Genomic DNA, 288,358 nt, shown 5'->3' with positions numbered 1-288,358 from the left:
AATAAAGGTAGCAAAAAATAAATGATATAGCAAATCTATCACACCTCCATTTTCAATTCTTAGAGTTAAATTATGACACAATTTCTTCCCAAAGTTAAGTGGTATTTTTTCTTTCTTTTGTTTTGATATTTTGATAGCCTATGTAGTTTCAAAATAAATTCATATTAGAAATAGGAAACTTGGCAAGTCATTAGCAAGAAAAATTTTACCAAGTTTGAAAATTGCTTTTCAGGAAAAAAAAATTTTAAGCAGGCAAAAAATAGTTTAATCAACTAAACTTGAAATGTAAAATACTGTTAGAAATATTTTTGTATCTGTGTATCTAAATAAAACTCAAAAACTCTTTGAGAAAGTAATAAATATAAACTTAACAGTCTAGGAAAAAATGTTCCAGTTTATTTGATTCTGCTCTGTTGTTTTAACTCCAATATGGTGTATTATGGTAGTTTGAAAAACTCTACGCTTTTCATATTGTTTAAGCATCTGCTTTTGAGGAAATGTATTTTTTCTCTTGATATAATACATATAAAATATCCTATCTGGGCTGAATGCCAGGAAGCTACCATGCTTAAGTAGTAAACCCAGTCATCTTGTGAACAAACAACAACTAGAAGTTGAACTCCTGTTGGCAGATATATAGGATACTTAAACACTAATTGGGATTAATTAAACTCTAAAAGGAGTTATATTACAAACAAATATAATAAATCATTATACAAATATAAGTATAATAATTATCTCATTTTCTTCTCTTTTTAGCTAATAAGCTTTACGCTTTTGATTTATCATAAGAAAAATGTTTCAGAAATAGTGAAGCACTTACCACCAAGTATCTTTTGAGATATAAATGTCAAGTTCCAAACTGATAAAAGATGAAAGTGATGATAGATATTCTGGTCCCATTGTCAAGGGATATGAATGTGATATTCTCAAATATGGTGTAGATGTCAGGAAAATATTGATAGTATAATGTGTCAAGTAGAGTTTTTTAGGGGCTAAAGTTAAGAGCAGTTGAGATGATTTAAGTCAAAAATACATAAGAATGAATTTATGGTCAATATAATAGATTTACTTAGAAAGTATTGTAGACTTTTGTAGAATTTATTTTCTAATTATTTCAAAGCAGTTACCCAAGTGCAAAGTTGTCTGTATGAAAAAAATTGTTTGATCTCATTTTAGAATTGTGTCTGAGTTTATTGTATTCAAAAGGAAGTCATAATTTCTAAGAACAAATAGTGTGCAAAATTTGGATCTTTTCTTTCTTCAAAACTGTGTAATGAGGTGAGAGAGGTGAGCTAACCCCACCCCATCATTACAAACAAACCTACACGCAATCAATCAACAAACACAAGAAAGAGCAGCAACCACGCTAGAAGTAAGACATGACCTTATATCATAAATTTCAAAAAAGGTGACCAAGGAGATAAAAGAGAATTTCAAGCCAACAATGTGCTGTATTTAGTCATGATACTGTATTCTGCATCTGTTTTGATGTATTGCAGAATCTGTGCACTCTAATATCCTTAAATCTCAAGGAGGGAAAGCATTATTCCCTTCCTTTCTATATACAGAGCATGCAGGATTAGTTTGAACTACTGATGTGAATATAAGCATGAAGACAGATGTCAAAGAATCTAAATGTCTCCGCTGAAGACCTAAGCTCTAAGTCAGTCTCAGCTTTCGTGGTGATGAGGACAGTCAGAGGAAAGAGGAGTGGGTTTTCTCTCTCAGGGGCAGAGCTATAGTCAGCTGAAGCAAATGTTAGAGGTTATCTAAATCATCAGAAAATATGACAGAGATCTGGTATTCCCACTGACAATTCCCAAGGTTCCAGTTGAGTTTTTAACCTTCCTTAATCCCTTATTTGTCCCATCCACTACAGAAAAGATTACAATGCTCAGGTATTAAATTACGACCCAGAGAAGACAAGGGCTATGTAAATTATAAATGTAATAAAATTAGTCTGAATTATTTCAGAAGAGATAGAAAATCTGGACAAAGCTACCCAAGTTAGGTAAGAATAAATAAAGGATCGCCTAGCCAAAGTCAATCTGACATGGCTAAGGAGTGGGGCAGCAATAACAAAAGAGGGTGCCAAAACCAGGAAGACTTCAGTCTATAATAAAGTACAGCCTAAAGAGTTAGAAAATATTCTTGTGAGTGTTTTACACCGAGGTAATACTTAAGTAGCAGGTACTTTCTGTAAAATAATCACATGAAATGAGATGACATGATAGTTAATAAATGACTGTTATGTTCTTTTTTAAGGCAGTGTAGGTATATTCACTTATTATACTTTATCTTCACAGCATCTCTATAAGGTAGCTTTCATTCCCATCATACAGATTAGAAAACTGAGTCACAAAGAGCTTTAGCATGATAAACAAACCCTTATAATGAATATATGTTGGAGCTGGAATTTTAATGTAAGCAGTCTGGTCCCAAAGTACGTTATTTTAGATGCTATGACATATGTCCATTAACACAAAATTACATGAAAAGGTATATTGCAGATGTAAGAAAACAAGTGATAAGTAAAAAGAAGTAGGGTATAAAATTAGAAGTACAAGAAGTAGAAGCTAATAACCCTGAAGCCAAAGAGTAAAATATGAAGATTAAGATAAATATAACCAAAATACTTTTAGTTCTCTCTTCCTGCAGTGAAAATCACCCTCAAAGGATTTAAAACAAGGATCATTTTATTCCTTACATTTCTGTAGGACAGTTGTTTGGCAGGATTCACTGATTATGAGCTCTCTGTGCTCTGCGTGGTATCAGCTGTGAAAGTTCAAAGGGGAATGAAGGATCCAAAGTGGTCCAATTTACACGTCTTTATTCTTGATGACTTCTTTGTGACTTCTATCTTCATATGATATCTCATAATTAAATAATTTGGTGATTAGATTTAAACAGAGTGAAAACAAATGTTTAAGGCTGAGATCTAATTTTAAGTTCAACCATTTTCTTCTAAAAAAAATTTTACACATTTGTTTTAATAGGAAATCAATATTGATAAATATTAATCAATAAAAGAATGTCCAAACATTTAACAAATCTATAGAATATATATCACATAACCATTATAAAGAAAGTAAAATTTTGTACATTTACATTTCCTAGAATTATCAGTAAACCTGAGATTGTTTCAATAATTTACTCTTTCCCTACATTTTGACTAAGATTCTTTTAGTCCCTTTACTTGACTTATTCTGGTAGAGAGATAGCTAGCTCGCTAGCTAGCTAGCTAAATAGACTCATATTTTTCTCTTTTACTGAGCTCCATGTCTGTGGATCTATGCAATTTCACTCTCAACTACTGTATGGGGTTTTGTTACCTTATTGCTCATGCATAATTTTTTTAATATTCTTGGCTGTTCTTATACATGAAATTTCTTTTAGAAATTAACTTGAAATTAAGAGGTTCAAGAAAAACAAAAGTTGAGTGGGTTCACTACCATGAGTCCTGGATTACAATAAATGCTAAATTGAGTCATTTTAGTTCATACAAACGGATGCTAGACAAGTAGCTCAAAGCCATATAAAACTCTGAAATTCTCTGGGGAAGTAATGTATATGAACAAATATAAAACCAGTATTGTTTTAATTTTGGTTTTTAACTCTTCTCTTTATTATTCTACAGGATTTTAAAAAATACATAAAAATAATCATGTTTATGTGTAGACAATGTATAAATATATAATTTGGGATATCAAAAACATAAAGCGGAGATGAAGCTTAAAGTTGTGCAATTTTTGTATGTCATTGAAATTATTTTGGTATCAATTAAAATATATTGTTATAACTTTAGGGTGTTACACGTAGTCCCTGTGGTAACCACATAGAAAATATATATGGAATATATGCAAATGAAAATGTGAAATAATTAAAAATGTGTCACTAGAAAAAATGAACTAAACAGAAAGGACAGTAGTAATTAAAGCAACGACAGACATAAAACAATAAGACACAGAAAACGAATTGGCAAAAGTAAGTTATTCCTTTTAGTAAATACTTTTAAGTTCAAAGGGATCAAAACCTCTATGGTGGTAATTTTATGTGTCAAACTGATGAGGCTAAGACATGCTCAGATAGCTGGTAAAACATAATTTCTGGGCATGTCTATATGAATGCTTCTGGAAGAGATTAGCATTTGAATCAGTAGACTGAGTAAAGAATATCTGCCCTTACCAATGCGGATAGTGTCGGTTCAATCTCTTGAAAGTCCAAATATAACAAAATTTCTAGTACAAGCAGTCATCACCTTGCCTTGTTTTTTATCTTAAAGGAAAATCATCTAGTCTTTTACCATTTGGTGTGATGTTAGCTGTGCATTGTTCGTATTTGGTCTTTATTATGTCCTGAGTAGCTGGGATTACAGACATGTGCCACCATGACCGGTTATTTCTGTGTTTTTAGTAGAGACAGGGTTTCACCGTGTCAGTTAAGCTGGTCTCGAACTCCCAACCTCAGGTGATCCACCACTGCCCCCAGCCCTTGGCCTCCCAAAGTGTTGGGATTACAGGTATAAGCCATTGCACCTGGCCGTAGAAGTTTTTCTAAGTATATTTTTCATGAAATTTAGCAACTTTGTCAATGTTGTCAAATTCATAGATAAAAATTATGTGTAATATTATGGTATTATCATCTTAATAGCTATAGGATCTATGAGAATATTTTGATTTCTGGTATTAATGTATAATTTTATCTCTTTTATTAGTCTTGTTCAGAATTTATCAATTTTATTAGTAATCTAAAATACATAACTTTTGTGTTCATTGATTTTATTAATGGCTTGTCCTTTTGCTTTTACTCCATTAATTTTTGTTTGTATCATTATTCACTTCCTACTGTCAATTTTCATAATGTATTAAATTGAAAAATTATTAACATTGATTTTTCTTATTTCTAAGCACTTAGAATTATAAATTTCCTTGTAATTACAGCTTTGGCTGCATTCCACAGACTTTGATATCTTGTGATGTCGTTTACCTTAAGATCAAAATATTTTTCTACTTTTTCCAAGAGTATCTTTTGTTGACCAATTGGTCCTTTTTGGCTTATTGCTTGTTTAGATATTTTGTTTTGTAACTAAGTTCCCATTATTTAGTGTTTTTCCAAATATCTATTTTTTTATTGATTCTTAATTTAACACATTGTGAGCAGAAAATGGATTCTGTAAGATTAAAATCTTTTAAATTTTTTTTTATTATACTTTAAGTTCTGGGGTATGTGTGCAAAACATGAAGGTTTGTTACATAGGTATACATGTGCCATGGTGATTTGTTGTACCCCATCAACCCATCCTTTACATTAGGTATTTCTCCTAATGCTGTCCCTCCCTCAGCCCCCCATTCCTGGACAGGCCCTGGTGTTTGATGTTCCCCTTCCTGTGTCCATGTGATCTCATTATTCAAATTCCCACTTATGAATAAGAACATGCAGTATCTGGCTTTCTGTTCTTGTGTTACTTTGCTGAGAATGATGGTTTCCAGCTTTATCCATGTCCCTGCAAAGGACATAAACTCATCCTCTTTATGGCTGCATAGTATCCCAGGGTGTATATTATCCAGTCTATCTTTGATGGGCATTTGAGTTGGTTCTAAGTCTTTGCTATTGTGAACAGTGTCACAATAAACATACATATGCATGTGTATATATAGTGGAATGATTTATAATCCTTTGGGTGTATACCCAGTAATGGGATTGCTGGATCAAACGGTATTTCTCGTTCTAGATCCTTGAGGAATTGCCATGCTGTCTTCTACAATGGTTAAACTAATTTACACTGCCACCAACTGTGTAAAAGTGTTCGTATTTTTCCACATCCTCTTCATTATCTGTTGTTTAGTGACTTTTTAATGATTGCCATTCTAACTGTTGTGAGATGGTATCTCAATGTGGTTTTTATTTGCATTTCTCTGATGACCAGTGATGATGAGCACTTTTTCATGTTTGTTGGCTGCATAAATATCTTCTTTTGAGAAGTGTCTGTTCATATCCTTTGCCCATTTTTTAATGGGGTTGTTCGGTTTTTTTCTTGTAAATTTGTCTAAGTTTTTTGTAGATTCTGGAAATTAGTCCTTTGTCAGATGAATAGATTGCAAAAAATTTCTCCCATTCTGTAGGCTGCCTGCTCACTCTAATGATTGGTTCTTTTGCTGTACAGAAGCTCCTTAGTTTAATTAGATCCCATTTGTCAATCTTGGTTTTTGTTGCCGTTGCTTTTGATGTTTTAGTCATGAAGTCTTTGCCCATACCTATGTCCTGATTGGTATTGCCTAGGTTTTCTTCCAGAGAGTTTTTGGTTTCAGGTCTTACATTTAAGTCTTTAATAAATCTTTAGTTAATTTTTGTATAAGGTATAAGGAAGGTATCCAGTTTCAGCTTTCTGCATATGGCTAGCCAGTTTTCCTAATACTGTTTATTAAATAGGAAATCCTTTCCCCATTGTTTGTTTTTGTCATATTTGTCAAAGTTCATATGATTGTAAATGTGTGGTGTAAAATGATATATTGCTCAAAGTAATTTATAAACTCAATGCTATCCCCATCAAGCTACCACTGACTTTCTTCACAGAATTGGAAAAAAATACTTTAAATTTCATATGGAACCAAAAAGGAGCCAATATAGCCAAAAGAATCCTAAGCAAAAAGAACAAAGCTGGAGGCATCATGCTATCTGACCATGGAATACTATGCGGCCATAAAAATTGAAATCATATCCTTTGCAGCAACATAGATGAAGCTGGAGGCCGTTATCCTAAGCCAACTAAAGCAAAAATAGAAAACACAGTACTGCATATTCTCATTTACAAGTGGGAGCTAGATACTGACTACACATGGACATAAAGATGGGAACAATAGACACTAGGGAATAAAAGAAGAGGGAAAGGGACAGGGTTGAAAAACTACCTACTGTGCTCACTACCTGGGTGACAGATTCATTTGTATTGTAAACCTCAACATTGTACAATATACCCATGTAACAAACTCGCTCATTTACCCCGGATTATAAAATTAAAAAGTTGTCAGTCTTGCAAAAATGAAAAGGCAAGCCACAGACTAAAAGAAAATATCTATGAAACAAAATATGTGACAAAGGACTTGAATTTAGATTATATAAACACTCTTAAATTTCAACATATCTGATTAAAAATGGATGAAAGCTCTGAACAAACACTTCACCAAAGTTGATATTAGAATTGTGCATAAGCAAATAAAAATATGCTTTCATTAGAAAAATACAAATTATAACCATAAGGAGGAATCACTGTAAACCAATTTGAATGTCTAAAAATATAAAAAGACTGATCAAACCAAGTTTTCGAGAAAATACAGAGCAATTGAAATTCTCTTACACTGCTGGTGGGAATATAAAATATAATCATATTGAAAATAGTTTGACAGTCTCTTAGTTAAAGTTGCATCAACTATGTGATTCAGTCATTATACTCCTAGATATTTACCCATGAAAAAAAAAAAGGATATTATCATACAAAGACTTGCACATAAATATTCATCAGTTTTATTTATAGTAGCACAAACTAAAAACAACCCAGATGTCCATCAACAGACAAATGGATAAACTTGTTATGATGTATCCATTAATAGAATATTAGTAATTTTTTAAAAAGCGAGCTACTGGTGCGTGTAAAAACATGCAATAGTACATATTATATGATCACATTTTTGCAATGTATTTTAGCTTACATAGGTTACTGCAGACATTAGTAAATCTAGCCAAGCACAGGATAACAAATCAACTGTGCCTGGAGTAAGTTACTGACCTTTAGAAGCATGAACAACATATATTTTTAAAATTACTACATTTTAGAATGGTTGCCCAATAATATCTAACTTTCACAGTTTCGTGATGAAATATAGAGCAAAATTTAGTCCCTCTAAAATTTTCCTAATTTACAAATGGACATGGTAAAAATTGTACCACTTGTAGATGCCAACTTAGTCACACTTTCAGTAAGGATCAAAGAAAGTCATATGCGAATGCCCACTAAAAAATATAAGATTAAAAGATTATCTTTTTAGTACCCAACCTTTAATGGAATACTTATCAATAGTATGGTTGGAATATATTGGTGTTTAGGTTCTGAAATTTGAGATTCACATTTTGTTGACTTTACTTTGAATTTCTTTTATATAAATGATGACAGTCATAAGATAAAATAAATAGAATAATTATTCAAAGTAAATTTAAATTGTAAATAGAAACAAAACTACTGTGTTATATTCTATGTCAAAAATGCTAATAATAATATAATCATTTGGGGAGTATTATATTAATAAAAAATAGCAATTCAATAGTTAGAACCTTCCTAAGACTGAAGGGTAGGGTATGAAAACTAAAAATATCATTGATGGATCTGAACAGTAGGATTTTTCATCAAATTTATTTTAAATGGAGCAAACACTTGCCTGAAAAAATTTTTATACAGTTTTATAAGCTTATCTAAAATGACATTGTCCCTATTTCAAATACAAATGTAATTTTTCATTTAACCTACCTTTATTTTAAAATCATAAATTGACAATTTATAATTGTGTATATTTATGGAATAAAAAGATGTTATGATTTGTGAATACAATGTGGAATAAATAAACCATGCTAGTTAACGTACTTATCACCTCAAATACTTAATATTATTATGGGGAGAACATTTGAAGTTTGCCCTCACCTATTTTGTAATAACATAATATGGATAATAGGTACAATTACCTATTAATATTATACATATTATTACCTATATTCACCACACTGTGAAATTATCTTTAAAAATCCTTCCTGTTTCGGATTTTGTACTATTTCATCATCATCTTTCCATTCTCCTCACTTCTCAATCCCTGTAACCAGGAATCTTATTCTCTGCTTCTGTGAGTTTGAATGTTTTAAATTCCACATACAAGTAGGCACATAGAGTACTTGTCTTTCTGTTGTTGGCTTACTTTACTTAGCATAGTGTCCTTGAGGTTTATCTACATCACCTCAAATGACAGAATTCCTTTAGTTTCTAAGGATGAATAATTTTTCATTATGTTTATATACAGCATTTCCTTTTTCCATTCATTTGTTGATGAACACCAAAGTTGATTCTATATCTTGGCTATTGTGATTAGTGCTGTAATGACTATCTGATTGCAGACATCTTAACAAACAGATATAAAATATTTTGAGTAAATAATATAATAGGAATGTTGGATCATATGGTAATTCTACTTATAGTCTTTTTGAGAAATTTTCATACAGCTTTCTATAACGACTGTACTAATTTGCGGTTCCAACAACAGTGTACAAGGAAGCGTTCCCTTTTCACTACATCCTCACCCAAACTTATCTTTTATCTTTTTCATAACAGCCATTTTGAGATTTTTGAGATTATATCTCATTGTGGTTTTAATTTAAATTTCTCTAATGATTAGCAATGTTGGGCATTTTTCCATAGGTCTCTTTGCCATTTGTAGGTCTTCTTTTGAAAAATGCCTATTGAGGTTCCTTGTCCTTTTAAAAAAAAATTGTTTTGTTTTGTTTTGTTTGTTCTCATTGAATTGCTTGAGCTCTTTATGTACTTTGGGCACAAACCCATTATCGATACATGGCTTGAAAATATTTTTTCCCAACCTGTAGGTTGTCTCTGCCTATTGTTAATTATTAACTGTGCTGAAGATTTTTAGTTTTATGTAATCCCATTTGTCTACTGTTTCTTTTGTAGCTTCTACTTTCAAAGTCAAATTTAAAAAAAGCAAAACAAAACATTATTGCCCAGATGATTATTTTTTTCAACATTGCATGAGTTTCACCTATGTTTCACTCCAGTAGTTTTACAATTTCTAGTCTTACAATTCAGTTTTAAATCTATTTTGAGTTGATTTTAGCATATGATATAAGGGTTCAGTTTTATTCTTCTATGTGTGGATATTTAATTTTACCAATATGATTTATTGAAGAGACTATCCTTTTCTCATTGCAAATTCTTGGCACTTTTATTGAAAAGTAATTGATATTCATGTGTGCCTTCACTTCTGTGCTCTGTATTTTCCTTTATTAGCCAATGTGTCTACCCTATTCTAAAGAGTACCATGCTCTTTTAATTTCTATAGCTTTGTAGTATAGATTGAAATCAGGTGTATGATACCTGAAGCTCTGTTAGTTTTTATCATGATTGCCTTGGCATTTTTTTTGTGGCTCTGTATAAATATTAATATTGTTTTTCTATTTTTATGAAAAGTGATTTTAGAATCTTGGCAGAGATTTTTTTTAATCTCTAGATTGCTCTGGGAATTATGAAAGCTTCAATAGTATTAACTCTTTCAATCCATGGAAAAGAATATCTTTTCATTTTTGTCAATTCTTTCATCTCTTTCATCAACATTTTATAACTTAATGAACAGGTATTTTGCCTCCTTAGTTGAATTTATTCCTAAGTCTATTATTTTTTTTTGTAGCTATTGTAAATAAAATTATTCTCTTGATTTCTTTTTCAGGTAGTTTGTAAATAAAATTATTCTCTTGATTTCTTTTTCAGGTAGTTTGTTGTTAGTATATAGAAATGCTACAAATTTTATGTGTTAATTTTATTTCCTATAACTTTGCTGTACTCATTTGTTCTCATAGTTTTTTGGTAGAGTCTGTAGGATTTTCTATATATAAGATCATGCCATTAGCAAACAATGACAATTTAACTTTTTCCTTTCCTATTATATGTATGACTTTTATTTTTTCTCTGGACTAACTGCTCTGGCAAGAACTTTCAATACTATCTTGAATAGAAGTAGCAAGAACATATATCCTCATCTTGTTCCAGGTATTAGAAGAAAGGTTTTTGAATTTTCACCATTGAGTATAATGTTAGCTGTGGGCTTCTTATATATAGCTTTGGTTATGTTGAAGTATACTTCTATGCCTAATTTAGTTAGAGTTTTTAGTATGAAAGGATGCTGTATTTGTCAGATTTTCTATGTCTTCATTATTCAGTTTTGGCAGGTCGTATATGTCTAGAAATTCATGTATTTCTTCTAGGTTATCTAATGGAATGATGTAATTGTTCATAGTAGTTTCTTATGATCCTTTGTATTTCTGTATTATTAGTATGAATGTCTCCTCTTCATTTCTGACATTTATTTGAGTCCCGTTTTTGATCCTTAGTGTAGCTAAAGGTTCTTCACTTTTTGTTTATCTTTTCAAAACACAACTCTTAGTTTTGTTGAGCTTTGCATTGTTTTTCTAGTCTCTATTGAACTTATTTCTGCTCTGATTTTTGCCATTTTCTTCCTTCTGCAGACCTGGGGCTTGAGATTTGTTTTTTTCTCTTTTTCTTAATCTAAGATGTGTAATATTAGGTTGTTTCTTTGAGATTTTTTTTCTTTTACAATGTGGGCATTTATTATTATAACCTTTCCTTTTAGATCTGATTTTGATATATCCTCTACATTTTGGTATACAATATTTTCACTTTTATTTGTATCAAGATGCTTTTCAGTTTCTCTTTTATTTATTGACCCATTTATTTTCAGAAAATTCCCTTTGTTAATGTTTCTAATTTTATATCATTGTGCTTAAAAAGAGTATTTGATATCATTTTAATATTCTTGAATTGGGTGAAGCTTGTTTTGTGTCCTACCATGTAATTTATCCTGGAAAATGTTCTATGTTTGCTAGAGAAGAATGTGTATTCTGTTTTTATTTAGATAAAATGGTCAATATATATGTCTGTTTGAATCACTTGGTCTAAAATGTTGTTTAAGTTCAATGACTCTATATTAATGCTTCCCTACTGAAAGTGGGATATTGAAATATCTTACTATTATTTAATTGCAATCTATCTCTTCAAATGTTTTAATATTTGTTTCATATATTCTGAGGTTGGGTACATATATATTTCAATTGTCGTATCTATTTGAAGAATAGATCCTTTATCATTATATAATGTCTTCCTATATCTCTGTTTATGTTTTTGGCCCAGGATTTATTTTTACTTAAATTCGTATGGATGACCAAACTTTCTTTTGGTTTCTATTTTCTTGGAATATCTTTTTTCATACCTTCACTGTATTTGTCTGATCTCAAATTGCTAATAAATACATATCTGAGACTGTGTAACTGATAAGGAAAGAGGTTTAATGGACTCACAGCTTCACATAGCTAGAGAGGCTTCACAATCATGATGGAAGGCAAAGGAGAAGCAAAGGCATGTATTATATTACCTGGTGGCAAGCAAGAGAACATGTGCAGGGGAACTCTCCTTTATAGAACCATCAAATCTCATGAGACTTACTCACTATCACAAGAAGGGCATGAGAAAGATTCACACCCCATGATTCAGTTACCTCCCACTGGGTGCTTCCCACAACACATGGAAATTATGGGAGCTACATTTCAAGATGAAATTTGGATGGGGACACAGCCAAAGCATATCATTCACCATCGGTCTATGTGTGTCCTCGAAAGGGAGGTTAGTCTCTTATAGGCAGCATTTCACGGGGCCTTGTGTCCTTTATTTGTTTCAATCCAGTCACTCTATGTCTTTTTATTAAGGAATTTAATTTTTTTACATCAAGGTAATTATTGATAGATAGGGACTTACAATTGCCATTTGATCATTGTTTTCTGGTTGTTTTGTAAATATTTCATTTCTTTTTTCTACTATGGTTATCTTCCTTTATAGTTTTATGGTTTTCTGTAGTAATATGCATAGAATATTTTGTTATTTTGTGCTTCTAATAAAGATTTTTGCTTTGCAGTTACCAAGACACACAGAATGTCTTATAGGTATAGCAATCTGTTTCAAGCTGAAAAAACTTAACTTTGATTGCATTCCACAACTTTGCATTTTTATTCTCCTCCCTCTGAATCTTACGTTTTTGATGTTAGAACTTCCATCATTTTGTGATGTGTATCCCTGACTATTTATTTTAGCTATAATCGTTATTAATAGTTTTGTCTTTTAATCCTCTTCCTAAGGATACAATTGCCTTCCATAACATCCTTACAGTCCTACGTTGTTCCAAATATGGTTGAACTTCCCATCTTGCTCCTGAAGGCAACCAGCTCATTTTTGCAGGCAGGAAGCAAACTTGGCTGATATCTGCAATCGAATGCCACAGCTGGCAGGACCAGAAGTACCACCAAGAGCTGCATACTGGTCACTATATGACATTTGCCTTCCTTTTTTGTTTGTTTGTTTGTACCTGATCATTGGTGGTCTATTCTACCTATTTCCCCTGGTGTTGCCCATGAGGTGAGAATGTAGTGGGCTTTCTGGGAAGCATCTTCAAGTGCTAGAGAAGCTAGATGACTGCCTCCAGTTCTTTTTTCCCTTTCAAAAAATAACTGGAGGAATCAAGGAAAAATCTCTGTCTCATGTTTTGCCAAATTGGAAGGGCATTACTGTTGGAATGAGACTTTTCTTCTTACCTTTTTAATTCAGAATTTCTTCAGTTCTGCAGACCCCATGGATATCTCAGGCTTCTTTCCAAGTATTGGATTTTCAAAAATATGGTCTGGTCTGTGCTAGTTGAAGTTTCTGTGATAGAGAGTGGCCCCTGAGATTTCCTATTTTGCCTTTGTGGTGATATCACCTCTTTATTTTATTTTATTTTTTTTTCTGAGACAAGTTAGTATAAGCTTCACTTACTATTTTCTATATAAATAATGAACACCATATGAAAATGAAGTATTTATGCTTTTGTTTAAAGATAAAAGGTTTATGCATCTTGGTTCTAAATTAAGTTTAGAAGGATACTTGGCATTTGCATAGCCTGTAACAGTTAAAACATGCTTTAACCCATTAAAAGCTATTATTTGTTATAATGTAATGACAATATAAGAACGTATTGACAGGAAAAATAAATGAGGTCAGGCCAATTTACTTTCCCAATGCCATATCACTAGTAGAATTTACTGAAGAAAGTAACTTAAACACATTTATATTGATTATTCCAGAATTTTTCTTTGTCAGCAATCTGTGTTCAGTCTTCCTATACTCATAGTGATCAATTGATTAACAGAAATTTTTAAGTTTCAAGACAAACATTAATCTTTTCTGTGCTAAGTGGAAGTAGAGGATGGAATTGAGGTCCCTGATATAAAAAAGATCCACGTCTTTTGGGGATACAGGGTGCAACATGAGAAATCATATAGTGATGTTATAGAGAAATCACATAGTGATGTTACAGGGAAATCACATAATGATGTTGTATATGTTATATATATGCAGGAGAGGACTGGCTGGATAATTTGCAAAAAATTTCTGCCTATAAAACTTAAGAGAAAATGTGCCTTTACCATTTTCTCTCTCTACCATCAGCCAAATAGATGTGAGTCTCCAAAATAAATTTGGCAGTTATATAGTGACAAGGAAAGAGTCTCTACCGTCCTCACTGACTTTCATTTGACTGATTTGACCCAGGAATATATGTATCTTTTGCTAAACCACTGATATTTTGGAGTTATTAATTGTAGCTGCTCATATGCCCTGACTAATTCCTAAGTATACTCTAGTCACTCGAAAAAATATATTTACTAAGCACCTACTGGGAGGCAGGCAGGTTCTTACCTGAGGGTACAAGAGAGAGCAAGATAGACAAGGTTCTTCATTTTCAAAGCATACATTGTACTGTGGAAGACACACAAGAAACGTGTATTTAAATAATGATAATAGTTATTAATGATGTCTTGAACCATGTGATAAGTCAGATTATATGACTCAGAGTAAGTCGGTTACATGATTTAGGGATCTTTCATATGGAGTGATCAGGGCATGTCTGTAGAAGGAGGTAATAAGTAAACTGTGACTTAAAGGACAGAAAGAACTAGTAAGGCAAAAGCATCTAGACAGGAGGGCTCCTAGCACAGGGAACAGTGGGCAAAAAGATGCTGCATCTGGAAGAATTTAATATATTTTGGAAATTAAGAGACATCTGTATGACTTAAGCATAGGAAGGGAAAGAGACAGACAAGTTTAGATTGGAGAAGTAGGCAGTGGCTTGCTCATGTAGAATTTGGGGTTGGGGAGCATTTATTTATTTTTATGTTTATCCTAAATGCAATAGAAATACATGGAAAAAGGGCAGGCACAGTAGCTCACACATGTAATCCTAGTACTTTGGGAGGCCAAGGAAGGAGGATCACTTGGGATTCAAGACTGGCCTGTGAAAAATGAAAAATCTCTATCAAAATATGAAAAATTAGCTGGGCATGGTGGCATATGCCTGTAGTCCCAGATACTCAGGAGGTTGAGGTAGGAGGATGCCTTGAGCCCAGGAGGTGGAGGTTGCAGTGAGCCATTGCTCCCCAGTCTAAGCAACATAGCCAGACCTCATCAGAAAGAAAGAAAGCAGGGGAAAAGCAGGGGGCGGGAGGGGGGAGGGCGGGGGTGGAGAAAGAGAAAGAAAGAAAGAAAGAAAGAAAATGAAAAGGTTGTAAGGGAACAATTTGACTTAGTTTACTTTAAATGAGTTAACATGTAGAAAGTATGTAGCTATATTACTACCTACAAGTTAATAGTAGTAGGTAGTAGTGGGAATTATCTTTGAAAATAGAGCATGGCATACTGTAGGACATATGGGTGGTGTATGGAGACAAGAAAATTGGAGCGGCAAATTCAGAAACTATTACAGTGGCCTAGACTTTAACAGTGATTTGACCTAAATTGCTGGAAGATGAGATAGAAAAAAGTGTCTGGATCCCAGTTATAGCTTGGCAGTGGATGTCAGAATGAGCATGAGGAAAAGGTAGAAGTGAGGCATGTCTCCTAGATTCCTGGCTTTAGAAAGGATGCCAGAGGATGGCAGTATTCTTTTTTGGGATGAAATAGAAATGACATAGGAGTCCAAGATTTCATTGCAGACACGTTTATGGAGATGCTATTGAGACATACAGATGGAGAACTCACACAGGCAGGGGAATATTTGAGTCTGCACCTAGAGCAGAAGGCTAGGTAGAGACATTTATTTGAAAATTGGAAACATAAAGATAACCTTAAAACCTGGAGTAAATATGAAGTTGCTAAGTAAAGAATATGAATAGAAAAGAAAAATGGCCCAAGAAGTAGCCCATAAACACACACACACACACACACACACACACACACACGCACACACACACCCAGATTTGGAGGTCTCAAATGAGAGGAGAATCAAATATGGAAACCAAGCTCCATTCTTCAGTTCATGCCTATACAGTTTCTAACTATTGGAAGTGTCTGAAACAAGCTACGCAGCTCCATATCTTTCGAATATACCATTCCTTCGGTCTACAATTCCTTACTCACTCATGCCTGTTCTTATTTTGTTATTCCTTGTGCGCTTGAAGAACTCTTTCTAGCCCTTTTCTGTTTGTAGGTGTCTTCTCCCTTTTCTTCTTCCTGCTCTTGACTACCCCAGTATTCTCTGTTCTGTAATCATTAAACAAGGGGAAGTCAACCATTTTATTTGGCAACCTTAAATAGCATTGTTCTGATTACAGTGGAGAGCTCTTTGTGACAGGCCACTTCATGAGTCATTCCAGCATGTGGATGGTGGCTATTCTATTACAATTAGTGCTCAGTTTCTGCATTACAGGAGCCCAGTATCTTTTACCTGAGAAAATAGACTATTTAGTTAGAAGGGGACTTAGAGCATAGCATGTAAGTGATAAATCTCATACAATAAATACTTATTGAATTGAAATTATCTAGTCACTTATAGGTGAGTCTCCATTCTATTGGTAGCAACTCACAGCTCTCATTTTTCTATCATTCTCTTTTCACTTTTATCACCATTCTAAGAAATGATTGGTGAGCATCTTTTAGTAGTCTTTGCAGAGATGTAGAAAGAGATTGTAGGTAAAATGTGTGTCATGATACAGGATATGGGAATCAACTAGAAAATTAGCAATGAATTTTTATTCCTGCCAAATTCTCTCAGTTTCACAAATATTCTCAATTACTGTCCCAGGGATTTGCTAAATGGGTAAATGAAGGCAGACATGTATACTTTAATAATGGGGTTACAGACAAAGAAAACAAAATGTGGCCCCATTTGTGAGATAGGATAATTTGCTCTCATTTTTTTAACCAAAAAGTTTTTATTTTATTTTTATTTCTACTTACGTACTTACTTATGACATATAACCTGCTGTTTTGGACAGTTTCATCTGAAATGCTTGGGACAAAAGGAGAATTCTGTTATAGATGGAAATAATTTTGTTTTTCTTATTTTAGATGGGTAGTGACCTAAAAATTATCTTGTATTAGGACAATTATGTTTATAAAACCAGTGACTGCCATCACATGACTGTACTGTTTGATTACAGGTTTGGGGGGATTTTAGTGCCATTTTGTGGAAAAAAAAAAAAAAAAAAAAAAACAAAACCCACGTTATTGCATTGCTGGTTATAGTTGGTGGTTCTTCCTTTAAAAAATTGTTTAACCAAACACTGCATGTTCTCACTCGTAGACGGGTGTTGAACAGTGAGAACATGTGGACTCAGGGAGAGGAGCATCACACACTGGGGGCAGTTGGTGGGAGGGTAGGGGAAGGACATTGGGGTGTGGGAAGGGTGGGGAGGGATAATATGGGGAGAAATGCTGGATATAGTATGTAACTGTGCAACAACCCTGCATGACCTGCACATGTACCCCAGAACCTAATGTCAAATGAAAAAAGAAAAAAAATATTTTGACTATATAATAAGAACCAAGTCGTTGGCCTGCAAAAAAAAAAAAAACAAAACAAAAACAAAAACAAAAACAAAAAAAAAAAACACTATGTATAATTATTGTCTTCTAACATTTGTTTTATTAACATTAAGTTCAGAAAGAACAAAATTTATATCAGTTTAAATCCTTACACTATTGGGATAAAAGATAAATTCACCAAAGTCCTGTGGTGTTATATTAACAATAAGTTCAGAAAGAACAAAATTTATATCAGTTTAAATCCTTACACTATTGGGATAAAAGATAAATTCACCAAAGTCCTGTGTAAGACAATTACATTGCCATCTCCTAAAAAATAATGTCATCTCTTTATGTGTTCTATTGTTCTGGTTGTCTACAAATATTTATCCATAAATATAATTTCAACATATTTTGAATGCTCGTTGACTCTTTATATATTGTACATTTATTGTGTGATAAATGTAATACAGGTAGATGTTAAAAATCAATACAATTTTCAATTGAAATAAACTACCTGCAGGTCTCATCCAGAAGCTTAGGTTTTATATATTGCCAATTTAAGAGGAAAAATCTCAGACTGCTTATAGATTCATGAATGTCATGAATTGCACTAGGAAGAACTATTCAATTGATTCTGCCTTTAGAGTTAATGGTCTGCCTACCTCTCCACTTCTGCAGTGCCAACCCCTACAGACCCCAGAATACTGTTTTAACAGAGAGGGTCTTTATGGAACATGTAAGTATACCTTGAACTCTTCGTGTGGGCAGCCTTGTAATACAAAGACTCTCTCAGGCCCAACAAAAGATGCTGCTATAAAGAAAAGTGTTAAGTGGTAGGGGATCATGGAATTTGATGCCAAATTCTTTGGATTTTGGTCATGGTGTTTTTGGAGCTTTATTGTTTGCTTGTTCTTACATAATAGTAGAACTCCTTATTTTCATATATGTATGTATGTGTATATATATATGTATATGTATATATATATATGTTTTTCATATATATATTTATATATCTCCTTATTTTCATATCTATATATATGTTTTTCATATATATATTTTTTATATATATATATAATTGCATTTTAGGTTTTGGGGTACATGTGAAGGACATGCAAGATTGTTGCATAGGTACACACATGGCAGTGTGATTTGCTGCCTTTCTCCTCATCACCTATATCTGGCATTTCTCCCCATGCTATCTCTCCCCAACTCCCCACCCCCTGCTGTCCCTCCCCTAGTTTCCCCCGACAGACCCCAGTGTGTGATGCTCCCCTCCCTGTGTCCATGTGTTCTCATTGTTCAACACCCACCTATGAGTGAGAACATGCAGTGTTTGATTTTCTGTTCTTATGTCAGTTTGCTGAGAATGATGGTTTCCAGGTTCATCCATGTCTCTACAAAGGACATGAACTCTCCTTATTTTCTTTTAGGAACAACTTTCCACCTCTTAGCCATGTGGTTTTTGTGTGATTGACACCAAAATCTGTCTCCCTCTCTCCAGTCGCCATCATAGGCAGCCATGTGAGTCAAACCTGGACAAATGGAGCACCACACCATACTGCCCATAGTGATTAATCCTCAGTGCTTAATCCAAGATCAAGTTCTGTGACACAAAGAACTTTGAAATCCCTTAATCCAAAAGGGCCTGAAATTGTTCCTGTTTCCCATCATTTCCATTTATTGTATAAGCTCATTTGAGCTTTTACTGTCACTTGCAGTTGAATGAAGCTTCCCTCATACAGAAATATTTTGTTGCTTCACCTTGAAACAAGATTGAACATGAACAGTATTTTATCTTCAGTTTTAGACTTTTTCCTATTTCAAAATAGTTTCAAATTTGCAAAATTTGTCAAATATGAAAAATAGTATGAACAAAAGTCATATACAGTTATCCAGATTTTGCCTTTGTTAAAATTTTAGTACATTGCTCTATCTTCTGTTCTCGCTCTCCCTTTCATTCTCTTTCTCCCTCTCCTCTCTCTCTCTAAAACACATGGATACATGATAACTATATATATATATATTATATATAATATAAAATATATATAATATATATTTTATATATATATTATATATATAATATATATTATATATATATTATATATTATATATGTATTTTATTTTATATATATTATATATATATATATAGTTATCATGTATCCATGTGTTTTAGAGAGAGAGAGGAGAGGGAGAAAGAGAGTGAATATATATATATATTATATATATAATATATATTATATATATAATATATATTATATATATTTTATATTATATATATTATATATATATAAAATACATACACATATATATGTGGTTAGTTTTTTAATATATATTATATATTATATATAATATAATATATATAACATATTTTATATATTTTTTATATTATATATTATATATTATATATATATTTTATATATATATTATATATATATATTTTATATATATATTATATATATATATTTTATATATATTATATATATATATTTTATATATATTATATATATATATTTTATATATATTATATATATATATATATATATATAAAATACATACACATATATATGTGGTTAGTTTTTTGAACTATTTCAGGGTAAGTTGGATAGGTAATTGTAGCTCAATGTTCATTTCCTAAGAATACAAATATTCTCTTACATTATCACATCATGGCACACTGATAAACTTTACAGATTTATATAAATATACTCATTTTTATCTAACCCTATAGGCATATTTTATTTTCTTCACAATACAGGAATGCCTTTTATAGAATCACATCATCCTACTCCTACAGGAGCTAGATGGGATTTAGGTATTACTTTATTTTCCTATGTTTCTTTAGATTCCTTTAGCCTGAAACAATTTCATGGTGTTTGTTTTTTATTAAGTTTTTAACGGTGCCATCCATACTTGTAAAATTTCTTGTGTTTTTCTGGTCTAGAGTTTCTTTATGATTAGATTGAGTTTTCACATTCTTTGCCGGAATACTAGATGGGAGTATTGAGTTCTTCTCAGGGAATCATATCCATCGCATCTAGAGCCACACAACGTACACCCAAGACAGTGTTGATAATAACTCTGATAAGAAAGTGTTTTCTAATTTCTCCAATAAGTGCTTTTTTTTCTACCTTGCAAGTAATAATCTGTGAGAACAACTATGAGAACCATAAAGATATCCTGCTTTTCATTAAAATTTTGCATACGTGAATGACTCTTGCCTAACTTCCTTCGTGTTTGGAAATGAGACTTCTGCATTTAAGTTGCTTATTTTTTGTACTTCAACTTTTTATTTTGAGATTATTGTAGATTAACATGCAACAGCATAAAACAATACAAAGAGATCACATGTACCCAGTTTTCCCAGTTTTCCCCAATGATAACACCTTCCAAATTGTAGCAAATATACCAACAGGATACTGACATTAACATAATCAAATGATGCATTTCCATCACAATAAGGACCTCTCATGTTGCCTTCTCATAGCCACATCCACTTGGCTTCGATCTGCACACTCTCCTTAAATCCTAGGAGTTACTCATCTGTCTCCTATTTATATATTGTGGTCATTTCAAGAATGTTATTGAAATAGAAACATACAGTGTGCAACCTGTTAGAATTGACACATTTGATCAGCATAATTCATATGACTGAGTAGTATTCCATGGCATGGATGTACCATAGTTTAACCGTTCACTTATTGAAGGACATCTGGGCTGTTCCAGGATTTCACTATTAAGAAAAAAAAAAAAAAGCTGCTATAACCAGTCATGTACAGATATTTGTGTGAACATGAGTCTTTATTTATCTGAACTGAATGCTTACAAATACAATTGCTGAGTCATATGATAGATGCATATGTACTTTTTAAATAAACTGTCCAACTTTTGAGAGTGGTCATTCTAGCTTACACTCTTAACAGCAATGTGTGAACAATCCAGTTTTCCCTCATTAGTTTTTCCTCATTAATCCAGCATCCTCATTAGCATTTCGTGTAGTCACTTTTATTATTGTAACTATTTTCATAGATACATAGTGATAGCTCACTGGGGTTTTAATTTGCATTTCTCTGATGACTCATAATGTTGGATACTCTTTCTTGTGTTTATTTGCTATCTATATAGCTTCAGTGAAATGTCTCTTCCTGTCTTTTGCCCATGCTCTAATTAGGTTGTTTGGTTTTTACTATTACGTGTTAAGAATTCTTTACGTATCTTAAAATCAGTCCTTTTTAGAATATGTGGCTCTTGAATAGTGTCTCCCATTCTATAACTTGTCTTTTTTATCTCTGAAAGTGATTCTTACTGGGCAAAATATTTTAATTTTTATGAGGTCCAACTTATCAATTTTTTTCTCTTAAGGGTCATGCTTTTGATGTTTCGTCCAAGAACTCTTTGCCTAGCTCTATATCATGAAAAATTTCCTCTTTGTCCTAAACGTTTTATAGTTTTGTGTCTTACATTGAAGTGTGTGATATATTTTGGTTTGCATTCAAATTCATTGTGATAAATCACGCAACATAAAATTAGCCATCTTAACCGTTGTTAAGTGTGTCGTGCAACGGTGTTAAGCATATTTACATTATTGTGAAACAGATCTTCAAAACGTATTCTTCTTGAACATCAGAAATTCTATACCCATGAAACTACTCCTTTTCTGCCCCTCTGACCAGCTCCTGGTAACTGTCATTCTACTCTTTGTTTCTAGAATTGTGTCAACTTTAGATACTTCATATTTATGGAATTATACAGTGTTTGTCTTTTAATACCAAAGATTGGCTTATTTCACTTAACATAGTGTCATTTTGTTTTCTTTTTGGTATAAGGTATGAGATTTAGAGATTATTTTATTAGCTGATTAATTTACTGATTGATTATATATGGATATCCAAATGAACCTACACCTTTTGTCATAAAGGCCATCTTTTCAGAATCTAATTATTTTTACACCTTGATCAAATATTAGTAGGGCACTTTTGAATAAATCTGTTTCTGGGTTGTAGACTTTTGCATTGAAATTCGTAAAATATATTGGTCTGTAATTTATTTGTTTATTTTGTACTTTTTGTCTCATTTTGTTCTCAGTGTAGTTTGAGCTTCGTAAAATAACTTGGGAATTGTCACCGTCTTATATTTTCTGGAAGAGATTGTGAGTAATTGGTGTTAATTATGCTTTAATTGTTTGGTTGAACATTTAGGGGGACAGTTTATAAATTACAGATTCAATTCTGTTAATATTGTAAGAGTATTCAAATTATCTAGTTCATATAGATTAAGTTATAGTAGTTTGTGTCTTTCGAGAAAATGGTCCTTTTCATCTAAGTTGTGAAATTTATGCCAGTAAAGTTGTTTATTAGTACTCTGTCCTAATCCTTTTGATGTCTCTGGGTTCCTTAGTAATTATCTTCTGTTTCGTTATTGATTTTGATAATTCATGTCTTTTTTCTTTTTTTTAATTAGAAATATTAGAAATTTGTTAATTTTACTAATCTTTTCAAAAAGCAGTTCTTGGTTCTATTGAATTCCTCTATTGTTTTTATATAAAATTTGATTGAATTCTGCTTTGAGCTTTCTCATGTCCTTCCTTCTCTTTACTTTGGTTATTCTAGGTTTCTGAGGTGATTAGATTGTTGATATAAAACTCTCTTTTTGATAACATATGCATTTAGTGTTACAAATAGTGTTCCAAAAACTATCTTTTAATTGTTATATTTAAATTATTATTTAATGAAATTATTTATATGTTAGAGATAAATTTTATCTTTTATTTTTTGTTCTTTATCATGGTTTTTTTTTTTTTTTAATTTTTCTGTTTTCTGTTTTCTGCTATTTCTGTTTCCTTACTATTTCAGTGGTTTCTGTAGGTATGTGTATAGAAAAAAATTAACCTTGCCCAAAGAGAGGTCTGGCCTTTGACCTAAGATTTTGGGAGGTGACTCTAGCAATGTCATGCCTGGTAACAGTATCTTTGCTTATCTAGGGGCCTTAGGTCGCACCAAATTGTGTAACAATGTAATCTAGAGTGGGGACTTTGAGCCACACCAGACAGTGTAATAATATGATTTAGAGTTGGGGTTAGGGCCACAAGGTATCAGCTTGACTCTGCTGAAGTCTGAGATTAGCTATGTGAGCAGCCATTCAGGTTTATGTGACCTAATAAAAACTCTAGAAACTAAGGCTCAGGTGAGCTTTCCTGGATGGTAATGCTTCATGAATATTGCCATAAATTATTCATGGGAGGAGTTAACACTGTCCATGACCCCATTAGTAGAAGACAACTGGAAGCCACAGGTTTGGAACCCTCCTGGGTTTTACCCCTTGTACCTCACCTGTTGGCTGATTTTAGTCTGTATCCTTTCACTGTAATAAACCACGACCATGAGTATAACAACTTTCAGCAAGTTCTATGAGTTTTTCAGTCAATTATTAAATGTAAAGGTAGTTCTGAGGACCCCAGAACTATTATTTGGTATAGAAGTGACAGTGGCTGATTCTTTCCTCTATCCCCTCTACTCTTCTATTGAGCCCATCTATTGAATTTTTTTTCCAGTAAATTGTATTTCTCAGTTCTAATATTTCTATCTGGATCTTCTTAATATCATCCTTTTCTTTGCTTAGATTTTGTTTCTTTGCTGAGATTTTCTATTTATTCAATGACTTCAGGTGTGTTTGTATATGCTTGTGGAAGCATTTTTATCATGGTTGTTTTAAATCTCTGCCAGACTCTTCTGTAATCTTTGCCTTGGTGTTTGCATCTATCAATTGTCTTTTTAAATTAAATTTTAGATACTTCTTTTTCTTGCTGTAATAAGTAATTTTTTAGCCTGGATATTTTTGTATTATGTTATGAGTTTCTGGATCTTATGTATGCCTTCAGGTTTAACTGTATTTTATTTTTCCTTCTTTCTTTTTGATACTGCTCCATTGGAGAAAAGGAAAAAGGGCACTGTTTCATTACTGCCCTGTGAAGGAACAAGTCAAGGTTTCCCACTCAATCTCTGTTGACACCTGAGAAGGGTGCTCCTCCTCACTGCTGGGTAGAGATTGGAGTTGGGGTTCCTTATGGTCTCCACTGACCTTATAATGGAGCTCAGCTTGTTACTTCTGGGTGACAGTCAAAACTTACACTCTCCTCTGGTGCTCTTTTGATATTACCACATTGCAGGGAGAGTGAGAAAGATCCAGACTCCCTGTTTGTTCTGCACTGACCTCATGAGGAAGATGCTGTTTACTGACCAGCCACCCTACTTGTCCTTCTCTGAAACCACTTTTGCAGGGGTGTTGGGGCACCTAAGAGCCTATTGAAGGTGCAATCTGCCTCTCTACTTATCTCTTGCTAATGTTGGTGTAGACAGAGTCATTGTTTTTTCTGTGATGTTGGCTGAAATAAAACACTTATTGTCTAAGTTTCCTGTCTTGTAGGCTTCCCTTTTATTGGTTCTCTGACAAGATCGACAGGCTTCTGATGGATTTTTATTTGTTTGTTTTGTCTGTATCTGTTGTATTTTTGAGTTGTTCCTTCTTTGGGACTAGTCTAGGATATGTAAGAAGGCCCATGAAAGTCACAACCATAGCTTTCCCCAAGTCCCTAAGTTACCAGTTAGTCTTCCTGTCAGAGTCTTCTTATTTTTGTTTTATATATATCATCTAGGGATTTTGGTTGCAGTTCACAAGAGAAGTAAGGAAAATATGTCTGTTCTATTTGTCCATAAGTGAAAGTCTCTAAGTAGATTATTTTTAAATGCCTCCCCTAGGTTCACATTTCTTGTTGGGTCTAATTGACACTATACAGCAGAGAGTTTTTTGAGTAGCATTCAGACTTTTTATGTATATTGGCCTCTCCATAGAATAAAAGGAAATGGATGGACAGCAGAGGCAAGGTTTGTTTAGTGATTTATGTTTACTGTTAAGTTCCAAGAGAGAAGAAAATTTTCTGTTGTGTTTCTGTTAGATTTTCAACTCCAAGCAGAGCTCCTGGCATGTGGTAGAAACTCAAAATATGCTTCCAAAAGACTTATTGTCTTAGAAATAGCTAAAGACAGAAAATGACAATTCTTAGTTGGTTTTTTAACTTGACCATCAGCAATCAACATTGTCCTATGGTACCTCAAACATACATAAAGTTATGAAAGGTCATAACCTTTAATTTAGTTACACTAAAATTGTCTTTAATGAGTAGACTATTCTAATCCCATATGGATAATTATTCTAGAAAAACACAAACCTATTTCTTCTGTTTTGAGAATATTTTAACACTTGCCTCCAAAAAATATGAATACATGGACCATATGATCTGCTCCACTGGGTAATTTAATAGCAGTTTTGGGGAGAACCTTTGTAGGTACAGCTCTTATCACTTCATTGCTGGTAATTTCCTGACTTAGGAGATAGTGGGAGACAAGGAAGAATAATTGGATATGATAAAACATGCTGTGTTTAAACCAATTTCTACTCCAAAAACACCCATGGAGATTTTTCACACAATAAAATTGGAAATAATTGAAAAATAGTTAGTATTTTTCCATAGTGAATTCTGTTAGCAAGAAAGTACAACTAAAAGAATTGGCAGTCTGAAAAATTATAAAACAAATGTGCTGCTAGAAACATGCAATTACAATAAATTAAAATGGTGAATGAATAGGTGATATTTTATGTGTTACAATTTCATCTATAAACAGCTATATTTTTGGATACATAAAAAGGATAAATGATTTATTTCTCTGTTTTATTAAGCCAGTAAGTCATTGGGAAACATACAAACCCACATTTATTTGCTTGTATCTTATTCATTTGTGAGACAGGATGAAGCTAATGGCTCAAAAATGTTTCCCATCTTCACCAGGGTCATACATCCTATTTGATTTCTTGTTTCCAACAAATGGGGTGATGAGCTGTAAATTCTGAAGCACTCTATACCCTTTCTCCTCACCCTTCCATTTATAACTGCCAGAAGCAGACTTTCTATCTCCTTTTGCAATTTTAATCATTAGTTTGTAATCTTAATATCATCCATTTAGCTCTCAACAAGATATTGTATATTGAGTTTGAGGCTTTTCTTTCTTTTTTCTTTCTTTCTTTCCTTTTTTTTTTTTTGGAGGAATAAAAAGGAACATTTTGCATTTTAAAATTGATTTTAATAATTTAGAACCACACATGAACTTTTGTTCTTAGAAACTGCAGCCAAATCCCAAATCAGTAGATTTGATTATTGAAAGCGCAGAATAACAATTGGATTGCGATGTATAAACATGCTGATGAAGAACAAAAGAATGCTGAGTGCAACAGCTTTGACATACAGATCAGCATGACAGATTGTTTTTGATCTTGACCTGTGAATTATTGATACTCTTGGATCAGTGAAATGGTTTCCTTTCAGCTCATGTCAATTTGCTTTTCTTTCAAAGAATTCAAGTTTTTTTGGTAAGGGCTCCTTTGTCTACTTCCCTGAAACCTAATGGTTCAAATCACATTAAAAGAAGATTCCGTGGCATCTTTATATCTTAGGTAACTAACAAATGTTGGCTTAGAATGACAGTCTTTCCCCCTCAATGTAGCAATTATTGCCCCTGTGTATCAGATTCTTGAAGAGTTCCGGTGCATTTCTAAAGTCTTGGTCCTTATCATGTATCTGGCTTTGTCACTCTTCTTTACCATTTGACAATAGGGAATTTTCTTTTGTTTTCTTTTTCCGTAACATAGGGAAGTGGTGCTCAGGATGGGTTGTTAAATTAAAAAGCAAACTGTAGAAGGATTTTGGAGTAGATTAACAATTTTGTAAAAAGTAAAAGTAGGTGTACATATGTGCCTGTGTATGTACAGAAAAAGTCTGGAAAGCTCCACCCCTAAATTTAAAATAATTATACCTTAGAAGTAGATAGAAAAAGATTTTTTAAAATTTTTGTGCATTTAGTTACTGGCTAAAATTTTCTCAAGAAACATGTATACTTTTACATATAATATTGAAACAAAAAAAATGACATTTACAGTGAGTCTTTGTAAACTATACAAGTATAAAATTTACATTCAAAGCCCCTCACAGTTTAGACCCCTGCTGATATTTCCATCCTTATAACTCACTTTGTTAGGGTGAAGGTAGGCAATATGACCTTCAACGTTAATTGCAACTTGCTTTTATGCTCTCCTAACTTGGTTTTGACAAAGTGATCTTCCTTTTCTTTGAAAATGATTCAAGTTAATGTGTGATGTTCTCTCCGAATCCTGGCCTCCTTTAAGGACCATCATGTGTCTTTTAACTCTCATCATGTTTTCATATACCCAACAGTTCTGCCTATCAACACCAAGAGTTTACTGAGCTGCAGAGAGTGTGCCACCATTATAGTTTTTAACAAACCCATGTGTAACTTCTAATATTACATCATTTATTGCAATTGCCTCATAGTTTTCTAAATGTTTTTATATGAATAACTTTATATAATTAAATCTGGTAGAACAATGTATATGATGAGTCAGTTTTAATAGCTATTAAAAATAATTAAAATGTCTCATATGTTAAGAATGATAATTGTTCACTGGTCTGAGATAAAATATATTTTGCACAGATGAGTTGTCTACTTTGGGCATTCATATACCTTTGTATAGGATAACCTTAAAATAATTGTCTCAAAAAATTGATGTCCTCTTTACCCTATAGTAGTTCCTGAGTGTTTGAGATGGCACATTTTTAATATATAGGTTTGTTGACAAATTTTATCACCTGACTTACTCTGTGCCTCATTTTTTCATCTAGTTATAATAATAGTACCTACCTGATAGAGTTGGGAGACTAAATAAGATCATTATAATTTAAATGAGCTGAGAATACTGCCTGGAACCGTTATGTAATATCCCAATCAATTCTCACTGGAAACTCATCTTGAGAGTTTGGTAAAAATGATTTAAGTATAGCACTTATGACAGTGCCTGACACAGTAAGTACTCAGATATCATTGATGATAAGGATTATGGTGATGATAATGGTAATAATGGTAATAATGTGATGATGGTGATGATAATTATGTAATTGATTAAGATAATTACTACTAAAACTAAAAAGGGAATGTTGAAGGTTTGGACAAATGAGCACAACTGGGAAATGTACTCCATCCCACTTTTGGTCGCCAACCCATAAGCTATGGATGGGGTTGTGTCATCCCTAAGAAAGAAACCCGTTTCTTATTTTTCAACCCAGGGGTTGCCCCTTTTTGTAACTCATCTATTCAAAGATGAACATTTCCATTAAACTTACGAGAAGGTGTCTTGTAAGTTAGTGGTCTCCTTAGAAATCACAATATGTATAACTCATGCAAACATGTTTAAAGAATAACTTACAGAAATATCTCTTCTTTTTTCTCGTCCCCATTTCTAAATTCTCCCTTATGGCATCTCACAAGAGTATAGAGGCACCTCTTACGGTCTTTTGCCTCAGGGCAAATTTGTATTTCAACGTCAACTGCAGAAGTTTTCTGTAAGGTATTTTCCCTCCTGAATTTTGTTTTTTAAAGATGGAATATTCTGAAAGTATGATACTGTTGAGATTCAGAAGGCAATATCTTCAACATAAAAGCCTCAGAAGCAGCTTCAGAAGCAAAAGTTTTTCTCTGACCCTCTCCTGTCCCCCTGTCTCTTAGTCTCATTCTCCTCCTAGGCTAGCCATAGAAACTAGAATCCCTCTTCCCCAAGGTGAGTCATAGAAGCCAGAAACAACTTTACCCAATGCCAGCCATAAAACCTAAAAATTACTACTCTAACTCCCCAGACTTTCTGTGCAAAAAATGGCCATAAAGAAATTATCTGACCTACCTTGTTGGCCTGTAGGTTATAAGAGTTCCAGAGAGAGTCTTGCCCCATATCCAGAAGGAAGAAATACATGCTGAGAGGCCAAAAAAGAATCCAGAGAGACAGGCCTTGCTGAGTTTCTTCATTTAGTCTATTAGAATTTTATTATACCCTTTTTGTTCAATCATATTTCTACAGAGCTGTCCATACTTGTTGAACCTAAGCATAAAAAAAGAACGATTATTATTATGTCAGTGATTTTAGATAAACCTTCAGAGGTCAAAGAGAAGTCTTTTCTTTGGCCCCAACAAGGCCAAGTCCAGTTTGAGCACTGATGTTTAGGAAGATACACATAGAAGGGGTGAAAGGATTTTGGAGGGAATGAGAAGTTGTTTCTAGATAGTCTTTTAAAGGCATTTAGGCTCAGGCTTTAGGTGTCATAGCATAAAAGCAAATAGCTGTTCCATGACTGGCTTATATAATGAGTATGTCAACTGTAGTCATACCAGATTACAGTATGAAGCCCTTTCTCTTTAACTGTCCTAAATTAGGAAGGAACTCTGGAACATGATATATCCAATAATGACAAATACTGTAATTTTCCATCAGCCCAACAGGCTTTTAAGAGTGAGACTTGGATTTAGTTTTATCACATGAAAACAAAATTATTGATAATTCTTGTATACTCTGAAACTACATTTTCTGAGCTTACCCAGAGAAATTGGGTCCTTTTATCAGGTTTGTCCCTGTCATACTGGGATATGAACCTTAATCATCCAACAGAGGTTAATACTTAATATTCTGGGCTCCAAGTCCTGTCCCTTGTCTTATAGTCACTCTTTGAAGGAGGTACAAAAGGTTTTTGACTAATCTTTTTTCAAGAGTAAGTTGTAAAAAGTTCTGGAGGCATAAACACTGTGAGCTTCCCTGAGAATAAAGCAGAACACACACAATAAGGAGTAATCGAGAAGTCATTGGAAAAAGTAAACTGTGTTTATTTTAACTAAAAGTTCCAAATCCAGTGATGGATGGCAGAACAGCAAATGAAAACATCATCTTGTTGCCACAGACTCCCAAATGCAGCATAAACTTCAGCTTTGTTGCAAGAAAAAAGTAAAAATATTCTTCCTTAATGGGAGCAGCAGACCAGAGGTGTTTAATCTCCTCTTCCAAGTGTAAAATCACTGATGGTAAAATCACCTCATCATCCTTATGGAGGTAAGAATCATTTATGTAAACATAAAGTCACCCTTGACGAACAGGCTCTTTGCTGATTTCATCAAGTGCCAGATTTCAGTCACCCAGCTTGCCTCCGAGTACACACACCTCATTTCCGTGAGGATTCATTTGGAGGACAGTGTATGTCATTTGCCAACACACCAGGCAACTTCCGCACAATAAAATGCAGCCACCATTGAACGTGGACTAAAAAACAATTCAGTGTTTTATGAGCAACATTAGCACACTCTTAAAAACACTAATAACAAGTTTAATTACTGTTCATTTTAGTGTCGATGGCAGAGATCCAAAACCTAACTTCTTACTAAATTCATTTTAGTGAAAACAAAAAATAATGCATGAAATGAATGAATGTAATTTCAAGTTATTGCCAGAAATTAGACTTTTATTAACATGGCATTAACCCAGAAGAGAAATGTCTTAATTTCCCCAAATTACAATTGTATTTTAGGGAACTCTTTTACTTCTACCCTGAATTTCAATCCAATATTGTCTTCAAATTCATTTTCATTGTTTTATTTTTAAAGTAATATTATTATACTCTTTTAAAGTTTTACTCCAAAAGGAAGAAAATTTTTTTAAAAAATCTACGGCTTTTAAAAAAAAAAAATTTATAAAATATAGAAAAATTACTAACAGCATTATTTAAAACAATTATAGTCAAAATTTGATTTGTAGAGAGCTGTTGGTCTGAGAACTATCTGTTCCCTGTGACTTATAAGTACAAAGCCTGAGGAATTTTTATAGCAATTTGATATTTTCATGTTATTTTTACTGTATTTTTCAAATATTGTCAATCTGCTGTGGACAAAAGAAGAAAAACATTGTTTACTAGAGAAACATTAAGAAACATTTAATTTTAAAACACATAGGTCTTACTTTCTTAAATGGAATATGTGATTACTAGAAATATTAAATTTTTGTTTTTATTATGCGATTAATTTTTTTCAGATTTTTTTCCCAAAAAGGTATATATGCCCTATTAAATAGTCCAGATATTTTAAGTATCTTAAATTAGCCATTTATTCTTTAAATGTATTTGAACACAAGCTTTCCTACAAACTCATATTTGTGTGCTGCTTTTAAATTATTCCTACTCTGTGCCAAGCATCAGACTAAGCACTTAAATGTCACCATCATTTAATTACCAAAATGATAAAATCATAGCATGGTATGTTATCTCATTCCTTAACATCAGGATGAGGGCACAGTTTTCTAGGAAATAGTTGATGCATAGAATGAACTATGAATGAACATTTGCACAATGTACTTTAAGGAGCTAAGGCAGATGAAGCTGAAATTTAGGCCTGGGAGATGGAGGGTAAAGAAATCTGGAAAATTTCTGTGGTTTGCATGGACCAATCAAAGGAATCAAGAGAAACATTTTTTGTAGAGAAAGACTGGATATTTAAGTTATATAAATCCACATATGTATACTCATTTTACATCACACAGCTATGTGACTTAATTGTGGTCACTTGAACAGTCTTTCCCAAAATTTCTCAATTTAAATGAGATAGCAATTGTGGAGGGTCATTTGAATTGGCTTTGTGACACCCTTTCTGATGATTTCATGCGTGCCTTTGTGTACTTTTGAGCTTTCCCAGCCTCTGCAGTGCATTTCCAGGCTCACTTGCAGCTACAGTTCTGGATGTAATTTTAGTTTTCCATCACATGTACTACTTGGAGACTAGAGTTGGAATTTGGAGTTCCATTTTACTCATGGAGATCCTGGAAGAGGTGGATCAATTGGTTCTCAAGCCAACGCCAAAACAATTCCCTCCCCACACCAGAACAGAAGTTACCTTGGCAGCTCAGGTGTGGCCCCAGACTGGGTCTAAAGTCTATTCCTTTACTTCTCTATGATGATAAGATTTTATTTAGGTGTTTATAACTCTCTCTCTCTCTCTCTCTCTCTCTCTCTCTCTCTCTATATATATATATATATATATATATGCACTTTAAATTCCAGGGTACATGTGAAGAACATGTAGGATTGTTGAACAGGTACATACATGGCAATGTGGTTTGCTGCTTCCATCCCCATCACCTATATCTGGCATTTCTCCCCATGTTATCCCTCCCCAACCTCCCCACCCCATGCTGTCCCTCTCCTAGTGCCCCCCAACAGACCCCAGTGTGTGGTGCTCCCCTCCCTGTGTCCATGTGCTCTCTTTGTTCAACACTGGCCTATGAGTGAGAACATGCAGTGTTTGGTGTTTAATTTTCTGTTCTTGTGTCAGTTTGATGAGAATGATGGATTTCAGGTTCATCCATGTCCCTTCAAAGAACATGAACTCATCATTTTTTATGGCTGCATAGTATTCCATGGTGTCTATGTGTCACATTTTCCCTGTCCAGTCTATTATAGATGGGCATTTGGGTTGGTTTCAGGCCTTTGCTATTGTAAACAGTGCCACAATGAACATACATGTGCTTGTGTCTTGATAATAGAATGATTTATAATCCTTTGGGTATATACCCAGTAATGGGATTGCTGGGTCAAATGGAATTTCTATTTCTAGGTCCTTGAAGAATCGCCATACTGTCTTCTACAATGGTTGAACTAATTTACATTCCCACAGACAGTGTAAAAGTGTTCCTATTTCTCCATATCCTCTCCAGCATCTGTTGTCTCCTGATTTTTTAATGATCGCCATTCTAACTGGGGTGAGATGGTATCTCAATGTGGTTTTGATATGCATTTCTTTAATGACCAGTGATGATGAGCATTTTTTCATATGTTTTTTTGGTCTCATAGATGTCTTCTTTTGAAAAGTGTCTGTTCATGTCCTTCACCCACTTTTAAATGGGGTTGTTTGTTTTTTTCTTGTAAATCTGTTTTAGTTTTTGTAGATTCTGGATATTAGCCCTTAGTCAGATGGATAGATGGCAAAATTTTTTTCCCATTCTGTTGGTTGCTGGTTCACTCTAATAATTGTTTCATTTGCTGTGCTGAAGCTCTTAAGTTAAATTAGATTCCATTTGTCTATTTTGGCTTTTGTTGCCAATGCTTTTGGTGTGTTAGTCTCTTTCTGAAACTATTCCAAACAATACGAAAAAAGGGAATTCTTCCCAAATCATTTTATGAGACCAACATCATCCTGATACCAAACCCTGGCAGAGACACAACTAAAAAATAAAAGTTCGGGCCAATATCCATGATGAACATTGATGCAAAAATCTTCAATAAAATACTGGCAAACCAAATGCAACAGCACATCAATTTTCCATTTGTGACATCATGTTGACATTCAAAAAGTTAGAAACTTCTCAACATCAGATTAGGGAGATTCAGTCTATACATCATGTAATTTTTTGGTGACCAGAGGAATTGAACTTGGTTAAGTTTGTCATCTCTTGGGATTTTCCATGGTGACAAGTGGTTATTGTTCTAAGAATATAAACCTTGATACACCTGTTTGTTATTGTTGTATTTTTATTTTTTACAATTATAAATCTTGAGTATTGTTAAAATTTAGAAAAAAAATTTTTAAGTGCTGTGTGGAATTGAAAGGTATCTAAGTTAGTAGCCTTTTGAAGGTGCAGGAAGTAGACAGTCTCTGCAGAGAAATGCAGATTTCACAAATATATAATAGAAAAAAACAGTTGACTGAACTTACTGTAAATACAGATAGCTAAAAGGGGAAAAAGTACAGGAAAGACAGTTATCTTCTGGTCTTGTAGAAGTTTAAGATCTTGGTGGATATCAGGAAGGATACAAAAGGTAATGTTTATGTATTCTCTCTCTTTCACTCTCTCAATGCTTTAAAAATCTCTAGGGATACATCAAGGCTGTTTAAATGTGGTTTTAAAAAAAATGATGTAGATTCTGATTTGGGTTGACATTATTGACAAGTCACTTTTCCTTTAATAGAAATGATAGCAGTAGCAATGTTTGCATCTGACCTATTTAATTGTAAGGAGAAGAATTGAGTGGAATTATTTCAAAAAAATGGTTTTGTTATTGTTGTTACTGACATATAAACTTTGATTGGAACTATAAGCCTAAGCCTAGAGGTAAACATTTCTCTCTCAGTCATTATTTCTCTATAACCAGCCACCCTATTTCTCATTCCAACCAATGAAAGTTGTCTCCTTTCCCTTGTTTTCTATGTCTTCATTATTCAACGTGCCTATTTGTACATTTCATCTTTTCTAGATTCTCTTTGTCCCCTTTCTACATCACACATTTTCTGTCTGATACTTTAATCTTATATGTAAAATAGAAATCTTGTCGCTGTGGGAGAAAGAAGAGCATGCTTCTCTTCTCTTAGAATAGCTCCTTTATTTGGGAGGGCATGACTAATAGGACTGAGGAACTTGAGATAAGGGCTTCTGAGCATCCACCATTCATTCATATTCTCTCTTTGTCTTGTTCTCTTGCTCTTTCTATTTCTTAATTGTTTCAGTTTATAAAGAAAGAAACCTTGATTTCTAACAGCAAGTTATTCTGGTTTTACTAGAATGACAGATTCTTCAATCTTCTTTGATTTCTGTGTATGTTTATCTACTACTTTAAGATTTATGGGGTTGTTATTTTTCAACTGGGGGTGACTTTGGTCCCCTGAAGAAATTTTACAATATCATGAAACATTTTTGACTGTCAGGACAGGAACGTGGGTGCTACTGGCATGTAGAGAGCACCCAGGAATGCTGCTAACCGTCTTACAATGCATGTAACTTCCACATAAAAAAAAAAAAATTATCTGGCCCTAAATGTCAGTATTACCAAAGTTGAGAATTTTTTCCATAAGGGAAGTGAAGGGTTTGAGATGAATTATTGTCTTTATACTCAATAAGGTTTTGAGCTTTTGTTTTCTTTTTGTTTCCTTTTCAAACTCTCTAATCTCTCAAATACATACTTCCAGGTTCCCAGAACAAGACATAATTGGTGAAGCTGATATGTGAGCCAGGCTCCACAAAGCATAGAATTTTTCCAATACTTGGATTCAAGTTCCTTTGCCTTGTCCAAACAGGTGAAGGGGAGAAAAATGAGTATCTTTTTCTGACCTATTGCAAGTGTCATGGGTGATACCCCTGTAAGATAAAACTAGTTAACAAGAGAAAACGTAACAAATTTATTTAACAAAGTTTTATATGGCATGGGACCCTCCAGAAATGAAGACTAAGAGACCCAGGGCAAACTGTGTTTTTATGCTTAGAGTCAATGAGAATGGGCAGTCATACAGAAATGTGATTGGACAAAAGGGGGATAAGATTTAATTGTAATAAACTGGGAGGAACTCAGCAAATATTGTTAGTTCAGATTGTACTTGGCCTTTCTGAACAGCACTTATTGTCCTCTAGGTATGGAGCAGGAACCTCTGGAATGAGGGTCTTATAATCTACGTTCAGGTGAGGTAGGTCAGATAATTTATGACCATGTTTCACACCAGAAAGCCAGGGGAAGGTCATAGTGAACTTCTTGTTTCTGGGCTTTCTCAGTTGCCCAGTGCCGTATTTTGGATGATCATATTCTGAGCCCAGACACAGACATGGTTCAGTACTGTATAGGCTGTGATGCATACATGAGCATGTTAGCAATCATCTTTTAAAAAGGTGGTATGGGGAGTAATTTTTTTTTAAAGGGATATCATTGACAGAAATCATAAAATATCTATAGAACAACAAGAAAATGGTCATTACCTCAATATTTACTACATTTTAGTTAATGAAAAAAATCCAAATGGGTCTTTCATCTTACTTTTTTTATGATGATATTGATGCACAATGGCTGGGCTCCTGTCTAAATTCCACCCTCAAGCCTGGAAACTTGGCCTTAAGTGAAAATAGCTGACTCCATTTTTCCTCCCAAAGTATTGCTTTTTAGTCCATCCTGCCCCCATCCTCTGCCCATAAAAACAAATTGGCAGGGGAAAAAAAAAAAAAAAAAAGAGCAGCACAAGCAACTGATGCAAGTGGTTAGGGACGCAAGCTGCTGAGCACTGGGATACAGGCTGCTGAACGTTGGGGATACATGTGTCTGTGCAGCAGAACAAGCCTCAGACAAAACCTTGTGGACACCAGATTTAAAGAAGGAAGTGGCTTTATTCGGCCCGGAGCATCAGCAGACTTGCATCTCAAGAACTGAGCTCCTCAACAAAGAAAATCCTAGCCCTTTTAAAGGCTTACAGTTCTATAAAGCACATGTGACAGGGTCGTGATCAATGAAGTAGGCATGGGGTAGGTGACCAGGAGGGGGTTTGAGCAAGACTGAGAAAGAACTATGGAGGGCATTTCTGCTTATTATGCCTGCGATCTGTAGGTAGGAGTGTGATTAAGGGTGGGGCGTTTAATCTTTAACCTCCAGGCCTGATCAGTGGTGCCAGCCGATGTTGCCACTGACCTCATGCCCGCTATGTCTCAATTTTTACTTCCTCCTCCTCTCAGACAAGAGACAGGAAAGAGGAGTCTCTTCCCTCAGCTGAGCACTGGAGACTAGGAATAGCTGTGTCTAATTTCAGATGGTGAGGCTTCAGGGAAAGATCACTTTCTTCCTGCACCATCCTCTTTCCAATTCTCCATCCCTCTGAGAGCCACTTCTATCACCCAATGAAATCCTCTTCTCAAACACTACCCTTCAAATAGTTTCTGTGACCTGATTCTTCCTGGATACTAAACAAGAACTTGGGTGTCAGAAAGAGCAGGTGCTGGAGGCTGTCACCCTGACCCTTCACTGAGCTGTTACTTAGCTGTCCACGAACTGCAGAATGAGTGAAACAAACCACTCCAGTTCCTTTCCACAAACGGGTTCAAAGTCAAGGGAACAACCCTGTCTCAAAATGACTCAAAATATTTTAGATATTCATTTCTCATATTTCTGAGAACTTTTCATTTTTCTTAGCTTTGAAAAAAATAAAAGACAACGTAGTAAATGAATTGGTGACTTTCCTGTTCCTTAGGCACCCTGGGGAAAGGGGTGGGGCATGACCCTCATTCCCAGAAATCTTCCTAAGCTTTTTTACATAACAAATCTCGGAACAAGAGTCCAGAGGCAAGGCAAGACATTTCGCTTAGAACCTAATATTCACTAGAAGAACAGGGAACTGTCTTCCAGGGAGTGAGAAGGAGCTTCCAGCACAGATCCTATAATGCAGGCGTCCCAAACTTTTTACACAGGGGGCCAGTTCACTGTCTCTCAGACCATTGGAGGGCCGCCACATGCTGTGCTCCTCTCGCTGACCACCAATGAAAGAGGTGCCCCTTCCTGAAGTACGGCGGGGGGCCGGATAAATGGCCTCAGGGGGCCGTAGTTTGGGGACGCCTGCTAATGACTTTAATGGAACTGGAGTGTGTTGTTACCAGACAGCTCGCTGCATACTTGCCCCTGAGAATATAGTGATTAAAATGAATGATGAGCTGGAATTAAAAGACTCTACTGTTTGGTACTATTTGTTCTTGGGAAATACTTGCTGACTCTAGCCCTCATTTAAATTCTAGCACAATTTAAAGCCCATGAGGTATGTGCAAGAGCCCAGGGCACGACCTTGGAAAGGATTACTTCAGGTCCTTGCTTTCCCACAGTCTTGGGCTATACAAATAGGGCAAGTCACTTAGGATTTTGAGCTCTAATCTCAATGTCTTTATTTTGAAGATAATACCTACTTTTCAGAGTTGTGTTAAGGTTTTTAACAGCTTATAACTGAGCTTCAATACTTTCTAGTTCTGTGAATGCTGTTTTATTTCTGTAATATTATCTGTCTATAGCAGATCAGTATTATATCTACTTATATCTTTAAAAGGAATCCCCATTTGTAAGGATTTCTTTCAGTTTGTACCAGGAAAACAGATGATTCTGCATCACCAGAGACTCTTATCAATGAGAAAACATCAATTTACCTCTACATAAAAAAACTTTACATTTGTTTACTCTGCATTTTGTGAGCACCTCTCCATAACCAGCCCTTCCCACAGCCTTTTTTATTTCAATGGACAATAGTACTTAAACATGAATTCAAAGTAACCTTGAGATTTACTCTTTTCTTTGGGTATCTCCTTTATCTACAATATGTATATTCATTACTGAACTTCTATTTCTTTTTCTCTCTCTCTCTCTCTCTCTTTTTTTTTTTTTTTTTTTATTATACTTTAAGTTCAGAGGTACATGTGCGTATTGTGCAGGATCATTACATAGGGAGACACATGCTGTGGTGTTTTGCTGCACCTATCCCACCATCACCTAAATTAGGTATTTCTGCTAATGTTATCCCTTCCCTATCCCCCACCCGCTGCTATCCCTCCACTACCCCACCCGCCTCACAAGAGACATCAGTGTGTGATGTTCCCCTTTCTGTGTCCATGTATTCTCATTGTTCAACACTCATGAGTGAGAACATGTGGTGTTTGGTTTTCTGTTCTTGTGTCCGTTTGCTGAGAATGATGGTTTCCATATTCATCCATGTCCCTGCGAAGGACATGAACTCATCCTTTTTTGTGGATGCATAGTATCCCATGGTGTATATGTGCCACATTTTCTTTATCCAGTCTATCTTTGAGGGACATTTCGGTTGGTTCCAAGTCTTTGCTATTGTAAACAGTGCTGCAATAAACATACATGTACATGTGTCTTGATAATAGAATGATTTATAATCCTTTGGGTGTATACCCAGTAATGGGATTGCTGGGACAAATGGAATTTCTATTTCTAGATCCCTGAGGAATCGCCATACTGTCTTCCACAATGGTTGCACTAATTTACACTCCTACCAACAGTGTAAAAGTGTTCCTATTTCTCCATGTCCTCTCCAGCATCTGTTGTCTCCAGATTTTTTCTTTTTTTTTTTTGATACGGAGTTTCACTCTTGTTACCCAGGCTGGAGTGCAATGACGCGATCTCGGCTCACCGCAACCTCTGCCTCCTGGCTTCAGGCAATTTTCCTGCCTCAACCTCCTGAATAGCTGGAATTACAGGCACGTGCCACCATGCCCAGCTAATGTTTTGTATTTTTAGTAGAGAAGGGGTTTCACCATGTTGACCAGGATGGTCTCGATCTGTTGACCTCGTGATCCACCCACCTCGGCCTCCCAAAGTGCTGGGATTACAGGCTTGAGCCACCGCACCTGGCCTGTCTCCAGATTTTTTTAATGATCGCCATTCTAACTGGCATGAGATGATATCTCAATGTGGTTTCGATTTGCATGTGTCTAATGACGAGTGATGATAAGCATTTTTTCTTATATTTGTTGGCTGTATGAATGTCTTCTCTGGAAAAGTGCCTGTTCATATCCTTAGTCCACTTTTTGATGGGGTTGCTTACTGTTTTTCTTGTAAATTTGATTTAGTTATTTGTAGATTCTGGATAGCAGCCATTTGTCAGATGGGTAGCGTGCAACAATTTTTTCCCATTCTGTTGATTGCTGGTTTACTCAAATGATTGTTTCTTTTGCCCTGCAGAAGCTGTTAAGTTTAATTAGATCCCATTTGTCTATTTTGGCTTTTGTTGCCATTGCTTTTGGTGTTATAGTCATGAAGTCCTTGCCTATGCCTATGTCCTGAACGGTATTGCCTAGGTTTTCTTCTAGAGTGTTTATGGTGTTAGATCTTATGTTTAAATCTTTAATCTATCTGGTGTTAATTTTTGTATAAGATGTAAGGAAGTGGTCTACTTTCAACCATGCACATGGCTAGCCAGTCTTTCCAACACCATATATTAAGCAGAGAATCCTTTCCTCATTGCTTGTTTTTGTCAAGTTTGTCAAAGATCAGATGGTTGTAGATGTGCGGCATTACTTCCAAGTCCTCTGTTCTGTTCCATTGGTCTATATCTCTGTTTTGGTACCAGTACCATGCTGTTTTGATTACTATAGCCTTGCAGTATAGTTTGAGGTCAGGTATTGTGATGCCTCCAGCTTTGTTCTTTTTGCTTAGGATTGTCTTGACTATGTGGGCTCTTTTTTGGTTCCATACGAAGTTTAAGGTGGTGTTTTCCAGTTCTGTGAAGAGGGTCACTGGTAGCTTGATGGGGATACCACTGAAGGTATATATTACTTTGGGCAGTATGGCCATTTCAATGATATTGATTCTTCCTATCTATGAGCAGGAAATGTTTTTCCACCTGTTTGTGTTCTCTCTTATTTCTTTGAGCAGTGGTTTGTAGTTTTCCTTGAAAAGGCTCTTCACATCTGTTGTTAGTTGTATTCCTAGGTATTTTATTCTCTTTGTAGCAATTGTGAATGGGGGTTTGCTCATGATTTGATTCTCTGTCTGTTATTAATGTATAGGAATACCTGTGATTTTTGCACATTGATTGTGTGTCCTGAGACTACTGAAGTTGCTTATCATCTTAAGGAGATTTTGGACTGAGACAATGGGGTATTCTAAATATACAATCATGTCATCTCCAAATAGAGACAATTTGACTTCTTCTTTTTCTAATTGAATACCCTTTCTTTCTTTTCCTTGCCTGATTGCTCTGGCTAGAACTTCCAATTCTATGTTGAATAGGAATGGTGAGAGACAGCACCCTGTCTAGTGCCAGTTTTCAAAGGGAATGCTTCCAGTTTTGCCCATTAAGTATGATATTGGCTGTGGGTTTGCTATAATTTTGAGATACTTTCCATGGATACCTCATTTATTGAGAGTTTTAGCATAAAGCGCTGTTGAATTTTGTCAAAGGCTTTCTCTGAATCTATTGAGATGATCATGTGGTTTTTGTCTTTGGTTCTATTTTTATGATGGATTACATTTATAGATTTGCTTAAGTTACACAAGCCTTGCATCCTCAGGATGAAGCCTGCTTGATCTTGATGGATAAGCTTTTTGATGTGCTGTTGCATTCAGTTTGCCAGTATTTTATTTAAGATTTTTGCATCAATGTTCATCATGGATATTGGCCCGAACTTTTATTTTTTAGTTGTGTCTCTGCCAGGGTTTGGTATCAGGATGATGTTGGTCTCATAAAATGAGTTAGGGAGGATTCCCTCTTTTTGTATTGTTTGGAATAGTTTCAGTAGGAATGGTATCAGCTCCTCTTTGTATGTCTGGTAGAAATCAGCTGTGAACACATCTGGACCTGGACTTTTTTTTTGGTTGATAAGATAATAATTGCTGCCTCAACTTCAGACCTTATTATTGGTCTATTCTGGGATTCAGCTTCTTCCTGGGTTAGATGTGGGCGGATGTAAGTGTCTAGGAATTTATCCATTTCTTCTAGATTTACTGATATATGTGCGTAGAGTTGTTTGTAGTAATTTCTGATGGTAGTTTGTATTTCTGTGGAATTCGTGGTGATATCCCCTTTATCATTTTTTTACTGCATCTACCAGATTCTTCTCTCTTTTCTTTTTTATTAGTCTGGCTAGAGGTCTATCTATTTTGTTGATCTTTTCAAAAAACCAGCTCCTGGATTTATTGAGTTTTTTGAAGGGTTTTTTGTGTCTCTATTTCCTTCAGTTCTGCTCTGATCTTAGTTGTTTCTTGTCTTCTGCTACCTTTGAATTTGTTTTATCTTGATTCTTTAGTTATTTTAATTGTAGTGATAGGGTGTTGGCTTTAGATCTTTCTTCACTTCTCATGTGGGCATTTAGTGCTATAAATATCCCTCTAAACACTGCTTTAAATGTGTACCAGAGATATTAGTATGTTGTGTCTTAATTCTCATTGGTTTCAAAGAACATGTTTATTTCTGCCTTCATTTCATTATTTATCCAGTAGTCATTCAGGAGCAGGTTGTTCAGTTTCCATGTAGTTGTGTGGTTTTGAGTGAGTTTCTTAATCCTGAGTTCTAATTTGATTGCCCTACAGTGTGAGAGAATGTTATAATTTCTGTTCTTTTGTGTTTGCTGAGGAGTGATTTACTTCCAATTATGTGGTCAGTTTTAGAGTAAGTGTGATGCAATTTTGAGAAGAAGGTATATTCTGTGGATTTAGGGTGGAGATTTCTGTAGATGTCTATTAGATCCACTTGGTCCAGATATGAGTTCATGTCCTGGATGTCCTTGTTAATTTTCTGTCTCATTTATCTGTCTAATGCTGACAGTAGAGTGTTAAAGTCTCCCACTATTATTGCGTGGGAGTCTAAGTCTCTAAAAAAAGAATTTACAAAGAATTTGCTTTATGTATCTGGGTGCTCCTGTATTGGGTGCCTCTATATACAGGATCATTAGCTCTTCTTGTTCCATTGATTCTTTTACCATTATGTAATGCTCCTCTTTGTCTCTTTTGATCTTTGTTGGTTTAAAGTCCATTTTATCAGAGACTAGGATTGTAACTTCTGCTTTTTTTTTTTTTTTTTTTTTTTCTCTCCATCTGCTTGGTAAATCTTCCTTCATACCTTTATTTTGAGTGCCTGTGTGTCTTTGCACATGAGATGGGTCTCCTGAATATAGCACACCGATGGGGCTTGAATTTTTATCCAGTTTGTCAGTGTGTATCTTTTGATTGGGGTATTTAACCCATTTACATTTAAGTTTAATATTGTTATGTGTGAATTTGATCCTGCCATTTTGATACTAGCTGGTTATTTTGCCCATTAGTTGACACAGTTTCTTCATTGTGTCGATTGTCTTTATCATTTGGTATATTTTTATAGTGGCTGATACTAGTTGTTCCTTTCCATGTTTAGTGCTTCCTTCAGGAAATCTTGTAAGCCAAGCCTGGTGGTGATGAAATCTCTCAGCAATTGCTTGTCTGTAAAGGATTTTATTTCTTCTTCACTTATGAAGCTTAGTTTATCTGGGTATCAAATTCTGGGTTGAAAGTTCCTTTCTTTAAGGATATTGAATATTGGCCCTCACTGTCCTCTGGCTTGTAGGGTTTCTGCTGAGAGATCTGCTGTGAGTCTGATGGACTTCCTTTTGTGGGTAACCTGACCTTTCTCTCTGGCTGCCTTAACATTTTTTCCTTCATTTCAACACTGGTAAATCTGACAATTATGTGCCTTGGGGTGGTCTTGAGGAATAGCTTTTTGATGTTCCCTGTTTTTCCTGGATTTGAATGTTGGCCTGCCTTGCTAGGTTGGAGAAGTTCTGCTGGATAATACCCTGAAGACTGTTTTCCAGCTTGGATTCATTCTCCCCGTCATCACATTCAGGTACACAGATCAAATGTAGATTAGGTCTTTTCACATAATCTCATATTTCTTGGAGTCTTTGTTCATTACTTTTCATTCTTTTTCCTCTAATCTTGCCTTCTCATTTTATTTCATTGAGTTGATCTTTAATCTCTGATATCCTTTCTTCTGCTTGATCAATTCAGCTATTGAAACTTGTAGATGCTTTGTGAAGTTCTCGTGCTGTGTTTCTCAGCTCCATCAAGTCATTTATTTCTTCTCTAAGCTGGTTATTCTAGTTAGCATTTCATCTAACCTTTTTTCAATGTTCTTAGTTTCTTTGCATTGGGTTAAAACATGTTCCTTTAGCTCAGAGAAGTTTGTTACTACTTAACTTCTGAAGCCTGCTTCTGTCAATTCATCAAACTCATTCTCCCTCTAGTTTTGTTCCCTTGCTGGTGAGGAGTCATGATCCCCTGAAGAAGGAGAGACATTCTGGTTTTTGTTGATTTCATCCTTTTTGCACTATTTTTTCCCCTGTCTTCATGGATTTGTCTACCTTTGCTCTTTGAAGTTGGTGACTTTCAGATCGGGTCTCTGGGTGGAAATCCTTCTGTTAATGTTGAAGCTAGTTCTTTCTGGGTTTGTTTGTTTGTTGTTTGTTTTGTTTTTGTTTTCCTTCTAACATTCAGGCTCCTCTGCTGTGATTCTGCTGGAGGTCCACTCCAGATCCTGCTTGCCTGTGAATCACCCATTGGGGCTGCAGAACAACAAGGATTGCTGCCTGTTCCTTCCAATGATAGCTTCATCCCCGAAGGCTATCCGCAAGATGTCAGCCAGTGCTCTCCTGTGAAAAACGTCTCTTTAGATAAATGAGGGTCAGGGAGCCACTTAAGGAAGCAGTCTTTCCCTTATCAGAGCTCAAATGCTGTGCTGGGAGCTCTGTTGCTCTCTTCAGAAGTGCTGGGCAGGCGGGTTTAAGTCTGGTGAAGTGGAAGTCACAATCACCACTTTTCCCAGGTGCTCTGTCCCAGGAAGGTGGGACTTATTTATTGGTCCCTAAAGGGTTACTATCTTTTTGTTAGAGATGCCCTGCCCAGCAAAGAGGGAGTCTAGTCACAGTCTGCCTGCAGAGGTCTTGCTGAGCTGCCACAGGCTCTGCCCAACTGCTGTATAAATTTTCTTGTGATTTTGTTTACACAGGCAAAGTTAGAACTACCTTGGTAATGGTAGATGACCCTCCCATCACAGCTTGACTGTGCCAGGTCAAGCTCAAACTGCTATGCTGGCTCTGAAAATCTCTAGCCAGTGGGTCTCAGTTTGCTGGTCTTTGTGGGTGTGGGACCTGTCAAGCCACATCACTTGGCTCCCTGCCTTTGGTTCTTTTTTCCTCAGGGGAGTAGGTAGTTCTTCCTCACAGGCATTCCAGGCACTGGCTAAAACAGCTGCCCATTTTTGTGCTGGAAACCTGCAGCACTGGTGTTGTTGGAACCCATGGAAATTTCCTGGTCTTTGGGCTGCAAAGACCATGGGAAAAGTACACTATGTGAGCCAGAGTGCCGGAGTGTCCAGAAAAGTCCCTGACGGTCTCCTTTGGGTAGAAGAGGGGATCTCCAGCCTCTTGTGCTTCCTGGATGAGGCAACACCCCATTCTACCTCAGTTTGCCCTTTTTGGGCTACATCTACTATCCAACCAGTCCCATTAAGATGAATCTGGTACCTCGGTTGGAAATGCGGAGATCACTTGCCTTCTTCATCTCTCTCTCTGGGAACTGTGCTCTGGAGCTTCTCCTATTCCTTAGCCTTTTTCTCTTGTCTGTCTGTCTTTTGTTTCAGCAATCTGTCCCATTTAAACATTATAAAATGTGGAGGAAAAATAATTTTCCCCCTACGTGCCTCAATTTTCTCATTTATAAATTGGGGAAGATTGTATCTGCCTCACAAAATTTTCTTGAGAAATAAATGAGTTAATGTCTGCAAAGCACTTATAATGGTGCCTGTCCCAAACATGAGCTTTCATTATTAATGCATGTTCATCACAGTGCTTGATACCTGGCAATCATTCGGTCAATGGTAACTATTTTTATACATTGTCAGATATTATTATTGGTTCAAACAAAGAAATATATGGATTTATATGGCAAGGGAGAATCTGATAAACGAGCTAAGAGGTTTGATGTTGCCTAAACAAGCATATGTTTAGTGATAATGATTAGCTTAGTGGTAAGCCAGCAGTCAAGCAGGAAAGATGAGGCAAATGAAGGCTTTTCAATAAATATGAGAGTCAGGCTAGTAAATTAGATGGAGATTTTGCTGGAGACACAACTTGAAAATAATTGAACACTCCGTGAATATTTGTAAATAGACTTACCTTAATACTGTAAGTGGCTCATATACATTTTCTGGCACAAATTTACACTATATAGGCTTTCTATACATTTGAGAATCCCCTTGTGGGGTTAAACCAAATGAACAGAATCCTTCCATCACACTCATTTCTAATACAGCCTATACTGCTACCATAAGCAGCAAAATAAAATTCTTTGCATGCATCTCTACCTTACAAAACAGGGAGAGAGGCATTTTGAGACAAACTGTTTAAATGATAAAATGGAGATACTGAGATTACATGGTGATTTTAATGACAATGATGCCTCATGTTGGCACAAGATTATTTTTTTTCAAAATGTATCCTTTTAGATAATCTAGGATCTGCACAACAACATAAAATATAAGTGATGTCAAATAAAATTTGTAGGAGGCCACTGATTTTGATAGGACTCTTAGACTAGGCCCAATAGGCCAAACCAAAATGGAATTACTCCAAGTCACCAAGCTGAAACTAAATTGTTAATCTGACCTTCCAAGAAATCAAGAGAGGAAGAAATAATAACCAAATTATCAAACAGGTCAGTTTTTAGCCAGCATGATAAGGAAGTTTCCTCTGCTTTAACCTTTACAAGGGAAGTGATTTCAAATTACTGATCTGCTTTTTTTTTCTCAGTTGCTGCTTTCTTCAGCTCCTTTCTGCCTATAAAGCTAATCTGTGCTCAGCTCACTCATTCTATTTTATAGGATGAGTTGTTGCCCGACTGATTCCAGAATTGCAGATAAAAGACAATAAAGAGTGTAAAACTAAATTAGTTTTAATTTTTGTCTTTTAAGGGAAAGAATACAAAACTGTTATCTCCTTATTACAAACTGGAAAGCCAACACTTTTCTAATCTATCAGACATACCTGAGAGATGTTTATTTAGCCTAACCTGTAGTCAGTGATTCCAGGCCTCATTGTCATGTGGAATATCTTGTCTTACAATCTGTGTTAGCCTAGAGAACTCTCCTAATGTAGACTTTAATCTGACTCCTTTAAAATAAGTCACTGCTAGCCTTTCTTGAATCAGATGCTGGAAGACTTAAGTAAACAAGTCTATTTATTCTCCCCAGCTATCCCTAAACCTAGCAGTGCTTGTAGGCCTGAATCTTTTCTTTAAATTAAGCTTCTCTCAGTAGGTCTGAATTTATCATACATCCTGTAAATGTTACCACCTCAGAAAAAAAATGTCATTTGCCTAACTACTTGAAAAGAAAAGGAATAATTGATTAACTCATTCAACTAACATTGACTGATGGCCAATCGTATTAGAATCTTTTTTGTGTTCTTATTTTCAGCCTTGAGCAGGAAATATAAGATGACTGATCTTAGGTAATTTGCATATTAGGGCAGAGAAGATAGGTGATAACCAAGAAACTAAATAATTTTAAATTTTATTCAGTAAGTTGCTTCGAAGAAGACTTAAAAATAAAAAAGAAACAAGAGTGTTCTGGAGTATTATATAATATTAAGTTCAATAAGACAAGGAGTTCTCCTTGAGGAAATTGCTTTGAATGATGAAAAAAAGCCAAACATTCAAAAATCTGGGGCATAGAGGAACTACGTAAAGGAAAAAGCAGGATAGGAGTAAGTCGCAGGGTAGTGTATTCAAAAGATAAGGAAATTCAGTAAGCGTAGACTAAGTTGGACACGGGATTAAATGAAAAGAATCAGTATTTGAAACAAAGACAGACATTATGGGATCTAGTGAGGAATTTAGATTTTATTCTAAAGCCGAGTGATATCTAATGGCTCTAAGTATTGAAGTATTTGATCTAATATACAGTTTTTAAGAGATTTCATTGGCTCCTTTATGGAGAACAGATTACAAGGATGCAAAAGTGGAGGTTGGGAATTTGTGAGGAGTTATTCAATAAAGAGTGAATGAGAGATTATAATTTAAATTTGTGTTGGACTAGTGAGGACTGAAAATAGACTAAATTAGAATAATTACTCAATTGCCAGCACTTGATGGATTTCTTGTGTTACAGTTTAGATGAGTGATAACTGAAAGAGAGGACTAGATGCTTCCTAGTTTTAGAATTTGAATAACTGGGTAGACCCTCTTGTTCTTATCAGAGATTGGGAAAAATGAGGGGTGCGAGAGGAGGTCTTGGTGCTGGGGTAAGAATGAATAGCACTGTTTTCAAAAATTCATATTTAGACTTCACATAATGTTTTAGATGTGTTTTTACTTACATTCAGTGCAGATTGACTATAATCTTCCTTAAACTTGGGACTTTATTTCTATTAGATCAGTCTCAGGTTGTAGTTGTCCATTTAGCAGTCATATGTAGAAAGACATTGTACTCATAGAAAACTACTCATTCTCCTTGTGTTAGCCCTCCTGGTTGTTAAAGTCTTGCTCGATTTATTGTATTTAAGCCATTTGCCAACTCTTTGTAAACGGATAATGGATAGATACATACATTCATTCCTGTTTAGCAGTGATTTTAATTAATTTCCTTCTTCCTATGGAAAAACCTCTTCTATTCCCATTTGTAACACTTCCTATCCAAACCTTTTTTTATTCTATGTAATTTTTGCTTTTTTTACTTTTCCTTTGATTCAGTTACATCTCCTTAGTTTCCTGATATCATTATGAGTAAAATAAAATATTTAACACACGTTCATTTTTACATCTGTGTAAGACTCATGATTTGATCTTTATTTGAAAATTATCTCTTAATACATATCTCACCAGTGACTCATACTGCTCTCATGGTCAAATGAACCCCTATGTCTTTACTGAACGAATTGCTGTCAACTTGTGTTGTCTAAATCCTGTGTTTATATAATGTGACTTTGACATTAATGGCAAACTTTCCTGAAAAATATTGGACTCTCATATGAATCAGCTAGACTCAATTTTACCAATCTAATTATAAATTTTAAAGTCAGATGACTAAGATTATACCTTAGCATTAGGAACATTACATCTTCCAGGGGTAGGGAGAATTTCTTAGCTGTTTTAACCATCAATTTTTGAGGTTCTGCAAGCCTTTTATTAAACTCCCAAACACTGCTGAACAACAGAATTACCTTGTCAATAATGAAAGACATCAATGAGTGTTTCCAATCAAATTCACATTTTGTCTCTATTCTCAGAAGTGAATACTTTAGCGGCTAAGATTCTGAGAGATTGCAACTCGTTATTTTTTAGAGGAAACCTACTTAAAGCTATTTTCTAAAACTATCTTTTAAAAATGATTAGCTTCTGACTCATAAATTAGAGTGGGTTCTATTTTATCTTGTCAAAGAAGAAGAAAACAGACTTCGTTGACAAAGAAAACATAAACATCACATCCTTGGCAAAAGTGCTGTTTAAATATTGAGAAAATTATGATTCATAGCTCAAAAAAGGTAATGATCTAATATCATTCCCAGACCAGTATTTGGACAGACACTTTCCCTACTCATGTAACACTATTTGACAGTAGAACATTGTAGGGGAGGGGACATTTTTCCTCTGTTCTCTGGGGGTTCAATAATTGAGTTCATGAAATTGTGAATAGGCAGATTAATAGGAGAAAGGTATACTGATGCTCCTCAACTTATGATAGGTTCACATCTTGATGAACTCATCATCAGTTGAATATGCATATTAAGCCTGATAAACTCATCATAACGTCAAGAAATTGTCATTTGAACTATAGTATGTTAAAGACTGTCTGTACAAATTTATTACATACATGGAGACATCACACAAAAGGAAAATGAATACCCCCAAACCCAGGGAGATTTGGAAGCTTATATACTCTTGTTGGAGTTCAGAAAATGATACCCCAAAGTGAAGGCTTAAGAAACAACTTCAGAAGCAAAGTCTCTCTCTGCCTATTTTTTTTTTTTTTTTTTGCTTCCTTGTCTCTTGTCCCTCATTGTCTCTGAGGCAAGCCATTGAAACCAGAACACCCTTTCCTCAAAGCCAGACATAAAACCTAAAATAACACTCTGATCTTTCCCCTCACCATCTGTGTAACAGCTGGTCATAAAGAAATTAAGACCCTCATTCCAGAGGGTTCTTACCCCACACTTAGGAGAAAGGAATACTGCACAGAAAGGCCAAGAAATACATGAACACATAAGCCTTATTGGGTTTTCCCTCTCAGTGTATTAGCATTAGGTCGTATATATATATATATATATTTTTTTTGGTCCAATCACAGTTTTCTATAGAGCTCTTTAAACTTCATTGAACCTAAACATAAAAATGTGTAGTTTTCCCTGTATATTTGGATCTTTATTCTGAAGGCTCCCATGTGACATGAAGCTATGATCAAATAAATGTGTTATGCTTTTCTCTTTTTAATCTTTATTATAGGGATGTTGGCCATGACCTTCATGAGGGCAGGAAAAGGGATAAAGCCCTTTCTGCACCCTACACCCTCTTCATTAGAGAGGGGTAAGCTGGGGATGTAGGTGAACTTAGGGAAGAATACAAGATTTTGCGGAAAGATGAGTAGGCCCTCAGAAGAAGAAGTGCTAGACTCCAGCAGAGTCTGTCTGGGCATGGTGTCAGCCTCCAGTGTCCTCTCCTGTGATACAAGTTTAATCTTCCCTGGTTAATGAGACTCCCAGGAAGGAGGGTCATGATAGTTGAGTTTCTTTCAGAAGATCTGCCTTTAGAAAGGTAAAGGAAGTTTAGAGAAAGCTCCTCCCTTCATTTGCTGATCCCCAGGTTCCCTCAGTTTGAAGTTATCAGCATACAAAAGCAGTGTATTTTGGGCTAGCATTTACTGAACTCCTACAGCATGATTTATAAGTTAATAACATTTAGAATATTACATCTATAAGTTAATAACATTTAGAATATTACATCCTGAACTTTAAGAACAATTACTTTACAAAGATGAATTGTCCATTTATTTTATTATATTTTGATTTTAGATGAAGCCTGTAAAATTTTAACAGTTGTTTTAATATATTACAAAATAATTTTTGAACAGATTATTTTAAAGGAATAATAGGCAAAAACAGAATTTTCATTGCAAGATGAAAATCTAAACAAAGAATAGTAGAAATAATATATCGAATGTAGTTATGCTGTCTATGAATATCACAGACTTAAGTAGACTTATGGATTAATGATCACCAATTCTGTTCTGACATTATAATAATGTAAACTCAATTGTTACACAAAACTTCTCAGATGTAAAATGCTTTCTTACTTAAACCTGCTTTTTCCAGAATGAACTGACCTTTTTCATATATTTTGGGCAATTTTTAAATAAAGTATTTCCTTTGTCATTGAGAGACTATAGACAACTAGACTTGAGGAGTACTGGGGACTGTGAGCGTCTCCTTTGTGTTTTCTCATCTGTAAAAGGGAAAATATTTTAGTTTCTGGGAATGTGGGGCTGCTTCCTCTCCTCCTTATCTTAGACTAGGCATTGTATTGACTTTATATTCCTTTCAAATAAGCACGTGACAGCCAGGTGTGGTGGCTTATGCTTGTAATCACAGCACTTTGGGAGGCTAAAGTGGGATGATTTCTTGAGTTCAGAAGTCCCAGAGAAGCTTGGCAGCATAGTGACACTTTATCTCCACAAAAAAATAAAATTAAAAAATTACCTGAACATGGTGGCACATGCCTGCCGTTCCAACTACTTGGGAGGCTGAGATGGGAGGATCACTTGATCCAGGGAAGTTGAGGGTACAGTGACCTCTCATTGTGCCACTCCACTCTGGCATAAGTGACAGCGCAAGGCGCTGTCTCAAAACAAACAAAAACCACAAAGCAATAAATGGGAATGTTCACATGTCTACAAGTTTTCTACTTGAGGATGAGATTCCTACAAATCTACAAGTATTATCCACTTTAACTTCAAGACCTACATTGTTCTGATGACTGTGAGAAGGCACATAGGCATATCTTTGCCTTGCAGAGGAGTTTTTGTATGTTTTCTAGGGACCATAACAGAGTCAAAAAGAAAGTAATTTGACCCCATTTCTAATTTATCCAGGAACCATGGTGATAAAGAATTATGACACTCTTACTATATTTGGCACTGTATGAGGCATAAATGAAGCTAACATTATTGCTAATGAAAGATAGTTTTCAAATGATGTCTACAAAAATTACATTTTTAAAAATTTTGGTACTATATGTAAGATCAATCTTCTGGGAAAGTGCACTCAGGTAAAATCATGTGCTTCTTTTTTAAGGGGGAAAATAATGTTTCGTCAATCCAATTTGCTTCCCATGAAGAAAAAAAAGTTAAATATTGTATGGAAGTGTCCAGAGAGTCTTGACTCCATAACAAGTATGTTATGGAAGAGTTCTCATAATTGGAGATTGAACCAGGCAATGTTTAGTTTTTGATTTTATTTCAAAAAATTTTACTACTTTTTTCTTTTACCTATCCTGCAAAGTGGGGGTGACATAAGTTGAATAAGTAATGTAACACAAATTTTATATTTAAAAGATTTGGGAAAAAGGGAGTAATAGGTTTTTTCACTCTCTTCTTCCTTATTTAGAGCACCCGTCTCAAATTTCAGGGAAGTGTGTGGATAGTGAAGAGGAAAAGAGAATGACGTGTATTTTGTTTCCCTGGAGGTCTCAGGGCTTCTTTGGAAGAAGAGTAGCTTAGATAGCTTAACATTTTGAGACAAATAACATGGAAGGCAACTGATGTAAGGTTTATTGCAAAATAAACTCCTTGGGTTATTGTCAAAATAGGATAGATGTCTGGTCTATGATGTTTGCTATTTAGTATGTTCTTATGCCTTTTGGAAATAAAGACTAAATTTCATTTCGCCTGGTTTTCAGCAAATGGGCATAGGTCAATTACTGCTCACCTGAATTACAAATTTTTTGAAGTAATTCTTTTTCACTGTTATTATTTAGGGCATAAATGTTTAGTTTGACCATTAAAACAAAAATATACTTTAAAAGCGTTTGCAAATTAAGAAAGGATTGTGAGTCTATAACCTAAATATGGAAAACACATAATGGATATATCCAAAAGTAATTTTAATCTTCACAGCAGTGAAATGGCCCAGGGTTAATTTTAGGTTTTTAAATTGGACAAAGAGTTATATCCAAAGAGTACTGAAGAAATTGCTTAATGTAAGCCTTTCTTTTAAGATCGGTGTAGGTTTAATGAATTCAAATTAGCGTATAAGAGGGAGACAAAAAATTAAAGAATAATTTTCAAAGAATATATATATGTATGTAAACAAACATGTATCATCTTAAAATAGCAACTGAATTGAGAGGAATTATGTTCTTTTTAATAATTTTCCAAATTACAACTTCAGGAGATGCTGGAATAAGACAATGTATGACAGGCACAACTCTTCCAGAATAACTTCAGTCTAGAGACCTATGTTTATTGAACACAGACTTTTTGGTTTTTGTAACCTAACAGTTTACTAATTTTTCAAAGGAAAGGAAGTAGAAAGGCTCTTGTACCATTATTCATGAGATTTTTTTAGAATTTCTCCTCCAACTGAACTGATACTGACATTGAAAGCAAATTCATGCATTTTAGACGTTTTTTATTTTGCTTTGTTTTTTTTCTGAGATAGGGTCTCACTATGCTTCCCAGGTTAGTCTGGGAACTCTTGGGCTCAAGTAATCCTCCTGCATTGCCTTAGCCTCCCAAGTAGCTGGGATCACAGGCATATCATCATGCCCATCTCATGTTTTTTATTTCATTTTTTCATCTTTAAAGAGAAGTCACAGTAGAACTTCACAATTTATCTGAAGAAAAAGAAAATCAGTATGATTTTTGGCATCATTTTCAAATTTGACTTTAAAATCTGGTTAATAGCATTCTAAAATAAATTCTTTCCTTCCCTATTTTTTTCGAAAAATATTATTAACCAGTAGGACTCAGAACATGATACCCCAATATATGGTATCTTGGCATGTAGAGTACTTTGAACTGAAGGGTATTGGAAGAGCCTCATAAGGAAGGCCTCTCTGACCTTCTCCCGCTCTCCCTTCTCTAGCTCTCCTCTCTCCCATGGTGGCCCATAGAAACTAGAATTCCTTTCTCTCACAGCATAAAACCTAAAACCTTTTAGCTGTAAAAGCTGAAAGGGTCACTCTGACCTACCTCCCCTGAAAATAGGTCAGAAGACCCTTTTCTGACAGTTCTTCCCTAAACTGGGGGAAGGTATGCTATACAGAAAGGATGAGAAGAATCTGAAGAGGCAGGCCTTACTAAATTCCTTTCAGTTTATTATCGTTAGATCATACTCTTTTTGTTAAATCACATTTCTCCACAACTATTCACTTCTTTCCTCAGACTTAGAATACAAATGCAAATTTTCTCCGGGATTGGATCTGCATTTCTGAAGGCTCCCACGTCATTTAAGACTTTGTTAAATAAATATGTTACGCATTTTTCTTGTTCATCTGTTTTTTTTTAATTATGGGATGTCAACTGTGACCCTTGCAATGGGTGAGAAAAAGGTATTACATTTTGCCACGACATAATAAGCAAACTAAAATTTTTTCGCTGGATTTTGTTGCTATAATTCCATAAATAGACATATGGATATCAGATTTTTCTGCCGATATGTTTTTCTACTCAGATTTGGAAAACTTTCTTCTAATTTCCACTATAGTGATGGGGCAATTAATATTCAGATACTCTTATTGGTGTTGACATATTGCAGGATGAATAATATGTGAGGAAAATAAAGTTCAAATATATATGTTCTACATAAAGCATGCTTTCATTAATAGCGCATTCATATTTATAAATAATAACTAATAATAGTAAATAATAAGAAATTGGAGGTTAGCAAAGAATATGATAACCGTGGAGCAATCTCCAAGTGATTTTTTTCATGACTAATATCATGTGAAGTAAGAGGAGAGCTTTGTGTTGAAACCGAAAGCTCTGTGGATGTTTGTTGATGATGATAGCATTTTTTTATAACTTAGTAATTGGCTTTGTAAATTATGTATTTTAAAGTCTTCTATGAACCAAAAATATCAGCTGTGTGTTTTATCACTATTTTTAAAAGTTTTTCCACTTGTTTTCCTTTGGGTTATCATTTTCCCAGGGGCAGAAACTATGACAAATTATCCAATTCCATAAAACCAAAGCTAGTCCACCGTTCTCTATTCAATCGAAGGCACAATTCATCTATAAAGTGTTTTCATTGTGTGTTTCACGTGGAGAAAGAAACGAATGTCATAAATGTGCTGCAGTTATTTTCTATTTCTTCTTTTTTCTGCAGCGAGAACAGAAAAGAGTTAAACATTTATTTACTTGTCAAACTGGACAACATTCGTCAAAAAGAAAAATTATATCCTACTTTGACCACTGTAGGAATTTGAGCTAAGAGAAAACAGATTTACAAAACATTGATTTTTTTGTTAGCTACTTTATTTTTAATTCAGTGGGTAACACTTTTCCCCCCCAAACATTTATGTCTCTCAAAATTAAGGGGTTATTTTAAAACTGCTTGACAGTGTTTTTTGAAACCTAGGTTCTCTAGGAGACTATCTGTTCTGTACTTAAAATAATCAAATACTGTATATGGTTGGAGGTATTGAAATGACGTATATATTCTATTTACGTGCTTTTCAGTAAATTGATGTTAAACCTTTAAGATGCCTTTACAATGAACATGTAAAGGGATAATTCATGTGATAAGCCAGAAAAGAAAAGAATTATCTTTTGTGGTATTTAGAAGGTATAACATGTCATTTTAAAAAAATCTAGTAATCATACATTATTTGGAGAATCACATACTGGTTTTTCTATTTTTTTGGAGATGCAGTCTTGCTCTGTTGTCCCGGCTAGAGTGCAGTGGTGGGATCTTGGCTCACTGCAGCCTCTGCTGCTGGGTTCAAGTAGTTCTCCTGCCTCAGTCTCCCCAGTAGCTGGTATTACAGGTGTACACCACCATGCTACACCAATTTTTTGTCTTTTTGGTAGAGATGGGTTTCACCACACAGGCCAGGCTGGTCTTGAACCTCTGACCTACCTGCCTTAGCCTATTAAAGTGCTGGGATTGCAGACTTGAGCCACCGTACCCAGCCTACGTATTGATTTTATAGGCAAAACAAAGAACAGGCGCATTGTCTCCCTTTTAAGTATTCCTTTTTATGATGTGGAGAATATATGAAAAGAAAAAGAAAATTTGGACATGGGGTACAATAACTTTCATAGCTAGCACTAGTGATGAGACTACAAAAAAGACTTATTCCACTTTAATGAGGCTACTTGTGCATATAGAAAGATATCCTTTTCTGTATACAACTTGCATTTTGAGATATTTTAGCATTCTATGGAATGTGGGTTACTGTTTTTATTAAATGCTGGCTTTATTAATGAGATTATTTATTACTTGTTGCCTGTGCCACCTGCAAACACATCTGTAACTAGGTTCAATATTGTTCTGAATAATTTTTCTTGACTGTTTTCCTTTTCTTCTCTCTCTTTTTCCTGTTTAAACATGGACTGCATGGAGTCATAGTTGTGGAAGTATCTGAATTCAAAATAAACATTTTCCAAAACATCAATTGACTTCAAAATTGAATTGGTCATTTTTTTTTTTTTTTTTTTTTTTTTTTTTGTGAATGTAGAATTTTGAATGCAAAACATTCAGGTGCCAATTTTCTTCTTTGAGGCCAAAAAAACAAATCACTAAAGTTTTCACAACAATAATGTCTATTTTGCATGTCAGGAGTAGGCAGACTATGGTCTGTTAGGCAAATCAAGATCACAGCCTACTTCTGTTTTAATAATCTGTGATATAACAATATTTTTTTACATTTTTATAGGGTACATTTTTTTTATTTAATAAAAAAAGAGAAGAATATGTAATGGAGACCTTATGGTCCACAGAGCCTAAAATATTCATTATCTGGCTCCTTTAGAAAAGTTTGGTAGACACTTAGTGTACTATGAAAGTATTTAAACACACAAGCATGCAAAGTGTTTCTCTTGTAACGCTGATTTCCACCTCTTATATTTTTGCCTCGGGCTTGCAATCTATTAGCTGTCTCTTGTTTTCCAATCCTCCCTTTTGAGTTCTTACACATAATCACATTCTTCTACAATATAAATTAAGAGGTCTTTAAAATGACATGTGCCGTGGGCACTAGAGAGAAGCATGTTGGCACTTATGTATGTAATCAAGTGAATTTAAATGAGATGAATACCTGCCCTTCATCTTTCACTTTTGTACGTTTGTTAACATCATGATGTTTGGGATTTGTTTCATTCATTCTAACCTGCAAATATTAATAAACTCTGTGTACAGTAAATAAGATACGGCTCCTGCCCTCCTGTGTTTACAGTTTGATGAGGAAGGCAGAAAGTTAAGTAGGCATTACAAAACACTATCATAACTACTACATACTACTAGGTAACTATGTGGGTCAGAGTGGGAAAACAGAATCTAACAGTAAATATTATGGAAGGCATTTAGAAGAACTGCATTTTGCATTCAGCTGGCTATTAACATGCAAATTTTGAGCTTTAGGGAGCCTTGCACAGAAACACTGCCATTAGTATTCCAATATTTTCAAGAAAAATTAAGCAACTTTCTGACAGTGGTAGCCTGTTACTGCTTAGAAAAAGAAAAAAAGGCAGTGGCAAAGCATGTATTTTCATGACAGCAAATCTTTAGACCCTTTGAGAACCCCTTTAACTAGAAAGCAGTTGTTCCATTTTAAAGTGAAGCTCACTGGCAATGTCAGTTTGAATTTCAAAGCAATGTCAGTTTTCATCTCTTAGGGAGCAAATGGTCAGTCATGCGTGTCTTGTCAGCAGTAACAAGACACTTCAGACTGGAACCCTGGAAAACGAAAAGTGTAATTTTATTTTATTTTTTTGGTATGTACAACTTCATTAGCTTGAAAATGAAAGGTAAATATTTAGTTTCAGTTTGCTTACTCTAGCTGTCCAATTCAGTAGCCACTAGCCACATGGAACTATCTAAATGTAAATGAATTTCAATTAAATTAAAACTCAATATTTTAATTACAGGAGCCATATTTCAAATACTCAGTAGCTGCATGTGGCTAGTGGCTCCTATACTGAACAATGAAGATAAAGGAAATTTCCAACATCTTAGAAAGTTCTATTAGAATGCATTGACTGTTCCACTGATCACAGTAAAGTCACATCCATTAAGTTCCCCAAGTAGCAGTTGTTTGTCATATACCCATTTGGATAATTTCTTTTTGTAATTGTAACTCAAAGAATAAATTTTTGAATTTTAGTTCTTGCCTTAGCTAGATATAAACTCTCCCAAAATTTTCTTCTTGAAGTAAGATCTACACCGTGCAAAGCACTGATAACCCTATTTACTTTTCTTTATGTATTCAGATTCTAAAGATTTTTAGGAAGTTAATATAAGTATAGAAAAGTAGATGTATTTCAGCAAATAACCTCAAAATGAACACTCTCGTGTAACCCTCACCAAAGTCAATAAATAGAACATCCTTTATTATAACTTTATTACTGAGTAATTTTAAGTGATTAATTTTAGGTTCTTCCTATTTTGTGTAATTAAATTAAAAGTTTCATAGGGTAAATTTGGGTTACTCATGAAATACTCAATTTATAAACTGTCAATTTCCATTTTCTTATTTTTCTTTTCACAATGCTAATAATTTTAGCCTTTTTTGTTAATTATGCTAATTCACTCCTTCCCCTAGCCATAGTTTAGTTGTATGGAAAGAGTCAAAAAGGAAATGATCAAATTTGAAATTAATTGAAGTAACCATATGCTGCCATTTGGTGCTTTGACTGTCACTTTTTACTGGCATCCAGTATGCTGGGAAATTTGAACCACCCATCTGCTAAATGATATGGCCATCCACATAGTTTCTTTATTTCAATTTTATATCATTGCTATTTAAGAATGTAAGATTTGATCAATATAATTTTAAATATGCTTCAATTTTGTCATATTAAAATATATAATAGTTACATTGTGTATGATACTTAAAAAGTGCATTCATAGGGTTGACACCTATGACTTAAAGTTTAAAATATTTCTCTCCACGCAATTACATAAGTTTTCTATCGTTATAGTTTTGGACTTGGGAAGTCCCCACTAAACACAGTATTAAAGATTTGCCACGTAGATGACCTAGTGTTAATTTATTTAGCTTTTTCATGTATCAGTTATGTGTTTTGTTTTGTGCCTTAGGAATGGCAAGTTTTTACATACCTTGGAAAAATCAAATAATGAATATCCTTTTTTTACTTTTAAGAGGAAAAGCAGAATACTTTTACTTCCTAAGAAATCATTCCTAAAATAAAATTTTACTCAATTTAAGGAGTAGGCCATCTTAATTAAGTGCTTAAAAGCAATGTTAATTTAATAATTTTAACTGCAAATTAATTCCAACTAATTTCCATAGGCATTCATCACAGTTTCACTTATTGTAGACTAAGGATCCTTCAGTGAGGACTAATGGACTCTTAGGATGTGCTCTGAGATCTTTGAAGTCCCTAAAATTGTATGCAAAAGCTGTGGGTGTGTATATATTGGAAATACCCATACCTTCAGATTAATGTAGATTAACCTAATTATTGTTTGGATTTATCCTTTCTGTTCTATCCCTGCTATCACTGCCCTAATTCAGGGTCTCCGTATCTTTTAGGCAAACGGCGTATTAGATCATGGTTTGGCCCACTAATGGCTATTTCTTATAAAGCCATTAGAGAGCTCCAGCAGCTGTTGAAAATAAAAGGTGGAGATAAATAGAAGCATTTGCTTTAAGATTTTGTCAGTTCTCTCCAGTGGTTCAAGTCTGAATTTTTTTCACAGATGAACACGTTTCTCTATTGTCTACTTCAGCTAGCCAAACTCATGTCTTGCCACCCTTCCTTTTAAACTTAGAGTGTTCTTGTCTTTGTAATATTCTTTCTTATCCCTTTTTAGATAACTATATTCTGTAACTTCACTAAGACATTCTCTTCTTGTCTCCAGAAATTCTTCACAGGCTGGATAGTTGTATTAATATTTTGAGTGCCTCTTAATACCTTGTATAATTATCAGTATAATTACCACACCATGTGTGTAGCTTTAGTGTGTGTGTGTGTGTGTGTGTGTGTGTGTGTGTGTGTGTGTCAGAGAGAGAGAGAGAGAGAGAGAAAGAGAGAGAGAGAGAGAGGTTTCACTTGACAGTGAACTTCCTGAGAGTAAGACGTATGTTACTGATTTTTCTATCCCAAATATCAAGCACAAGGTCTGAGAAAACAAAGGTGCTCAATAAATACATGGCAAGTGAATAAATAAATGACTGAAGGAAATATTTTGGGATCTCATTTATTTAAAATTCATTTCAATTCGAACTTGTTTCCATATGCATACATATTGAAGACCTGATAGTTCCATGAACATAATTCAATTACCTTCTTTACTTCCTTGACACACTTTCTGTGGTATGAATGTGGAAATCATATCATCATATCAGACTGGACTCCGTTACATTAGCATTTGAAGAGATGAGAAAGATCATTCTTTTATAACTGAAGGATCAGAGGATCAAATTCAGTGGGTAAGCAGGAAGAAGCATGGCATGGCCCCACCCAGGCTTAGTAGTTCTGTATTCTTTGGGCAAAGCTGTTTAATATCTTTAATTCTCACTTTTTACATCTTTGTGGTGAAATAATAATGACCAATTTATTCACAAAAAACTTCTTTCACCATTTATTTTAAACTAAACTTCCTCCAGTACATCTTTCTGATGTTTGAGGGAGGAAATGGAGGAGAAAAGGGAAGAAGTATAAAAGGAAAGTAGGGAGAAAATGAGAATGTCAACTACGAAAAATTTTTAAGAACTTATCATTTATTTAAAAATGTGAAAGACCCTGGATAGGCAAAGCAGTCTTGAGCAGAATGACCAAAGCTGGAGGCATCACAGTACTTGACATCAAAGTATTCCACAAAATAAACAAGACAACATGGTACCGGCACAAAAGCAGACACCTAGACCAGTGGAACAGAATAGAGAACTCAAAAATAAATCCATGTGTGTACAGCTAACTAATTTTTTACAAAGGTGCCCAAGAACATACATTGGGAATAGGACAGTCTCTTTAATAAATTGTGTTGGGAACGTTAGATATCCACATGCAAACTAATGAAACTATATCTCCACCTACCACCATATATAAGAAATCAATCCTAAGTGAATTGAAGACCTACATTAAAGACCTGAAACTATGAAACTAGAAGAACAAATTAAGTCATTAAATTGAACGGGACAAGGATTTTTTAAATAAGACCTCAAAGCACAGGCAACAAAAAGCAAAAATTAGAAATGAGGTTACATCAAACTAAAAAGATTCTGCACAGCAAAAGATATGATCAACAGAATGGAGACAAAACCTTCAAAATGGATGTAAGTGTTTTCAAAGTATGCAATGACAATGGATTAAAATCCAGACTATATAAGAAACTCAAAGGCATGAGGACCAAAAAATAATAATAATTTGATTAAAATGGGCAGAAGACCTAAATAGGCAACTATCAAAATCAGAGACACAAATAGCCAATAGATATATTTTAAAATGCAAAACATCACTAATCATCAGGGAAATGCAAATTAAACCAGAAAAGATATCACCGCATACATGTTAGAATGGTTATTATCAAAAAGACAAAAAATAACAAATGCTAGCAAGAATATAGAGAAAAGGGAATTCTTATGCACTGTTGGTGGGAATGTAAATTAGTACTGGCATTATAGAAAACAATATAAAGATTTTTATGAAAAATAGAACTTTTATATGATCCAGCAATCTCAGTACTGGGTATAAATTAAAGGAAATGAAATCAGTATGTCAAAGAGACATCTGCACTTCATGTTTATTGCAGCACTATTTACAATATCCAAGATATGGATTAATGTAAATACCCATCTACAGATGAATGGATAAAGAAAACATAATACGATATATATATAGAGAGAGAAAAAGAGATATACAGATATAGATGTATCAGACACACACACAATAGAAAGCTACTCAGCCATAAAACAGAATGTGATATCACACACACACACACACAAACACACACACACACACACACGAATACTATTCAGGCCTAAAATACAATGAAATTCTGTAATTTGCAACAACATGGATACACCTGGAGATCACTACATTAAGTGAAATAAGCCAAGTGTAGAAAAACAAATACTGCATGATCTCAGTCATATATAGAATCTAAAAAAGTTTTATAAATAGAGAGTAGAATAATGAATAATGGTTACCAGAGGCTGAGGTGAGTAGATGGGAGGGAGGACCCGAAGAGGCTGGTCAACTGTACAGAGTTAAAGTTGGTCAGAAAGAATAAGTGCTCGTGTTTAATTACAGAATAGGGTGACTATAGCAAATAGCAATGTGGTGTATATTTCAAGATAGCTAGAAGGGAAGATTTTTAATGTTATTACCACAAAGAAATGATGAATATTTAAAGTGATGGATTTAGTGACTACACTGATTTTTTCACTGTACAACGTATACATTCACTGAAACATCTTACTAGAGCCCAGAAACATGTACAATAATTATATGCTAATTATAAATAAAACATAAATTTTTAAAAAGCTAAGACTACAGAAATTTGCAAAAATCGACTTTCCCTTTTTAAGTGTGTCATTTAGTGACTGCATAGCATTCCTTCACATAGATGTTCTATATTTATTTAATAGCTTTTCCATTTTTGTTCAGCAAAGAAATTTCTTCTTTCACACAACTACATGTCATGTGGCCTTGAGCATCAAACATTTCCTGTATTGAGAATCATTTCTTAACTGCTGATTCCTAGGAATGAGAAGTTTCTGATACATATCTCCAAGACCCTGTATCTGTTTGTATTGGCTTCAGCAATGAATTGACTACCCTTTCACCAAAATTGGAACAATTATTGCATTTTAGAATAGACATCTTTAATGAAAATGGAAACTATTTTGCCCCCTTTTTATACACTAGTTGGACCTTCTTCTTTTACTCTTGGGAGTTTTTGAGAACTTGGGCATATATTGCTTCCCTCCTGAAAGGGGTCCTGTCAGCTGTGGTGGCATCTCTGATATCTGAGAGGGAAACAGCTGTACCTGAAAGAATAAAGCTAGTAGCTGAGGCAGGTGCTCTTTGGAAATGACTCACGTTCTTTGAGAACTCAAGTTGTGGCAAGCAGGTACAGCAGAAAAAATTATGTTTATGTGTGAAGTGATATGTGATTATCTTCCCCATACACTCAAAGCCTTATTTATTTTGACTACATTATGCAGATGCTACTATCTGCAGGGTGTAGAGAATATGCTAAATAATATGTCAACCTTGACACCTCAGTAGATAAAACTTACTTGCTCATGATGTTAACAATATTGTGCCACATTTTTCCAGAGTGTGAATTACTCCCTTTCAGAAAATTTCCACCAGAGAAGCAACATTAATTCTTTCATGGTACCAGCAATCCAGTTAGCAAATTGCCTCTTTACTGAATTAAAATTCCACATTCAGAAAGATAAGAAAGAGGTCTGTATTCTTTCTCTTTTTTTTTTTTTGTATAAGACTATCTCAATAAAGAATGGCTAAGGGTGTGAATTCTAAGGAAGGATTCCTGGATTCAAATCCTTTCTCCACAAAGTATGTAACTCCTCTATTTTTCAGTTTCTTAGGAGATAAATAATACCTACCACATAGGTTTACTGTGAGAATTAAATAAATTTATATATATTAAGTACTTAGAATTTTAATAATAAATATAAGCATTCAATATGTGTTGGTCATTATATCATATTGTTATATGTGTTATTATTATCACTATTATTTTAATACTCTTCAAGAAAAAATGCACATCGTACTTCCATGTTGTTGAGACCTGAGTGTCCATATAACATCTGGTACTCTCTGAGATAGTAACTAACTCTGAGAAAACACAATTAGTAGACTAAAATTAGGGCCATTGTCCACTTAAAAACAATTTCCAAGTGAGTTATAGGGATAATCACAGTTCAGAACATTGTTCTTGTGGCCTTCAATTTAAACTTTTAGGAACATAAAGATTTACATCTCTATGTCTTGAGGTACTAAATTGTTTAAGCAAGAAAATAGCTGCATTGATAGGTTTCAGTTTGCTTATTGGCATGTTGCTGTGTGGGTCCAACAGCGGCACAAAAATCTGTGTTCAAGACCAGCTCTGACTGTTAGTACGATGACCTTGGACTGTGCAGTGTCTCTTTTTTCAGATTTTCATCCATCTCGTAGGACATGGTAGTCTCTTAGATGTCTGTGAGATCTCACATCTTATGATTAAGTCTGCAAGGACATTTTTCTTAGGCTTTAAAGAATGAGTTCTGCTCTCAGTTCCTCAAATAGACACATCATTATAATATAAATAAATGATCAGTAAAGGTATTCTGATTATACTTGCCATTGGAGAGATAATCCAATGATGTGTTTCAGGTAGGGTATAGATTGTCTTGATAAGACCAGACACCTGGCTCAGTTAGATTAAGTTCCTGATATAATAAGCTAATAAAATTATATCAAAAGTGAGTTGGCCACACAAAGAAATGGCAGCAGCAGCCAGAACCAGAAGAGCTTTGAAGACTGGCCTGCTTCTAAAGGGATTGCTCACTCGATAGCGCCATTGTCTGTGCAAAGCAGTTCTCTCCAGCTTTGAGAAACTCACTTCTTTTTAGAGTCAAACTCTTCTAAATTTAGTGTGTCCATTTCTGTGTCTGTATAATATTTCACACTACCTTAGTCAGTTTAGGTTGCCATAGCAGAATACTAAACTGGGTGGCTTTAAGAACTCAATTTATTTTCACAGTTCCGGCATCTGAAAGCCCAAGATCAGGGTGCTATCTTGGTCAAGTTCTTGATAAAGATCCATTTCCTGTTTACAGAGTGTATCTTCACTTGGCAAAGAGAGGGAGAGGAGGCCGGGCGCGGTGGCTCACGCCTGTAATTCCAGCACTTTGGGAGGCCGAGGTGGGTGGATCACGAGGTCAAGAGATCGAGACCATCCTGGTCAACATGGTGAAACCCCGTCTCTACTAAAAAATACAAAACATTAGCTGGGCATGATGGTACATGCCTGTAATCCCAGTTACTCAGGAGGCTGAGGAAGGAGAATTGCCTGAACCCAGGAGGCGAAGGTTGCGGTGAGCCGAGATCGCGCGTGTAACAAGTGTGAAACTCCACCTCAAAAAAAAAAAAAAAAAAAAAAAAGAGGGAGATGAGACAAGTTTTGTGTGTCTCTCCTTAAAAAGATATTAATTCTATTGTGAGGTTTCTACCCATATAACCTAATTACGTGCCACAGACATTGGGAGTATAATTTCATCAGGGATTGGTTTTTCAACATATGAATTTGGGAGGTAAATGAGCACTCCGTTCATAGCAGGTACTTCATGGTTCTTGAAATTAACACAGTATCAACAGGTCATATCTTCATCCAGGAGGAAAAGGCCAAACTATTGCCCAAATGTCACTGGTAAACAGTGCTTCCAGGTTTGTGATGTCCTGGTATGCCTGTGTTTATCTTGGGAACCAAGACATGCTGCTCTAATGTCAGACCCCTGCATCTCCTCATTCACCATTGCTTGTGAGTAAATACTAAAAGCTGTTTTTAAATCTGTACCTCTTATTCAAGATAAAGCAGTTATTTTGATGGTCCATTGACACATTGATTATAATGGAGCCATGTTTGACTCCGAAATTAAAGTCAGTACTTATGATCAAAACCATGTCTAGTAAAATTGCCCTTAGAAATCCATTAAGTTGGACAGAAAGTGCATTGTAAATAAATTTCTGTATGCAATGCTATGCAGTAAAATAGTATTTAGTAATAGTACAGTAGGTGGAGCTTGGTGGCTCACACCTGTAATCCCAACACTTTGTGAGGCTGAGGCAGATGGATCACTTGAAGTCAGGAGTTTGAGCTAGCCTGGCCAACATGTGAAATCTCGTCGATACTAAAAAAACAAGGTTAGCTGGGTGTGACAGTGCATGCCTGTTATCCCAGCTACTTGGGAGGCTGAGGCAGGAGCATTGCTTGAATCTGGGAGGCAGAGGTTGCAGTGAGCTGAGATCACACCTTTGTACTCCAGCCTGAGCAACAAATGTGAAACTCCATCAAAAAAAAAAAAAAAAAAAAAGAAGAAGAAGAAGAAGAAGATACTACTACAGTAGTAAACTCTTACTCTTGGAGGGATACAGTCCAAGACCCCTAATGGATGCCTGAAACCACACATTTGACCAGATTTTTTATATATTGTATTATGATTTTTCCTATGCATGCATACCTATGATGAATTTTAATTTCTAAAGTAGGCAGTATAAGACATTAACAACAACTACAATAAAATAGATCAGTTAGAACCATCTGTAATACAGGTTATATAAATGTGGTCTCTCTCAAAATATCTTAATATTTTTGGATTGCAGATGACCACGAGTAACTGATGCCATGGAAAAGAAAACTACAATAAGAATGGACTTTCTTATTGAGTCTAGTATTTCTAAACTAGACTCAACACACTGCAAGATACTCACACTGACAAATGTCCCCAGAAACATATCCACTGTAAGCACAGCTAATTCATGTCTCCGTTTATTGCTCATGACCCTTCTGTTTATATTCATTTCATGAAAGAGAAGACAGAGTCACTCAAGACACTAATACTGTTTCTTCTCTTTTTTGACTCCCCAGATGTCTGTATTTGGAATATTGTAAGTTAAATGGACAAGTGATGTGACTCCTCTATAACTAAGGTTAGCAATAGATTTATGGAGGGAAGATATGAATTAAAAGATTTTGAATAATAAGTTGTTGCAGGGAATCAGTTTAAATTACCTTTTGATGAGTCAAAGAATAATTATTAAATATCCATGCTATGGACTGAAGGTTTGTGTCTCTCCCCACCATTCATTTAGTGGAACCCTAAACCCTAATGTGATAGGACTTAGAGGTGAGGCCTTTAGGGAATAATTAGGTTTAGATGAGGTCATGAGAGAGGTGTCTTCATAATGAGATCCATATCTTTACTAGAGGAGGAGGAGCTTTCTTTCTCTCTCCACGAGAAACCCTAGAAAAGTCATGTGAGGACACAGCCACAGCCAGAGGTAGCCATCTGCAAGCCAGGAAGCAGACACTCACCAGACACTCAATCTGCTGCCACCTTCATCTTGGACTTCAAACCTTCTAGAACTGTGAAAAATAAATGTCTGTTGTTTAAGCTGCCCAGTCTATAGTATTTTGTTCTAGCAGCCTGAGCTGACTAAAATAACCTACTAGCTGTTTGATGTAGATTTTTTTAATCCAGGAGAAAGATACCTTGCCTGTCTGCATGCAAATGTAAATGGGATGCATAGCAGAGATGGCATGAGAAATCAGTGATTAAAAAATAGGTGGCTAAATAATCTGGAGGCCTTTGGGTATGCATGTAGAACATATAAATAATTCTGTACATATCAAGTAAACAAAAACCAGTTACATATAGGTTAATACCTAATTATATAAAGCAAACATTAATTTCTAAAAAATAAAATATGTAACCTTTTTTATAAACTCAGACTAGAGAATGGTTTTTCAAATGAGATCTAACTTTACAGAACTTGAATAAAATAAAAAAAAAAGAGTTGCTATATTAGTCTACATTACATTTTTAAAATGGTATTTTCTACTGAGACCCTGTCTCTACCAAAAATTTAAAAATTAGACAGGAACAGTTTGGCCCATCTGTAGTCCTGGCTACTCGAGAGATTGAAGAAGGAATGCTTGGCCCAGGAGTTTGAGGCTGCACTGAGCTATGATCGCATCACTGCACCCTGTCTGGGTGACAGACAGAAAGGCTATCTCCAATAAATAAATAAATAAATAAAAAGACACACAAATTATAAAGTCACATTCAACCAAAAAATACTATAAACAAAGGTAGTGAAGTTACTAACTGGGGGTGGATATTTGCAACATATATAAACACCCTAGGATCAGTATTTCAAATGTATGAAGAATTTCTACAAATTAACACAGAAAAAGACAATAACTAGTAGGAACATAGACAAAAGCTTCAAGCAGGCAATTTCCAGAAGAGACCAGATTGGACTGACCAATCAAGAGATTAACAAGATGCTCAACATTACTAGAAATTGTTGAAATTTATACAAAAACATTGAGATAATGTTTCATACCTATCAGACTGGTAAAACATTTTAAATTCTTAAAATAACATGTGTTGACAAATATGTTTAGAAAGGAAAATTCTTAGACCCTGTTGTCTGAATAGATTGCTAAAACCAATTTGAAGAGCAATTTTGTATACCTAGTAAGTAAAAATATGCATATTTCAAACTAGCCATTCTATTAACTGCGATTCAAGAGAAACTCGCTGGTATCTGAGCAAGGAAACATAAATAGACTTAATTATGATGTTATTTGTATTAAAAATAATATATAAATATGCTTATTAGGTCTTTTAATTCTTCTTTCATATATTTATTTGATTTACATAGTCTGCATACTCAATCACTTTAAGACCTCTAATATTATGTTTATTAAGTAGAACCAATATTTTTCTCCTATTAAAAAAGAAAAACATCACTTTACACCAAGCCAGTGCTTTATAAAACCAGTAGGCAGGCAGCAGGGGGTGGTAGTAGAGGTGCAGCCTCTAGTTGGTGGCTGGGTGTCAGGGGTCACTGCAAGAGAGAAATAAAAGAGCATTTTCAAGCCTGGTGCAATGGCTTACACCTGTAATCCCAGCTATTCGGGAGGCTGAGGCAGGAGGATCAATTGAGCTCAGGAGTTCAAAACCAGTCTGGGCAACCTAGTAAGACCTAATCTCTGCTAAAAATAATTAATTAGTTAATTAATTATAAAAAAACAAATTAGTCAGGCATGGTATCACCTGTATTCCCAGCTACCTGGGTGGCTGAAGTGGGAGAATTGCTTGAGCCTGGGAGTTTGAGGCTACAGTGAGCTGTGATAGTGCCATTGCACTCCAGCCTGGGTGAGTGCAGCCTGGTGTCCCTCCCCCGAAAAAAAAAAAAAAAAAAGAAAAGGAAAAAGGAAAAGAACATTTCGGATAGGAAAGACTTGATTTGCTTTGTGGCATACTCACATAGCAGAGCCCAAGAACACAGTGGAAGTAAATTATTTGGAAGTACATGTATCAACTTGGCTAAGTCTCAAATGCAATGTTACGAGAAAATAAAGGATGTGGCATATCAAATAGAGTAACATTTATTGAGTCCTTATTCTGTGCTGAACATAATGTAAATGCATATATATAAAGCTTAAAGAAACAGGCAAAATGTTGCTTTATATCCTTTAGAAAGAAATCATTTGGTAAAAGAATGAAAATGTACATAAGAATGATATACACAAAATTCAGGAGAGGGGGCCCCCAGGAAAAGGAGGTTAGGGGGGATAAATGTGAGGGTAGAGCTCACAGAATGCTTCAGCTCTATTTGTAAAGATTAGGTCCTTTAAAAAAATTGAAGCAAATATGGCAGACTACAGCTATGTGGTGGGTATATGAATATACATTACTTTTTTTCCCTAGATAACTTTTGGTATATTTGGAATACTCCAAATGTTTAGAAATTTTAAATTTGCCATTGCAGATATTTTTGCAATGTATTAACTTAGCAGTTCTGTGCAATGTATAGCAACAACAGGATAGATGATTCTGTGCTTAATATCTCCAATTATAACAACAGGTTGTTTTAAAGTTTCACCTGGAATTCATTTCCATAAATTGTGCAAGAGCCACACAGCTAGGTTGATGACTTTTATATTAATCAACCTTGCTTTGAATGTAATGCTGGAGGAAATAAAATCTGTGGAATGGCCAAGTCAACTGGGAGGACTCAGATCATTTGTAGATTCACTGCATACTTGCATTTGACATGTTTACAGGAAAAACTAAAAATCACCTAAGCTATACAATAGAAGTATTAAGAAATATGCTTAAATTTTCCTGTTCAATGAAAAGTCCTTTAAACAAACTTAATCAAGTTGTACATGGATTGTAAAACCAATAAAATCAAAGATGCTGTCTTAATTTTCTTGAGATTATTTAGGACAATTCAAGCTGCTTGATAGGAATTTTCAAGTTTAAATGGACATATGAGTCAATGAAGCATATGACAAGACATTTAATATATATCTTTTTAGGATTTCTGTTAATTAATTTCCTGTAGTTCCATTTAGGCATCATTTTAATACTTAGAATGGAACACAAAGATTTTTTTCAAATGAGAAAACTTTCAGCTTTTATCAAATATTTATTCATTCAAACAACAGTATCTGCTCTGTGCCAGGCATAGTTCTAAGTTCTGAGGAAGAACAGTGAACAAAACAGACAAGAAAACTCTGACCTCAAACAATTTATATTTTAAGGGAAAGAGGAGGTACTCATTTTTTTTTTTTTAAATCTAGTCTCCATGTCCTCAAGAAAAATGACCAAAACGTAATTAGGAGACTTTGTAGCTTTGGGAAGAAAAGGGAGAACCATTGGATGGGCTCTCTTTAAAATCTTAATGTAAGTCAAGAATTACAGAATGAAAACACAAACTGGATTTTCCTGTTATACAAATGAAGATGTTTGTACTAAGTTTTTGGGTGAAGGCAGCCCCAAATGTTTGAAAAGTAGGAGGAAAACAAAAAAGGTCGAGGCAGCTTTTCAGCTATACTAAGTCTGCCTGTTTATTTCTCCCTGATAAGTCTACGGAGCTTATGACTTGATTGACAGGTTTTTTTTCTCTCTTCAAACAGGAATTCAAAGAAAATATAAAGGACTCTTTTTGTTAAACTGACTTTAAGTTTTCATTAAGACCTTCTGTGTCAAGCATTGTCTCAGGGTCTTTGTATTCTCAAAGCACAGCCCCAGCCCCAGGAAGACTAGGGCTATCGAGGCTGACTGCCAGTGCTAATCGTCACACCGTGAGATAGGTACTCTTACAGTGGTGTAGACACAGTTCTGAGTAAGTGAGTCCTTTCTACCTGGGGTAGGCGAGGATTTCCAGTGGAAGATATTTTTGTATTGAGCCTTCAAAATAAGTAGGAGATAGCCAGATAACGAAGTATGAGGTGGACAATTCAAACAACCTAATGATCCCTATTAATCGTCTAATGTATTCATTGCCTCCATGTGCCATAACTTCTGCATGCCATTGATTCATTTGCTCATTTGTTTATCCATTATGTCATTAAGCTTCAAATCTCTATTACATAGTCAGCCATTTGCTAGCTGTGGTATAAATGAGGAACCAAACTGATGACATGCTTACCTTCCTTTTGGATGTCAGTATCAATGGCTAGAATTAAAGAATAAATATTACAGTCCAAGCTTTCTAAATTACAAAATATTTGAGTTATTCTATTTAAATAAAAAATGATCTAGTTTTGAACTAACATATTTAATTGTATTATAAAGTGAACAAGAATAGTTGGAGGTTAGATGATGAATTAGATCCTAGTACAGAACCTGATCAGAAAAAAAAAACAAATAGAACAAAATTCTTTTGGTGCTTGATCTATCTACTTGCTTCCATTCTATCTAAATAATTACATTAACTACAATTTGGGAAGTATAAAGGAGACTTTTAGATATGTTACCTTGTTTGGTGCTGACATCATCCTGTGAAGTATGTAGCGTTTCTGCCTTTTTCAAAAGCACGGGTAGAATAGGTGACAGGACTCCACCTAGAGTCTAGCTTTCTTTCTACCATGTTTTAATGTACCTTAAGAAAGCTTTGATATTCCTGGATGCCTCTCAATCTCTATTTTTTCTTATGATATATATTTTTATTACTTTAAAATAATTTTTTCTTACTTAGCTTCCTTTAACTGACAGACAGGATTTTCATTTTTCTCCAGAAAAGTAAGTAAAACAGTGAGGTAATGTAGCTACCAAAATAAAAATGTTTATCCTTCCCAATATGGTCAGTTTTGGCAACTATGAAGATAGCCATTTTTTCCTGGAAACATGAATTTGATCACTTATGTATAGTTGCAAATGCAAAATTATATTTTCCCTATCAGGGTAAAAATATACTTGTTGGCTGTTTAAGAAAGTAAATACTATAACAAAAGAAATAACTAATAATAAACTCAGACCTAATTTTAACTCTTGGCTTGCTATTGCCTTGTCAGAACAATCATAAATTACAGAAAACAGAGAGCAAAGATGCTAATCATGTCAACCTCAAAATGCCACAGATCTAAAAAACAATGATAGTAGCATGTATCAATATTTAAAGAAAACCTTCTTGATTCTCTTATCAGCATAATCCAAGGATTGCCACTAAGTTAATGTTAAATCTTTGCCCTAAGAGAGAATCACAGAAAGCACGTGTTGTCTTGTGGCCAAGAACAGTCCATTTATTGCAACTCACCTTTGTCGAGCATCCACTATGTAAACCCACCAAACAAACACACAGTATCATATCCGTAAATCTCAGAGTTCTACACAACCACTGTAGACTATCGGTGTTTCCAGTTCTGGAGGCAGTTGTCAATCAACCCCCAACACACCAATTTTCAACATACCACTGAGGTAACAAATCATTAAAAGCAAAATAACCTAGATCAAAATAGATTATTAAGGACTTCTGGAGCTTTTTTCTTTTTTGAGATGGAGTCTTGCTCTGTCGCCCAGGCTGGAGTGCAGTGGTGTGATCTTGATCTCAGCTCACTGCTACCTCAGCCTCCCAGGTTCAAGTGATTCTCCTAGCCTTCCAAGTAGCTGGGATTGTAGGTGCCTTCCACCATGCCCGGCTAATTTTTGTATTTTTAGTAGAGATGGGGTTTCACTGTGCTATCCAGACTGCTCGTGAACTCTTGAACTTGTGATCTGCCCACTTTGGCCTCCCAAAGTGCTGGGAGTGCAAGCGTGAGCCACTGCACCCGGCCTGGAGCTATTTTTAAAATTGATATACGTATACTTGATATCTATTGAGATGCATAGGTCTTAGATATGTAGTTCATTCAATTTGTCAGATGCCAAAACACATGCAACGCACACCCCTATTGAGACATAAAACATCTCCATCCTCTCAGAAAGTTCCTTATGTCCCTTCGTGGTCAATCCTACCCAACACATGAAGACTCAGCTGTGAATCTGCTTTCTGTAACTGTAGTTTTACTTTATTTTACTATGGTTTTACTTTATTTTATTTTAAATATCATAGGTTTATAAGTAAACAACCTTTAGTGGTTAGCTTCTTAGCATAGTGCTTTTTTGTCCTCTCCATGTCATTGCATGTATAGATTGTTTCTTTTATTGCTGAGTCATATTTCATTGCATGAATATCCTACAGTTTATTCTCCTTTTGATGACTTGAGTTGTTTCCATCTTGGATCAATTTTAGTTTGAAAATTTGTGTACAAAATCTGCCATCCTTGCATTCCCTGTTATGGGAGGCCGGCTAATGACAGTCCTTTGGAGCATCTCATTTGTCCACACTCATTTTCATAGAGCTGTTTTCTTTCTTATAACCTATTATCCTATACTCCCCATCCTCTCCATGGTGTCCTCTTGACTGACCTTCCCTGTGAACTAACTCCCAGACTCAAAGCCCTGTTTTGTACTGACTAAATACTGGGTTTCGCTGGAGAACTTTTTCCTTTGTAGCTCTTGGAACTGAGTATTCACTGTTTATTACCCTATACTCGACATTCTTAGGGTTGGTGGTATAATTGGCATCATCTTCTTTTTTTAAAAAAATTACACTTTAAGTTCTGGGGTGCATGTGGAAATCTTGCAGGATTGTTATGTAGGTATACTATACCATGGTGATTTGGTGCCTCCATCACCCCATCATCTACGTTAGGTATTTCTCCCAATATTATCCCTCCCCAGTCTCTCTACCCCTTGCTATCCCTCCCGAAGCCGCCCAACCCCCAACAAACCCCAGTGTGTGATGTTCCCCTCCCTGTGTCCATGTGTTCTCATTGTTCAACACCCACTTATGAGTGAGAACATGCAGTGTTTGCTGTTCTGTTCTTATGTCAGTTTGCTGAGAATGATGGTTTACAGATTCATCCATGTCCCTGCAAAGGATATGAGCTCATCATTTTTTACGGCTGCATAGTATTCCATGGTGTATATGTTCCACGTTTTCTTTATCCAGTCTATTCTTGATGGGCCTTTGGGTTGGTTCCAGGTCTTTGCTATTGTAAACAGTGTGGCAATGAACATACATGTACATGGGAGTTCCCTCATGATTTGGCCCTCTGTTTGTCTGTTATGTGACTTTTGCACATTGATTTTGTGTCCTGAGACTTTGCTGAAGTTACCTGTAATAGAATGATTTATAATCCTTTGGATATATACCCAGTAATGGGATTGCTGGGTCAAATGGTATTTCTCTTCCTAGTTCCTTGAGGAATCATCACACTGTCTTCCACAATGGTTGAACTAATTTACACTCCCACCAACAGTGTAAAAGCATTCCTATTTCTCCACATCCTCTCCAGCATCTATTGTCTCCAGATTTTTTAATGACCACCATTCTATTTGTTGTCAGATGGTAACTCAATGTGGTTTTAGTTTGCATTTCTCTAAGGACAAGTGATGATGAGCATTTTTTCATATGTTTCTTGGCCTCATAAATGTCTTCTTTGGAAAGGTGCATGTTTGTATCCTTCGCTCACATTTTGATAGGGTTGTTTTTTTCTTGTAAATTTGTTTTAGTTCATTTTAGATTCTGGATATTAGTCCTTTGTCAGATGGGTAGATTGCAACAATTTTTTTTCTATTCTGTTGGTTGCAAGTTCACTCTAATGATTGTATCTTTTCTGTGCAGAAGCTCTTAAGTTTAATTAGATCCCATTTGTCTATTTTGGCTTTTGTTGCCATTGTTCTTGGTGTTATAGTCATGAAGTCCTTGCCTATGCCTATGTCCTGAATGGTATTGCCTAGGTTTTCCCCTAGGGTTTTTACAGTGTTAGGTCTTATATTTAAATCTTTAATCCACTGGGAGTTAATTTTTGTATAAGGTATAAGGAAGGGTTTCAGATTCAGCTTTCTGCACATGGCTAGCCAGTTTTCCAACACTATTTATTAAACAGGGAATTCTTGCTCATTTTTGTCAGATTTTTCAAAGATCAGATGGTTGTAGATGGGTAGTGATACTTCCGAGGCCTCTGTTCTGTTCCATTGTTTTATATCTCTGTTTTGATACCAGTACCATACTGTTTTGATTACTCTACCCTTGTAGTATAGTTTGAAGTCAGGTAGCATGAAGCCTCCAGCTTTGTTCTTTTTGCTTAGGATTTTCATGGCTATGTGGGCTCTTTATTGGTTCCACATGAACTTTAAGGCAGCTTTTTCCAGTTCTCTCTATGTAGAAAGTCAACGGTACCTTGATGGGGATAGCATTGAATATATAAATTAGTTTGGGCAGTATGGCCATTTTCAGGATACTGATTCTTCCTAACCGAGAGCATGGAATATTTTTCCATCTGTTTGTGTCCTCTCTTATTTCCTTGAGCAGTGGTTTGTAGTTCTCCTTGAAGAGGTCCTCCGCATACTTTATTACTTGTATTACTAGGTATTTTATTCTCTTCGTAGCAATTGTAAATGGGAGTTCACTCATGATTTTGCTCTCTGTTTGTCTGTTATTAGCGTATAGGAATGCTTGCGATTTTGCACATTGATTTTGTATGCTGAGACTTTGCTGAATTTGCTTATCAGCTTAAGGAGGTTTTGGACTGAGACAATGATGTCTTCTAAATATACAATCATGTCATCTGCAAATAGAGACAATTTGACTTGCTCTTTTCCTAATTGAATACCCTTTATTTCTTTTCCTTGCCTGATTACACTGGCTGGAACTTCCAATACTATATTGAATAGAAGTGGTGAGAGAGGGCATCCTTGGCCAGTGCAGTTTTCAAAGGAAATGCTTCCAGTTTTTGCCCACTCAGGATGATATTCACTGTGGGTTTGTTGTAAATAGCTTTTATTATTTTGAGATACGTTCCATTGATACCTGGTTTATTGAGAGTTTTTAGCATAAAGCACTGTTGAATTTTGTCAAAGTCTTTCTCTGCATCTGTTAAGGTAATCATGTGGTTTTTGTCTTTGGTTTTGTTTATGTGATGGATTACGTTTATAGATTTATGAATGTTGAACCAGCCTTGCATCCCCAGGATGAAGCCTACTTGAAGGTGGTGGGTAAGATTTTTGATGTGCTGTTCCATTCGGTTTGCCAGTATTTTATTGGAGATATTTGCAATGATGTTCATCATGGATATTGGCCTGAAATTTCTTTTTTAGTTGTGTCTCTGCCAGTTTTTGGTATCAGAATGATGTTGGTCTCATAAAATGAGTTAGGGAGGATTCCCTCTTTTTGTATTGTTTGGAAAAGTTTCAGAAGTAATGGTACCACTCCTCTTTGTACATCTGGTAGAAATTGACTGTGAGCCCATCTGGACCTGGATATTTTTTGTTTGGAAAGCTATTAATTGCTACCTCAACTTCAGACCTTATTATTGGTCTATACAGGGATTCAACTTATTCCTGGGTTAGACTTGGGAGGGTGTAAGTGTCCAGGAATTAATCTATTTCTTCTAGATTTACTGGATTATATGCATAGAGTTGTTTGTAGCAATCTCTGATGGTAGTTTGTATTTCTGTGGAATTGGTGGTGATATCCTCTTTATCATTTTTTATTGCATCTACTAGATTCTTCTCTCTTTTCTGTTAATCTGGCTAGAGGTCTATCTGTTTTGTTGATCTTAAAAAAAAAACACCTCCTGGATTTACTGATTTTTTTGTGTCTCTGTCTCCTTCAGTTCTTCTCTGATCTTGGTTACTTCTTGTCTTCTGCTACCTTTTGAATTTGTTTTATCTTACTTCTCTAGTTCTTTTAATTGTGATGATAGGGTGTCGACTTTAGATCTTTCCTCACTTCTCATGTGGGCATTTAGTGTTATAAATTTCCCTCTGGATACTGCTTTAAGTGTGCCCCAGAGATTCTGGTACATTGTGTCTTAATTCTTAATGGTTTCAAAGAACATCTTTATTTCTGCCTTCATTTCATTTTTCATGTGTTAGTCAAAGTCTCCATGTAGTTGTGTGGTTTTGAGTGAGTTTCTTAATCCTGAGTTCTAATTTGATTGCACTGTGGTCTGAGAGACTGAAGATTTCTGTTCTTTTGCATTTGCCGAGGAGTGATTTACTTCCAATTATGTGGTCAATTTTAGAGTAAGTGTGATGTGGTGCTGAGAAGAACCCATATTCTGTGGATTTGTGGTGGAGAGTTCTGTAGATGTCCATTAAGTCCACTTAGTCCAGATATGAGTTCAAGTCATGGATATCCTGTTAATTTGCTATCTCATTGATCTGTCTAATTGATAGTGGAGTGTTAAAGTCTCCCACTGTTACTGTATGGAAGTCTAAGTCATTTTGTAGATTATTAAAAATTTGATTTATGTATCTGGATGCTCCTGTATTGGGTGCATATATGTTTAGGATAGTTACCTCTTCTTGTTGGATTGATCCCTTTACCATTATGTAATGCCCTTCTTTGTCTCTTTTGATTTTTGTTGGATTAAAGTGCAAACCCTGGGTTTTTTTGCTCTCCATTTGCTTGGTAAATCATCCTCCATCCCATTATTTTGAGTTTATATGTGTCTTTGTACATGAGATGGGTCTCCTAAATACAGCACAATGATAGGTCTTGACTTTTTATGCAGTTTGCAGTCTGTGTCTTTTGAGTAGGGCATTTAGCCCATTTACATTTAAGGTTAATATTGTTATGTGTGAATTTGATCCTTCCATTTTGATAATAACCGGTTGTTTTGCCCATTAGTTGACACAGTTTCTTCATTGTGTCGATGGTCTTCACCATTTGGTACGTATTTGGAGTGGCTGGTACTGGTTATTTCTTTCCATGTTCAGTGCTTCTTTCAGGAGCTCTTGTAAGGCAGGCCTGGTGGTGACTAAGTCACCTAGCAATTGCTTGTCCATAAAGGATTTTATTCTCCTTCACTTTATATGAAATTCTGGGTTCAAAGTTCTTTTCTTTAAGTATGTTGAATATTGGCCCCCACTCTCTTTTGGCTTGTAGGGTTTCTGCTGAGAGATCCGCTGTGAGTCTGATGGGCTTCATTTTGTGGGTAACCCAACCTTTCTCTCTGGCTGCCTTTAGCAATTTTGCCTTCATTTCAACACTGGTGAATCTGATGATTATGTGCCTTGAGGTTGCTCTTCTTAAGGAATAGCTTTGTGGTGTTCTCTGCATTTCCTGGATTTAATGTTGGCCTGCCTTGCTAGACTGAGGAAGTTCTCCTGGATAATATCCTGAAGACTGTTTTCCAGCTTGGGTTCATTCTCCCTGTCACATTCAGGTACACAGATAAAATGTAGATTAGGTTTTTTCACATAATCCCGTATTTCTTGGAGTCTTTGTTCATTTCTTTTCATTCTTTTTCCTCTAATCTTGCTTTCTCATTTTGTTTCATTGAGTTGATCTTCAATCTCTGATATCCTTTCTTCTGCTTCATCAGTTTGGCTATTGAAATTTGTGTATGCTTCACAAAGTTTTCATGCTGCATTTTTCAGCTCCATCAAGTCATTTATGTTATTCTCTAAGCTGATTATTCTAGTTAGCATTTCATCTAACCTTTTTTCAAGGTTCTTAGTTTCTTTGCATTGGGTTAGAACATGTTCCTTTAGCTCAGAAAACTTTCTTATTACCTACTTTCTGAAGCCTGCCTCTGTCAGTTCATCAGACTCATTCTCCATCCAGTTTTGTTCCATTGCTGCTGAGGAGTTGTGATCCCTTGGAGGACATGCCTTCTTAACAGTCTCCCAAAGTCTTAACTCATTCCAGCATTAACTCAAAAGTCCGAGTCCAAACTCTCATCTGAGTTAAGGCAAGTCCCTTCTACCTATGAGCCTGTGAAGTTAAAACAAAACAAAACAAAAACAAAAAACAAGTTAGTTACTTCCAAGATATGTATGATGTATGGGGATTAGGTTAATAGACCCATTCCAAGAGGGATAAATCTGCCAAAACAAAGGATCTATAAATCCCATGTAAGTCCCAAAACTAGCAGTGTAGACATGAAATCTTAAAGTTCCAAAATAATCTTTGACTTCATGTCTCACATCCTGGCCATACTGATGCAAGGATAGTGCTTCCAAAGCCGTGGGCTACTCTTCTCCTGTGGCTCTGCAGGGTACAGCCCTTGCAGCTGCTTTTATAGGCTGGTGTGGAGTTCCTGCAGCTTTTCCAGGTACACAGTTCAAGCTGTTGGTGGAGCTATAATTCTGAGATATGGAGGATGGTGGCCCAGTGGGGACTCTGTGTGGGGATTTCAACGCCACATGTTCCATTCACGCTGCCCTAGTAGAGATTAGGGCTCAATCCCTGAAACAGACTTCTGCCTAGACATCCAAACATTCCCATAGATCCTCTGAAATCTAGGTGGAGGCTTCCAAGCCTCAACTCTTGCCTTCTCTGGACCCACAGACCCAACACCACATGGAAGCCACCAAGGCTTGGGCTTGTACCCTCTAAAGAAATTGCCTGATCTGAATTTTTGTGCCTTTTATCTATGGCTTAAGCTAGAGTGGCTGGGATGCAGGGTGCCAAGTCCCCAGGCTGCACAGAGCAGCAGGCCCCTAGGCCTAACCTGCAAAACAATCTTTCTCTCTTAGATCTTTGGGCCTGTAATGGAAGGGGCTGCTGCATAGATCTGAAATACCTTAGAGGCATTTTCCTCATTGTTGTGGCTATTAACATTCAGCTCCTCTTATGCAAATTTCTGCAGCTGCATGAATTTCTCCTTAGAAAATGGAAATTTTTTCCTACTATATGAGCAGGCTGCAAATTTTCCAAACTTTTCTGTTCTGCTTCTTTTTAAAATATGTTTCAGTTTCAGATAATCTTCTCATTCATATATATGAGTGTATGCTGTTAGAAGCAGCAAGGTTACCTCTTTCATACTTTGCTGCTTAGACATTTCTTCCACCAGATACCCAAAATCATTTCTCTCAATTTCAAAGTTCCACACATCTCTAGAGCAGGAACAAAAAACCACCAGTCTCTTTACTAAAGCACAGAAAGAGTGACCTTTACTCCAGTTCCCAGTAAGTTCCTCATCTCCATCTGAGACCGCCTCATCCTGAACTTCATTGCACACATCACTATCAGCATTTTGGTCAAAATCAATCAACAAGTCTCTAGTAAGTTTGAAACCTCCCCTCATCTTCCTGTCTCATTTGAGCCCTCCAAACTGCTCTAACCTCTGCCTGTTACCCCGTTCCAAAGTTGTGTTCACATTTCAGGTATTTTTGTAGTAATGCCCTACTTCTATAGCATTAATTATCTGTATTATTTTATTCTCTTTATTTGCTATAAATAACCACCTAAAACTGGGTAACTTATAAATAAAAGAGGTTTTATTAGCTCATGGTTCTGCAGACTGTACAGGAAGCATGTGAGGGGAAGCTTCTGGAAACTTACAGTCATGCTGAAAGGTGAAGAGGAAGCTGGTGCATTTTCAAATGGCTGAGCAGGTAGAAGAGAGAGAGAGGGGGAGAGAGAGAGAGAGAGAGAGAGAGAGAGAGAATAAAGGGGAAAATGATACTTATTTTTAACCTACTAGATGTGAAAAGTTACTCAAACAGCACTAGGGGAACATTGCTAAACCATTAGAAACCACCCCCATAATCTAATCACTTCCCACTAGACCCAACTTCAACACTCAGGATCAGAATTCAACATGAGATTTGGATGGGAACACAGAGCTAAACCATATCAGTAACACATTATGGAAAAATCTTCTCAATAATACGATTTAATACATAAATTTTCCTTTTGCCAGCAAGAGAAAGAATTCCTAGAATTCCCAGATGGGACCCATGGATGCCATATCTTCAGTTGTTCACATCTATTTAATATGCGTTTACCTGAACAACAACTGCATGTTAAATACTGTCCTAGGTACTGGATATACAACAAAGAAGAACACTAGAATACATTCTTTAGTTTTGTGGGGCTAATATACAGCATTTAAATCTAAAAGGAAATGTGGATAAGTAACATATAATGAACTTTACAATCAGCTATATACAAAATTGAATTCTGATTTCACAAATTATTGACTATTGTAAAATACATTTGGTTATTTTCTTAATTGTTTATCATGAGAGATAGCCAAAGAACATTTTAGAAGCATTATTATTATTATTATTATTATTATTTTGAGATGGAGTCTTGCTCTGTCACCCAGGCTAGAGTGCAGTAACATGATCTCGGTTCACTGCAATTTCTGCCTCTCGTGTTCAGGTGATTCTCCTGCCTCAGCCTCCCAAGTAGCTGGGATTATAGGAGCCCACCACTGCACCCGGCTAATTTTTGTCTTTTTGTAGAGACAGGGTTTCACCATGTTGGCCAGGCTGGTCTTGAACTCCTGACCTTGTGATCCACCTGCCTTGGCCTCCCAAAGGGCTGGGATTACAAATGTGATCAACTGCACCTGGCTGAAGCATTTTTTAAATTACAGAGTCACAACAGTATAGTAGGAAGAACACTTTTATATATTGTCTTAATTTTAAATGATTATAATTTTTTATTTTATTATCTTTCCAAAGAAGCAAATTAAAAAATTGTAATACAGTGGGTCTATGTGATATAAATGTTTTAAAGACTTAAAAATGAATTCAGAATAATTATGAAACTTTTTCTGCATCAATGAAATATACACAATGTATGTTTCAGATAAAATTAGGATTAGGAGTCAAAAGACTTGAGTGCTAATTCAATCCCAGGAACTACTTGTCTCTCGCATCTGGGAAAGTTGTTAATTTTTCCAAGGCTCTCCTTCCTTGTCTACATTCTAGAGAAATTTGTAGTACTTTGATGAAGATTGCCCAAAATCATAAAGGTGAAGAACTAAGCCCTGATACACCCTAGCTGTTTAGTAACCTGTTTCCTCGTTCTTCTGTCTTGTGACCCATTGCACTACTTAGTCCTCTCTACAGAACCAAGCCCTGATACACCCTAGCTATTTAGTAACCCTCTGTTTCCTCTTTCTTCTGTCTTGTGATCCATTGCACTACTTAGTCCTCTCTACAGAACCAAGCCCTGATACACCCTAGCTATTTAGTAACCTTCGGTTTCCTCTTTCTTCTGTCTTGTGACCCATTGCACTACTTAGTCCTCTCTACTCTTGTAGCAAGCATTGGACTCCTTTGGATTTATAGGGAGGCTTGATAGAGCATCGAGATGTGATACTTAGAAACCATGCTTCCAGGGGAAACAGAATCTTTTGACACCTTCTATTTACATTTACATATGCCTATGTTTATATATCCACAGCTTCTCTGATCAGAAAATATAAGCTTTGCCTAGATTAACTGTTAGTCATATTCAAAACCATTTATGCTAAGTCTTTGCAGAATGTGGGAAGTATAATTTCATAACCAAACTATTTGAAATTCTAAATCAAAGAAGATATTTCTAACATGCAAATTGCTGACATTTGCCAATGTATTTGTAAAATGTCAGTATAGCCAGAGGGAATTTGCCTATGAATGTTCCACATAACGTTCCAATAATGAATTCCTTGTATTAAACTACTCTAAAACATAATTACTAGTTGTAGGATCCCAAGGTTTTGCCTAACTGTTTTGATCCTCAGTATGGAGAGAGAATTTAATCAGTTTTGGTTGGCAGTATATTTATCATGCTCACCTAGTTCACAATTCAAATCCCATTGAGAATGGGGCCTATGGTTTCAAATATAAAAGAACTTTATCTTAAAGAATTTCACAGATCAAAAAATAAAGATATATTCTTGTTTATGTCATCCCTAACAGTCTTTTTAAATGATAGTTATTTAATATTTTTATATTCCAGACATTGATCTAGAGTCAATTGTATAATTTAGTCCTCCCAATAATCCTAATTTTGAAGTTGGAGAAATTTTCATCTAGAAAGTTGATTAACCCAAGGTCAAATGTGTATAAAATAGCAGAAAGAAGATAAAAATCTTAGATTCTAAGGTTTTTTGCCCTACATATCATGTTAGTAAGTAGTGATAGCAATATTCCCCCTAAGGTAAATAAGCTGTTGAGGTCAGTTGAAGTGTAAACAGTTCAGTTCAGCAAAACTAAGTAGAGCTTACAATAGTCTTCTCCTTCTACCCTCCAGAAGTTATTTCACTGATTCATGCTAAGAAATTCTTTCAACACTTCTTATTTGCCAGGCAGACAAAGCATACACCTGACACATGGGTAAGCAGTTCAAAGTCTAATTTTCAGTATTTTCATCTCTTTTGCCCAAATCAGCAATGTCTCTTACTGGTGAACAGATATGGTCTAATCATGAATCATGTAGTATTAGTAAAAGTAAAGAGACTACCTCTTGCTGTTTTAATTCCCATCTATATTAAATTTAGAGGGTAATTTAGGAAAGTTTTATCTTGTGGTAAAGAACCATTTGCACTTAGCAATTACTTTATCTTCTCTGAAATGTCTTAAGTGTTAAATTTAAGTTAAACTAAGTTTATCATGAAACTTTCAAAATCATTTTAGAATGATCCCATTTTTGTCTGATTATCTCTTTGTGTTTCTGTCTCCCTCATCACTTATTTATTTTATCTTTATTACTCTCTCTCCACCACCCATTCATTCATTCATTTCTCCATAAGCACTGCAATATACAAAAAGTCTTATTTACATATTTGCATAAGCTAGATCTAAAATGATGTAGACAAATGTTAATAAGCTGTCATATGGTGAAATTAAGTTTTTGCCTTTCTCAAACTTTTTTGGAATGTTACATGTTGCCTGAATTTTTAACCAATATGATTTTTTATTTTAGCATTTTTACCCAAAAACCTATCTTTTTAAAAATTGAGTGATTTCAAACTCTATAGATAAATTTTTTAAAGATTGAAAGTATCAATTCAAAATTATTATGAACTCTTTCCTAAATTAATAAAATATATGTTATATATATTTGATGTATAATATAAAAAATATCTCTCAAAACTGAGTGGATTATAAACTAGATTAGATTTAGATAAAACAAGAGAAGTAAATAGAAAATGGATAATATAACTCACTCCAAGTAATATAAGAGTTTTAAAATTCTACAGTTGAGTTGATGTATTGTATGTTACAATAAGCAAATATATTCCAGTAGTGAATCGAAATAAGATTTTACCAAATTAGAAATTGAACTGGACTAGTATTTAGTTAAATAACCCAGGCTTTTGCTTATAAGAGAGATACTAACAAGTTTCAGAAAACATTTTTCTTTAATTCAGAGTAATGTTGATTGCATAGATGTCAAAATAGCTCTTGTCAAGTTTAAAGTAATGTCTATATATTTCTTTTATATTTTCACCATTTTTAAGCATTTATTAAGAGCACATTATTTCATACTTTATAAGAATTCTCCCATGTACTCTTTTATCAACTGTAATATAAATAGTACTATAGTCTCGTTTTCATATAAGTAAACAGGTTTTCAGTGGTGTTAAGTAATTGTTTCAAGGTTGCAGAAACCTGCAAGGTGAAAAGAGTAGTTGGAAGTCAGTGTTTGCTCCAGCTCTAAACTCTTCCCCTTCCAAAAAAACAAATTGTAATACTATTCTTAGACTCCATATTGGTTAAATTTTATGTATCAACTAGGCTAGGCTGTGGTGCCCAGTTGCTTAGTCAAACAGTAGTTTAGATTTTGTTGTGAAGGTATTCTTTGTATGTGATTAACATATACAGTTAGTTGTCTTTAATTAAAATAGTTTACCTCATGCGACCTGTTTGAAGGCCTTGATAACAAAAGCTGAAATATCCAAAAGAATGATTCTGTTTCAAGATTATAACATATACATTCTCAAAGTTTCTAGCCTGCTGGCCTGCCCTACAAATTTCACATTATACATTACAACACCACTTTCTGAGTTTCTAGCCTTGTGACCTGCCCTGGGAATTCTGTATTTGCCAGCTCCCATAATTGCATTAGATAACTTCTTAAAAAAAATTTTTTTAGTAAACACGCATACACACACACACACACACACACACACACGATTCTCCTTCTCTGTAGTACCCTGACAAATGAAGAATCTATACAATACTTTCTACTTAGCTAGCTTATTTCAACTTCCTCAAGGTATCATTTGACTAATGTGTCAAATGTAATTAATAAGATTATGTTTATAGATGGTGTATTTCTACTAAGTTTTAAGCCTTGTTATTTCTGTAATAAGCACAAATGGTCACTTTTAATGAAAGGTTACAAATGGAAACAGGTGTAGAAAATATCACTCCCTGATTCAAAATATAAATATTTTGTACATTTTGGCTATATCCTTGAAGCTAGCTTCTAAACAATTTTTCACAGCTATTTAGTTGCTAGTAGAATTGTGTTCTATGTATATCTAAGTGTATTCATCCATTTTCATACTGCTGATAAAGGCATACCCAAGACTGGGTAATTTATACAACAAAAAGGAACTTACAGTTCCACATGGCTGGGGAAGCCTCATAAACATGGCAGAGGGCAAGGAAGAATAAGTCACATCTTATAAGGATGGCAGCAGGCAAAGAGAGAGAGCTTGTGCAGGGAACTCCTCTTTTTAAAACCATTAGATCTCATGAGACATATTCACCACCACCAGAACAGCATGGGGAAGACTTGTCCCCATGATTCAATTACCTCGCACCAGGTTGTGGGAATTCAAGATGAGATTTTGGTGGGGACATAGCCAACCATATAATTCCACCCCTGGTACCCCCCAAATCTCATATCTTCACATTTCAAAATCAATCATCCCTTTCCAACAGTCCTGCAGAGTCTCGATTTATTTCAGCATTTACTCAAAAGTCCACAGTCTGATGTCTTACACAAGACAAGGGAAGTTCCTTCCACCTATGAGCCTGTAAAATCAAAAGCAAGTTAATTACCTCCTTCATGCAATAGGGATACAGACATTGGATAAATACAGCCATTCCCAATGGGAAAAATTAGCCAAAGCAAAGAGGCTACAGGCCACATGCAAGTCCTAAATCCATCAGGGCAATAAAATACTAAAGCTCCAAAATTATCTCCTTTGACTCCATGTCTCACATCCAGGTCATGTTGATGCAAGCAGTGGATTCCCATGGTCTTGGACAGCTCTGTTCCACTGTGGCTTTGCAGAATACAGCCTCCCTCTCAGCTACTTTCACAGGCTGACACTGGGTATCTGCAGCTTTTCCAGGAGCACAGTGCAAGCTGTCAGTGAATCTACCATTCTGGGGTCTGGAAGATGGTGGCCCTCTTCTCCCAGCTCCACTAGGCAGTGCCCCAGTAGTGACTCTGTGTAGTGGCTGTGACCCCACATTTCCCTTCCACACTGCCCTAGCAGAGGTTTTCCATGAGAGCCCTGCCCCTGCATCAAATTTCTGCCTGGACATCCAGGTGTTTCCATATGTCTTCTGAAATCTAGGAGGAAGTTCTCAATCCTCAATTCTAGACTTCCTTGTACCCTCAGGCTCAACACCGCATGGAAGCTGCAAGGTCTTGGGGCTTCCAGTCTCTGAAGCAACAGCACATGCTGTACCTTGGCCCCTTTTCGTCACAGCTGGAGTGGCTAGCACACAGGGTACCAAGTCCCCAGAGAGCACACAGCACAGGGACCCTGGCCCACAAAACCATTTTCTTCTAGTCATCTAGACCTATGATTGTAGAGGCTGCCATAAGTGAAGAACTCTGACATGTCCTGGAGACATTTCCCTGTTGTCTTAGGGGTTCACATTTGGCTCATTACTTATGCAATTCCTGCAGCCAGTTTGAATTTCTCCTTAGAACATGGGGTTTTCTCTTCCATCACATGGCCAGGCTGCAAATTTTTTGAACTCTTATGCTCTGTTTCCCTTTTAAAACCAAATGCCTGTAACAACACCCAAGTCACATAAGCAATGCCTTGCTGCTTAGAAATTTCTTCCACCAGATATCCTAAATCGTCTCTCTCAAGACCACAGTTCCATAAATCTTTAGGGCAGTGGCAAAATGCTGCCAGTGTCTTTGCTAAAATATAACAAGAGTCACCTTTGCTCCAGTTACCAACAAGTTCCTCATCTCCATCTGAGATCACTTTGTCCTGGACCTTATTTTTCATATCACTGTTAGCATTTTTGTCAAAGCCATTTGATGAGTCTCTAGAAAGTTCTAAACTTTCTCAAATTTTTCTGACTTTTCCCAAGCCCTCCAAACTGTTCCAACCTCTGCCTGTCACCAAGTTCCAAAATCACTTCTGCATCTTTGGGTATCTTTTAAGCAGCACTCCACTCTACTGGTATCAATTTACTGTATTAGTCCGTTTTCACATTGATGATAAAGACATATCTGAGAATGGGTAATTTAAACAGGAAAAAGGGCTTAATTGGACTTACAGTTCCATGTGGCTGGAGAAGCCTCACAATCATGGTGGAAGGCAATGAAGAGTAGGTCACATCTTACATGGATGGCAGCAGGCAAAGAGAGAGAGTTTGTGCAGGGAAACTCTTCTTTTTAAAGCCATCATATCTTGTGAGACTTATTCACTATCACAAGAATAGCATAGGAAAGACTTGCCCCCATAATTCAATTACCTCCCATCGGGTTCCTCACACAACATGTGGAAATTCAAGATGAGATTTTTGTGGGGACACATCCAAACCATGTCACTAAGTTGAATATTTAAGGGTTGGGGCCAACAGAAATATCTTTCACCCTCCCTAATACTAGTTGCAAAATGAAATGCAATTTGTGCCACAAAATTTCACAATTAAATCATTTCATTTATAATCTCAATTAGCATTTTCCAAACTTTACTATTTGCATATGACTTTATAATTTTTGACATAAACGTTGCTACCTATACTCTCATTTATTTAATACAGTAGTTCCCCTTATCCTGGGATATGCTCCAAGACCCTCAGTGGATGCCTGAAACTCAGGTAGTACTGAACTTTATAGATACTATGTTTTTTCTATAAATACATACTTATAATAAAGTTTAATTCATAAAATAGGCACAGTAAGAAATTAATAATTACTAATAATAAAATAATTATAACAATATAATGAAAGTTAGATCATTGTGGTGTCTTTCTCTCTCTCTGTCTCAAAATAACTCATTTTACTGTACTTATCCTTCTTGTGATTTAAGAACTGGGTAGCATCTGTAGTGTGGTACCCTGGACAAAGTGAAGGTTTACATCCCTGGTGGGCTAACACTGGCCAGCATGAGATTTCATCACACCACTCAGAATAGCACACAATTTCATCTTATGAAGGGCTTATTTTAGGAATTTTCCTTTTAATACTTTTGGATCACCATGGACCCCAGGCAACAGAAACCCTGCAAAGTGAAACAGCAGATAAGGAAGGACTGCTGTTTTTTTTTTGTTTTTTTTTTTTTTTTTTTTTTTTTTTGAGACGGAGTTTTGCTCTTGTCACCCAGGCTGGAGTGCAATGGCGCGATCTCGGCTCACCGCAACCTCCGCCTCCTGGGTTCAGGTAATTCTCCTGCCTCAGCCTCCTGAGTAGCTGGGATTACAGGCACGTGCCACCATGCCCAGCTAATTTTTTGTATTTTTAGTAGAGACGGGGTTTCACCATGTTGACCAGGTTGGTCTCGATCTCTCGACCTTGTGATCCACCCGCCTCGGCCTCCCAAAGTGCTGGGATTACAGGCTTGAGCCACCGCGCCCGGCCAGGACTGCTGTATTTTAAAGTTATCTCACATTTTACACATTTACTTAAAGAGTAAACTTTGTATTACATCTTAAGTAAAAAAAAAATCCAGACTCATTTGTCATAGATAAAAGGTAATAATAAAAATTAATATGAATATAATGGTTCCACTGAATGACTGTTACCCATTAAACATTCTGGGCCTGGGACCTCCCTTCACTTGGTTAAAGAGAAGATTACTAAGTGTTAAAGTTCTACTAGTTCTGAACTCAGTCTTTCTCTTACTGGAATTAGAGAAAGAGTGAAGGCAAACTCTCCTATTTAGTTAAGGTAACATGCTGGTTTGGGGAAAGGCAGTCTCAAACATACAGTCTTTCAGCTACCTGTTGGTCCTCTAAGGATGGGCCCTGGACCTGGAGCACTTCCTTATCAAGAGATAGAGTGTTCTCACAGCCTGTGATGGACTTGTGTGTGAATGTCTTTCCTGTTTCAGACTCAGTCTTCACTTATTTGTTCTGCTTAAGCATGTGCACTGTGCAGCACCTGGCCATCCCAACTGCTACATCTATTCCCTGTAGGGAAAGAACAAGGTCCTTCTATTGTGACACAAGAGAAGTGCTGGCTAATTCCCTTGCATTAGCTGCTGGAAAGGACCCACTGGCCATAGGGACTGGCGCCCACTCCTGAAGCCAGTCTTGCTCTGTCACTTCCCTGTGTGAATAAAGTGTTGTTCCATTCAGTGTTTGACTAAGTTGTGTCTTCCTTGGTAACTCTGATAATGAGATACAGTGGGCAGAAGTGCTCAAACATCCATTCCTGGTAACAAGAGACGCCATCTACTTAACAGCTGCTACCTAAAAGTCTCACAATTGGTAAAGAACAATTTAAATCAGTCCTCTGTCCTTTTATTTCATTTGGATGGACTCACTAAGTGGCTACCTGGTCTTTCCCTGATAACTCCAGAGACAAAGACTTCATGAGAAATTCATTCTCTTTTATTTATTGATTTAATTCTGAGAATGCTCTTTCTTCCATTGAGCTAATGTCTATTTCTGTACCCATCAGTCTTAGATCAGCCATTTCTTTTAAAGCCAAAAAGTCTAATCTCTCATTCACAAAAGTTTCTTTTTAACACTTCCATCTTTTCTACCTCATCTTCTCACATGTTGTGACAACTTCTTGTTGAATCCAAGTGCACATACATTACAGCCTTTATTATGACAAAATAAGAAAGAAAGAGGAAAAGTAATTTCCTTATCAAAGATAAATTATTTTAGAAGGTAAAAGTTAAAGAAGTTTGTTTTTTGTTTTCTATTCTTCCTGGAAGAGATGCTTACCATTTCTTTTGGTAGTGTAATTTTTAGGATTATTAAAGAGATTGCTAAAGAGATTAAAGATAGTTAAAGAGATTTCAGATTGTTAGAGAGATTAAAATAATAAATATAAAAATACACTTATAAGATTAGTGGTAACATGGACCAGCAGGAGGAATGATGACATTTGTAACTCTAGAATAAATATGATACCTTTGCTGTGATGAGTGAATGTGGCAGAATTTAGTGCTCAGCTCTTAACACATTGCCTAGTAAAGAGAAGGTGCTCAGTAAATTTTCTGGACAGACATAGATACTGCAAGAGACTCACAAGATTACTTTGATTTTATTTAGTGAAGAATTTTGTAGTTTCATAATTTCCATGTGTGAAATACTCTTAAACAAGCTTACCTTCTTAAACAAAAAAGAGAAAGCCTAAAGTAAATCCAACTTGAGAATTAAATTACATTATAAATGTATACAATTACAAGTACAGATATTGTCATGGTGAATGAAAACAAATTCAGTTGAGATAACCATGAGTTAAGAATTTTTATGTTCTTGTTGGAAGGAAGGAAGAATAGAATGAGAAAGAAAAGAACAGAGGGCAGATAAGGCTAAAAAAAACCCTCTCTTGTTGCTCAGACATACATCTACAAACATTTTGGACTAAACAATAAATAGCAGTAATTACAATTCAACAACATTCTCAAAATATGAAATCAGAAGCTTCATATCAGTGGAGGCTAGGAAACTGATACAGGTGAAGTTGCATGGTTTTCGTTTCTGATTGATTTCTCATAGGGGTGATTTGTGTATGATTCTGATATGGTTTGGATATTTGCCCAGCCAAAATCTCATGTTGAAATGTAATCCTGTGTTGGTGGTGGAGCATTGTCGGAGACGATTGGCTCATGGGGGTGGGTTTCTCATAAATGGTTTAGCACCATCCCCTTGGTGATATCCTTCCCATAGTGAGTGACTTCTCACAAGCCCTGGCTGTTTAAACGTGTGTGGCACCTCACCCTGTACCTTTCTCCTGCTTTTGTCATGTATGCCTGCTCGCTCTTTGCCTTCCACCACAATTGGAAGCTTCCAGAGGTCTCCTCAGAAGCAGAATCTGCTATGCTTCCTGCATAGCCTGCAGAACCATGAGCCCATTAAACCTCTTATAAAATATCCAGTCTCAAGTATTTCTTTATAGCAATACAAGAACAGTCTAATGCAGAAAATTGGTGTCAAGGAGTGGGCCATTCCTATAATAAAAATGTGGAGGCAGCTTTGGAACTCAGTAACAAGCAACGGTTGGAAGAGTTTAGAGGGCTCAGAAGAAGACAGGAGTAGGAAGGAATGTTTGGACCTTCCTAGAGACTGGTTGAATGGTTGTGAACAAAATGCTGTTAGTGATATGGACAGTGAAGTTCAATATGCAGATGTCTCAAATGCAAATGAGGAATTTATTGAGAACTGGAGCAAAGGTCACACATGTGCCTTTGCAGGGTTTGGTTGCATTGTGCCCCTACCCTAGAGCTCTGTGGAGGTTTGAGCTTCAGAGCAATAATTGAGGATATCTGGTGAAAGACATTTATAAGCAGAAAAACATTCATGATGTGGGTTGGCTGCTTCTAGCAACCTATACTCAGATATAGGAGCAAAGAAATGGCCTTAAGTTGGAATTTATGTTTAAAAGAAAAGCAGAGCATAAACGTTTGAAAAATTTTCAGGCTGGCCATGTGACAGAAAATAAAGCCCATTTTCAGAAGTTAAGCAGGCTGCTGAGCAACCACTTGCTGGAGAAATTTATATAACTAAAAAGAAGGCTAGTGGTGAAAACCACGGCATTAGGAAAAGGGACTCAAAGGCATTTCGGAGTCCTTCAAGGAAGCCCTTCCCATCACAGCCCAGAAGGCCTAGGAGGGAACAATAATTTCATGAGCCATACCCAGGGCACCATTGCCCTGTCTATCCTTGGAACAGTGCTCTCCATCTGGCCACTCTGACTCCAGCTTCAGCGTAAAGGGACCTGGGTACACCTTGGGCTGCAGCGTGGTGTCTTTCATGTGATTTTAAGTCTGTGGGTGCACAGAGTGCAAGAATTGAGGTTTGGGAGCCTAGATTTCAGAGGACCTATAGAAAAGCCTGGATGTCCAGGCAGAAGGCTGCCGCTGAGGTGGATCCCGGGCAAAGAACCTCTACTAGGGCCATGTGGAAAGGAAATGTGGGGTTGGAGCCCCCACACAGAGTCTCTGCAAAAGCAATGCTTAGTGGAGCTGTAGGAAAGGGACCACCAACCTACAGACTCCAGAAAAGTAAAGCCACTGGCAGCTTATACCTGCACGTAAAAAAGTCACAAGTATACAACCCCAACCTGTGAGAGAAGCTGTGGGGCCTGAATACTGCAAAGCCGCAGAGGTGGAGCTGCCCAAGGTTTTGGGAGTTTACTCCTCATAGCAGTGTTGTCTGGATGTGGTACTTGGAGTCAAAGGAGATCATTTTAGAATGTTAAGATTTAATGACTGCCCTGCTGGGTTTTGAGCTTGGATGAGACCTGTAGCTCATTTATTTTGGCTGATTCCTGACTTTTGAAATGGCAGTGTTTACATAATACCTGTACTTCCATTGGACCTTAGAAATAGATAACTTGCTTTGATTTTATAGGCTCATAGGTAGAAGAAGATGAGTCTCAGAAGAGACTTTAGACTTGGACTTAGGACTTTTGAGTTAATGCTGGAATGAGTTCAGACTTTGTGGGGACTATTAGGCAAAGATGATTGTATTTTGAATATAAGAAGTATGTGAAATTTAAGGGAGCCCAGGAGTGGAATAATATGGTTTAGATATTTTCCACATTCAAATTTCATGTTGAGACATAATCCCCAATATTCAAGATGGATCCTGTTGGGAAGTAGTTGAATCATGGGGGTAGACTTTTCATGAATGGTTTAACATCACTCCTTTGGGGCTGTCCTCACCATAGTGAGGTGACTTCTCATAAGATCTGGCTGTTTAAAAGTGTGGCACCTTGCCCCCTCACTTGCTCCTGCTTTTACTATGTAATGTGACTGCTCCCTCTTCTTCTTCTGCCATGATTAGAAGCATCATGAGGCCTCATCAGAAGCAGATGCCACTGCACTTCCTGCACAGCCTTCAGAACCATGAAACAATTAAACCTCTTTTCTTATAAATATACAGTCTCAGGTATTTCTTTATAGCAATGCAGTAATGTCCTAATATAGATTCAAAATGCCCTTGTTAAGATATATGATTAAAAGATAATAGAATTTTATAACTTGAACCACAACCTAATTTTTTGTCTTGTTTTTATTCTAATTATCGGGACCAAATAAAAACACGGTTTGTTGATCTATTTGCTGACTATTAAGACAGAGATTGGCTTAATGTATAGCATTTTTTCAGAGGATAGAGGATGTTAATTTTTTAACCTGCCTTCCCTTTGAGTCCTAAGTAATTGTGATATCAACATAAGAAGACTTGAAAAATATAACTGGTACCTGTGGCTAAAGCGAGGCTTTATATACACCCCTTCTAGTTGAAGGTACTCGGGCCTCAGAGAACAAGTCTGTGTTCTCTGAGGAATACTATCCTCTGTATTCACAGGTAGAGAGACTGTATTTGTTTTTAAGGCATTGTGTACCATGGACCACTCTACTTCCTATGGAGCAGAAATTTCTCCAAATTAAGGATGAGATTCACTCTCTTGGTTTTATTTAAGTACCTTCATGTCTTGATACACCACTTGTTAAATTGTTATGCACATGTAATGAAGTCCTGGCTTAGAAGTGAAATGCAAACCCGGATCATAATTTTTTTCTTACTATTTGTCATGTTGTAGATAGAGAAAAGATGGAAACAAAGTCTGCTTCCACTGAAGATAGAGTTTTTCAAATATGATCAAAGTCAAAGGACTTTTCAGAAAGGTTTCTCATTTTGAAAGACGCTTAGTGGGTCTTCAAAATGGGGAAGTCAGCAGTAGATTGAAAGGCTTTTGATGTCAGGAGTCAAGTAGCTTAAGGCAAGTGTCTCAAGGTGAGAAACTGATTAAGATAGGACAAAGTAAATAGTATAATAATTTATGATTGGTGGACCCAGCAAGGTGAGAGTCTTGAAGTGAGTTTGACAAATGAGATGTTTGCCCACATGAGCAATCTAATGTCCTCATAAGAGAACTATTTGCTCAGATGAGAAAACTGTTTGTTCAGATATACTGGTTTGTAGGAATTTAGTGAAGCAAACAGGGAAGCTGTCTATTGGTTTATAGTCTTATCTTTCTGAGAAAGATTTCCCTGGAAAAAGTGGTTAAGTCATGTTGACAAAGATGGCTTCAGTTCTCAGTCCTGTTAGTTAAGCTCTGTGGATACAGATGGTCCCAAACCTCACACCTCTGTAATTTCTCTTTTACTGCTCCCCAATCCAAACAAACATTTATTTTTCTACTGGGAGATGACTCTTTTATTTATAGCAAGTTTCTTATCTTCTATTTTGTGGTTATAGTTACTTTATTTACTTGTCAGATATAGCTTTACTTAGATTGTGTTTTCTTAGTGGATACGAATAATGATTTTTAAAATCTCCAAAGGTTAAGGCATCTAACCTATTTAGAGGGTTCTTCAAATTTTTCAATTTTATTTAAACTTGGCTAATTAATTATTTTGCTTCTATGTGAAAGCCTTGTCTTGGGGCCATCTCAATATTTTTAATCTACTCTTTAATACAACAAATGCTTCTTAAGCACCTATTTTATGACAAATATTGCTTAAAGTTAGATGTTCTCTATCTCGAATTCCATTTGAATCACTATGAGAGCTTTAAAATAAAATAGTAGGGAGTTTAAAATAGTACTGATACTCAGGGCAGCACTTAAACTTTTAATTGATGTGGGGCATGGTCTAGATATTAGGATTTTTTTCAGTATCTTCAGGTGATTTTAATTTTTCAGCAGGCTATTAGGGAAGTCAATTATGAACAACAAACGTGGTTTCAAGGACCTTGGTGGAGGGGAAAAAAATGCATTATGCCAATACGATAATAATTGTTAGAATAAAATTGTGGTTAAGTGCTACAAAGTAAAATTTCTGGATACTGTGAGAGCTTATAGCATAGCTACCTAACTAACATCTTTGTTAGGGATGTCAGAGGAGGATGCCTTGGGAAAGACACATGTAGGATAAGACTTGAAGGATGAACAGAAATTAAACAGAAAATAGAAAAAAAGAAGAAGCCAGGGGAACAGCATGCTTTGGGACTGGAAAGGTCTTGACGAGTTGAAGGATGAGAGAGAAGACTAGTGTAGGCAGAGTTTAGTGAATAAGGAGCTGGTTGTAGTACAAAAATCATAGTGGAGTCAGAGGCTTCCAGTGAAGAGGATGATTTTTTCCTTTTTTTTTTTTTTTTTAATTCATCATAAGGGTAATGAGAAACTGAGATAATTTATCCAAATGTATTTTATAAAGCTTATATTAGCAGCCAAACACAGATGAGATTAATTTAAGGGAGGGGCAATGGACCAGCACGGGCTGTGGAAACTAGGATCAGAGTCCATTGCAGACCAGGTTGGAAATAAGTTTGGACAGGAGAGTAACAGTGGTGATGTAAACAAATGGAAAGATTTGAAATATTCTTTGGTGATATCATCAATAAAACTTTTAAATTAGTTGAATATAACTATGTGTTAATAATTGGACTGATAGAGTTGACACTATTAATTCTAGTAGCACTCTCATTCTTTAATTATATTATCTTTGTTTATTTAAAAACTCCAGAGCCAGCAGAAGTTGTCACACACATTAAAGCCTGCCCTAGGTTCATTTGAAGTTCTTGAGTATTACAAATATTCCAGGGAGTTGGTTATTATGTCAATATAAAAGTTTTAGGGGGAAAATATTAAGAAATTTAAACTCTTTATAAATGTTTTAATGAAATTTAAAATGTGGATTTTTTTTTAATGCCAGTACCTGGAAAGTTGTTTCTTTTCCAACATTCTAAGTAAGTAGACCAATGTGAGCTTGCTAGCATTCTCTGCTCAAGTTATCCAACACAAGAGCAAAGGTTAATAAAGGTAATTTTACTACAAATTACCCTCCATAGTTGAATCACTTTATTTTTGAGAAGAAATCATAGTGAAAATATCATTCTTATATTTGTGATAAATATAACATTTGGTCTTATTTTTCCTGCTGTACTGAATGTTCCTAGGTCTGTAGTAAACAAGATAATATTTACTAAAACCCAAATTAATATTTAGCAGACAAAGAACTTAGACTCACTCTGGACTCCCATAAAAATTCATTACTGATCACCATTCTAACAGGATGTGGAGAAATAGGAACAGTTTTACACTGTTGGTGGGAGTATGAATTAGTTCAACTATTGTGGAAGACAGTGTGGTGATTTCTCAAGGACCTAGAAATAGAAATTCCATTTGACACAGCAATCCCATTACTGGGTATATATCCAAAGGATGATAAATCGTTCTACTATAAGGACACATGCACACAAATGTTCATTGCAGCACTGTTTACAATAGCAAAGACTTGGAATCAACTCAAATGTCCATTGATGATAGACTTGACAGGGAAAATGTGGCACATATACACCATAGAATACTGTGCAGCCATAAAAAAATGATGAGTTCATGTCCTTTGTAGGGACATGGATGAACCTGGAAAACATCATTCTCAGCAAACTGACACAAGAACAGAAAATCAAACACCACATGTTCTCACTCATAGGCAGGTGTTGAACAGTGAGAACATATAGAGACAGGGAGGGGAGCATCACACACTGGGGTCTGTGGGGGGGAATAGGGAAGGACAGCATGGGGTGGGGAGTTGGAGAGGGATAACATGGGGAGAAATGCCAGATATAGGTGATGGGGAGGAAGGCAGCAAACCACATTGCCATGTATATACCTATGCAACAATCTTGCATGTTCTTCACATGTACCCCAAAACCTAAAATGCAATAAAATATATATTAAAAAAAATAAATAAATTACAAGAGATTGTAAAGGGGAGAGGAAACATCATCAAATATAGAATATAATAAAATTTTCCAAAACTGCAAAAAAAAAATCACTACTTAGACATTTAAATATATTTACTTAATACAGTTATATACATTTCCTAAAGTAAATTTTAAGACAGAATATTTGGAAATCTAACAGAGGTTGTCAAAGCTCCATCTGTTGGCCAATACCAGTTGCTTTTATAAAATTGTATTATTCCTTGCTCAAACACTTTATTAACTATATTATGGACCAAGATTTCTGACAGTATGTCAAGATGCTTTATCTTCTAAGACAAATTTCAGTTAGACTTGCAATTGCTAACTCAGAAGCAGACTTTAAATGCAGCCAGTAAGTATAATAATGGATACATATCATTGTATGTTTGTCACAATCCGTAGAATAGATACCACCAAGAGTGAACTCTAATGTAAACTGTAAATTCTGGGTGATACTGACTTGCCAATGTAGGTTCAACAGCTGCAACAGATATACCATTCTACATCTGTTGATAGTAGGAGAGGGTATGCAAATGTGGAGTCAAAGAGTATATGGGAACTCTTTGGATACTCCATTCAATTTTGCTGTGAACCTAAAATTGCTCTAAAAAATAAAATCTATTTAAAATGCAAGAAATAGTACAATTCTCAGCTTTATTGAAAACCTCACTAATGAACTAGAAGTTAGTACTAGAAAAAACATAACAGAGTAGGGGTGTTCTACTCAAGAACTCACAGCCCAACCCTGGCACTATCCTCTGATATTGTAAGCATGCCATACCTGGGTGGGAGTGATACTTATAGCCCATCTCAAATTGTTTATTTCTGTCCTGGTGCTAGATTTATGTTAAGAAACCTACAAATCTTGATTTGGCTCCTTAACAAGTACTTTATATAACTCATACAATAGAAGTATTTATGCCTATGGCATGGTGTATGTGTGTGTGTGTGTGTGTGTGTGTGTGTGTGTGTGTGTGTGTGTGTAGAAACGGAGGAATTGGGAAGAGAGAGATTTTGTAGAGATTAAGAGAGAATACACTCAACATTCAGACAATTTTCATTTCACATTCAGCTCTGATATTTTCTGTCCTTCTTCAATAAAAATTAGTTAACTTCACTCAGGTCCTTTTTAATCTATAAAATTGTGGTTATATTAGGTGAGTGCAAAAGTAATTGAAGTTTTTGCCTTGGAATTTGCTGTTTGAGACTGGAATACATTCTTAAATAAACATGGTCATGCTACACATCATTTTAATGGACATCTCTCACTTTATGTTGTTTTCCTAATGACTTACTACTTGCTGTTTATTTTATGTTTATTTTAGAGTATGGAAATGGTATTAGACAAAAAGCAAATTTGAGCAATTTTTAAAATTCTAGTTCAAAATGGGTAGTAAGGCAGTGAAAACAACTCACAACATCAGCAATGCATTTGGCCCAGGAACTGCTAATGAACAAATAGTGCAGTGGTGGTTCAAGAAGTTTTGCTAAGGAGACGAGGCTCTTGAAGATGAGAAGTGTAGTGGCTGGCCATTGAAAGTTGACAACAACCAATTGAGAGCAATTATTGAAGCTGATCCTCTCAAAACTACATGAGAAGTTGCCGAATAACTTAAAGTTGACCATTTTATGGTCATTCAGCATTTGAAGCAAATTGGAAAGGTGAAAAAGCTTGATAAGTGGGTGCCTCATGAGCTGAGTGAAAATTAAAAAAAAAAATCATCATTTTGAAGTGTCGTCTTCTCTTATTCTACAAAACAGTGAACCATTTCTCTCTTGGACTGTGACATGCAACAAAAAATGGATTTTATATGATCAGCTCAGTGGTTGGACTGAGAAGAAGCTCCGAAGCACTACTGAAAGCCAGGCTTGTGCCAAAAACAGGTCATGGTCACCATTTGGTGGTCTGCTGCTGGTCGGATCCACCTCAACTTTCTGAATCCTGGCCAAACCATTACACCTGAGAAGTATGTGCAGCAAATCAGTGAGATGCACTGAAAACTTCAGTGCCTGTAGCTGGTATTGGTCAACAGAAGGGATATAACTTCTCCATGACAATGCCCAACCACATGTCCCACAATAGATACTTCAAAAGTTGAAAGAATTGGGCTACAAAGTTGCCTCATCCACCATATTCACCTGACTTCTTGCCAACCAACTACTACTCCTTCAAGCATCTTGATAACTTTTTGCAGAAAAAAAATGTTTCTACAACCAGCAGGATGCTGAAAATATTTTCCAAGAGTTTGTTGAATCCTGAAGCACAAATTTTCACACTACAAAAATAAACACTTATTTCTCATTGGCAAAAAATGTGTGTTTATTGTAATAGCCCCTGTTTTGACATTAAAAAGATGTGTTTGAGCCTAGTTACAATGATTTACAAGTCACAGTCTGAAAGTACAATTACTTTTGCACCACCTTCATTTTACTTATTCTCAGACTGGCAGTGAAAATTAAATAATAAAATGCTCACATTTGACCCAGCAGAGTGGGTCATAGAATCAGTGCCACTTACCCTTTGACCTTTGACAAGTCTCTGAACAGCTTGAGACTCCAGTTCTTTATTTAAAAAGATGGGAGTTGCACAGACTTTTGGTTTGATTCCTCCAAGCTGTAAAATGTCATGATTTTTTTTTTTTTAGTGCTAACTAGATCTCAAGGGAAATAATCCACTGACCTATTTTCTCATTAATACCATTTGGTGAACAACAAGACTAAATATTCAACTGCACTGAAGAAATGAAAACATTATGATTTACAGGCAGGGTTTTATTCTGTCCCTCAAAATCTGGCAGATGTTGGAATACCGGGAACAGAGAAAGCAGCTTCTGTTACATTTTCTGTATGATCATAGAGGAAGAGCCTGTTCCTCTCTTAACCAGATAATTGTGTAGGTGTAGCTGCCAAAATCCTAAAACCAAATATGCCCCAGACTAGGACTGCAGATAAATTTTACTATGCCCAGGTAAACTTCAAATCCAGATAAACAAGAATTTTTATTTAATATAAATATTTTCTAAATATTACATTGTACTAAAAAATTATTCTTTGCTTATCAGAAATTCTAATGGAACTGGGAATCCTTTATTTTTATTTACTAAATCTGTCAACCTTACAAAACAAAATTCACATAGCTGTCTTTTTTTCATATAGCTGTGAAAACATGTACAACTACCCTCAAATCTATCCCCCTCCTCTGTTCTTTTGCCATTTGGTTAAGGTGGGATCATCTCTAAGGGTCTTTCCACTACACTGAAGAACATTAACTTCTTTTGTATTTTCTACTGATGAATAGAACTTCATATCCATCTATTCATTGCCATGCCTTTACACAAACTCTGGGTCTCCAAGAGATGCTGGTTGACCTAGTTGGAGGGCAAAACCCATGACAATGGCCAGAAAACTCAACTATCAAATTTAAATAAGACTCCAACTAACCATTCATATGGAGACTAGTTTCAATTCTTTATTATTCCAATATTAACACCAACCAGGTTAATGGGGTCAAAATTGCATTTGTTGGGTCAGAGCATGAAGTGGTGTTCAGATGAAAAGACAATTGTTAAAACCCACAAAGAGAGCTAATGATAATGAGATGCTTAATGTTGTGATGGAGGAGAGGCAGCTGTAACACTCTCTTAATGAAAGTTCAAATGATTTTTGGTGAACTTTCTCTAACTCTTTTGCTCTTGCATTATGTATGATTTATCACATCTAAAGCTTTGAGCCCAATGGATAAGCCTGGATTTTGAGATATACTTTTAGGCACTCTTTAATCAGTTCTGAGGTTTTGTTACACATGAGCTTCCTTTCCTCTTGAAAGTAAATATAGGTGGTAGCACTTACTCAGAAAGTACACAGCGAAATGATATGAGTGGAAGATAACAGTGAAACTGACAAATTCTAATTATTGAAACATTGATCAGATTCATTGGATCAAAGTCACTTTTGTAAATTATTGTGTCAGTGGGAGGAAATACCCAAAGCCAAACAAGATAATATTCTTTAGGACCTATGGAAATTGTCTTATTGCATCTCTCTTCTCCATAAAACAGTACAATGTGTCGCTTGTTCTCCTTCACCATTATCCTATCCCATAAATCTCTTATTCTGACTGTGTCTTTCAGGAAACCAGCATCCTATGGTCTTTAAGTACTCCAGAATTAGAGGTAGGCTGAACTCATGGCTCTGCTGCACTGCTACTTATGAGCTGCATGATCTGTTAGAATTCACTTCACTTCTCTGACTCTCAATTTCTCCTTTTATACGTATATGCATGGAATACATAACATCCGTATCTCAAAATTGTAGTGAAGACTAAGTCGGTTAGTTCATGTACAGTTCTAAGCACACAGTAAGTATCTATTATCTTAAAGAAGACAATTCCTAGTATTGATTTTAATGGAAAATATAAAATCATACTGGTATTAGGGAAAATGGATAAATTCTGCCATAATCCTTTAGAGGAAAAAACTTCCCAATTATGACTCAAAATCATGAACAATAACAGAAGAAACTGCTAGGTTGTACTGTAAAACCACAATAACCTTTGCTTGGCAAAGAACAGCATTATCAAAGTTAAAATTAAAAAATTTTTAAACCTGAAAAACTAAACAAAATTATTTCGGTCATAGAATAGCTGTCCCTCAGGTATTCCTTTCCTCCCATTTCTGTTTGCCTGGTCCTGAGCATTGTATCCTTGTCTTTCTTGAAGGGACTTGCATCCACCCTTGTTTTCACATGTGTCTAAATGTTACCAAGATTCACTCTCCCTAGAAATAAACCCAAATTGGGACTTCCTTTATGAACAGCCTAGACTTCACACTTGGATTAATAATTTTCCATGAATATGACCAATTTATGTCAGCACTTCTAATTATCAGGGATTGTGTGTGTTTCCTCTAAGCTGGCCCCAACCTTGTATAAAAATAAGAATGCAGTGTGAAAGAGAGAGACAAACCTTTAATACTTCTTCTAAAAGCCATAAGAATCTGTTTATCTCCAGAAATAAAATTTCCTCAAACAAAAGTCTTGACCCAATTATCTCTCAGGTTGGGACCTAACAACTGTTTCCTTGATCTTGATTGTTTTTTTCTCTTCCTGCCTCAAGGGATAACATGAAGTGAAGGGCTCAGCTTAAACATAACTGGTTAAACAGCACTTGTAACCATCTCACTTTAACATTTTCTTTTTCCTATTGATATTTGTGTTTCAAACCTAAACTTGCTTTCATATTTTAGCATTCCTGTCCCTTGAAATAATCATATGCTGACCTTGTCCTCAAGACATAACACACAATCTTCACCAAATCATGTAGAGTTTTTGGTCATGCAAACACTAAATATGGCAGAAAATGAAGATTCTGGCTTCTCAAACACAATATTGGCCTTTGAAATCTCTAACAATGTGCTTTGGAAAGGATACAGGGAAGATACAGTTATTAACGAACTATGTGGTAAACACAGCAAATAAAAATTTTTAACATGTGAAAAACTTTGTGAGATTGCTCTTCTTGAAGAATATCTTTGTGGTGTTCTCTGTATTTCCTGGACTGGATTATTGGCCTGCCTTGCTAGGTTGGGGACGTTCTCCTGGATAATATCCTGAAGAGTGTTTGTTTTCCAACTTGGATTCCTTCTCTCCGTTACATTCTGGTACGCCTATCAAATGTAGATTAGGTCTTTTCACATAATCCCGTATTTCTTGGAGGCTTTGTTCATTTCTTTTCACTATTTTTTCTTGAATCTTGCCTTTTCATTTTATTTCACTGAGTTTATCTTCAATTTCTGATATCTTTTCTTCTGCTTGGTCAATTCGGCTATTGAAACTTGTGTGTACTTCTTGAAGTTCTTGTGTTGTGTTTTTCAGCTCCATCAATTCATTTACGCTCCTCTCTAAGATGGTTATTCTACTTAGCATTTAATCTAACCTTTTTTCCAGTTTCTTCATTTCTTTGCATTGGTTAGAACATGTTCTTTTAGCTCAGCAAAGTTTCTTATTACCCACCTTCTGAAGCCTGCTTCTGTCAGTTTATCAGACTCATCCTCCATCCAGCTTCGTTCCTTTGCTAGTAAGGAGTTATGATCCCTGGGAGGAGGAGAGAGGCATTCTGGTTTTGGGTGTTTTCATCCTTTTGCACTGGTTTCTTCCAATCTTCATAGATTTATCTACCTGTAGTCTTTGCAGCTGGTGACTTTCAGAGGGGGTCTCTGAGTGGGCATCCTTTTTGTTGATGTCGAAGCTATTCCTTTCTGGTTTTCAGTTTTCTTTTTAACAGGCCCCTTTGCTGCAGGTCTGCTGGAGGTCCACTCCAGACCTTGTTTGCCTGGGAATCACCTGCAGGGGCTGCAGAACAGCAAGAGTTGTGCCAGTTTCTTCTTCTGTTATCTTCATCCCAGAAGGGTACCTGCCAGATGTCAGCCTGAGCTCTCCTTTATGAGGTACCTCTTTGGATATATGGGGATCAGGGAGCTGCTTGAGGAGACAGCCTGTCCCGTATCAGAGCTCAGGTACTATGCTGGGAGTTCCATTGTTGTGTTCAGAGCTGCTGGGCAGGTGTGTTTAAGTCTTCTATAGTGGAACTCATAACCGCCTCTTTTCCCAGGTGCTCTGTCCTGGGAAGGTGGAGCATTATTTATAAGTTTCTGACATGTTGCTGCCTTTTTTTGGCGGCAGCGGAGGTGCAGCTGTTTATTTTGGGGAGACGGCAGGGGAGCGAGCTCAGTCTTTCTTGGCAGTGGCTTTCCTCATGGTAGCCAGGACATTGCCCAGCTCCTTCCACTTCCTCTTTGCACGGATGTGTGTCCCCACCCTTTTCTTGATGAACTTGAGGGCCTGTTTGTCCTTGGAGACCTTCAGCAATTCCATGGTGTGCCGCTCGTATGGGGCAAAGCCACACTCTTCCAGGATCATGTCCCATACAAACTTGGTGTGTTTGGTCAGACGCCTGCAGCAGCAACTGTGCCTGGGCTTGCCCGTGTTCTTGGTTACCTTGTGGCCCTTGTTGAGGCCCACGGCCATAGGATAGTGAAGAGCCATGGCTACTACTCTCCAATTGCAACCGGGGTGGAAGGGCTGGAGCCATGCAGAACTCTCACTGCTGCCTTTTTTCGGAGATGCCCTGTGCAGTGAGGAGGTAGTCCCATCACAGTCTGCCAGCAGAAGCATTGCTGAGCTGCTGCGGGCCCCACCCAGCTGCTGTGTAACCTTCCTTGTGGTTTTGTTTACAGAGGTACAGTTAGAACTCCCTCGGTAGTGGTGGTCTACCTCAGTAATATCATATTGTCCGATTTCCAGATTTAAAAAAATTCACAGAGATTAATATATTTAATTATATAAATCAAACATGCACTGAGTTCCTATTATGCCAGACACTCTTCTAGGTGATGGGATGACTTTGGAGAATCAGTCAATTCTACTTTCTCCTATCTCTCCAGAGTTTATAATCTGGCAAAGAAGATACAATAAACACAATGTTTACATATATGTTAATATAATATAGCCTGTTCAAGATCATATGGACTAAGGAACATAAACCTTAGAGCAACATGAAGGAGTTGCAGTACTAAACCATGGGGCTCAGGACTTCCTTCCATGAAACTGTGAGATGGAAGCAAATGCCCGAAGGTGAGAGAGTAAACCCTGTAACTGTCTGCAGATGACTGTTACAGGCAGTCCATTAGGGAAGAACATGCTACCACATTTTGGCATGGCTGGAGAGGTATAGGCAATGAGAAGGATGTTGAGAAAAGGCTTTAAAGAGAAAGGAAAGAGCAAAAGCAGGGGTAGCAGTTAGAAATTAATTAAGTAAATTCCCCATGTCACATAGCAAGAAGGTGGGAAAATTGTAATTCAAATCATGGTTTTTCCAACTCTAAAACTGCAGCCCTCTACCCAAGCTCACATCATAAATTCACTATTGCTCTTTTGTGCTGAAGATTTTTCATAGCCCAAAGTTTGTAGTGGATGAGTGGGGGAGGATGGAAATACTTTGTTACTCACACTAAACCTGCCTCCCTTTTCCCATATCTGTCTGCTGCCCTCTCCTTTCTGAAGTTTGTTTGGAAGAGGGAGCTATAGAAATCTTCTGAGTTGCTTTTAGATGGATATAAAATGACTTCACAAATAAAATCTTGAATTTAATGTGTTTTTTTTTTCTACTTCAATCTGTGTTTTAGAAAGCCATCAAAATTTTTCCCACCTTATTATGAAATAATTTAGGGAGACATGTAAAGGCAGGTCACAAGAAAAGCATAGGACCATTGACTTCAACTGAACATCTCTAATTGTGATTTTGATTGTAATAGGGCTTTGACTGAATTCTAATAGAGTTTGAAGTGGGAGTTTCTAAGAAGATATGTTTGATGGAGGAATTCTTAGAATGCACTGGTGCTTAGGACAGTGTATGGTTTTAAAAATCTTTGTTAAGCTATGTGCCCATAAACTATACATTAAGAATCAATTCCGAAAGATCAGTCCTGAAGACATAATAAATGACCTGTGAAATTTGTCCGTGACCTCTGTGAGATTCTGTGGAAATTGTGTGTGTATGTATATTCACTATTTGCGGAATAAGACCTATAGATTCCTTTAGTTTATTTACCTCAAATAAAGTAAGACCAAGATTAGTGTTTCCTTAAGACTCACTGCTTTGTAAATAATGATATTTTAGATTTGTGAGTACTTCATAGTTTGCAAAACATATGCACACATATATGTGTGCATATATATACACACATGTATATATGTATACACATATATGTCTATATACACACATATATACACATGTGTGTATATATATGTGTGTCTATATACACACATGTATATGTGTGTGTGTGTATTTTTATCTCAGTATTCAAAGAACCCTTAGCATTGCTTGTCTAAACAACATCCCATGCTATGTTTTTTGGAGTGGAATAAATTATAAATAATATTTTTAAAAATGTGTGAAAATTTGGCTGCTTAAAAACATTGCTGTGACCACAATGCTTATATTAGCCCACATGATTAGGTTTCCTGGTGTAGAAATACACACACTCAACGTTGTATAAGCAACAAAGAGAACTGTTTTAGATAACTGAAAAGTACAGAGATAAAGTTGTTTATAAGTGTGTCTTGATCCAGAAGTCAATCGTGCCCTTCAGGCTCTAGTTCTTTCATCTCTGCCACCTCAATGTGTCAGTTTTGTCCTCAAGTTGGTATCTCTTGTGGAAGTAAATGGTCATAAAAATGACATACATCTTGTTCCTTGTATGGTGAAAGGGAAGTGAAACTCTTGGATTCAGCATTCACTGGCCAGTCCGGGGACCATCCCATTGGGCTACTGCATTAGTTCACATGTCAACCACTGAACACAGTTTTTGAGACCAGAGGGCATTGAGTGTGCTCATTGGCCTCAACATGGTCACATACTGTCCTGGAAGAGCTGAGTGTAGAGTTACATTGCCTGGGGCCACATGGACAGCAAAATAAATAGCTAGTGGTCTTAGAAAAGGAAAAATATTATGAACACTGGAACAGTGGAAAGATGTTCTCTACACTGGGGCAGATGAAAAATACAGTGTCAATGGCAAACACTAGAGGAGAATATCTTGACACAAGTAGAATTAAGGCTGTTTGAAAAGAAGGAATAGAAGCCCAGAGAGATGGAATAGCAGCCTCTAGGCACTGAAGTAGTAAGTGGAGAAAGTGAGGCTCAAAGCCAGAACATCTAACCCCAAATCTATTATTCTTTCTATCATAGACTGTTATTTCCACAGAGAACCAAGTGTGTGCAGCTCATAAATTGCAAAACGACTTTGGCTCTGCCTATGGGAATAAACTGCTGGGTAATATATGATTTACACCAATGACAGCTGTGAATTTCAGTTTCAGTTCCAGATACAGAGAGAGTTCGCAGAATGGTGTAGTTTTCATTTGCAGGGCACAGTAATGCTCTTCACTTCTCAGAGGCTTTTCAGCTAAGACTGTCAAAAGTCTCTGTAAAGATGAAACATCTTCTACTCCATAATTTAGGAGCCAGAGGCAAAGGGTAGTGAATTAGCCAAGCCACCACTAACGCAGCCTCAATGACCTTGGTCTCCACTGAGCGGTTTATAGTTGTTTTCTGCTATAAATAAGTACATGCACACAGGCGCCTAAGAGTCACAGACCAAGTCACCAAGGGTAATCCAGAGAACCTGTGATTAACTTTTCTGTGGCCGGAGAGAGAAAATAGAAAAGTTCAGTAGCAAAGTAATTTTGTCAACATGGTATTGTTGAAAAGTACCTACGACTCTAGTCAGCAGATTAAGATTTTTGCTTGTGGCTCAGTAAGAATATAACCTTGGGCATATTATTATTCCTTTCAATTTAAGAAGAGGAATCTGGACTAGACCACTAGAGACTTCTCTCAACCCTAAGCCTGGTTTGAGAGTTTGTGTAATTTGTTTTGAGTCTTTATTCTTATCTTCTCCACTCTAGTATGAAATAAATGATGATTCAAAACCAACCTGACAATTAAATTGAATTAAATTAGTGCTCCTCACATGTAAGGTACAAAAGGAATCACCTGGGATTCTTGTTAAAATGCAAAGTCTGGTCCCACAAGGGAAGGGTGGAGCCCGAGGGTCTGCATTTTTAATAAACTCCTGATAGATGCCAAAGCTGCTCACGCCCAGCCATACTTTGGACACTATGAGTAGAAAAGGTTTAGAATTCCATGTATGTTTCCAGCAAAATACATCCAGAGGAAAAAGACAGATGAAGAGAAAAAAGAATGGGGATAGTGTGACTTTACTGATTTAAAAAATACGGTATTTACAAATCAAGTATAAGTTGAGACTTACAGATTTAAAAGCAAATCTATACTCTGATAAATGCATACATTCCAACGAAAACATCAATAGGATTTAGTTAAATGAATTATTGATATAGTCATAGCAGTTTATTGTTTTAGCTGATGAGGAGAAGCATAGTGGCCGGTTCTCCTCTGATTGGCACAACCACTTTTGAGAAATATGAGGAAGGTTCTAAAGGCTCCCTGCACTTGACACATTAAAGCATGGGGGGTTCAAGGATTTATTTCCTCGATGACCCAGGACTGCCCTGCCAGCTAGAAATGTATTGAATTGTCTGCCAGGATGTCTGATTCCTGGTCCAAGGCCATTGTTATTAATGTCACTACTCATCACACTAAGTCACCTCCTCTATGACCTACATCCTTTTTTGCCATCTTTTTTTTTGTGTGTGTGTTAATGGAATCACTATCTCTGCAATGAAATGCAAATCATTATTCTTCAAATAACGGCCATTATGATCCTGAAGTTCTTTGTGTAGGCTTCCTTCATTTATCTTTCACTATAATTTCAGTAATGAGCATAAAAGGATCTAGACAAAAATAGTATGTTCAGAAATACCAACACAAGACCCAGCAGTGACTCATTTCATAAGCTATCTTTTATTTCCCTCTTCTCATTCCCTGGGTCATTGATGAACAAATTTGCCAGCTTTGCTTCATATGTTACCTCTTGCATGGATTCAGCAATAATAATTGGAACTGAAAATAAATGTATGTCCAGGAATGAATGATATGCCCTTCATTCACCAGATGATCCAACATTTCCAGTCTCTCCATTGTCATTTTTATACGGTACATGCTCTTTATTCTCTGCAATGCTTTATTAACCTCTTTCAGGTTGCAAAGCAGCAGATAAAAGAGGCAGCCAAAGAGGATCTGGGAGGCATGTGCTGTGTGGGGCTCCTTCACTCGAGCAGCACAAGTACATTATGTTATGTTTTGGTTGACAAACTCACCTTTGTTCTCCTAATTTGGAAGAGCCCTGGGAAGAAAATCAAACTAGGGCCATTTTCAACTATCCTGGTTACCTATTCCAAATCTATTGGATTCCAGGTGGAATAATTTTTTGGTTATTAAAAACCATTATTTATTTTATTTCTTTATTTATTTGTATTGTACTTTAAGTTCTTGGGTACATGTGCAGGTCATGGAGGATTGTGACATAGGTATACACATGCCATGGTGGTTTGCTGTATCCAATACCCAATCACCTATATTAGGTATTTCTCCTAATGTTAGCCCTCCCCGGTCCCTCTATCCCTTGCTATCCCTCCCCTAGCTCCCCCGCACACCTCAACAGGCCTCAGTTTGTAATGTTCCCCTCTCTGTGTCCATGTGTTCTCATTGTTCAACAACCATTTATGAGTGAGAACATGTGGTATTTGGTTTTCTGTTCCTGTGTCAGTTTGCTGAGAATGATGGTTTCCAGCTTCATCCATGTCCCTGCAAAGGACTTGAACTCATCCTTTTTCATGGCTGTATAGTATTCTGTGGATGTATATGTGCCGCATTTTTTTTTTTTTATCCAGTCTGTCACAGACTGGATAGACTGGATGAAAATCATTATTTTTATAAGGCATAGGAAGCTTTTTTGCAGTTCTCAAATCCAGCTGAACTCCTTAAGCACATGTATATTGTTTAACCCAACCTCTAACAACAACACATAATAATAATGATAAAGATAGCAGCTAACAGTGATTGAGACTTTACAATATTCAATTGCAGTTATAAATATTATCTCAACTAGTATTCTCGGGAAATGTATTAAGCAGTTATCATTCTTCCTTTCCTCCTCCTCCTTCTTATTATTCCTTGTCTGTAGCTTTTTAAAAATGGCCTTAGGAAGATTACATGGCATCTCAAGTCATGCATTTATCAGTTATGGAGTCAAGACTGGAACAGCTTCAGACTCTGTGCTGTGACCTCCTTTATTTGGGCTTCTTTGGTGTAAGCCTAGTGTTGCTGTTCTACTAAACATCCTTCTTCATTACAGGGTGTTCAAATAAATAGAGATCCTGATTGTCCTGTTCCCTATAATGGTACCAGTGCTAAGAATAATGCCCACATATGGCAAGGACTCACTGTTTAACTGGAGAGAGAGAGAAAAGCAGAAAGATGAAGAGAAGGGGAGGGGAAGGGAGGAAGAAAGGAAGTTAGAAAACATTGTGAAGCCTCTAATGGCATGTTAAATTGTTGGCTATGTTTGATGTGAACATCCCAGATCCCAGGAAGCCACAGAAGGGAGGGCAGAGAGAAAACATGATAATGATGTTTGTGGAAAAGTAGAATCAATCTGGTGATACTGTAGGCAAAACGTCTTACAATATTAGGTTGAATGCAAAATAACGTTCTATGAAATATTTATTTAAAATCTGTCACCTTAACTGGGAAGGTATTTCAGAATGCTTCATATGTATATGGTATTAAGACATTTTAATTAATTGATTTTTAAAATCAGTAGGTAAATGAGCTTATATTCTCAGTTGCAATGCTTCTTTTAAAAATATAATTAGGGTGAAAACTAAATAAAGTTCTAAGACGTAATGACAATACATTTATTACATTATCATATTCTTTACAATTACTATTACATTCAATACATTTTTTTCTGTTTTTATTTTTCTTGCTTTCTTCTTTCTTTCTCCTCCCTCTCTCCCTCTTTCTCTTTCTTTCTTTCTTATTATAAGCACTTCTAGCATCAACATAAACTGAAGAAAACACTACCACACATGATATTCAAAAATGCATATTATATTACACTTTTAAAATCAATTCTCACCTCTCTGTTTCTCTTCCCCCTAAACTCTGAAATTCAAAAACCTATCTGGGAACAAAAAAAGATCTGAATTTACAGGAACCCAAAGTAAAAGTCAGTGAGCCTGCCTAAAATGATCCAGGAGCTTGGAGAGCAGAACCAAGATAAAGGATGAATACTGATGTATGAAACCATTCCTCTCCTTATGCCATTACAATTTAATCTTTTATAACCAGGCACGGTGGCTCACGCCTGTAATCCCAGCACTTTGAGAGGCTGAGGCAGGTCTATCACTTGAGTTCAGGAGTTCAAGACCAGCCTGGCCACCATGGTGAAACCCTGTCTCTACTAAAAATATAAAAATTATCCAAGTGTGGTGGTACATGCCTGTGGTACCAGCTACTCAGGAGGCTGAAGCAGAAGAATCACTTGAGTCTGGGAGGCAAAGGTTGCAGTGAGCTGAGATCACACCACTGCACTCCAGCCTGGGTGACAGAGGGAGATTCTGTCTCAAATAATAATAATTATTATTATGCTTTTCTATGCTTGCTAATTCACCAGAAAGGGTGACATTAGCTTAGCTTCCTTCATCTGTGATGTGATTTCCAGCTGTGTTTTCATGACAAACTTGTATCACAGCAAACATTCCAGATACCTCAAAGTTTAGATGAAATGACATTTGATTATATCAGTAATGGATTTCATCCTGAATTTTTAATTTCTCTCTTTCAAAAAAACATTGGTGTACACCCTATCCTACCTGGCTCCCTTCTGAATCATTTCAACATAGTTATAGAGAATGTTACTCATCGCTTCTTCATTAACATGAATTTGCTATCTCTTTTGATTACCACAACTAAGTTAGAGTTGTCACCAATAAGCATACAGCTGAATCAAAATTTTTAAAGCCCCCCAAAACCATGTGCATTAGCCTATAAGTCTGAGTTAAGCTTTTCAATTATAAGGCACACACGATGTCAGCATGCGATAATTTGGTAAGAAAAAAGCAACAAGATCTAGTTTTTAGCTTGTGACTGTGAGCTTGGAAGACACCCAGTCCTGATAACTGGAGATAAACAGAGTTATAGTTTGTATTAGTACTCAATTGAATTTTTCATTGTTCAATAGGTCTTGACTGTTCTGGGTTCTGGAAATCCAGTAGTGAACAGAAAAAAAAAAAAAAAAACTTACCTACATCAAGTCGTATTAACATGGTAGCATACATTGTCTAAGACTAATTTATAAATAAATAAATAAATATATATATATATAAAATATATATATATAATATATATATAAAATATATATATTATATATATATAAATATATATATATATATATATATATATATATATATATATTCATGTGTGCATATGTCGTGTATGTGTGATCAGAAAGAAACTTTGGCATTTACATGTACCCAAACACACACAAATTCATTTTGAGATGAAAATCTTTGTGCCTTCAGAGGATTTTTGGAGTAAGAATCTTAGCAGTAGTACGGTTTCCAAAACAGAGTCCAGAAAAAGTTTTTATTTCTCCCGTTTGTCAGTTAGGCAAAAGAACAGTAAGGTTTTGGGCAAAGGGATGGAAAAGATTTGATGATATTGTGCAAGTGAATATGCTTCCAAGAAAACTAAGTTGGAGGCTTTGTTTCTTACTGCCGCTGTTGCAAATCACCACAAATGTAGTAGCTTAAAACAAAAAAAAAACTTTACTTATAGTTCTGGAGTTCAGGAGATACAAAATCAAGATGTCGGCAGGGCTGCATTCTTTCTGGAAGCTCTAGGGGAGAATCTATTTCCTTGCCTTTCCAGCTTCTAGAAGCTGCTTGCATTTTTTGGCTTGTGGTCCCTCACTTACATTATACAGATCTCTGCTCCTGCACTCATATCTCTCTGACTCTGATACCCGTATAAAGACTCTCTTATAAAGTCCCTTGGAAATATGTTGATCCCAGTCTATACCCCAGTATAATGTCGTCTCAAGGTCCTTACTTTAAGTACGTATTTTGGGGATTCATTCAGTCTAGCATAGAGTCTGATGTATTAGATGAAATATTCGTGTTCTGACTTGTGTATTTACTGCAAGTTTGTAGGACAAAATCTGGATACTACCACAGAAATCTCAGATATCGTAAAAGCTAAAAAATAAATTATTCTTCAAATCACCATTTGCTTGAGTAGCTGTGGATGGCTTGCAATCAAGGAATAAATTCTTCATTTCATCATGAGCAGGGAGGCCAACATTCAGGACTTAAAGTCAACAGATGCATGGTGTTCCTTTCCATTTTGCAATAGGTATCTTTTCTCCACTTATCTCTCTCTATATATGTATATTGCATATATGTGAATATTAATATGTATACATATTTTTCTTTAAAAATTTCTTTATATAGCCCTTTCAGGTAGTTCTCACAAATGAAATTAGTTAACTTGCTTAGATGTGGCCATTTAAAGCCCATTGGAACTGCCAGCAATATAGGAATTAGTTGCATAATTTATGTCACATTAACTTGTTACACAACTTTGTGTACTTTTTTGTTTTATCTGAATTTATTGCCTCACTCATCTGAGAGGATAAAATGCATACAGAGTCACACGGTGACAAACTGCTTTTTGTAAAGAATTTTAAGATTCTTCATTGTGGATTTAATTACGAGAGTGACTTTTTGTCTTGACATCTCTAAAGTGTGATGGAAGTGAGTGAGAAAAGCTGATGCTCTGTGGGTCTTCCTACCCAACATGGATGTCATGTTTGCTGACATCTGATTTTAAATACTCAGAGCAATTTTCAGACTGAAAAAGTGTTTTTGAGAAACATATTATGGACTTCAGGTTAAGACAAGATGATATAGAGCCACTTTTTTTTTGTTCTTCCTGTACATTAAAATTTTTAAATACAACTATAAATTCAGGAAACAGAACAAGAGGTATATTTCAGTCCTTTTAGGCTCTTATATCAAAAAATAGCATGGACTAGATAGCTTATAAACAATAAACCTTTCTTTTACCACAATTCTGGAGGCTGGGAAGTCCAAGATCAATCTACTGGCAGATTTTGGGCAGTTGGATCTCTTATCTATGTGTGTAGACACCTGTCTTCTCACTGTGAACTTACATGGAAGAAGGGGTATGAGAACTCTCTGGAGCCTCTTCTAAAAAAAACACTAATTCCATTTGTGAGAGCTTTGCCACATAAAAGGTCCCACCTCCTAATTCCAACACCTTGGGAATTAGGTTTCAGCATACAAATTTTTGGCCTACACAAACATTCAGTCCATAGCAATGCAATGAGGGAAATATCTGAAAGGGGATATGACAGTATACTGGTCAGGGACCCAAGACTGGAGGAACAACACACAAAGGGTGCCTTACGGTTCCCAACCAACAGAGGAAGGGGACCCAGAGCCAGCATTTCCCGATCCCCAACCTAACAAAAACGAGTAACCTAACTAGGCCCATTCCTTCCCCACATAGAACGGAACCCCATAGGAAACACAAAACTGGCAGAGCTAATAAGAAAATCAATCTGGAGGCCCACAAACAATGGACAACCAAGGAAACACTCATCTCCCCACTGGACCAGAGACGACCTTCTCCACAGAGAGATACTGAAGCTGCCAATGGCACTTACTTGCAAGAGAGACCACAGCAAGCAGATGGGTTTGAGAAGCCTTCTTGTCACCATGGTCTTGAGAGTTCCCTTCCCAGAGACACCGGGAAGAGAAGGGACACAGGTACAGGGATCCTACCACTGCAAGTGACTGTTCCCAGAATTGCTCTCCAGGTCCCCACAGGCAGGGGAATCCTGCCACTGCAAGCTCCTGACAGTGATGACCCACGCAGATTAAGACTTTCTACCCACACTAGGAGACCCCCATATGGCAGAGAGAACTGCAAAGAGGAACTCAGACATGGAAGGCATCCTGACCCAGAAGGTGTTTTTGTGTACATAAGGGCCTGATACTCCCTCTACACAGCAGAGACACTGGGGCAGCTGGAGTTAGGGGCTGGCAATAAATGAGCATCCAGAGAGGGAACCTGGGAGTCCTTTCCTCCACCTAGAGACACCCAGTAGCCCCACCCGAGTAATCTTTTAGTTTCCTATTGAGGCAGCAGCAGCAAGAACCAGTGAGAACCCCGCAAGCATCAACAAAACTAAAAAACAAGCCAAAATAATAGCACAAAGGATGTAAAAATTAAACTGTCAAGGAACTGCAGACTTCAGAGTAGACTAAACCATGTCTAGGATACAACTGAAAGTCATCCATCATACTAGGAACCAAGAAAATTACAATTTGACTGAGGAAAGACAATCAACTGACAGCCATCAGTGCTTAAATGAATCAGATGTTGAAATTATTGTTGAATAGATGGGGATTTTGAAACAGCTATTCTAAAACAATTACAAATTCTTTTGAAACAAATATGAAACATAGAAAATCTCACCAAAAACTTAGAAGTTATAAAAAAGGAACCAAATAAATATATAAAAGAGGAAAATACAGTATTTGAAATAAAGAAAACTCTTTGTGTAGGCTTAATAGTGTTGTTGAGATGACAGAGGATAGAATAAAGGAACACAAGGACAAATCAATATAATTCACCCAATGTGAAAAGTAGAGAGAAAATAGACAAAAAGAGCAGCTGAAATGGAAGGGGAAGAAAAGGAGGAAAAAGAAGAGGAAGAGAACAGAGCTTCAGGGACTTGAGGGAACATAACTAAAGGTTCAGCATTCATGTTATCACAGCCACAAGAGAAGGGAAAAATGACAATGGGTCTGAAAGAGCATTCAAAGCATGAATAGCTGAAAATTTCTTGACTTTGGCAAAAAATAGAAATGTTCATGAAAGAAATAATCCAAAGTGGTTAAATGCAGAGAAATTTATGCCAAACAAATCATAAAGAAACTTTTGAAAATCAAACACAAGGAAAACATTTTGAAAGCAGCAAGAGAGAAATGAAAGATTATCTACAAGATGATACCAGTCCTAATGTCAATGGTTTTTTCATCTGAAATCATGGAGAAAAGAAGGAAGTGAGATCGAGACTATCCTGGTCAACATGGTGAAACCCCGTCTCTACTAAAAAAATACAAAAAATTAGCTGGGCATGGTGGCACGTGCCTGTAATCCCAGCTACTCAGGAGGCTGAGGCAAGAGAATTGCCTGAACCCAGGAGGCGGAGGTTGCGGTGAGCCGAGATCACGCCATTGCACTCCAGCCTGGGTAACAAGAGCGAAACTCCGTCTCAAAAAAAAAAAAAAAAGAAAAGAAAAGAAGGAAGTGGTACAACAATTTTCAAATACAAAATGAAATGAACTCTCAACTATGAATTAGTTCCCTTTACCCTCCCTACCGTTAAATAAAACTATCTAAGATGTCATTATATCTAGTATAAGATAGCATTATAATTTTTGATTTAATTATCTAATATAATTTCTAAAATTCGTAAGATATAGTCTATTGTATATACCTACATTTATGCTCTTTCTGACTTTTCTTTTTCCTTTCTGATGCTTCAAAATTATTTTTTTTATTATTTATATTTAAAGAATAATTATTTTATTTGTGTTTTTTTAAGCTAACCTGTAAAGCAAGTCTACTGGCAATACATTCTTTATTTTATGTTGTCTGAGAATGCTTTATTTCCCTTTTTTTTTTCAAAGAAGAGTTTCACTACATATTAATGCAAATATTAATGAGAAAGTCAAGAGTAGCTATATTAACACCTGATTAAGTATACTTCAGAACAAAAAAAAATTTTAGAGACAAAAAGAATATTGTATTACATTATAATAAAAGGTTTAATTTCACAGGAAGATACAATTACAACTGTGTATATACCAAACAACAAAGCCTCAAAATACATAACTAAAAACTGACAGAGCTGAAAGGAGCAATGGAGAAATCCATAATTATACATGTAGACATTATAATCTTCTTTCCAGAGCTCAAAAGCAGATACGATCACTAGATATAAAACTGAAAAAGGATATAGACAATCTCAACAACATACTCAACAGAAATTATTATATATGCACACATATATATGAATAAATATGTATGTATATTCATATATATACACACACATATGCACATGTATACATATTCCTTTTTCCTATACATATGTGTATATAAATTCAGTCCATTTCAGACAATAGCAAAATGCCTATTTTATTATTCCAAATGGCTATGAAACTTTCGCCAAAGTAGACCATATTTGGAGCCCTGCAACAAACCTCAGCACATTTTTAAAAAATAAAATCATACAGAATGACTTTTTTGACCATAATAAAATCAAACTAGAAATCAATAACAAAAAGAGAACAGAAGAATCTCTTATCTCATCAAATAGAAATTTTAAAACATACTTTTAAATAATTATAGTCGAAGAGGAAGTTTAAATTAAAATGTAAAAGCATAGATGGAATTAAATGAAAATGAAAATGCAACATTTCAAACTATGTGGGATGCAACTAAAACTGTTGAGAGAAAAATCTTAGAACTGAATGCTACCTTAGAAATTAGGAAAGATCTCAAATCAATCATCCAAGCTGCTACTTGCATTTGACCATTAAATACTTATCCACCAAGTTGAATTACAATATTTAACCTCTATAAAGTGTGCAAGTCCCCGGTCTCTCGCATCTTCCATGTTTGGTGTAACACTTGTGGCCTTATGTCACTAGATGCCATAATTAAAATCTGAGGCTGAAGGAAGAGTGCCTAAGCGGAGACAAGCTGTTCCTTAGCATTTGTAAGACTATCTAAAGGCTATACGCACAAACAGTATGAAACAATTGCTAACTGGGTTTAGTAACATGAAGGACCTCCTATAGCTGAAGGTTAAACTTTGCCCACTAGATGGTTTCTACCCACATGCCACTGGCCAAGTGGATCAAGGTTGAGAACAATCTGAAGAGTGATTCTGGAGAACATAAGCTAAAACACACTTTTTCCAGAATTGATGGCTGGGTTCACAAGAGGCTGAAATATTCACACAGTTGTATCAACTATTCACTGCCTACTTACAGGAAGCATAGAAAAATGAATAGAAAATTGACAGCATTGGCCAAAATGACATTGAAATTATCTGCCAATTTCAATTATACCTTGTCATAAATAAGTAAGACAGTTCTCTCTCAACTCTGTTAGTACCCTAAAAGGTTAGAGAACATTTTCTAAGTTTACTAATTTACTTTCAGTGCATTGTCTCAACATAGCAGGGCCCACGGGCTTGTCTGAATAAGGACTTCTATAAAAGGTGTTACATTACGCAAATATAATTGGCATATTAATGACATTATGAGATTCCCTGCAACTTAAAGCCAGTTAAATTTGTGTAGGCATTTTGTCAATGAAATTGAACAAATGAAAATGAAAGCAGATGCAATGTAATTTAATTGAAAATTATTTTTAAAAAGAGTTTGTGTTAGTTTTTCCTAATACAGTGTTATCATTTTTCATTATATTTACCTTAATGTTATACGTAAATTATTTGGAGAATCCTGTGAGCTCTTAAAAATCTATATTGTGAGGCAATAAAAGATATTCATCTTCAAACCAGTGGACTGGTAAATCATACATAAATTCCTAGTGTCTATACAATATTTTCTAAATTGACTTTTGTCACTATCTTAACACCATATTACCATATTAATATTATGTAATTACCATTAATACTGTAACATAATATTAAGATACAATTTATGAGAAACTTTCTCACTATTACAAATCTACAATTTAATCTTAGAACCATCCATTTCATTCCAGACAGCCAGGATAAAATACAGATACCTTTGAAATGATACTGAATGTTAAAATCACCATTCTAGTCATCATTGAGGGATAAAGGAGAGAGAAAAGTTATCTAATTTCACTTTCAGTTCTCTCCTTCATCCTGCCTTATTTTATGAACTTGAACAAGGAAGTTGCCACAACATCTGTGGGGCAGAGATTATGCTAAGAATCTTATTCCCAGGTTGCTTCCTTTATTGACAGAGGTATATATCTTCTATTTCCATATATTCTTCTCATACCATTCTCTGCAAACATACCTATCTTGCTCATTTTTTTTTTTAAATTGTACTTTATGTTCTGGGGTACATGTGCAGATCATGCAGGATCGTTGCAGGGGTACATACATGGCAAGGTGGTTTGCTGCCTTCATCCCCTCATCACCTATATCTAGTATTTCTCCCCTCGTTATTCCTCCCCACCCTCCCCACCCCTCACAGTCCCTCCCCTAGCCCCCCCCCCCAAAACTGACCGCAGTGTGTGATGCTCCCTCCCCTGTGTCCACATGTTCTAAACCTTTAACACCTGCCTATGAGTTATAACATGTAGTGTTTGGTTTTCTGTTCTTGTGTCAGTTTGCTGAGAATGATGGTTTCATATCTCCCCATCATTAAAAGCAAAGCCACCTATAACAACTTCCTTACATTTAAATAACTGTTTTTTTAATTCTTGTGTTTTCTGCCTTCTATTGGTTAGATTTTGTTAAAATAATGCTGCATAACAAATCTTTTCCATAATAATTTGATACAATAATTTATTACTGTTGGTGTGCCTACAGGTTTTCTGGGCTTCAGCTGGTCTGCATAGTACACTCATCTTCCTACTGCAGGTTTATAGGTCAGCTGATATGGGTTTGTAACTCCACCCCACACCCCCAGAACTAATTTATTAATAGCAGGTACTTCTTATAATGATGACTGAGGCACAAAAGAGCAGGTAGAAACATAAGAGACCTTCTAAAGCCTATCCTCGCGAATGCCATACTGTCTTTTCTGCCTCTGGCCAAAGCAAGTCATAAGGTACAAAGTCAAGAGGTCAAAGCCACATAGCCCTAAGATGAAGAAAGGCTGTGGATTCAGGAGCAGATGAATTTTAGGAGCCAACAATGCAATCTACCACTTGCTCTTCTTAAGCAATATTATTGTTTACCTTATGTAATTATTATCTGTATACCTATTTTTCTCTATGTTAGTACCCAATTGCATTGACTATTTAATTTGCATGGTGCCTTTGACTTGGTAAGTTCTCAACACTGGAAAAAGATACAAGCCCACTAACTTTATTCCTGTTATACATTGCCAGTTACTTGTAAGCTTATATGATGTGGTCTTTCTATAAAGGCAATTATACAGGAGCCTGAATTCTGTGCAGAGTATTGTTCTTCTGCCTCACTTTACTACTGGGAATCATTGCATAGGTTTCACCACAATTAAAATGTAATCAAGTTCCATGAAGCTATTTAGCCTGAATTAATGGGTTTTTGGCACTGGGCTTCGGGATTTCATTTAAAAAAAAGTTTTATGTAGTTATGACTAATGTTCACCTATTACATACACTTTAAGCCAGTTACTGTATATCCATGAATTTTGTTGATAGAGAATAATAAGATAGCTGCCACTCTAGAACCTACTCAGAGGAACTAGTATATAACAATACTCAAATATTATTCTCATAGACACTATCTAATCTCACTAACCAAGGTCAAAATGACTTTTTCATTTGCATGGACCTGGCTTTTAGCTCCCTTATGCCTTGATAAGTTGGTTATGATTCTGTGTCCACAGTAATTTGTAATTACTTCAATGGATCATTAGAGAAGTAAAATCTCCACTCAGGAGATTTTCACTGGCCTTTCACATACTCATCCAGCAAAAGAGGAAAAAGAAATATTTATGGACATTCAGTAAGGATTTTTCTTATTATATTTTTTAATAAAACATCATATTATATTTCACTTGGCTAATATTTTATATTTTGTACATTTGTAAATGTTGACAAATTTGAGTGACTATGCCAATGTATTGGAAAACTTAAAATTGATGGGAAGTAGATAGAACACTAAGTTTTAAGGAAAAAAAATAGTCCATTCTCTGTATTGAATGATTTAATGTAACTGGGATAATTTTTAAAATTAAGCCTTTGTCTCAATGCCATTGAGGTCAGGGTCCTGTCTCTACTGCTCTGTCTCTTCAGCTCCAAGTCCCAAGTTGGCTCCATCATCACCTCTGTCACCCTATAACCTGCAAGTACTGGGAAATCTGTAGAAAGGATGCTGGCATGACCCAGAAGCCAGAAAATGGCAATACATTAAAACTTCTGCAGTTTCCTTGGAATTCTGCTCTCATCAGGATACCCACTCCCATAGCCACTCCACCACTGTGCACTTGCCCATGACCTCTGCCCACTGCCCTGCCAGTGCATGCTCACCCATGGCCTCCACACTACAATGCACTCTCCTGTGGCTCCCTGTCACCTCAGTGGAGAACTTTGACTGGAATCCCCCATCAAAATGTTGTTAGTAGTGGACTGAGAATACCTCAGTCACCCTAGCACAGTAGGAACTTGACTTAAAGGGGCCAGAGAACAAAGCTGCGAACGTGGTACCAACCCTCGAATGCTGACTGACCCTTGGCCCATGAAAGCACCCAGAAATGAACTAAATCAACTAAACACAACTTTTACCACAGGCAAACCCTCAAAGGCTTCAAAAAATGTAAAGGTGAAAAAGCACCACCCAATGGACAACTTCAAAAATTAAAGGAACATCAGCTAACACAGACAAGAAAAAAAAAAAAAAAAAAAAGCAAAAGAATTCTGACAACTGTAAAAGTCAAAGTGTCTTCTTACCTCCAAATGATCACACTAGCTCCCCAGCAATGGCTTTCAACCAGACTAAAACAGCTGAAATGACAGACAAATAATTCAGAATCAGGATAGCAATGAAAATAAATGAGATGCAAGAGAAGGTTAAAACATAATCCTAGAAAAGCAGTAAAATGACCCATGAGTTGAAAAATAGCTAACATGCCAATTTTAAGAAAGAATCAAACTCAAATTCTGTAAATGAAAAATTTACTACATGAATTTCATAACACAATTGGAAGCATTACTAACAGAATAGACCAAACTGAGGAAGGAATCTCAGAGTTCAAAGACCACTCCTTTGAATAAATGCAGGCAAAGAAATACAAAAAAAGAATTAAAAAATGAAAAACCCTCAAATAAATATGGGATTATGTGAAGAGAACAAACCTATGACTCATTGGCATTCTTGAAAAAGACAAGACAACAAAACTCTTGGAAAATATGTTTGAGGATATTGTCCATGAAAATTTCCTCAACCTTGTCAGAGAGGTTGACAGTAAATACCAAAAAGTCAGAGAACCCCTGTGATACACTATACAACATGACCATTACTAAGACACATAGTCATCAGATTATCAAGATCAATGCAAAAGAAAAACTCTTACAGACAGCTCTAGAGAAGGGACAAGTCACTTACAAAGGGAAACCCATCAGGCTAACAGCAGACCTTTTAGCAGAAACCTTATAAGGCAGAAGAGATTGGGGCCCTATGGTAAGCATCCTTAAAGAACAGAAATTCTAACCAAGAATTTCATATCTGGCCAAACTAGGCTTCAAAAGTTAAGAAGAAATAAAATCTTTTTCAGACAAGCAAATGCTAAAGGAATTTGTTACTAGCATACCTGCTTTACAAGAGGTACTTAATGGAATACTAATTGTGAAAACGAAAGATTGAAACCTGCCACCACAAAACCACATGTAAGTACATAGCCCACTGACACTATAAAGCAACTATACAACTAAGTTTACATAACAACCAACTAACAACACAAAGACAGAATCAAATCCTCACATAAAAAGATTGATCCTGAATGTAAATTGGCTAAATCCCCACCAAAAACAAAGAGTGACAGATTGGATAAAGAAGCAAGACCCAACTGTATGCTGCCTTCAAGAGACCCATCTCACATGCAACCACACTCATAGTTTCAAAGTAAAGGAATGGAGGAAGATCTATCAAGCCAACAGAAAACAAAAAAATATCAGAAGTTGATATTCTTATTTCAGACTTCTAAAAAAGACTTTAATCTCATAGTGATCAAAAAGGACAAAGAAGAGCATAACATAATGATAAAGGGTTCAATTATACAAGAAGACTGAACTACCATAAATATATATGCACCCAACATTGGAGCAAACAGATTTACAAAACAAGCTCTTAGAGACCTGTGAAGAAACATACATAACCATACAATAATAATGGGAGACTGCAACACCCCACTGACAGTGTTAGAGAGATAATCAAGGCAGAAAACTAACTAAGGTATCTGGGACAAAAACTCAATACTTGACCAAAGGGCTCTAATAGAAATCTACAGAATACTCCACCCAAGAACAACAAAATATACATTTTTTTAATCCACACACAGCATATACTCTAAGATTGAGCACATGCTCAACTATAAAGCAATTCTCAACAACAACAACAACAAAACACTGAAATCACACCAATCACACTGCCAGACCACAGTACAATAGAAATTGAAATTAATATGAAGACCTCTCAAAACCACACAATTACAAGAAAATTAACCTTCTCCTGAATGACTTTTGGGTAAAAAATAAAATTAAGACAAAAATAAAAAAATTCTTTGAAACTAGTGAAAACAAAGATACAATATACAAGAATCTCTGGGACACAGCTAAAGCAGTGTTAAGAGGAAGGTTTATAGAAATAAACACCTACATTAAGAAGTTAGAAAGATTGAAAATTTAGTACCTAACATTACATCTAGAGGAACTATAAAGATAAGAGCAAATTAATCCCAAAGGTAGCCGAAGAAAAGAAGTAACTGAAATCTGAGGTGAACTGAATTAAATTGAGGTACAGAAATCCATAAAAAGGATAAATAAAAGCAGAAGCTTGTTCTTCAAAACAATAAAGAAGATTGAGAGGCCAGTAGCTAGATTAATTTAAAAAAGAGAGAGAAGATTTAAATAGATACAATCAGAAATGATGAAGATGACATTAACATCAACCCCACAGAAATATAAAAAAACAGAAAAAAAAAACCCCTCAAGACTATTACAAACACCTCCATGTATACAAACTAGAAAACCTAGAAGAACTGGATAAATTATTGGAAAAATAAAATCTCCCAAGATTAAATAAGGAAGAGATTAAAATCTTGAACTGACTAGTAAGTTTCAAAATTGAATCAGTAATAAAGAAAAAACCTGCCAATGAGAAAAAGTCCTGGATACACAACCAAATTCTACCAGACATACAAAAAAGAGCTGATATCAATTCTAATTAAATTATTTCAAAAATCAGGAAAAGACTTCCCCTAACTCACTCTATGAGGCCAGCATCATTCTTATACCAAAACCAGGCTAGATGCATAACGATCAAAGAAAACTTCAGGCTCATATCCTTGATGAGCATGGAAGCAAAAATTCTTGACAAAATAATGGCAAACCAAATCCAGCAACACATCAAAAAGCTAATCCACCACAATCAAGTGGCCTTTATTCCTGGGATCCAAGGTTGGTTCAACATATGCAAATCAATAAATGTGATTCATCGCATAAGCAAAACTGAAAACTAAAACCAAATGATCATCTCAATAGATGCAGAGAGGCTTTTGATAAAATTCAACATCCCTTTATGTTAAAAAACCCTCAACAGCTAGGAATAGGAGGAACATACCTCAAAATAACAAGAGCCATCTGTGACAAATCCACAGCCAGCATCAGATTGAATAAGCAAAAGTTAGAAGCATTCCCCTTGAGAACCGGAACAGGACGACGACGCTCACTCTCACCACTCCTATTCAACATAGTACTGGAAGTCCTAGCTCAAGCAATCAGGCAAGAGAAAGAAACAAAAGGCATCCAAATAGGAAGAGAGAAAGTAACTGTCTCTCTTTATAGACAATATAATTCTATGCCTAGAAATCCCCACAGTCTCTGCCCAAAAGCTGCTAGAATTGATAAACAATTCCAGTAAAGTTTTAGAATACAAAATTTACATTAAAAAATCAGCAGCATTTCTATACAGCAGCAATGTCCAAGCCGAGAGCCAAATCAAAACACAATTCTATTCACAATAACCACAAAAGAATAAAATACCTAAAAACACGGCTTACTAGGGAGGTAAAAGATCTCTACAATGAGAATTAGAAAACATGGCTGTTAGAAACCAGAGACAACACAAACAAATGGAAAAACATTCCACACTCATTCAGGAAGAATCAATGTCGTTAAAATAGCCGTACTGCCCAAAGCAATTTACAGATTGAATGCTATTTCTATCAATCGACCAAAATTATTTTTCATATAATTAAACTATTCTGAAGTTAACATAGACCAACAAAGAGCCTAAATAGCCAACACAGACCTAAGCAAAAAGAAGAAAGCCAGAGACACCAACTGCCCAACTTGAAACTATACTACAAGATTATCATAACCAAAACTACACGATACTGGTACAAAAACAGAAACAGACTAATGGAATAGGTTAGAGAACCCAAAAATAAAGCTACACATCTACAACCATCTGCTCTTCAGCAATGTCAACAATAATAGGCAATGGGAAAAGGATTCCCTATTCAATAAACGGTGCTGAGATAACTGGTTAGCCAGGCAGAAGACTGCAACGGGACCACGTTCTTTAACCCTATACAAAAATCAACTCAAGATTAATTAAAGACTTAAATGAAAACTATAAAAATCTTAAAAGAAAACTAGGAAATACCATTTGGGATATAGGCCTTGACAAAGATGACATGATGAAGGCTTAAGGAGCAAGTGCAACAAAAACAAAATAGACAAGAGAGACTTAATTCAGCTGAAGAACTCCTGCACAACAGACGCTATCAATAGTGTAAACAGATAATCTGCAAAATGGGAGAAAGTATTAACTGTAATCTGGCCAAGGTGTAATATCTAGAATCTATAAAGAACTTAAGTCAATAAGCAAAACAAACAAACCAAAAAACCTCATTGAAAAATGAACTAAGGACAGCAACAGATACTTTTCAAATAAGACATGTCGGGTGCAGTGACTCATCCCTGTAATCTAGCACTTTGGGAGGCAGAGGTGGGTGGATGATGAAGTCAGGAGTTTGAGACCAGCCTAGCCAATGTGGTGAAAACCTGTCTCTCCAAAAAGCATAAAAATTAGCTGGGCATGCTGGTGTGCACCTGTAATCCCAGCTACTCAGGAGGCTGAGGCAGGGAAATCTCTTGAACCTGGGAGGTAGAGGTTGCAGTGAGGTGAGATTGTACCGTTGCACTCCATCCTGGGTAACAGAGCAAGACTCCTTCTCAAAAAAAAAAAAAAAAAAAAAAAAAAAAAAAAAAAAAGAAGCCAACAAGCATGTGAAAAAATGCTCCACATCACTAATTATTAGAGAAATGCAAATCAAAACCACAATGAGATACCATCTCACACCAGTCAGAATGGCTATTACTAAGAAGTCAAAAAAAAACTAAAACTAAAGGTGTTGGCAAGGTTGCACAGAAAAGGAAATGCTTATACACTGCTGGTGGGAATGCATATTAATTCAGCCACTATGGGAAGCAGTGTGGAGACTTCTCAAAGAACTTGTAACTATTATTTAATTCATTACTTGGTATATACCCAAAGAAATATAAATCATTTTACCAAAGAGACACGTACATGCATATGCTCATTGCAGCACTATTTACAATAGCAAAGACAGTGAGCCAATCTAGATAATCATCAGTAGTGGACTGGTTAAAGAAAATGTAGTATATATACATTATGGAATACTACACAGCCGTAAAAAATAGAATAATGTGCTTTGCAACAACATACCTGTAGCTAGAGGCCATTATCCCAAGCAAATCAAGGCAGGAACAGAAAACCAAATACTGCATGTTCTCATTTATAAGTAGGAGTTAAAGATTGAGTACACATGGACACAATGATGAGAAGATGGCCTACTTGAGGGGCAAAGGTGAGAGAGGGTGAGTGTCAAAAACTACCTATGAAGACTTATGCTCACTATGTGGGTGATGAAATAATTCATACGCCAAACCCCAGCAACACACAATCTACCCATGTAATAAACCTGCACATGTATCCCCTAAAACTAAAATAAAACTTGAGAGAGAAATAAAATTTTTGGAAAGAGGAAATAAAATAAAATTAAAAATATATATATTAAAAATGAACTTTGTCAGCAAAGTGTTAGCCTAATGACCAATGAGAATTGCATGTGGCTAAACAAATATAAACAACACAGAATATCTCTAGTGTTTAATTTAGATTTTCTTTAATTTTAGTGTTATAATAGTTTATACTTATAGATTCAGATATACATTTAAATGTGCTTGAGAAAATTTTTAGATTGCATTGTTATTTAAATTATTTTATTTTTCTTTCTTATAAATTTACTTGTAAAAATGGATTACTCTGCCCATCTTACCATGATACCCAATATAATTAAGACAAGTTGTCGAACTGAAATAAACTTTATAGAAATTGCAAGATATATTTTCTCAAGTAGAATGTCACTGTGTAGGCAGACTATACCTAGAAAGGGATATTATCAATGATTTTGTGATTTTACTTTCTTCCAAATTAAGGATGTCCACATAAATTCTCTAAATATTTTAGGACTAGAAGGAAAGATTCATGAAAGATTGGTTAATTGGGCAAGATAATGTTGTCAAATAGAGTTTTGTACTATCTTTGAGGACACTTCTTCCTTTGGAAATTTGTTGTGGTGTGATCATCTTGATAATATAAGCAGGTGGTACTTCTGTTTGGTCTTCAGCACTCAGATTTTAGTGCAGTACACTCTCTGAACCACTGGCAACTCAGCGACAAGGGCTGTGCCTTGCTCTTCTTTATATTCCAGACATGCAGCAGTGCCTGGAATAGGAAAAGAACCTAAATTACAGCTGTCTAAAGAGCAAGTCCAACAGCTTCTTGCTATTTTTGAACTTATTTGACTGCTGTTTCTCGTTTCATCCTGCTGACCGTTTTAGCAGATGTTCTTGTTTTCAACTTAAAACCTTCCTTTGCTCCCTGGTAACTTTTAATCATGGTCCCAAGTTAGTCAGTTCTGCTACAGCACGTGCCCAGGAAAAATGGTGGCTCTGCATTAATTTAAATGAATCACAGGTGAAATCCATTTTGCTTATCACTGATTGGTTTGAGAATAAACATCCGACTATGTATTGGACAATGAGCTGTGAAACAGACTGAACATCAGCAGTGAGGGCACTGTGTCTGAGAAAGGTTTTCTTCGAACAAGAGCCACAAAAGTAAAATATTTTATTTTTCATTGAGCATTGCCATGTTTGTATGTTACACTTGGAACTGAGGCATCTGAAAGCCACAATCTCACATACTGAAGGTGGCACAGAAGAAATGTTGTAGAACTTTGAATCTTTGCCATTTTTAAGCCATCTAAATGGTCACTTATACAGCTGAACTCCTAAAAATTTCTAAAAAAAAAAAAAAAAAGCCTTATGATTTAATCTATTTAAATTTGAATTTTCTTTTTTTACAGTCTAGCTGAATCTAACCACACGATAAAGCTGTTTAAAATATCTCTTTATTCTTCAGGCTTATATGACATCGGGCTTACCTGTTTCTTGTAATTATGTAGTTGCAGTTTCCTGCTGTGTGTCTAATGGTTTGTTTCTGTGTATCTTAGGTTTTCCTTACGGTTTTCTTCTTGGTTCCCTTTTTATCTGCTGGCTGTCTTGGTGCTTCCACTAACCTTACAGCTTGACTTACCAACTCCGTCTTGATAACTACAAAATCTTTTCTAAAGTTTTGACTTCTCTACTTAGCTTCAGGCTCAGACTTCTTCTTTGTAAGATGCTTTTACTTTGGATTCTTACAGATTTCCTCAAACTCATTAGTTCATGTAAAAACTCATAACCTTGCCAACCCCGTGATGTCTTCTCTTGTCTTAGAGTATAGCCTCCTGAGTACCTTGGTTCAAAAGTTTGCAGTCGTCTTTGTTCTCTTCCTTCCCTTTCCAGGTAATGAGCCACTAAATCCTGATATATTATGTCTGAGCTGTCATCTTAATCTGTCTCTTTTCATTGAAGAAAATGGCTGGCACATCAAATGGGTTTGCAGATTTAGAACATATTTGGGGTAGCAGTGTGATGTAGCCTGAGATGTGTTTAATTTTCTTGCTTTTCAAATTCATCTCTAATTTTTCTAATTCCTTTTAAGAGCCACTATATATATTCTGAAATTTCTCTGTAATGCACTTAGATTTAAATTATTTTTGTGGGTTTTTTTTTTTTTTGTGCTTGGAATTGGTTGTACATTCTGAAACATAGAATACATATCTTTGCTCAAATTCATATTATTTTTTCTTCCCAAGTGTTGTTTATAGACTTATTTAGTTTTATTTCAGTAGCTTTAGGAGTACCAGTGATTTTTGGTTATATGGGTGAATTATATGGTGGTAAAGTTCATGGATGAATTGTATGGTGGTGAAGTCTAGGCTTTTAGTGTACCTGACACCCAAATAGCATACACTGTACCTAACAGATAATTTTTATTCCTCCTGCCTCTTCTCCCTCTCAATTTCTGAGTCTCCAATATCCATTATTACCACTCTCTATGCCTCTGCATACCCATAGATTAGCTTCCACTTGTAAGTGAGAACACCTGGTATTTGAGTTTTTTTTCCTGAGTTACTTCACTAGAGTAATGTCTTCCAGTTCCATTCAAGTTGCTGCAAAAGACATTATTTCATTCTTTTTATATGGCTGGGGTATTATTCCACAGTATATGTATATACCACATTTTTTTATCTGCTCATCAGTTGATGGGCACTTAGGTTGATTCTCTATCTTTGCAATTGTAAATTATGCTGTGATAAATATATGCATGCAGATATATTAAGTTCTTTTTCTTTGGGTAAATACCCAGTAGTGGTATTGTTGAATTGAATGGTATATCTAATTTTAATTATTTGAGAAATCTCCATACTGTTTTCCAAAGAAGTGCACTAATCTACATCCCTATAGCAGCATGTAAGCACACCTTTTTACTACATCCAACTAATATCTGTGTTTTGATTTTTTAACAATGGCCCTTTGGGCTGGGATAAGGTAGCATTTTATCTCTCACTATATACAAACATTTACTCAAGATGGATTAAGATTTAAATCCAAGACCCAAAAACATAGAAATTCTAGAAGAAAACTTAGGAAAAACTCTCCTGGACATTGGCCTAGGCAAAGCACTTATGAATAAGACCCCAAAAGCAAATGCAGCATAAACAAAAACAAAGAATGGGACCTAATTAAACTGAAGAGCTTCTGTACAGCAAAAGAAATAATCAGCAGAGTAAACAGGTAACCTACAGGATGGGAGAAAATATTTGCAAACTGTACTTCTGGCTAAAGACTAATATGCAGAATCTATAAGAAGCTCAAATAAATCAGCAAGAAAATGATAATAATAATAATCCCATTAAAAAGTGGGCAAACAATATGAACCAATATTTATCTTGAACTCTTGACCTCAAGTGATCCACTTGCTTGGCCTCCGAGAGTGCTGGGATTACACGTCTAAGCCACTGAGCCTGGCCAGAAGTGATATTTATCTAAAGAAATTACATAAATGGCCATATTAAACTTTAATATTTGCTCTTCAAATTCTGCTTCCCTTCATTCTTTCTGTTGTTTCCCTTTGGGACAATAAGGCACATGAATTTTTTTTTTTTTTTTTCTACATAGTACTGTATGAGTCTTAGTTGTTTTTTTTTATTATTTTTTTATTTTTTCACAATTGTATTTTATCTAACTGAAGTAAATTCATAAAAACCTACCTCAAATGGAAATGTAGTATCAGGAACCAAAATAGTAATAGTTGTACCAGTTTCTGATCTCAGGCTTTACATGTATTAACACATATTTTGTCCTCAAAATTACCCTTTGTAGTACTATTATCATCATTCCTACTTTAGAAATAGAGTAAATGTGACACAGAAGGAAGAAATGGCTTGTCTTCAGTCATACAGCTAGTAAGTGAAAGAATGAGAAATTGAAAACAGGTTTCAGAATTATTCTTAAGCACCACATGTAACAGTTGTACATTTCACTATCCCATGTGTTACTTTTTCCAGGTTTTCAGATAATTCTTTATAAACCAACAGAAATAATTTAGTAACCAGAATTAACCAGAATTTGATTTTATTAAATTCAAAAAATATAAATTGAATACAGGCAGCTAGCTAATGATCAGGTTTGAAGAGAGCTGATCATTAGATATTATCTTCTTAATAAAAAAATTAAAAGTCTGCATCTAAAATGAGAAAAAGAAGCATCTCTAGTGTCTCTGCATATATACACACACACATATAAATGTATATCTTTGACAGTGTTTTCTGAAGTTTTGTGCTTTAGTGTCATTAATAGTCAAAGACAAGTGCCTACTATCCACCAGTTGTATGATACAACTCAAATATATAATACATTTTAATATTTTTGCGTTTGAAGTGCAAACATCATTGTGAAGTATAGCCAAGGTGTATTTTAAAAATTATTAAAAACATAGGCATTACTAAATCTATTTAGAAGGTAACATGATGCTACATTGCTACATTACAGTTTGAAAATGCAAAATCATTTTCCTCCACGGGGGAAGGTAGAATGGGAGCCCTGGTTGACCTTTATATAATTTTTGGAAGATTGAGCACTTCAACTTCTTCCACTCATGATAAGAGAGGTGGTAAGCTGACAGAAACAATTTCTTTTTATTTACTGGCCATTACAGTTGTAAAATACTGCAGACATGAGCCTAACATAAATCAGTTCTCCTCAGATGAATATGCCTTAAGAGAGGCTTTCTGCCAAGGTTTCTTCACCTTGGCCATATCTCTCTGGAATACTCTTGATCTGTCTCTGGCAGCCCTTTTGAATTTATTTTGTGTTTAATTCCAAATAATCCTCAATCAGAAGACATAAATGGAGGCTCAATGCTTTAGGGCTGAAAGGAACTTCAGAATCAGTTCTATCATCTGTATCAGGATTCTTTCTGCTATAATCAACAGAAAACACTGCTCAAACTTGCTTAAGCAAAGAAGAAATTGATAATCCCTGTAAAGCAATAGTTCAAATATATGTCAAGCTTCAGGTGAGGCTTGATCTAGTGGTTCAAAAAGCTCAAGAAGGCGAGCATCACTTTCAATTAGTCTACTCTTGTTTATAATATGTGCCTCATTTTTGGAGTTGTTATGGCTCCCACCACAAGAAGATAGCATGCACTTATTAACTTTAGCCACACAGAGTTCATTCTTTCATTGGTCAGTAAAGCCAATATTACCCAGACCATATATTAATTATATATAGACAGAAAATACTCATTATACATTTTATATATATATAGTATTACAGTATTATATTTTGTATATTAATATAGATGTACATATATAATGTATAATGGGTACTATATATTCATATATAATGTATAATGGGTATTTTCTGTCTGTTCATATAAGAATTTAAGTTTCATAAGACAGATTTTTTTGCCTCCTTTTGATTGTATACCTGTATATCCCCAGAACCTAGAACAATTCCTAACACATACTGGGCATTCAACAAATATTTGTAGAAGGGAGGGACAGAGAAGTGATAGAGTATACTAGCAAGAGCACACAGTTTGGAGACAAGACAGGCTTGGGTTAAGTAGACTCATAGGTAATATTTTTGAGCCTTAATGTGTACACAATAAAATGAATATCAGTAATATTGTTTTCCTGGGGGAATAAAAACATTGTAGGAATGACATAAAATAATATAATATATAAAGGTCTCCTATTCCTTAACCTAAATAACATGTGCTCCGGTTACTGTTGATCATATTGCGTTAGTGTTATTATTTGCTTATCCAACAGATATTATTAATTAGATATCTAACAATGTACCAGGCACAGTGCCAGACAAATGCTGAAATCAGCAATTTGCCAAATCCCCTTCTTTGGCCCCATAGTACTGGAGCTCCATTCTCTATTCCAGAGTTTTGTTTCCAGGAATGCAATCTTCCAAATGGTGAATCTCAAATCTGGTGATATATTTCAAGGCCTCAGAGGATTTTTAAAAATACATTGATCCATAGGTATGGAGAGGCCCACTTGGAAATTCTTATGGAGCAGGTCTGGAAGAGAGAAAGGTGAAGGTGTATTTTTAGCAGTTTAAGAATGACCTTTTCCTTCTTTCTAAAATAACTACTTTTTATAATAAAGTTTTAGAAAACACTACTCTAAAATATTATAGTTGTTTAAAGATTGTACCAGTAAGATATATTTTCACTCCAGCAGTGAATTTTTTAGACCAAAGGCATGTTTAAAAGAAGAAATCAATCTTTAAGAAGATAAGTAGAGGTAACTGGGGGAGATTTTTAAAGTGATTATGGAGTGTGGAGAAATACTCTAAACCTCTCAAATAATATTTGATAAAAGATCACCTTCTTCTGTCTAGCTGTGAGTTAAATATTGAAGCCCTTTCTATTTTCAGGGTTTTTTCCTCTAGATTAAAAGGAAAGAATCTCCAGTCCCTGTGAACTTGGGCAAAGAGATTGAAAAGGAGCAAGCCTCCCTGTTATGCCAAGTGGGAATCTTTCATCCTTAGGCAATTTGGCTCCAGGGCTGCAGAACACTTCTGGCCCTCCTGGAAAGCTACTGAGAGCAGAACTGAAAGGCACATCTTTGCTTTTCATTTCCTGGACTTGACACAACTTAGCCTTGGGGCAAAACACATCAGAGTCAACTCAGAGATTTTGGCCCTACTTTTGGTGTCTTCTGAAATTCAGTGTCAGAAGAGATTGAACAGGAATTTTCTACCTTTATCTAGGAAAACTACTTGGAAGGAAATATCAGCTGAGAATTTATTTTTCATTTTAAGGAAAAATTTATCTATCTATCTATCTATTATCTATCTATCTATCTGCCTGTAGATACAAATGTTAAGATGTGTTTTATCTGATAAGGGAAGATAGTAGTTGGGCATTCAGATTCTTTAAAAGCAGGAAGGAGGTACTTTATTGACAGAATAAACACCTATGTGTAGAAAACAATAATCTACGGATCCTCTGTGTATAAAGGAGAATGGGAAGAAACACCAGAAACAAGCATTAAGTTCTCAAGGGGCTAAAGAGATGTGAGACTTTAAAAAGTTCAGTGAAGACAATGTAGGTGATGAAATTAGGGAGATTGACCCGAAATAAGATTACAGGTCTAGGAGAAATCCCATAACTGATAGAAAAAAAAAGAAAGAAAGAAAAAAGAATTTCTGAAATAGAAATCTGGCTAACATTTAGAAGCGAAAAAGCAAATGCCAGAGACAAAGAAAAATCTAATAATCATCTCATTGTGTGCAAAGGATTTAATAATGATAAAGAAACTAGATGCCAGATTGCAAAATGGCACATACTCTGGGAGGTTACCACAATGTGGAGCTCCAGTAATAGCGTCGTGCTGTATATCCAGAGACAAAATTGCAGACCTGCCATCTGTTTTAGCAGCAACAAGGATTCATTTGGACATTCCAGTTCACATCCCTACCACACATTTTTCAGGACAAGAGCCTGTGGCTCCCATTTGTTCCTCTGGCCCATATTAAGTTTTACATGAGAATGGAACTCAGTCTCAGGTCTTTTATACTGGCTGGGCTAACCAGTAAGAGATATTGCGTAAAGTTAATGACATTTTAGCAAAGGGTTGGCAGATGGTTATGCATGATGGGTCTTGACCCATAAGAGCATTGTCTTTAAGAAGTAGATAAATGTCTAGGAAGGAAACTAAAAGCACCGGCTTTTGCATCTTATTTGTTGCATGGATTTAGACCAATGCTTCTCAGCTGATTGGGTACTTGTGCTCCACAAAGCACATTTAACAGTGCATAGAGATCTTTTCATTGTCACAACTTGGGGAGGGGGGCCACTACTATCATGCCATGGTAGAGGCTAGGAATGCAGCTAAACATCCTAGGCACCTCAACAACAAAGAATTATCTGCTCCAAAATACCAACAGCGTCAAGGCCAAGAATCCTGCTTTAGACAAATACTTCCATTTCCTTGTCTTTTTTGTTCTCTCCTTATATGAGAATAATATCTTACGTGGTTGATGTAAAGAATCAATAAGATGACATACATACAAGTACCTGAAAAGTGGTAGGTATTCACTGAATTTGGAATATGATTTGTTTTGAGACAGGGTCTACCTTTATTGCTCAGGCCAGAGTGCAGTGACATGATTATGGCTCACTGCAGCCTTGACCTCCCAGGCTGAAGTGATTCTCCTGCCTCAGGCCCCCAAGTAGCTGGGACTAAAGGCATGATCCATCATACCCAGCTAATTTTTTTGAATGTTAGTAGAGATGAGTTCTGGCTATGTTACCCAGGCTGGTCTGAAACTCGTGGGGTCAAGTGATCTGCCCACCTTGGCCTTCCAAATTGCTGGGATTACAGACATAAGCCACCATGCCAGGCCTGAATATGAATATGTGCATATTTAAAACTATGCTTGTCAAATTTTAATGTGATTCTAAGTCTATGACACAGTTTGGAATAGGATTTTGAGTTTAAGGAGCTTCACATTTTAAATGACACTAAACTGCATCAGTCAGAAGAAAGGAGAGTATATTGATGTATTTTATATAATTATCAGTAAATAACTATTTCCTACTCTGTGGCAGCACGGACTAAAGCTTTTTATAAGAAGTGGTCATCTTTTTCTCACCACCCCCAAAAATATTCCTAAAAAATAGGTATGGACAATTTAATGTAAATCAACTTATGTCATTGAAGAACATCACCTTGTCTTTCACATGCTAATACATGCTGCAGATGTTGGACAGAGGATATAGTATTTTTTAAAAGGTATTTGATTGTGGTAGCCCTCTTTTTCAATGCATCTTTTGACATCTCACATTAAACTGAATTATTGAACATAGTTTGCGAAATGCTGAGGAGAAGAGATGAAGAAAGGGAGGGAAAGAAAGAGGGAAAAAATATATTCACCTTATTGCCAGGCAGCTGTGCAGGAAAGCAGTCTGTGGCATGGCAAGAGTGACACCTTCATGAAGAGAAACCACAATGACAACAGACATTTGACTCCTGCTTACCAAGCTGTTCTGCAGCAGGGTCTTAAAACAGTGCCTTGTAGCATAAATCATCCCTCAGAAAGATGCTTATCTAACTTCCTCAGTAGCAAGAGTCTGAGATGTGACCAGCTTTATATGCTTTACCTTAAAAACTAACACAGAAATGAATATTTTCTTGAGGACTGGAGCTGAGATTTACCATCTTCAGTCAACCCTAGACATTGCTTTGGTTTGTAAGTCCCCCTTAAATATTTTGTTTCTGGGAAACTGGATTTGTCAGCCTCTTTCTTTGGCCTCTCAGTTTCCTCTCAGCTTTCATGGGTAGGTTTTTATATACTTGCTCACGAGAAAATGAGGTGAAATGACCAGGTGCAAATGAAATGTTATACCTCTAATCATGGAGGCATAAACCCATGTCATCAGGAGAAGGGAAAGCCACTATCTGGACTAGGAAACAATGAAGAAAAAGAGAACGAGTCAGAAATTTGATCAGAAAAACTTGAGGGAGACAAACACACTTAAGCTGCCCTCACCTTGACTGTGTTGAGCTAATCAAATGGAATTCAGTGCGGAGAACTGGATTTTGAAACACAACAAAAATGACTCATCACAGCTATGATACTCTTTTTTATGTCTCATGTGCACATTTCAGCCAAGCTGCTCTTTCTGGTCATATTCTGGAGTCTGTTTCAAAGGATTGAGTCAGAAAATCTGGAGAAATTGGAGTAAAGGTGAAAGTCTTCTGCTGTATAGTGATTCTCAAACTTGGCTGCACATTTGCTATAGAATGGAAGTTTGTGTCCTCCTCAAATTTATATGTTGATGCCTAATCCCCATGATGATGGTATTTGGATGTGGGTCCTTTGGGAGGAGATTGGGTCATGAGTAAAGCCCTCATGAAGAGGATTAGTGTCCTCATAAAAATGGACACAAGAGAGCTCACTTCCTCTTTCTCTCTTTTCAGCCATGTGAAAATAGAATAAGAAAACTAAGAACCTTGCCTCACCAGCTACCAGATCTGCCAGCAACTTGAACTTAGACTTCCCAGCCTCCATAATGGTGAGAAATAAATTTTTTTTTAAGCCACCCAGTTCGTGATATATTTGCTTTAGCAGCCCAAACTGACTAAGACATCACTGATGTCATCTGGGCATATTTAAACACTACTGAAGCTATTTTCTCTACCCTACCACCACTATCAGAAAGTCTAATTTAGTGATTGTGAGGGCAGACTGGACATTCAGACTGTTATATAACCACAAATGATTCTATGGGGAAGCAACCTAGTAAATGTCTAATCTAGAGTGCATGAAAGTTAAAAAAAACAACAACAACAAAAAAAAAAACTCTCTCTCTTTCCCTCTGTTTCTCTCTGCTTTCTTGCTCTTGCTTTTTGAATTTTTTTTTTTTTTTTTGTGAGTCATGCTAAGAAACTATTAGGACATCAAAATAAACTAATGGCTAACATTTACTAAATACCTACTGCTTTTCAACACTTAAAGTATGCTTTATCTTTATTATTCAATTTAACTCCTCTAACAACTCTTGATCAAGCAGTGTGAGGCTCGTTGTGAGGATGCACTACCTGCACACAAAGGTTAGCTAACTTCCAGTTTACTCAGTAAGAGGCACACCAGTCTTCTCAATTCTGCTCACACAAAAACTAAAGTCGGATACGTCAGAATCTGAACTTAACAGAAAAGCCTAAAGGTTCCTAATGCTAGATGAACACTAGAATCTCATGGTAAACTTCCAGAAAGCACCCCTGCTATATTTTAGTGGTGAATACTTGATACTAAGCACTTGTTAAAACCCACTTAAGTTTACAGTTCAAATACTGAGCTTTAACATTTGCAAATTTTAAAAGATCAATTCAGGAGGTCAGAGGGTTCCAAGATGGATGCACACTGTGACTAAGAAATCTAACTGTATTACGAAGGTATGCATAATCTCACTGAAGGAGGCAGAGAAACGAGATGTTAAGTTTTATTGGAATTGAGTGGACTGAGACCAAAGGTAATAGGAAGTGTGCATAAGCACTGTACTCTAATTGGTAAAGTTACTTCCTACAAAAGCACAGTCTGACAATTCTGAAATCACTATACATGTACATAGGGTTGAACAAGTATGTAACTAGATGGTGAAAAGTGCCAGGTGTCTCACTGTTGTAGTGGGAGGTTATAGATGGGCAAGGGGAAAAATGTAGAATGGTCCACGTAGTCATGGATTTGAGTAGGAAACATTACTATGAATTCAGGTTAATTTTAATGTAGATATGTATGTATTCACAGGTTAATGGTGCCAATGTATATTTTCTTTTTTTAAATTTTTCTTTTGAAAATTTTAATTGTTTAAATTTTACTTTGAACTCTGGGAACCTGTGCAGAATGTGCAGGTTCCTTACATAGGTATACATGTGCCATGGGGGTTTGCTGTACCATCAACCCATCATCTAGGTTTTAAGCCCTGCATGCATTAGGTATTTGTCCTAATGCTCTCCCTCCCCTTGTCCCCCACTCCGCCAATAGGCCCTAGTGTATGATATTTGCCTTCCTGTGTCCATGTGTTCTCATTGTTCAACTCCCACTTATGAGTGAGAACATGTGGTATTTGGTTTTCTGTTCCTGTGTTAGTTTGCTGAGAATGATGGTTTCCAGATTCATCCATGTCCCTGCAAAGGGCATGTACTCATTCTTCTTTATGGCTGCACAGTATTCCATGGTATATATGTACCACATTTTCTTTATCTGTTATATCATTGATGGGCATTTGGGTTGGTTCAAAGTCTTTGCTATTGTAAATAGTGCTGCAATAAACATACAAGGTATATTTTCCACTTCTGTCCACTGACAAGGTTTAGAAGCACCATCAATACCCCAGAAACAGTGATGAGCACACCATGTGCCCGGGTACTGGTTTCCAGTACTATTTTCCAATAAAAGAAACCTGGGCTTCTTGGAGAAACAGCTGCTTCTAAGGCTGGGGCAGGGAGTATACATGATATGCCTGGCTGGAGTTTAAAAAAACAAAATGATAGACACATATTAAGGGGATACAGGAGCCAGCTAAAATACTTGTCAATGGTCAAAGCTGAAACAATTCGATCAGCAAATAAATAGCTTAACACTGGAGTATACTCCAAGATATAAAGTAACTATTTTTGAGCCCATGCAGATATAAACCAATGATTGATTATATACATAAATAAGTGGGGAGAACAGATCAGTCTCCCAATTAGAATAATTCCAAATAATTTATGTAAATATTTCCCCCTCAAAGAGTTGGAATATCACTCCCTTTCCCTTAATTGTGAGATGCACATAATAACTTTATTTTAGAAAGTGCAATATAAAAAGAGGAAAGGGTAGCTTACAGTGAAGAAATCTGACAAGCAACATCAGCTAGGTAGGTGATCACTGTCAACATCAACAATAATGTCATGTTAATGTCATTTATTCCTGATGTGATGTGATAAGAATGACACTTTTTCTCTGTGATCTTCCTCCTGTAACCTGTAACCTCAATCTAATCATAAGAAAATATACCAGGCAAATCCCAACTGAGGGATATTTTACATAATACTTGAGTAGCACTCCTCAAAACTATCAAGGTCATAAAAACAAGCAAGTCTGAAAAACTGTCACAGCCAAGAGGAGCTTAAGGAAACATGATAATTAAAGGTAATGTGGCATGTGGGATGAGATCCTAGAACAGAAAAAGCATATTAGATAGAAACTAAAAACATCTGAATCAAGTATGGGCTTTACTTTAATAATAATATATGACTTTTGAATCATTAACTATAAAAATGTGTAAATATTAGATTGTAATAATGGAAATTGGGTATGAGGTATATAAGGATATTCTGAACTTTGAAACTTTTTGTAAAGGTACGTTATTCTAAAATTAGAACTTACATGAAAAACAAGCAAAGAAAATAAAACAGAACATCTATCCACTGGAACACCTTCAGAGACTGAGATTTAATTTGTCTGGGGTGAGCAGAGCTTGAGTGCTTTAAAAGAGCCCCAGGCATTTTTAGTAAGTATCTAATCAGAATTGATATCCATCCAGTTTGCTAATCCCATGGTACAACCTTTGTTGTTTTTGTTTTGTATTGTTGTTTTTTTACAGGCCCTAAAATATTTTTTTTTCAGGCCAGAGGTCTACTGTTCCCTATAGCTTATTGCTACAATTATCATCAAGACTATTTTCATTTTGTATGAAAGTTCTGGAGGAGCTGAGCAAAAGAACATTGAGAAAACTCTTGGAAAACATTACTAAATTTAATAGAACGTCTTGATGTGAATTAAAAACAACAAAAATCATGTAATCCCCTTATCAACGGACCCTCAAAAGGCCTCCATTGACCCTATTGTGTTTTCTTTTTCCCCTGCCTGGTACCTTTTATGCCAACATAAAGAGACCAGGTTTGTCAAAACACTGCAGAAATTTTATTCATTGAACAAGTACTCAGGCTCAAAGCACCTTCTTCCCGGAAGTAAAGAGCATGTTAAGGGCTTTTGGGCAGGTAGGAAGAGACGGGAGTTGGGATTCCTTGAAAAAAATGTGTTCTTCCAGGAGGGGCTGAAGTATGTGTAGTCATGTATTATCTTTTGCACCTCGTGCTTTTTGTACCCAGAATGGTACATTTCTCCCCATTGGGTGGAAATGTTGGTATGAGAATGAGTCTGGCACTGAGGCAGGAGTTCAGGTGAAGGCAGCATTTCTGGGTTTAGCTCATCTTGTGGGTGGTTCCTGGTTATTGGCATCTGACTGTTGTTTCTATAAGCAAGCACAGCTGCAAGCCTAAATTAGTTTCACAGATTTTGGGCCTTTCTGAGAGAATCTAAGTTATGCTGTTGTAACAGGTGACAGTCATTGAAATTAGCAAAACAAAAAGGGATTTAAAAATTATTAGCTGAAACTAGATTCAAAAGGATAATTCAGTCCCCAAAATTATGGTGCTTCAAAGGTGGCAACTGAAATAAAAATGACTGCCTGCTTTCTTATACAAGTTACTTGTGGCTGTTTTTTCTATGCAGATATTGAGTTCTCATTTCACAGCACATCCATATTACAGACAGCATCTAAAATGACAGAATCATAAATCTTTGAGATTATCCAGTCTAGTGGTTTTCCTCTATGCCACATATTTCTTGGGAGACTTCCTTGATGTTTAGGGGAAGATATAGTGAGATTAGCTCCATGAGTCTACTCTGCTTCAATCACAGCTCCAATTTAACCAATTGTTTGTGTATTTGTGTGTATATGCATGTATTAGCCTAGTCTTACACTGCTAATACAGACATACCCAAGACTGGGTAATTTATAAAGAAAAAGTTTAAATGGACTCAATCTACATGGCTGAGGAAGTCTCATAAGTATCACAGATGCACAGATGGCAAAGGAAGAATGAAGTCACATTTTACATGGAGGCAGGCAAGAGGGCTTGTGTAGGGGAACACCCATTTAAAAGCTATCAGATCTCATGAGACTTATTTACTATGAAGACAACAGTATGGGGAAAACCACTCCCATGATTCAGTTATCTCCACCTGGCCCCACCCTTGACCCATGGGGATTATTATGATTGAAGGTGAGATTTGGTTGGGGACACAGCCAAACCATATCAAGGCATGAGTGTATGTGTGTTTCAACATAAGATTACATGTAAACAAAGATTTCTAATGCTAAGAAAAGTTTTAATTCACCAAAGAGGTTTAGTTTCCTGAATTTACGGAAGATATACCTGAGGCTCCAAAAGGTGAAGTGTGTGTTATTCTGATGCCCAGTTCTGTATACTGTATACATGTAATGATAGCTCACCTTGAGCTCAAAAGGAGTATCAATGATGATAGCAAATTTAAACTTTTAAAGGTCTTGTAGCTTTCTCTTTCTAATAAACAGGTGAGCTCAGTTTATGAGCTGAAAACCATTCAAATACTATCAATAAGTTCTGTTATTTATATCCTTCTTTCTTCCACCTCAAATGCTAGATCATGTACCTTGGAATTTGTTTTAAAGAACAAGTTTTATTTTTCATTGACTGTCGATGGCTATTCAATTAGATGTTGAATCCAATTGAAATAACACAGACATACATGTCAGTCTTCCATATCTGACTATGCTGCTTCTAGAAGTAAAATGTCCTCTGCCTTCCCAGCAGTGCTTAGCAGTTGAAAGGTTTTGCCAAGTGTGGGTTATGTTCTTCTCTATAAGAGTATGAGTTATGTTCTTCTCTACAACCACCACTCCTTTTTTGTAGTTACTCAGACCAGGTCTAAACAAATTGGTTTTCTCTTCGGAGTAGCAAAATTATCAGAATATATTGCAGAAAACTCTGGGCAAATGGCATGTTAGAAAGATTACCTATTCAACACAATAAAGTTTGAAGCAAATCAACTCCAATGAAATGAGTCAACTCCTTCTACTCAAGGGTGCCCTTGGCAATAACTTTTAACAAACCCACCAATGTGCAAAGAGTGGTATGCTTCGAAAAGTTTTAGTGCTTGAAAAACTTTCAACGACACAAACATGGCCATGTTTTTATTATTACCAGTTTGTTGATATGGCTGAGGAGAGAAAACACTAGTGCATTTTTTTAAACCTATAACAAGATAGAAGTAGCAGATAGAATATGGCCCTGAGGTGACTTAACTATATAACTCTTACAAAAGTTCTAAAGACTAAATCACCTATAGTCTTTGACTCAGCATTTTACAAGATAATACTAGAATATTTACATAGACATTATTAAATACCTGTGAGAGAATTATAATCATGTTTCTGGAAATTTCTGGAAGAATATAAAATGTCTACAAAGAAAAATACTGGGCACTGTAAGTACATTTTGTTGAAAATAACATTTAATTTTACTCAAGAGGAGTTGAATTTTAGCTTAGAAGTAAAAATTAGTGAGAGAGTTGAGAGAAACAGCAAGGCCTCACTGATTAGGAGCTGAGTACTCACATACATGGATTTTCTAGCTAACTGAAACTTACACTTTTATATATTACTTTTTTTTGTAAACACGAATAATTTTTAAGTACATATGCATACTTTCCTGCACAATTACATCATTAGTATGATTAGTATTTGTTTTTTGAGGGCAACCTTCACAGTGTCTGGGTTCAAATTCCAGCTCTGTAACATGCTAACTCTGTAATCTTGGGTGAGCTATTTAACTTCTCTGAGCCTTGGAGTCCTCATATATAAAATGAAAATGATTATAGTATATATTCCACTAATTTGTTGCAAAGATTAGAATAAAATCGCCCATTCAAATCACTTAGTTCCTGGTATAGAGTATAAAAGAAATGCTTGGTAAATATTAGATATTTTTGGTGTTGCTGTTTTTATGGTAATGATTTAGTACACAGCCCTATCTTATCCTGGCCAAACTGTCTGCGATTTCTCTTTTGCATTTTTCATCATCTCCTGATTCACCTTTCTTCCTCAAATCCTTTCAGTCTCTGCTTATAATCTGTGATGGATTGGAAAAACAGATAAAGCAGTTTACAGAGTATAACAAACTTTTGAGGAGTTAGTTGACTCTAAGTAAAAGATTTAAGCCTGTGACTGTAACATAGGAATTGGAATTAAGGGCAAGTTTTTGGATCTGAGTCTATTTTTATATTCAGAGTTTTGGAATTTGTTATAGCAGTTTCTGGAAATCTGATTTATTGTTAAATGTGGTAAAAGTATGCACATACAACTATCTTATTTATTATTAACTATAGCCTGTACATTTTGTTTTGGCAATACCAAGCTTTTCATTTTCTTTTAAGATATAAAAATTACATAATTATGGCCTTAAGACAATGACAGTATACAGAATTATTATTTTTATATGTCTAAAGAATATTACAAATAGAGTTTATTTTCCTTAGCAAATAGTATTTCAACAGCGTTTAAAATAACTTGACCAAAGAGAAGAAAGGCTTTCCACTTACCTCACCATTTTAACACATGGATTATTTCTGGTTTTGTGCATTCCCTTCTAATTCTTATGCATAAGCAAACAAATTCTTATATCATTTTGATCAAAGAACACAATTTTTAAAAGGCTAAGGACATTATGCATTTCTCACTGTAAGTCTGAAAACCTTTAACCTGAACATAATATATCTGAAACTAAAGAATTCTTCTCAACCATAAACTCAATACTTCGCCAACAAGGAAACAAGAGATGTCCCTTCCCAGTAGACTTATTAGTCAGTTTCAGGCAGTGAACAAAGAGGAAGAAGTAAGGAAGACATATTTTACAGATGATGTTAATAAATATTTCAGATGAAATCCTCTTCAGACTCTTTCCCTCTCAACCATTCCACTTATGCATATTTAATAAGATGCTGCCACCTATTATTGAATTAAAGACCACAAAATCATTTTTTTCTTGAAGTTTATTTACATCACATTGTATTTAACCAAACATGGAATTAAGATTCTGAAAAATGATAATAAATGAACACACATACACACACGGATTGGAACACTAGAAATTTAAATTATGTCAATAATTTCTTTTTTAAATTGTGAAGGATTTTCCTATGGTCAAAAATGAGTTTTTGGTTATTTTTATAGTTTTATTTTATTATGTATTACTTATTTGTAATAATAGTTTATTTTTAGTGAGTTGGAAATAGGTTTGGCTTGAGTGATTATGTTCAGTAATGTTATTTGTGAAATACTGGATGTTTTAGACTGACAAAATCCTGAACTAGAAATTCTCAAATGTCTGTATAATGGAAAGAGGATGGCGCATATTACTGTTTTAGTTTAGGGATGGTAGAAGACTTCTTTCTCTTTGAATTCTGATGTTTTTCGAATTATTCATTATTAAATGGAACAAAGACAAAATAACTACCTTAAAACCATTAATAATTTAGAGAGTTCTTGAGAAAAGAGTGATTCATATTATAATCACCCATGTCTAAAAAGAAAACTATTTAAAAAGTTTACAAATTGTTTCATCTGTATTTGGAATTTCATTTGCTTTGGTATAACCACATGGTTGTACTATTTGAGCGGCTATTACAAATCAATATGATCTATAATTGGACAAGTTGTTAATGATCCTACCCTGAGAGTTCCATGAGCCCTATAATAACCTTGAAGGGTTTGGGCCTGAGAAATGCTTTCTTTTGTGCTGGGGTCTGGGAAACACATGTCAGAGTTTTGCTCCTAGCTTTTCCTCTTCATTTCTTGTCTTCCCATGTCTCCCTGTTGGCTTTGATTTTTTTCCGACTTTGGCATTGCTACATGATCTTGACCATCTTAGTTCCTGATGGGCCTTTATTTAGTACTTTTACTTTTCTGTTTTTGACCCTGAATTGGTACCAAGACAACCAGTAGTCACTGTTCAGAGAGAAAAGCTGCAACCCCTCTCTCTAGCAAATTTCTTTTTTAAATTGTCCGTAAATCTATTTGCTTCATTGAATAAGAAATGGTTTAAAATCTACTTGTATCCCTGAAGCTTATCTCAATGATTCTCTGGCCCAGCTGAAATGACTCTCTGGTTCACCACAGTAAATCCATTAAGCAGGCATATTTCAGGTCACAAGGTTCTGATAAAGTGAGTCCATGATGAAAATGTAATTAGATCTGAATTGTTCAGACTCTCGAACCAACCATAAATATAAAATAGCTGCTTTTCACAGCTCCCTATCCTCTACCTTTCCATATTGAAATTGACAGGTGCTATACAATCTGCAAATGAAAGAACCTATATTTGATAACATTTCTCCTTTGGTGCTTTGAGAAAAAAAAAAAAAAAAAGACTCCATTATGCAGCATTTTCGGTTTGACTCTTACATAGGCTAGTTTGATTCTTATTTCCAGGTCACTCTGCATCATCTCATCTCAACCTTGACTTGGGAATTACTAAAAGAATCAAACTACAAGGCTCTTATGATATTTATTATACAAGTAGTAGTTGGCAGTAGTGATATCAGTCCAGCTAACTCATGATTTATTTGCCTCCTATGGAAACCAGTAATGAAGTAAAACCTTAGTAATAAAGATACTGCTGAATTTTATTTTGTTGGCACTATTTAGTCATTGCTTGTGTTTTGCCTCTAAGTTCTCTGCCTACCACTTTCCTGTTTTCTTCAAGACAAGATGATTTTACAACCATTTATTGTATGAATGGATGATAGAGACTCATCCAATGATAAGAAAGACAAAAGACATGGCTAAAATCCACAGAAAAAATGAAATCACTGTTGCACCATATAAATGAACTCTGTTCATTGAGCGTTAGTGACCAGGTAGTTAGGAGGAACACAGAGGAGGTTGCAACGGGAAATAATCCAATAAAAAACTGACATCATATTCATTTTTGTGGCTCAGTAGTATTCCATTGTGCATATAGATTTTCTTTACTCATTTATCTGCTGATGGACATTCAGGCTATTTCCATATCTTAGCTGTTGTGAATAGGGTTGCTATAAACATCGGGGTACAGGTATCCCTTTGATATACTAATATCCTTTTGTTTGGATAAATACCTAGTTAAGGGATATCCAGATAGTATGATTGTTCTATTTTTAGCTTTTAAAGAAATTTCCATACTGTTTTTCATCATGGGTGTACTAATTTACATCCCCATCAACAGTTATAAGGAATCATTTTCTTCCATATCCTCACCAGCATTTGTGTTTTTTGTCTTTTTGGTAACAGCTATTCTCATTCAACATGGATGAGCCTGGAGGACATTAGGTTAAACAAAGTTAAGTCAGGCACAGAAAGATAAATATTATATGTTCTCACTTATATGTGAAAGTTAAGACAGAAATTTTGAGCTCATGGAAGTAGAATTGTGGGTATTACAGGCTGGGAAAAGCAGGGGGAGGGAAGGACAGGGAGAGGTTTGTTCACGGATAGAAAGTTACCACTAGGTAGGATGAATGAGTTCCGGTGTTCTGCAGCACTGCAGGGCAGATATGGCTAACTATAATTTATTGTATGTTTTCAAAAAGACAGAAAAGAGGATTTTGAATATTCACAACATGAATAAATGGTAAATGCTTGAGGTGATATATATTCTAATTACTCTGATTTGATCATTATGCCTTGCTTACGTGTATCAAACATTGCTCCGTATCTCCTAAATATGTCCAATTATTACATCTCAACTGAAAATAAAAGGGAAAAATAACTGACATAGCAAACTACCGGCACAGGTGGTAGGAAAGCAAACTGTAGAGGCTGGCATTGGAGGATGGACTTGTATTTAGTTTGAGCCATGACAACATTGCAGGATAACCTGGATTCTTAGAACACAGTGTCAAGATAGGATTTTAGGCATGAAATAAAATAAGAAAAAATGTCATGTAGAAGAATGATTATAAAAATAGACAGCATTATTTCTGCCTTCCTGTATCCATGCTATGTTCAATGTGAGTCTTCATTTCTCTCATTGATAAATGGAGTGTTTTTTTCCACCTATTAAATCTGGGCTGGCCTCAGGGCTTGTGACTTGCTTCAGCCAACAGAATATCACCAAAGGGATATTGAGTTCGTTCCAAGCCTAAACATCAAAAGAGTTTGCCGACTTTTTTCTCCTCTCTTGAAGCCCTTCGTGCTGCCAGGTGGACAAGCTCCAGGAATTTTGCTGGAGAGCAAGGGACTCTATGGGGACAAGGATCGTCATACTTTCTGAAGCTGTCCAGTCCATCCTATATATGCATGACTAAATCTAACTAAGTCCAGCAGGACTTCCTATTCCAACTTACCAATTGGTAGTATTGCATACTTAATAAATGATACTGATTCGGGCCACTAAATGTGGAGAATGTTTATTATGTGTCAATAGCCAACAGCTACAACTCCATTTACTGGAATAAAGATTTTTCAGAATTTAGATTCTGTGTTAGAAGGCTAGATCCTGACCACTGAAAGAAGAGTCCTTTCAACATCAGCTATAAAACCAAATTAATACCTGAATGATAAGATTTTAATTCAGTAGTCCATTTCTTTTTCCAGAGTATCAGGCTAGTGCAAGAATTTAGAATGGGCTTAACAGCCATAAGTCTAGACTCCAGAGTGTGAAAGAAATTATGGAGATTGTTACTTTAAGAAATATTTTGAGAAAACCAAGTCAAATTAAATTATCTTTACTTATTAAACATTATGCACAAATAAGGAAAGGTGACCCAAAAGAAGACAAATGATTGTTATTTTCTTCAAGATTTTAAATACTAGGTAAGAATTTTGCTAATTAGGCCAGGCACTGTGGTTCACACCTGTAATCGCAGCACTTTGGGAGGCCAAGGTGGGTGGATCACGAGGTCAGGAGGTCAAGACTATCCTGGCTAACATAGTGAAACCCCATCTCTACTAAAATAAAAAAAAAAAATAGCTGGACATGGTGGCACACACCTCTCAGCTACTCAGGAGGCTGAGCAAGAGAATCGATTGAACCCTGGAGGCAGAGGTTGCGGTGAGCCAAGATCGTGTCACTGCACTCCAGCCTGGGCAACAGAGCCAAATTCTGTCTCAAAAAACAAAGACAAAAAGAATTTTGCTAATCAAAAATTGTTAGAAAACAAAAGATAAAAAGCATTGGCAACAGTTGGCAGAATGTAAAATGTTATAGCCACTATGGAAAACACTATGGAGGTTCCTCAAAAAACTGTAGAGAATTACCATAAGATCCAACAATCCAACTTTTGGATATGTAACCAAAGAGAGTGAAATCAGGATCTCAAAGAGGTATCAACAATTCCTGTATTTATTGAATCAATAAATATATTCACAATAGGCAAAATGTAAAAACAACCTAAACGAATATTGATAGCTGAATGAAGAGAATGTTGTATGTATATACAATGGAATATGATTCAACCTTAGAAACAAGGAAATCCTGTCATATGCAGCAACATGCATGAACCTGAAGGACATTTTGTTAAGGAAATAAGCTGGGCACAGAAAGATAAATATTGCATGATTTCAGTTACATGAAATATCTAAAATAGTCAACCTCACAGAAACAGACTATAGAAAGTATGATTACCAGGGCCCAGGGACGGGCGAAGTGGGAAGTTCCTGATCAATGGGTTTGTACTTTCAGTTACACAGGATGGATAAATTCTAGGGATCTGTTGCACAACATTGTGCCTATAGCTGACAATGCCGTGTTGTGAACATAAAACTTTGTTAAGCAGATCAATTTCCTATTTAATGCATTTACCAAAAAACAAACAAAAAAATTGCAAAAGATGATCAATGTAAACTCATATGATTTTCAGCTGATGTTTCCTACATTGACATAGATTTATACTCAGCCCTCTTCATCCGTTGGTTCTGACTTTGTGGATTCAGTCAGTTGAGGATAAAAAATATTAGAAAAAAATCCAATAAAAATAACATTACAACAATGAAAAATAATGAAAATAAAATACAGTATAACTACATACATTTTTTTGAGATGAAGTCTCACTCTGTCACCAGGCTGGAGTACAATGGTATGATCTCGGCTCAGTGCAAACTCAGACTCCCTGGTTCAAGCGATTCTCCTGTCTCAGCGTCCCGGGTATCTGGGATTACAGGCACATGCCACCAGGCCCAGTTAATTTTTGTATTTTTAGTAGAGATGGGGTTTCACCATGTTGGCCAGGATAGTCTTGATCTCCTGACCTTGTGATCTGCCCGCCTTGGCCTCCCAAAGTACTGGGATTACAGGTGTGAGGGACCGCACATGGCCTAGTATAGCTATTTACATAAGCATTTGCATTGTATTAGGTATTACATTAGCTTGTTCTCACACTGCTATACAGAAGTACCTGAGACTGGGTAGTTTATAAAGAAAAGAGGTTTAATTGGCTCACCATTTTGAAGGCTCTACAGGAAGCATGACTCAGCAGGTCTCAGGAAACTTAAAATCATGGTGGAAGGTAAATGGGAAACAAGTATGCCTTACGTGGCCAGAACAGGAGGAAGAGAGAGGGGAGAGAGATCAAACAACTAGATCTCATGAAAACTCATTTACTATCATAAGAATGGCACCCAGAAAATAATCCACCCCCATGATCTAATCACCTCCCACCAAGTCCCAGCTCCAGCATTGGGTATTAAATTTCAACATGAGATTTGAGTGAGAAGACAAACCCAAACTGCATAGGTATGAAAAGTATTCTAGAGATAATTTAAAGTGTATAGGAAAGGTTATTTAATCTTTGCATAGTATTTGCATATGATCTTTGGATATAGTTTTATATCCATTTTATATCGACGACTTGAGTATCCTTGGATTTTGATAACTTTGGAGGTCCTACAACCAGTTCCCCATGGATACAAAGGGACAACTCTCTAAGAGTTAAAAGTTGGCCTAGAAATAGAAAGTCCATTTGATCCAACAATCCCATTACTGGGTATATATCCAAAGGATTATAAATCATTCTACTATAAGGGCACATGCACAAGAATGTTTGTTGCAGCACTGTTTACAATAGCAAAGACCCGGAACCAACCCAAATGCCCATCGATGATAAGACTGGACAGGGAAAATGTGGCATATATACACCATGGAATACTATGCAGCCATAAAAGACGATGAGTTCATGTCCTTTGTAGAGGCATGGATGAACCTGGAAACCATCATTCTCAGCAAACTGACACAAAAGCAGAAAATCAAACACCGCATGTTCTCACTCATAGGTGGGTGTTGAACAATGAGACATGGACACAGGGAGGGGAGCACTACACACTGGGGTCTGTCGGGGGGAAATAGGGGAGGGACAGCATGGGTTGGGGAGTTGGGGAGGGATAGCATGGGGAGAAATGCCAGATATAGGTGATGGGGAGGAAGAAAGCAAATCATACTGCCATGTGTGTACCTATGCAACAATCTTGTGTGTTCTTTACAAAACCTAAAATGCAATAAAAAAAAAATAAAAAATTAAATAAAAAAAATAAAGCCAAAACAAAAAAATAATAAAAAAAGTAAAAGTTGGACCTACATCACCATAAAATTTCAGAAGAGAAAGTAATCATAAAGGCAAGGTAGTACAATTCTGTCATTTTATAGATGTTTAAAATGGTTCTAGTGAAGTCCTATGAATATTAGATGGCAAAATTTGCTCTAACCTTTACTTATTTCTCGTCTGTTCTTTTGTCTACATACTCTAATGAGATTTTTCAAAAGTTAAATTAGTAGAGAATATTTGCCTCAAGGCTAAAGTAAAAACAGATATGGATTTGCAAAAAGTATCTACCTTAAAATTTCTTCCCCTTCTTCCTCAGGCCCTATCATTATTGCTATTCTGATAGCCATATTTGATTCCTAAGGTATTTTTCTCTTACAATATTTTTAAGATCCTCATTATTGCCTACTTACTAAGAAAACCATGACTTAGTTTAAAAATGTCATCACAATTTTTATTTTCAACGTAAAGAAGAGAAAGCTAATGGAGCAATTCAATAGTGTTCCTCCAGATTTTTAAGAGTCCACACATCAGCAGTGGGAATTATTGATTTCCTACTTTTTATGTGTGTACAGAAACACAGTCTTAGGCACAATGGGGACATGGGAAATAGAGGATTTACTCTGTGCTCTCTTGTAACTTGCAAGCCAGTTGCTTATGAATAAAGACATAAATACAGGGAAAAAGTTATATTATGGCATGTGTGTATGGAAAAAAGTAATAATACAACATGCATATTTATGTATGGACAGTCTACAGACAGTAAATGCAATAAAATTTCAAACAATATGAGATTGATAACACCTACAGTCCTGTTAGGAAAAAAAAAGGAATTAAGCTTCAAGAATAGAAGAAATTATGATTAAGGAATGAGAAATAGAATGCCGTTCCAGGTGAAGGGAAGTGCATGCAAAATTTTATGGGTCCCTGCTGAATATTCAGTGAGACAGTAGGGATACCTGCTTGATTAAAACAGTATAAAGAGAAATGAAGTTAAATTAGCAATAACAAACAAGATTATGAGATTATTTCTATGCCAGCATGAAGATTAGAACATTAGTCTATAAACAAACCTAACCTGTATTCAATAAACAAACTTAACCTGACCGAATGAATACTGTGAACCAAAATAATGCAGTCATCGACAGACTAATCCTTTCTCATCACTTTTAACACACCCCAAGCTTCACTGAGAGTTCAGCCACTAACTCTAATAAATGGTGGCATTGTTTGTACTACCATCGTCAAACCTAATCAAACTACATATACTAACCTAATAGAAGAGTCATGGCTCTAAAGGTAAGGGGCATACAGTGTCTGCAGCCTAGCCATTGCATTGCCCAGGGTGGACCATTATACTTGCCATGAGAGGGAGAATATCCTTATTTCTAAAAGGTCCCTAGTAAAATAACTTTAATTTGGCTAAATTCTCATCTTTGTCAGCGTAGGAAAGTGGAGATCTTATTGTAGACATTTTGAATCTTTCACTGGCACTTCTACATATTATATTCATTTATCAGTTATCTTTTCTTTATATTTTAGTACCTAACATGGCTGTGGAACAAAGGAGAGACTCACGAACTGTGGAAAGAATACATGAATGAATGAATTCTGTTCATGAGCTTTAATAAAACAGCTCTGAGTATTAACAGTGGATCAAATTTAGGCTTCTTGATTCAGGCATGGTATTTACTACTTCTATATAGAAGATTACTAATTCTATATTGTCCCAGAAACACAGCACATTCCTGGATAGGTGATAGGAGCTCATCTAATACTTGTCAGGTAAACACGCTCAGTGATCATGGCATGTTAAAATGAAAGGAACATGCAATTTGGATCTTTGCATTAAAAGCTTCAAAAGTAACATTACTCACAGGAGCATTTTTACACGTTAATTGATCTGAGTAAATTCCTATTATTACATAAATACTGAAGACATTGTCTGGTTTATCACAGATACTTATCTTCTAACAATCTTTGTCTTAACTCTTAGAGATTCTCTGCATTAATTCATAAAAGCATAGAAACACTCTCCTGGAAAATGCAGTTTTTTATTACGGGGAAGCCAAAGAAGCCCAGTATTTTGTTTATTGTTGGCTATCCCCTCTAACAGTCTCTTCACTCTGGGTTCTGCACTGCTTATTGCTCTCTCTAGAATAATGATTCAAATGTTCACGGTGATTTAAAGTCACTAGTGACTCTCAGTCTCTGAGACTGCTTGGGGCACCTAGCTGAGCCATTGTGTCACATTATGTTTTAACATTGTGTCCCACAAAACTGAGGCCCCAGCCTACAGCAAGTAGCAGTGGCACACTGGGTTCACTGTGCACCTGGCTGTTAATATTGGTGTGATCTGAGAAGAACTTTCAAATGATACAGACAAAGACTTTCCTGGAAGCACTTCATGTCTACTGCAATGATTAGAGAATTATCACCACTGTCTACTTTCTGTCAGTTTTTGAAGGCCACATGGCAAGTATGATATTTGATTGGGGGTATTATAGTAAATACAGTGGCTCAAGAGTTAGACTTGTTATAACTTGACTCCAAATTATACTGGTTGTGTGACCTTGAGCAAATTGTGTAAATTTTCATTTATTTTTCTCTATAAACAGGGTTCTGGTGAAGACTACATTAAGTGTCTTCTATATATTAAGCATTAACTAAATGTCAGCTACTTCTGTTTGTATAATCTACTCTTCAATTATAATTAATATGTCTTTAAGGTCAAAGAGAGCCAGGTGTGGTGGCTCACACCTGCAATCCCAGTACTTTAGGAGGCCAAAAGAGGAGGATCGCTTGAGACAAGGAGTTCAAGACCAGCCTGGGCAACAAAGTGAGACCTCATCTTTACAAAAAAAAAAATTTTAAGTAGCCGAACACAGCAGCATATACCTGTAGTCCCAGCTACTGAGGAGGCTGGGGTGGGATGGTTGCTTGAGCCAAGAAGGTCAAGGCTGCAATGAGTTATGATGGCACCACTGCACTCTAAGCTGGGTGATGAAGCAAGACCCTGTCTCTAAAAATAAATAAATTAATTAATTAATAATAAAGTCAGACAGACCCAGGTTAAAATCCTGTTGCTATCTTCAAACTTTGTGAGCATCTATTTGTGAGCAAATTGAGAAGCAAAGGCAAAGGTCAGTGTAGATTGATTTGTGTAATGTTACCACCTCTGAATTAGTGTTGCATACATTGCATGGTGCTAGTGTAGAGAATATTTCAGCTAGGCTACTGGGTATGCAAGTAGTGGATATTTATATTCAGAATCTATTCAGATTGATAACTGCCTATGTTGTACTGATTATTTCATAATTGGAATATCACACCAGGGTATTACTATCAAAATACACTTTTATTGCCTTTGTTGTCATATAGTTAGAAACTGAGATATTCAAGAAATTTTGAAGAAAGAAAAACATTATTCTCATTTATGGAAAACTTCAGAAGCTGCAACAATTCTAAGAACCAGCTTTTACCCCTCAAGACACATATGGATTCTGTCAAGGGATTACACACATCTCCTTGACACTACCTTCTTATCAGGCTGCCCCATACCTTTCCATTCTTTTTAATTTCCTTTTTTGGCCAAAGGTATTTTCTGTTCCGTCCTTTTCCCTTGTGCTCTTTTCTTACTATTAATTGTTCTGATTTCTTTGTGTTTCTGAGTTCAAATTCTTAAGAAGATCAGATCAGCCAACATCATAGTTGTAGACACTGCTACTCTGTAGATAGCTCACCTTTTATTATATGTACACCACACCTCTGTATCCGAGGCCAGGAAATGGCTGCATCACAAGGGACAAAACATGCTCCCCTAGATACGAGGAAGACGAACAGAGTTGTTTTATCTAAAATGAGCTTGGCTGGGCAAGCATGATAATATCTGTAGGTAAAAGGTAATGTGCAAGGATGCTACGATTCTCATTTGTTTGATGTTTCACTAGTTTATTTATGGAATAAGTTCAGTTGGAGAGAATGATTGCTCATTATTTTTCAGGCTTGAATATTGGAACTTAGAGAAATTGAACTGGGCAGTATGTAAATGGTCTAGTCAAAGGAAATGTATGTTTTGGCCACTTTATTTAAAACACTTAAAATTTAATTAAAGGACAACATTTATCCAAGAATGTACCTTTAAAGACACAGAAGTATAGTATCCATCCTGTTCATGGTGTGTTGAACAAAACAAAATGGATTAAATACACAAACAAATATTAGAATATACAATTAGTTCCCACAGTTTTGAACTGCATATATATATTTCCTGATCAAAGACTGTTTTTAACTGTTCAGAAAGAGTAGTCTGCAGTTTTGTAGCATGTTTACAAAATGATTTTTCTTTGACCATTGAAAAGAAAAGCTGCTATAGGCCAGGTGCAGTGGCTCATGCCTGTAATCCCAGCACTTTGGGAGGCCGAGGCAGGTGGATCACCTGAGGTCAGGAGTTCAAGATCAGCCTGGCCAACATAGTGAAACCCTGTCTCTACTAAAAACAAAAATTAGCTGGGTGTAGTGGCACATGCCTGTAGTCCCAGCTGCTAGGGAGGCTGAGGCATGAGAATCGCTTGAACCAGGAGGCAGAGGTTGAGGTGAGTCGAAATTGTGCCACTGCGCTCCAGCCTGGGTGACAGAGCAAGACTCTGTCTCAATTTAAAAAAAGAAAAAAGAAAGAAAGAAAGAAAGAAAAATGCTGCTATAGTCATCTGCTAAAACACTATGAAAAAATTAGCAGTTTTTAATACTTAACAATGAATACTAACAATGAAATATTGCTTAAACCATGGAAGGGCTGAGAATCAATTATTTTACTCCTGTTTACTTATTTGGGCAAGGCATATTAATTTATTAACACTTTACCTCTTCATCTTAGCTTTGAATAAACTCCAGTCCCCAAGAGAGAATGAAAATCACCAGAATACTAAACTTCAGTTTGACTTCCCAACATTCATCAATGCACCAAGATAGTCTCTCACTGTGAGGTTAAGAAATGAATAAATAACTCCATAGTTTTCAAATCTGTGACATTAACAACATGTAGATTTTTTGTATATATATAAAAAACCGTAACTAAAGCTTATGCCCCTGAAGCAGATGGAAGAAAATAATAGGCTCCCATTAACTGTGGCAAATTGTATACATCTTGGCTATCACTGGTTCTGTTGTGATGAATTTTTTTTTGCCCTTATATATAATTTAATTTTCAGTTTTTCTAATTATGGTACTTCAGAACATCAACATTTGAGATGAGCTGCCAGTGTCAAGGACTTGTTAGAGTTTGTGAATACTGAATATCTGAGACAGGTGTCAATAATTTTAGAAAGTTTATTTTGCCAAGGTTGAGGATGTGTGCCTGTGACATAGCCTCAGGAGGTCCTAAGGACATGTGCTGAAGGTGAACAGAGCACAGCTGGGCATTATATATTTTAGGAGACATGAGACATCAACCAACATATGTAAGATGAACATTGGTTCCATCTGGAAAGGTGGGATGACTTTAAGTGAGGAGGGGTCTTCAGGTTATAAATAGGTAAGAGACAAATGGTTGCATTCTTTTAAGTTTCTGATTAGCCTCTCCTAAGAAGGCAATAAGAGTGAGCAGAGTTGGGTGACTCTGAACAAAATAGGAGGTTGGTTTGCCCTAAGCTGTTCCCAGCTTGACTCTTCCCTTTAGCTGAGTGATTTGGGGGCCCCAAGATTTATTTTTCTTTCATAGTTGTATCAGACTTCACAGGCAGCCTTGAAAACCATCACAGCTGAGGATAGGTAACACCCATTTGTGCGTAGTTTTGTGCTCCACACTCTTACCTACAAAATTATGAATTTTCTTACATCTATTAACTTTGAGAAAAACTAAAAATAAAACAAAGCAGTTTCAAACTAGTATTGTTTTTATATCTTTAACATAAAGTTTTATGTACTCTCCTTACTTCATCATAAATAGATTGCCTTATTTAATTTGTACTTGGCATTTTATCTGTTTTATTTCCATTTTTGGATATGTTATTTTAATTTTTTAATTTGTTACCTAAACAAAAAATAATATACAAAATATTCTTGGTCTTTATATATGTACTGATTGAAAGATGATATATATAAATGCTGTTAAGTGCTTCAAGTAAGGTAGACATCTGGCCTGTGTCGTGGGGATCGCATAATCACTGTGGTGACAGTTTCAGAGAGTAACATGTGTAGGGGTTCCTGGAGTTAGCAAAGATGAGAAGCATGAAGCACAGCCAAAAGATTTTTTTTTCAGACATGAGATATATTTGAAGTTTGAAATAGAGTGAAGACCCATAAATGAGGAATAAGTGAGGATTCTAAGTGTCTGCGCAGAAAATTTAGCATAATTTGTTGAGGATTTGGATAGTGTGCCAAAAGACAGATAAAGATTGCAGATAGCTGCAAGATCCCAGCCTCAGGGGATCTCAAGCCACAAGCATTCAACATTTAGTCCTGAACCTATGTATGTGTTACAGGACATGACAAATGATTAAAAAAAAAAATACCACCCTAGATAAATTCTTAGTTCTGTCCTGTCTAGTATCTGGTGCTAGGAGATTAAAGGAGAAGGTTGTGACTTCAGCTTGACTTTGAAGTCAAAAGGACTGGTACAGTGTGGCAAATATACCATAAGGGGAGTCCCAGTTGAGTCATACTTGTTGATAATTCTTGTTCTTTGAGTGTGAACAGAACCTGAGACTTGCTTCTAACCCACAGAATATGGAAAAAATGGAATGTCACTCCCTTGAGGTACATGTTATATATAGATATAGTAATGACAGAGAGATGATATGATGTACATTTTGATACAGATATAAATATAGACATACATGTAGATATATGACTGTGGGCAGACTAGGCTGAGATGAGAGGCCCTGACTTGCTGGCTCTGAAAAAGTGAGCTGCCATGCTGTGAGGTGGGCTACAAAGGGGCCACATGATAGGGGACTGTGGGAACCTGCAGGGGTTGAGAGTGGCTCCCAGCTAACAGCCAGCAAGAAAGCAGAACCTCAGCTCTGCAGCTGCAAGTAACTGAATTCTGCCAACCATCATGTAAGCTTAGAATAGGACCCTGAGCTCCAAAAAGAAACACCACCCAGCGGACACCTTGATTGTAGCCTTGTGAGACCTTGATCAAAGGACTCAGCTAAACCATGCCTGGACTTCTGACCCATGAAAACTGTGAGATGATAAATGTGTGTTGTTGTAGGCCACCATGTGTGTCATAATTTATTATGTAGCAATAGAAAAATAATATAGATGGCTAGAGAAAATGAGTATATTCTAGGTACTCTAGATGTATGGAACCAAAGAACTGAAGTGCAGAGGTCCAAATGAGATTGACATTCTCCATGGATCTGTATATTGAACAAGTATTTCTTTGTTTTTAATGTATTTTTTGTTTGTTTTATAAGATGGAGTCATGCTCTGTCACCCAAACTGGAGTGCAGTGGTGCAATTTTGGTTCACTGCAACCTCTGCTTTCCGGGTTCAAGCCGTTTTCCTGCCTCAGCCTCCCAAGTAACTGTGATTACAGGCATCACCATTTTTGTATTTTGGTAGAGATAGGATTTTGCCAGGCTAGTCTCGAGCTCCTGACCTCAAGTGATTTTCCTACCTCAGCCTCCCAAAGTGCTGGGATTACAAGCATGAGCCACCATGTCCAGCCTTCGAACAAGTATTTCCCGAGTGCTGAAACTTGACCAGGAAACCAATGGGGGAACTGAAGAGAGCTTAAGTAACTTGTGCAAGGTTACAAAATATAATTATGTAAGAATACAAGAATGCTATAGGGGAAAATGGAGTCATGTTTGTGTGACACCCTAGCCAGTAGGGTACTTTAGCTGTGTCTTTGAATACGTCTTGTTTTTCTTGTTTCCTTTGCACTATAGTTTAAATTGTGGGTTAGATCATCCTGAAAGCACTTATTTTCCTTGTGTCCAGAGATGCTTTAGAATAATTTAGGAGTAAATAACTGAAATTATCTTTCTAAAACAAAAGTATATGTTTTCTCTACTGAATTTCCCAGAGTGTACAAAAGAACACTGAACATTAAAAAAGGAAATAAATTCTGAAGAAAAATAGACACAGGAGCTGAATCACTGTTTTGATTTTAGATCAGGAACATTTAGATCTGTAAAATTTTAAGAACTTTGAACTTTGATCTGACTAAATTTAGGCTATTAAATTGTTATGCTCTTCTGGGAATTCCTAAAATCTTCACTGTATTACAACAGTTGCCTCTGATATTTTGTTCACTTGTAATTTTTGATTTTTTTTTCCGTAGTGTTAGAACTAGAAAAGACGTTTGTTCAATTCAATATTTTAAACAAATGAAGATGTATTTGGAAATAAAATAAAACATCTTCTGGAGTGGATCCTGCTGATTCTCTGCCTACATATCCTCCAATCCCCTTTTTCCTTGGCTGCATCCTTCTCCTGGCTTGTGTTTGCTTTTGTTTCTATGTTGCACCTGCATTTCACTTAGGAAGGCTGCCTCGGCTGCTGGAATCTCTTTACCACCTACTGAAGAGTTCTTAGGGGTTTCCTTCCTGCCCAGCTTGGCCCCTTTCTCCAGCAGAGGCTCTTAGTCAAAGAATACTTGAAAGCTCAACTTCCTTGAATGGAGGTGAACAACTCTGAGATTAATTTATGGTCTCAAGATCCCCTGCAGGACTAGACAGGAAAACTCTGGGGAGACACCACCTGAAACCACACCCTTGTTAAGTTCCTTTCACTTTTTTCTTTTCTGCTTCCCTGTGTCTTACTGGTTCCCTCTGGGGGCACTTCTGGAATAGTTTCTACAATAAATCTCAGTCTCAGCCTGCTTCTAGCGAATCAACCTAAGACGAACACCTTCTTACCTGCGTGCTGAAATATAAACTTGGTTATCAATCCAGAACTTCCAGAGTCTTTGATACAAAATGGGATATTTCAAAATGCACAGGTATCCTAGATTTTTGTGATTTTACTAAGGTTTTCTGGATAGTAAAAGTAGCTTATATTAATTGTCCAGATTAGAAAATGCACTAAAATGAAGTAAATTACATTATCTATAGTTTCTATTTATACCTTGGCAAATTTTTCCAAAAACTACCCCTACCCCACCTCCAATTAAGACTGCATCTTTGAGTATATACACTATTTTTTCTAATTAAAATTGTGATTCTAATTAACATACAGAATTACATTCTGTTTTGTTGTACACAGGTGGTTTAGTTATTTACTATTTTTAAAAATAAATATCAAGGCCTTTCACATTGTAAATTATTTTTAGTAGAATAAAAACAATGAAGGAAATGAAATCAGGATTAAAGCAGAATTTTCTCCTTTCCATTTTCATTTCTCAGACATAACCACTTTATAAGATTGGTGCAGATTGCTCTGGATTTTATATACACAAAAAAGACATTTACATACACATACACACAGACACTCATAAAGACGTACATATGCAATTCATGTTTATAATCTTATTTATAATGAAACTTATTTATACTATATATGTCTTTCTTACAATTATTAGCTTTCTTCTGTCTAGGAAGTTGATGAACTCTTTCCACAGTAAAGTTCGGAGGTTGGGCTCAATTTTTATAAATAATGTGTGAGTACTGTATTTCCTGATAAACAACACTTTCTGTTCTTAAGCATTTCTGTATGCATAGGTAGGGACATTTCTCCCATGTGCTAAAATCCTAAAAAGGCACCTACCAATTAGTAAGAGATGTTTAAATCAATACATAACCGAACACATTTAGAAAATATTAGCCTTTCTTGAATGTAAATCCTTGGTTTCTCACAAATACCTCCTCCCCAATATCCCTGCATCTCTCAAAATGTCTTGGTATAAATGGGTATATGCAGCTTATGCATCCTCTATCAAAATGTTAGTACTTACTACCAAATTGCCCCATATTAGTACAAGTTGTACTAATATATAGTCCTGCCAACATTCTATATGACCAGGTGTATGAGCCTTTATATTTATAAATAATTCTGTAGTCTGTCTTTAATTTTAAGTTGTTTACTGTGTTACTTGCCATAGAAAACTTTAACTTTTTTCATTAAACAATTTCAGTATTTAATTTCTTTATCACTTCTGATTTTCATTTTATTCTTGGAGAGGTACATATTCTCCAAATTAATATATATTTTCATCTAATATTTTAAGATATATTTTCTACCTTCTGGTCCTGTGTTTATTTGGAATAAATGTGTGTCAAATAAATACATATATGTTAGGGAAGGTATGTTGGGTAGGAATCAAACATTATTTTTCACCACAAATTGTAGCTATCCACTCTACTGAATAGTCCATCCACTACCAGTTGATTTTGAACTGTAACTTTTTCACATAAGGATATTCATACATGGTTATAAATAGATGGATAGAGATGGATGGATAGATAGATAGATGATAAATAGATGATAGATAAATGATAGATAGATAGATTACATAGATAGATAGATAGATAGATAGATGTGATGACTCTGGATATCTAGCTAATGACTCTTTGGATATCTAGCTATTTCTATCTATATATCTCCCTATTAATGTATGTGCATTTTGGGGCTCTGCTGTTTCACTGATCCATCATTTTCACTTCAGAACTGTACTGATATAATTGCTGTAGCTGCATGGCACATTTCCACATATAGTAGAGCAAGATCTCAGTCCTTATTCTGATATTTCAAGAGAGTTAAACTAACCTCATGCAAGAAAAACCTTCCTGTTTCAGTTCAAGGAGAACTACAAACCACTGCTTAATGAAATAAGAGAAAACACAAATAGATGGAGAAACATTCCACGTTCATGATTAGGAAGAATCAATATCGTGAAAATGGCCATACTGCCCAAAGTAATTTACAGATTCAACACTAACCTCATCAAGCTACCAATGACCTTCTTCACAGAACTGGAAAAAAACCACACTAAACTTCATATGAAACCAAAAGAGAGCCCAGATAGCCAAGTCAATTCTAAAAAAAAAAAAGAAAAAAAAAAGAAAAAAAAAAAGCAGGAGGCATCACACTACCAGACTTCAAACTATACTACAAGGCTACAGTAATCAACACAGAGATACAGACCAATGGAACAGAACAGAGGCCTCAGAGGAAACACAACACATGTACAGCCATTCAATCTTTGACAAACCTGAAAAAACAAGCAATGGGAAAAGGAGTCCCTGTTTAATAAATGGTGTTGGGAAAACTGGCTAGCCATGTGCAGAAAGCAGAAACTGAACCCCTTCGTGACACCTTACACTAAAATCAACTCCATATGGATTAAAGACTTAAACATAAGACCTAACACCATAAAAACCCTAGAAGAAAATCTGGGCAAAAGCATTCAAGACATAGGCATAGGTGAGGACTTCATGACCAAAACACCAAAAGCGTTGGCAACAAAGGTCAAAATAGACAAATGGGACCTAATCAAACTCCACAGCCTCTGCACAGCAAAAGAAACTGTCATTAGATTGAATCAGCAACCAACAGAATGGGAAAAAATTTTTGCAGTCTACCCATCTGACAAAGGGCTTATATCCAGAATCTACAAAAAAAACTGAAACAGATTTACAAGAAAAAAAAAAAAAAAAAAAAAAAAAAAAAAAAAAAAAAAAACAAATCCATTCAGAAGTGGGCAAAGGATATGAACAGACAGTTTACAAAAGAAGACATACATGAGGCCAACAAACATATGAAAAAATGCTCATCATCACTGGTCATTAGAGAAATGCAAATCAAAACTACATTGAGATACCATCTCACGTCAGTTCGAATGGTGATCATTAAAAAATCTGGAGACAACGATGCTGGAGAGGATGTGGAGAAATAGGTACATTTTTACACTGTTGGTGGGAGTGTAAATTAGTTCAATCATTGTGGAAGACAGTTGGTGATTCCTCAGGGACCTAGAAATAGAATTTCCATTTGACCCAGTAATCCCATTACTGGGTATATATCCAAAGGATTATAAATTGTGCTGCTATAAGGACACATGCACATGAATATTCATTGCAGGACAGTTTAAAATAGCAAAGACCTGGAACCAACCCAAATGCCCATCAGTGATAGACTGGACAGGGAAAATGTGGCAAATATGCACCATGGAATATTACGCAGCCATCAAAAACAATGACTTCTTGTCCTTTGTAGGAACATGGATGAACCCGGAAACCATCATTCTCAGCAAACTGACACAAGAACAGAAAATCAAACACCACATGTTCTCACTCATAGGTGGGTGTTGAACAATGAGAACACATGGACACAGGGAGGGGAGCATCACACACTGGTATCTGTTGTGGGGAAATAGGGGAGGGACAGCATGGGGTGGGGAGTTGGGGAGGGATAGCATGGGGAGAAATGCCAGATATAGGTGATGGGGAGGAAGGCAGAAAATCACACTGCCATGTGTGTACCTATGCAACAATCTTGCATTTTCTTCACATGTACCCCCAAACCTAAAATGCAACAATAAAAGAAAAACCTTCCTGTTTCTCTTGCTTTATGAAGTCACAGATCTCTTGACAACATCTATATTTTATACCTTGATAATTTCTTTATAAAGTAAGCTACATTTGGTGATGTTCTGTAAACTCTGGTAGTCATACAGATGTAAATTGTGCATGCCTTACAGGTAGCAATGTGTTTCCTATAAGTGTCACTCATCTTAGGTATAGGAGGAAAAAAATGTAGCTTTTAAATATTGCCTGTAACTATTTGCCTCCACAACTCCATTTTTAGGTTATTCACATAACTTGAGGATAGGTAGTTTTAAAAAATAGAACTTAACTGAATAACTGGGCAAGAACTTTTAAAAATGGTTTATATTATTTAAATATAATTCCCTACTCTTTCTCAGAGATTACCTCAGACATCTCTACTTAACTGCTAAAGATGGTATCTGGGTAGAAGGGGAGTAGGTGTTTATACTTCTTTCCATTTCTCCCTTACCCTGACCTCCAATTTAATGTCCTTTGACCATCTTGGGGCAATTAGCCCTGCGGGCATTTAGGACTGTGGTCAGCATCTTTTTGTTGTTGTTGTTGTTGTTTTTTGTTTTTTTTAAAGATGAGGTCTCACTATATTGCCCAGGATGGTCTTGAACTGCTGGGCTCAAACAATCCTCCCACCTTAGCCTCCCAAAGTGCTGGGATTACAGGTTTAAGCCACTATACCCAAGCACCTTTTGTCTGTGTAGTCGAGGCCATGTAATACTTTTTTTACTTTCTCAGCTTTATTTGAGCTCTTGCTGGTGCTGTCTGCTTTCTGATTGTCTGACTGGGAATCTCATTTAGCTTGTAGCCCTTGTAGCAGAACCCCTAAAGCAAGCCCCTCTGCCCAATGTGCCAGTCAAGTGTTCAGCTGCTTTGGATATGCCTTTGCCTCATCAGACCTAAGGGAAACCCAGTAAATTAAACCTCTGCCTGACGTCTACTTTTATGTGACTGCCCTCCCTCTGAGTGTGAGTGCAACCTACCAGGAAGCCTCCTTCCAGATGAATAAATGGGTGGCAAGATAAGAGTCACTCTCCTCCATGATTTTATACACGATCAATTGTGCTTCTCCAAACTGCACAGCCATGTTTGTTTCCTTCATGAGCTTCTATTCCCTGATCTTCTCTCCTTTGCACCACCCTACTGGGCAGATAAAATTGTTCTTTTTACTTCCCTCGCATTGTATGCTTCCTCTACTTGATTTCACCCATCTTTAACGGGGAACAGAAATGTCTCCCTGAATATTATTTAGATTGTAAAATCACTGCATGCAATGTAGGTGATGCCTTCTGTATCTGTGCAACATGGAAGCCTTGATCTCTTTGATACAATGAGGAGATTTAACAATGAGTCCCACTGCATCAGTTAAAATAAGAGAAAGAATAATTTAGCTAATGTCTTAGAAGGACAATAGCCTGTTTTTCAAGATGATTGCCTTGAAAATCTGATACTGAAATCTGAATGTCAGTATCCTTGTATCTTCCTTCTGGCAAAGAGAGAGAGAGAGAGAGAGAGAGAGAGAGAGAGAGAGAGAGAGAGAGAGAGAAATGAGGAATAAGATGAAAGCCAGGTGCTGTAAAATGTCTAAGAGGAAACATTAAGCTATTTTTATGTGTTATCCTTTTATCTTTAGTCACTTTCTCCCCTTTTTTTAACCTGTCTTGTGGCAACTGATGCTAACCATAAATAAAGACAGTATCTGATTAATTAAGATCAATTCATATTTCTGCAGCCAGGAGAAGTTAAGGAATGGCAGAAAAGGAAGTGAAGTTCCCTGACAGTTTCTGAGTTAACAGACATTGCGCTTATAACGTTCCATATTTTAGCTTGGTTCACATTCATAAGATTCATCTCTGTTTCCCAGATGAAGAGACAGAGGCTCAGATGAGTTGGAAAATTGTTCCAGATCATACATTAGTAAGTAGTAACGACAAAGTTGAAACCCCACTATGAGGAAGTGCAAAGCTATTATTCCTCATTCTAAGGAAATTTGTACTATCAAAACAACGTGTTTCAAAACATTTTAAAAGGTGGCTCCTTCGTTATTGAAGGGTTATGTGAATTAATCAGAGGTGCCTATGGAATAAATGTCATGCTGCGCTATGGTGCAATGTCAGTAAGCTTTTGGCAATTTCAGCACCAGTGGGATTTGCCATCAGAATTTCAAGGTTAGGCATAAAAGTAAGTCACACAGTGTTTTGCAAGAACACATTTCTGCTGTTTTCTTAAGTGTATTTTACTGCTGCCAAATAGCCATACTGTTCCTCATCTCCTTCTCATCATATGTACATAATACCATTGTTGAAATCCCATGATGTTCATGCTCTCATTTTTGAAAAATTTAACCTTGGTTCTGACATTAGTTATTTCCAGGAAAAATGTGGCATGGATTTTAGGAATACTGAGATAGATTTAGGGATGATGTATTGCACATTCACCCTCATTTAATACTCAGCTTTACTTGCTATTTAATTTCCCTGTCACTACCAGATACTTTAGGGGACTAGGAGTATGCCATTCTTTTTTTTTTTGATCATTTCACATTTTACATCAATCCTCCTGCCCTTATGTATCACGCTTCATGTTTTTATTACATCTTATCAGACCCAATCTTGTCACAGAATGTTTCATTTTCCCCAATAACTAAGATTTACTGTGCCTAAGGGTTCTCAAAGTTTAGAGCCTATTTCATTTTAATTTTATGTCATTTTTTGAAATGAACTCCATAATGTATTTGTAGCTTTGACTTGCCTCAAATTGAGGTTTGTCATTAATTTGCTTTTGAAACTGGGCCCAGCTTATCTAATCCCAAGTAACGGTTATTTGAACAGAAAATTGGAATATCTTATTTGTGTCCTAAAAGCAAAATCTTTGTTGTCAAAAGGAAAAATAAATCTCAGGTGCCAAAGGAAATAAGACTTTGATGTCAACTGGGGTCCTGTTCCTGCAACACAATAGAAACTCTACTTTTGTTTCAATTAATTCTGTCCAGTTTTTTATAGGACTAGCTTCCATATCGGTCTCCAAATTCCTCTGAGTCAAAAGAGTGGTTCCCCTGAAGTGTGGGAACTGCTAAAATGAGATTATTTATAGATTTAATAGATATATTTGTAGGTATGTTTTTAAGGCTCTTGTGGAATAGTTGCCAGTGAAGGCACTGTTTCTAACTAATATAAGGAGACATAAGAGTCACCTGCTTTAAAACCGTGGCAAACGTTAAAAGGAGATAAACTTGAGGAAAAAACATCATATTCACAGCAGGCCTTTTCCTTTTTGATGTCAAAATTCTATCTCTAAGAATTTAACCTAAGGGAGTAATTAGAGAAACACTAAAAGATGTATCTAAATGTAGGTTTATTGAGGTCTTATATGTACAGAAAATATATTAGAAACAATGATATCTAATGACATCAAACTGATAAAATATGGATTTCCCATAGTAAGCAGTCCTTAAAAATTATGAATTTGGCCGGGCGCGGTAGCTCAAGCCTGTAATCCCAGCACTTTGGGAGGCCGAGGCGGGTGGATCACGAGGTCGAGAGATCGAGACCATCCTGGTCAACATGGTGAAACCCCGTCTCTACTAAAAATACAAAAAATTAGCTGGGCGTGGTGGCACATGCCTGTAATCTCAGCTACTCAGAAGACTGAGGCAGGAGAATTGCTTGAACCCAGGAGGCAGAGGTTGCAGTGAGCCGAGATCGTGCCATTGCACTCCAGCCTGGGGAACAAGAGTGAAACTCCGTCTCAAAAAAAAAAAAAAAAAAAAATGAATTTGATGATAAGTAATAATCTGAAAAAAAGGTACACAAAATCAAGTAAAAATATACAACTTAATAAAAAGATAAAACTATTAAAAATGTTTAGGCCTGGCACCATGGCTCATGCCTGTAATCTCAGCACTTTGGGAGGCTGAGGCAGGCAGATCACTTGTGGTCAGGAGTTTAAGACCAGCCTGGCCAACATGCTGAAACCCTGTCTCTAAAAATACAAAAATTAGCCAGGCATGGCAGCATGCACCTGTAGTACCAGCTACTTGGGAGGCTGAGGCAGCAGAATCACTTGAACCTGGGAGGCAAAGATTTCAGTGAGCCAAAATCACACCACTGCACTCCAGCCTCAGTGACAGAGCAAGACTCAATCTCAAAAAAAAAAAAAAAAAAAAAAATTGTTAACTATATTTACAGTATCAACTTAAATATATATATATATATATATATATATATATATATATATATATATATATAATATTTAACAGATATATTTGTAGGTATGTTTTTAAGGCCCTTGTGGAAATAATTGCCAGTGAAGGCACTGCTCCTAACTAACATAAGGAGGCATGAGTCACCTGCTTTAAAACAGTGGCAAACTTTAAAAGGAGATAAACTTTAAAAAAAAAATCATATTCACAGCAGGCCTTTTCCTTTTTGACCTCAAACTCTGTCTCTCTCTCTCTCTCTCTCTATATATATATATATATATATATGTGTGTATATATATATATATATATATATATATATATATATATATGTAACTTCCTAACAGATTATTCCTGCCCACTGCACAAATCAAGACCATGGTATTACAGTATAGAAAGAGTTTCATTGACATGAGGCCAGCCATCCCATGTGGGAGACAGTTATTGCTGAGAAGCATTAAGTTTACCTTGCCCCCCTGGCTCCCTTATGGAGGATACTTTTAGTTTGTGATTAGTGGTAGGCAGGTAACAGCTGCCTACTTGATGTACTTTTAAGTTATAAGTAAATATAGAACACGTGTGTATTAATGAGGATCACCTGTCTAACAGCAAAGAAATACGTGGATGAAAGCCTGCTGGAGGCCTTCCGTCTGGAGAGCTGTCAGCCCCGCAGGCTCTCAGGCTCTCAGGTCCCTAGGATAGAGCCACTCCGTTGTGGTATCTGGGTGCCCGCCTTTCAAATACCTTCAGCACCGCATGGGTGGGGGCCTCCCGACAGAGTTGATTCTCGGTAAGTTATTACTCAAATCAATCTCATTGAAGCCTTGTGGGGTAGAGGTTTTTCAAAGGCAGTTTGGGGGTAGGGGTGGGGTGGTTATGAAATGGGTGCTTGCTACTGACTGGTTGGAATGGAAATAAAATGATACAGGGTCTAAGCTGTTCTTTTGTGCTGAGTTTCTTCTGGGTGAAGTTAGAGGAGCAGTGAAGCCATCGGTTGGTGGCTCTAAGTGGATCCATGGGTCTCAGACATGCAAAATCCCTGAAAAGATATCTCAAAAGGCCAATCTACTATAGTGATGTTATCTGCAGGAGTAATTCAGGAAGTTGCTTATCTTGTGACCAGTCTACACTACTTGGCAAAATTCAGGCTCCTCTCCTCCTCCTACCCTGGTGATCTGTCAGTAGTTTTATAAAGGCAAAGATGGTTGATTTGGGAGAAAGAGCTATTATCATTTAGCCTGTAACCTAAATGTCTTCCAAAGTTAGCTTGGCCTAAGTCCTGGAATAATTAAGTCAGTTTGAAAGCTAAAGGCAAGGAGGGAGTTATCTAGATCAGATCTCTCCAAGTGCCATAATGTTTGTACTTGTATAATTTTTGCAAAGGTGATTTCATATATTTTTATGCAGAGAAAAAAGAAAAAAAAATACCCCATAATGATAGTAAAGGTGTACGACAGTTGGTGGAATTAGGGGGAAATTTCATTTACTTTTTATACAATTTTGGTTAACATAATATTTTCTTCTTCTTTTTTTTAATGAGAAGATATTTTGCCAAAATTAAGGGTGACTCTTTTCACTGGAATAAACTTAATTCTTGGTCAACAACAAAGATAAAAGGCAGAAAAACAAAAGACTGTGAGCACCAAAGACGCGCTGTGTTGTACCTTTGCTTTCTGTTTAAAATAATATTGGTTTCATCTTCCTGTGAGATCTCTGGGTTTATTTTATTTTTTTCTCACACATCCAATCAGATCTGAACTTCCCTTTCCCTAGAGAGAATCGTGTTGCGTTGACCAATCATCTGTGTCAGAGAGGAGAGGAATCTGGGACTTTTAAATAGTCGTTGTATAGGCTACAGATGGGTAGTAGCAACATTAGTCCATTTAAGGAACCTACCACAGGAAGGTTCTTCTTTGTACCTTGGCCACGTTACTTAAATAGTAATGTGGCATCATCTGTGAACCTAGAGTTTTCAGCTAAATCTTGAAAGGATTATTCTTAATTGTATGTGTCCTATCAAGTGAAATTGACATGAAGAAAAGTCTGCACAGTTGTTGCAGCTTCCCTCAGCAATGTTATATGTTGTAAGCTGTTAATATTATTTTTTAGATCCAATGTCCCACACCTCTGGGGACCCTCCAGTGGCTCCACTGTACCTGATCTGGAGGTGCAGTGCCCATCACCGGCAAAGTCCCCTGTTTGTTAGCCTCTCACTCTACCTGAAGCCTGCCATCTATTGGGCCCAGCCACCTTCTCTGTAGTCCTTTTCAGTTGTGGTTATTTTTTCCTCTTCTTTCATAGCATAAGACCTGGAAGTAGATGGGTTTTCTTCTTCCTCTCACTGCAGCAAAACTATGTTTCCCCCATTCTTCCCTCTTTTTTTGGTTAAGGGAGTGTAATTCCACACTTGCTCCCACTCCTGGTGACAGAAATCTGCCCTGCATAGCATGTTATTAGAGGCTTCCACAGTCAGCCCTCACATGTTCTTCCCTCCTGATCCAGTACAGACTTCAAGGCCCGTCAGAATAAGCATTTGTTTGCATGTACCTGCCATTCCTTTGCCCCTGCCTCTGTTGAGTTTGGCCGGCAAGATACCAACCCTCACTGCATCTACCTATCTACCTGTTCTGTATCTACAGATGAGGAGCCAATGTGGTTGGCTGACGCCACTTAAATTTATACCCTCAGACCTCAACTGGATTACTAGCTGTCTTCTCACATTTTTGTGATGGTTTCCTGATTTTGGAGATGACAGGTTTATATCTTCTCTCTTGTCCATCTTTCACTGAAGTAAAGAAATAGACATTTTACCTTACTCCGTCTTCTGCGTCACTTCCTCCACTTCTGCCTCATTGTCCCTTTGCCAGATGTCCCAGGGCACCTGCCTACTGTGCTGCAATAATAATGGATTTTTCCTTGCACCTAGATAATGGCAACATTAAAAACAGTACTGTTATTCTATTTTACTTATTCATGGACTTTCCTGGTATCTCATTCTTCTACAACCAATGATACCTTTTAATCTAATCAACATGAAAAACGGTTTGCATATGTAAAATTAAATTCCATGCTAGGCCCCACAACTCCTTTCAGCTAATACCTTATTTCATTCTTTGGTTTATGATAAAGTTTTTGAAAATGTATGTACCTGCTTTCTCCATGTCCTCACATCACCCCTCCTTTGCATCTTAATCCCCTTCAGACAATTTTAGCCTTCCACACTCTACTGAAACCACTTTGACGTGGTTGGAGAATACAATGTTCTAGGATAATAGAAAAAAGCATGATGGAGAAACTTTAGTCTTAAAGAGCAGTTTGTCCAAAGGTCTGCTAGAACAACCTTCTTTTCTTTTTCCATCACTGGGACTAGAGAGTCAAGATATTTTAAAATTTATGTTATATTTGACCTAATAAAGACAAAAATGAGTAGCTGGTGCTCATTTATTTGATACCTTGAGTTTAGTAGTAACAATTCAAAGAGGACCATAGTTTACAAAGTAAAGATTACCAGAATGTAAAATGTCCTATCACAATGACAATTTATAGGCAGAGATTTCTAAGTGTCAACCTTATTAAAAATCTACTTTTAAATTTCAGAAGTGTTTAGTTTTAAATTATAGTAATATTCCATTTTATTGCAGATAAGATGTTTTAATTTCATATAGAATAAGAGATTCTACAAGGTGAGAAATATTTCTTTGATCAAGAAATGTTTGCATATACTGTTTTAAAGTTAGTACTGTTTTAACCTTTTTACTTTCTCCTAAATTTTGTGGATATAATTTTAATATTTTTTTGAGCATTAGTATATAATTTACTACTTTAAGTGTTTAGTATGAGCTTTGTTTTTTCTTTTTCTTTCTTCCTCTTCTTCTTTCTCCTCATTCTCCTTCTCTTCTTTTTCTCACCCTTATCCTCCTTCTTTTGTTACTTTAGGTAGCCAGGCTCAGAACATCAGCTAGCCTTTGCGGCTTGAGTAGCAGAGGCTGTAGCCAGAGCATTATATGGGACTCCTGCAGTCATTACTCAAGTTAACTGTTTTTACTGACTAATGTGGTCTAATATGACCTTTATCCGAATTTTATATAACTCTCTATTCCAAATGTTTTAGAAATTAGCGGCACTGAAGTGTGTGTCTGTGTGTGTATTCGTATTGAAAGCTTATTTCCCTATTAAATATTTTTAGATTTTGAAATCCACTTATTCATTTGATTTTTCCAGCAGTATCAAATTATTTCTTTTAATAATCGACCTAACGCACAAAGATCATGTATTGTGATACCTAGAATAAGTCTCAGAATTAAATTCACGTTGTCACTTTTATTAGCTATGCAGCCAAGGACGCGTTGTCGAACATTAAATTCTTTATTAATATATCTGGGATAATTGTATCTTCATTGTATGTTTAAATATAACAACATTCAATTAATGGTTTTGTTTTGGCTTTTAATAGTTTAAAAAGATAGCACTCATAGAAGTTTAAAGCTTCTCTGAGTAAGTGATATAGTTTGTGCTCACACTGTCCCTACTAATTTTGACATTTCATTTCCTACTAGTTGATAGTTATCCATGTTTCTTTTCTTTGTTTTAAGATGGCTCCATTTGTGAATGTATTTCAAACAGAAATACATTTTGTTTTAAAATATAAAAGGTTATAATTTAATAACACCTTTGTCATATAACTTATAATTTCTTTTTACCATCTATGATTTGCCAACTTAAATGTTGGCAAAAAATCCTGGGTGTAAAACTCATTTAATTTGATTGCAATTTATTTGTGTGTGAATATTATTAAAAATTTATGTATGAGTTCCAATTAATACTGCTTCCCCCTTTTGTGTAATATCATGGAAGCTTTTTATAGCTTTGACTTATTTCAGTTTACTACATTTGTTATTTATTTATTTTTGGCATTACTAATATCTGGAGATTGAAAGCCTTTTTGAAATTGACACTTTTGTCTCATTACTGCTATTTCCCTCTATTTCTGAAGTCACTTATTTGATGACCACAAATTTTATAGGGTCCAACTTAAATTTCCTGCATTCTCAAGATTTCTGACAGCTCTAATTCATTTTATTGCTTATTAGAACACAGATTTTGATTTAAGCATTAGTTATTTCCATTGCATTATTTGCTATAAGCACTAGTTTAGAGCTAGGTAACACACCAGCTTCTAACAAATTCAGTATCACAATAGGAAAATTATGTTTTCTCATTGGCTTTTGATAGCATGAGTACCTCCTGATATTTTTAATTAATTTGAATGTATTATCCTTTTATCTTTTTCTTTTCTTTTTCTGAGCAATCACACTTCCTTGTTTGTGCTATGTATAATCTATTCTCCTATGCTCTACACTGTCACTTATACTATTCCGCATAAAAGCATGCTGTGCCAGAAGACACACTAGGAGACGTGCTGCAGTTTTACTTTAAATTTAGAAACAGTAATTTTCTGTAATGCAGTTGAATTTTACTTAAGCCAGATGTCACAGTGTAACTAATAAATAACTAGTATGCTATAACATTTCAGGAAAAAATTCATGTATATAAACATCCTCAGGTAGAATACCCATGGGAGTGACCTAATAACTAAACCACATAGTCTTCTAGACATTGTCTCTGCTGTAATTACTAAGATTTACTTTTACAGTGTATATACCCAGATGATTTATTTTAAGCTGTCATAAAAGAAGTCAGTGATGACAGTTGTATGGGAAAAACAGTGCCTTCAGTGTTTATAGCAGTGTACATGGGCAAAATATTTTTTACAAACAATTAGGAAAGACACATCAGATTTTTAAACCTGGTCAACACTTTGGCTTAGTGATTTTACTTCTGAAAAAATACATATAATTGTATTTTTTGCTCATTTGAAAAAGAATTAAACAATAGGTTCTCCTCAAGTGCTGTGGTTATGGGAGGTGACAACTGTAGTAATCTCCTGGCTTCAAGAGTGGGCCTCTGTTATATCAGTCATGAAACTTCACATTCATTGACTATGCCAGTTGGAGCAAGGGATGTCCACACAATCCGTGACAAAGATCCAAAGGGTTCTTCATTCCGAAATAAGCACAGTCAATTTATTTCTGTTCTGTGCAATTTCTGCCTTGCTCTTTAGATGGGAACCTACGGTTATAGCCATGTGGGAATCATGAGAACTGACAGCCTGAGAGGCTAAATCCAAAAGAGAGCCAGAAGCAGGAGAAAAAAAAAAAAAAAAAAAGAGACAGAGACAGAAATGGAAAGAGGTGTTTTGTTTATGGAACCAGCTCTGCTGTATTCTTTCCCTAGTGTATCATATCAACAAATACATTCTCATTTTTGTAAAAACCAGTATAAGTTGGATTCATGTTTTCTTGCAACTATAGTGTCTTGACAAATGTGAGCTTTATAAAGATCTATATAATAATAATAAAATTGTTTATTATAGAGCACTAAGTATAAAAATCATGATACAACATTTTATGTAGAACACTATTGCAGATGACCTGAAAGAAGAAACAAACCAAAAAGAAAGTATATACATAATACATAAAAAAAAGAAAAACAGGAAAATATAAAAAGTAATTTTTGGATGGTAGAATTAAAGGAATTCATTTTTAAAATTTTCTGATTTTCTATTTCATATTTTAATAACATAAACATAAGGAGAAACACAACTTTTTAAGTTATAATTTTCATTTTAATAGAGTTTTCTTTTTTCTGAAACAATGGTTCTGAAACTTGATATAGAAAATAATCATCCAGAGCACACCAAATTCCTGGGCTCCATCCCAGCCTACTGATTCTGAAATCCTAAAGTGAGATCAAAGTATTTGAATTTCTTCCAAGCTTCCGAGGAACCTCTGGAACTAGAACCAAGATAGCACAGTATGATGACTGGAGATGTTGGGTTGGGTATTTATCAGAGCTTGATTTGAACTACAGGATTTTTTTTTTTTTTTTTTTATGAGATAGAGCCTAACTCTGTCACCCTGTCACCCAAGCTGGAGTGCAGTGCTGTGATCTCACCTCACTGTAACCTCTGCCTTCCAGGTTCAAAAGATTCCCCTGCTTCAGCCTCCTGAGTAGCTGGGATTACAGATGTGTACCACCACGCTCAGCTAATTTTTGTATTTTTTGTAGAGATAGGTTTTCCCCATATTGGCCAGGATGGTCTCAATCTCCTGACCTTGTGATCCACCCACCTCGGCCTCCCAAAGTGCTGGGATTACAGGCATGAGCCACTGCGCCTGGCCAGTAACTGGATGATTTTGAAGGATCTTTTTATTTCCTCTAACCCTTGATTTTCTTATCTCTAAAATGAGGCTAAATTGATTTGATCATGATACATTGTATACATATATCAAAATATCACTGTGTACCCCAAAAATATGTGCAATGATGTGTCAACTAAAAAAGGAAAGAATAAGTAAATAAAATGAGGCCAATTATTTTCATTGCAAGGATGGATCAAACACTGTTTATACAGCATGTAGTAGGATGTCCAGTCACAGTGTAAGCACTCAAGAATAATAATACATTATTTAAAAATAAAAATATGTAAAACAAATTTGAAAATAGTAATTGTCATCATCATTATTATTAACCTTCCACGATGATGATGAAAATTGATAGGAAAAAGGTTTTAATTACCTGAAGTAGATTTACAGACCATTTTGAGTTTCAGGCCATTGATTGGGGGAAAATTTCCTTTTGTCTACTTTCCAGCATATACTTCCAAATGCATAATTCTCCATCATAAATTATTTCTAACTTTTCTTTAAATTTCAGTAGAAAGGGATTTAATTTTAAGTCATCACTACAGTACTGCTCTCATAAACAAAAGCAACAAGCAAACAAAAATCACTATGAGTGTTTTGTAAAGGGAAAAAGACAGCAAGAGATTATTAAAGTTGAATTACCAGGGCCATTTACTTTCATTCCCAGTGCCTGTGTCACACACAACCCCTGAAGAAGGAAAATAGCAATTCTTAGTGAAGGCGGGTAAAGGGAATTTCCAGCCAGGGAGTTCAACAGACAATCTGAATTCTGGCTGGCCTTTTAACTCAGAGGTAATTACAGTAGATTTGGGGATCTCACCTTAGTTTGCAATATTTTTTAACTCAAATTATGTTTTATGCAGGCCAAGTTAAACACTTGAAGGGCAGAGGGCAAGATGTAATTAAATTACTACTTTATTTATGTTAACTATTTATTTGTAGTTCATGGGGACAAAGACATGGGTCTGTTTTGCTTGTTGTGGCTTTTATTGTTGTTTTTGGTTCTGGATGATGCTGTACTGCCAGCAGCTAAAGCAGTAGAAGGCTTAGAGTAAGCTTGCACAAAATGTGCTGGACATTGGCTAGAAGTGTCAATACAATCAGGTATGCAATGGCAGACTACAGATACCATTGTCCTTGTCTCCCTACAACTGATCAGAAAACAGAGACTAAAAAACAAACATGAACATACAATCGTCAGTCACAAAAATCATAAATGATGATGAAGGGGTACTACATGAAGAAAGGATCTGCCTGGTATGCAGGAAGGCACTAAAGAGAAACACTGCAACAGCCAAGGGCAGCAGAACCTGGTGTGGACCAAGCCCCAAAGCTCAGCAGCATGCCAAGGGGCCATGCCTTGCCTGTTAAAAAAGATCAGTACACACAGCTTAGTACAGAGCTTCCTGGTTTGCTACCACAGAACTCTGGGGACTGGAGGGGTACAGAGAATTGAATTAGGTGACAAGTGACATTTTTGCCAGGAGTAAGTAGTCTGTGAGTCAAGATCTCAAAAAAGATTCAGAATTGTTAGATGATCCACAGCCATAAATCTCTAAAAGGTAGGGATAAACAGAAAACTAAATCAATGCCTCCTATACCCCGTGTGTTGTAAAGAACTCCACAATGAAACAGAGACATTTTACAGCTCTGTCCTCTCCATCATAAAGCCCAGAAAATAGCTAGCCCAGGAAGGACTCACCTAATTCAAAGTGGACAGTATTTGAAAAGGATGCACAATACAGGCATGTACAGCATCGTCATGATTTTGTCGTTTAGGGACCACATATACAACAGTGGACCCATAACATTATAATACTGAATTATACTGTGTTTTTTTGTACCATTTCTACATTTATATATATTTAGATACACAAATTCTTGTCATTGTGCTACAATTGACTACAGTATTTTGTACAGTAACATGCTATATAAGAGTTTGCAACCTGGGAGCAATAGCCTATCTCATACAGCCTAGGTGTATAATAAGCTATGTCATCTAGGTCTGTATAAGCAGGCTCTATGATGTTTGCATAATGAAAACATCACCTAACAATGCATTTCTCAGTATGTATCCCTAACACATGACTGCATCTGTATAAATATATTATAAGAAAAGAGGAGGACCAGAACCAGAAAAGCAAAAGGCAGAGGGTACACGTCAGAAAAAATATTGCCAAGCATATGTTGTGTCCAAATGCATTCTCATGGATTTAAATCATTTTAAAAAACAATTTTAAATTTTTAAAAAGTTCTTAAATTTAAAGAAATAAGAGTTCACAGAGATATGGGCCGGGTAAGACATTAGAAATATGGTTTAATGGAAACAGATGAAAATTCAGTTGGCAGAGCTCAATAAAGCAGTGAAAGAGGAAAATAAAACTGTAATGTAAGTGAAGACCATAATAAAAATATGCAAAAACAAGTAACTTCAGAGACTGTTTAAAACACAGTAAAAATATGGAAGATAGCACAGCTCAAATAAATTAATGCATATACCAGAAACTAATAATGAATTAAGTAGGGTTAGAGAGAAAAATGGATAGATACTGAAAATAGGCAAAGGGGTTTTAATATGCATTTAGCATTCTTGAATTTAAAAAAACTTCCTACCAAGGCAAAGATTGAAAACATAGTAGTAAAAAAATTCAAAAATCCATTCTAAAAAATGCACAGTCCTCCAGGAAATAAAGTGTGAGCAAAATTGTCATACATACCTAGATAAATTGCTGAAATAGAAGGGCAACAGCAGGCATTTTTGATCATGCAAGCACTAGGAGAATATATTTCCTCTAAAGCCAACTTGAAGAAATTGTTAAAAAAAAAATAAATCTCTGTTGAACACTAGTTGAATAGAGACACTGTAGCAAAAGGACAAAGGTGAACCTAAACTCCATTTGACTTTAAAAGTAAAGAAAAAAGAACTCTTGGAATCACAATTTCATTAGTAATGTGAATGGAGTGACAATACAGAAACAATACTAATAAAAGTTGGCAAGAAATTAGGTAGTTGTGTAGGAATACTGATTATTTCATCTTTTTTTTTCTTTTCTTTTCTTTTCTTTTCTTTTCTTTGTTGGAGATGGAGTTTCGCTGTTGTTACCCAGGCTGGAGTGCAATGGTGCAATCTTGGCTCACCGCAACCTCTGCCTCCTGGGTTCAGGCAATTCTCCTGCCTCAGCCTCCTGAGTAGCTGGGATTACAGGCACGCACCACCATGCAAGCTCATTTTTTGTATTTTTAGTAGAGACGGGGTTTCACCATGTTGACCAGGATGGTCTCGATCTCTTGACCTTGTGATCCACCCGCCTCAGCCTCCCAAAGTGCTGGGATTACAGGCGTGAGCCACTGGGCCCAGCCTTCTTCTTTTATAATCAGAAGTCTAAAAGTCTCACTTTTGTGAGATAGTTCAAACAATTTAGGTTTGGGTATATTTTAAGGTGTGAAATAAGTACAAGCAGAACTAATAGTATGATCTACTAAGCCATATCGGAGAAAAGAAATTGAAGATGTATCAATTCATCATTGCTCTAGTGTCTATAAAATAGGAGATAAGTACACTAAACCATGGTATAGATATAAAATAAAATACTAAAATGACCCAAAACAGAAAAAAATGGTTCCCAGAACAGTAGTAAGATGCCCAACCCACACACAGAAAGCAAAGAAATATGCAGAACACAGGAAAAAATGAAGCAATAGGAGGGAAAACAGCATAAAATATAACAGCAGAATGAACAGAAATACAGTGTTATAACTATTCACTGAAGTTAGGTAGAAAGCAAGGATGTCCACTATCACAAATAAAAATGTGGCATAAAAATGGGAAAGAGGAGAATAATGCTATTATTACTTGCAAAAGATATGACATGCTTGAAAAATGCAAGAAAATTATCTTGTCATCTTAAAGCAAATAAGTGTATACAGTGACATACCTGGGAACACAATTAACAAAAATTAATAGCCTTGCTATAGACAAAAAACTAAATTTTCACATGGCAGAAGAGACTTCATTTTAAATAGAAATAGAAATGTAGAATACCTATGAATAAAATAAAAATATTTGTAGACATATTTATTGAAGAAATGGTAGAAGGTTATTAAGACACCTAAAAAGTGCTTGAATCGAAGGACAATTATATTGATCTGTGATAGGCAGACTCCATACAATGAAGATTCAATTCATCCTAAATTACCCTGTGAATTTAATTCAATTCCAATAAAATAGTTGAAAGGATAATTTTATCTCTGGAATTAAGGATTCAGATTCTAAGGACCATATGTAAAAGTAGTTATAGCCAGTATCTCCAAAAAAGGAGTAGAAAGAGGTGAGAATATATTCTCTAAATCATACTACAGATATTATCAAGCTAATTAAATAGCAAACGCAGTGTTGGAACAGAACCGAGTTCAGAAATAGACCTAAATTACGTAGGGAATTCATTATGTATCAAAAATGGAATTTATATCAAGGAAGAAAGGATAGGTTATTTGATAAATCCCATGGAGAAAACTGTATAAAACATAAAATATATAAATGGAAATAATGAAAACATGAATGTACTTGGGGAAATCATGGAAGCATTTTTTTGAAGATACGGACTTTCTTAGTGTAGGTCAAATCATAGAAACCACGCCAAGAATGTATAAGTTCAATGACATAAGCATTTTGCATAGAAAAAATATAAACAGTGTCAAAAGACAATACAACTAACTAGAAAAAGATACTTCCAACAAGTAGCTTAAGTGTGACTACTATTCATTTTTACTATGTAAAGAACTTTTTATGTATCAGAAAAACCAACAGGAAAAAATAGGCATCAAATAAGCAAAGCTTACAGACAAATAGTAAACTAAAATTTGTCTTTTAAATATTTGAAAAGGTACTAAGCTCTGCTTATATATAGATACACATACACACTTACACACATGCATATAAATTACATTGAGACACCACTTTTCATTTATTAATGAGGACATCGAGAAAAAACTCTCTTTTATTGTTCTGACAGTCTAAATTGCAGAACTTTTTCAAAGGCCAACTTGATTACAAATTCGATAACACATCAAAATGTAAAACGTAGCTACATTTTAATTGAGCAAATTTACTACTAGGTGTTTTTGTCTTCAGGTACTCTAGAATTTAATAGGTATAAACAAACACATACATATAAGAACAGTCATTGAAAATTGTTTACAATACTTAAAACACTCCAAATGTTCAACGATAGAAAACTGAATTCAATATTATAGCGTGATTTTGTAACTTTTTGAGCATTGGTAGAGGTTAGGACTATGTCTGGAAGAATTCACACAAAGTGGCTAATAGTGCTAGTCTATAGGGAAGAAAACAGGAAACAAACACATGGGAAAGGAGTCTTACTTTCCCTATATGTGTATTTATAGTTTTTGATGGCATATCATGTGCATGTATTAGCCATTCAAAAAAAAGAAGACAAAATAATAATGAAAGTGAAATGATTACAATAAGTACTTCCTAAATACAGCTAATATACCATGAAATATTTGCTCAAACTGTCCTTTTCAGTATTTTGTATGTTAGAATAGTTTAATTTCTTAGAGGCTGATATATATATTGAAATGTTTGACTGCATACAAGCTTCATTAAATCAGAAAGTAATCAATTATTCTATCATTACCTCTCTGTTGAATGATGCCATTTATGCTGAGTAAGAGATTGGATCAAAGTCAATTTTTTTCTCTAAACTGCAGTTATCAAATCTCATTTCCGATAGACTTACATATTTATATTTGAAGCAGAACAGTTGAACACTGTCCATTTGCATAGGTCAGTTAATAAATCTTCCAAATATTTAATTTGTACTCATGATGTTTCTAACCCAGAAGCGCTGGTCTATCTTGATTTAATTTGATACTCTCTTTATTTTTAGAACAGTCTGAATATTTACTACAAAGATTGTAGTTTCTCTTAACATTTCATTATGGACATTTTCATTCACTCAACAAATATTTACCTAAGCTCTCTGGGTTTATGTGATGATGGGGATATTTGTATAAAACATAGTGAGAATTACGTATAAATACTGTAGTGCCTTGTAAGCCTCTGATATTTTGCTATAATGTAAGATATTTATTTACATTCACATTCAACTTAAATTTATTGGATAACAGACGTTGGGATATAAAAGCAAATCAGCCATGGCCACTGACAATCTAGCAGGGTGAAGAGATACAGGAACGGTTCATTACAGTTTGATGTGACAGATACATTTATAGAAAGATTCACATGAGCAAATAGGAAGAACACATAACCCGCTCAGGAGAGTGTGGAGAGTGTGCTGGAGACAGTGACTCTGTGTCGAAGAGATGGTTGGATTTAACTAGGGCAAACACAGTGCCCTAGAATATGGCATGGTGATGGAGTGCTAGTTTTGAGTCCAAGAATATAAATCTTACTAATTCTATGACCATGGCAAGTTACTTTACCTCTCTGTTTAAAATGGTGATAATAATGGTCCATGCCTGTCAAGATTGGGGATTAAATGAAATGATTAGAACAGTACCTGGAGTTTAGTAAGCAGCCCACAAAAACAAGCTGCTATTGAGTTTTTGCTTGTTTGTTTTTTTAAATTTTTATGTTCCTTTTAAGTACCAGGGTACATGTGCAGGATGGGCAGGTTTGTTACATAGGTAAATGTGTGCCATGGTGTTTTGCTGCACCTGTCATCCCATCACCTAGGTGTAAAGTCCAGTGTACATTAACTAGTTTTCCTAATGCTCTCCCTCCTGACACCCCAACCTCTGACAGGCCCCAGTGTGTGTTGTTCCCCTCAACTGTCTGTGTTCTCATTGTTCAGCTCCCACTTGTCAGTGAGAACATGCAGAGTTTGGTTTTCTGCTCCTGTGTTAGTTTGCTGAGGATAATGGCTTCCAGCTCCATTCATGTCCATTCAAAGGACATGAGCTCATTACTTTATACTGCTGTATGCTATTCCATGGTATGTAAGTAGGACATTTTCTTTATCCAGTCTATCATTGATGGAAGACATGCTATTGTTTTTATTATCAAATATGGTAGAGCAGGAGAGGGGAGAAAAGCCTTGCAAACAAAAGAGTGCCATGAAAGACACAGAAGTGGAAGAAACAGCCTTGCACTGGGTGCAGTTCAAACCAGAGAGTGGCAAGGGCTGAATCTGGAGAAGTAGGCAGGGACTAGAACATGGTGGCAGTGAATGCCCTCCTTAGGCATTTGGCAATCTTCCTGACTTGGGGATATTCTCTGCAGGGGAAGGATATGATAAGACGTGGCTGTCCAAGCTGTCACTCTGGATGTTTGCAGTGGATAAGACTGGAGTCACAAAGTGATAGATCAGTTTAGCTAGAAATGATGAAGTCTGAACTGGAAGAACAGAGAATAGAGTAGAAGCAAGAAATTTAAGGAATATCTAGTAGGAAATATTGTCAAGTCAAAGTGGACAATTTGTTGTATTTTGTGGAAAGATTGGGGAATCCATGGCACATGAAGTCCAGCTTAAAAGGAGATTTTTTGCCATTATCCCCAAAGGAGAGAACAGGAATGGCAGGGAGTAAAGAAGATGAGCACAGAACAGCTCAGTGCCATTATACACAGTCCCTTTCCCCAGTTTTTGATATCCAGAACTTCTCCTTAAACAGCTAAGCCTTTCAGCTTGCTAAAATATCAGCTCAGTTGAGCAGTATGAAGAATAAGGAAGCATGAGTCTCCATTGACAAATTATGGCTTCTCTCTGTGGATGTAAATGCTCCCTTAAATCACCCTTGAATTTCTCCTGTATTCCCAAGGAACTGGGTGGGAGTTGAAGCAGGCTATAATAATTTAATCTCTACATAAATTCATAGAATAGAAGTGACAGGACAAAGTTTCACACCACTATATTCTGAATATTCGCATCTCATTTCTGGATGCCACGGAATCTTTATCCATTAAAAGAACATCACATTCTCGAAAGTCCCATAATTTTTTTTTTCTTATTTGATTTGCTGTGGCATTCTGAAGAGATTCTGGACATTTTCCATCTCTTCTTTTATGCATTTGTATTCCATATAGATGCTTTCAAGGTCTTAGTTGCTGAATCTGCATTGTTGAGATGAAATCATGAGCCTTGTGATTTAATGTAAGAGCTTCATTATTCTCAGCTGTGTCGTTTGGTGCCTGTATCTCTGCTGCCTAAAAATGCCATCAGGATTCATAAAAAAATAAACAAAACTATCTTAAAATTTACTTTTTGTCTATAAACAATAGGAAAAGTAGCCAGAAGGGTACAAAGAAATTTAACTAGGATGCAAAATATATACAGAGGTTTTGATACACATTATTCTTGTGAAATATTTGTCTCATGCCACCATTTAAAAAAATTCTAACCAATTCAGAGAACAACCCCATTTTTCCTTACCATAGAAAAAGAGTGTAGATTAAGGATATTAGCATCATTTTCTCTTTTAGTTTTGTTTACTTTATATTTCACAAAGTTGAAATGGATGCTTATTCTTACACTATTCTTGCATTTGTTCTTTATGTACTCTCTACAGTTAGATCCAATTTAGTATCTCAAAGAAGGTGGGGCAGGCATCAGATACGACTGTATCAGAGAAATCTGGCTTTGAAATAGAAAAATATTACCATTCTCATAACATGATTTTATCTATCTACTAAAGTCTCTCAGTGTAAAAAAAAAATGGAAAAAGTAAAGAGATCTCAGCACTTTGGGGGGCTGAGGCGGATCACGAGGTCAAGAGATCAAGACCGTCCTGGCTAACATGGTGAAACCCCATCTCTACTAAAAATACAAAAATCAGCTGGGCATGGTGGTACATGTCTGTAGCCAGCTCGGGAGGCTGGCTGAGATAGTAGAATTGCTTGAACCGAGGAAGCAGGGGTTACAGTGAACCAAGATTGCACCACTGCCCTCTAGTCTGGGTGACAGAGCAAGACTCCATCTCAAAAAAAAAAAAAAAAAAAAAAAAAAAAAGAAAAAGAAAGGTAGCCTAGGAGGTTATCTGAGACTTAAGTTTCCAAAATGGGGATGTATATAACCCTCAACTGATAAAGGAATATGGTTTTGAGTGTAACACTAGGATGGAATTAATTACCTAGAAACGGGTAATGAAAAAAGTTTCCTTGTTTCAATTCCTTCAGTACTTCTAATTATTTAAAAGAGGAGGGAGAGGATCCAGAAAAATAACTAATGGGTACTAGGCTTAATACGTGGGTCGTGACATAATCTGTATAAGAAACCCCCATGACACAAGTTTACCTGTGTAACAAACTTGCACGTGTACTCATGAACTTAAAAAAGTTAAAAAAAAAAAAAAAAAAAAAAAGGCAGTTGTGTGCTGGGCTACCTCTTAGATGCTTAGGAGAGCAGGCTGTTTGGATGTCCTCCCATCCATATCCGGTGATGCTACCTCAATAGCCTGAAATTATCCATGGTGGGAAGATTTACACACAGAAATCAGAAATTTCTACAAGTCAGTTTCTTCTTGCCAGACAACTGTTAAACATGGACCAGCATATCACTGTTGGGAAGCTATAGTGTCGGTCTGGTCCTGCCATTCAAGTCTTCAGCACTTCTGTAATTCATGCTAACATCTTTTTTAATAACAGACCTGCAGTTTTCAGCCTCTTATATGAGGCTCTCCTAGCACCATTTTCCTTTCATCGCCATCACTTTGGGAGTTATCTTTAATTCATGCCAGGTGTATTGGTTTTGCTTTTATAGTAATGATGCCGTGTCTTTCTTTAAATACATTTATTTAAGTCAATTCAGTAAGAAAGATGAGCTCAGTTAAAAAGAAATGAGTATGTAGATAATACAGTAAAAAGGCAAAATAAAGAAAGTGTTACTGTTAAACCCAAAGATTGGGACACATTGTTCTGGACAGTTTTCCAGTATTTATTGCTGTACAGTTTAATGGGTCATGGTTCTCAGCCACAATTTCTACCCTGGTTATCTAGCTTCAGGGAGTAATGCTAGGGTATCAAAGAAATACGATTTTCTCTCTCTGTATCTTTCATTCTTTCTTACCTTGATGCAAGTTTCTGTGAAAACTAAAATGAGGATTTCTCTGTGGTTGAGTCTGGCCCTCTCTTGGAGGGTTCTATTTCAACCTTTGCAGTGATCCTATAGTTGTCTGCCTTCAACGTAAAACTCCTGCTGGTTCCTTTGTTAGGTCCCTGGATGTCTTCCCAGGGCTGCTACTGCGAGGGCTGGGGAAAGGATTGATGGCTGAGAAGGGAAGAAATGCCGGGGACTTTGTAACTTCAGAGCTTTAATTTGTGGTTTGTTTTCCTGTTTGTTTTTGTGAAAAGGCAAGCACATAGCATGAGGCTGGAGACAAGATTGCAAGTATATTATCACTCTAATGCTGACTTTGATTGCCTCCTTTGGACCGTTTTATTGATATCTAAGATATATAAACAAGACCAATTCCTTCCCATAACTCAAACCAACACCTGATTTATATTGCATTGTATAGTCCCTTACTCATGGAAGCATCAGCTGTCTGAAAGAAATGTGCCATTTAATCCCTTTTCTGACTGTCATTCCCTTCAAAGTCCATACTTCTGGGAAGATACAAAGGTGAAAATGCAAGAAGATGTGGGATGTAGCTTGAAAATGTGTCAGTGTTCAATATTTAGATGTCAGGAATTAGTTATCCCTCTTTTCTGGAGACTGCTTCAGCATTCAGTCTAATAGACAAGCCGAGAATGGAGAAATAAAATAGTTGAAATAGAGGATAAGATTAAACTATTGTTTGAGTGATTTCTAGAGAGCAATAAGTTTTGCTCAAACATTTCATCTTGATTTCCATTTGCTCTTTGTATAAAAATAAATCCAGATTGACAGGAGCTGAGTCACCACTCAGACATGACATTTTACATTGTCTTTCAAATACAGTCGCTATTATGGTGACAATTACTCACATGAAAAATGTGCCTATTGCCTTTTGTCCATGTTTAGCACTCAGCTGTGGTGTGTGTGCATGTGAGTGAGTGTTGGTGTGTGCGTGTGCATATGCATTATAATAATACAACATCCATTTGCTGTTATAACACCTCCCGTGATCCTCTGTGTTTAACAAGAAAAAGTTAGATTGAGAAATAAGTATTTTATGTTAGACACTTTATAAAATTAATATAAATCTAAATAGTCATAATTTTGAGATAACCAATATTTTTTCTAATACATTAGAAAACCATGCATATGCTCGGATGAGGATTTGGTTTGAAAAAAAAAAAAGGAATGGGGAGAGAGAGGGGAAGAGAGAGATGAGAGAGAGAGAGAAAGAGAGAATGAGAATTAACTCTGTATGTTTCTGGGATCTTTAAATGTTATGTCTAATTCTATAGAATTGGAATTGTCTTGTATAATAAAACATATGAGAGAATATTAAGAAGTTATTAATTCCTTCTTTTGTAAAAGGGAACAATGGTACCCAGAACAGAAAGAGAGTGGCTCAAGATCACCCAGTTCTTTAGAGGCATCAGACTAGAATCCAGTTTCCCTCTTTCTTTGTCCTGTGGACATTTTGCTACTCCTATATGTAAAACAAATATTTAATGTGATTGTAAACCTCAGATCATATATGTTACTTAGTTGTAAACAGAACATATTCACTGCAGATATTTATTTACTAAGGTGAAAATTTATTCTATTTCACTTCACAAACCTTTACACAAATGAATGCAAAATCATAACATATATCAAAAGCTGCTTGTACTGACTTAGACACAGACATTCAAACAAATTTGTACACTAGGGTCACCAGTCTTGCCTTTTAATTTATGAAACTTGTGACAAGTATGAACTTGCAGGAGTATTTCCAAACTGTGGGAGTTTTAAGCTCAAATCTTGCATCTGTACATCTTTGAAAAGTATAAACAGAAGGACTGAAGATGAATAGGTCTGAATGGGATCCCAGTCTGCACAGTGCCTCTTCGTGCAGTTAGCTCTTTTTTAAGTTCGGGGGTGACTCCCTTGGAACACCTATTCTGACCATACCAACATGTTCAGGCAGGTTTGATGATCGTCTCCTGGGTTCCCATAGTATCTATCCTGTGTCTAAACCTGACATACTGTGTTGCACTAGACTATAAATTCCTTGAGATGCCTCTGTATCTACTATATCTCTACACATCTGGACACAAGGTAAAGCTCAAACAGTGTTAATGAAATGACCATATTTAAGCTGCTTCCCCTAGTATAAAACTTCCCCATTCCCTGTTAACATTTTGTCATTATCAAGTGGTGACATACATACATCCTAGCTTGAGTGTATAAAGTCCATTTCTTACTTGAAGGGTATACTTTTAAGCTGCTGAAGATCCAAATTTTTGTTTGGATTTGTATGATGAATATGTGCTTGTGCCTGGCTCCATAGCGTAAAAGTCAAAACCTCAAACCAGCAAGAGACTCACGTTCTAGTCTCACACAAATGTGTTTGGTCTTCCAGAATCAACTGCTTATACTCTCAGAGTTTCATTGCCTTCACAGGTCAATGATACAAACATTCATTATTTGCCTGATAGCATTGGTGCAAAATATAATAATATGAGTATTTTTAATAGTAATTCACATGTATTAAGCTTTTCCTGTTCTGGTCACTGTATTAGTCTCTTTGCAGGTACCAGTTTATTTGATCCTCAACCCAAACCATATCTCCAAGTTCAATAGGGCCATGATTCACATCCAAGCTAAATCTGATTTTGAATCCAGGTCTCACAATCCTAAGCTAATTGCCCTCAAATGAGATAAAATATGCAAGTATTTTGAAACACAGCAAAGTGACTTATAACTATAAGGCGATGATGATGTAGAAATGGATGCATCAACTGAATCCTTAATTATCAAGAAAAAAATGAACATAGAGAAATCCAAAGAAATTGAAAGACATTCTCTCCAAGGAAGGAGGGGAAAAAGTGGTCCAGTGATTTGAAGGTGGTGGAGTGGGAAGGTGTGACTGGCTAACAGAGCTGGAATCACATTTGTTATTACTTCCCCGGCTTTGTTTACAGCAGGTGATTTTCTCAACCTAGAACTCCAATCTTAACTCCCCATTCTTCCACTCTTCCCATACCCATCTTCTACCACCTTCTCTAACCTGATTAAAATTCTTCTAGTACTTTAATGTTCAGCCAAATCACTACCTCCTTTTGATTTCTTTTTAGGTTTTTGCCTTACTTGTTTAGAAATGAATCATTTCTTCCTTTCTGCTCTCACAACCTCTTTTACATGTATTTCAGGGATTCTTAAATTTGGTATTCTTGACATTTTGGTCCAGATAATTCTTTTGTGTTTGGGAGCTGTCTTGTGTCTTGTGCATTGTAGGATGTTTGGCAGCCTCTCTGGCCTCTGCTTTTTGAATACATGAGTTACTCCCCCAGTCATGACAATCAAAACTGACTCCAGATATTGCCAAATGTCCTCTCCAGGGCAAAATCACCTCAGTTGAAAGCTTTTTTTTTTTTTTTTTTTTTTTTTTTTTTTTGCCATTGTAACTACATGACCCAGGTTTTAATGGGAGCCCCATACCTGAGCAAATTGTTGCAGTGTTCACTTTGAAAAATATTCTTATTATTAATGTATAATCCAGTGTTTCTCAAATTTTTATGAGCCTTAGAGAAACCTGGGAGCTTATTAAAATACAGATAGCTGGCTTCCAATACAGTTTTCCCCAAGTCTCTGATTCCACTAGTCTGGTTGGGGGTTTAAGAGTGCCTTTCTAATGCATTTCTTTTTTCTTTGCTTGTTTGTTTTAGCTTAACAAACTTTGTTTAACAAATGTTATAACCTCACAAAGTAAAATGCTATCATTGAATATAACAAATATTTGCATCATATAAATAACAAATATTTATCTGGTATAACTACTACATGTATTCACTTATTACCTATTAGATAAATCCATATATTTAATGATATAATGCAGCATTACTATCTATGTAGATTCCTCAACTTTTCTATTTCCCTCACCAGTTCTTGATCGTTCTCTTGATTCTAGCTTTTTTGAATGGTGGAATATCTGCAAGTTTCTCCTTGTCTAACTTCATCAACATTTTTTTTTTTTTCTGATAGAAAACAACTTGCACACATATAGAAATTTAGCTTGGTTTAATATTAACAATACTGAATATTCTCATCCAGGCATGTGAGATGCCCATGCAACTTTCCAAAATTATTTTATTTTCTTCTGTGTTTTTTCTAAAATTTTTGTAAGTTTATGTTTTTATTTTTAACTTTTATAATTTCAAGATTTATTTTAGATTTGGGGATATACGTACAGGTTTGTTACATGGATATATTGTATGATGCTGTGGTTTGGGTTACAAATGGTCCCATCACCCAGATTGTGTGCATAGCACCCAATAGGTAGTTTTTCAGCCCTTGCCCTGCGCCATCTCTACCCCTTTAGTAGTCCCCAGTATCTATTGTTACCATCTTTATGTCTGTGAAACACATTCCTTAAAATTTTATGCTGCTGATCTGGAGACTATACTTGGAGAATCATGGTTAGTACCACAGTTCAGCAGTTCTGCCCCAGCTTTGGCTGGTTAGATGCTTGTTAGGCTGGACCATACTTTGCTATTTCTTCTACCCCCAACTCTGTGCTTAGCAAGTCATATGATCCCATTGAGTTGAACAAATAAATCAATAAATCTGAAAGTGCTTTGCAAAGGTTAAAATGATTTACAGATATAAAATGCCATTAGTAAGGTAATGGGATTTGCAAAATGTGGAGGTCAGGTAGAGACAGTTCTGATTCTGAGGCGTTTTGACAAGAGCTCTAAATGAAATGCCTCTAGTGAATTTAAATACATTGTGATTCAACTAAAGGGTTGCTGTAAATTACTCTGTTGTCATGGCATATCAAGGAAGTTGATGGATAAAGGGACATACTAATGAAAGTCTAAGTGACAATATGAAATGAAATCTACAGTCCCTAAGTGACAATTTTTTGTGAACATTGGGAAGGCATCTATTCCTATCATTGCTGATTATCAGGACCACTAAGCTTTTTTAGGAAGTGGGAGAACTTGTACAGATCCTGCCTTTTTGGACCATATCTATGTAAATATTGGGAAGAAAAGTGATGAGAGACCATTTGGGAAGTGTAAAAAGTGAGAAAATATGTATCTTGATTCTTAAAATGAGACCCTTCGTGTAATAAAGTATAAAGTCGTCTTTGATAAGTCTGTGCTGAAAAGGATGATGTGTGATTCCACATGCTAAGCATGTGTTCATTTAAACAGACTCAGAATGTCCCCAGAGGGCTCCACCAGCCAGGGAGAAATAAATAAAATAAACAGCCACATCTCAAATAGGAGTTACATGTATATCATTAAGTCCTGCCTTAGCAACAATAGCATTTGGCTCAAAGGATTACCCTAGAATCTCTCAGCATCACAGCTACACAGGGAGGAAATGAAAGTGGAAACTCAACACCTGAGCATAAAGCAACTGGAAGCTAAAAGAAAAGCACACCATGAAGACTGGTCACTGCAAACTCTAATAGTCCCCTATAAGCAAGACACTATTCCACATGAGTAGTTCCTTCATAAAATATAGCAAAACTCTTTTTTTATTACTTTCCTTTTTAATGTTTCACTTCCATCATGTGAAAATGTTTGGCAGCTCTAACTAAAACTCAAGAATTCTGAAAAAACATAATACTAGTAATAATAATTTAAGTTATAAAAGGCAGTAACATTGCATTTGAAATGTATATCTTCACATTAAAAAGAAAATAAGTTTTCTAACCTTAATTTTGCACATAAAATATCTGTCTATGGTTAAATGTCCTTCAAAACCTTTTCTAGATTGTTAAAGAAGTCATCATGCTGTAACTTGAGCTGTTTAATCTCGTTTATTTTCTCTTTATGTGGCAGCCACTAGCTCTTGCTACTTTCTCATTACCAGACCTTTCACAATTATTGCCGGAAAGCATACCCATTTCACTGCTCTGTTGTAATTTTGCTACTTCTTCCTTTATTATAGTGCTTGATCTCATTCTTATTCTTGTGGAATTCAGATTGTTAGTCTCTATCTTTTAGGTAGCCTGTTAACCTACAGATAACATTTTTCTCCCAACTCTCTCTATATTTTAAGGCCTATGCATTTAGGCCCGCAAATGTCATCTCTTGTTCACTGAAAATTCTATACTTGTCACTTTTACAATAATTTAATCCAGAAGTATCCTAAGTAATGGATTTTCTGAATTTTCTCACATAGTTTTCAAAAGCTAAGTCTCAAATTATAAGTTCCTGGCATGAAAAGATATTAAAAATCTAGTGTTAATTGAATTTAAAAGGTCTATAAGCTGTTCAAGTATTATAGAAAGTGTTATCTTATTTTTATTAAAAGAAAAGATAGGAATATGTGCATAGAAACAATACCAAAGAAAAATATTGGCTGGGCACAGAGGCTCACGCCTGTAATCCCAGCAGTTTGGGAGGCAGAGGTGGGTAGATCACCTGAGGTCAGTAGTTCCAGACCAGACTGGCCAACATCGTGAAACTCTGCTCTACTCAAAATACAAAAGTTAGCTAAGCATGGTGGCCGATGCCTATTGTCCCAGCTACTCAGAAGGCTGAGACAGGAGAATCACTTGAACCCTGGGAGGCAGAGGTTGCAGTAAGCTGAGACTGAGTCACTGCACTCCCACCTGGATAACAGATAAGAAAGAGTAACAAAATAGAAGAAAATGAAGATATGATTCAAAATTTAATGTGCTTGGCATTAAGACAGACAATGTAATAAATGATTCAAAATGGCATTAAACCCTACTTGTGTGTTTATTAAAAAAAATCAGAGTCCTGTATACTCAGTATCAAGAACTCTTTTTGGCATGGAGACATCCTGTGAACTATCCCAAATCCCAGCATATTTTGCAGCTAACATTCTAGTGGAGGGGACAAACTGCCAACAAATGAGCAAGTTACCCAGCAATGATAAGTGTAATGGAGGAGCCTAACGCAGAGTAAGAGGAGAGAGGGTGACAGAGAAGTGACATTTGAGTTAGGGCGTTCATGGAAGAATTCTCCAAGAAGGTGACATTTTGGCAGAGGAGTATGTGCAGTGAGAGAGCAGCCAGGTGGTGCTGTCGGGGAAGAACAGAGGAAGACAGCAGTGCAAAGGCCCTGAAGCGGAACATGTGAGTGGTATTCAAAGTACCCCAGGAACCCGTGTGGCTGTAGGACAGACAAAAATCAAGAGGTGATGCGGTGGGAAATGATGTCAGAGACATGAAGTAAAGTGGGAGACAAATCATATACCATAGTGCCTTACACACCAAGGGAAGAATTTTGAGTCTTACAACAATTATTACCAGAATCTATAGGAAGTTTGGGAGAAACAGAATAAAATGAAATCTTATTATAAAAGAACCATTATTCTGTCTCTCCTGCAAAGAATATTGTTGGAAAATAAGAAGTAAAAAAGGTAACCTGTTTGTTGAGAGATGATGCTTTAGGCCAGTGTTTGGCAATCTATGGCCTGTGACCCAAATCTAGCTCATTGCCTGAGAGCTCAGAATTATTTTTAACATTTTTTAATGGTGTTCTACTGTAAATGGTTATAGAAGTACCTAAATAATATTTTTGATGTGGCCTTTTGGCTGGCAAAGCTTAAACTGTTTACTGTCTACCTTTTAAAGAAAAAGTTTGTCAACCTCTGGCCAATGCATGATGTTAGGCCTTAGGCCCATGCTGATCAATCATTTATTATTCTTCCATGCAAATTTTTATTCTGGAGAAGAAAGAGGCAGAAATGATTGCCAGATGGAATGAAGGACGAAACATGAGGAAGAGTCATGTGATTGGATTCAGGAGATATTTTAAAGGCCAAGTAACAAGATTTGCTTAGGGATCAGACACAGTGTGTGAAAGAAAGTAGTCAAAAAATGACTCCAGGAGTTTTTATCTGAGCAACTGAGTGGATGACGGTGCTCATTACTGAGTTGGTGATGAATGGGAAGGAAAATGCTGGGCCAGAGTAGGGGGAAATGAGATTATGTTGTTTTGGGCATGGTAATTTTGGGATTCCTAATCGATTTCAAAATAGATACATCTATGGAATGTCAAAAAGGTGGTGTAGATAACATGTACTAAGGAATTTCAGAATATGGCTAGGGGTTTAGACACTGGTGTAGGGTGAGGTTTGCATATGAATAATACTAGTAACCATAACGAAGATCATCATCATCATCATCATCATGTCCCAATCTATTTTAAGCACTGTGTGAGGTAGCTATCAGACACCAGCATGCACCTAGCTGACCTCCACCGCAAGGAGCATAGCTGAGGAAGGGCCCCAACTGCCATGCTCTGCAATCTATTATCCTCTTTGCATGAGGGCCATATCTCCCATGGACAACTCCCAGTGGAGGTGGGAGCATGGCAGGAATTCCAAGGCAAGAACTCCTCCGATGGTTGATTATGGCTTCCGGACTCCCCTTCAGCCTTGCTGAAACTTCTTTATGTTACATGACTGTTCAGGATACTTGCTCTCCCCTTTCCTCAGAGTCGGGCTTGCTTCCTGGTGGCTCTGCTCTTCTAGATTTTCCTAGGTTCCTTCCATTGTCTTTCATATAGACATTTCCCTTAGTTAAACACTTATAAGTTTAATCCCATTTTCATGTCCACTTCAGATACCCAAATGAGACAGCAGCTGAAATACAAGGTCTCACTAAATCCCACTTGAGGCCATTAAAGCAACTTTCCAAAAATAAGTGTTTTGATATTCCTATATCACAGATCAGGAAACTAATGATTGGAAAGGTTAAGTGGTTATCATAATTTTCACCCTTTATTTAAAAAGTTATTATTAAATGCCTACTATTTTCAAAATCAGGTGATAGGACTAAATCGAGACTTAAACATGTACCTTTCTAACTCTAAAGTTAGAAATGCCAACCAATATGTTGGAGTAGTGGTTCTCAACCAGAGGCAATTTTTTCAGGGGATATTTCCTTAACAATGTCTGGAGACATTGCTGGTTGTTACCAGGGGGTAGGGCGTGCTACTGGCATCTAGTGGGTAGAGGCCAAGGATGCTGCTAAACATTTGCAATGCCCAACAAAGCCCCAACAACCAGGAAGTATCCAGCATCAACTATCAGTAGTGCAGAAGCCAGAAAACCCTGCATTACATCAGTAGAATTTCACTGAGCTAGAAAAGGAGAGAGATTACCAGATCTAAATGAAGAGGAATCAGGACTGTCAGGTGTAAAAGTAAAAAATAAATAAATAAGGTCTCCAGGGGAGAGGAAGGGAAGATTTAGATACCCCTAAATAAGAAAGAAGTCAAAATCATTGCAATACATACTTACTAAATGCCTACTGTAGAGAGAAAAAAAAAAAAAAAAAAAAAAAAAACACTAAAAATCTGAAAGGCCAAGGAAAATGGAAACCAAGAAAAAAGAGCTGATTTGGACTAATGTTACAAATAATTGACTTTTGCTAAACAAATACAATTTCAGCGTTACCTAAAAAAAACAGAAACAGAAATGAAAGGCATGCATGTATGTAATATACATAGACACAGACGCAGACTTAAAACACACAAACACATACACACACACACTCACACATACACATTGTATGTGCTTATATTTCAGGCATCTATGCTCACAATTTTGCCACATATATATTATTTTTGCCGTCACTTTAAATTTAAGAAAACTAAGGTTTAGATCTAGAAAGTAGTTGGATTCCAGTAAAACCTAGAGCCAGAACCTGAGCCCTGTGCTTTAAAACTCTATTCTAGAATGTCTGTGAGCAATGAAAATAAGTGAATTGCTTAACAAAAATATTATTCACATTTAAAGAGAGTTGATACTAATAATTTGGTACACAATCATAGAAAGCTTTTGTATGTGAATGCCTAATTAAATGAACACAAACACAAAACTCCAAGCAGCTTTACTTGCTTTGACATGTATTTGTGTTGTCTTGTATATATTACATACAAATAATAATATGCTATGATTTGAGACATGGTGCAAAGTATGGGAAATGTAACATTATGCCAACTAAATTTACTTTCTTGTGACCCAAAGAGATTTTGTAACACATGGAGAATACAGATTGATAATTATTCTCATTTCCATTTGCAGATATGAATTGATTAACAATTTCACATTTAGTTTATTACTTTTGCAGAGATGCATTTTATTGATTGGATCCGTGCTTAAAGTTTTCATATTACTTTTCACTGAAAATAGTTTCCCTAGAGGGTTCTAAAACTCTACTTTTTAGAAAAATAAACAATGGCTTTGTCACTTCTTGTAGTAGTGTTTCTATAGTAGTTCCATCGGAGAGTGACTGTCATAGTCATCAATACCAAAATTTGCCAGAAGTCAGAACTCATAAACCATTTGACAAAAATCAGTATCAAGTCAAGAGAGAAATATTCTGATCATTTACTTTTGGGTATATTTCCTTTATTATATTAGATACTTAATTTCCTTTCATGGATTTTTTTGAATGGTATATAACTGCATTCTCATACACAACCCTTAGGAGATATATTGCTTAGGACCATGCAATTTAGGCATATGTTATAATATTTTTTCAGATTATGTTTTTTGTTCCAGCGAACTAAAGGAAAGAAATGAAGACCAGTAGTTTGCGTACAAGACAGAAAAGATCTGATGAAAATTCTACAATGGACTATTTATTTAGAAATAGATTGGCTGGATAATGCTAATATTAATCACTGTGGCTAAAATTTATTAAACAGTCTCTCTGCTCTGCATTTCAACGTATATCCCTAAGAGGTTGGTACTATACTTTCCATTTTGAGGATATGGAAAAAGATACATGATAAGGTTAACTAACCCATCTGGCTGGTAAGTAGCAGAGCTAAGTTACAAACCCAGGTGATTTTATTCCAGATGGGAAGATCTTGGCCAAAAGAATTTGTGTACTGCAACTCCCATTGAATCTCATATAGGGATGATAAGTTAAGAAACAGGCAAAATTATACACGTGTTGTGAACCATGTGGAATTAAGGATTCAGTAGCTTACGTGATTAGAAATTTGGAGAGACAATTAGGTTTACTCCCTTGGGCCTAAGTTTCTTCCATTATAAAACAGAATGGACTAGGTTATGTAATCTCCAAAGTACTTTGTCACTAGCTCAAAAATACTCCATGGACCCAGGAGGCCAAGGTAGGAGGATTACTTGAAGCTAGGAGTTGGAAACCCTGTCTCTAAAAATATTAGCTGGGCATGGTGGCTCATGCACATAGTCCCAGATTATGTAAACTCCAAAATTCATTCTTGCTAGCTCAAAAATATTTCAAAGAACTTGGGAGGCTGAGGCCAGGGTTCAAGGATTGCTTGAGCCCAGGGTTCAAGCCTTCAGTAAGCTATGATTGCACCACTGCACTCCAGCCTAGGTGTCAGAGCAATGCCCTATCTATCTCTGGAAGAAACAAAAAACAAACAAACAAAATGTCAAAGCAAATATCTTAGTGTTCAATCTTTCTTTACACCTGTTTTATTTATTTATTTTTAATTATTTTTGTGAGTACATAGTAAGTGTATATATTAATAGGGCATATGGAATATTTCAATAAAGATATACAGTTCGTAATAATCACATCAGGGTAAATGGGGTATCCATCACCTCAAGTATTTATCCTTTGTATTACAAACAATCCATTATACTCTTGTAGTTATTTTTAAATGTACAATTACATGAATTTTATGCCTGTTTTAGATGCATTCTGAATGCATAGAACTAAAGTCATTCTTTGATACAGCAGTATGAAATAGGAACTATAAAGAGTTCCTCTTATAGATGGAATGCTCTTCTATCTTCTCTGTTTAGAAGGACAAGAATAAAATTTGGAATCTGTTCTGTTTGGGTCTCACATGGTAGACCCAATGCCAAACGGATAAGTTAAATATGACTTAGTAGAGGGCAGGGACAACATAGATAACTTATTTTAGTATAAACAAGTCTTCTCCTTCATAAAGTGGGCAAAGAGATGAGTGTCACAGAAGATGAATGAGGACAGCTATAGCAAAAGGTCAGATTTATCATGTGAGAGAATCTTCCATGTGTTGGGCACCAGTACAGCCACATTCTTATAAATGAAACCATGCAAATTTAAAATAGCAACCTAAATATATCAAAATACTCTCACTTTATGTATAACATCTGAATATATATTTTAAAACTTCTCTCAAGCAAAAATATAGTTAGAATTTTATCATTTGAAAACTGGTGAGTCAAGTCCACTGGAAGCTAGCTGCCTTTACCCTTCACGTGGTGAACCAACTTTAGCTGGTCAAAAGAAATAACCAGCAAATTTGTGGAGATGGCATGAAGATCAGTGGTTGCCAAGGGTTGAGGGGAGGAAGGGATGAATAAGTAGAGCACTGAGGATTTTTAGGGCAATGAAACTACTCTGCATCATACTACAATGGTGAATTTGTATCATTATACATTGGTCCAAACCCGTAGAATGTACAACAAACACTAAGAGTGAACCCTAATATAATCTATGGACTGTGGTGATAATGATGTTATCATTGTAAGTTTATTAACCGTAGCAAAGGCACTGCTCTGGGGGTGTGGGGGATGTTGATAGTGGGGAAGAATTAATGTATACTGGCAGAGGATATATGGGAAATCTCTGTACCGTTCTCTCAATTCTGCTGTGAACCTGAAATTGGCCTAAAAAATAGTCTTTAAAAAAATATCCCTCTTGCTGCCCCTGATTGGTTCTGATGTGTTTGACATTGTCCCGACCACATCTCTCTTCCATAAAGTGACCATCTTATGTCTCATTTAATTGCAACAGAGATATCTGACCATGTCTAGGTATTTTCCTATAAATATAACATGACATTGTTTCCACCTAACAGTAAAAATATTTGTGTCTGTACATAAAAAATGTCTTTGAAGATATGTTGTCATGAAGTTTATGTGTAGATGTTAACAGGCAGAACTGTCTCTTTTGAGGCTTCAGTGAGACCTTATTTAGCTTTCAAATAAGTACTTCAAAAGCCAAAAATCTTACAGATGAAAAATGAGCTATGATATGGATAATTTTTTAGGCGTAATGGTGAAGAAGCATGTTCATGATCACATAAAAGTAATGATTAAAAAAAGAAATTCTGTTACAGAATTACATAATCTATCAAACTATTCTTTGAAGGATGTACATTTTTCACAGTATAGATGCTGCTCTAAAAACTACATTGGCCTTTAAACATAACTAATTGAAAAGGAAGTAGAGCTTTAATTTGCCATATTTTTCATCTTCAATACTATTGACATAAAAAAAATCATTCAGAATGCTCATAAAAATTGCTTTCCATTTTTTTATGACTAAAAAGAGTTTTTCAGAAATGAATTAATCCTCATTCCCTGACACATTTGCCAGCACTCTGAGATGAAAAGAAAAAAAAAAAAAAAAAACATTATTATGCACCCTTCTTGAGAGAGCAGTAGAGGCAAGAGCTGAGTCCAAAATTATTCATTTCTACCTCAGATCTTGAAATCTTTTCCGAGGCTGTGATGTGCAAGAAATAGCTGGAGAATTTTTATCTCCACCCCCTCAAGCAACACAAATCATCTGCTCCCCCTTTTACAAACATGAAAGAGGAAAACTGTCCATGATGATTTGCGGAGAGTAGGTGTGTGTGAGATCTGCTATTTCCATGGCTGGTTCAGAAGCTGATGTCACGAATACTTCCTACACCGCAATATGGGAAACCACATTAGCAGCAGGAATTCCAGTTGGCAGAATTGCCAATTGTACCTGATAAATAGACAGTTATTTGGAGGAGGAATCCTCTGGACATCTTAGAAAAGTCAGTCAACATTTTATTTAGAAGTTAGAAGCTCCTAGAATGGGATGATGTATTTCAAAATGTTGAAGAAGTACGGTGTGGTACAACAATAAATAATCATTGTTAAAATGTTTGTCATCATCATTATTACATTACCATAGCTGTATGCAGGTCTTTCAGTATACACATAAATGTTTGTTTGTCCAAAAGCAAGGGTTTTGGTGATCAGACATGAAACTTAATATAAAATTAAATTAAATTGAACTTTTTAGAAGTTGTCTTGAGAAAATCTGGGGTGGGAAATAAGGACTTGAAACTAGATTGGAAGATAATCTGGGATTCCGAGGGGACCCAAGATGATTGTAAGCATGACTTTGACAGGAAGTCATTTTAACATTATGGCAGTGAGACATAAATGCCCACCTGAAACAGCTGGTAATACGGAGACTGAAGTACTCATGCTAGTGTGACAGCAGCAAGGTCACTGGATTGAACAACTCTAGGGGGCACCATTCATTCATTCCTTCATTCCAGGAAGTGTTACGGAATATAAGGTGTTACACAGAAGCAGCAATTTGGAAAGACCATCTTAATAGATTCTTTATAAAAACAGCATCTGTAAGGTACACGTTGAGATCAGTGTCACTCTGTCCATGCTCCCATCCACTTCTGTGAAGATGTCATCTCCCTTTTTCTACTGTATTAAGACATCAGAATGGATCTCCCAATTCTGCTAAGCTCTTTCCACCCCTGCAGAGGCTTATTGTTTCTTCTGAGAAAGTTGGCTGGTTAACCTGACACAGCCAATCGATCTGTTGTAATAATAAATGCCCACTAAATTCAATTTCCAGGTTATTGTTTATGTGTTTCAGTTCCTGCTCCATGCTTCTCTTGGAGGTCTAGAATGGAGCAAGACCTGAACTTGGCAGTTACCCATGTTCAAATATAGTGTCTTCTATACTTTGTATTGACTGAATATTCCTTTGTTCAAAGAAATACTTACAGAGATGCCCAGTAAATAAAACAGAGAAGCTGTTGTTGTTCACTTTGGGAGCCTTTCCTGCTCATTGTCAGCCCCTACCTGTTGACTTCGTTTGTTCCACAGCAGCTACTGTGGGAATTCCATTGACTGTCTAGACCTCTTCCATACCCAGTGCTACTTAAATAAAATCTGTTTCATTGCCTTTAACCAAATTTCTGGTGATATATTAGCAAGATAATTTGGAAATGTTCCCTTCTCAACTCTAAAAATGAGCTGTGTTTCTGATAATTAAATCTAGCACTGCATTTCCATCAACTTAGAAATTAAATAATTTTTAAAAATAAAATTAGCACTGCAATATTTATTTGTACATATCAAACTAGATTATTTAGGAGTTCAACTCATTATGACCTAAAAGGGTTCCATTGGCTTAGAGGTAGCTGTAGCCCAAAAGGTCTAGAGGTAGCCCCAAATTCAAGCATAGCTTACCTTCAGAGGAAAAAGAAGATGCAAGAGTCCATCTCTGTTTCTCACTCTTTTCCTGTTATTCACCTCAATTTATATAATATTGGCTTTATTTATGGGTAGGCTTTCTTTATATGGTAATCCCTAATCCCTAAGAAGCCTTTATTGTTATTTTCTTTCCAGGTAACACCAGTGGAGTTTTTGGAACTGTGATTCATTTGACCAGTTGTTTTTTAATTAACAGACTTTATTTTTTAGAGCCCTTTTAGGTTTATCAAAAAATTGAGCTGTGAATACTGACAGTTCCCAAAGATATGTAATACTTCATACACAGTTTTCCCTATTAACATCTTGTATTGATGTGGTACATTTATTACAACTGATGAACTAGTATTGATATAGCATTATAAACTAAAATCCATAGCTTATATTAGAGTTCACCTTCTGTGTTGTAGAGTTGTATGTGTTTTGACAAATATGTAATGTCATTTACTCACCATTACAAAATCGTACAGAATACTCTTCTAAAATTTCTGTGCTCCACCTATTCAGGTTTCCCTCTATCCTGCCAAACTCCTGGCCACTAGTGATATTTTCACTGTCTCTCAAGTTTTCCTTTTCCCTGAATGTCATATAGTTGGAATCATACCATTTGTAATCTTCACAGACTGGCTTCCTTCACTTAGCTATATGCACTTAAGATTCCTTTCTGTGTGGCTTTAGAGCTTGCTCACTTGTTTTCATCACTGGGTATTATTCTGTTGCATGGATATACCACAGTTTGTTTATCATTCACCTATCAAAGGATAACCTGAATGCTTCCAAGTTTGGGCAGTTTTGAATAAAGTCACTGGAAATGCTTGTGTGTAGGTTTGTGTGGACATAAGCTTTGAAATCATTTGGAGAAGTACCAACAAGAGTAATTGCTGGATCATATGGTAACACTATGATTAGCTTTGTAAGAATCTCTAAGACTGTCTCCAAAAATGGCCATACCTTTTTTTCATTTCTATCTAAATGAATGAGTTGCTGTTACTCCACAGCCTGGCCAGCATTTGTCCTTGTCAGTGTTTGGGATTGTACCATTCTAATAAGTGTGTAGTGATATCTCATTGTTGTTTTAATTTGCAATACTCTAATGAGACTGGACTAGTTTTAGTTGGTGTCCGTTCTTGAACCAAGCTCTACAGTCTAGGGAATGGAATATGGTGATCAGTCAGGTCTGCATCTCCCGCCTTTTCTTTAAGCCCAGGCAATAAAGATAGTTTGTGATTACAGTTAACAAGCTCACAAATGCAAAGTAATTCACAATTAAGAAAGACAACTGGATGCCGTGCTGATAATACATTAGCAATTCACAAAACAAATACATGAACAAAACCTTCTGATGAAATGTAAATATTAAGAGTGTTTATATTTACATCATTATTAGGTGAAAAATACATGATGTCTTACAAGGGCCAAGAAAAGAGATGGTGGACATATGAAGTGTGTAAGTTGCAAGAAGTGGCAGTAGGAAGGCTGGGATCAATTTCTATAATTTTTTAAAAAGTAGAATAAAATGCATTTGTTTGAATATTAATCCTTCACTGTACATATTGATTCATGAGTATGTATAACTTCTTTCTGTGTGAAACATATCACACAGTGTAAATGACATAAACAATCCACTAGAGGTCTTTTACAATTTAAATTAAGCTATCATTCAATGTAATTACTAGTCTGAATGTTTTAAAGTTTTTCAAAATAAGAACTATGGAGGTTGTTTATTCTACAAGATGGTTTGTTGCACAGTTAGGAATAATCAGCAACAACTCTGTGAATTGATGATCATAGGGTATGTTTTAGTTGAGAACATATTTTTGGCAATGAATATACAAGGCCTATTAATTAAATCCAAAAGATATTTTATATATGTTGATTCAGTAAATGTTCTTTTAAAATGAATACATTGGCCAAGTAATAGGTGGCCATTCTAACTGCGATTGGTGAATTTGAATCTTATAGCAGGAAAGGAGGTACAGGTTAAATGTTTGTAAATATTGGCACAAGTTAGTGATGTTACTTGGGAAGAAAAGAAGAGAATTGGCATAAACATTTCACAGTTTTATAATGGTATTTGTCCAATGATTGATTTAATCTTGTGATTGATCATTAGCAAAAGTGTAAACCATATGGCAACTGATATTTATAAATGTACTTTTATCAGTCAGTTTTATCCATTGAGAACAGCAATTTAAAGATTCAGCACTTAAGTAGATTAATGCAGTATTCTGGAGAATTTATTGAGTAATAGTGTTGGAAAGATTCTGTGTAGAATCTTTGTAGAATGATGAACGAATAGTATTGGAAAAGAATTTAAACTGGTGATAGATTGTATTTACTTCGTTAAAAACTTATGTTTATTTCCTCCAAAGTTCTGATAACGTCAGAAGTTAGTGCTTTCTGGAAATACATAGAAAATAATAATTTGCTTCATTCTTAAAAGATATGAATTTTAAATACCATGTGGAAAACTAGATCTGATCTAAGTCAAATAGCCATGAAGTGAAGGGGTTTGCTGAAGAGAGGAAAATCCCAAATATTTATACAAATTTCATCAATATTTGCTTTTGTTTTTATCTATATTTTAGATAACTCAGTAGAAAAATATGCAAAGGTAGAAGATGGTCATTTGACAATTTCTAATATGGATGAATGGGAAATTATCATTATGCTACATTCAGTGTATACAGGAAAACAGACCTAGTCTATATGGTTGATAGAGTTCATATTTTTGTCCCTGTTCAAAACTCATGTTGTATTGTAAATCCCAATATTGGAGATGAAGCCTGGTGGGAGGTGGTTGGGTCACAGAGTTGGATTTCTCATGAATGGTTTAACACCATCCCCTTGGTGCTATTCTCATGATGATGAGTTCTCATGAGATCTGTTTGTTTAAAAGTGTGTGGCTCTGGCCCCACCATTCTTTCTCACTCTGGCTTCCATTCTCACCATGTGATGAGCCTGATCCCCATTTCCATTCTGTGATGATTGGAAGTCTCCTAAAGTCTCCCCAGAAGCAGATGCTGCTATGCTCCCTATACACCCTGCAAAACTGTGAGCCAATTATAAATGAATTATAAATGATTCACTTCTTTACTTATAAATTACTCAGTGTCTTGTAGTTTCTTTATAGCAATGCAAGGAAGGCCTCACCCAATGGTAATCTAAAAAAAAAAAAATGCATGTTAAATCAGATTGAGTTTCTATGTGAATCAGAAAACAAAGACTGATGAAATTAGTTTCTAATGTATACATCAGTAAAGAAAGGCAGATACTGGTAAAATTTGTATACATATTTAGTTTTCTAATGTATTAAAATTTACAGAACTTTAGAAGGAAGGTAACTGATTTAGCTATCAATCACAGTAAAACTAGCAAAGTAGCTATAGGTTTAATCAGTCAACCTTTGTGTTTAAAATGAGACAAATTACTTTTGCCAAAATATAAGCAAATATAAGACAAGGCACAATATTCTCTGATTATAAATTGGAGAACTTGGTTAGAAACTAATTCCTGTTTATCAGATGACTTAGGATATCATTTAACTACGATTTAAGCTATCATTTAACTGTCATCCTTTAATAATGTTATGACAAAGTACATTTTCATTTTCATAACAACTGCTATTGTCATTGCCATCTTCCTCATCATCATCCACATTTTATTTCCATGATACTTTAAAATAGTCAAGTGCCACACTGCCCAAGATAAGTATATCAAACCTGGTACCATATTTTGGTCAAAAGTTGATTTGGCTCTGAATTTACAGAAGGAGAAGTAAGAGAAGAATCTGGATTGAAATCGTTTTCTAGATGTAATCTATTAAATATGTGTTAATATACCAGAATAGCTCATTTGGATCACCATTTTTTCTTGTAGGTAGAGCACTTGACTGAAGGTAGAAAAATATGGCTTAGTCATTAAGTAATTTCCGAAAACCTACTTAATCCTTCTGGGACTTGTTTCAGCTATAGAACTAAGTGAACAAAGTCAAACTTAAGTCAACACAAGGTACATAGCTTACATAGCTACTGTTTTTCAAAACATCTTTGAACTGTCTTAGTGGAATGTCACTTCACATTTTCCTGACATCTTTAACACTATTTCAGTTTCCAAAACAGTTGCCAACTCTCTACCCAACTCTTTCCACTCTACTTTGGGTTATGTAACTTCCTGGCTTTTCATTCTTTGTCTAGAATAAGATCAGAATTTTTTTCCTGGTGACTTATTTTAGAGGATTCCAGCTGTGGAAACAAACACATATGAAAAGACATAGCAGATTTCATCTAAATATTCTTTTAGAATTTTGCCAATCATAAATGTTTCTAGAAAATAGTGCTCTTGAAATTCTCCATCAGTATTTGCCCAAATACTAATGGTCCAGAATGAAGGGAGTTGGTAATTTTGTGTAAATATAGGACTCAATATTTCATTTATTCAGAAGGGGGCACACTTGTGCTTTTAATAGCAGATGTATTCAGATTTGCTGGTATACAACGTTTATACATAAACTTGCCACAGATAACAGATATAATCCTTATTATCATGGTTTTTTAGAAAACTTAATGCTTCTTAAATGAGAAGAGTGACAGAATTCAACATGCAGGTTTCTTTTTAAAGAAGGGTTTCTTTTAAAAAGTTCCAGAGTCCTTTTACGTTAAAAACTTTGAATTTGTTCTTGTAATTTTTCCATGTGATTAGCCTTGCTGTTCATAAACACGTTTATGATCATGGAAATAACATGTTTTTGACAGCTTCTGACATGTTTTAGTTTGACCTTTGACTTTTGGGAACTTGATAGCCTTAAAAACATTTTCTCTCCTGGTTTTCATTAATGATGTGTCATCCTTTGTATGCCAAGATAACACTGACCCACTGGAGAATAAAGCTTATGCAATGAGCTGTCTTTCTCCCAGTGGACTTAATTGTTCTTAGCCATAATTGTTTTTCCCGGAGACACAACATTGTCTTGGTGTATTTGTCTGAGGAATTTACTCGAAAACGTTTGAAAAACATAGCCAAGCTTCTACTACTTTGGCCTCAGTGTCCTCTACACAATTAGTATTTGATCAAAAATGATAAAACCCAAGCAATTTAGAATATACAGTAATAGCTGTAATAAATTCAGAGGATACAAGAAGATAGAATATATATATATGTATATATATATGTACAATTAAAATTGGCTTTGAGGTATTGTTAAAAACTTGTATATGTTGTAATCTCTCTGACAATATATGTGACAATAGGGGATATCTTTAACATTTAAAGCACTTTTACAAGCAATAATGAACAGTTAAGATAATTCAATAGAAAAATATGCAAAGGTAAAAGATGATCATTTGACAATTTCCGATATGGATGAATGGGAAATTATCATTATACTATATTCAATGTATACAGGAAAACAGACCTATCTATGTGGTTGATATAGTTCGTATTTTTGTCTCTGTTCAAATCTCATGTTGTGTTGTAAATCCCAGTGTTGGAGATGGAACCTGGTGGGAGGTGATTGGATCACAGAGGCGGATTTCTTGTGAATGGTTTAGCACCATCCCCTTGGTGCTGTTCTCATGATGATGAGTTCTCATGAGATCTGTTTGTTTAAAAGTATGTGTCTCTGCCCTTGCCACTCTGTCTCACTCTGGCTCCCATTCTTGCCATGTGATGAGCTGCTCCCCATTTGCATTATGCCATTTTTGGAAGCCTGCTAAAGTCTCCCCAGAAGCAGATGCTGTATGCTTCCTATACACCCTGCAAAACTGTGAGCCAATTAAACTTCTTTACTTATAAATTACTCAGTGTCCTCTAGTTTCTTTATAGCAATGCAAGAAAGGCCTGTTACAATGGTGACCTAAAAAAACATGCATATTAAACCAGATTGAGTTTCTATGTGAATTACTAAGATTGTCATGAACCCTACCTAAGCAGAATCTCTTTTCTTCTTTAATTCTTGGGCTGGTATTTATCACATTTTTTTCCTTCAACATATTTTCAGTCTTCTGCCCTCACAGACTTTTCAAGAGAGCAATGTTGATACAGATATTAATTGATATTTCATTTCCAGATTATAATCTTGTAATATATATCACTGATTTCAGTATATATATCCCTTGACTAACCATTCACCATCTTTTTTAGGAAATGATCTGAGAAAGAGATAACTGTACAAGGATGTTTATTGCCATGATGCTTAAAGTAGTGAGCACTAGGTAACCACATAAGTATCAAGGAAAACTACTTAGTTAAATGTGTTATGCTAAAATCCCTTAAATTAGTATTTCATAACTATTAATACCATAAAGAGAGTCTACATCTATTGATTTTTTAAGTCTAAATATGTTGGTAAGTTGAAAAAGTAGGTTAACAGAAAGATTATGGGGTAATCCTAATTTTATGAGGGAACCATCATTCTGCCCTCTATGTTCATGAGATAATTTTTTTTAGTTTGCATAAATAAATGAGGACATGAAATACTTGTCTTTCTTTGCATTGCTTATTTCGCTTAACATAATGTCCTCCAGTTTCATCCATGTTGTAAATGACAGGATTTTATTTTTTATGGCTTAATACTATTCCATTGTGTATATAGACCACATTTTCTTTATCCGTTCATCCACCGATGAACAGTTATGTTGATTCCAAATCTTCACTGTTGTGACTAGTGCTGCAGTAAACATGGGAGTGCTGATATTTATTTGATGTACTGAGTTTCCTTTCTTTTGATTATGTATCTCCTTTATTTGGGACCATATGGTAGTTTTATTTTTAGCTTTTTGAGAAACCTCTATACTGTTTTCCATAGTGGTTGTACTAAGTTATATTTTCATCAGCAGTGTACAGGCTTTCCCCTTTCTCTGCATCCTTACTGGAATCCATTATTTTTTGTCTTTTTCACAAAAGACATTTTCACTGGGGTGATATGATATTTCATTGTAGTTTTGAATAGCAGTTTTTAGATGATTATTGATGTTGGCCATTTGTATGTCTTCTTTTGAGAAATGTCTATTGAGATCTTTAGTGCATTTTAAATTAGATTATTTGTTGACTTTTAAAAAAATATTAAATTGTTTGAATTTCTTATATATTCTGGCTATTGACCCCTTGTCAGTTGAATAGTTTGCAAATATTTTTTTCCATTCTGCAGGTTGTCTCTTTGTTCATTACATGCTAACTAGCCTTGGTTGCATTATATTGGCCATGCAATTCACAAAAGTAGTCCAAATGCAGCAGTCATCGTGGCTCATGCCTATAATCCTAGCACTTCGAGATACCGAGGCAGGTGGATCACCTGAGGTTAGGAGTTCAAGACCAACCTGGCCAACATGGGGAAACCCCGTCTCTACTAAAAATTCAAAGAATTAGCCTGGTGTGGTGGCAGTCACCTTTAATCCCAGCTTCTCCAGAGGCTGAGGCAGGAGAATTGTTTGAACATGGGAGGCGGAGGTTGTAGTGAGCTGAGATAGGGCCACTGCATTCCAGCCTGGGCAACAAGAGTGAGACTCCATCTTAAAAACAAAACAAATCAAAATAGAAAACATTGAACAAAGAGATCTCACTCCTTGTTGGAAAAAACTGAAATTTTTCATTACAGAGAGCTAAGGAAGGAGTAAAGAATAGGGGTCATTTTTATAGTCTGCTCCTCTAGCTAAATTCTGAGAAAATACACTAAATATAGAAACCCAAACCATGAATCCAAGCCAGAGAAAAAGGTTTACTATGTCATGAGTAGGTAACAACAAAAAAAAAACAAACAGGTTTTCAAGTTCTTGAAGCATACATGTGAGATTCCTATCCCAGGTCCTTCATTTTCTAACTACAGAAACTTAAATGATACATCTGTATAATTTTTTTTTTCTTTAAAATGTAGGTAATACCTATGATTTTCATCTTTGTTGTTGTAAGAATAAAACAGGATTACTTTTTAAAAAATTCTTTACAGAGGTTTCACATTGTAGGTGCTTCATAAGTGTCTAGAATAATTCACTAACATTATTATGATTAACCTTGCTGTAGTTATTAGTGAATCACACTGGACAAATAAATGAACTAGAAAATAGAAACAAAGAATCAGTACAGTGGAAATAAGACTAACATAGAAGATATTTGGTTGGGATCATGGATTCTAGGTCTGTGCAACCTTAGGCAAGTCACAGTATTTCTCTGGACCTGAGTTGTTTCTAAGAAAATGATGCTGCTGCTTTGAGCTGAAATGTCATTCTGCTCTAAGAAAATTACAACTTTCTCATTTTCATTTTCCAAATTGTATTACTGCTTGCAAAACAATATAATAGTATTGTATCAGAGAGTTTCAGAGCAAACAAAGATGATCAAGTGAATGTTTGAATGTTTGGGAAAAGAGTGGACCAGGGTGAGGAGACCCAAAGTTATCACCCCAGTTGTTAAGTAGCTGAGAAGAACTCCACACCTGATTAATATTTCTGGTCATCAGGTTTGTCTGATGTTATTCCAAATGATTTTTGTTTTCAGTTATAGTGACATGTGACTAATTGCTAGTATGTGTTCTTTTTTTTTTATTGCATTTTAGGTTTTGGGGTACATGTGATGAACATGCAAGATTGTTGCATAGGTACACACATGGCAGTGTGCTTTGCTGCCTTCCATCCCCTCACCTGTATCTGTCATTTCTCCCCATGCTATCTCTTCCCACCTCCCCACACCCCCCGCCCCTCCCCCATTTCCCCCCAACGGTGTGTTCTTAACGAGCATATATCAAATTTAAAAATAAAACACTACTTAAAAATACCACAAATAAAATCACACAACTTTGAAGCTGAGTTTTGTTAAGTAGCCAATTGTGTGAATTATATAAGAATATAAGATATAACCTAATTAACTAATGCACCTTCTAGTATTTATCATACACTGCTCTGGTTAGCACCAGAGGCTCCAAATGACAAGAAAGTGTCATGACATCAAACAGTAGGGAAGAATTCCACCAAAGAATACTGAACACTTTTATTAGGAAAATAGGAAAAGGAAGAAAAATATGAAATAGTGATAGTTTCTTTGGACAAAATCTGAGTAAAAACTATTACCCTCAGGGTAGAAAATTGCTTGAATTGGGAAATCATACCTCGAGCTGAAACCTTGGGACATTTGTTCACAAACCTATTAACTTCTCTATAGCTTCCCATTAAGCATCGCAAGTGGTTGATTTTCATACCATCTGAGCCAGTGAGCCAAATTTTGCTTTGAATTTCTCATTCTGGTATTTTTTTTTTTCCTTTGGCTGTTTTACAGATGTTCATGAAATTTCTCTTTTTTTTAATTTTTTTTTTTTTTTTTTTTTTAGACAGAGTCTGACTCTGTCACCCATGCTGGAGTGCAGTGGTGCCATCTTAGCTCACTGCAAAGTCCATCTCCTGAGTTCAAGCAATTCTCCTGCCCCATCTCCTGAGTAGCTGGAATTACAGGTGCATGCCAAAGTGCCTGGCTAATTTTGGTATTTTTAGTAGAGACAGAGTTTCATGTCAATGGGAAAATGTTTTTCTTTGATTCCTAACTTTTAGGACATTCCTTGTGATCCTCATAATCTTTTAGCAAGGGATGTTCCAACCAAAAAAACAAAAACAAACAAACAAAAAACCTATATAAGATCATTTTAGTGATGCTCTGCAGAGATTGAAGAACTTATATCTGTGAACTTGGGTAGTTATATGGCCACTGGAGCTCCAAGTTCCTCATCTATGAAATCAGAATAATGATGATAAATAATATTTATGTTTTTTTCTGACAAAGTACCTTTTATATACATTATCTCATGTGATATTTACAATAACCCTGTGAGACAGGTATTATCACACTCAGCAACATTTAATAATGTCATTACACAAACCATCGTACTCTCTATGTCTATAAGAGAAATTTTGGCATAATGGCATTACACAAACCCATGGTGGTGAATATGAACCATTGTACCCGTCAGAAATTCTCATTTGACATTGGTTATGTCTGGAGGAAGAATTACTTGTTAATAGGCAACAGATGTTTCTGAAGCACCTCATATGTGTCTATTACTTAGTGCTGTATGGGTTTATCACAGTTCTTTACGATAAAGATAGAGCAATGAACAAGATAGAACAGACCTCATCCTTGAAGAGCTTATATACAATGGGGAGTGGGAAAAGATTATGAACTAAGAAACAAAAAATAAACATATAATTCAAAAAGGGAAATGGTGCTGTGAAGATGATATAACAGGGTAATGGGATATAAAAGGAATGGGAGTGTCCCAGAGTTACTACAGCTAGAATGATCAGGGATTATATGAGGAGGTGACAGTTGTTCTGAATGTTGGCCACCATGATGCAGAATCTTGGTCATACAAATACCAACCTATGCAGACTTACCCATAAATAAGCATGGGTGAATTTAGTGGATGGGTGTGGCCTAGTCATGATCCAACTAACACCCAGTCATCCTGCCAAAGTAGAGCCACCTTGCTGACCTGTGGCTGGTTTTAGACACTTGAGGAAGTTTAATCAAAATTAAAATACCACCCAATTGAGCTTAGCTCAACTTTCTAGCCCAACGAAACATGAGTTCAGTAGTTACATATTAATTTGTGGTAGTTATAGTCAACTAATGCAATTAATGTCATCATTATTTTAAGGAAGAGAGGATTGAAGCTCAGAGATTATCTTTCTTGCTTTAAGATCACATAACTAGTAAGCAGAGGAACTGGTCTTCCAGACTCCATCATAGAAGGGCAAAAATCATTTTTGCAGCCACATCTTCAATTTTTATATCCAAGTTGGTGTATCAATGTGTTTTAAAGTTGTGCAGCTCTGATTTGTCATGATGTAGCAATGCAACAACACCTTGAAATGTATTTAATCCTGGTCATAATGAATGCCTACAATGTGGTTGATATGGTTTTCCCACCCAATATCACCTTGAGTTGTAATAATTCCCACATGTCAAGGGCAGGACCAGGTGGAGATAATTGAACCATGGGAGTGGTTTCCCTGCTACTGTTTCAAGCGAATAGGTCTCACAAGATCTGATGGTTTTGTAAATGGGAGTTCCCCTGCGCAAACTCTCTCTTGCCTGCTGCCATGTAAGATGTGCCTTTGTTTCTCCTCTGCATTCCACCACGACTGTGACGCCTCCTAAGCCATGTGAAATTGTGAGTCCATTAAACCTCTTTCCTTTATAAGGTACCTAATGTCAAGTATATCTTTATTAGCATTGTGAGGACAACTTAATACAATGGTCAGTATATAAGGGAGCTGTCCAGAGCTGAACTTGCCATCACAATGACCCTGAAGGAGGGGTGAGAACAGGCTCCTAAGTTTTGCATATTTAATTTTACGTGTATTAAGACCAAGATTCCAAATGAAAGTTCTAATGAAATTTCCTAGAAGAAACTCCTTTCTGGAGTCAATACAAAGGCTCAAATGAGTTTGGTTCCATTTTAAAAGCTCACATGCAAAAATAAGTGAAGCACCTTGAAACTACAAATGAAGAGGTCACCTCAAAATATACAGAGTCAAAAACAGGTTTCTGAGGAGGTAAATGTGTTTTAAATGAGGAAATCTCCATTCTAACTTTTTAAATGTCATTCATTCAGAAGGTAAATAAACAGAAAAATAGAATTTGAACAAGACTTTTTCATGTCTAATTAAATACGAACGCTATTCAATTTGTGGTGCTAATAAAATAAAATTTATAGCAAAATTTTCTGTATTCAGATAAGTGAAAATATTTTTTAATATACTTTAGTGTGGTTTATACTGAGTTAGTTCTGAGGGTGCTAACACTAATACTTTCCACCCAAATGTTGATACATTTGTACTTATTCCATCTTAAACATTCAAATAGAGTGTTAAAATGATACCCATCATGTCATCCAAAAACCTAGAACATAATTTTCTAGTCTTTATTATAATTTCAATTATGTGGAAGTTAAACATATGTGACTGTAACACTTTTTTAGACTGTGATCTACAAAAATAAATCATTCCCCTGTTGAATAATTCAATAGGCATATATACCATGTTCTGGTAACTTGGTTCCAATCCCCATTAAGCCTATGGAAGAAGAGTTCAGCAAACTATTAAAACTCAAAACTTAACATGCAGTGTAATAGTTCTATGCTGGGGTGAACATAGTGTATTATAATTGCATATTGCAGAATCTTCTTATTTGAACTTAGAGTGTCAGAGAGTTTCCAGGGAAGGTAACGTGGAAGGTAATACCTGACAAATCAGTAAAAATCAGCTAAAGAGATGGAGTAGAATGCTTCATCTCAGTGAACATTATTTACAAATGTATAGAGGCAATGAAAGATTTGACGTTCTTTGAAGAAGTAAGAGAAGTTCAGTGAAACTAGAAGTTAGAATTCTTGAAAAGATGAAACAGGGATCAAGAATAATAAGTCTGGAGTGGTAAGCTGGTAAGCTGGGGTTGTTGCATCATGGAAGTCCCTTTTTATCAAGTTAAAGAATTTGACCTTTCTCCTAAGAAGATTGGAATTCTACAGAAATGTTTTAAATAAGAAAGCAGCCTGGTTAGGTTCACATTTCAGAAAAATAATTTCAGTACGAGTAAAAGATCATAGACAAATGAGACCAGCAAAGATAGAGGCTGAGAAACTCATTTGGAGCAAGTTATAGTATAGTTCCAGGTAAGAGAGATGCTATTGGCCTCAACTAGAATACTGTTAAATGGGAATGGAGACAAGTAGCTGGAATCATCATATTTTTAGAAGATTAAATTAACAGGGCTTCAGATTGGATATAACAGAAGGTGAGGATCAAGGGTTAAAGAAGCTAACTAGATCTGTGAGATTGGTGACAGTGGTGGCAGATTCCTCAACAGAACTAGGAAACATAAAAGAAATTGGCAAGCAAACCTAATGAGATCATTTGGTGGCATAGTAAGGTTTTATTTTTGTAAGACTCCAAGTGAGATGGTTAGCAGAACTTTGTGCCTATGGATTATGAACAAAGTCCTTTTCAAGAACAAATTCTGAGCTAGATATATAAATTTTGAGATTATCAGCAAGCAGATGGTAATTAAACATGGGAGTAGATAATATTACTCAGGGATGATATATAAATAAATGATTCTCAAACTTTGGGGTCAGATTAATTACCCGGTAAACCTAATAAAATTTAAAATCCTGGGTACCAACTCAAGAGTGTCTTATTGCATAGATATAGAAAGTAGTTCCCAAATCTGCCTTGTTGAAAAGTAGAGCCCCACCCAATGGTTCTGATGAAGACGATATTCTGACCCCATTCTGAAGCATGAAGAGAAGAGGATCTTGCATAGTATCCTGAGTCGTATCAGAACATAAGTGATGGACAAAGAAAGAGGAACCCAGGAAGAAGACTGTAAAGAAGTAACCAGAGGTATTGAAGGAAAACCAGGAGAATAAAACATGACAGATTCTATGAGAAAATTGTGGGTACAAAGTGGTGAACAGGGTCGAAGTGCTGAGAGAGAAAGTAAAGAAAAATAGCTAAAAACACCCACTGAATGCAACAAAAAGGAGGTCATCACAAAGTTGGCAAGAACAATTTTGGTAGAATTATGTGGGCTGAAGCCAGATTGCAGTGGGTTGAGGGTTGAATATGAGATGAGGATAAAGAGACAAGAAGCAGAGGCAAAATGTTATAAAAGAAGTTAGGACTAGAAGGGAAGGAAGTTGCCGCAGCAGCATGTGGACTGAGGGGTGAGATGTTTTTAGGAGGGAAACAAGTTGAGTGAATGTCCCATCTCACACCTGATGTGCTCCATCCTTAATTTCATTTTAAAGATTTTTTTTTAAAAAAACGGAGTCATTGAAGCATAATCTACATATTATAAAATTCATCTGTTCAAAGTATACAATTCAAATTACAGAGTGTACATTCATAACCACAATACAGTATTAAAACATTTTTATTGCTCCATATTCCATATGCCCATTTACTGTTAATCCCTATTCTTACACTCTGCCACAGGCAAACACACATGCAGTGTATGTCTCTACAGATTTACCTATTCTAGACATTTCACAGAAGTCATACAACATGTAGGTTCTTTTGTGTGACGGTTCTTTTGCTTAGTATATGGTTGGAGAGGTTCACTCCGGTTGTAACATATATCAGTGCTTTATTCTGTTTTTATTGCTGCACTGTATTCAATTTTGTGTATAGATCACATTTTGTATATCCATTCATCGGCTGATGGACATCTGAATAACTTCTACTTTTTTTTTTTTTTTTTTTTTTTTTTTGAGACGGAGTTTCGCTCTTGTTACCCAGGCTGGAGTGCAATGGCGCGACCTCGGCTCACCGCAACCTCCGCCTCCTGGGTTCAGGCAATTCTCCTACCTCAGCCTCCTGAGTAGCTGGGATTACAGGCACGCACCACCATGCCCAGCTAATTTTTAGTATTTTTAGTAGAGACGGGGTTTCACCATGTTGACCAGGATGATCTCGATCTCTTGACCTCGAGATCCACCCGCCTCGGCCTCCCAAAGTGCTGGGATTACAGGCTTGAGCCACAGCACCCGGCCAACTTCTACTTTTTTTTTTTTTTTTTTTTTTTTTAACCATCATTCATGAATGATATTGCTATGAATATTTACATGAAAACCTTTTATAAGCATAGGTTTCCATTGTTCTAGAATAGGTATCTAAAAGTCCGATTGCTGGGTTGAGAATGTCTGATTAAGTTTGTTAAGTTTGGGTTGAACTTTCTAAGAAATGGTCCAACTTCTTTCCAAAGTGGCTGCAACATTTTACATTCACATTCTTTCATCCCTGCCCTAATAAGTACATATTCGCTTACCTTGAAACCTGCATTTATTTAGTCATTTTGAAAAAGAAACAACTGTGCCCTTTTTGGGTAGTGGGGAACGAAGGTGCTGCTTTGGGTTCTGTGCATTATGATTAGGCCAAAAATGATGGAAATATGAATTAGCATCAGCCTGCCCCCTAGTGGTGGTCTAGACTGCTGTGCGGTCAACCTCAATCCATGGGACCAAACTTCCAAGCGATCTACTCTTTCTCTCCCACCCTCTGTCACTCTACCTCCATCTTTTCTGGCAAAGACTAAACAGTGGACAGCAAGTTTAAGTATGCTCAAACAAATTTAGAAAGTGTATCGGGAGGTCCAGTGGTTCACAAATGCCAAACTGTCTACTAATCATATCTACCAGAGATACAGACATCTACCATCATATGCTTAAACATCAACTGCTGGGGACTTGGGTAAACTTACTGAAGTTCATGTGAGCTCAGTTACTTTTTTAGCTCTACAATGAGGATTATGATAACACCAGGCTTAGTTATACTGCAGTGATTCAATGAAATTTCATATGTAAAGCACCTAACACAGTTAAATCTAGAGTTGGCATTCAAGAAAGAGTAAGTGCTCAAATTTTATGATAATGAAAGTGATCAAGAGTGTAGTCAAATGCTACAATGGCATTCTATTTATAAAATTATTTTTATCTGTTCTCATTGGCTTATATCCTATGTTTATGTTCTCCATTTAGAATTAAAATGTCTTTGAATTTAGAACTACTGTAGACTGTATTTATTTGACAGTCTACAGTGTTCTTTAGACAATTTATTTGATATTGATAAGAATTGTAGAAGTAACCGTAATACTGTCTTTCATTTTTTTTATAGTAACAATATATCAGAGAATTTGCTAAAATCTTCCTATATGTAAAGTTTAATACAGAAAACATTTTTATAAGGTAAACACCTCAGATAGTCTGTGTTCAAGAAAATATTTCAGCCACATCTTTCTCTCTGCACCCATCTTCACTACCTGTTGTGCCACTGCTGCCAATGGAAATGACAACATCAATTATAGCTGGTTGATAATTGATAAGTATAGAGACTAGAACAGTTTGTGTGATGTGACTCAGATGTGATTCTCATGAACTTTTGTTGCTCTTTTATCAAAGAGAAAAAGAAAGACCAGAATTGGCCTGAATCTAATGATTACTGCAGTCTGCAATCCAGCATTTCAGGATAGTTGCACTCTCTTTCCCAAGCCACCCTAACACCTGCTTCCTTTTCCCCATTAATATAAAGTTTTCTCCCTGCAGCAGCCAAAGGTTAATTGGAAATTTTATCCATGCAAAGTAAGTGCACAGGCCTTTTGTTTTTCTCTTAAGAATACTGCAGACTATGTTTGTTTAGAATTTATTCTCTGATGGCAATTGTTAAGTTATTCATTTTAATGGGTGTTTTATAACTTTAAAAGGAAAATTGTTTCCAGGGAAGAGACATGCCTCTAAAATAGAAATCAGGTATCCAGGGAGAAGAACCACCTGACAAAACACTTTGGACAACCCATCATAGCATTCAGACACACAGTTCTAGGAGAGAAATAAGAAAGCATTTCTTTGGCCAAATGTGATCTGTACCATCCTGGTTTTTCCCTCACATGCTGTGAGAGACATTTATTCTCTTCACTATTCAATTATTTTGCCAAGGAGATGTGGGAATTAAAGTAGTGGCAATCATGATAACATGTGTGTTAAGCATAAAATACTTTGCACTAAGCAGAGAGTTGCCAGCTGTATTTTCAACTTGGGTTTACATACGGAAAACATTGTTACTATTTCCTTCAATGTCTTCAGTTTTTAATAGCTCCTATTCCATCTAATTTTTAAGCTGTAAATACACTATAGTGCTTGAAAAGGAAATCCAAGTGGTCCTAATGCCAGAGGCTGGAATCAGTTTGTTTACCAGCAAAATTCATCTTCAGTTTACCTGTATCTGAATGCTTGATTATATGTACCTAATTCCAATCATAACTTAGCCCACAATTTTAGACTAAAAGAACCCAATGTGTACATCAATTTGTTTGTCTCATGTGGTTTAGGAAAAAAAAAAAAATCTCTGAGCAGGCATTTAAATATCAAGAGATCCCACAATCTTTATTTGGGCTTCTCTTCATAAATAAAATATATTAAGATGCTTTCTCATTCCTGAGTAGGACCCTGGACAAGTCATGCATACTTACACTCTACTCTTTGTCCAAGACCTCCTGAACACCTGTGGTTTTTGCTTACTATTACTGGATATTTAATCTACTGAAATATTTTAGTCCATTTTTTTTCTCTGTAGAAAATTGAGTCTAAATTTAAAATGGCCTTTCTAATGCAGTCTGAGCCAAAAGCTATAATTCATTTTAAAGTGATTTGGGGGCAGGCTTAGAAGTGTGAAGGCAGTAGGGCAAACATTTATTTAATTTCTTATACTACTATAGAAATGATAACAACTAACAAACATTAAATACTTATTCTATGACAGGTACTGAGGTTTATATACATTATCTCATGTAATTCTCATAACAGTCCTTAAAGTATGTGCTAAATGCTATTAATAGTTTAACAGCAATAACAAAAATCTCTACACCTCAGAGGAGTTCTGTGCACTGCCTAAGATAAGGGGCTGACCTAGGACCACCTTCTCTATAAAATTCACTTTTCATCACACACTCTCTTACTCCATCTTACCTTGAATAACATTCTAAACTATTTAAAAATATATCTTTAGGCCTGGTACATGCCTATTATTCCAGCACTTTGGGAGGCTGAGGCAGGTGGATCACTTGAGTCCAGGAGTTCAAGACCAGCCTGACCAACATGACAAAACCCCATCTCTACTAAAAATACAAAAATTAGGTGAAACCCCATCTCTTAATGCATGCCTGTCATCTTAGCTACTTGGGAGGCTGAGACAGGAGAATCACTTGAACTCCAGGGTCAGAGGTTATGATAAGCTGAGATCACACCACTGCTCTTCAGCCTGGGCCACAGAGTAAGACACTGTTAATAAATAAATGTTTAATTATTTTTAATGTAAGTTATTAAAAACATAAAGCTACATAAAATACATATTTATATAAATAATCATTTGTCTTTATACTTAATAAAATTCTCCAGGAACTCTCTGCTTCTCCTCACTCCTTTTGGGTCACAGAGGGTCCTCGTTTTATGAATGGTCCATCAAAGGGGTCTGTGTGAAGTAGCATTCTTTCCTAGTATTTTCCTTTTTTTTTTTTTTTTTTTTTTTGCCATTGTAAATGAATTATGTATGCACCCTGAAGTAATTAGCAAAGACGTCGTTGTTCAGCTGAATTTTAAACTAATTAATCTGACCTAATTCCTGTCAAAAATAATTAGGTTAAAATACGTCCTCCCTACGCAACTCTTTGAAGCTGAGACACTAAAGCACAGCACCTTCTGGGTAAGCACTGTTCTAACATTGAAGGGCCATTTATTTAACAGTTTTAGAGGAAATGCTAAAACGCTACCTTGTGAATTACCACCTGGGCATCGTCTCCTCCTCAGTTTCTATATTCCAATTAAAAAAAAAGAAGTTGAATTAATGATGGGACTGTAACATGAGTGGTCTCAGAGAGCCCTGTATATCACTTGGTTTGCAATTAAAACAAAAACTGGTTGATTTCTCCTTCACATTCTTTTTTTTTTTTTTTTTTTTTTTTTTGAGACAGAGTCTTGCTTTTGTCCCCCAGGCTAGAGTGTAGTGGGGTGACTTCATCTTTAGTAGCGATGAGGTTTCACCATGTCAGTCAGGCTGGTCTCGAACTCCTGACCTCAAGGTGATTTGCCCACCTCGGCTTCCCAAAGTGCTAGGATTACAGGCATGAGCCACTGCACCTAGCCCACTTTTCTCAATATAAAATTGATTAAGCTATCTTCTGTATCCCCATCCCTTAACTGCCTCAAATAAGCTTTTAAAATATCCTTAGTGATATGATGAATTGGGAAAATGTCTCATGTAATAACCAAGTGCTAAGCTGTATGTTTCTAGAAAAATAATTTAGGGAAAGGAAATAGGCAGGCTTTATCCATAGATGCAGGTTGTCAATAAGTTGAGATGATCTCAGGTTGCAGCAACTGTGGAGGTTTGTATATGCTGGGGTTTGCCCAAAGCCTTCACTACTTCCCGGTCATTCTATAGCAGCCTCTTCTGCATGCCCCCAACCTTGCTCTCGGACATATTATGGGGCTCTTGGGAGAGGAGAGCACTGTGGAGTGTATATATCACATCCCCAAGCAGTTCAGAGTTAATAATTTCTTTATTAAACCTGTGAACCCTTCATGGTTTCTAGTCCTCCCTCCCCAACCCCCTTCCAAGTTAGTTTCTAGGCAACCAGTAAGCACTGAATTACATTAAGCTCTTTATTTCAAGGCTGCAGTTCAGAATTTTGCTGCATATTTGTTGGCTCATTTATAGAGACTGCGGTATAAAATTCATTAATTCTGTCTAATCTGCAGTACATCTGCAATTTGGTTAGAACCACATCACCTGTACCTGTATTTCATGTTTAAATCACTCCGTGTCATGATGCTCTTCTCTATGTAGCTTATGCCACAGATACTGTGAGCACCAATCTGAAATCACAGAAGCAAGAATTTCCACAATTTCTAGTTCTTGGTTATCATTCAGCCTCTTGGGATGGTCTTTTAGGAAAGTAAAAATTTCAAAAATCTCCATTCTTGAATGGTGGAAATCTCCAACAGCTGAATTTTAATAAGAAAGAACAGAAACATACTGTTCAGAAATAGTCTGAAATGCAGTAAGCATTTGCAAAATGGAGGATATTATTTGCATTAACAAATTGAAATTTTGGTGTGAAAGAGAAGGCCTTGGAAATATCCTTTTGTTGGTACAAATCAAGCAATTGAGGTTGTAATTTCAAATTTTACCAAGGACAGTATGAGAATGAAGATTAATCTTTCAGCAGAACTGTTCTGTTTTGAATGTTGAATGGTTTGAGAAATTGTCTTGAAAACTCTGAGCAAGCACCCTCTCTCTCTTTCTATGTGATATTTATAAAGGGATTTGGTAAGTCTCTAAGTGTACCATAATTGAGCAAAAATATAAATTAAATGTTAGTTTGTTCTCTAGTTTCTTAAAGCACAAAGCAACAATTTACATTGGCCACACTAAAATGGTGGCTTTCAGAAGATAAAGTAAAATCCTTATAAAATTCAAACTTGAATCTAATCTCCTTCCTTTCAGCTGCTTATAATGTAGCTGAGGGGTGTGGATGTGATGTATGAAACTATAGAAATAAATTAATTGAATGGTCTTGTGGCATAAAGAGCTATCTGTCCACTAGATTTGCATAGTAGAAAAGCCTTCTAGGAGACCCTGCCACCAAGGAGGAGTGGCCCAGATGAGATGAGACAGGGACTGCATCTCCCACTTGACTTTGCATCTAGAGATGCCACTTACAGGATTCACTTCGGTAAAATATGAGCAGAAGGGAGGTATGGCATTTCCAGGCCTGGCCTACAAGATCTTCTGTGTGATTTCCAATGTGCCTATCTCTCTATTTTTCTTTTATAATTTTTACATTCTTTTATTTCAATAGTTTTTGGAGTACAGGTGGTTTTTGCCTACATTGAAAAGTTCTTTTGCGGTGATTTCTGAGATTTTGGTGCACCTGTCACCTGAGCAGTGTACTCCCGTCTGTCTCTTTCTCTTCCTCCTCTGTCCATTGGATACCAGTAAGCCCTCAACCTGGGGAAAAGTGATGCTTTGTCAAAGCCTCCATCACCAGTCACTGCGTGGCCTCCGTTACCCGTGACTCTCTAGATCCCTGACAAAGCAACTATTGTTTATCACTGAGAATTTGGGTGTATCTGTTCCAACGGCGTATTTGACCTTGACTTACAGATGTGTCATGTATTAGTTACAAGACAGGATGACTTCAATCAGTAGAACAACAGATATTCTTGACTGTTTACTATGTGCCTTACAATGCAGATTCCAAGGACTCTGGTAACCAGACAAGAATGGCTTGATAAAGTAGCAGGAAAAAAACAGACACACTTCAAACTATTAACAATCATTTAACTCTATGCATGTAATGAAATGCAAAGTAGACATTTAGTCCGGATGGAGCATATAATATAGTAAGATTTAAACTACTCTGGGGTTGACAAATATTTTTATTCATTAATACTTAAGATTTCCAAATCTTTGTTTGGATGAAAATAAATCTGGATTTCATGTTATACGCAGAGAGCTGAGTCCAGAGTAGACTAACCAGTAGAACCAGTAGTTTAAATTGTTTCTTCCTGTCTTTCTCCAATGCCCAGGAATCAGGATGCAGCTACAGACCATTTCTTAAGTATTTTTTTTTTCCTTTGAAAAAAGAGGCTGGGCTTTGTGGCTTACATCTGTAATCACAGCCCTTTGTGAAGCCGAGGCAGGTGGATCATTTGAGGTTAGAAGGTCCAGATTAGCCTGGCCAACATGGTGAAACCTCATCTCTACTAAAAATAGAAAAATTAGCTGGGTGCGGTTGTGCACACCTGCAATCCCAGCTATGCAGGAGGCTGAGGCAGGAGAATTGCTTGAACCCAAGAGGCGGAGGTTGAAGTGAGCCAGGATTACGCCACTGCACTCCAGTCTGGGCAACAGAGTAAGACTTCATCTCAAAAGAAAGAAAAAATGGAAAGCATTTAGGAACCATTTTACTTAATCCTTCCTTTCATACATGAGGAGGATAAATGTATTTTCCAAGCTTATAATGCCTTCCATTTTAATATATGGAACATTTAGTGTGGGCCAAAAACTATGCTAGTTCCTATTTTTATTGTACAATTTAATATAAGTATAGATGAGTATACCATAAAAATATGTAGCTTAGTGATTTGTCCCCACCTCAAAATAAAAACACTCCTGTGATGCTACCTAAATTAAAAACAAAAAAACAAAAAACAAAAAACAAAAAACTGATAATTGTCTGCTCTTCAGAATTGCTAAACAGCCTAGCCCAATTCCAGCTACCTTTCTTCCCACCTACTACCCTTCCTTTTATGGTCATAAAAGAGTGTGTCTATAGTTTTACTACGCTAGCAGGCATCCAAAAATACTGAGCTTTATTATTTTTTGAAGTTTCAATAAATTGAATCTTTATAGTATATATTATTTTATGTCTGTCTTCATTCACTCAATTCTGCATTTATGATATTCATTTATGCTTGGGTCTTTCCCATTCTGTTTTATGAACATATCACAATATATTTCATTATATGTACAGTATACAATGTATCCAGTTTATTATTAATGATTTTTAGTTTTTTGTTATGAATAGCAGGATTCTACATAATCTTACACATGCTTATTGGCACTCAGGTGAATGTATGTACTTCCACTTCCTAATTTTTGGACTTTAGTATTATAGCAGGCATTCATGCTTCTGTACCATTGTTCAAAGTTATTTTCTTATTTTAAAAAGTTGGGAGGGGAGAGCTGGAATAACATAATAGAGCCAGATATACTACACTAGCCATCTGGTTACAGTGCCACAGACGTTTAGTTCAATGTTTAATAGATGAAATTGAGTTCCATACTGTATTCTTGAAACAAATGACTGGAGAAAACAGATCATCAGTATCCTCTTTGGAATGCCATTAAGCATTTCTAAAAATCTGATTAACCATGTTTAGCATGGGTAAGATGAGTGTGTTCTTGCTTGCAAGTTTGATTTTACTGTTTTTAATGAATTTATTCCGCGTTTTTTGGTCAAGCCAAGTTTTTTACACATCGTAGCATAAGCTGTTCCCTTTGCTTGGAATATTTTTATTTTAAAGACTTGAATGATTAGCTAATTTCTTATCATGATAGTTTTCACTCAGAAGTCTCCCTGGAGTATCTTACCTGTCCCAAGTGACTATTACATTACCCTTTATATTTGCTATTAGAGAATTTATCACTACATGTAGCTATCCTGTTTATGTTTTATTCATGTTAAATGTTTCCTGGGACTTCTTTTCTTGCCTTCCTGAAATATATGCACCAGGAATCTCATCTCTCTTTTTTTCAGCAAGCTCTCTCCAGTGTCTATAATAATACATGGCTTATAGTAGGTGCTCAATAAATGACTAATGGAAATGGAAGAAACAAAGGAGGGAGGGAAGAAGGGAGGGAGAAGGGTAAGAATGGAAAGAGGGAGGAAGAAAGGAAGAATAGAAGGGATATTTATGTATGCCAAGGAGCAAAGAGGCTGTCCATGTGATACAAAAATTTTATAATTCTATGTGATATGTATAAATGAAAGAAGATCTGTGCACTCAACTCTCATAACATGACTGCAAGCAATTCAGAATGTACCAAACCAGTAAAGGTTAGAAACAAGCAGGGGTCCCAATGTTTCCACACAGCGATGGAGACTGAAGGCAACAAGGAAAACCAAGACCTGGGAGAATGTGTGACCATCATGCCAATTTTCTGTGTGTCTCCATGCCGAGCTGTATAGACATGAATTGCTAAGTGCGTGACTCATGTGCATCTCAAAGAAAGAATCTGAGTCAAAAGCAACCTCAGGGTTACTAGCCATGGAAACAGAGGAGGGAGAGTGTAGTTATTAACACTGTTGTAAAAGAACAAAGAAAGGACAAAAAAGGAAGGAACTCAGTAAGCAGTGGTTCAGTATTCTCCCACATCCATTTGGAGGAAATTGGATGACGTCCAAAGTTTTAATGTGAGCAAAGTGAATGCATAACCCTGGGAGAGCTTGTCATCCTGGCAGGGTCTGTAAAATAGCTTATGTCTATCACTATTGTAATAACAGACACAAGGGGTCGATATTTAAAGGTTCAGTAAGAATGTATAGTAAGATACGTCTAGGAGTGGTCCTCAGAAAAATGCCAGAGTAATAAGTCATAAACTAGGTATAAATTCCAGGAGTTGACCACAGTGCTAGCAATAAAATAAATGCATATTTGACACACGAAGAGAAGAGAGGCAAGGACTCCCGTAGGTAGATTCAATAGGAATATAATATAATATCTGTAGTTATGGACAGTGAAAGTGTTTAAATATCTACAGTGTCAATTTGACAGGTATTAACCCTTTAATTGATAATGGGTTCTACTCATTTAGGTTGTTTCCTTCTCTCCCAAACATAGTAACTTTAAGTTTACTGTGTTAGCTGGTTCAGAAGGTGACTCATTTTACAGACAACTTGGCAAGAATATACAGTTAAGAAAGGAGAGGATGAACTGTGTCCTATAAATATCAAATTCCTTTTCTAAAGTCATTGCTGAGGAAATAGTGAAACAGAACAACCCAAGAAGTCCAGGAAAATTGCGTGGGAGAGTAGTCAATAGATTACAAAGGGAGACTATATGAGCATTTCTGAGCAAAAACGACAACAGGAACAATCGCAAAGTGACTCTGATGTGATGACTATGACACCTAATTGGAGCATAGAATCTAGCATGGGGAGCCACCTCTCATTGGCAAGAGCTCAGAGAGTGACAGTTGTGCTGAGTAATTTTGCTTGGCCATGAACTTAATACCTTCCTCTCCTTCCCCCAATTAAAAAACTTGCAAGATTGGACAAGGTAACAGAGGTAGATCACCGCCCTTCTAAAGCCAACTTAGCATTCTACAGTGTTTATACGTCAAATCCCGAGCACTGTGATATGGAAAGTGGAGTCCATTTTGCTACCTTGCAGAAGGAGCTTCAGCTTCCCATTGCTCTTACCTTGTGCTTCATATGATGAGAACCACCCAGATGGGTTATCCCGGAGGAACAAAGAGACCCAAAAGAGTGATATTGACACCCAACCCTGACCCACATCTGCCTTGAGAGCTGCCAAGTCCTTTGGGCCTTGAGGATGTTCCTTTTTCCCATTCATCCCAAAGAACAAAAGTGTGATCCTTTTAACTGGGTTCCTCTCAAGAATCCAGAGCGTATGATCTATTTAAAGTAGCACAGGAAATCCCCAACGCTAAAAAAAGAAGAGCCCGTCTCAGTGCAACCCTATAAAACTTTTATTATTTTCTAGTCTAGGGATCAAGGCAACATTGAATGAAAATTCTCAGTTCCTGCTTCACTTAGAGGTAGTTCAAGTCAAGGAATCACAGAATTTCAGAGCCAAAAGATATATCTCTGTATATCTACTGCAACATCCTCATGTTCCTGATGAGAATATCATGATCGATGGAGGAAACATGACATACATTTTGTTCCTTCATGCATTTATGCAACAAACATTTATTGAGCATCAACAACACATTGCCATGCATTTTATTAGGGGGTACCAATAAAATCGTCTCTAGGGCTTACTCTTGCCCTCAGGAATTTGCCATCAGTTTGACAGTTAGAACGAGTAAACTGAGAATGGCACCACTAGGCATTGCCAGAGCACCAAAGAGGACAGTGTGCACAGTGGTTAAGAATGCAGGCTGTGGATTGAGGTACTCTGAGTTCAAACACAGAACCACTCTTTGCATGTTGTGTGACCTTGGTCAATTGATTTCACTTCACTATGCTCCAATTCCCTTTTCATAAAATGTTGAGGACATTAGCATCTATTCCATAGGGTTCTTTGATGATTAAATGAGAAAATACATATAAATACCTAGTAAAGGTTTTCAGAATTTGTAACTGATTAATAAATGTAGTAGTAGCAGTATTATTATTATTAAAATAAAGACCTGGAAGTAAAACAAGAAGCTGCCCAACGTTGGAATGAATAGGACATGAAGATGTTAAGGTTCAAGAAGCATGTTCTGGCAAGGGGAATTAGGTTATTTTCTGATGTTCTCTACTTGGTTTTCTGGACTGTATTTCCGACTTTTTGTGGCTTTTTGAATGCCCAGTTTTTATCTTTGATCATAATTGCACTGTGCACACAACTCTAGAGGGTGCTTCTCATGGTCCTAAGATTTTATCTCATGTGTTATCCTAGATTTTTATCTCATGTGTTCCAGCAAATAGCTGTGAAGTTTGTAAGAAAGGAGCTAGTCCACACAAAGGTCTTGCTTCAGCTGAATGTCTGGCTTCCTGAGGTATCTATTCCAACTAATTCATACATGATGAACTACATGAAAACATGTTGTCTTCCACTGTAGTCTGTACAACCTGCACATTTTCGACTGCATCAGCTATCTATTACTGAGTAGCAGACCGCTCCAAAACCTAGTGCCTGAAAAAACAATTATCTTCGAGTTGGCAATTTGGGCAGAGCTCAATAGTGACAACTTATCTCTGCTCTGTGCAACATTATCTAGGGAAGTTTGACTAGGAGCTGGGGAGCCACTTTCGAGATGGCTCACTTACAGGGCTGGAGCTGGCAAGTTGGTGATGGGTGTTGGTAGTGAACTAGTTAAAGATATGAGGCCTCATTTCCTGAGCTGTTTATTTGGATTTCTTATAGCATGGTTTCCTTAAGACAGTCGAACAACTTACCCAGTAGTATAGGGTGTCCTAAAGAACCAAGTGTTTAAATGAATGTCCCAAAATAACCAAGCAAAAAGCTCTGTAGCCTTTTTGCCCTAGTTTTAAGAATCAAATAGTATTGGCATTGTCATTGTTGTAAGCCATAGTTGTAAGATTGAGAGGAAAAGAACGCAGACTCTCATCTCTCTATAGAAAAAGTGTCAAAGTCACATTAAGAAAAAAATATGTGAGTGTTTTTTGAAAAATATATCCTGCCAAAAATGTCATTTTTACCCTGCCCACCTGTCCAGCACAGTGCCTCACACAATATTGCTCCTTAATAAATACTCCCTCATTAAATACATACAGCATATGAAAATGCATAAGTGAGTCAGTATTACAGTATTACTACTGCAGTTTCTATTTTTTTGGATTAACACTGAGTTTTGGTATTAACCTTGACCCCTGGTTTGAAATTTTACTCTTCGATCTGGGGATTTACTTTTGTATGTCCACAGATGATATGGGACTCTTATACGTCTTTGGCGACTAAAGATTACAAAGAAAGATTTTTAGTGCCTTCGATTGCAGTAATTTGAATAAATGGAGGTGGAATTTGACTCTAAAGACTTATCAAGTCATCAAAGAATATTATAAGAGAGAAAGATAGTTCTGAAAGAGAAAAATAATTGATAATGAACTCAGTTGGAATGAAGGGAATAAGATGAAGACAAGCGATCTGGCAGCTTCTAGGGGAGCAGCAGCCAAAAGAAGCATCAGCAGAGCTATGTTTAATTAATGAACAGTAGCAGAAGAGGGTTCTCTGAAAGGATTAGAGATAGCAATTGAGGCTGTGCCTCCTGGGAAGTATTGGATGACTGAAGTACTTCTGTGTGTGATTGATTAAAATAATCAATGAGAATGTTGAACATCATATCATGAATTTAAAAGATTTAGTGTCCCTATGTAAAGCTATAGCAAGCATCAAATGACAATTTCTGATTAATCTTGGAGTATGTGGAAAACCACCAGTATAATGGCTGTTTTCAAATGTTATGGAAGAAGTGTCCGCTGTAACCTGATGCATTATTGCCCATTGAGATTTTAGCTCTGTGGCCTTACTGTAAAACATATTCAGACCTGAAAATTGCAACTCAAAGTTGTAATTTAGGATAAATTACAGATTGTACATTTTTTGTGTGTTATCAAAGATTCTTTTTATTGTTTATTTATTTTTGAGATGGAGTCTCACTCTGCCACCAGGCTGGAGTCCAGTGGCATGATCTCGACTTACTGTAACCTCTGCCTCCCAGGTTCAAGTGATTGTCCTGCCTCAGCCTCCAGAGTAGTTGGGACTACAGGTGTGTGCCACCACACCCAGCTAATTTGTGTATTTTTAGTAGAGATGAGGTTTCACCACATTGGCCAAGATGGTCTCCATCTCTTGACCTCATGATCTACCTGCCGTGACCTCATAAAGTCCTGGGATTAAAGGCGTGAGGCATCATACCCAGCCTCTTTTTATTTTTAATGGAAACAAAGAAAACAGTTTGTCTAATCTTGTTAGTAAGAATAAACCTCTCAAACTTCTGAAGAGAAACAAAATGGACTGCAGTTGTTCATGGCACTCCTGACTATTTCATTGATAGCAAGCATTTCCTCACCTTTTCCGGAATAGTTTACATATTGCTAATTTTGGCTGAAGTCAAGAAAAAAGAAATGTGCTTTCTTTATCACTTTGTATCATCCTTCTGTAAATTTTCATTGTAGGTGAAAGAGTAGAATAATCACATATACCAGGATTCAGCTGTCATGCTTTTGAGTGCCCCAAATTAACATGAGGGAAGTATCATTCCCATATCTTCAGATCGAACCATTCTGCCTGCTGTCACAGTACTACAATAAATACATGATGTACCTGAGGAAAAGTATGCTGTTAGTATGTGATGAAATTTATGTTATATATGAGTGGTATAGGGTTTGTACAGATAGCATAATTTTATCCCTGGATTTAATAATTACTTAGAATATATATATATATATATATATATATATATATATATATGTATATATATATATATATGTGTGTGTGTGTGTGTGTGTGTGTGTGTGTGTGTTTGTTTTCTCTCTGTATCACCAGGAACTACTACAAGGCTTTGCATATAGATAGGCGCTTTGCTAGTTTTTCTTGAAGGGTTAAAACTGCCATTCTGGGAAAAATATATCCCATTTAAACCTAATGAGAGCAATGCCGAGATCATTCCTGTCTTAGTGCTATAAAAGAATGCCTGAGGCTGAGTAATTAGAAAATCAAAGAGGTGTATTTGGTTCACAGTTCTTCGGGCTGTGCAAGAAGCATGGCACCGGCTTCTGCATGTGGTGAGAGCCTCAGGGTGCTTCCACTCATGGCGGAAGGTAAAGGGGAGCTGGCAGGTGCAGATATCACATGGCCAGAGAGGAAGCAAGAGAATGAGATGGGGGAGGTGCCAGGCTCCTTTTAACACCCGGTTCTCACAGGAGTTAATAGAACAAGAACTCACTCACTGCCCCTTCCCCACAGGGAGGCCATTAATCTATTCATGAGGGGTCCTGCCACCTCCCTGACCCAAACACTTCCCATTAGGCCCCCAACTCCAACATTAGGATCACATTTTTGACAGGAGATTTGGAAGGGTAGGATATCCAAACCACAGCAGTTCCCAAGCTTAGAATCCAGGTCTTCAGTGGACACTCAGGTCACCAGCGTTGTCTTCTCCCTGGCAACAGAGTCACAGGAGTTGAATTCAGAGCTTCTTTTCTTTTTCACGTTTTATTTTCACATACTCCTTTAGGCATCCTTAATATCTCAAAGTGGTGTCCATGCTATAAAGCCCTCAAGAGAGTCAAGTCATGTGGTGGAAACATATGAGTGAAATCTAGCAAAAAATAATAATAAATAAGATGTAGCAAACCATCTCATCTTTCAGTTGATGGCAGCTCCCTCCAGAGTAAAGAGTAAATGTTGACTAGACCATGTTGTCCACCCAAAAGAAGGAAAACGGCTGTGTCTCGGTTCAGAGGCTTTCTTGTTCTCTCTTCAGAGGCTTCTGACTGAGACGATAGCTGCACCACTTCCTGGTGACGTGGTTACAAGTTCACGTTGGTTCCCCTGTGCGTGTCCTACAGCATGTGGCATGGCACTCCACAGAATGCCCTCAGAAATTCCTGTTGACTTGAACTCAGTCACTCTATTCAGCTATTTGGAGGCAAATTTAGGGGAAGTAGAAGGAAAAAAAAAGAGGAGTCATGGAGTTAGACCATTGCACTGCCCAAATTTGAGGGGTTAGTGTGGACAGTGGCACTTTTGAGCTGTGTGACCTTGATTCAGCTGCTTGTACTCTCAAAATTTTAGTTTCTGATTTATAAAATAATGTCATATTTAACAAAACGATATAATTTTTGCAAAGGTTTTGGCATAGTACCCATGGAATATGTGAACATATATGCACACTCCCCTACAAATGATAAATGAATATTTATTAACAAATACACAGTAAAATTTGACACTCCACAGTAATCTCCTAAACCCTCATAAAACATATAGTCATAGTACAGAAACTCCCTTTTGATTTTAGCATAAAAAGGCAGAAGATCAGATTTGGTTTTTGTCAGGTCATGGAAGGTTTACCAATGACATTAAGAGAAGGATCAAAATAAGAGATTTTGCTTCCTCTAACATGTTCTTTCTTTTCCCAAACAGCATGGTGGAAAGGTATTAGCATCTTTGGTACCTCTTGGGACTTTTTTAAAGGATGCTTTAAAAATATCTTCTTTGCAATATCCACAACACAAGGAAGGTGAGACTCTCACAAGCTTAACAGGAGAAATAGATCAGAAACTTTTTTTTTTCTAAATAAAGAACTTATTTTCATGGTGCCTGGTCTCTCTGACCTAAATTGCAGTAATTCAGTATGTGTGAAATTACCTTTTCTAGGACGAGAAGATTAGAGCAAAAAAAAAAAAGAGGAGACAAAAAAAATGGTGAGAGAAAGAGAAAAAAATATACAATATAGGCAAGAGTTCAGACTGTCTGATAAAGAATCTGAGAATAATAAGAAACTAAGCAGTTATAAAATGAAAACTGCCAATAAGAAAGACTAGCAATTATCTCCACTGGGCAGCCATGTTTAGAGAGGATCAGAAGGTCTTTAAAGAACTAAAATAAAGACATTGAGGCCAAAGTAAGGCATCTGAGTTCTCTATTTCTAGGGCTTATTTTATTAAGCTTTTTTATCACTTTCAAGTTCATGGTGATGCCGGAGCAGATTTATTTCAGTAATTAAATGGATTGTTATTTACCAGCAGATATAAAGCTGGCATAGAAAGACACATGATCAGTAACATAGTTCAGACTTTATGAATTATTAATAAAGACTGATGAATGGGATTGTTATTCCTCTCCATACAAGTTCTCAAATTGTGTTTTAGGCCTGAACATTTGGAGCAGATCAGTAAAAGCCAGTTACCAGCAATTCGTGACCATCCATAGTTCTTTCTCCCCCGCTCCTTTACTTCAGGATCAGTCATAAAAATATCGCAAAAGATAAGCTTTTCATAGTGCTGTGGTCCGCACTTTAACAATGTGAGTTACAGTCATAATATTATCGCTGGCAGGTGTTATATTGTGGGTTGGATTTTGTAAACTGGGATTCGATGTGTGGGAGCATCCAGCTTGGTGCTGGAGCTTCACATGTTAGGGGTGGGTGGTATATGCACCGACAGGTTCTACATGAGTCAGCCTGACATAGAGTTAGCATTTTTACATGGTTGAGGAAACTTTTGGTGGATAATAATGACTTAACTCTGAGTCTCCAAGACCTTGAAATTATTAAATCATAAAGGACCTCTAATTGAGAGAAAGAACATTATAAAGAATGATGCAGGGTTTTTTTCTGGCAGGAAAGGGGAAACAAAGTAGGAATATCTTGTTTGGCATCTACAATAAATCTCTGCTGAGCTTTTTCAATCCATGATAAACCTTTTGAGTTCATATGTTTAAATAATTCTGCTCATAAAATCTACCTAAGTTGACCAAATCTAGTTACTGGATGAATGATAAAAGAACATATAATTTTAAGTTTGAGAAGCTTAATAAACTTCTATCAAATTGTGCCTAGAATAACATCAAATGTTTCTTTCCCTTTCTGGTATTAGCCATAAACTAGTAGGAGTCAACCTTTAGAGCTTTACCAAGAAAAGTGAAGGCAAGAACAGAACTGTTGGTAATAGTCCATTTGCCAATATAGTCTTTCCATCAGTCAGGATGAATATGGTTCTGCTTTCTTAAAAAAAAAAAAAAAAAAAAATCCCCTAGCTGATAATGGTGACTCACACCTGTAATTCCAGCACTTTGGGACTTTGGGAGGTTGAGGCAGGCAGATTTCTTGAGCTCAGGAGTTCAAGACCAGCCTCGGCAATAGAGCAAGACCTCATCTCTACTACTACAAAAAAAAAAAAAAAATAGCTGGACGTGGTGACACACACCTGTAGTCACAGCTACTCCTAGCTGAGGTGAGAGGATTGTTTGCACCCAGGAGATAGAGGCTGCAGTGAGCTCAGATTGAGGCTACATTTAGCTGTGAGCATGCCACTGCACTCCAGCCTGGGTGACAGAGAAAGACCCTGTCTGGAAAAAAAAAATCCTCCAGATCTCAGTGGTTCAAAGCAACAATGGGCTTTCTCTCTCTCTCTCTCTCTCTCTCTCTCTCTCTCTCTCTCTCTCACACACACACACACACACACACACACACCTTGAGATGGAGTCTCACTCTGTCACCCAGGCTGAAGTGCAGTGGCGCAGTCTCAGCTCACTGCAACCTCTGCCTCCCGGGTTCAAGTGATTCTCCTGCCTCAACCTCCCGAGTAGCTGGGACTAGGCCTGCACCACCACACCTGGCCATTTTTTGTATTTTTAGTAGAGACAGGGTTTAGCCATGTTGGCCAGGCTGACCTTGAACTCCTGGCATCAAGTCATCTGCCCACCTCAGCCTCCCAAAGTGCAGGGGTTACAGGTGTGAGCCACTGTGCCCAACTGACAATGGACTTTCTCAAGCCCTCTGCTTCCTATTGTCTTCACTCAGTGCACAGGTTGATGGACTTTCCACTATGTGGAATATCTCTGTCACTTTTGCAGATGTAAGGAAAGGTGATGAATTGTGTCTCAGTTAATAAAGACTCCGCTTCACATATTATAGGTCTAAGTAGGTCACCTGCAGGCCCAACTTCAAGTGCAATCCTACCACACAATTAGAATGAGGAAAACCAGAAATGCCTGGTAAATAGTCACAATAACTGCCACATCCTAAGACTCATCTTTTCTTATGAGTTATTCCATTCTTCATTTCTGTAAAAGAACACCTGAGACTGGGTAACTTATAATGAAAAGAGGTTTATTTGGCTCATAGTTCCGTAGGCTGTACAAGTATGGTAGCAGCATCTGTTCAGCTTCTTTTGAGGGCTCAGGAATGTTTTACTCACGGTGAAAGTTGAAGAGTGGAGCAGGTGTGTCACATGGTGAGAAAGGAAGCAAGAGAGAAGAGGGAGGTCCAGACACTTTTTAAACAACCAGATCTTGTGTGAACTCATAACTATGGGGAGGGCACAAACCCATTCATGGGGGTTTTGCCCCCATGACCCAAACACCTCCCTCCAGGCTCTACCTTCAACACTGTGGATCACATTTCAACATGGGATTTGTAGGGGGCAAACCTCCAAACCGATCACCCTCATGAACACTGTTCCTCTAAAGATGTGCACTTCACTCTTTGACATCCCCCACCCCTCTTTCTTTCTCACTCCTTAATATTATCCCAACAAAGACCTCTGGATTGGATGAAAGCTGTAGTTTAAGAAACGCTGAGTTTTACTGCTGGGGAGATCTTAGAGAATATTTGATCCATCCTCTCACTTTACAGATAAAATAGATGAGGGAAATGTGACCTGGCTATGTTAAATTACTTCCTAATTGCACAAACTGAGTTAATGTCAAAGGTGAACACTGATTCTCAATCAGCATCTTTTCTGTTATACCATAGAGTGTCCTTTGGAATACTGTAACAATAACTATAGTTTTTGAAGAACTTCAACTGGAATTTCAATAATTTTCTACGTACAAAGCAACATATTTACAACTTTCATTTTGATAATGCCCTGGATATGTCCATATTCTTAACACTTACTAACCCTCTTCAATACAAGTTCATAGGTTTAGGACACTTGAATTTCACTAACTGTTGTATTCCCAGTACCAAAACTAATATCTGGCACATAGAAGGCATTGAATTAATATTTGTTAGGTTTCTTCGTTTTTTCTTTGCATAATCATTTATCTACTTTTGCTAGTGAGTTCAAGAGAGGTTTGTTTTATTCATTATTTAAAATCAGTGCTTAGCAAAATGACTAAGTAATAGCACTTAGCTAAATTTTGGGATGAGTGCATAAATAAAAGGAATAGTAAATATCATTAGTTTAAACTAATTATGAAGTCTGTAAGGGAAATCTGAATCACTAGAAGGGTGAAATACACTGCGTATTTCAAAGAAATTTGATTTTAAGTTCATATAAATGATAAGAAAGCTAGCAATGTCAGTCAAAAGATTATCCTTCTTGAAATGTATACCTTACACGTAGAAATTTACCTGCTCATTTGTGAAATGAAGTGAAATTCTTATAGATCATTCACTAAATCTGCTTTTTTCTTATTATCATTATCAAACTTTTAAAATAAACTATGAAGTCTATAAGGGAAAACTGAATTACTAGAAAGGCTGAACTATAATAACATTTTTTCAAAGAAATCTGATTTCATTTAAGTTCATATTTTGATAAGAAAGCTAGCAATGCCAGTCAAAAGATTCTACTTCTTGAAATGTATACCTCACTTGTAGAAATTTATCTGCTCATTTGTGAAATGAAGTGAAATTCCCATAGATAATTCAATAAATCTGTTTTCTTTTCTTATCATTAGCCAAGTTTTAAATGATCTGCCATCAGTCTCATTTTAGATGTATTTAAACAATTTGGAACACTTAGCCAGGTTGACCATGAGCTAGTAGGTATGCAGGTAGACTTCATTTGAATTTAATATAATTATCTTTTAACATTTATATTTAAGCTGTCGATTTATATGTGCTTGACTATGATATATTTAAATATTTATTATGATTCTCTTTTCAGCATGTCTTACTTTCAAAGTGCATTAACTACTCATTTCTTTTTCAGCAAAACATTCAGCCTCCAAGTCAAAGAGCCCAAGTGTTATACTGACGCATATGCAAACGGTTACCATATAGTATAGCTGCAAACCCCAAGGCAAACACTCCCTTGAGATGAGTCTCCTCTGGCCCCCACCTCATTTTCCTTAGTGTTCCTTTGACATCTAGCAGATTGATGTCAGACCTCTGATAGCGTTCTCTGACCAGCCTCATCCCTCTAGGGATGTGTGGGTTTAGTGTTATAGTGTGCTGAGATTTGTGTGTATGTGGTGGGGCTGCGGGGAGGGGCAGATTATTTAGTACTTTTTATTTCCCAGTTGAAGAAAGTTAAAAATCAAAAGAGCTGATATAAAAGGCACAATGAGTTTGGTTTCCATGAGAGTGCCTAGAGCAAGTAGCACTGTTAACATCGATAACTGAAATCTGACAAGCTTCTCATTCACTTCCTTCGGAGAAGCAGATCTCAGCATTCTGATATATCCTAGGAGCAGCTATCTCTATATTATATGAAAGAGAAATAAACATTTTTACTATTACATGACAATCACTGAAAGACAATCTATATTAGACACTACATGACAAAACTTCATGAAAACATTTACATTTTCTTTCTATATTCTCTATCTTACCTCCCATCTCCATAAACAGTACTTCTTCTCTTTCTCAGGGGACTTTGTAGTCAAGCTGCAAAGTCAAGCTTATTTCTGGTTTTTTTTTTAATCTTCCCAGCTCTCTCCTTTTCAAGACACACACACAAGCACAGAGATACACACATACACATACGCATATAAACATATACACATTATCTGTACTTATTTTTAAAAAAGTATTTTTCTTACTTTCTTCAATAAGAATTCTCATCTATTCGGAAATATAAAATGATAAGTCCTTTTAAAAGGCAAGAGAGATATTTTTAAAAATATCATAGCAGGAGCATGATATTTTTCTTGTTACTCATATAGGAACTGGTACCCTGTTCTGTGTCAAATTTTGTACCATACTTGAATTAACATATTCATTCATTTAGTCAACAAATATTTATTGAATGACTAAATGTGCCTGACATTTTGCAAAAGGTGAGCCCAATATTTAATAATGATTCACAAATCCATGGTTCGTTTGACTGAAAACCATTCATGCCATAAAGATTTCTTGCATGGTGGTGGCCATGAAGCATTATCACAGGTCGTATTGAGAGGAGGAGGGAATGTTTATGACATTAAGAAAAGACAGCTAACTCTCTTGGACCTCTGCAATTAATAGAAGGAATACGAGTGTAATAAAAATAAAGCTTAAAGGTCAGTCTTTGCAAGTGGATACATATATACTTATTCCTGGCCTGAGAGTAATATAGTATAGATTCAAAGGTAGCTGAACAGTAAATAAACTAAAACATGACACTAAAGAGAAGTAACAGGAAGTGACAGCTGGAATGGATTTAGAAGTTATAAGGTTCAAAGTTCTCATTTCATGTATGAGAAAATTAAAGGACACACAGACTAAAGACAATTTTCCATGTCTTAATAGGTCTTTCCCAGTTCAGAGCATGCAATCATGGCTTCTCTTTGTTGGTGTAGGAGTTGGTTTCAATGGTGAAGGGTTGTTGAGTTCGGGCTTGCTGAGTTGGACATGACGTTTGAATACACAGTGAAAGGATTCTAAAAACAGGCAGCTGCAACTGCAAATGATTGTGGTGGGGATATATAAAAAAGTACAATTAATGAATCAAGATAGAGTAATTATGTCCCTCAGTAATTAATATACAAAAAGACATTTTCTTATGTGAAACTTAAAATACAACGAACAAACAACTCCCCTAGCTACCATTAAGTGCAAAAAATGGCTATCAGCAGAATCCGGAATATGACCAGGTTAACTAGGCCCTCTTACTTCTCTTTTGAATTGGATCTCCTCATTTTTAATTATCTGATAGGCGGATGTGAAAGCTGCTGTGGTCTGAATTACTTAAATAATTGAGGAAAAGGATAAGTTTTCTTAGCCTGAATCATGTAAATAATCTATATTGACTAAAACCATCTGATAAATGCTAACCTGGGACTCACCTTTCCCTGGTGCAGATGTGGGCTCAGAAAATAAATATGAACACTATTTTGAATTTTAGATGAAGAGCATCATGTCCATATGAGTGCCCTTTAGGTACAGAAGACAAGAATTCTATGTATGGGTAAAATGAGATTATTCAAAGTAATGAACTGCCAATTTGAAGGGAAAAAGAAGAGTGAGCATGATTTCTGGACTCTTTGTGCATTTGTTCATTTTAATAAGTATTCCAGTTGAGGTTGATACCTTCTCAACCTACCTCAAGCTTTAGAGTAGAAAATGTCATTGTCTCATATTTGGGCTGTACACAGAAAGGTGTCAAGTGTGAATGACATTTTCTAGTGAGGACCCTGTTCCATGTCTTAGCAGATATTGGCTCACCTCTCTCAGGGGAATAGATACATTTAGATCCTTCCCCTTAGGTTGAGCTTTATATCTAAAGCCTATAGCATTTTTGTGGTTTCACATAGTATTGTCTCCACAAAATAAATACAAAGGCATAGAGAGATAGATCAGATGGATGGATAGATAAATTACAAGTTTTTGTCGTAAACAAATGGGAAGCCTATGCATAAACCATGGGCAAATTAAAAAAAAAAAAAAAAGGCTAGTTAGTTTGTTCTCTTCTACCACCTTGCCTTTAATATGGTGAATATATATATTTTTCGAGACAGTCTCGCTCTTGTTGCCATCTCAGCTCATGGCAGCATTTGCCTCCCATGCTCAAGCTATTCTCCTACCTTAGCCTCCTGAGTAGTTGGGATTACAGAGGCATGTCACCACACTTAGCTAACTTTTTGTATTTTTAGTAGAGACAGCATTTCACCATGTAGGCCAGGCTAGTCTCAAACTCCTAAGCCAAACTAATCTGCCCTTCTCAGCCTCCCAAAGTGTTGGAATTACAGACATGAGTCACCACATCCAGCCAGGTTAACTAATATTTCTAAAATGGAAAAGAATACCTGCTAACAAGAAACATATATAATATAAATATATAATTACCTACATTATATATAGTTCATACATTATATATACTTAAATATATGTTCTTCTTACACAAAGAAAACTCCTATGAAATAAACTGTATAGGATATTCATGTTACTTAGAGTCCTTGATAAATATGCTTCTCTGCTTGATAAAATATGACTTTGGTGCTTGGGCCTTTCGTCTCTCAGAGTGCTCTCTGTAGTCTATCAGCACCAGAAACAACTGGATCTTCCAAATAAGTAGATTCCTAGGCCCCAGACGGACCTACCAAGTAGAAATCACTGGGGATAAGTTTTGGCAATTTGTGTTTTTCATAAAAACATGATTGTTAGGCATACTGAAGTATGAAATCTAAAGATATTTTTTTCTTATTGCTGCTCTGCCCAGTGTCTTGGGCAAGCCATATAAACTTTCTTGTGTCCTATGATTTGATAAATAAAATAAGTTAGTCTTAGAGGTGGAGACTCACTCTGAATTTAAATCTGACAATTGCTAGTTGTGATCCTTGAAGAAGAGCATGTGAAAAAATTTAGCCCTGTTTGCATAATTTATAAAATGGAAATATTAATGACTGTTTAGCTTGACACACACGTGTTACAAAGATAAAGTTAAATAATAAAAGTGGCTAAACTTTGTAAGCCCTAAGAACAACAGAGATGAGAAGATTTTTTTTTGCTGTAAAATAGAAGTTAAAGACTTCCCAGGTGTGATATGAGGGCAAATACAATTGTTTAGAAAGTGTTTTGAATTTTGTCAAAGTTAGGTGTTTCTAAAAAGAGAATATGACTTGGATGAATTACTTTCAATCTTTTTAAGGTGTATCATTTTACATGGTAATAAAGGCGTTCAGAATTCTCAAATTACAAATATTATAAACATTCTATGTTTCCCTTATAATTATATCCGTAATTACTAAGTACATAATAGAAAAAAAAACTAGTCATCTGTTAACGCCTCTGAGGTTTTTATGCAGGGTGAAATGAGGGACAACCTAATGTTATTATAATTAACAATAGCCTGTGCGAGTTAAATGATGACTCTATTTGCTCATTATTTTACCCTTTTCCTGCCTGAGCCTGACACAGGGCTGTGGGATTATGGCTTCATTTTTCAGAATGAGATACAACCCAGCAACTAATTCTAATGTTCTCTAGAACTAAAAATGATTTTCCTTTGTACTGTCCTAGTGATAAAACCTGATTAGGTAAATATTTCTCTATATTGTTTGTACCAGAAACTTGAGTCTTGATTCACAAAAGATCTTTTCCCTAAAAGTTACTGCTTGTGCAACAGAATCCCAAAGATGAGCTGGGAAGCTCAGAAGATACAAATTGACATGTTGCTACCTTGACAGTCTCCCGTAGGGCCTATAATCCAGTACCTGTCACCGATGCAAATGGTGAAGGATCTCAGGGCAACAAGAAAATTCAGGATAAGAAAAATCTCAGATTGGAGCTCAGAATTCATCTGAGATACTAACTGTGGTTAGGGAATGAAATGGCATTAGGAATATGAAAGTTATTAGTTCCACATTTGTCTCTTACTTTATGTTGAAAAAATAGTTTATTTCTCCTTCCCTGAATTCTCTTTTAATTTCCCTCTCAACCCCATCTTTTCTTTTTAAATTTTTCATTTATTTATTTATTTTCCCAGCTTTGCTATAGTTGACAAATAAAAATTGTATATATGCATGACATACAGCATGATTATGTGGTGTACATTGTGATTATTTGATATATTTATACATTGTGAAAGTATATCACAATTGAATTGATCAGTACTTCCATCACCACACGGTCACTGTGTGTGTGTGTGTGTGTGTGTGTGTGTGTGTGTGTGTGTGTTTGTGTGTGGTGACGTCATTTAAGATTTATTCTCTTAACAAATTTAAGTAAACAACATACTTTTTACATTGTATTCCTTCTTTTCAATACTTGTGCCTTCCTCATTGGGAAAAATAGTTTGTCCAGCATTCTGGCTACAAGCATGTATTTACTTGGGAAACTCAGTGACTTTAGTTCATTGTAGATGTAAATGACTTCTAGCAAATCCTTTTCAGAAGGAAGAATTTTCAGGGTATTTAGTAGGTGAAGAGATGTGACACCCTTATTTAGAAAGGTGACTTGAAATACAAACAATATCTTCAAGGTACCTTTTCTGAAAAAAGAGACTATTTTTGAAGGTTATCCATAAGTGATTGTGAGGTCACTAACTTAAATGCACTTGGATTTATATTTTTTGATCCAGCATTGCCATTGCCTTTGGCTCGCCCCATGCGGAAGTATCACCTCAATGATATTGTTCGATTTATTCTGTAAAAAATTAGGATAGCTGCCCATTTCTGGTGGACAGTGAGTTTTCCACTTCCTAATGGGAAACCACCCACAGAGAATTGGCTGCTCATTTCAGTAATGAAAGAGAACACACTAATTTCTTGGCTCATCCCAGGATACAAGACAAAAACCATGAATCAAAGATTCACATAGTGCTTGATTCAGCCACCAAATGTCACTATATTCTCAGTGTCATACAGTGATGATACTTGGATTTCTGCCCATCAAACTCCAGCCAAGATGATTGCTCATACTCATGCCTAGGCATGAAGCACACATTGGTTCCTGCTGGAAACCATACTCAGATAGTAAGTTAACAATCCTGCTATTCCCAGTTTTGGGGTTCTGATGCAACTTTAGTTTTTAGTTTTTCATTTGACCATGATAATTTTTCACTCCTTAAGTATTTGGAATAAGAATCTATGACATGATTTATTAGGAGCCATCTATAGAGATACCTACAGACTGTTGGGCAGACAAGAACAATGCCTGAGCAACAGGCACAGCACTGGGGCTCAGTATGCTGTGTTCTCTGTTTCTTTTTAATTTACTGCTACTAGGAAGTTTGAAAAATATACTATTCATTGCATGTCTGAAATAAAATTATCTTGGCTGGACTTGCCCTAACTAAAATTTTGGAAAAGTTTATCTTATGTTGAAAAATAACCTTAAGCAAAGCACACTTGAAGGAAAAGGCGGAGGGAGAATAAGTCTAAAAATTAAATGTCTTCATTAGTAGAAGTTAGAGATAGCTCATTCATCTTTTAGTATGCTATAATCTGGCCTTATAAAATGGAAAAAATAAATAGTCTAGTGAGAGGTTACCAAGCTCCAGTGGTTATTAAGTGTAAATACAATTAATGGATGCAAAAGAATTCCAAAACACATTATGTTTTATAATTGTTTATAATAGTAACAAAATAAAGATGACATAACTCTCGGATGTTTGAACTTTAATTAATCGTAATATTTCATAGTGCTTGGAGTTGTTCCATTGCTGTTGCTGTTTTCCTCATAAAACATTGAAATCTCTAATTTATTTCCCTAAATGCCAAATTTTGCGAAAAGGTCTATAAACTCATCATAGCCCCCCCCCCCATGAGAAATTTATGTATTCCTCAGAAATGAATTTCACTTAAAACTTTCTGGTTATAAACACAATTATTTCTGACTGTTCTTGGAAATAATTTAATAAACTGTGCTTACAAAAGTGAGATTTAGAAAAATGAAAACAGGGTAGTATTAACAGAGTATAGAATAGGTTGGCTAATTTATCCATAAGAGAATGGGAGATTGGATCACCGATTTGAAAGTTATAACAAATGAGATAAATATGGAAATTATAATTAAAACTAGAGTGAGAACACAGTTTGTAGAACTCATGGCCTGTGCCTATGATAGACCACAATTAGGAGGCTAGAAGCATAGATCTGAGAGCTACACTGGGTGCATGTCCTGAAGTCATTCTGTTGCACTGTGTGTGCTCACAGTCTTGCACCTCAGAAAGATCTTGTTCCTACTGAAGAGAACAGCACCGGCTAGAAAAAAATGTACCGTACATTGTACAACGTGTATGATGGACATCTTCGCATTTTTAGGAAGCTGATAATAGGGATGGCCTCAAGTGAGACATCAATTGGAGATGTGTTTGTGAAAAGCAGGATTTCAGGAGTTTGGAAGGCAATTGTCATTACAGAATTCTACAAATGTAACAAAGAACCCATTATTTTTTGTCCTGTAGGAACACTTCATATTAAAAAATAAACAGCTCTCACATTTTTGTGATTATAGTCAGACCTTATCATGAATCTTATGTCCTGGCTATTTACTAAGGCTCCAGCTTCATCCAGGATTGCTTTCTGCCTTGCCTGCTGCCCTGAGGCTACCCTGGTCTTGTTTTAGTTCTTTACTCCAAGCTCTTTCCCTTCATCTAGACTCTTATTTTTCATCAGATAAAATCTCTAATCTCCCCTCCCCTCCCCTCCCTTCCCCTCCCCTCCCTTCCCCTCCCCTCCCTTCCCCTCCCTTCCCTTCCCCTCCCTTCCCTTCCCCTCCCTCCTCTTTTCCTTTCTTCCCCTCCCCTCCCTTCCCCTCCCCTCTCCTCCATTTTCCTCCCCTCCCCTCCCCTCCCTTCCCTTCCCTTCCCCTTCCCTTTCTTTTTCCCTTTCCCTGTCCCTTTCCCTTCCTTTTCCCTTTCATTTTCCTTCCTCTCTTTTACCCCTTTTCTTTTTTTTTTTTTTTTTTTTTTTTTTTTTTCTGCTTTCTATCTTTTTTTCTCTCTCGCATTCCCTCTTGTAATAAGCCCTTTCTCACCTCCAGGCCCCACCTATCATTTAAAATAGGCTTCCCCACCATATCCTCTGATATTATCTGCCTCAATATCTAATTTTCTCCTAAGTCTTATTTAAATGATGTTATATTTCTATATATGTATTTTCTTCTTTTCATCTCTTTCTTTCATTAGAAGGTAGTTGCCATGAGAAGCAGAGTTATTTCCATTTGTTAAGGTTGAATTACCAGTATATGGTAGAAATTGAATACTACCAATGATTTTTAGGGGGAAAAAAAAAAGCAATCGTTGAGTTGAACAGCTATAATGAGAACCGAATCTATACAACATGATACATCTCTGTGTTATTCTAGTGACCTCACGGGAGACCATGGCTACCTGGAAAATGTAGTGCTAGCAAAAAAGCAAACCTTTATTTTCCCATTAGATCAAGGAATAAAACGCTTTTGGGAGAACAACCAAACTGCAACTAGAGAATGTTCTCTTAACTACTAGAAAGTGTAATAGAAGAAAATTAGATTGATAAGAATATAAATTGCGGAGGATGTGAAAACAATTTCTTTTAACAAAAGTAACTTTGTTGAAAGAACTTTATTACTCTTGGATTTTTCAGAATTAATCTGCAATTCTCACTTATGCCAAATAGGATATAACTGACTCAGGGTTGCATATCTTTCAGAAAACACCCATGTCTGATTAGCATGAAGGTTATGAAGAGAACGTGATAACAGCTAAGATAGTCTTAGAAAGATGCATCTTCGCAGATTCTAAGTTTGTCTTAAATTCATTGCTACATTTCTCTGACAATATTATATAACAGAATTTTTTTAAAAATGACCAATTTAAGAAAAAATATTAAGCAAATTTGGCAGCTTGAACATGAAAAATTTTATTCTGCTAATGCCAGAATATGAGAAAACAATTTGCTTTCTTTGCTCTAAGATAATGACAAAATAAATTTGGGGTGAAAAAAAGTAAAATTGGTTGTTTGGCACCATGATGACAGAGCTGTTGATTTGCTAAATATTTCATTCTTTAAAATATACTTTAGTGATCTCAAAAAGGTGGAGTATGATTATTAGGGATGTGTCATGCATTTCACAAACACACACACAAAACAGAAGTTTTTAATAAAATGTCTCCCTATATCAGATGGCATTATTCTTATTAAATGTACTGGCCCAATATATCAGCCATGAGCTTTAAAAAATGAGAAAATGAGGGCCGGGAGCAGTGGCTCACGCCTGTATTCCCAATATTTTGGAAGGCCAATCCAGGCGGATCACTTGAGGTCAGGAGTAGAGGCCAGCCTGGCTAATTTAGTGAAACCCAGCCTCTACTGAAAATATAAAAATTAGCTGGGTGTGGTGGCAGATGTCTATAGTCTCAGCTACTTGGGAGGCTGGGGCAGGAGAGTTGTTTGAACCCCAGGAGGCAGAGGTTGCAGTGAGCAGAGATCATGCCACTGCACTCCAGCCTGTGCAACAGAGAGAGACGTTTGTCTCAAATAAATAAATAGAAAATAAAGACATTTTGAGGGTGCATATTAGAGAGTTTTTATTTTTCAGAACTTCCCATAAATCATTTTAATAAAACAAAGGCAAGTACTACACATATTTGCTCACTGCAATTTCTGTAGGATCAAGGGAATACATATTGCTTTCTCTGTGAAGAGATCAACGTGGTTTTCCTCTCCGATACCTTCATGCCCTTTTCTTGGGTTTGTGTATACATATTTGTCTGCGTGTGTGTGTGTGTGTCTGTATGTGTATGTGTCTAAAATGATGTATACCTTGCCACTCATATTGGAAATAATAGAATACAGATTCCTTATTTCTCCATAAGTGAATCTCAGAAAAACTTAAATTTCCTATAAATTCATTGTAGGGGAGAATGGATTTATAGGAACCCATTGCAAAGGGTGTTTCATCATTCCCCTTCCCGATGCAGGTCTACTTTAGGTGCACAGAGATACCTACCTATCTCCATTTGATTTGGGAAAATGGCCCCCAATCTACCTGCTCTGCTCTTTCTTGTTTCAAATAAAGGCCAGATGACTCACAACTCAACTGAACTCTGAGCTGTGGTTTCACATCTTGCCTTATGTGTTGCTGAATCTTGAGGTTTGTGAAATTATCACTCATGCAATATTCATAGTATAGCAGTTCTCTTTTCCCAGTAACTTCGCCCCATTGATACTTCAGAACTTCTGAGTCTCAGACATGCCACCCTTCAGGCCCTAACATAGACCATCCATGTCAAGGCATCCATAGCAAGTGTACCTGTTCCCTCACCATAATGGCTCCAGCCTCTCCACAGGCTTGGCCCTCATGCCTCAGCTTCTCCTCTGGGGGTATCTCAGTACTTCTGGATCCCTCTCCCACTCTGTGTAGGCTTGATGCTCTCTCATGTCTATTCTCTTCTTAGACATATCAATATGTTCTCTCTCTCCCAAGCTGCAAATGCCTGTTAGCAATTTCTTCCCAGAGGAAAGAACTTTCCAGGTATTTCGCAGATAAAAAGGCATCACAACATGATTTTTAAAAGCAGACCTCAGAAACAACACAATTAAAATTTTCTGAGTCGTTTTTTTGCAAGAACAGAATTTTAAAAATAATTATCCGTAAATGATTCCAAGGCCACTAACTAAAGCATACCTGACACATACCTTTGATCCAACATTGGCATTTATCTTACTAGGTACAACATTTTTTGGAATATTGAGATTCTGATGTAGCTGTTGACATAATCAGGATATAAAAATTCTTTTTGCCAATGGGGAAAAACAAGTCTCTTTGAAGTCAACTTGAAACTGAACAGTGATTACATTATTCTAGGCTGAATTTACCCTATTTTTACCTGGGGTAATAAATTTCATGGCCAAGTTGTCATGGTAGAATGAGTAAAAAGAAAGAAATAGACTTACTAGGAAGAAGAGGTACCTAGGAGGAGAAGTTTTAAAATAGATTTTTGATATCCTATATCATGCGTAAATTGGATAGAATGGAAGTATTCTATTCAACATAATTAGTCTAATTGGTCATTTAATAAGAAAAAGCATATAAGTCATAGAAATCATGAAATGTGGCCGGGCACGGTGGCTCAAGCCTGTAATCCCAGCACTTTGGGAGGCCGAGGCGGGTGGATCACGAGGTCAAGAGATCAAGACCATCCTGGTCAACGTGGTGAAACCCCATCTCTACCAAAGATACAAAAAATTAGCTGGGCATGGTGGCACGTGCCTGTAATCCCAACTACTCAGGAGGCTGAGACAGGAGAATTGCCTGAACCCAGGAGGCGGAGGTTGCGGTGAGCCGAGATCGCGCCATTGCACTCCAGCCTGGGTAACAAGAGCGAAACTCCATCTCAAAAAAAAAAAAAAAAAAAAGAAATCATGAAATGTTTTATAAAGATACACTATTTAAGCTGTTATTCATTTTCCAATATTTTGAAGTAGGACATTTATTTTAATAAGATGGCTGATTAAAGAGCTAGGTTATTTTCCTTGTATGAACTATACTCATAATATATTGTCATCTATTTCCCTGTTGTTGTTTTAAGTGAAATGAGAACTCAGACATATTTGTGCAACAATGCAAGATTACGATCCTCAGAGATCTTATATTCCCACCCACAATCTTATTTATTTTGCTTTTTTCTGCACATAATTCAAGACTATTTTTTGTAACTTGCCTTTATTAGTACTTTGAAGCCCTTAAACATAGTTTTCGCAGGTACTGCTCTCCTTCCATCCTCATATTAGGTTATATAAATAATGAAGGAGGTAATAAAAAGTGGACTTGGGGGGAAAAACGGATCTGGGAGGAAAAATGATTCTTGGTCAGTATGCAGCTTATCTGGGAGTAGCAGAAATGTGAGAATACTAGAATACAATTAAGTAGCCTTGGGCATTCCTTAGATGATGAACGTAGTTTTAGGTTTTGCAATAAAAAGTATAATCCTTAGTTAAGCCAATGGGTTATTTAAGTATGGACCTGTTAAAAGAGATTCTACTGTATTTACACACTTATTTTTGGCATGGTAATAACTATCATGAATATATAACATACTTCCCTCTTGTTTTCTTTTAGTTTAACTAGATTCAACAGCTTTTGGAGCACCTTCTCATGAGCACATACTCTGCTATGTATTGAGAAGTTCATGTTGAAAAAGATTTGGTCCCTGAAAGCAATAAAGTTCCAAAAAGGGGATAACACCATCAATATTTTCTATGCTTAGAATGCCATAAAGCACACACACACACACACACACACACACACACACACACACAAATACGGGTTCGACTATTAGGAATAGGTACCATCTCACTTACTTTTATATTTTTTCTTCAAATATGTTATGTAATATTTTATGCATAATTTGTACCAAGTTTTAAAAACATAAAAATAGCTGGATAAAATGTGTGCCCTTACCACTGATTGTCAATCTATATCAGTGACAATTTTTTCTTATTATTCTTCACTCCAGTGTGAAGAGTTAAGTTGAAATCTTTCTCAATCCCCTAAGATTTCTGGTTCATATGTGGCTCTGAAATACTGTGATACTTTACACCAGCGAGGTGTCCAATGCTATTACAGATGGTTTTTACTTATGAACTACTATATGCAACATGCCTTATTCATAACCCCACCATTAACATGAATAATGAGTAGGCAGGTGACATTATTTGATGTTCCAGCATTTCTGATTAATATTAGGCCAATATTATTTTCTCTCTGACTTTCCTTAAGTTTTTCAAAATTTATGATAAACAAGAAATGAAATAATTATTTAGGGGTTAAAGTGGTCCAATTTTTTTTTAAGGAAACTGTATTCTTAAGTCTTTGCAACTAGGACAAATTTTATTTGGTGCTTCAAAATTGTCAAAGCTTTTAGTATTTAGTATGATACATTCCTCCCTCCCTCCCTCCCTCCCACCCTCCTTCCCTTCCATCCTTCCTTCTTTCCTTTCTTTCATGGAGTTTTGCTCTTGTTGCCCAGGCTGGAGTGCAATGGTGCGATCTCAGCTCACCACAACCTCTGCCTCCTGGCTGAAGCGATTCTCCTGCTTCAGCCTCCTGAGTAGCTGGGATTACGGGCATGTGTCACCAAGTCTGGCTAATTTTTTGTATTTTTAGTAGAGATGGGGTTTCTCCTGTTGGTTAGGCTGGTCTTGAACTCCCGACCTCAGGTGATCCGCCTGCCTCAGCCTCCCAAAATGCTGGGATTACATGACTGAGCCACCTCACCTGGCAGTAAATTTATGATGTTTTTCCATCACCTTTTAAGCTCTTTTTAGTTTTAATTAAGACTTGGTGGAACATATTTTTTTAACATATGTATGGAGAACATAAACTTTAAATAGAAATGTAAATCACTTTCTTTAGAATTTTTTTTTTACTCATCCTTAGCATGTTTTATTCATCTTAAAATGTCTATCCCAATACCTGACATTAATTTGTCATTCAGAAAAGTTTATTAAATGAATATGTTTATACTTAAATACCATAACTTCATAGGCAAAGCTTCTCTTGTTTTAAATAACTTTTAACATTTTATTTTATAAAAGAGATAATAGAAAAATTTAAAGAAATATATAATGCTAATAGTGAGCATAACAATTATCTAGTTCACCTTCTCCAATTTTCAGATGAAACTGACAGATGAATAAATTAAGTGATTTGACCAATGACAAATTAATCTGAGTTCAAACTCTTAGATGAATTACTAATCCATGTAGTTTATTTGGTTCTAAATTTTGATTTAACCAACAAGTATTAGGTCTGTGCAATTATAAAGGCACTATACTAAGTGCTGCAAAAAAAAAAAAAAAAAAAAAAAAAAAAAAAAAAAACAGAAAAGAAAAGAAAAAAAGGGAAGGGAGGAAGGAGAAAGGGAGTGTTGCTCAAGCCTATAATCCCAGCACTTTAGTATTTAGTATTTAGGGAAGCTGAGGCACTTAAATTGATTGAACCCAGGAGATTGAGACCAGCCTGGGCAACACGGTGAAACCGTGTCTCTACAAAAAACAATAGCCAAGTATGGTGGTGCATGCCTGTAGTCCCAGATACTCAGGAGGCAGAGAGAGGAAGATTACTGAAGCCCAGGAGGTTGAAGTTGCAGTGAGCAGTAATTATACCACTAGATTCCAGCCTGAGTGACAAAGATAAGAAGAAGAAAGAGAAGAAGATGAAGGAGGAGACGAAGAGGAAGAACAAGAGGAAGAAGACAAATAAGGGCGATGGGGAGGAGGAGAAGGAGGGGATCTCTACCCAGAAAGATTTTGTGAACTCTGAGTAGTATTTGGGAACAACTGAAGTTTGATTCCCAAGATCAAGACTGGAATATGGGCTGGAAATACTTCTTTAAGAGTCATTAGCATCCAGTCATAACTAAAAACACATAGTGAATGAAATCACAGAAGGAAAGGGAATAAAACAAAATAAATAACAGAACTGAGGATGGAATTCTGATGGCAACATGCTCTTGGTGTATATATGTATTAGCTCACTTTCTGTTGTTTATTAGAGAATACGTAAAACTAGGTAATTTATAAATAAAGGAGATTTATTTTTAAAATTATGGAGGCTAAGCCGAGGCTGAGGGCTGCATCTGGTGAGAGCCTTCTTACTGGTGTAGACTCTCTAGTGGGTTATGAGATGATGCAGGTAACAGGGAAGGGGGCTTGGTGTGCTCACACACTAGCTCAGATCTCTTCTTCTTATAAAGCCACTGGTTCCTCTCCCATGACATATATATTTTAATCTTGTGATGGAGGGCACAAGATAAACAAGTAATGAGTAATGGATGATTTTGTATACTACAGAGGCCCAGTTAGAGTGGAGAATTAAAAGACATTATTTAAATAAAAAATTCAGAATCATTGGAGATTCTTGCAGAAGTGCTTTTGCTACTAAGGGAGTAGCATACTGAAGGGCCAAAGTGCAGTTTCAAAAGATTTTGAAAGAAAGAAAAGAGATGGAAAGGAAGATAAAAATCAAAGACCAGTATTTTCCAGTTTTTCCTGCTACCATCACAGGTGTTAGTAGCTATTACTTGAAAAAATACACAGGAAAAGGTTGAGACAGAGTCTCTTGGTGAAATAAATTGGGAAAACAATTTAACATTATTTTTACTGCAAGACTTCCCAGAAAATTCTTTTGGCAAATGGGAATGAAAAAATATCCACAAGTGTGTGTATTTGGTCATCTAGTTTCTAATAAATGAATATATTGGGGGATTAATATTCTACAGTAGTTACTTGAGAAATTTTGTTTTGGAATTTTAAGAAAGCCAAGGTATTTGACACTACACAGAAAGAAAGGAAAGGAAAGAAGAGAGAAGAAGACCCAGTATGGTGGCTAATACTTTTAATCCCAGCAGTTTGGGAGGCCGAAGTAGGCAGATCTCTTGAGCTCTTGATGCCAGTAGTTTGAGACCAGCCTGGCCAGCATAGTGACATACCATCTCTGCTAAAAATATGAAAACTAGCCAGGAGTGGTGGCTCATGCTCGTAATCCCAGCTACTCAGGAGGCTGAGGCAGAAGAATTGCTTGAACCTGGGAGACAGCAGAGGTTGCACTGAGCTGAGATTGCACCACTGTACTTCAGCCTGGGCGACAGAGCAAGTCTCTGTCTCAAAACGAACAAAGGAGAGAAAAGAAGAAAGGGAGGGAGGCAGGAAGGAAGGATGAAGGAAAGAGGGAAGGAAAGAAGGAAGGAAGGAAAGAGGGAAAGAGCGAAGGAAAGAAGGAAGGAAGGAGGGATGTTTTGACAGCTTGAAGAAAACCCTTGTATGAGTTGAGGCACAAATTCTTTCTAGCATTGAATAGGTTTAACCAGATTTGAAGGATTAATATTTCAGTATTTTGTAGGGGAGGAAAACAAATATTTTCCTTATACACTTCTAGGATTTCAGTTGAGACCTAAAAGAAAAGACAGATTAACTAAAACAAACAAAAACAAAACAAAACAAAAACATTTTTTTTAATGGAGTCTCGTTCCGTCTCCCATGCTGGAGTGCAGAGACACAATCTCAGCTCACTGCGACCTCTGCCTCCCAGGGTCGAGTAATCCTCCCACCTCAGCCTCCCAAGTATCTGGGACTACAGGTATACCACCACACCCAACTAATTTTTGTATTTTTTGTAGAGATGGAGTTTCATCATGTTGCCCAGGCTGGGCTCAAACTCCTGGGATCAAGTGATTCACTCACCTCAGCCTCCCAAAGTGCTGGATTACAGGCTTGCACCACCAACCCTGGTGCATTTGCTTAATATAAGTTTAATGTGACATAGGATACTCCATAACGAAATGAAGATCCCATAGAAAAAATGGTTAAATCTGAGTATTTTTATACTAGGTTTGAGGAAGAGTACAAAGTTATATAAAAATACGGTAGGACTAAGGTTAATGAGATAAGAGTGGTGAACTGGGGTTAACATATCAAGGCTTGTTGATTAAGATACCTCTCAGTTTCTCTTCATCTTCAGAGATAAGGATGCTACTTTCTCCCAGGTATAAGAAGGATGCCTCTCATACAAAGGTCTTATGACTTCTTCAGGTAAAGTCAGAGTCATTCCTGAACTTACTCTTTCTCAAATTCTTTCAGCTTAAAACATTTAATGTATGAAGACATCATATTTTTGGGTAGTATGTTCTGAACGCTATTATTTACCCATCTGAAACTTTTCCACAAAGGTTTTACAGCCCAGAAACTGAGTTGGCAGATTGTCCCATATGCCACCGAACCAGTCTCTCAGTCCTGGGATTTGATTAGTCTACTTAAACAGTTGTGTCTTATTTCTGGACTTAGTAGTATAGGCAGAAGTAGGATGCCTACCTAAACCTCTATGAGGTGTGAGCAAGAAGGCATTTAAGTAGGGGTATTTCTATGAAAACACAAATAAAAAAAGGTTAATTGTTAAAGCAAGCTACAAACTCACTTTTTGAATTCAGAGTGTAATTAAAAAATTCTAGGCTGGGTGCAGTGGCTCACATCTGTAATCCTAGCACTTTGGGAGGCTGAGAGTGCAGATCACCTGAGGTCAGGATTTTGAGACCAGCCTGATTAACATTGAGAAACCTCACCTCTACTAAAAATACAAAATCAGCTGTGCATGGTGGCATGCACCTGTAATCCCAGCCACTAAGGAGGCTGAGGGAAGAGAATCACTTGAACCCAGGAGGCAGAAGTTGCAGTGAGCTGAGATCACATCATTGCACTCCAGCCTGGGAAACAAGAGTGAAACACTGTCTTAAAAAGGAAAAAAAAAAAAAAAAAATTCTAGATATTGAGCTGAAAGTATCTTGAGATAGCAGAGTGACCATAACAGTGGACATCCAACACATGTCTTGGTTTGCCATTTGAATGCCTCTAGTTGTGGCACTGTGTCATAGTTTGTTTGTGTTGCTGCAAAGGAATACCTGAAGCTGGATAATTTTTAAAGAAAAGAGGCTTATTTGGCTCAAAGTTCTGCAGGGTGTACAAAAAGCATGGCACCAGCATGGTTTTAGTGAAGGCTTCAGGGAACTTCCACTCATGGTGGAAGGCAAAGGACAGCAGGCATGTCACATGACAAGAGAGAAGCATAAAGGAGAGGGAAGGAAGTGCCATGCTCTTTTAAACAATCAGCTTTCATGGGAACAAATAGACCAATAACTCACTGATTACAAGAATAGCACCAAACCATTCATGAGGGATCTGCCCACATAACACAAACATCTTCCATTCAGCCCCACCTCCAACATTGTGTATGGAATTTCAACATGAGATTTGGAGGGTACATATCCCCAAACTGTACCACACCATTAAGTGTACTCTTAGAGCAAAGTATGGAAGTGCCTGGTTTCAGCTTGCAAGGCTTAGGTATTCCAAATAAGGATGTGAGCAATCAGGTTTTAGCTCTCAATGGTGCCAATCATCAGGAGGATAAAAGAATAATGTAAAATGTTAAAGAGTTGTAACCACATTTTCAAGGAAGCTAAAAGAACTGAGCAGGATCCATCCAGTTTACAGTAGATAACAAAACTTCAAATCCAATGAACAGTGGGAATGGAATTGTATTAATTCACATGATGTGATATAATTTGCCATTGAAATATAATTTTTGTCTCTATAGTCACCTCCATTTCTATCAAAGATAATCAAAGTAGACTAATTTGTTTGCAACTAAATCTTGTCTCATTATACATGGCCTGTTATTTACATATGCATAGGAAAAACATTTACTATGTGGGATTTTTTAGTTTGCTTTGCTGTAATTTTTTATAAGGAATCTCAGATTGGACTTTGAAAAGCCTCTTGAGGCTATAAAGACAAGCCAGGAACTGGACATTAGACTTTTCCTATAATATTTATAGGTTTGAGTGAATCCTTCTTTTCTTGAGGTTTCCAACATAATCTGAGATTCTTGGACCTGGCAGAAAGTGAGCTCCTCTACTCACCCATAAGGCTGTGAATCCTGTAACTAGGTATCATGCCATATTCCAAGGGATTTTATAAGCATTGGCTCTATAAAATCAGCCTTAGTTCCTGAAAACTCTCTGGTTGTATTTAATTCTGTATACAACATTACAGGTAACATAGCCAATGTTGACAGTTATGTTCTGTTACAAGAACAGATTCTTACTAAACTTAGCACAAATAATTGTATTGCCAGAAAAATAAGAATACTCAATAGTAGTTTTTCATTTGTAAAGGGATAGGTATGGAGAAAGAGAAAATATTTCTTATTTTTTTTAATATAAAGGCATAATTTATCAAATAGCTCTAAGCTGTAGATAGTTTAAGAGGAAAGGGAAAAAGAGTTTCTTCAATCTAGAAAACAAAATATTTGAGAACCACAAGGTTTTTAACAAAAGAGCCATGAAAATCATAAGCCTTTTTTTTCTCAATTTAGTACCATGTAACCCATAATTGCATTATCAAATAAGAAGTCATTATAAACCTTCATGTTATATTTGTATAGATATGTTATTAATACATGGATCACAAATTGTAGGAAATTCCTAGAAATTTGTCAGTGTTCTTGCTCTGTAATTTAAAATATCAAATAAATCTAATTAGTTAAATATTTAGTAACTATGTAATTAGTAAACATTTAGTAACTATGTAATTTAACATATCAAATCTACTTAAACATTTCTCTCTTTACAAGTTGAGAAATTATTAGCTATTTTCTAGGGGCTCTCTAAAAAATCTCAAAGTTAGATTGTGGTTGAAAAGACTACATTTAGCATTTGATTTTGGGAAATTTGTCAAAAAATATTTAAATATTTGAACACTTCATTAAGCAGAATCACAGATTACTATAAAACAATAGTTATCCATTTAACCAAAGTGACAACTATTTTAAAGGCAAATATAGAAAGTAACATACTTCCTGAAAAAACAGCAAATAAAACCTCGACTCTTATTTTTTAATATTGAGACTGAGCTTTTTGAAGTAATCAAGGTCTAATAAAATAATATGAAGCATGGGAAAACTTTTTTGATTAAACAATTTTTGTTTCTTAGGCACATTACTTAATAGGTGAACAAATATATTTTTTAAATAATCCAAGAAATCTTTGTTCTTTTAACAGAGAAAGTTAAATTTTAACTTTGCATAGGTATTCTATTGATTTAAAAGCTAATTTTAAAACCTTATACTAAATTCATTTAAGTCTTAGCCAGCTTAATTAACTACATGAGATAAGGTATCTTTTATGCAAGACGTTTAAAACTTTCTATTCAGGATTTGTCTTTCCTTAATTCTGGAAAAGCTAGTCACCTTTATTCTTTAGAATAAAATTACTCTTTTTTTCCCTAACAATAACTCATCTTTTATATCTTATATACTTTCCTGTATCCATATCTTGTATATTTCTTTATTGAATATATATGCTATGTTCATTGTATACTTTGTATACAAAATTGTTTCCTTTATTTTAGTAGTTTTATTTTATATATTGATTATAATTTTTAGCCATTGGTATCCTTTTTTTAACTGAAAAAACTAGAAAGTAGACAACTGTGAATTGTCTCCCAAATACTAGTAATCTATAGCAGACTATCAGATTTTGTTAATATATTATCTCCTATTTTTTACGAGAATATACTTCCACATAGTACAATTCTTCATGTTTATTAACAGACCCAAATATATTTAACTTCTTTATACCATATAAAAACAAGATGCCAAAAGTAGTGTTTTAGTGCTTTATTTGAGAACTGACCCAGACATTTAATTAATATCTATTATTTAATTTAACTTAGTGTAACTTCAATGATGATAATTACCAAAAGAATTTTGGAAGATATTTTGTAGGCAAACTTATAATTATAACACCAAACAATGCTAGTTATCATCTCAAATTCTTTCCTTGTTAACTATTTTAACCTCATTTGACTGGTAAACTCAAGTAGAATAAAAATGTATTATACTTAATGTTGACAACTCAGAAGATATAGCTGTTTTTATTACACTAACAATATTAAAGTAACCTTATTTATTAAAGATTTGTTCAAGCCACATGAATTTGAAAAGCATTTGGGTTAGTTTTTAGATTTCTGAGACGTTTAGGAATACTAAATGTTGATTTCTGATAAGATAAGTAAGCAGCAACAAGGAAGAGGTCCTAGGTGGAAAAGAACAATTGTTCTGAGAAGTGGCTAATCACAGACAGCCCACTGGTAAGACATCCTATTCTCAAATACCTGGTTCTGCATATAGCCCCAGCAGCAGGACCTTATCTGCACACCTTATCTGCACATAGCCCCTCCAGTGCAACTCTATAAAACTTCCCTTCAGTCCTTGCCTCTTGGCAGACAGCCCCTTCTCTGCTGTGTGGCCCATTGCACGTTTGCAATGTAGCTTCATGCTTTTTCTAATAAATCTGCCTTTCTTTATCCATGACTGTTTTGGTAAACTATTTTACTGTCCAGGACACGAGTCCCAGCCAGATGCACCTAGGACAATTTATATAAGTGTGCATTTATCTCAAAGCCAGTTTGAATAGAATTTCTTTAGAGAATTTTATAAATTACTATGGTAGAAAGTAATTAATTTCTAAAATTAATTTTCAGCCATTCAAGGACAGAAAGTATTATGTGTACAGAAATACCTATACACATAAATATACAGAAAGATGCAAATAGAGATTTTATAGATTTCATTCTAAATCTTAACCATGAATTAGGTGCAAACACAGAAATAAAAAATTTGCTCATTTATGTAAGAGTTGATTCTCATCTTTGCCTTATTACATTTCTAGCAGATGGACCAAATAAGTCAAGATGACTTGCTCAATGATAGCTAAAGTTTTTTTTTTTTTTTTTTTTTTTTTTTTTTTTTTTTAACCAATATTTGTGAAAAAGACTTTTAAGAATTTCATATGAACTTGATAAGTAATCTTATGGAAGCTGTGGACTAAATTTGGAGTGAGGGACCCTGTGAAAAGATCAAGTAGCAGTTTATTTCCAAAATGTCTCCCTTCTTTCTCCATTTGACTTGAATGCAAGAGTTATTTTCTTGGAAGTTTGCATTTCCAAAGAGGTGATAAGATTTATACCTCCAAGTGAAAGAGAAATGATATAGGTTTTCTCCATGAAGGAATTCAGGAACATATTTGCTTATTATAGTGTCAGAAATCTAGGGTAATTATTATATAAGATCTTTTTTTTCCCCATTAAGTAAACTTTTATGATTGGGGTCCAAAATACCTTTGCAATGTAATTTGAATGGGAAGGCCTAGAGCTGAACATGTTAGATTATAGAGTCTCATGAAATAAGTGGACTTTATAAGGGACTGTAAAACAGCCTTGCTGGGTTCTCTAAGGCCTTTTTCAAAGCTATTTCTTGGCTATCCGTTTTAACCTAAGTCTTAGCCTGTCTGAATGCCTTTTGTAATTCATAACTTTTGTTCTAAGTCTGAGCTCTACTTCCTAATCTTTGTAAAGAAGTTTTATTTTTATTATTATTATTATTATTATTATTATTGGTGTTTTCACGTGTTTTTCTCAGACCAGTCGAGCAATTCTGTTTCTTTTTCATTTGCTTTTTCTTTCAATCTGATATTCCTATAGATACTTAGGGGACATTTGTTCATAATGAGAACTCTGAAGAAAGAAAAATTGGATATAAAAGTCCAAATCTTCAAAGTAATAAATTGTGAATGAAATTCAAGCCCAATAAACCTTTTAACAAATGTTTACCTTGGCCAACTTCGTCAAAGTTTCCAGATTTCTGTATTTTTGTTTTGTTTTGTTTTGACAGTTTCTGTCTTGCCAAGGCTGGAGGGCAGTCATGTGATCTCTGCTCACTGCAGCCTTCACCTCCTGTGTTCAAGTGATACTCCTGTCTCAGCCTCCCAAGTAGCTGGAACTACAGGTATATGCTACCACACCCAGCTAATTTTGTACTTAGTAGAGATGGGGTTTCACTATGATGGTGTTATATGTAAATTTTTGGTGCCGCAAAAGCAGTAGCACTTGAACGTCAATTTTATTTTTCTCAGCAAGGCAGGTTTACTTTCCGCAGAAAGGGTGCCCCTGTTAGCTGTCTTGCCACGAGAGGACACTGAACAAACAAGGCAGGGCCGTTTATATCTAACCATCTGCCCTACTGCTGTATCCTGATTCTACTGGCTTGAACTGGACTTCACAGTCTAGGCTTCACCCAGTTGACTAAGAACTTAAAACTTTTCTAAAGATGTAAAGGCAGAGGAGAAGAAAGGAAAAGAGGAAGTAACTTGAGGAATGCTTAGAGAAGCAATAAATTTCCAAATAAGGAAGGGGAATAAGCTATGACCTAACACTTGCCTTGGCTTGTCCAGGCATATCAGGGAAAATAACTAGGTTAAGGTGTAAAAACTAAGAACACAGGATACACTTATTTCTTTATTATGACTGACAGCTACTTTAAGATTATTAGCAAGAGCATTAAATTGACCTTTGAAGAAACTTATTTATTCATAATGAACTAAAACGAAAGCTTTGAAGAGAAACATTATACTCTTATTTACTACAGTTGGCCAGGCTGGTCTTGAACTCCTGACCTCAGGTGGTCCTCCAGCCTTGGCCTGCCTAAGTGCGGGGATTACAGGCATGAGCCACCACTCCTGGCCAAGGTTCCAGATTTCACCTGCAGCTTCTGGACAGAGAAAGATGTCCTGGTCACTGGTATCTCCTCCTTATTATCAGAAACTATAGGGAGAAAAAGTATTTTCCTTCAGCCCTTCTTGGTTCTCCTCTGGGGCCTGTAACAAAAGATGAATTAATGAAAAAAAGCATATAAATTTATTTAATATAGGTTTTTATTATTATCAAACCTATATACAGAGAAGAGAAAACAGAGAGAAAAAAAAATCGCAGTAAATACTCTTGCTGGTCTTATACTGTTGCTCATTTTCTGGCATTCCAAAATCTCATTTGCAGATTTTTGTGTAAACATTGTTTAAAGGATCCATTGGTTAACAAAGAAAATTTTGTTTTGTAATTTTAATTTCTTTGATTACTTTAGAATTTAGAATGATTTTATTTGCCAAACATATTTTTTCCTGTATCAAGTGATTGCTGTTGGGAAAAATCTTCTATCTCTTTTTCCTGTCTCTAGAACATGGTTTTCTCTGTGGCTTGGCATATTAGAATTGTTCCTTTTAGGCAAATCTTGAATAAGCCTTCTCAAATAATTTGACAGAAGCAAAATGGTGCTCTCACCTGAAATGCCACCTGTACTAGATTGGCATTGTAAATGAGACTATAGATCTTAGAATAATTTCTGAAGAAGCCTCTATATATTGACCTCAGAAATGGTACCATATTATGGAATCTAAGACAATTTAGTTATTTTATTAGGTACGACTTAGTTCTAAATAGAGAGCAAAGTGTTATTGATAGAGACAGGAGGCAGGGAAATTCTGGGCAGAAGATAGCAGGTCCCTGGTGAGGACCCCACCCTCAAGCCTGGAATCACAGCCCAAAGTGAAAACATGCATTCCTGTTCTCCTGCTCCCACACTGCCTTTTCTAAAACTACCCATGGCCCACTCCATCCCTCATCCTGTAACCCATAAAATCCCCAGGCTCCACCAGCAGAGGAGGAGAGGCAAAGGAGAAGCAGGTAGACATCAGAAACTATGGGTTGACATCAAAGACAAGTAGCTTGACTTCAGAGGGACAGTGTTGCTTTGGAGAGGAGTCCTGCTGAGGACAGCTGGATGCTAGGGGAAGATCACCTTCCTGCTCCATCCCCCCTTTAGCTCCCCTTCCCCCTTAAGAGTCAGTTTCCTCAGCAATAAAATCCTCCACATTAGCCACCCTTCAATTCATCCATGTGACCTTATTTTTCCTGGATGCCAAATAAGAACTTAGGTGTCATGGGTATAGATGCTAAAGGCTGTTATCCTGACCCTCTGTCCTCACTGGTGGAGAACAATCACCTCATGTGAAAAACCAGAGGGCCCACTGAATTAACACCTAAACCACTGTGGATGGCAAAGCTAAAAGAGCACTGTAACCTGTGCCCTCTGGGGCTTTGAGGATTGTGGGTACTCCCTGCTAGACACTACCACAGGGCTTACATGGAGTTTCTGCTCCTGCCGGTGCCCAAAATGACCTGACTCCTGCACCTTCTCACCTGCATGCTCCTTCCTGCAAGGGGTTGAGAGCAATGCCTTCAAGTGAGTGGAGTTTGCCCTTGCTGGCATCAAAGCAGCCAGCTAACCCCATTGTCTGCACTCCAGTTCCCAACCCCAAAGGGGTAAAGGGAAATGTCCTGCTTCATTATAAAATGGAACCGACAATGAATAAATTTTGCTTTATTCATCAAACACTAGAACTCAAAAGAAGAATAGAAGTCAATGAATTCAGTTATTAACCAAATTAATTTAGAAGAATTTCCCTTTTGGTGTCATTGTTGGGAAAGAGAGACAAGCTGAATCAGTCCGGCTTCTGGCTTCTTGAATGTTTTTTTCACCATTGTGTTTCTGTAGGTTTCTTTTTACATTTTGTTCTTCTTTATTAGATGAAAAAGTACTAAAAATGATGTAATCTAAATATTTCATTTTAAACAAGTAGAAAATATGTTTCTAAGGGAGTAAATTATTTTACCAAGTTATAACTCTAGTACAAGACATATATGGAACTAGTACCAGTGTTTCTTGAGTTTTAGTGCACCATGATTTCATTTCACTTTTTTATTCTGTTGATGGTCTAAGAACTCAACTGGAATGCCATAATAGAACATGAAGGCTTGACAAAAATCGAAAAAAAAAATGAAAGAAATAAACCATATAGAAGACTGAGATCATTAATGGTTAGTATTTTCTACTGAATTTTGCCTTCATGTAATTATTTATCGACCTATTTGAGTATATTGTGAATATCAAATGAAGTGATAGAGATATAATTTTGGTCATAATCCCTGGGTTATTAATCTAGATCAGGGTTTGTCAAACTTAGCACCAGTGAAATTTTAGGTTGAATCATTTTTTGTTATTGCTGTCCTTTGCTTTATAAGATGTTTAGCACCATCTCAGCCCTCAACCCACTAGACACCAGGAAAGATACCAGTCACGACAATTAAAAATGTCTCCAGACAATGCCAGATATATCTGGGGGGTGACATCATCCTAGCTGAGAATCACTAATCTTGATGACATAAGATCTAAATTAGAATTGAGAGACCTAACTGAAGTATCTGAACATATGATAATTTTCATTTATGGCCATTTGTTGTGAGGTTTTAAGCAATACAATAAGCTATTTTAGGAATTCTAAGAATTATAACTGGGACTGTAAGAAGTGAGGAAAGTGTGGGATCATGGCTTAATGCAAAGAGGTAAAGCAGGCTGAATGTGAGTTGACTATATGCCTGGTGGGTGTGATGAGTCAGGAAAAATGTTTAATATGGTAATTTAATAGAACTCAGCTCTTGGTAATTTCTGTATGTGACCCTAGAAATTTTGAGCATAAAATAATTAAGTATTTGTCTTTCATGGCTGGGCGAGACATGTTTTATAGTGGAAAATGGAAAATGTCATGAAGAAAGGACTGTCTTGCAGAAGGCTATAGCATTGTATGTAGCTTCCATCTCGAACTTATTCCTTTACTACCTAAAACCAGAGAAGTTTGTAAATCAGTTTCCCATAGTTACAATAAAAGTAAGTTATTTGTTGGCTTATTTATTTTTTAGTCACATTTTACTTTATATTGAATAAACACCTGCTATTTTCAGTGAGGAATTACTCTTCTATCATGAGCAGAGTTCTAGTGTGTGTCTTAACCACAATGTCTGATCACTTCCTGGAGGAAAATATAGCTCAATTTTGCCCAATCAGATTATGTTTATGATTTTTAAATATCTTCTATGGACATTGGCATAGAGATCTCTATTGCTTTGTATTTTGACCTTTAAGGACTCTGTAAGGCAGCTGTCTGCTATTCTTGCTTGTCTTTCATGCAGGTGCAGAGAGCCTGGCCACATTACAAGAAGGAATCGAGTGAACGAGCAAAGAGATACAAAGGTAGGTGAACTCTGATAGAAAAAAAAAAAAAGTCTCATGACTTTTTCAAGCACCTAGATACAGCCATATCTGAAGCTAGTTTTTTCCTTTGGCTATCTGGTAACATGAGTCAACAAAATTCCATTTTTGCTTCATCTAGTTTGCACTAGGTTTGCATCACTTGCAGAGGAAAGAGATCTGCTGATTACAGTGAATATTCTCATTGAGCAAATGTGGACAATAAATTAGAAATGCAAATAGACAGCAGAGTGACAGATACACAGATAAAAGACAAACAGGTCTAACAAGAAGGGGTAGAAAGCCCCTTGAATTTTAATGCAGAAATAATGAACAAATAAAGAGGGAGTGATGGGTTATCTTGCAAGCTTGTTCTTCAAGGACAAACAAGGCATCAGAGAAAAATGACCTCATAGCAGATTGAAATAGAGACGATAATGGAGGAGAAAAATTTCCAGAATCAAACTGAAGACTTTGTCCTTCTGTTCACCTACTGTTTGCACATTCTAATGGTGGAAGACCAATTGTTCAACCCAACTGTGTGAAAATGTTACAATTTAGTTTTTTCTGCCAGCATTATACATTGTTTGTTAAAAAGGAGGGATTATAATTTGATAAAGACTGCATCTCTGGACTTAAAAAGAGATTAGTCTAAGGAAGAAAGAAATAGTGAAAGGATTCATGCATAGTATGGTCGCTATCAAAATGCGGGCAAGCACAGAGTGAGATGGGAAATGTGCCTTATTACTTACGGTTTCTGCAGTTGTAAGAGACGGAAAAAAAAATCAAGTCAGCTTAGGTGGGGTGTGGGACGGGTGAGAAACAACTTGCATGGCAGAATGCATTCAGGTACAACTAGACCCAGGAGTTCAAACCATGGCCCCAGGACCCTTATCTACCTTTCTCTTAATATCTCAGTCTTAATTTTGTTTTGAGAGAGAGTTTTGCTCTTGTTCCCCAGTCTGGAGTGCAATGGCACAATCTCGGCTCATGGCAACCTCCACCTCCCGGATTCAAGAGATTTTCCTGCCTCAGCCTCCCGAGTAGCTCGGGTTACAGGCATGTGCCACTGTGCCCAGCTAATTTTGTATTGTTAGTAGAGACTGGGTTTCTCCATGTTGGTCAAGCTGGTCTTGAACTTCTGACCTCAGGTGATCCGCCCGCCTTGGCCTCCCAAAGTGCTGGAATTACAGGTGTGAGCCACCATGCTGGGCCAACCTCTTATTTTGCTTGCTTCTACATTGGCTTCATCCTCAGGAAATTTCTCTTCATACTGTGGCAAAAAAGACTATTGTCAGCCTGGGGTAAACATCATTACAAGTCATGAATCCAATAACAAGGGTTACCTCTCTTTCCCACATGAGTCTGATGGACTCTCCTGTAGTCTTAGGTTTATTTTTGAACCAATCATTGTTTCTAAGAGGTTGTGCTTCAGTCACATTCGTGTGCTACATCTGCATCTAGGTGCTGGAACTCAGACTGTCAGATCCAGCATGATCAGGAGAAGTAAGATGGGGAGAGTGATCCAAAGGAAAAAAGGCCATGCAACCAAAATTATTCACTATTATTATTTTTTGTCTTCATTAGCATTATTGCAAATGTCCTAGCAAATACCAGGTGGAACACGTATGTTGTCAGGTAATATCTATCCTATCTGTTACAGAGTTAAGTATTCATATGACCACTGTTGGGTTAGTATTAAAATCAAGAGGACACATTAGTATAGAAATCTGTGTAACTATAAAGGTACTTTTTAGCAAAATGACTAAGGTCTAGATATGCATAAATGTAATCTATGATTTATTGAGTATTTATTATGTGCCGGTAATTGTGTTAAGTAAACACTTAAATTGCCTTATTTGTCCTCCCAAAATTTGTAAGGAAAATAGTACTGTCCTTCCCAAATTGGAAATAATATTCAGTGAAGTAATTTATAAAACAAGCAAGTGGCAGAGATTGGACTGAAACACTGGAAGTGTAAAACCAAAACTTGAATATTTAATATGCTTTCATTTAGGGTGACCCATATTTTATCTTCCTATCCTTAAATGGTTATTAACAACACATGTCCAGGTTTGGACAATAATTATATGATCACCCTGCCTCTTCCATTTACTTATATGAACTTCCTCTTCCATGTACTTATATGAACTTCCTCTTCCATGTACTTATATGAACTTCCATATGTTTTACGTATGTCTTACTCAAAGTGATTTTAATTAACCTTTTTTTAAGTTGTTTTAACTCTTCATAATTCAATCTTTTGATTTCATGAAGTCGCTAAAATATTCTTTTAGTTATAATTGAGTCATAAGTGCCCAAACTCTGTCATGCATATCATACATTTTGAGTTGCTCTGCAAGTAAGTATTCCGGTTGTTAACGACTTGATTCTATTGGGTTACCTTTAATAGACTGGGTGTTTCTCCATCTATTTTTCCTGACTGGATTAACCAGGACATGCAGCTCTACCATCCCAGGGACTTTTAACTTTGTCCCATACATAAAAGCTTGAGGATGAGCCAGGTGTAGTGATTTTTGCCTATAATCCCAGCACTGTGAGAGGAGGATTGCTTGAGGTCAGGCATTCACATCCGGCATGGGCAACACAGATGCCATCTCTACAAAAATTAAAAGAAATAGAAAAAGAAAAGAAAAATCAATTGATGATAAGCAAAAGTTTAATTCTACTGTCAGAAAAAAAGAATAACAAAATAAGTCACAGGAACCAATAGCTTACCTCATAACTGCTGAGTGTGTGAAAAGAATGTGAAAAAACTGGCATGACTTTGGCAAATATGGCATAGAATAAGCTATTCGGGATGAAATTATGGAAGGTTACTTTCTAAAGAGCAAGGAAAGCAAGAGAATTGAATGATATTTTATCTTCAAATATTTCTGAGGTGTGCTCTTTTCTTCAGTCACTGAAGTAGGAGCAAGACATGTATGATCCTAACTTTCTAAGTGAGACTTTATCAATGTGGGAAAGAGATTTCTAATGCAGTTTTTATCATTGCCTTCTTACAAGTTGTAGTTATAACATTAACTGCTGTTAGATTTATGGAAAAATAATTTGTTTTACAAGAAGCAGCACAAATATAAATATAACAGTTCATGAGGAGACATTATACAAGTTTATATTTTATCAATAGTTGTAAGAATCATGACATGTAATTAGAGCTGAAAGAAATGTTAAAACTCAGAGGTAAAAAAAATCCCTTCAGTTTATAAATGAGATAAATGTATAAAACCACAAGATATTTTTAACATTTTGCATCAAATTTATTGAGGTATAATTTAGATAAATAAAAAAGCAAATATTAAGAGTATAGGTTGATGAGTTTGTAAATATATAAAGATAAAATTTATAGAATAACAACTACCACAAACAAGGTATAGCTTAGTTCCTGTACAGTTATCTCATACCCTTATTTACTAAATCTACTTCTTAACCCTACAGCTGGGCTGATCAGCTATTACTAAACATTAATTTTGACTTTTGCAGCATTTCATATAAAAGGTCTTATATGGCACATACTTTTTTATCTGTGTTCTTTTACTTTGCTATAACATTTTTGAGATTTACCTATATTGTGCATATTAATAGTTTGTTATTTTCTTATAGCTGAGTAATATTCCACTGTAGGGATATAAGACAATGTATTTATATTGTTGATGACCATTTCAGTTGTTTCCATTTTGTGACTGTTTTGAATAACATTACTATAAGCATTCAAATAGACACCTGTGTGGACATACATTTTTATGTCCTTGAGTAAAAGCAGAAATGTTGAGTTGCATTTTAAGTGTATGCTTAACCGTTTAAGAAACTAAAGAGTTTTCTAAAGTGGTAATGCCCTTTTGCAGTCTGACTAGTAGTATATAAAACGACCATTGCCTCCAAGTCCTGGCCAGCTTTTGGAATGCTGAGTCTCTCTCTCTCTCTCTTTTTTTTTTTTAATTTTGGCTATTCTAACTGGTAGTGGTATCTCTTCATGGTTTTAATTTGCTTAGATGTTGAACATCTTTTTGTGTGGCTATTATCATCTGCATAGTAAATATATGTTATTTTTCTTTGCACGTGTGCCTATGTGTATATTATATAACTTAACTGTACACAATAATAAGCAAATATGTTTTGTGAAATGTTCTCCATTCTATTTTTCCTAAGAGTCTTGAGGATGGGCCAGGTGCAGTGACTTATGACTGTAATTCCAGCACTGTGAGAGGCCCAAGTGGGATGATTGCTTGAGGTCAGGCATTCGAGTCCAGGATTGACATTTTTTCCTTAAATGTGTGATAAAATTTATCCAGATCTGAAATTTTCTTTGTGGAAACTGTACATATATATATATGATTTTATTTACCTTATTTTAACAGTTTTGTTGAGATATATTTCACTTATCATAAAGTCCATCCATTTAAACAGTACAATTTTAATAATTTTTACTATTGTTACCAAGCTGTGAAACCATCACCATAGTTAGTTTTAGAACATTTTCATTTCCCTCATAAGATCTGTCGTGCCCATTTACAGTTAATTATAATTCCCACCTCCATCCCCAGGCAAGAGTGGGAAAGGTTTATATCTCTTAAATGTACTTTATGATTACAAACAGTGGGTTTTTAATTTAAGAGGCATCAACATTTTGGAGGGGTGGTTTGTGGCAGTTTTAGTAAATTGTGCCTTTTAATAAATATGTTCATTTCATTTGGTTATTCACTTGTTGGACATAACATTGCTCATAACATTTTCTTATTTATTTAGAGACAGAGTCTCACTGTTGGCCAGGCTGGAGTGCAATGGTATGGTCTCTGCTCATTGCAACCTCCACCTTCCAGGTTCAAGTGAACTTCCCACCTCAGGCCACCAAAGAGCTGAGACTGCAGGCATACACCACTACACCTGGGTAATTTTTGTATTTTCAGTAGAGACAGGGTTTAGCTATATTGCCCAGGCTGGTCTCAAACTCTTGGCCTCATTTGATCCGCTCACTTCAATCCCCCAAAGTGCTGGGATTACAGGTGTGAGCCACTGTACCCGGCCTCTTCATCTTTTGAATGAGTATAGAGTCTAGAGCAATGTTCACTCATTTTATATTGGTCATTTTTCTCTTCTCTTTTAATATGTCCAACTATACATTATCAATTTTATTATTCTTTTCCAAGAACAGCTTTCGTGTTATTGATTTTTTTCTCTATTTTTACACTTTTTTATTATTGAGATGCTTTTTATTATTTTTTTCTACTTTGAATTAAATATGTTTTTCTAATATAAGGATTTAAGTTTTCAATATCTTCTCAAGACATACATTAGCCACACACTACAAATTTAAATAGGTTGCTTTTGTTATGTCATTTAAAATATTTTCTGGTATTTTTTAAAGAAATAAATATTTGTTTGAACTGTAGGTTATTTGATATTATATTGTTTCATTTTTAAATGCAAGGATATTTTCTTACTTTATTTTTAATTTAATGTCCTCATTGTCAAAATTAGTTCAATTTTTTAATGTACTCAGACTTATTTTATAGAATAATATAGAGTCTATTTTGATCAGGGTTCCATGTATCTTCAAGTTCTTTGACCTTTTCTTTTGCAATGTGCAACTGCTGTTACATATAAGCAATGAATTTCAGATATTTTATTTCCTATATTGTATTTTTCAGCTCTATATATTTCCATTAGTTCTTTATGTTTTCACTTTTCTTCTCATTATGCTCATGTTTTCCTCAAATTCTTGAGAATATTTAAATTAGTTGTTTATATTAGTTTTAGTGGCTTGAAACAACAGTCATTTGTCTTACAGTTCTGTAGGTTGAACTACAGAATGAAATCTCTCTCATGTTTTGGATCTCTCTGACTTCCTCTTTTGCAACCAGTCAGAGAAAAGCCTCCATATTTAAAGGATTCATGTGTTTAGGTTAGGCTCATCTGGAAAATTTCTCTATCTAAGCCAACTGATTAATAACCTTAATTATGTCTGTACAAGCTCTATTGTCAGTAATAGAACCACTGGGGTTATTTTAGTATTCTGTCTACCTTGCTGTTCTATTTGTCTGGTGATTCCAAAATATGTAATTCCAAAATCTGCTTTTATTTTTCTCCTACTTTTTAACATGCCTTATAATTTTCATTAGATTCTGTACAATGTAAATGTAACAGGGTTAAGTGTCAGTATTTCACTGTCTACCTTTAAAAATTGTTAAACTTTTTTTAAGCAGGCTTACGTTACTTGCAGAACAGCATGAACCTTTCCAGACTTGTTTCTAAGATGTTTTAGGGTGGGTATTTAGCCCTATTACTAAAGTGTAATCTTTCTAGACTCTCTTCTAAATGCTCTGAGGATTCAACACAGGCTCTACAAATGTCTCCTAGTCAACAAGGGTCAGAGCACAAATGTCTCCTGGTACTGCATGAGCTCTGATGCAGTTCCCAAATAGCTGTTGTTTTCCTGGTGTCCCAAATCCTCATCCTATGTTTTCACAGTTTAGTGTTGAGATAAATCTTAAGGGAACCTCATACAGGTTTCTGATCCTCTTTTCATGTGTAGCCTTCATCTTGTGTATCTTGTGTGTGTAGCCTTTATCTTGCATGTGTAGCCTTTATCAAAACACAGGTGATAGCCTCCTTAACCTCCCTGAACTCTGATCTCTATCCTCTCACATTTTTATATTGGTCAGCTTAGCTCTGAATAGTGGCATGAAGCAGAAAGTCATGACATTCATAGAGCTCTCCTAATTTGTTCCTTTTCTTTGGGAATCATGGTCCAGAGTTGCTAATTAACCCAATGGCTTAAACAAGTTCTTTCGTATATTCCGTCTGATTTTCTAATGATTGGGAGTAAGTGAGAGGGAAAGTCTGGAACCAATTAGTTCACCATGATGAAGCAAACATTCTCAATCGAGATTGATTGGCTGAATGAATGTGCACAAGAGCTTACCTTCTACCATCTCCCACAGAAATGAGGCTAGATCCCAATTTTTATGGTTTATACATATCTTGTGTTGTTTGTGTGTGTGTGGGGGGGTGGGATCTGAGGGACTGAACAATCAAAATCATAAAATAAAGAACTTGTATGGCCAAGACACTAGCATCAAAATGTCTTACATATTTTCTATGTAGAAAGGATAATGAAAAATGGGCCAAAATCACAAAGAATCAAAACTTGTAAGAAACATACTTGAATCACTAAGGAGATATTGTTGATTCTTAAATGAGGGAAATATTAAAGTAGATGGTCTCATAAGACATATTAAAACATATTAAGACATTTGCCAGAGGGAATTGCCCAATATTTCAAACATTTTAGAAATAGATCTATAATATCTCAGTTGACTGCACTGAAAGACACAAAGCTTATTTGGATGGCCAAGTTTTTGTATTGTGAAAATAGTATTATTATAAAATCTAAAGTACTCAGTTAATATTTACTGAATCAAGTAATAACCAGAATGGAAAACATGCCCTCAACTCACTTCAAACAAAGCACTGAACTTGAGCTTGATTCAGGTAGGTTTTAAACTTGACATCTTTAGGGTTTTAGGGGTGGTTGAAAGCAGCATCTCAATAAACTACAACAAGACATCACACAGGGAGAAGGTCCTAACAAAGACGAAGCAGCTTGTCCAAGACCTAAAGATACAGTACAGGTATTCATGGCCATATGAAGGCCTAGAAGACTGATAGAGAACAGACATTTTCTACTTCTTATATGGACAATGCATGTGACTGTGGGAAGAGGGGAAAAAAGCAGCAATTGAACAAGTGAGTATGAGTGGTTCACTAGCCATGTCCTGAATGTGCCTTCCCAAAGAGTAAAAATTCAGGACCCCTCAGCTGATATATATGAGCATCTACTGATACACAGAAAAACAATTGAGTACAGCAGTTAAAGGCATGTCTGCTGACCACATGTGGGTATGCTCTGCTTCTTTATCTACAAATTAGGAAGCACAGGGGCTGAAACACAGACATTGGAGATAGAGAGCTTTTCTGGGTTCAAATCTGAGCTCTGGCACTTACTACATTTATGAGATTGGCAAAATTTTTAACAACTCTGCAGCTCAATTTCTCTATCTGAAAAATAGGGGTAATTATAATAGTACTTACCTTATATATTTTGGGAATTAAATAAATCCCTAATTTACTATGAGGATTAAATATATCAGCCTGAGTACATAATTAAAATAGTACCTGGATCAAAGCAAGTAGCAGAAAAGTGTTATTTACTATCATTATTTCTGTTAAAATTAAGATATCAATAATAGCAAAAACTTTTATAGATTCATTGCAGAGATTAAATGATGCATTGCATATAAATTGCTCATTTCAGTGCCTATTACAGAGTAGGTCTTCAATAAACAGCATAAACCTCACACACTAGTCAGGGTTGATTCAAGAAATACATGAGGTTAAATCAGCATATTCAAATGCTTCCATTGCCCATAAATAAGCAGGTCTTTAGAATGCAAGGGCTATGTGGTTTGATTCTTACAGTAAAGCAAACTGTATTACTTTACAGTTACTACCAGTTCTAAATAGGCAAAATATATCCCACATATCTAACACACACATGTACAAATCTATACTATTGCTGCATTTCTTTCTTTCTTTTTTGAGACAAGGTCTGGCTCTTTCTCCCAGGTTGGAGTGCAGTGGCACAATTATGGCTCACTGCAACCTTGGCCTCCTGGGCTCACCATCCTCAGCATCTCAAGTAGCTGCAACTAAAGGTGCATGTCACTACATCTGGCTAATTTTTGTACATTTTTGTAGTATTGCTACATTTCTTGTCAGGAAATAAACATAACAAATTGTGGTTTTAAGAAAATTTTAAAGTCCATCAGTTACACTCAATACTTTTTAAGTTTTGATTTTACTTCCCACTTAACTGGTCATTTAAAGCCATTGTAATTTGGAGCTTGATATTATATGCTCAAGGTCTGGAGTCAAATCAAGAACAGATTGCAGGGCTGCTATATTCTTACGTTACAGAGTTCTAAACTTTCCATAGTTCATTCTCAGAGGAGTATAAGAATCAGTACATAAGAATTAATACCTGCTTATCTTGCAAGAGTAACCATCTAAATTAGTGCTCTGAATTTTGAGAGACTGGACTCAAACTAGCTTAAGCAAAGCATAAAAGATATTGGATAACAGAAGGAAATGTTCAAAAGCAAATACAGTTGCAGACATTGCTGGATCCTCTGTCTCAGGAGACTTTGTCAGAGTTCTAGTTTTCTTTTCATATCTTAGATTTGTTTCCTTGTGTGGGTTGATTTTTTTTTTCTTTGAAATGGATGGAATCTTGTTCTGTCACCCAGGCTGGAGTGCTGTGGCGCAATCTCGGCTCGCTGCAACCTACGCCTCCCTGCTTCAAATAATTCTCCTGCCTCAGCCTCCCAGGTAGTTGGGATTACAGACATGAGCCACGAAGCCCAGATAATTTTTGTATTTTTAGTAGATACAGGGACTCACCATGTTGGTCAGGCTGGTCTCAAACTCCTGACCTCAAGTGATCCACCCACCTTAGCCTCCCAAAGATCTAGGGTTACAGGCATGAGTCACTGTGTCCAGCCATGGGGGTTGATTTTATTCTCAGACAGGTTTTCTTCATGTTGTGGAAACAATACCTGCTAGAAGCCCCAGGTCTCTATCTTCATATGTATTTGGCTAAGAGAAGTACATCGGCCTTCTGGAATCCATACATAAAATTCAAGTTCTTTACCTATCTTTGGGCTCATCAGCCTCACCAGGGGAAGAAAGAGCTCAGTTCAGCTAACACTAGATGTGTACCTACATCTGAGTTTGGGTAGATGGGGTATTAGGATCCATCTCAATTCCTAAAGACTGAGAAAGGTGCTTTCCCAAAGGAATGGCTGATGATGTTACCAAAAGAAGGGTTGGCACATTCTATGCTCTAAAAACCTAGGGGACACTATAGGGAGACTGAAAGAATTATAGGGGTAGGGTGAGGTTCAAGACCTTCCAGGTAGTCTTGTCTAGCAATTTGAAAGCAGAGAATTGTTTTCGCCTGTTAAGTTAAGTCAAAGCCATTTTGTTCTCTGACTCACAGCTCTGGAGGGAACAACTGTTTTTTTAAATGGCAGTACAAAATATGATAAAGAGAGATTTGTACCTGGAGAATCACTTAGTGTATGAGTGACTCTCCCCAAAGGCGTTGTTTCATTCACCTACCCAAAGGGCAGGATACAATAGTCCTCCCTATGTACCAAGAAAAGAAATGAGTGTAATCACTGAGACCTGGGAAGAAAGAAAACTGGGGAGTGAGGTTTCCTTTGGTCCTTAGGTGAGACTCTCCTTGTGGCTTCCCAGATACTTCATCCAAAGGGCAACGAGATCTGAGGGATGTAACAAGAGAGGTCTTTCTGAATTGAGTGCATTTGATGAGACAGAGCACTCACAAAGCATCTGGAGTTGGGACTTAAGATATGAGAGCTTCGGCCGGGCGCAGTGGCTCAAGCCTGTAATCCCAGCACTTTGGGAGGCCGAGGCGGGTGGATCACGAGGTCAAGAGATCGAGACCATCCTGGTCAACATGGTGAAACCCCGTCTCTACTAAAGATACAAAAAATTAGCTGGGCATGGTGGCACATGCCTGTAATCCCAGCTACTCAGGAGGCTGAGGCAGTAGAATTGCCTGAACCCAGGAGGCGGAGGTTGCGGTGAGCCGAGATCGCGCCATTGCACTCCAGCCTGGGTAACAAGAGTGAAACTCCGTCTCAAAAAAAAAAAAAAAAAAAAAAAAAGATATGAGAGCTTCAAGGTAGCAAGATGGTAAGGCAGATAAACTGAAGAAGCAATAAAAAATGACAGCATATTGATCAAACTATACTTTTCACCTTCCTGGGCCTCCATTTTCTGATCTATAAAATAGCAATAATAATAATATATCAAATGAGGTTATCTTGAGAATTGATATATATCAAATGAGGTTATCTTGAGAATTGATATATATATAATGCCTGGTGCCCAGTAAGCACATGAAAAAATGTGAACTTTTGGTAATATTCATTATTCATATAAAATGTATAATATTAATGTAATATATATTCATATTCTATTTATTAATAATATAAATACTTTTAGTAACACCTAGCATGAATTTGGCTGCAAGTTACAGAAAACTCAACTAATACTTGCCTATGCAATGAGCAGATTTCTTGGCTTATGTAACTGGAAATCAAAAGAGGAAGCATTGGGGTTGATTTGATCTAGTGGTGCAGGGAAGCTCTGTGTATTGAACTCATCTTCATGCAACTAGTGAAATAACTACAATAACCCTGGGTCTCATATCTACACACAATCCTGCCAGAGGCAAGAAGTGCTTTCAGAAAGCCTCATCAAGCCTTTCCCTAGATGTTACTGGCTTGAATTCCTAAATGAACTACCAGAAAGAAAGAAAGGGTTACCAGTAGGAAGCAATTTCAATCCACCCATTGCAGGATCTGTGGAGTGAATTTATCTGCACAATACCAAGGTTTCTTAACAAATGGAACCAGAAAATGGATGAACGGATGCTAGTTAAGTGACACAAGGTACCTATTATAAGTAGATAAAGCAAAAAAAGTTTAACAGATGAAAATGGAATAGAATCTGTCGCCAAGGTAAAGTGAACTTCCATTCAAAAGTATAATAAAATGTGAGATTGTGTTTCGAAAAGTTACAGATGAAGATTATATAAGGATAGACCAAGAGCCAAAGTGCATTAGCAGCCATAGCATAAGTAGCAGTGGTTAAGGAAGACACATTTGTATGTTACAAACTGAATTTATATAAATACAGTGTGAACTGGAAGTGCAAACATCATTTCCTGCAGAAAATGTGGAAGAGTAGAACATCTTCAGGCAGCAGAACAACAAAGAAAATAAGTGAAACTAAGATGATCAAAAAAAAAAAAAAAAAAAAAAGAATATGAAGTAAGACTGAGACCTTAAGTTTAGTTATTTTTTATTAACCCCTGAGGAGTGAGGACAGATTGATTACTAAATAGAACCAAGCCTGTGAACACATTTTATAGCTTACAATCTTTGTGCCTAAAACTAGGTTCTCCTCCAATTAAATCTGACATTAGAACAAAGACTGGCCCTGTTTTATATAAACCCATTTTACACAGAGATTTTCAATTCATATAATCTCAGAAAACATAACAAAACAAAAATACCATGTTCCTTATCAAGTGCCAGATCCTATGCCATGGCAAAAGGTATAAATACGAATTATAAATCATATGTAGTAGATCTGTAGTGATTTTGCAAGCACGGCATCATTTTCCAGTTTCTCTGGTAACATAGTTCTCTTTCCAGGTAGTTTAAGAGGTGGTGGTACCTGGCTAGAAAATAGGTCTATGCTTCTGAGCTCTTTGAACCAGCCTATGGGCATGGCCACAGTTGTTGAATCCTCATTGAGCATTGGACTCAGGAAATTTGACCAATCAAAGCTTTACCTGAGAGTTAAGCAAGTTTTTTAAGGTTAGAATATTTTAGTCCTGCACATTTTTTTAAAAAACGAAATTACTTCAAAATTTACTAATTATCTTTAAGTTCTAGAAACTGTCTGTAGCAACTAAGAGGGAAGTGATTTATCTGTTGCATTCCTGCTCTTCCCACTTTAAGTTTTGGTCACTGTCAAATAAAGGCAGTAGAGAATGGCAAAACCAGTTCTGAATCATTCAACACATGAGTACTTCTTAGGCACAAAACATCATTTGAAACATGGTCCCAATAAAAAGATAAATAATACCCAGCCCTTACCCTCAAGGATCTTAGAACTTGGCAAGGGAAATAAGACATGCACTCAGATGACAATAATAAAGGAAAGATAATGATCGCTGCCAGATGTTTGGGGAGAAAGAGCAGAGCAAAGAGAGGAGGCAGAATAAGGCAGCATTCAACAGTCAGCCAAGAAATATTTATTGAGCAATCATTGGATGGGAGATGAAAATGGAAGCACAGAGTATGAAGCGAGACATGTGCAGGTGAAAAACCAAGTGACATTACTTTTTACTCCAATTCTCCAAATATTTTTGTCACCAAGTTTGTAATAAATAGACTGGAATTAAAAATGAAATAAGGATGCAATAGTATCTGTCCAAGACAGCCTTAGGTGCTAATGCTTAAATACTAGGATCGTAATACATGTGTTTCCAAGTATGCCTCTCTATTGCTTTATTTGTATCTTCTTCCAAATGAGTTGATGCTGCCCTACAGAATATCTGTTCAGCCATCTAACCTTTTAGATCTTGTGTATTGTAACAGGTGAATTAGAAGGAGATCCTTTTGGCTTCAAACAGAAAGTAAGTGCTATATAATTTAAAAAGTCCAGAGGCAATTCTTAAAGCATGCCTGGATCCAGGAATGCAAATGTTTTAATTAAGCCTCAATCTCTCTCACATTTTTTTTTAAATCTATCTCTATCTCTGTATCTCTCTCTCTCTCTCTCTCTCTCTCTCTCTCTCTCTCTTACTTTGGGGTTCAAATATCTCCCTGTTCTTGTGGAAGCCTCTGGCACAACTTCAGGCTTATATTCTCACAGCTCCACGACATGCAAGAAGGAGCAGGGACCATCATGGCATATGGTAATTCAACCTGTGTATTTACGTAGCAAGGCATTGAGTCTGAAGGTGATTCGTAGGCACATTGTACACAGAGTAGCTCTGTATATTAATTACAGCACTGTTTTCTGGAAGGTGACACAAAATATCTTGTTTTGACAAAATCAGAATAGCACAATAATTTTCCAAAAAAGAAATAAAGTTATTTTGTAGAAGGGGCCCCTTCTTATCTGACTTAAACAGAGATTACCTATGTGATAATGGTACCCCTATGCCTCCATCCTGGCTGCCCCAGCAAAAGTCCAGGATTATCCCTGAATGGCTCTGATTGGACTTACTGCCCATCCTGGAACATCACAACAGCCAGAAGGATCTGATGTTCTGATCAGCCAAGACTTGCTTACAGGGAGTGGGATCAGTTCTCTTGAAACCATAAACATTTAAACAAGCAAGAAGGGCATATTCAAAAAGGAATTGATGGAACGTCCCTGACAGGAAAAACGAATAGATGCTGAACAAGAAAAAAAAAAATCCTTCTATACCAAGAAATCTTCATAGTGTTCTTTGGATATACAAAAACTGGTCTACACATACTACAGTAGAAAATATTGGCCTAAAAACAGCACCACGGCCAAAGGGACATGACCTATTTTAACAGATGATTTGAGAGTTAAAAGATAACTTGGAGATCATCCAATTCAATCTCATCATTTTCCAGATGGGGAAACTAAAACCCAGACAGAGGAACAGAAGTGCTGAGAGCACACAACTATTCGGTGGCAGAGACAACCAATTACGTGCCTTTTGACTTTTTTTTTCTCCCTACAATGATACGTTTCTTCATTACATCATCAACAGAAACAAAAAAGTATAGTCTTGCTTCTGGTTTTCTTTCCGCCCTAATGTCTGTATGATATGATTTTGCCACACGCCAACAGAAAGCCTCAGCATGATTTGGTTTAACTTCCTCAAGTCCACTCCCATCCCCTTGGACAGAGACAATCACTTTCCTTGTATTAGAAGTAGAGCCATTTGTTGCTTTAATAGGCCAAATGTATCTGGACCTGCAGGAGGAGGCACCTTTCATAAAGAGCTTCTCAATAGCACTGCAACCTGTTCTGGCATCCTGACATTGTCCCTAAACCCCAGCCAGTGAAAGAGAAAGGCATTCCCAATCTATGGGGACACTTCTGCCTGCCCCCCCCCCCCTTTCTTATTCCTGACATCATCTCTTTCCTGCAGTTTCTTACAAGCAAAAACTGTCACCAGGTGCACCAGATACAGCTCTAGAAACAGGAGGGAGTCTTAAATCTGTCAGTACTAGAGAAGAAAGTACACTCTGTGGAGTTCTCAGTTCTTCCATCTCTGCAAAGAAGAAAAGAGAAGGGATGCATCCGAGGTTTCCGACACAGAAGTGCTGGGGAAACGCATCCGTTCAGGGAGCTCTGGCTAGAGTGACCACTGAAGACCAAGGATGCACTCCCATGCCTGATGTCTCCTCTTGGCTTCTGTTTCCTTGTAGCCAAGCTCAGCGCCTGGCCCTGGAGACCCCCTTTAAGTCATGAATCAGGCTCTTGTGTGCATGTGTGGCTTTCTTAGCAAAAACTAGCAAGGCGGCTCAGGAGTAGAGCCTAGCTAGGGTCTTCCTGCACCCCTCCCTCACTGGTTTCTCTGCCTCTCCCTCGGGTTCTCCCAAAGCTAAGAGCCTAGGCTCCGGACCTAGGGTTTGGGAGCAGTCAGCCCGACGTCCTCGCCCTATCCCGTCGCTGATGACACCCATGCCCAGAACGTGGGTGTGGGTGCAGGCAGGCCAGAGGCTTCAACAGTGAGTTGGGGGCGAAAGCCCAGCTCACAATCCCGATTCCCTGGGGACCACGAAACTCCCATTCGGAGGAAACCTCCCCCCATTCCCCAGCCGCCCACCCATTTCTCCCCCCTTACCTCAGCACGCAGCCCCTCCCTGCGTGATGATGCAAACCAGTGGGGAGGGCGGGCGCTGGGAAGGGTGGGGAGAGCAGCAAAGCCAGCGAGGGAGGGAGGGAGTGGGAGGAGGAGGAGAGGGAGCCGAACGACCATTTAAAGCGATAGCAATCCCTGCCCTCTCCCCAGTGCTGGGCTGTTGGAGAGAGCGAGCTGCACGCTGGTGAGCGCGAGCGCAGCACGCCGGCCGGCGGCGAACCAGAGAGCGCGAGGCGCCCCAGGCTGGCAGACACCTCGGGACCCCTCACCCTCTCCGGTGGCCCCTCCCCGGACTCTCCCACCCTTCGTGCCTGGAGGAGCCCCCGGGCTTTCCCAGAGGAGCTCGCCCAGAGGGACCCGGACCTCGGTGAGCCCACCACCCTCCCCTCCAGCGCCGCCGCCGCCACCGCAGCAGCCGGAGCAGCATGGTCCAGCTGAGGAAGCTGCTCCGCGTCCTGACTTTGATGAAGTTCCCCTGCTGCGTGCTGGAGGTGCTCCTGTGCGCGCTGGCGGCGGCGGCGCACGGCCAGGAGATGTACGCCCCACACTCAATCCGGATCGAGGGGGACGTCACCCTTGGGGGGCTGTTCCCCGTGCACGCCAAGGGTCCCAGCGGAGTGCCCTGCGGCGACATCAAGAGGGAGAACGGGATCCACAGGCTGGAAGCGATGCTCTACGCCCTGGACCAGATCAACAGTGATCCCAACCTACTGCCCAACGTGACGCTGGGCGCGCGGATCCTGGACACTTGTTCCAGGGACACTTACGCGCTCGAACAGTCGCTCACTTTCGTCCAGGCGCTCATCCAGAAGGACACCTCCGACGTGCGCTGCACCAACGGTGAACCCCCGGTTTTCGTCAAGCCGGAGAAAGTAGTTGGAGTGATTGGGGCTTCGGGGAGTTCGGTGTCCATCATGGTAGCCAACATCCTGAGGCTCTTTCAGGTAGGGAGGCGCTCCCTCCGGGGCGGAGCACACCGTGGCTACCTGCGCCCTTAACCCTAAAAGCGCGCTTGGACTCTGATGGTTCGGGTCAGGTCAGCCTTCGCTCATTTCCACCCTGGAGATCCTGCCGAATCCCTCCCCCTCTCCCCCAAGGAGATACCTTCCCTGCTTGGTTTATTTCCCTTCCATCTCTCCCCTGTCCACGCTCCACTCCATCCGGCTTGACATCCTGGATTTATGGCCCCATTTACAAGAAGCAATCTGCGAAAAACAAGGCGATGATTTAAATGGGTTTGCATTACAGTGAAATATGGTCTGAAAACAGGCTTGTGAAAGTGCCAGGCTCCTAGGAGAGCTAGTTAAGAGGAATGGAATAGGAAAGATGAGAAGATGCCTGGAAACCGGGCATTTCCCAACTCGCCAGCTTCCCACCACCCCCAAGCCAGCCTGCAAACCTGCACTCCCCTGGAAAATTTGGAGAGGACCTTAAGGAGGCACTTCTTAAATCGAGGGCTTGGTCTTCACCTAGAAGTGGATATTAAGTCCCCATTTCCCTTGGGTTGATTTCCTGACCTGTAGCCAGCCTCTGCAAGAGCCCAGGTCCTGAGGTGCTGGGACCTTCCTCATGTGGAGAGATGCTGCCCGCAGACGTGACCCTCAGTTGGTTTGCTCCGGGCAATTTTTTGCACCGTCTAAATTGCATTTGCGATCCGGCCACTGGCCGGAGCTGAGCTGGGCGATCAGCTTTCCACTCCTGCCACTTCAGACCTCAGCCCAGGGATGAGCTCATGCTAACTGCGAAACAAATAGCTCTCCCTGCCTCCTCCCTCCGCCCCCCCACCCCCCCCCCCCCCCCCCCCGCTCACCCACCACCTCCCTGATGCAGACCCCAAGCCAAATCTCGGTTTGGAGGAGGATTCCCGGAGCAAGGCATGAAGGCGCCCGCCCGTTGGGAGGCAGAGAGGCAGAGAGGTGCGTGGAGCAGGGCCCCCTGGTCCTCCGGCTCCTGTGCTGGAGGGCGACTAAGAAAAAATGGGAGGAAGGCGGATCGGGGCCGCTGAGCGGTGGGTTCTACCGCAGTGTTCTCTTGCCTCCTGCTCCTGCAGCCTCTGCCCCACGGCTCCCGATCTGCATTGAATAGAAATGAGTGGCTTTGGGGTTTGGAAATTGAGTTTCAGGGTCTCTGTGATTGTAGGTTCCCTCCTCTGTGTCTCCCTATATGTGCATCACTCTCTCTTTCTGTCTCTGTCTCCTTTGCTGCTTTCTCCCCCTCCCTTTCAATCTTTGCCTCCTTTTCCCCTCTGTCTTCACTCCCAAGTTCTTGGTTCCTCTCAGTATTAATATGACCCTTTCCCAATGCCTAGCGGCTCTCTCCCTGCCTGATGGTACCCAAACCCAGCTAATCTCTTCCGCAGATGTACACGTTGATCCTGGCACGTTTATGCTCCTCATATGTAGAGAACCGGCCCCTCTCAAGTGCTTCCCGGAAAGGTGTTGGGCTTCAGACGGGGACTCTGTGAGACCCAGGGCTGTCACCACATCACCTCCAGGAGTGTGAAGTTTGCATTTCGGAGAGAGGAGTGCTCATCTTAGGCTGCGGCTTGTATGACCCCTCTGATCCTCTGAGCATCCCTGACAGTTTCTGAGTTCTATCATGGAGATCCTTAAAGGTTTGCAAATCCAAAAGTGCTTTGAGGCTAGCCATCACTCTGAGTTCCTTGCTTTAAGGAAGAACTTGATTTGTAGCTGAAACCCAGAATGCTTCCTTCATCTTTGAGTTTAAAGCTAGACAAGTTGAGGTAGCAGTGCAGTGGGAGACGGTGAGGTCAGAGACATTCCCTGAGAACCACTGGGGGCTGGGGGAAGTTACAGTGTTTTCCCTGTTAGCCCCTGGGGTTAAAGGCACAAAATATTTTGTGTTTAGAATTTTAAAATTATTTTGCTGCCTGTTTCTTCACTCAACATGGGCAGTACTGCAGATGAGTCTGTCTCTGTCTGAAAAAAAGAGTGAAATGTTAAAGTCAAGAAAGGGATTGCAGATTAGGCTGAGGGACTGTGTTTGCTGAAAAAGATTCCAGGGGGAGCTGATTCCTCCTGTTGTGTGAACCTGAGGCAACTTGCTAGGGGGGAACAAGGAGGGGCAGTGCTGGCCTTACACTAATTTCTCCATTCCCTGAACTGAGTAGAAAGGAACCCAACGCTAGCATTAGCATTCTGGCTTGGGACTAAAACCATCCAAAGAAAACACAGTCATTTTCCTCTAATTTGTAAATTGCAGCTATTCATGTTGGATTGAATAGCTGAGGAAAAAAGAGCCTCCAGTTTTTACCTGCATTTATTGAGAAGAGGCTGGTAGTCTGAGAAATGCACCAACTTGTAGCTTAGCATGCATGCAAGCTAGATAAAGCGGTTGGTGTGTGTCCTGGTTAATCACTGCCAATGTTAGAATCTGCATTTTGTATACCAACAATCTCTTCCAGTAGCCCTTTTGGCATGTGATCTTAGAAGCTCCTGTCATGTAATTCCAGTACCCACTTTTCCGGTTTCCATAAGCCGGCAAAATGAATACAGAGAATAATGGTACACATACCTATTGTTCAAAGGCACTCTTGGAGAGAAAAAGGACGTAGTGAATCTTCTCTGGGATTCCAAGGTTCAGTTCAATTAAGATTGTCCTATATAAAAGAAATTCCTCCAAATGATTGAATTCCTAGCTCTCCAGTGAGTTTTCTTTTTTCCTCTGGTCCCTGCAGGTAGCTGTAGGGATCATGCCAAACGGATCACTTGAGATATACATTTGTAGTAAATTAAGCCTGTAGGCTAGGAGAAGGAATACTTAGGGACTTAAATGGGGATGCTGAACACTGCAGGGAAGGAGGGAGAAATGAGATGGTAATAGATGTAACAAATGCTGCTGCCACCAGCAAAGCCAGGAATGAAGTTCTTCCCTCAAAATTTGGACCTGGGCAAGAATGAATACTGAGATATAAATAGTGTCTGTGACTTTGAATTTTTATGGGCATGCTGGTATACCAGATTGAAGAGACGAGCTTTGCAAGTCCCCTTCCTCTCCTCTCCTTACACACTGAGTGGGTTAGTAGGTGACATGTCTGAGGACAGGAATCATATCCAGTGGGTCTTCAAATCAATCCAGAAATTTGAGGCTAAAGAAATTAGTATGTGGCCAGGGCTCTGCCAACTAGAATTAAATCACTGCAACTGCCCTGCAATGTATTTTCAGCCTCAAAGAAACATCAGGGAGGAATTTCTGGAGATTTGTTCCGAGCTTGTGCAAACTAATACTCTCCTAATGCTAAGAAAGATTAAATATAAATTAATATTGACTATAAGTAACATTTTTTAAAAAAATCATCACAGAGGTGGGATGGCTTAAAGTGGAGAGGTTATATAATATGGTAACCATTAGATAAATCTTCTCTGACCACTGTTTTATGGGGAGTAAGTAAGATATATTATAGCAGAAAGTAATGGGAACATTTTTATTCAAGGCTTCTCTGTTATTGACTTGAGAGCAAACACTCCGAGAGTATAAATTACTCTTGCTACATCCTGACTCTGAATGAATAATATTTCATGTGTAGTGACATGATCTAAGCTGTAGACTTGGAATTGAATGGCATCTGATTCAGGTGGATTTTTTTTTCCTCCCAAAGGAAGTAGACGGAAAAAGTGGTCAACTCTACCCTTGTTGGAGAATAATGCAAATCTAAGTCTGTGGACCTTGTACTATAAATGAAATGCTTTAGTGAATGTGTCAGTGTTTTCCTTCTGTTAATTGAAGCTTGAATGTGATATCAAACTTTTGGGATAACATTTTATACATAAATACCTAGCTTTTTTTCCCTTTTTTCTCTCTCCAGCTTATGTAATCCTGTAGAGCTGAGCACATAGGTGGTGTGGTATTACTACAGTGGTGAAATTTGTTAAAAAAATAACTTTAACCTATACTTTTTTATAATTTCATAAGTATAGGTGTCATTGCCATTCAGAATAGTCTCTATAACAATCCCTGCCTCCACATTTACTGTGTTCTAGGAAATTTACCTAACAGATGGTGAGTAGGAAATTTTTAAAGGGGCATTTTTAAAAAGAGCAGAGGAAAGGAATGAAGACATGCACATATTATATTTGAAGATATCTCCATGTGTATTTCATGTATACATACCCGTCCAGTTATGTCTTTGGGCATTTTTCTCTTTAAGAATAATTGGAGCAATGAATACATTTACTTCAACTTAATGAACATTTAGAGATTAACAAATTATAAGTGTTGTATTTCCTACATATATACAGGTTGTATCATAGATTTCAAAGACCACACTTGAATTATACAGTGTGTTCTTGTTTCAATCCTTTCATTGATTGGCTAAGTTACCCTAAATAAATCTCTTAATTTTAATAGGCCTCATTTTCTTTATTTGTTTTTTCTTTAAAAATGTAGTTTCTAAAAGTCTGTAATCTTTTTTGTTTAGCTTGGAAAAAAACTTGCTCTTGTCAAAACTGTCTTTGCATTTCCAACTCCCACTTTGAACTTTTGGTGAGTTTGTGGGAACTTTTAAAATATATTTTCACACAGCTATTTTGGTCATTACTAGTCCAGTTAATTTCCTATATTCAGACTACTTCTGTATTATTTTGCAACTTGCTTCTCAATCTTACATATCAAGGCTATTGACAGGGAAAATGATCTCACAGGTCAGCTTACTGCATGATCATAGACACAAGGCAGGGGGTGATAATTGTGGCATTTACAGTAGCAGCAAGCTATAGCTTTCATATCTCCATGTCCTATTCCCTTCCATCTGGCAAAAATATTAGACCTTTCTCTCCCCAAACTGAGAAATGATGACATCTAGCCTATCTTCCTGGCCCCAGGGATGAGGTATCTGTCCCAGGTCAAGCAAAGCAGGTGATTGTTTCCTTTGTAGTTCATTTGACCTCATCTAGGCCAATTATAATCTTCCTCAAGATGTTTCTTTCAGAGATAAATGGGAACATTATCTCCTCTCTCTGGAATTTCTAAGCTGGGGAGATATGATTCTGTGGCTCCCAGTGGCCATCCAGCACAAGGAGAGACTTGCTGTGGCATAAAGTCAAGTAGATGTGAGCAGGGCTGAGTGGTGGGAGACAGGGCGAGCCCTGCTGATATTCTGGAACTCCTATGTTCAACTATATCTGAATCTAGATGTGTCTTTGAGTTTCTAGGACATGTTATTTTCCGAAACGCATTTCTTTTTACTATTTTGAGTTTGATTTTAGCCATGTGCAGTTGAAAGCATTATAGCAAAAACAGCCGATTTTCTACATTAAGGTAAGGTTCACTGACTGGCATTCATTCAGTGAAAAATCATACTGTAGCTGACATTTTCTTTACTTTAAACATAATTCTTTTAGCCCAGCTTTGGGACATTCAAAACTCGATGTCCTTCTCTTCCCAACATTTACTGTAATTGCTTTCAGCCTTTGTGATTACATCTTCCCTATCTCGATGCAGTTGAGAGAGAAGGTGGACACTTCTGATGTAAACTGCAGAATATATAGGCCTCCTGTCTGAAAGCTTTGGAAGCACATTTGGTTCCTTTCATTAAAGTAAATTTTTCTTTGAAATCCCCAGGGCACAGAAACATTTTCATGGCATAATGGAATATAAAGCACATTAAACTCCTGGGTCACTCTACAGTAAGCAACAAGCCTAACTCTGCCTCTTGTTCCTTTTTACATTAATTAGGCAATTAAAAACAGCTGCAAACATATTTCCTAATCACTAAAATGCACATATGACCTCTATTTAAAATGACATTTATGCAACATATAGTCAGACTGGTTAATTAATGTACCTTTTGTGAATTGACATAGTCAATATATACTTTTCCTGCACTTAAAAAATCAAAACAATAAAACCTATGTACAGGTAAATATTTGTCTGAAAGAGTATTGAGTCAGCCTTCTTCATATTATATTTCCATGTTTGACAAGTAACCTGCTTTCAACTAGATTGATGACTAAATGTTTTTTGAATTGCATTCTTAGATTATAAAGTCAAAAACTAAATAGATGAAATTTCAGTGATATAGGATACATACTATATTTATGCAAACAGACTTTCTAATCTTTTTTCAATAAAAGTAGTAGTAACCATAATAATAATTTGAGTCTTTACTGTGAGTCATTGAGCCATGTGCTAAAAGTATTTCATTTAGTTCTCACAGTATTCCTGCAATGCTCATATTTTCATCCCTATTGTTGAGCTAAGGAAACTGATTCTCATAGCACAAAGTCACATAGCTAGTAAGTGACAAAGCCTGGATTCAAACTTAGATTTGTCCGACAACACCCAGGTTGTTAATCACTATGTACACTGCTCAATTGTTGCACAAATGCATAAATGCTTAAAGAAATTATAGGTTTTTCTATCCTAAATGCATAGTGGTTTAAAGATATCACAGTTGCTGATTCTTTAAACATATCTATTTACAGAAATATATGCTTTATTTTAATCCTAAAACAAGACTTAATTCTGTCGGTCCATAGAATCTTGAGCACACAAACCCTTACCTCCAAGTGAAAAAGGCTTGTTCTCCATCATACAACAAGTATAAATAAATATAAAAAGTAATAAATATACTGTAGACTTTTCATTCAAATAATTGAGAAAAGATGTTTCTTCTTGTCTTGATTCAGTACCCACCATTATGGATTATGATGGCTCTTCCTAAACTTTATTTCATTCACTCCACTTTCTACAAACCTCAAGTGGGGAGATGCATCATTCAGATATATCTGCAAAGTGAGAGGACTGTATTAATACCATTGCTGAAAGTCAAATTGTAGAGCTCAGGAAGTACATCCTAATAAATGCAACATTAATGTTTGTGTGGGCCTTGGAAGAAAGGGTAGGAGACTTTTCAGTTTAATGGATTATTTTGCCTCTTGCTGTAAAAGAGCTGCAGCTTAATAGACTTATAATTGGTCATTTGCAGAATTCTCCATCTTTGAGTGTTGAGCTTTTGCCATTCCACGGCTGCTGACTCTTTCTTTTATTCTTGATAGATGGTAGCAAGAAAGTCACTTAAAGGGCTCAGTGTAGTCTTCTGCATTATAGTTTAAATAAAAATATTTCCATTTTTAAATTACTCTTTAAATGTTTTTGTCATGTTTTAAACTTGACTATGTTCTGAAGGTGTTAGCTCATCCACTGACTGCCTGTCTGACATGGATCAAAAAAGTACCACATTTTTCACCAGTTTACTTATCTTTGGAATGGGTATAATAAAAATGTACCTGTCTAATAGAGTAATTGCAAGGATTTCATGAAATAAGCATGGACATATTTTAGCACTGAGATTAACATGTTTAATAAATTTAAAAGCTGTGTTTAAGTTACTAGGTGGTCATTGTCAATATTCCTTAAATAATCATTATTTCTTCTCTGTTTCTTCTGCTACACTGAAAATTTACACACACACACACACAGAGAGAGAGAGAGAGAGAGAGGGAGAGAGAGAGAGCGTGCAAAAGAGAGAATAGTGAGAGAGACAGGGAGATGAAGAGTAAGAGACACACACACACACACACACACACACAACATTTTAGTGATGTTACTCAGTGGAATGAAAATTTTTATGGAACTGATTAAAGAAAATCATGAATTTCATGGACTTAAGATAACAGAAAGGCTAAGAGCAGTGGAAGTCTGGCAGCCTCACGCTTGAATTCCATTGCAGACTCCTTCTATCTGCAGAGCTTTGGGAAAGTTACTGATAATTTTATAAGCTTTACTCCTGTTTTCCTTATCTATATTTTTCCTAGAAATATTTATTAAGCACCTTCCATGTGAACTTTTCTAAGTGCTTGGACACACCTGTATAAAAGTAAAAGCTTTTCCCTCTCTCTCCTTTCCTCTTCCCTTTTTTCTTCTCCCTCTCCTTTTTTCCTTCCCCCCTCTCTCCTCCCTCCTCTATCTCTCAGCTTATACTCTCATGTGTGAAAACAGATGGATGTTATAAATACATCCTATGGCATGTTACAAGTTGGTGAACATTATGGGTAAGAAAGAGAGTGTGGAACTTGCTGAAGATTATTAGTTTGATAGTGTGAAGGGCTATACATGTGGCCTCTACTTTTAAGTAGGGTAATAGGGTAGACTTGATGGGGTCACAATTGAGCAAAGACTTGAAGTGAGGGAATTGGTACAGTGGATTTATGGTAAGACCACTCCTTGGGAGTAGGAATGACTGGTTCCAAAACTCCAAGGCAAACATGGGCCTGGCATGTTGGAGGAGTAGTGTGGAGGCTGCTGTGGCTGAGGAGAGTCAGTGAAGAGGGACAGCAGGAGGTCTTGAGGTCAGAGACATGAGGGGGCTAATTCCTGCAGGGCAATCACAGGCATTTTATCATTTACTCTAAATGTAGACAGCCAGAGGTAGGATTTTAGCAGAGGTATGAGATGGGCTTTCTCTTGTTTGAAAAGGATAACACTCTCAGCAGTATTGAGGGTAAGATCAAAAAGTAGAATCATACTACTCTAGGGAGAACAGATAGGAGGCATTTCCAGGTAAGATCGATGGTTTGGTGGCTTGAGCTTCTAAGAAGGGGAAACATTTTGAAGGTTGAAACAGGATTTCCAGGCAGATAGAATGTAGGATGTGAAAAAAAGAAAGGGATCAAGGGTTAATCTAAGATTTTGGGCCTGGGCAACCAGAAAGGTGAGATTATTACCGTCTGAAATTGAAAAGATTGAGGTGGAACAGGGTTGAGGGTTAAGAATCAGCTTTGGAGACAGAAAGTCCCAGAAGTCTGCACGTCTGAAGGAAGATCTAAACTAGAGATACATTGTGTAAAATAGATATATCATGAATAATTATCTGAAAGTGTTATTTTCAAGATTAAATGAGGAAGTGGAATTAGCACTGTAGGTTCCAAAAACACTTATTAATTACTGAAAAATAATTACCTGAAATGAAAAGAAAATTCTGTAGTTTGCTTCTGCAGTAAAACTGAACAAAATATCTAATTACTTTAATAATATTTGTGACACAGTTATTCTAGTCAGACACCATAACTACAAACATTTAGAAGAAATGTTTCTGTTTCCTGCGTTTCTCTCTGATGTTATAATTGCAACCATATTTTGTAAGGTTTAAGTTCATTATGATAGGGTGGCTCTTTAATGAGAATCTATTCTGAACTACTTAGTTAATGTAATAGCATGCTATTTATTATTATTTTATGCTTTTCATTAAACTTAGTTGTGAATTTGTCGTCAATGATACACATGATGAAATTTAGGCAGTTACATAGGTATTTAAGAAAAAAAAAGGGCTTATTTTAAAATATGCATATGCATGCTTTTTTTCAACAATTTCACCAGACATTTCATGTATTTCCTTGACTTTTTAAATTGAAAATATGACTGGGGATATTTTATTTCATAGGTTGTCAGCTCCCTTTAGGTATTGGGAAACCATTAAACAGCTTTTGTGGTTTAACCAAAATTCTGTTCACTTTTCATTTGTCTACCAGATATTGGTCCAAGCATGTATTTATAATAAAAATGCATGACTGTGTTGTCTCGATACATCTATAATTTTATTTTGATACTATCATTATGTAAGCTATATTTTAATTGTAATTATAACATGTTTTATATCAACACACATCCATTTCAAGTGTTCAGGGGAAAAGTGGTGTGTAGTGAATTTTATCAAAATATAGCTTCTGAAGAAGGAAACACAGGGTAATTGTGTAATTCTGTATTTACCATAATTAAGTTCAGTGGAGTTGGCATAATAAAATTAAGATTTGAAAAATCCCCAAACCATTGAGGCGCCATAGCTCCCTCTCCTCCACCCTTTTGCACATCAAAGAACACAGGGGTAGCATCTTTCTGTATAGAAAACAAGAAAAAAACAGGCAAGTAAATGAATGATAGGGATGAGAAGAGTGAAACTTTGGAAAGAAACATGGAAATAAAACATTTCTTTTGGATTTGGGAGGTGGGGAAGATCCACTAGTTTGTATGCCTTCCTGGGACCACAATTTCTTTAACAGTTAAGCTAAAGGTCAAAAATGCTATCTCTCCATCCTCAAGAGGAGGGTCATACTTATACTCTAATCATAGCACCCTGTTTCATTGAGAAGATTATCACAAACACTGTATTGTATGAGACAAAGTACATTGTTTTGAAATGATTGCTGTTTCCTCAGCTGGCCTCTCCAAGCCTGTATGCTCATATTCTCTCTCTCTCTCACTGTCAATCTTGCTCTTTTTCTGTCTTCATCTCACTCTCTCTCTTCCATGGACTTGGACGGAGTCTGGCGTGAAAAAATGGCTTATGGAAAAAGATCGTTGTAATTTTTATTTTTTTAGACGACAGAGTCCTGCTCTGTCATACCCTGGAGTGCAGTAGTGTGATCTCATCTCACTGCAGTCTCCACCTCCTGGATTCCAGCGATTCACCCATCTTGGTCTCCTGAGTAGCTGGGATTACAGGCACCCACCACCATGCCCGGCTAATTTTTTGTATTTTTTAGTAGAGATGGGGTTTTACCGTATCTGTCAGGCTGGTCCCAAACTCCTGACCTCAGGTGATCCACCGGCCTCGGCCTCCCAAAGTGACTGGATTACAGGTGTGAGCCACCGTTGCCGACAGTAATTTTTGTATCTATGAAAAGCAATATAGCATAATGATTAAGAATGCAGGTGCTGAACATAGTTCAAATCCCTGCTTTCCACTTGCTAACCACATGAGCTTGAGCAATCATCTGATTATCAGGGCCTCACTATCCCACATGGAGAAATAATGACAACAATAGATCTGTCGCTTAGGCCTGTTTTCAGGGTTAAATAAAGGTCTTCCTAATAGAATGTCTACAGCACAGTGAGGCCTATTATTTATTATTAATATTATTAGTGTCAGTATTTTCAGCATGCCTGGTGCTATCTTTCCTAGCCTTCTTCCACGATCCCCTAACTCTCATTCCTGTCACGCACCCTGTACAAGGGTGAGGTTGTCACAGACGTTTACCTCTGCTGGTATCTGACCCCTAGTCATCGATGAGGCTGGGCCAGTTCCTGGCATTTATTGCTGTGCATTGAAACAATCCCTGGTTGGAGAAGGGAAGTTGGGTGTTAAGGCAAAGCAGGGTCAAAGAGAGAGAATTTTCTCTCTTCTTTACCTAGGGGATTGAGCCAAGTATTCTCACATCAGAAGGAGAATCAGGCAATGGGCAAAATGCTTAATTAGTAGTTTGGTAATTGACATCAAGCTGGAGAGACTCAATTTTAACTCCTTTCCAGCATATACTGACTGAGGAACTTAAGTGTTTACTGTAACTTCTCTAAGCCTGTGTCTGCCTCTGAAAGAAAGAAATAATAATATTAGAACATAGGACGTACTGCCTACTGTTGTGAAGAATGAATGAGGAAATCCTTCTAAAGCACTAGGCACGTGTTTGG

The 288,358-nt window shown here is 36.4% G+C and overlaps 1 protein-coding gene, 2 long non-coding RNA genes and 1 pseudogene across 7 annotated transcripts in view; 1 reads left to right on the top strand and 3 right to left on the bottom strand.

The window, feature by feature from the left end:
- Window positions 1–55,023: 55,023 nt before the first annotated feature.
- Window positions 55,024–220,518, bottom strand: LOC101027427 (uncharacterized). Of its 2 annotated transcripts, none has more exons than XR_165349.3 (4): window positions 220,459–220,518; window positions 203,930–204,018; window positions 57,705–57,814; window positions 55,024–55,237 (listed from the first exon to the last, which is right to left on the bottom strand). It is a non-coding gene; the product is annotated as an uncharacterized LOC101027427 (long non-coding RNA). The 2 variants fall into 2 exon arrangements; XR_012518672.1 differs by lacking the exons at window positions 55,024–55,237; window positions 57,705–57,814 and adding exons at window positions 150,927–151,137; window positions 156,417–156,514.
- LOC120367592 (large ribosomal subunit protein eL36 pseudogene) lies at window positions 103,746–104,077 on the bottom strand (annotated as a pseudogene).
- Window positions 220,519–260,682: 40,164 nt separating the features above from the next.
- On the bottom strand, window positions 260,683–277,681 carry LOC120367602 (uncharacterized). Its single transcript, XR_005581950.2, has 4 exons — window positions 277,453–277,681; window positions 276,703–277,140; window positions 262,805–263,020; window positions 260,683–261,673 (listed from the first exon to the last, which is right to left on the bottom strand). It is a non-coding gene; the product is annotated as an uncharacterized LOC120367602 (long non-coding RNA).
- The window catches only part of GRM7 (glutamate metabotropic receptor 7), an 872,629-nt gene continuing 860,262 nt past the window's right edge, over window positions 275,992–288,358 (top strand). For 3 of the 4 annotated variants that reach the window (XM_074404859.1, XM_010337852.2, XM_074404860.1), the window contains exon 1: window positions 275,992–276,879. In XM_074404859.1, coding sequence (XP_074260960.1) covers window positions 276,361–276,879 — 519 coding nt within the window. In that variant the 5' untranslated portion in view covers window positions 275,992–276,360. The remainder of the gene's footprint in view (window positions 276,880–288,358) is intronic. The other variant, XM_074404861.1, reaches the window with a different exon arrangement.

Source organism: Saimiri boliviensis, chromosome 8 (assembly GCF_048565385.1).
Source record: "Saimiri boliviensis isolate mSaiBol1 chromosome 8, mSaiBol1.pri, whole genome shotgun sequence".
Lineage (NCBI taxonomy): Eukaryota > Metazoa > Chordata > Mammalia > Primates > Cebidae > Saimiri > Saimiri boliviensis.
Note: the sequence above shows the minus strand (reverse complement) of the source record. Positions and strands in the feature narration are given on the sequence as shown.